At 61.3% G+C, this 246,272-nt stretch overlaps 16 protein-coding genes across 19 annotated transcripts; 5 read left to right on the top strand and 11 right to left on the bottom strand.

The window, feature by feature from the left end:
- Positions 1 to 7,199: 7,199 nt before the first annotated feature.
- JUP (junction plakoglobin) lies at positions 7,200 to 26,490 on the bottom strand. The gene is made up of 15 exons (XM_086478138.1): positions 26,474 to 26,490; positions 16,134 to 16,366; positions 14,879 to 15,132; positions 14,073 to 14,311; positions 13,414 to 13,615; positions 12,630 to 12,774; positions 12,112 to 12,215; positions 10,501 to 10,839; positions 9,919 to 10,074; positions 9,627 to 9,746; positions 9,267 to 9,417; positions 9,020 to 9,141; positions 8,693 to 8,732; positions 8,288 to 8,455; positions 7,200 to 8,064 (listed from the first exon to the last, which is right to left on the bottom strand). The coding sequence occupies exons 2-14, from the start codon at positions 16,357 to 16,359 to the stop codon at positions 8,310 to 8,312; spliced, it is 2,244 nt and encodes a 747-aa protein (XP_086334264.1). The 5' UTR covers positions 16,360 to 16,366; positions 26,474 to 26,490; the 3' UTR covers positions 7,200 to 8,064; positions 8,288 to 8,309.
- A 2,844-nt stretch (positions 26,491 to 29,334) lies between these two features.
- Positions 29,335 to 33,424, bottom strand: P3H4 (prolyl 3-hydroxylase family member 4 (inactive)). The gene is made up of 8 exons (XM_086477967.1): positions 32,939 to 33,424; positions 31,473 to 31,622; positions 31,061 to 31,232; positions 30,866 to 30,994; positions 30,612 to 30,757; positions 30,445 to 30,528; positions 30,107 to 30,248; positions 29,335 to 29,651 (listed from the first exon to the last, which is right to left on the bottom strand). The coding sequence occupies exons 1-8, from the start codon at positions 33,422 to 33,424 to the stop codon at positions 29,335 to 29,337; spliced, it is 1,626 nt and encodes a 541-aa protein (XP_086334093.1).
- Positions 33,425 to 35,017: 1,593 nt separating this feature from the next.
- On the top strand, positions 35,018 to 40,441 carry FKBP10 (FKBP prolyl isomerase 10). Its single transcript, XM_086477862.1, has 10 exons — positions 35,018 to 35,226; positions 36,804 to 36,949; positions 37,265 to 37,454; positions 37,682 to 37,827; positions 37,939 to 38,128; positions 38,436 to 38,581; positions 38,894 to 39,083; positions 39,464 to 39,606; positions 39,789 to 39,952; positions 40,256 to 40,441. Exons 1-10 carry the CDS (start codon positions 35,018 to 35,020, stop codon positions 40,439 to 40,441), a joined length of 1,710 nt encoding a protein of 569 aa, XP_086333988.1.
- Positions 40,442 to 42,655: 2,214 nt separating this feature from the next.
- On the bottom strand, positions 42,656 to 47,957 carry NT5C3B (5'-nucleotidase, cytosolic IIIB). The gene is made up of 9 exons (XM_086477880.1): positions 47,914 to 47,957; positions 47,646 to 47,744; positions 47,063 to 47,132; positions 46,559 to 46,605; positions 45,980 to 46,065; positions 45,715 to 45,804; positions 44,512 to 44,674; positions 43,474 to 43,674; positions 42,656 to 43,229 (listed from the first exon to the last, which is right to left on the bottom strand). The coding sequence occupies exons 1-9, from the start codon at positions 47,914 to 47,916 to the stop codon at positions 43,119 to 43,121; spliced, it is 870 nt and encodes a 289-aa protein (XP_086334006.1). The 5' UTR covers positions 47,917 to 47,957; the 3' UTR covers positions 42,656 to 43,118.
- A 2,285-nt stretch (positions 47,958 to 50,242) lies between these two features.
- KLHL10 (kelch like family member 10) lies at positions 50,243 to 54,244 on the top strand. The gene is made up of 5 exons (XM_009961256.2): positions 50,243 to 50,349; positions 50,849 to 51,338; positions 51,958 to 52,572; positions 53,243 to 53,392; positions 53,906 to 54,244. Exons 2-5 carry the CDS (start codon positions 50,922 to 50,924, stop codon positions 54,242 to 54,244), a joined length of 1,521 nt encoding a protein of 506 aa, XP_009959558.2. The 5' UTR covers positions 50,243 to 50,349; positions 50,849 to 50,921.
- Positions 54,245 to 54,484: 240 nt separating this feature from the next.
- Positions 54,485 to 60,660, bottom strand: KLHL11 (kelch like family member 11). 3 transcript variants are annotated; one of them, XR_015184031.1, is made up of 3 exons: positions 60,188 to 60,660; positions 56,841 to 60,099; positions 54,485 to 54,720 (listed from the first exon to the last, which is right to left on the bottom strand). XR_015184031.1 is itself a non-coding variant. In XM_086478139.1 (2 exons), exons 1-2 carry the CDS (start codon positions 60,658 to 60,660, stop codon positions 58,503 to 58,505), a joined length of 2,070 nt encoding a protein of 689 aa, XP_086334265.1. In that variant the 3' UTR covers positions 54,485 to 58,502. The 3 variants fall into 3 exon arrangements, 1 of the variants encoding a protein (XP_086334265.1); XR_015184030.1 differs by having other exon boundaries at positions 56,570 to 60,099; XM_086478139.1 differs by having other exon boundaries at positions 54,485 to 60,099.
- A 1,033-nt stretch (positions 60,661 to 61,693) lies between these two features.
- On the bottom strand, positions 61,694 to 90,622 carry ACLY (ATP citrate lyase). Its single transcript, XM_086478107.1, has 29 exons — positions 90,596 to 90,622; positions 83,348 to 83,517; positions 81,701 to 81,823; positions 80,231 to 80,293; positions 79,463 to 79,653; positions 78,449 to 78,528; positions 77,832 to 77,962; positions 75,873 to 75,991; positions 75,242 to 75,378; positions 74,791 to 74,852; positions 74,498 to 74,615; positions 74,187 to 74,341; positions 73,689 to 73,779; positions 72,504 to 72,533; positions 70,638 to 70,779; positions 68,651 to 68,819; positions 68,047 to 68,151; positions 67,607 to 67,803; positions 67,363 to 67,444; positions 66,875 to 66,985; positions 66,217 to 66,344; positions 65,938 to 66,031; positions 65,540 to 65,694; positions 64,634 to 64,784; positions 63,922 to 64,065; positions 63,605 to 63,718; positions 63,037 to 63,119; positions 62,713 to 62,789; positions 61,694 to 62,541 (listed from the first exon to the last, which is right to left on the bottom strand). The coding sequence occupies exons 2-29, from the start codon at positions 83,504 to 83,506 to the stop codon at positions 62,447 to 62,449; spliced, it is 3,306 nt and encodes a 1,101-aa protein (XP_086334233.1). The 5' UTR covers positions 83,507 to 83,517; positions 90,596 to 90,622; the 3' UTR covers positions 61,694 to 62,446.
- Positions 90,623 to 101,618: 10,996 nt separating this feature from the next.
- Positions 101,619 to 103,967, top strand: CNP (2',3'-cyclic nucleotide 3' phosphodiesterase). Its single transcript, XM_009960053.2, has 3 exons — positions 101,619 to 102,260; positions 102,836 to 102,978; positions 103,515 to 103,967. Exons 1-3 carry the CDS (start codon positions 101,645 to 101,647, stop codon positions 103,965 to 103,967), a joined length of 1,212 nt encoding a protein of 403 aa, XP_009958355.2. The 5' UTR covers positions 101,619 to 101,644.
- Positions 103,968 to 110,761: 6,794 nt separating this feature from the next.
- DNAJC7 (DnaJ heat shock protein family (Hsp40) member C7) lies at positions 110,762 to 130,476 on the bottom strand. Its single transcript, XM_086477893.1, has 14 exons — positions 130,371 to 130,476; positions 120,533 to 120,621; positions 119,879 to 120,003; positions 119,671 to 119,784; positions 119,015 to 119,089; positions 117,459 to 117,577; positions 116,949 to 117,102; positions 115,996 to 116,160; positions 114,842 to 114,933; positions 113,623 to 113,696; positions 112,902 to 113,048; positions 112,459 to 112,611; positions 111,860 to 111,922; positions 110,762 to 111,055 (listed from the first exon to the last, which is right to left on the bottom strand). Exons 1-14 carry the CDS (start codon positions 130,451 to 130,453, stop codon positions 111,018 to 111,020), a joined length of 1,491 nt encoding a protein of 496 aa, XP_086334019.1. The 5' UTR covers positions 130,454 to 130,476; the 3' UTR covers positions 110,762 to 111,017.
- Positions 130,477 to 131,033: 557 nt separating this feature from the next.
- On the top strand, positions 131,034 to 133,242 carry NKIRAS2 (NFKB inhibitor interacting Ras like 2). Of its 2 annotated transcripts, none has more exons than XM_086477951.1 (3): positions 131,034 to 131,135; positions 131,394 to 131,635; positions 132,037 to 133,242. In XM_086477951.1, the coding sequence occupies exons 1-3, from the start codon at positions 131,042 to 131,044 to the stop codon at positions 132,274 to 132,276; spliced, it is 576 nt and encodes a 191-aa protein (XP_086334077.1). In that variant the 5' UTR covers positions 131,034 to 131,041; the 3' UTR covers positions 132,277 to 133,242. The 2 variants fall into 2 exon arrangements, with proteins under 2 accessions (XP_086334077.1, XP_086334078.1); XM_086477952.1 differs by having other exon boundaries at positions 131,394 to 131,467.
- A 2,997-nt stretch (positions 133,243 to 136,239) lies between these two features.
- On the bottom strand, positions 136,240 to 185,307 carry ZNF385C (zinc finger protein 385C). Its single transcript, XM_086477918.1, has 8 exons — positions 185,061 to 185,307; positions 147,697 to 147,839; positions 142,741 to 142,851; positions 140,408 to 140,579; positions 139,290 to 139,619; positions 137,521 to 137,708; positions 137,188 to 137,301; positions 136,240 to 136,464 (listed from the first exon to the last, which is right to left on the bottom strand). Exons 1-8 carry the CDS (start codon positions 185,305 to 185,307, stop codon positions 136,240 to 136,242), a joined length of 1,530 nt encoding a protein of 509 aa, XP_086334044.1.
- C25H17orf113 (chromosome 25 C17orf113 homolog) lies at positions 154,181 to 160,621 on the bottom strand. Its single transcript, XM_086477916.1, has 3 exons — positions 160,605 to 160,621; positions 157,334 to 157,862; positions 154,181 to 155,713 (listed from the first exon to the last, which is right to left on the bottom strand). The coding sequence occupies exons 1-3, from the start codon at positions 160,619 to 160,621 to the stop codon at positions 154,181 to 154,183; spliced, it is 2,079 nt and encodes a 692-aa protein (XP_086334042.1).
- Positions 185,308 to 229,022: 43,715 nt separating the features above from the next.
- Positions 229,023 to 233,571, bottom strand: DHX58 (DExH-box helicase 58). Its single transcript, XM_086477841.1, has 12 exons — positions 233,404 to 233,571; positions 232,813 to 233,014; positions 232,498 to 232,688; positions 232,141 to 232,257; positions 231,734 to 231,860; positions 231,463 to 231,645; positions 231,119 to 231,375; positions 230,852 to 231,001; positions 230,415 to 230,576; positions 229,922 to 230,112; positions 229,619 to 229,715; positions 229,023 to 229,325 (listed from the first exon to the last, which is right to left on the bottom strand). Exons 1-12 carry the CDS (start codon positions 233,569 to 233,571, stop codon positions 229,146 to 229,148), a joined length of 2,025 nt encoding a protein of 674 aa, XP_086333967.1. The 3' UTR covers positions 229,023 to 229,145.
- Positions 233,572 to 235,153: 1,582 nt separating this feature from the next.
- Positions 235,154 to 241,000, bottom strand: KAT2A (lysine acetyltransferase 2A). Its single transcript, XM_086477861.1, has 18 exons — positions 240,779 to 241,000; positions 239,980 to 240,103; positions 239,736 to 239,881; positions 239,254 to 239,343; positions 238,926 to 239,107; positions 238,456 to 238,647; positions 238,249 to 238,355; positions 237,999 to 238,106; positions 237,771 to 237,907; positions 237,422 to 237,630; positions 237,220 to 237,346; positions 236,823 to 236,933; positions 236,599 to 236,742; positions 236,183 to 236,297; positions 236,065 to 236,101; positions 235,846 to 235,909; positions 235,580 to 235,664; positions 235,154 to 235,367 (listed from the first exon to the last, which is right to left on the bottom strand). The coding sequence occupies exons 1-18, from the start codon at positions 240,998 to 241,000 to the stop codon at positions 235,174 to 235,176; spliced, it is 2,394 nt and encodes a 797-aa protein (XP_086333987.1). The 3' UTR covers positions 235,154 to 235,173.
- A 1,220-nt stretch (positions 241,001 to 242,220) lies between these two features.
- Positions 242,221 to 243,111, bottom strand: LOC147413745 (heat shock protein 30C-like). Its single transcript, XM_086477924.1, has one exon. It carries the CDS (start codon positions 242,827 to 242,829, stop codon positions 242,221 to 242,223), a length of 609 nt encoding a protein of 202 aa, XP_086334050.1. The 5' UTR covers positions 242,830 to 243,111.
- An 815-nt stretch (positions 243,112 to 243,926) lies between these two features.
- LOC147413746 (heat shock protein beta-11-like) lies at positions 243,927 to 244,693 on the top strand. The gene has a single exon (XM_086477925.1). It carries the CDS (start codon positions 243,960 to 243,962, stop codon positions 244,542 to 244,544), a length of 585 nt encoding a protein of 194 aa, XP_086334051.1. The 5' UTR covers positions 243,927 to 243,959; the 3' UTR covers positions 244,545 to 244,693.
- Positions 244,694 to 246,272: the final 1,579 nt, after the last annotated feature.

Here is a 246,272-nt window from a genome sequence, read left to right on the forward strand (position 1 = left end):
GTTGTGTTCAGTGGGGCAGCAGCACTGGGGGCCACTGGTAGCACGCTCTGCCATCCCCCCACCAGTGTCCCACCCCAGAGAGCCACCGCAGGGAGAGCAGGGATGTGCAGGGGGGTCCTGGCAGTTGACAGAAGCTCCCTCCAAGCGTCCGGCTCGGCTCAGCAGAAGCTGCTCCCAGAATTAGCCCGGGATGTTCCGGCGAGGAAATCCAGCCCGTCAATCCCGTTAGCACCGATTAGCCCCTGGGCTGCCCTCGTGGCCCTGACCCAGCCCGGCCGCTGCTGCTCGCTCCCCGCTGCCCTCGCCAGCCCCACGGCGCGGGACGAGGCACTCACGGAAGTACTGCAGGGTCTCCTCGATCTGCTGGGGGGTGAGGGAGGCCGTGGGCTCTGGGGGGCCAGGGGGGACGCGCAGCCAGTCCTCGTGGTCGTAGCCGAAGACGGTGTCGGCCCGCAGCGTGTAGCGGGGCAGCTGCTCGCCCAGCAGGCTGATGATCTCCACCTCGGGGACATCGCCGCTGCACAGGTCTGGGGACAGAGGGGGCATGTCATCAGCCGAGGGTGGGGGGCACCCGGGAGGAGCGGGGTGCAGGGAGGGGGTCTTGGCTTCCTGCACCCCTCAGCCCAGTCTGTCCCCTCGGGGTTCGGGGCTGGTGTCACCAGCCGGGTCTGCCCCCACCAGCCGGGTCTGCCCCCAAAGCCACTGGTGTGGGGACTGCGGTCCCCCCCGCAGGGTGACACAGAGGGACACACCCCCCCCCCAGCCCCAGCGCTGCTCCCCCCCTCACCCCGCCGCTTCCTGCGGGCAGGGTCCTGCTGCCATCTCCTGGCCACGCTCTGCCCGGCTGAGCCGCGCTGGGGACAGCGGGCGAGGGACGCTGGCGTGGGGCGAGGGACGCTGGCGTGGGGCGAGGGAGGCCGGGATGGTGGCTCAGCCTCGGCCACGCAATGGGGACCGGATGAAGGACCAGCCCGGAGCTGCCCCAGCTCCTCACCCCCCTCAACCCCGCTCCCCCCCGGCTCTACCCACCAGTGATGGTTGCGGCATCGCGGAGTCTGCCCGTGGCCGACCCATGGGACACGGGGCTGGTGTGGGGCAGGGCAGCGATGGGTGAGTCCGGGCTGGGCCAGAGGTGGCAGGCAGGTGGGAGCGGGCCAGGGGGGGTCTCTTGCAGGACCGCGGTGTCCAGTTTGGCTGGTGTTATGTGGGGGGGGCGGCTGCCATGGGGAGAAGCACCTTCCTCCCTCCTGGCTCCCTGGAGCAGCGCTGGCAGGCAGCAGAGCCCCTTCTCCGGTCCCTGCCTGGAGAGAAGGAGCTGTTAGGGTGATGCTCTAGGGACCAGGGACACATCCTGACCCCTGTGCTCAGGCATCCACATGTCCCCTAGCACCCCACCGGCTGGCCAAACCCCCTCCCCAGGGGCAACATCCCCTCCCCAGGCTGGGAGGCTTGTGGAGACCTGGACAGCATAGGCAGGGCTCGGGTGTCCCCACTCCCCAGCCAGCCCGCAGCCTGCTGTGGGAACAGGGGGACTGAGGGAACAGCCAGCACCGGGGCAGGCCCCAGAGCAGCCCCTACCTGCCACTGAAAACAGGGAGCAGTTTTGGGGACGGCGCCGGGTCAGCGTACCTGCTCGGTGCCACCTCTGCAGTGGCTGCTACGTGACGCGGGGGGCTCAGCACCAAAGCAAACGCTTGGTGATGTCCGGATCAGCGCCAGTGCCGGATGAGGGAGAGGATGCTCCGAAGGGCCGGGGCAGGACCCTGCTCCCCCCAGGCTCGCTGCCGGGTCCCTGCCTGTGGCAGCGGGCAGGGGAAGGAGCCGCAGAGCCGCTCGGCAGTGGGAGGACACGGCCGTGGTGCCAGCAGGAGCCCTTGGGAGCCCCACCTTGGAGAGCAAAGTTCGGCTGTGATCCTCCACCCCATCGGCACCAGGATGCAGAGCAGGGACCTGCCGTGTTGCCTGGGGCAGGGCTGGGCAGCATCCATGGCCGCCCCGTCCCAGCCATAAACACATCACGAGACAGACATAAAACCAGCACGTTCCTGCTTTCCTGCCACCTCCAGTGGCCCTGGCTCGGGCTGCAGCCACTGCTGGCACTGCTGCCCCTCTGCCCTGGGGGGGCAGGAGCCTCCTGCGCAAGCCTCATGTCCCGTTTCCAACCCTGATCCCACCTCCACCGCGATGGGGACTGCGGTATCAGCAGCCCCTCGGCCCTGGCAGCAGGTTTGTGCCAGGGCATCGCTGCCCTCCCTCCTGGCACGTGCTCATGGCTCCTGGCACGTACACAGCACCCAGGCCAGGCTACCCTGCACCTCCCTCCAGCGAGGCCAGATCCTCCCCGGAACCTCCCCCAGGACAGGCACAAAGCAATAAGGACACCCCAAAACACACCCGCAGCCCCACACTCTTTTGCCCCACAGCACCAGGACCACCAGACCCAGGTGGCCCAATCCTGCACCGTGCTGCCCAGAGGAGAGCTCCCCAGCCCCAAACCCGCAGACCCTCTCCCTCCCCGCTTACTCCCCAGAGGAGAAAGGGGACCCACCGTGCCGAGGTGCCAGGCTGACGCTGCCCCACTCCCCACGCTGCCGCTGGCTCTGGGGAGGGAGCCCGGCCGGTGAGTCAGCACTCGGCCGGGGCTGCCAGAGCCCTGCGTCTCCTTTTGGCCCAGCTCCTGCACGTACATCAACTTTCCCCGGGGGGGAGAACCTTGTTCAGACAGATGCGAGCACCTCCCACCGCCCCCAGACCCCACTGTCCCCCCAGAAGGCACCAACGTTCGGCTGCCAAATGACCCGTGGACCTGCCCCACGGGGCCTGGCAGGGAGCTGGGCGAGAGCAGGAGGGTGGTGGACCCAGGGCACCGTCGGGCAATGGTGGGCCAGAAGAAGCAGGGTCCCGGCCCAGCCAGCGCCCGAGCACACGTGCAGACCTGTGCCCGCTGCTCCCTGCCCTGCCCCGACGCCGTCACGCAGCTCCTGCCCGGGCACCTCCCTGCGGTGGGGCTGAGCCGAGCTCGACACGAAGCCCCTTCCCCACCCTGAGCCCGGGTGCCGACGCTCGGCAGGTGCTGGGGTGGCTGGGCTTGCGCTGGGCTATTTTTTCCCCTCAGCTGCTGCAGCGGGAGCCTGGGGCTGGGGAGGAGAAGCTGCCGAGCCCCCGCAAGTGCCTGGGTCGGGGGGCTGCAGAGTAGCCAGGCTGATGTGCCGGGCGAGGGCGAGGGCGAGGCGGTGGCTCGGTCCCACTGCTGGGGTGGGTGTAACTGCGGTTCTGCCCTGCCCCAGCCCAGGGGACGTCCCCAGAGGGGTCCCTGCAGAGCTCCCCAGGCTGGGGCTGGGAACACCCCTGCTGTCGTGCAGGGGAGGGTACAGACGCGGCCAGGCTGCAGCTCCCACAGCCCGTCAGATCCCACCCGGATGCTCAGGAGACCCCAGGAGGCACCATCCGCCTGAAGCATCGTTCAGAAATGGGTCTCCCCCTGCACCCAAGGCCATCGGGGGGGGGTGGACTCCCCCCCTGGCCCTTCATCCTGCGTGCTGCCTGGCTTCCCAGCTGGAACAAGCTCCCCAGCCCAGAGCTCAGCTCCATCGTCTTTGCTCTGTCACGACCCCCCAGCACCTGATGCTCTCCCCTCAGCCCTCGCCGTGGCCGACCACCCCGTGGCTTCCCTGTGCCCAGGCTGAGGCCCCCCGCTCCCTTCCCCCTGCAGAAACCACCTCAGCAGCATCAGCCTCTTCCCCCAGAGCAGGAAAACCCTCCCCGTTCCCACACAGACTTCCTGGTTCAGAAATCGGGGACCTCGAAGCGCAGCCAGACCCCAGCTGCCGCTGCCAAACCCCCTCCCCAGCCGGCCAAACCATCCCCCAGGACCCCCGGGGACCCCCGGGACCCCGTCACTGCCGCAGACCCCGGCCACCAAGGGAGCGGGAAATCCTGCCCAGGCGAAGGGCGAAGGTTTCGGCAGCGAGATGTGGAAACATGTTCAGGCCCACGCGTGGGAGTGGGGCCGGGGGGGGGGCCGAGCGCCGGGAGAAGGGGCCAGAGGAGGCGAATTCTTGGGGGGGGGGGCCCTCCGGCAGCCGCTGCCCGTGACACCCCCGGGGGACTGGCGGGGACCAGCTGGGCAGGGACCGGGGACTCGGGGTGCCGGAGGTGCCGGGGCTCGGTGAGCCCAGGGGAAAGCGGGACACTTGGGGGGGGGCTGGAGGGACAGCGCTCCCGGTGACAGTGGGGACCCGGTGCGCCCTGGGGCGGGGGCAGGACACCGGGAGAGCCGGGGGCTCGATGCACCCGGTGGGGCGGGGGGTGCCGGAGCTCCGTGCACCGGGGGGTCCCGGGGGTCGGCGGGTCTCGGTGCACCGGGGGATCCCGGGGGGTGCCGGAGCTCCGTGCACCGGGGGGTCCCGGGGGGGCGGCGGCTCTCGTTGCACCGGGGGGTCCCGGGGGGTCCCGGAGCTCCGTGCACCGAGGGGTCCCGGGGGTCGGCGGGTCTCGGTGCCCCGGGGGGTGCCGGGGCGCGGGGCGCACTCACCGCTGGGCGCTGCTCCCGGCGCGGAGGCGGCGGCGGGGCCCCCGCACATCGCTCCCGCGGCCCCGCCGATAACAAAAGCCGCTCCCCGGGCAGGTGCGGAGCGGCCGGGCATGCCGGGACCTGTAGTCCGGCCCGGGCCGCCTCCCGGGGCTCCCCCCAGCCCTCCCCGCCCCCGCTCCCCGGGGACCCTGCAAGCAGGTCCTGGTACAGGGGTCCTCCGGCTCCGCTTCCCCCCAAAATCTCGGTGGTGCCCCCCGGCAGCCCTGTCACGGTGGGACTGGAGGTCTCCAGATGCGTGGTCCTGCCCTGGTGAAGGGACCCCAAGGGTGGGCGAGGGGCACATCCCTGCCCATGTCCCCGGGAGGTGCCAGGTCCCATGGCTGTGCCCTGGGGATGGCCGTAGGACCCATCCCCTCCTGGGGCAGACCCTCTGGGGCATCGCTGGGCTCACTGGCAGCTCCGGGACAGATTTGACGCCAGGAACATCCCCGGTACCCGCAGCGGGGCTGGCTGGCAGCCCCGAGCAGGGGGCCAGGCTCGGCACATCCAAACCCCCATCCCAGGGCACACGGGGCTGGAGCCCCACGTCCCACATCCACGCAGGCACGGATGCTTGGGGTGCAGCCAAGTCCTAGCAGCTCTGCTGGGATCCCTGGGGACAGGGGTAAGAGACGTGGCGCAGGCTGGGAACAGGAACACTCCATCTGCTCCCCCGAGTCACCCTGGGGACCCCCCCGGCAGGGTAGCAGTGCCTGCACCCATGGAGATGGGCGCACGAATGCTCTCGCATGGCAGAGCCCAAAGCAGCAAGGGCCGGCCTGCCTGGATCGCCTTCTCTTCCCCTTGCCTGCCGCTGATCCCTCCCTTGTTCTGGCAGCAGCCGCAGCAGGCAGAGAGCTGCCTGGCCCCCCAGCCACGTCCCCTGGGCTGCCCCGGCCCCGCTGCCCTCCGGAAGCCGCTCGGCTCTGCCGGAGCTGCCGGGAAGCAGCTGTTGTTTTGCTCGGCCCTGGCCCTGGCCCTGGCACAGGCCGCAGCAGGAAGCATGGCCGCAGCCCTGCACCGGCGCTTGGCCGGGGCCGCGGGGCTGAGCTCAGCGCAGGATGTTCCCCCGAGCTGGTGGGATGGCGCTGGAGCCAGCCCCGCTTCCCACGCTGCCTTTGTCTCCGTCTCGCTCCTGCCCCAGCCCGGGCTGCTCCCGGGACAGACCCCAGCACGCCGCCACGGACGTGTGAACCTTCACGTCCCGCCGCGCTCGGCAGCAGCGGGGGCCCTGTGGGTGGTGGGCACCCAGCTCCCCGTCCCCCGCCTCCCTCCGCATCACGGCTGAGCACAGAAGCGGAGCCGAGCGAGGGGCTGATGCTGACAGCGAGCGGGAACGGCTGCGACTTTGTTCCCAGCTCCCTTTGATCACATCCCCCCATCTCCCCGCGCTGGCAGCAGCCGTGTCGGGCTGATTAGTGTCTTGCAGCGGCTGCACAGAACGAGCTGTGCTGCAGCAGGCAGAGCGTTGAGCCGGGGGGGGGTCAAGGACAACGTCCTGGCTCTCCAGCTGCCTCCCCGTGTCATGGGGGTGGGTATCTCACCGAACCGATGCAGCAATCGCAGCACCCCGAGCCACCGGCACCGTGCAGATAGTGCTGCGTGACCCAGCTCCCCCACCCTTTGCCCAGGGACCCCCCGCACCCCCAGCCATCCCCCGCAGGACGGATGCATGGGGCAGAGGTGGGGATGTGGGTGTCCCGGGGCCACTTGCGTTTCACCCAGCAGGCAAAACCCACAGCCCTGTCCCCGCCCGCAGCCTCGCCTGGAGCTGCTGTGGGCGATCTCCTGCCTCCAGGCTCAGCCTGCGCCACACCTTGCCCAAAACGGCGTCATGGGGAAGCCAGGGGTGGCTGGCAGCGTCTGTCCCTGGCCCCATCCCCACGCCGAGGAGGCCACCGAGCAGATGGGCAGCCCTGAAGTTGGTGGGGAACTTTGGGAACAGAGAGCTTCCACCTCCCAGCACGATCCCCGCCTGGCACCCAGCGCCGCTTCCCCACCGCCCTCCCCGGGCGCAGCTGCCCGAGTTCGCAGTTCAGCCCAGGTTTCCTCCTGCCACCTGCTCCCGCCATGAAGCCGAGCTGTGGAAGGAGGCAACCAGGTTCAACTCGAGTAAATCCCTTTTTTTAACCTGGCCTCTCACGGCTCCATCCAGGCTTCGCTCCATCCGTCGGCCGGGCTCGCTCCCGCCCGGCGCGTTTATCCCCCAGAGCTCGTTAAGGTGAGCTCTGCGCGGGGGATGCCGGCTCGCTGCCTAACGAACAAACACCTTAATTACTGCGAGTTTCACCTCCTGACGGAGCAGGCAGCCGCCCGGATGGAGCCAGCAGGCGAAGGGCTGGCAGCGAGTCCGGGTGCAGGGCTGGCGGCGGGAGCTGCGGCCGGTGGCAGGGGGCTGCAAGGGGGGGGCCGGCGCCTTGCTGAGCAGAGGGAGGGGCCCGGCCACTTGTCCCCCCGGCCACCACTGGAGCGTGCAGAGCACGGGAACGAGCTCGTCCGAGGCCATCCTGCCCCACGGGAGGGAACGGCCAGCGCCTGGCCCGAGGTGGGTGATGGCCACCTTCCCCCCGGCTGCAGCCCCTGCCTTGACCTTCCCCAGCCGACAGAACAGGCTCAGGGCAACACGGGGCTGGGGGGGTTATTTTATTCTTTGCTTTGGTCTATACAAAAACAACTTACAGAAATAATAAAATCTTCCACTCCTGAACCACACGCCTGTAACTGTCTATCCCTTCCCGGTGGAAGCGTTCAACCACCATCAGACCTAGAGCCTCTTTAAAAAATGTGTTAGATAAGGGAGGAGGGGACGGAAACACACCACTCACCAAAAAGAAGGGAAACGGGTTAAAATGTGCAACAGAGATCGGTACAAGGACACAGCTCCTAATGCTGGACTCACTCCTCTATGGGTACTGGTAGGATAGGCAGGTACACAAAGTCAGCTCCCCAACGGCTGATCGGAAAGAATTAAACCGCAGACAGCCCGACGGCTAAAACGAAGGTCCTGGGACACGGCACACTCTGTTTTCAGCAAACTCTGGATTGGCCTGATTAAGTTAGAGTTTGCAGAAAGCAAAGGGTTTTCCCATGTTAGATTCCTTTCCTAGAACACTAACACGCAGAACAAATAGTGGGGAAGTTAGAAAGCACAAACTTAAAGACGGCAAAAGCCGTTGGCACCATATTAAAAATAAAAAAGAAATATATATTCATAGAAAAGACTATTTTGCCAATGAAAGGTCGCTAACGGTGCAGGGTTTGTGTGTTTTAAAGCTTCAGAAACAGTATCTTGGATGCTGGATGCGGCAGTAGGTTCTCGAAGCAGTCCCAGGAGGAAGGACCTTCTCCACAGACCCACAGCGAAGGAAAAAAAAAATCAAAAAGTAAAACCTCTCGTGGGAATGGAAAGGTTTGTCTTCTCAGGCACTTCTGTCTCCCAAGTCCTTCTTGCGAATGCTCTGGGGCCACCCTCTTCTGTATGGAGGAAACACCTGCGCACGGCAGGAGAGAGCTCCCGTTACTCGACCGCGGGGGGTTTTGGAGAGCCCGGGGACCCCCGAGGGCGATGGCGATACAGACCCGTGGCAGCCCCGGGGACCCCGCGGCACACCGGGTGCCACCAGCCAGCCCTGCCTCCCCCGGCCGCCCGCTCCGCCCCAGGACTGAGCCCACCCTCGGTCGGCGCCCGCACCCCAGGCACACGCCGGCGACTACCTGTGCGGGGGCTGCGGGGGGGTTAGGCGAGCATGTGGTCAGCGAAAGGCGCCCGGACGCCGTCGCTGTAGGCGTCCATGGGGTAGTCCCCGTCCATGTCCATGTGCATGTCGAGGGAGTCCAGGGGGATGTCACCCGAGTACATGGGGCGGTAGCCGGGGTCCAGCTCTGCAGGGAAGGGACGCAGCAACCTCAGCTCCCGCCGGTGACAGGCTCCTCCTGACCCCAGCCACCCTCCTCCTGGTCCCCCCTGCCCGGGGCAGCGTCCCGCACATGTTGCTGCAAAGGGCACGAGGGCCACCCACCTCCCCCTGCCCCTGCCCTGGTTTGGTGAGATGAGGCAACCGCCCCACCAGAGCACAGCCCATGGGGGGACCCCGCAGGAAGAGCTGGCGCCGTACTCACCATCTGAGTAGGGCTCGTTGATGGGGATCATGCTCTGAGCCTACGGAAGAAGGGGACACGACTGACGAGGGGATTCGTGCTCATGATGCTCAGGGGCTACGTGGTGCCCAGCCCCATCCCACGTAGAGGGTACCAGGACCCAAGGCTGCTAGAGAGCTGAGGCCACAGCCCCTCCACCCCCGCCTCCCCGCCTTTGCCAGTCACTCCTGCCCCAAGCTCCGGTCGGAGGCAGCAGTGGCAGCTTTCGGAGGCAGGATGGGGCCATCCCAAGAGGCCCCGGTTTCCCCGGGGAAAAGGGCCGGTCGCTGTGCCCAGCAGGATGCTCACCGCCTCCCAGGCTGCCGGGTCGTGCTTGAAGAGGGAGTTGGTGAGCTCCACGGAGACACGCTTCCTGTAGTCGGGGTTCTTGTCCTCCGAGATTCGGAAAAGCACGGCGGCCGCGTAGGTGGCTGCAGGGGAAGGGCAGCAGCCTCAGCTCCCGGTGCCACGCAGCACCGAAGCACCAGGAGCCCCAGACCGGCTGCAGCTGGGGCGATGGCAGGTGGCGGAGAGCCCCCGGCACAGCGGCACTCACCCGTCCCCTCGTTCCTGGAATGCAGCAGCTCCATCAGGGGAGCCGAGGCCCCCTCTGCATCGATGGCATCTGCCGCCTCCTTGTCCTGGGCCAGCTCACACAGCACACCAGCCGCGACGCGCTGGATGTTCTCCACCGGCGAGTAGAGGAGCTGTCAGGAGAGATCAGCGGCACCGTGAAGCAGCCAGCGAGGAGCTGTCGTGCTCCTGATGTGGTCTGACACGCACGGGCGCCGCCAGCCGAGTGCCGTGGCTCCCTGGCCCCGGCACCACGAGGTTGTGCCGACCGGGCGGGAGGCGGCAAAGCGCAGCCCCCACGCCCCCCCCCTCCAGTCCCGACATCCCCCCTCCAGCCCCAGACCTGCACGAAGAGAGGGATGGTGTTGAGGCGGAAGATCTCCATGCGGTTCATGGGGTCCCGGGCCAGGATGTGCAGTGCCCCTGTGCACCCCTCCACGATCTCTTCCATCTTCACTCCGTCCTGCCAGGGCACAAGCGCTCAGCTGGGGCCCCCGGAGCAGCCGGCACCCCCCACACCAGGGCACGACCACTCTGGTGCGGGGACAGGCTACCCCCCAGGGACAGGCTGGCTTTTGGGGTGCCAGGAGCAGGGCAGAGGGACACCCCCAGCAGACCCTGCCGCAGGGACCCACCGTGTAGGGCTGCTGCGTGCCAGCTGCCACGTGCCGCTGGGCGTCCTGGTGAGCCTTGACCAGCAGCTGGACCAGGCGGGGGATGACGGCGGCCTCCTGGAGCGGGGCATGGTTGGCCGGGCACAGGGCCAGGTTGCGGATCAGGCCTATGGTAGCCTGGAGGAGAGAAGGGGAGAAAGGAGAGATTCCTCTTGACCATGGATCAGAGCAGCACGGGGTCCCCAGAGGACCTGCTGGCCGGGCCCCCCTCCCCCTGCCTGTCCCACCCCATCCCCCTCCCCGGCACAGGCTGACTTCAGCTTCCTCCACACCGGATCCGGCCCCCTCCCCGCGGGGGAGGCCGGGGCGAGTATCGATTCCAGCCGAGCAGCCGGCACCAGCCATTTCCTCCGTTAGCTGCCATCAAGGACGCAGCCCAGCGGGACATCCCCAGGGCTGCGGCGGCAGGAGCCCATCGCTCCGTGCACGGCACCAGCTGCAGAACCCCTCAGCAGCACACCCCACCATGGGCCAGCAGCCGGGGGCTCGCTCGAGCCCAGCCACTGCCCTCCTGTGGCCCCCAACACCCAGCTGGACCCTTACCTTGACCAGTGGCCACTGGTTGGGCTGGTTGAGGAGCTTGACGATAGCGGGGATGCCATAGTTGAGCCGCACCGAGTTCTGCGCCATCTCGGCCTCGGGGTGCCGGCTGGTGAGGTGCCGGAGAGCGCAGACGGCCGGCTCGGTGATGTCCTCCTTGTCGCCCGCCCGCAGGATGGTGTGGATCAGGGCCTCCACCCCGTTCGACTGCGTCACCAGGGTCTTGTTCTTGCTGTTGTTGCAGGTCAGGTTGGAGAGGGTGCCGGTGGCACAGGTCAGCACGTTCACATCGTCGGAGCTCAGCTGGTTCACCAGGATCTTGAGGACGCCATCCAGGCCCTCCTGCAGGAGCGGGGACGGGAGGTCGGGCCAGCCCCTCCGCAGCTGGATCTGGGCTCAGCCAGCAGCTGGGCTGCAGCCCCGCACCCGTCCCCTGCGTCTCTCGCCTGGGCAGGGGGAGCCAGAGCTGCCCCCCCGGGACGGGACAGACACCCAGCCTGGGAGAGGAGGAGCTCCCTCCCGCAAAGATGGCTCCTGCCATCGCAGAGAGGACCCAGCCCCCTGCCGTGCTCTTCCTCCCAGACCCGGCACCCTCTCCCCTCAAGCCCCAGGCTTGTGTGGCCGCCTTCGCCGGAGCTCGCGCACCCCTTGCTGCAGACCCCAGCCCTCCAGCCCCCCACATCCCAGCTTCATGTGTCCCCCAGCTCTGCACGGGCCAGAGCAGGCAGCGATGGTGGAGAGGCAGCGTTTGTGCCTCCCACACTGCGCCTGTCCCCGTCCCTCTGCAGCCAGAGCCGCTGCTTCAAGATGCCGGCAAGGCACGAGCAACAGGCGCTCCCGACATGTGCAGCTTTAATTACAGCTGAACGTCTCCAGCAGCTTTTCTCTGCCGGGAAGTGCAAACAATGCGCCCGCCGGTGCTCCCCGAGCGGTCCCGGGGTGACCCCAGTCCCAGCGAGCAGCGAGGCAGGAAGGAGTTAAAGGCACCTTGGCCACATCCCCCGTCCCCCGGCTCAACCCGCAGAGCCAGGGATGGTTACAAGCCAGCCCAAATAGTTTCCAGGCTGCATCAGGCGCTAAACTGCACCGAGAGGCGGCCCCAGCAGATGGGGAAGGCATCCAGAGGCAGCGAAGGGCTGGGGGGAGCAACCCCAGAGCAGAGCTCGGGGTCACCCTCACACCGGCTGCCCCTCGGCCCCGCGGGCACAACCGCCTCCACGGCGGCTCCGATGGCGGCTCCCTCGCTGGGGAAGGAGCCGAGCAGGCGGCCAGTGCCAGGGCAGGCTGCCGGGAGCTCCCCGAGCCGGAGCAAGCAGCAGCCCCGGAGACACCCCGCTGAGAGCGTGAGCAACTGCCGGTGGCCCCAGCTCCCCGCTGGGGACATGGCAGGAGTGCTGGCAGCCGACTGGCACCGCTGGCAGCCTCCCACGCCAGGCAAACCCCTGCTGCAGCATCCCCTCGCTCTGCCGGGCACACACGGCGCCAACAGCCCACGGGGACGTCGCTTCGGATTCAGCCTGGCACGAGCCGAGGGCGAGGGGCAGCCCGGCAGCTGGTACGGAGAAGCCCCCGAAACGCTGCGTGGAGGCATGACTCAGGGGCCCGCAGACTCACCTGTTTGGTAGCCACGTCGGAGAGGTTGCGCAGGGTCCAGAGGCAGTTCTGGACCAGCCTGGGGCTGGAGCTGGTCAGGTGCTTGCCCAACGCCTGCATGCCGCCTGCCAGGGAAGGAGACACCAGCCCGTCTGCAAATACCCAGAGCTGCCCCAGCAGAGAGGAGAAGGGAGAGGCAGCGGGTCTGCGTGGCGAGCGTGGGCTGGGCACCGCCCGAGCGACGCCTCCAACGCACCATGAAGCCTCACGGCTTGGTAGAGGCTAAATGTGGTGTGGGAAGACAGCTCCTGGCTGGCCAGACGGGCCAGATCCTGCCCACGCACGGTGCCAGGAGAGCACCTCAGCAGCCTTTCGGAGTAAGAAACCAGGCCACACGCGGGTGGCTTCACCTGGCTGTGCAAGGCATCTGCCTGCCTCGCACATCAGCTGTGAGACGGCACCCTCAGCTACATCACCCTGACACCACCACCCTCCTCCTGCCTGACACCGGCTCTGGGCAGCCCCCCAGCCCCTCTTACCAGCCTCAACAATAGCAGGCTTGTTGCTGGGACACACCGACAGCACCTTGAGCACCCGGCTCGTGGTCCAGAGCAGCTTCTCGTAGTTGTAGCTGCGCATGATCTGCACCAGGGCCTGGGGTCCTCCGTTGGCCAAAATAATCAGCTGCAAGACAGGAGCACCGGGGTCGGGATGGGAGGCAGCTCTGGGCTGCTGGGGACCACCGCTCTGGTTTCCCCAGCTCGTGCCAGGACACGAGTCAGGCAGCAGGTCCAACCCCTCGGCATCACGGAGTGCTTCGGGTCACCTCCGCGGGGGCTGCGCGCTGCCACAGCCCCCCCCCCGGCCACCCCAGCCCTGCGGACCAGGGTCCTGCAGCCCACGGCACAGGCAGGACAGGCAGCAGCCCCCCGCCCAGCCGGCGTCAGAGCTGGGCCGGTGACCGAACCTCTGCACGAGGCCAGGACGACTCATGCGTAGGAGGAGAGGAGCAGCCAAAGAACAAAGATAGAGGCACGGCCCAGAGCAGCCAGGGGAGAAACCCAGCTGAGCCGATCTACTGGCCAGACTGGGAAGGTCCGTGCGCTCGGGGACGCTCTCCCTGCAAGAGGTGGGACACGGCAGCGGTGCAGGCAGCACAACTGCTCTGCTGCCCGGGGGGCACACGGGCCAAGACAGCGGGAGCTCCCACCCCCGCCTCCCGGGCTCTGTCTGCAAGGAGCAAGGTTGGGCAAGCGCCCCCCTCCTGCCCTCCCTCCGGCAGGACCCCACGCCGCAGGGCAGGCCAGGGTCCCCCAGGCCCACCTTGCTCTCCTGGTTCCCGTAGGCGAGGAGCTGAAGGCAGTCGGTGGTGATAGCCAGGAACTTGGGGTTGTTCTTGTTCAGCAGGGGAACCATCTTCTGCAGGCCGTCGGCCAGGCGCACGGCCATCTTGGCCCCTTCCTGGTAGAGCAGCAGGTTGTGCAGCGTGGTGATGGCGTAGAAGAGGACCGACTCGACCGGCGAGCTGCAGGCAGGCGGCACAGAGCCACGTCAGCGCGGGCAGCTGCCTCCAGGCTCGCCAGGCTGCCAGCGGAGCCCGCAGGGCTGCCCCGAGCCCCGACTCCCGCCCAGCAGGACCCAGTGCGAGGCCACCGCGCCGCGTGGCCCTTGGGGAAGGGACACCTCCTCCACGGGGCAGAGCGGTGACTGAGGCCCATCTCCAGGGGAGCGGGGGACCGCTCCCCTCCTCCTGCCCCCACCCAGGCTCCAAATGCAGCAAACCCCCGGGGCTTTCGCAGGCTGGAAGGCTCAGGGTCTCCCACTCCCTTGTTTTGGTGTGAGCAGAAGGAGGACCCATGTCTAGGGGCAGCGTGAGCCCTCCCCTCCTCTGCCCCCAGCCCAGGCACCCGCCTGGCTGCCAGCCCGGGAGGGACCGCCCGGCTCTGCCGTCCTCTCGGGACCCCCCGCCAGCACCCTCGTACCTCAGCATCCTGACGAGGGCCGGGATGCCGCCGGACTTGAAGATGGAGAGCAGGCCCTCGCGGTGGTGCGAGAGGTTGTGCAGGATGCTGGTGGTGCAGCGGGCCGTGTCCAGGTCGCTGGTGCTCTGCATGGTGCGCACCACGGCCGCCACGATCTGGGGCGACTGCATCAGGGCGCGGCGCGACGCCTCCTTCTTGGAGAGCTGGTTGACGATCATGGCCGCTTTGCTGACAACCACCTGGGGCAGGGCGAGAAGCCGGCGGGTGGGAGGGGGTTCCCCACGGCTGCCCATCGCGGCAGGGACAGGTAAGGGATCCCGCTGTGCCGGGCGAGAGCCGGCCCAGGGTTGCCGCGCGTCGTGCCGAGCAGGGCGGCGCTGGAGCGGCGGAGCCAGCGCAGCGGCGCGGGCGAGGATTGCTATTTTTAACAACCCTCATCCGCGACACTCCAGGAAGCTGCGCCGCCGTTTGCAGCAGCGAGCAGCGCACGGTTGGGTCCACAGAGCCCAGGCGTGCTGCAGGGACGGGCAGCGGGGGCTGGAGCGGCGAGAGCCGGCGAGAAGCGCTCGGTGTCTGCGCCAGGCCAGGGCAGGAGAGCCGAGCCTGGGCAGCAAGGAGCGGCGGCGAGGAGATGCGGGTGGGCAGCGGTGGGCTCAGCCCTGCGGCAGCGCAGAGGCACCCGCAGAGCTTTGTCAAGAGGAAGGAGCCGGGTCGTGGCCCTGGAGCCCTGGGAGGACGGGAGCCCGGCTGTGCTGCCCGGGAGCTGGAAGCCCAGCGACACGCGCAGGAAAACCACGCGTCCTTACCGGGTCCTCGTCGTTGAGCAGCTTGGTGAGCTCCGGGATGGCGCGGGTGGCCAGCTCGGCGTCGTCCTGGTAGTTGATGAGGTGCACGATGGCCGATTTCAGCATCTGCGAGGGCTCTGCCAGGCGCTGCACGTTGGTCTGCTGCCCCTCCAGCTGGGTGGTGATGAGCAGCGAGCGGTCCTCCACCGTCTCGGGGTACATGGCGGCCCGGACGCGCTGGGCCCGGGTCATGGCCAGCTGAGCCTCCATGTCTGCTGCAGGGGTAGACGGGGAGGCAGCGTTAGATTCGGGCTCTCTCCGAGGAACGCTCCCAGCCCTGCTTTCCAATTTCAATTAGCTGAGCCAGAGCTTAGTGCAATGACACCGGCAACGTCAGCAGTCCCAGCACGCTCTGCAAGGAGCCGGTGCTTCAAAGTGTAAACAGATACGGCAGCACAGAGATAAGACAACACTCAATTAGGCAGCATGATTAGGCAGTTGTCACACAAGACCTATTAATTAAAAAATTACGGATATTTGCAGCTTCGGACCAGCTGGCACTGGGGATTAGGAGAAGGACACAGAGAACTTCCCCATCGAGGATGCCAGGACAAGCCAAGGGGCAGAGATGCTGCAGCAGCCACCCGCTGTCCCCACCCCTGCGGCACAGGGACCGTGCGGGGCTCGGGAGGGCTCAGCCCTCTCCATGGGGCTCTGCCTCCCAGGGGGAGCTGGCGATTAAACCTTCCAGGGCCCATGGCTGATGGGGGAGAAGCAGAAGCGAGCGCAGCAAACCAGAGCGAAGGGCTAAAGCTGGAGGAAGCATCTCCTTTGGCTTTGGGGGCTGCGTCTGTCTGCTTCGCCTCCGCAGCAGCGAGAGAAGACGGGACAGTCGACGGGGCTTGACGGCACACGCTGGCAGCTCTGCCAGCAGCGCCGAGACAGGTTTCCCGAGCAGGCAGACAGGCAGCAGAGCAGACGGCCGATCCGTGGGCCGGGATCGGCTGTTCCTATCTCGAGCCAACCCACCGGCGCGCTCAGATGTGTGTGCACAGCTCAGCACCAGTGCGGGCTGGCTGCACGCCGCCCCTACGCAAGAGCTGCTCAGCGCGGGGAAGGAGGACAGGAGGAAGCATATTTTAGGCAGCAACAACTCCCGGGGTGTGGAAGGCAGCGTGGAGGAGTGCCCAGAAGGAGCATGGCTCATGGGGGAGGCGGAGGAAGGCAGGAGCTGAGCAGCTGAGCTCGCAGACGTGCCCAGCCCCACAGCCCCTACCTTGCGCTTGGTTCTGGCCCTGGCTCCCTCCCTGGCAGTAGCTCGTGGTGGTCGTCTTCTTGATGGTGTACTGCTTCCCGTAGACCTCGTCATCGTCCCCGAGGCACTTGCTGCTGACGGACGGCACCTGGGTGTTGACGCCGGAGTGGATGCCCGAGTCATAGGTGTAGGTTTGCTGCCACTCCGTCACCTTGATCGGCTGCTCCATCATGTTCATCACCTCCATGGCTGCTCTGCGGGGCAGGGAGGGGAAAAGTTACGCCTCTGGCACAGCCCAGGTTGCCACAGCACCCTCCCGCCCCTCTCCCACACCAAACCGGGCGAGAGACCCCGGCACAGCAGACCCCGGCACGGCAGCTGGCCCCTGCACGGCGCCCACGAGCAGACCGAGCAGATCGCTATCTGCCCTCCTCCCCCACGCGAGATGAAAGGCGGCACCGGGATGACGAACCCACAGCTCAGCACTTTACTGCTCGTGTTCAGACACGAACCGTGGCTGCAACCGGCGCAGACCGCGCGCGGCTGGCTGAGCCGTCAGCCAGCGCCTGCCGCACAACGCCGCGTCCCGCCGCCTCGGCGGCGAAGGTGTGAGCAGGCTCTGCCCGGCACGGAGGGACCCCGCAACCAGACCCCCCTGCCCCGCTCCAGGCTCCCCTGGCTGCCCAGGGGCTTTTCAAAGACCAATTTCCAGAGCCAGGACCTGGCAGAGAGCTGGGGACAGCCACAAGGCTGGAGCTCCAAGAATAAAACAAGCCCTTTTAGAAGCCCTCTGGGACGCTCCTAAAGCACCTAAAAATAACCAGGTGAAGCCACCGGCTCGGCTCTCCCGTGGGTGCTCAGCAGCACAAGCACCCACAGTGTGGTCCGGGGCTGGGCGCTCCCCACGCTGTGCCGAGCGCGATGCTGGGACAGGGCAGCTCAGCACATCCCAAAACTCAGGACAAACCAGCCAACGCTGCTTCCGAGCAGGGCTGGGTTTCCCTTGTCTTTAATTTGGGGATCCAAATTAACGGCTCGTGGATTATCCCCGAGCTCATCGGGACAGGCAGATGCTGCAGGGCTGTGACTCACCAGCCCCGCATCCCGCCAGCCCCGCATCCAACACCCCCCCCCCCTCCCGGCACGGCCAGGAGGGGAGGAGGGATGGAGACAGCCCCCAGCCAGCCCCACCACCCAGACACCCGCCAGGACTCCTGCGCCTTCCTCCAGCCGCACCAGGGTGAGGATGAGTCAGAGTTTCAGAGGCGATAAGAGGCGAAGGGAGCAGCTGCCACCCGGCGCCCCGCATAGCTGGGCGCAGCAGCAACCGCACGTCCAACCAGGGGCGTAATTACCACCTCCACCAGCACTGATTCATGCACCAAGCTGGACCAGGGCGGCTGCGCACTCCTGGCTCCCCTCCAGCCACCGGCACAGCTTGGGGCTCCCAGGGACCGGCCAGGCTGGTGCAGCAGCCTCGGTCCCCAGCACCCTCCTTGGGGGAGCAAGGGGAAGGGGTACAAGCCCCCCACCAGCCCCGGCCCCCCACCATGCTGGTGGCTGAGTCAGGGCGTCGGGTGGTGGCCGAGGACGCGGCTCGCGTGGGGAGGCCTGGCAGGGCACGGCGCGCACGGGCTTGGCGTGGCTCGCCCCAGCGCTGCCGGCTGTTCCCAAGGAGCAGCCGAGCCCTCGCGAGCGGCACAGGCCGGCGTTCACAGGGAAAAATCCCAGCCCGGGCACAAAACATCCATTCCCAGGGAGCAGCGGGAGGCAGGATCCCCACCGCACTCCCGTCCCCCTGGCTGGACACGTCCTGCATCCCACCATGTCCCTCCGCCCCCGCCAGCCACCTTCCCGGAGCCACCGCAGGGCACCGCTCCTGTCAATTCAATATTTTTTTGAGCTGTCAGGCAGCAATCCGCAGACTAAGTACTGTTCCGGCTCTAATGGCTTGTGCATAATGCATGTTTGTAAGTCAGCAAGAGAGGGACCCACTAATGGAGGCCAGTGGGGGCAGATCATTCCCACGGCAGGGCGCGGGCGGGAGCTGGGGCTTCTTCCGCTTGGTGCAGCAGGGCGGCGCGTGACGCACAGCGCCGGGGGCGAGGGGCAAGCCCGGCTCCGCTCCCCACCCCGTGCCAGAGCAGGGTTCGGCCAGGAGAGCCCCCGTGCCGAGCCGGGAACGCCACAGTGCCGCACAGCCCCCGGGAGCTGCCGCACCGGTGTTTGGGAGAGCGATTCCTCCCAGCTGGGCCACCCCGGCCATGGCGGCAGAGCCTACAAGGTGTCGGGAATCCCAAGAAAAGCAACGCCAAATCCTGCCCGAGGAAGCACGGCGGGCGGGAGAGCGCTCTGCCGGCACCCGGCGCAGGGGCTGGGGTTAGCCATCGCTCGTCCCAGCCAGGGGCAGGCATGCAGAGCCCCGGCAGTGGGTGTGCGGCCAGGGGGACCCCCAGATGGGGACGGACAAGGGGAGAGTGGAGCCGAGGGCAGGAAAGCTCCCCACACCAGAGAGAAGGTGTAAGGACCCAAGCGCCCACCCCGGCCAGGGCAGGGACCCCCGGGCAGCAGCAAGCTGGAGCTGGCAGGAGGGGCTGGTGCTGCCGGCACCTTGGGCTGACTGGTACCGTCTGCTCTACAATTTACAGGCGTTTGACAGACACTTAATTTTTCAAACCTCCGTGAGTTCAGCTCAGACACCGGCTTCTTACAGGGCCCTGCATTATGCATGAGACACCCTCCCCCTTGCCACCCCCTCCGTCTGCACCGCCGGCACCCCAGGGACATCAAAAGCCAGCAAAGCTCCTTGGAGCCCAGCCACAAGCTCAGGTGATCAGCCCCAGACAAGCTCCAAGAGTGGGTCCCAGCTAATGAGCACCACGTTAGACCCGTCTGAGCGTGGTGCCCTGCAGCACAGGGAGAGGGGCCACCGGGGACGGGTGTTACACAGCTCAGGGGACCCTCCCACCCCAGGAACCCCCCCAAAAGGGACCACGGGCACCTCGTTAAACACAGCACCCCTCCTTCCCCTGGAGCATCACCCCGCCAGCAGCCCCGGGGGTTTGCTCACTGCTGCAGGCAGCCAGCGAGGCCAGTGGCACCCGAGGTGACGGGGCCAGTGGAGCAAATGTCAGATGCTCCAGCGGCGAGCAGTGACATTTTCTGAACCCCGTGTCAAGTGCTCTCTGCTCATTACTCAGGGAGGGCCAGACGCCTGACATGAGCTTCTCCCCCGTCCTCCATGGCTGGGCTCTGTCCTCAGATGTCCTTCCTCCTCCTCAGCGGGACCAGGGCAAGACGGGCGGTCCCCCAGGCAGGGGAGGCTGGTTACGCCTGGGTTCACTGGTGATGCTTTCGGTGGTGAATGGCTGCAGTGGGGCAGGACCCCTGCCAGCGAGGAGGGCAGCAGCTCCTGCAGGAGGGAGCAGCAGGGGGTATTTGGGGCACAAGTGAAAGAAAACATCTGCCCTGGATGGGTCAGGGATGCTTGGGTGGGCTCCAGCCCTCCCCAGGACCGGGCCTGGGGGAAGGACAACTGCTGCTGAGCCAGGCCCTTATCTCCTTCCCACCAGGCTGCTACTAACCACAGCAGGAAGCAGAGCACAGCAAGGGCCAAGCAGGACCATCAAGCCCCACCTGAGCCCCCCCTGTCTGCACAGAGCTGGGACCCCAGGGGAACAGGACTCGCTCCCAGGAACAGCGAGAACCCCCCTAAGAAACAGTGAGGCAGATGCGGGGGACCCCACAGAGGGGACAGCAGGTTTGGAGGAGAACGACCTCCAGCCTGTCCCCAACACCAAGATGGGGAAGGGGCCGAGTTGCACAGGGGGCTTCAGTCATGGGGCAGGCAGAGGCTTCAGCCACCCCCAAGCAGGGGAGAGCCAGGAGAAGGTTAATCCCTCTCCCACCACTTCCCGCAGTCAGGAACGCTGGGGAGGGCAGAGGAAGCTCCCGTGGCCGCAAGGCACCGGCCAGTGGCTCATCCACCCCCAGAGCCATTTGATCAGCGTCCAGGCAGCATCACCCCCACCCCCGAGACACCGTCTGCGGAGGAAGTCTCCAGCAAACACACAGCCCCGGGCCTGACCAGCCCTTCCCTCCGGCTGCCTTCGGCCTCACGCAGGCGGACATAGGGCTGAGCTGCCCAAAACAGCAGCAGGGAAGCCACGAATGCTGCTTCACGCAAAAATAGCTGTTGCCTGGGGACTCCTGGGGGAGTGGTGGTCCCTGGGCAGAGCAGCTGTGATCCCCAAGGGGGGGGGGGTGATGGACACCCCTAAGTGAGCGGGGGGGGGGCACAGAGCACCCCCACATCCCAAGTCCCAGGCAGAGGCTGCACAAGAGCAGGCACCAGGACCTGGGTGGGGGTCAGCGGCTGCCAGAGGCAGCCCAAGCACAGGACACGCGGCTCCAGCCTGCCCTCGCCCCCGCACGGAGCACGCTGGGCTGTCCAGCCCGGAGCAGCGTGGGACGCCAGCCAAGGGGCTGCCGTAGCCCCCCGCAGAGCCCCGTCCTTGCACGCATCCTGCCCGGCCCCGCGGGGAGCAGAGCGGCGGTGCTGGAGGTGCCGCCGCTCGGGAGCCGCATCGTGCGAGCGCCTGCGGTTACAGTCACTTCGGCTTTTAAGAGGAGGAAAGAGGCAGTTACGGCAATTCGACGGACGCGCTACGAGGAAAGACTCTATTTTAGAAGCACTTACGCTACACGCAAGTGATCTCCGGCCCTCCCCACCCCGGGGGACGAGCGACCGCTGGCTCAGGCAGCCAGGCTGGGGGAGAGCAGCCTCGGCAGCCACAGCCCTCCTAAGGGCAAGGGCACCCAGGAGGGCTGCACCCCGGGGTCCCCCACCACCTGCAACACCCCCCCTCCCTGCCCAGAGGCACCCAGAAGCGACACCATCGCGCCGACGGGGCTAACGAAGCCGGGGCAGCGGCTAACGAAGCTCCCGCAGACGCTGCAACAGACCCAGCGCTGCACAAAAGCTTCAGTGGTTTTCAAGAGGATCCCTCGCAGGAACACGCAGCAGGAGGAGGCAGAGAAAGGAGCTTTTCAAGACCTCGCCAGCATCAATGGGAAGCGTTAAGAGTCAGATCCCGGCTACCAGGAGCCCTTTCAATGGGGCTTTACAGTGAAGATAAGTGGAAGAATTCAAAGGGGAACGAGAGCAGCTTGAAGTTTAATAACGAGGAGACGGGCAACGGGGGATCGGCCTCTTGTTCGAAAGCGGGCCGTAACCGTGCGGGGCCGCCCTGGCCCGGGCCCTGCGCACAAAGGAGCCGATGGCCTTTGTTCCCCGAGGCTCGCACGTCCCGAGCGGCTCCCGGCCACCCCACCAGCTCTGGCAACTTCGGGTCACCCTGGGAGGGCAGCGAGGGGTGCAAGAGCCACTCCTCAGACCAGAGGAGGCTCTAAAACCCCATTTCTTTCCCCGCTGCTCCTGACGAGGTTAAGCTTGAGCTGCTGAAAGCCCCGTGCAAAGCCCCTGCTATTCAGGGGGTGCTGCATCCCCCCCGAGAGTGGCGAGACCAGGCTCCTGGCACCAGAGCCAGCCTCAGCACCACAGTGTCTATGCCACGACCCGCTCTGCTCAGCTGATGCTCTCCATCAAAGCAGAGCATGTTCCTCAACCCTCTGGAAGTGCCTCGCCTGCCCTCGAATTAACAGCTACTGACAGCTCCGGCACACGCCGAGCCCGGGCTGTGATATTTTGGCACTTCACATCACAAAATGACAAGGTATTATCCATCAAGTGCTCTCCCGCTGCGAGGGCACACACGGCGCCAGGCATGACACCCACCCTCCAGCAGCACACGGCGGGGCGGCCGAGCCCTGGCACGGGGCACCACGGCCCCAGGAACCGCTGCACGCCCGGGGCTCGTGCAAGAGCTGTGCCAAAGCACCGTCTGCTGCACCACAGCCTGGGCTTCCCCGGGGAGCCCCCCTGCCCACACTGTGCCCTGTCGCAGCCCCGGCTCGCCCAGCGCGACCTCCCTGCCCGGCACGGGTCTAGCAGCCTTCATCTGGGACCTGGTCCCCCTCTCACAGCTCTGGTGCTGTGCCTGGCTAGCTCTGCCCACGCGGGGCGAGCCCCGTGGCACAACCCCAGCCCCACGGCAGGTTTTCCCAGGGACATTCACTTGCTGAAGACCCACCGCGGGGTCTCTGGCAGCACATCTGCAGTTGCTCACACGGACACCGCCATCTGCGGAGGCACCGGGATCGGGAGGATCCACGTGGGCACATCCCCTCCTCAACTGAAGTTTGCTGATCTCGTTAGAAACGCGGCCGGGGAAGACCCGAACTTGCCACTTGTCCGTGGGAAGTAGAACCGGCATGGCGCAATTAATCTCAATAACTCCATCTGGATTAAAAAAAAAATAATCATTATTTTGTTTTAAAGAGCAAAAAGAACAAGATGTCCCTTAAGAACATGATAATTGCAGGCTTTAAATTTAGGCTTCCCAGCCCTTGTCATGGTGTCCAGAAACAGGATTCTGCTCCCTGACCCTGATGCTGCCGGAGGAGCCGAGGCAGCGGGGAGGGATGCAGGGCTGCTGAGCCCCAGCTTAATTTCCCTCTCCAATTGCATTACAGCTGTAAAGTTCAGACGCTTCACAAGAAATTATCACCAACACCCGTCAGCACCCAGCCTGTCAGAGCAAGTTAATGATTTGTCACCAGGGCTCTGCCCGCGCGTCACCGCGATTACGGCAGGGCCCCGCGCGGCAGCCAAAGGTCTCTCCCACCCACGGGCTTTACCCAGCCATCCGCCCCCAAAAGCCACGCGGGACCGCAGCGCAGCCCACGCCACGGGGTCCGTGCGGCCCCCCCAGCACCGGAGCAGGCTCCCCCCGGCAGGACACTGCTGCCCTCTGCTTCACCCCCTCCCGCGGGTCTGATCACCCCGGCGGGGCACATTCGGAAAACACCAGAGCTTTCCCCTCCACCCAGCCGCCGGCTCAGGGTCTCGGGAGGAGCCCGAGGACTCGCTCGGTTCACACAAGCGCAGCCGCCATCGCAGGGCGGCCCGACGAGCCCCGGCATCCGCAGGCTCCGCGCGAGGCTCCCACCCTGTTTGCAAAGCCCTTGCAGAGCCGAGCGACCCAGGCGTGTTGAAATGCCTCCCGGCCCGTCAGCAGCCGCGGCAAAACCCGTCAGGGCTGGCGTATTTAGAAGGGCATTTCAGACCTCTGCCTAATTAGAAACATCTTCGTGTCCCCCCCCCGCCCCGCAGCCGCCGCCAAGCCGTGCGGCATTGCCGTGCCAGAGGTGGGAAGCGGCGAGGGCGAGCTCTGCCCACCGAGGCACCTGCAGCTCCAAAGCCAACCCAGGTTAAGCGCAGCCGTGGTGTTCAGCTGCTTACGTCAAGTTTTAGGACTTCTCTGGAGAAGGAGTACCTGCGCCTTCACATCCCCGCCGTCCTCCACCGCTTTTCTAACAGCATCCACGGGGAAAGAGGGGTAAAACCAGCCCTCCCGCAGGGGAGGATGCTGCAGTGATTAGAGGTGTCCTCCAGAGCTGCCATCCCAGCTGCTTCCATCTGCACGTGGGACACCCCATGGTCTCACAGGACTGAAAGCCACCACTCAAGCCCTGGCTCTGGGGGATGCCGGGTGCCCCACACACCCTGTCTAGGTAGGTAAGCACCAGCTGAAATCAAGGTAAAAGCTGAAGTCCAAGGTAGGCTTGCACTGTTTTAATAGAAATTAAATTTCTTTTTAACATCTGTTAATTAGAAGCCAGACTAATTTAAACCTTCAAGACTAGTGCAAGCCTCAGTACAGATACTGCAATTAAAGTCTTGCAAGTTCTCTGCAAAGAGCCTCCGCTTCCCCAGCTCGCAAGGCGGGGGCCAAGGGCAGCTCCGCTCCCAAAGGCTCTGCCATCTGCGAGCGGCAGCGCGCCCGGCAGAAGCGCCGTCTTAAACCCCGGAGATCTGGAAGTGCGATAAAAAGCCAAATCCCATCAAGTGCTCCCACACCAAACCACAGCCCTGAAGGGAAGCCACCGTCACAGGAACAGCCTCAGCTGAAAAAGCCGTGCAGCTGCACCACAGTTGCCTGCCCCAGCTGCTAGAGCTGATTAAGGATTTCAGGTGGGGGAAACAAAGGGGAGAGTTAATGGGATTAGGACAGCACTGAATATTGCCCTGAACCACCGCACTGGGACCAGAGGGGAAATTCTCCAAGGTCCCCAGCTGCAGCCAAGCCACCAGCCACCCACACGGCTGAGGTGGTCGAGGCTCCAGGCACGGGGCACAAGTCACTCCCACGCCCAGCCCCAGCAGACCCCCCCACAGCCCAGCGCGGCCCCACCGGGACGCAGGCGCTTCCTGGAGCTGGTGAGGACACGCCACCTCGCCCAGACAATAGACTGTAAACGCCATTGTCTGGAAGGGAGGGCCCTGCCGCAGCCGCCCCACCAGGCCCCCGAGTACTGGGGATCCACGTCTCCCCCAGCACCCGTGCAGGAGCCAGCCCTGGAGGGGAAAACCCCCCTCAGCCACTGATGCCAAGAGCTCTGTGCATTCCTGTCCTGATGGCCAACTTGTTCGAGCCAAATTAGCAGTAAAATGGGTTTTTCATGACACTGCGTGGAAATCCTCCAAAGCAATGAACAATTACAGGCTTCAGATGCGCAAAGACTGTTTCACTGGGTACCCCACACCCTTCCAGCTGATAAAAGACTGACAAGGACACAGAAAGGGACCTTAAAATCTCCCCAGCTCCGTTACCGGCTGGGCCAGACGCCCACTCATCCTGAGAGCGGGGCCAGGAGCGGACCCTGTGGGCACCGCAGCCGCCCTGGATGAGGATGACAGCCCCGAGCGAACGCCCCCGGCACCGCTCCAGCCCTGTCCCCGCGGCAGCTGGCAGGGAGACGCTTCGCCCCCAGTTCCCTGCCAGCCCGACAGCAGATGGACCCGAGACTGACGGGTGTCACGGCTGGCAAGTGGCACCAGCGCCAAAACTGGCACGACGTGGGCTGGAGCAGGAGGTGCAGCAACCGCAGGGGCCAGACCCAGACGGGTCACGGGGCATCCCCAGCCCCACCACCCTTCTGGCACGGGGAAGCCAACGGGGAACATCCCCGCAGACCTGAGGCTCGCCGTGGCACGCCGACAGCATCGTGGGAAAGCCGGGGGGTGCAGGGACACTGCAGGCTGGCAAGAGCGGGTGCGGGCTGCTGCCTTCACACCCGTGCAAGCACGACAGCGCCGTAGGTCACCCGGCACCGTCCCGGCAGGCGGCCGTGCCCTCGGCAAGCATTCACGCTCCTCTTGCGGCACAAACGTCTCTCCAAGTTGCTCATCCGACAGCCTACGTTCTCCCTCTCCGGGCAACTCCCAGCAACGTTCCAGCATTATCCTTTCATCTGGGCTGTAAACCTGATTAATTAAGCTAATCACTCAGCTAACACAATTAGAATGCTCCATCCAAACACCCCATGAAGAGACAGCCGAGTTTCGCTCCCCCCCACGTTCCCCAGCGCGGACAACCGCTGCCAGCCGCGGGCGGGGGGCTCGGCTGGGACCCCCCCGGCCGAGCAGAGTGGTGCCCAACGCCGCCCCATCCTGTGGCGAGGCTGCCCGGGTGACACCCGGCCAACCCCGACCCCCCGGGACCCCCGGCCCCGGCAGCCTGGGGAAAGCACGTCGCAAACCCGGCGGAAGGCGAGGGGCAGCCCGCGGCACCGGGGGGGCTCCGGTGCGGCCTCGAGCGGGCGCGCCGGCAGCACGCGGCCCCCAGCCGTGACTCAGGGCACGCCGGCCGTGTCACGGAGCCGCCACGCTTTACGTAAGGGCCCCACGGCCACCTGGGCGAGCAGCGTGCCAAGGCCTCGCCCGCCGCCCCGCCGCCGCCTCGCCCGCGGAGCCGCCACCCCGGGCGGTGCCGGGGACGAAGCCGCCGCCTCGCACCGGGGCGCGGGGTCTCAACTTGCGAACTCGCTCCCGCTGCAGCGCCGGGCGGAGGAGCTGGGGCCGGGACAGCCCGACCGCCCGCGGTGGAGGGGGGCGGGGGGGGGGGAAGGTTCGCCCCGGGGACCCGCCCGACCGGATCCGCGCAGGCTGGGCTCGTCCGCCGACAGCCGCGGCTCTCGCCCCGGCCCCACGGGGGAGAAGCCGGGCTCCGCCGCCTGCGGGGAGCCCTGCCCCGGGGCGGCGGCACCGAGCCGCAGCGCCTGGTGCTGCCCGGCCCGGACACCTGGTTCCTCCCAGTCCCGCACGGCGGAGCCCGCCCAGCCCCGGCGCTTCCCCAACCCGGGACGCCCGGCTGCCGTTGCCGCTGCCCCGCTCCGGCTGTCCCGGCCCTCCCGAGCGCCGCGGCGGCCGCGCCCCGTCCCGTCCCGTCCCCGCTCACCTGCGCGGCGGCGGCCCCTGCGCGGACACTGCCGCCCGCCCCGCTCCTGCCGAACAAAAGGCGAGCAGCGCCCCGCGCGGCGCCCCGCCCCCGAGCACGCCCCGCCCCCCCCCCGCGCTGCCGCATCGCTATTGGCCCTGCCGCACGTCCGTCAACCCCGCGGCGCGCCGAGCGTCGCCCCCTCCGGACGTGTTTATCCGCTCTCTATTGGCGGGGGCGCGGCAGCCCCGCCCTTTGCTGGCAGGCGATTGGACAGCCGGGAGGGAAGGGCGGGGTGCGGCGGCGGGCGGGGAAGGGCGCGACCACCTGGATAACGTCACTGGGCGGGGCGAGGTGGTGACAAGGGCGGGGCCGGGGCGGAGCCAGGGCCCCTCCCCCTGGGTCGGGGGCGGGGCCGGGACGTACCTGAGCGGGGCGGGGGCGGCCCCGGGGGGGCGGGGACCCCTGCGAGGGAGCTCGGACCCCCGCCCCGCCCCGCCCCGCCCCGCCCCGCCCCGCCCCGGCCGCGGTTCGAGCCCCCGGGCAGCCGCGCCGTGGTGTCTCCCCCCCCCCCCCGCCCCGGCTCCTGCCTCCGTTACGGCGTTTGCACCGGCGGGGCCCGGGCAGGGAGGCGGCAGCAGCGGGGCAGGGTCCGGCCCTGCAGCATCACCGGGTCCCGGCAAGGGCTTCGCACAGCTCGGGTGGGGAAACTGAGGCAGGGGCCCGGCAGCAAGAGGCGCCGGGGAAGGGCCCGGGCGGCTGACGGCAGCCTGTGTCAGCCCCGTCCTCTGCCAGACCGGTCCGGCCGGGTGCTGCCGTCGCGTCCCGGCTCACCGGGTCCCCGCCAGCCCCGGGCGAAGCCTCTGTCACCCAGAGCCCGAGTCACCCACGAGCACCCGGCACCAGGGCACTTGCTAGCCCACGGCGGGGATCCCCTGGCCTCCTGCTCCCCAGATTTGGGGATGGGGGCGAGGGGACATATCCTGCACCGCCTCCCCCCACCGGCCATCAGCCCCTGCACAGTCCTCGGCCACATCGGCGCTGACTCCGTGGGGAAATCACGGCTCTGGAGGGAGGCGAGAGACGGAGCCTCAACCACCCGCGCAAGAAAACGGGATTCCATCGCTGTGTGCCGAGCAGGATCCAAAGCACAGCCAGAGCCCTCCCAGCACGAGGAGGGAAGGGGCACACGGCACAGCACGGCACGGCATGGCATGGCACGGCACGGCACGGCACGGCACAGCTGAGATGACGGCCAAAAAAATCATTTATGTTCGTTCCTTCCTGGGGAAGGCCCTGCACGCCATGGGGGATGGTGGCTGGGCTCGCAGCCCCGGCCGCTGCCAGGGTCCCACCAGCACCCGCAGAGCTGCTCCTCCTGCCCGGTGCTACCGGCAGTGCCGGACCCAGCCAGCACCTCTGCACCCAGCAGCTGCACTGGGAGCAGCGAGGGCACCCTGGGGACCCCGGCCCAGGGCTGCGAGGGGCTTCACCTGGCGCTGGCAGAGGAGCGGGAGCAAGTTGCCGTGTGCCCCAATGTGAGTTTGGGGCTGGTGAGGGGACGCCGTGCCCAGGCGCGTGTCAGAGCAGGGTGGAGGCCCCGTGGGCCTGGTGCCACCGTCGCCCGGCTTGTTGGGAAGATAAACAGGCCTTTGCCCCCCCCGGGCTGCGACGCCAGCGCGCTGGGCTGAGCGCTTCCCGCTGAGCCAGGCACGAGCACCACCGTCCGCACCCCACCGGCCCGGCGCTCCCCTCCCAAGGGTGACCGTGACCCATCGGTGACAAACCCCGCTCTTCCCAGGGGTGCACCCCGGCCCTGCCCTGCTCAGGGGTGCAACGGGCTGCTCCCACTGCCAGCGCTGCCTCCCCTTGGTTCTGCCCCGAGCCCTGAGCCCTGCCCGTGGGTCTGGGGGCTCAGCCCTGTCCCCCGTCCCGGTGCCCGGCCCTGCGCAGGGAGGGCAGAGCTGGGAAAGCCCTGGTAAATGGGGGCTCCAGGGCAGGGCAGGGTGGGGTGCTGGCAGCCTCCCCGCCGCCCCCTTCCCTCCCTTCCCTCCCCCGGGGCGAACGCCGTGATTCAGCCTCTCGGTTTCAGTCCTCGCAGCCAACTTCCACGGGGAGCAGGAACGCGCCGGCGTGGCAGGGAGGAGCGAGGCGGCCGCACGCTGCCCGACGCCCCGTGCCCAGGGCAGGCGTGGGCTTGTCAGCAGCGACAGCGGCCTCTGAAACGGGCTCCGAAATGCCCTGATGCAGGTGGGAGGGGGGGGGTCGTCCCACCCTGCCACCCTGGAGCAGCACCAGGGGATGCAGGCTGCACCCTCCACGCCAGGGCAGGATGACACACCCCACTAAGGACCAGTGTTGGGGTGACACACCCCCCCAAAACAACCAGCAGGTGACGCACATCACGCCCCAGGCATCCATATGGGGGGTGAGGCATGCTGCTCCCCAGCCCCCCTGCAGCCCCCCCATGCCATGGCAGCCTCCCCTGCACAGCGAGGGGTCGCGCATCCCCATAAGGGTCCCAGTCTGGCCCTGGCCCCCTCAGGGTCCCCCCCAGCCCCACTAGAGCCTGGCTGTTCTCATGGCCCCCAAAGATCCCCAGCTCCACAAGCCCCCCCTAGCCACCCTGTGGGGTCTCCACTACTTTATGGGGGCATCCAGCCCCCCAACTCAACCCTCCCCCTCCCACAGCAGGACCTCTGCGACCCCGAATCCGGCTCCCGCAGAGGCAGCACACCCCAGCCCCAGGGAGCCCGAAGGTGGAGGAGGCAGCCACAAAAAGACTGGTCCGGATTTTATTAAAGGTTCAGCACCAGTATACATATATATAAAAAACAAGCGACTGTGCAAGTTGGGAAGTATTAAATTAACAGAGCTCAAGGCTACAGAGGGCTGGTGTGGTGAAAATTCAAGGCACACGCTGGGCACGGGTGACGCAGCCTCACCAGGCTGCAGCCACGCAGCGGCACGGGGTCATCGGCACACCGGGACCCCCGTTGTAGCACCGGGCCGTGGGCTCCGAAGGGGGCTGGCAGGGGGGCTGGGAGGCTGGAGGCACCAGGGTAGGAGCCCCAAGAAGGGGCAGGACCAGCACCCCCGCCCGGCTCCAGCAGCACCGTGCATCGCTCCCAGAGCAGGGGCAGCCCCCGAACCCCTCGAGACAACACGGAGGTCAGTCCTGGTGCACCGTCCACAGGTCCTGGGCAGGGGCTGAGGGACACAGTAAACCCCAGTGCTGTGGGGCACCACCGCTGGCCAGGGCTCCTGGGGACATCAGGGACAGGGGTGGCCCAGGGTGAGCTCCTGGGCAGGCAGGGAGGTTCGGTGGTGCCGGTGCTCCACCGACGGGAACTGGGCTGTGCCCAGAGCAGCAGATGCCCAGACGGCAAAGGCAGCCCTGCCGCAGGGCACCGGGCAGGATCAGCCCTTCCCCACGAGCCCGAGTTTCTGCACGGCGGCTGGCAGGAGCCCAAAGCCCAGCGTCCCCGGGATGGTGTCGCAGGACCACCCCTGTCCAGCTCTGTCGGGGCCGGGCACCCCTTCGCCTGGCTCATCACAGGGTCTCTGCAAACAAGGAGGGCTCGATGGCACTGGGGTGCGGGCAGCAGCCCCCCCACACCCTGCGGCACGGCCCACAGCCCCGGCATCAGGAACCTTGGTCGGCTTTGTCCCCCTTGGTCTTAGGCTCCTGCCACCACTCTGCGAAGAAGCCCTCCTCGTAGTCGCCTTCGCCTTCAAACTCGCCGTCGGAGGGCAAGTCCCACGCCTCCGGCCCCTCGCTGCCGCCCACCTCCATCTGCGGCACGGGACGGGCAGGAGGAGGCAGAGGGGTTCAGCAGCCCCGTCTGCAGCCTCTTCTCCAGGGCTGGTTTGGGGCTCGGAACCCCCTCCTGAGGAAGGGACCTGCCCCGGGGCACCCACAGCACCCACCTGCACCACCCCAGCACCCCCAAGAGCAGCCACCTGCACCCCACGCCGGGGCCATCCCTCACCTCATCGTCAGCCTGCAGGTACTGCCTGGCGAAGTCCAGCATCTCCTTCTGGGCGGCCGTCCGGTTGTGGTAGCGCACGGCTTCCTGGGCACAGGGAGGAGCGGGGGCCATGTCAGAACCTCTGCCACCGGCAGAGCCGCGGGACGGGGGGGCCGGGAGGTCCTCACCGGCCGGGGCTCAAAGTCCTCCTCTTGCAGGCGCCAGCGCTCGCGGTGGAAGCGGTAGTAGACCAGGTTCTGCTGCATCACGGCGTCGCCCGGATCGAAGAGCATGTAGCTGGAGACGCTGCGCACCGCGTCCCGCACGTCGTTCACTGCGGGGAGCGGCGCCGGGTGATGCCGGGGGGCGACACCCTGATCAGGGCCCCCCAGCACCCTGGGGTGCCGCGGGGGCACAGCCACCCGCTCCCGCCGGCACTCACGCTTGTAGTAGGCGAACTGCAGGTAGTGGTACATGGTGGCCACAAACTTCTCCACGAAGTAGCCGCCCACGTTGGGCGTGAGCTCGGTCTCGCAGTCCACCTTGCACTGCAGCACGCTCACGAAGTGGTCTGGGGGGAGGCGTTAGGTGCTGCGCCCCATCGGTCCCCAGTCCCCCCGGCATCCCGCCCCATCACCTGCGATGGCGGGGTAGAAGTCCTTGAACTCCTCCAGCTCGTAGGCGCCCTCGCAGCCGGCCAGGCAGTCCTCGTACGCCTTGTAGTACTCGGCCAGCGCCTGCTCCATGTCGGCCGCGCTGCTCCGGAAATCCCCATTGTTGTACAGCTTCACCGACCGCACGAATATCGGCTGCCGGGGACCAAGCGGGTGCCGCTCACCTCCCTGCCTGCCAGCAGCACCCACCTGCCCCACTCTCCCAGAGGCGGCTTCACCCTCAGCACGGGCCCCACAGAGATGCTTTTTGGGGGGCAGGAGGTGAGCGACCAGGGCTCAGCGAGCGAGAGCCGCTTTCCTCAGGGCTCGGCAGGGCCAGGAGCACACCGAGCCCCGGGGAGCCCCTCTCCTGCCCCAGCCCCGTCCCCTCCTCACCTCGTAGGGCTGAGCCTCCAGGTCAACCAGGTATTCATCCACGTCCAGCATCGTCCTGTAATAATTCAGGTACTTCAAGGTCATCTCATGCTTGGGGTTCTTCTGCAGGAAGGTGTGGGCAGCGGACACCGCTTTCTCGATCTTATTTGACTGGGGAGGGAGGAAGAGCCAGTGCAGCAGCCTGCCGTGGGGGCAGCCTGGGCCGACGCTGCTGCTGCGGGGGGCTCAGCGCCCAGCCAGACTGCAGGGCTGCAGGGCGGAAGGGTGGTCCTCAGCGGGGGCACAGCCCGGCACCCACAGTGCCAGCCCCGACCCCAATCATCCACTGGCAGCGACAGCACCCGGGACCACGGACCGCACGGACGAATCCAGCCGCACCAGCCTCCCCCTCTGTGCCCATGGTGGGTGGGCGGACAGCTCGGCCCCTCATGGACCCCCACGTCCAGCCAGGAGCAACCCACGTGGTGCAGGTTTGATCCACGCTCCTGCTCTGCCCCCAGCCCGGGCGAGCTGCCCCTGCTGCTTTACGAGCTCTCGAGTTGCAATTTCAGGGGAGCGAGATGGGGGTTGAAATGGGTTTTGGCCAGAGCGAGCAAGAGGAAAAGGCATTAGGGATCCAGCCAGGCTGCCCCTCGCTGCTGCCAGGTGAGCGGGGCGGCAGAGCTAAGCGCTAAAGCAGCATCCGCACCGGCAGCCGGCCAGCGGCACAGCTCGGGACCCCAACCAGCACCGGTGCCTGGGGAGGGGAGCGTCCCCTGCCAAAACTGCTCTGGCCAAAGCAGGGCCACCGCGGGGCGATGCCTTACGAAACCTGCCTCCACGTCTGCACCGTGAGCCCGAGCAAGCGCTGCTCCCTGTCGCAGCATCCAGACACGTGTCCCACCGCAATCATGGTGGCACCGGACCTGCCAGCTCGGGGCCCTCAGCTGGGGCAGCCCCTGAATCCCCCTCCCCAGGCCACGCTCTGCTTGGCCAGGGGGACTTTGGGGGACCAGGGCAGTGCAAGGCCAGGTGGGGGGATCCAACCAGGGGGGCCCCCAGTCCCAGGCACTCCCCTCACGTCCTGCCTGATGCATCCCAGATGATGCTGACGTGCCACGGCGCAGGGGCAGGATGGAGGAGCTGGAGGGCAGGGGGGAGGGTGCCAGATGGGGGCTGCAGGGTGGGGTGCAGCATAGGACAGCAGGGTGCAGGATAGAGGGGGGCAGGGTTCAGGGGGTGCAGATCAGGGGGTGCAGGAATGGGGGGATGCAGGATGGGGGTGTCGAAGAGGAGGTGGAGGACGAGGGGCGCAGGACAGGGGTGCAGGATGGGGGCGTGCCCGATGTGGGGGCAGAGTGGAGGGCAAAGAGGAGGCACAGATCGGAGCGGTGCAGGACGGAGGCACAGGACGCCCCCTCCCCCCGCCCCCTCCCCCGGCGCAAGCCACGTTGCGCGGCGTTTGCGCGCCCGCGGCGCCGCCTCACCTTGAAGAGCGCGTAGTGCAGGTACTGGTAGGGCAGGCGGCGCTGGAAGTCGCGCAGCGTTTGCGCGGGGGGGTAGCGCAGCTGGAAGACGGGCAGGTCGCGCTTGCAGGCGCGCAGGCAGGCGGCGCGGCGCAGCAGCCGCCCGAAGAGCTGCATCTCCCGCTCCCACTCCCACGCCGCGGCTCCCCCCTCCGCGGGGGGCTCCTCGGCGGGGTCCCCCTCCGCGGGCGCGGCGCAGCGGCGGTGGCAGTGCGCCTCGCTGTCGCGCAGCAGGCGGTGGAGGCGCAGGCTGGCCTCCAGCTCCCGGGCGCTCTCCGCCCACTGCGCCTCCGCGTACTGCGCCAGCGCCCGCGCGTAGGCGCGCTGCAGCGGCTCCAGCGCGGCCGCGGGGAACCCGCGCACGCTGTACTCCTCGTACTGCGCCGCGCACAGCCCCGCCGCCAGCAGCACCAGCACCAGCGCCAGCGCCACCGCCGCGCCGCCCATCCCCGCCGCCGCCGCCGCCGCGCACTGCCCGCGCAGCGCCGCGCAGCGCTCCGCGCAGGGGGGCGGGCGGCGGGGGAAGGGGCGGTGCGCGGCCGGGCGCGCAGGGTCTTAGTGCGGCTCTGCGCGGCTGGCGCAGCGCCCGCGGGGTGCGCTCAAGGGCGGGGGGGGGCGGGGAATGCTCGGCGCTGCGCGCTCCGCGGTGCGCGCTCCCGGGGAGCGGGGGGGGGTGGATGCGCGGTGCTGCGCCCTCCCCGCGGCGGGATGGGTGCCCCGGGCTGCGCGGGGTCCCTCCGCGCCCCGCGGTCTCCATCTGCGGAGGCTGCGCCCGGGGCTGCGCGGTGCCCGGGCTGTGCTGGGGTGCGCCCTGGGCTGCACCCCCCGGGGCGCGCTCGGTGCCGCTCTGCGCTGCCCAGCGCAGCCGGCCGGACACCACCACCACCCCCCCCAGTCCGGCTGTGCCCGGAGCTGGTCTTGCTGGTGCCAAGGCGGAGGCCAGACGCCCTGCGCCGTGCCAGACCCCAGGGCTGCACCGCGCCAGGCCTCGGTCATCCTGGCCCCAGCCCAAGCCCAGCTGCTGCCGGCGGGACACTGGTGCCGAGGGATGTCCCAGCGCGGGGCAGGAGCCGGGACACCGCTGAGGTTCCTCCTGCGGAGCAGAGGCTGTCAGCAGCGCCCAGCACCTCCCAGCAAAGGCTGGGACACCATCGCCCCTGCGTGAGCACTCGGGTGCCCCAGAGCCAGGCCCATGGGGAGAGCCCCGAGTCCCTCTGAGCTACCCCAAGAGGTGCTCAGCCCCGGTGGGGGGTGTGTTGGGGAGCTGCAGAGCACCCCGGGCCCGGGGCAGCCGATAGCGCCTTGCTGGAGCTTTTGCTCTCCCCAGTAGTGCTGAGCCTTGGGCTCCAGTTGGGGGTTATGGCCGGCTCCAGGGGGGTCGCCCAGGGCTCTTCCCACGGGGCCTGTCTCTTGTTTGAGGGAGCGGGGAGGTGCGGGCAAGGCCTGGGTCTGCGTTGGACGCTGCTCCCCCCCCCCGAGAAAGCCCCTCCGAGGGGCAGTTCCACGTTTTTAATCCTCGCTGTTCCGTAAAAGGTCTGTCAGCAACAGGCTGGAGAGCAGCAGATGTTGTTAAAACAATTCCTTCTGTTTGCCGAACCGCCAGGGGCTGGGGGAGCAGCATCGGGAGCCGCTGCAGGGATGGGGGGGGTGGGGGGGTCCCGGCCCGCACTAGGACCCGGGGCCGAGCGGGGCCGGTCCCTCCGGCTGCACCAACCGGCCCCGCACAGCGCAGCCCGGGGCGGCTCCTTCCTGCGCTGGGGGAGCTGCCCAGAATTTAAAAAAAAAAAAAAAAAGTTAGGAAAAAATTTAAAAAACCCCAAACCCAAGCTCCGGACGAGGAGTTTTGCCGCTGGGGCTTTCCCCGCCCGGCCCCGCGGCCCCCGGCGGGGGGATCCGTCCCGGCACTGGGAGGGCCGGCGGGGCGGCGGGCAGCCCCCAGTACACGTGTACAGAACCGGGGCCGGGGGGGCGGCCGTGCTGGCCCCACCTCCCCGCCTTCCCCCCGCCGAGCCTTTCCGCCGGGCGCAGCCTCCCAGCGCCATGGTCCCGGGAAGCCTCGTCCTCCTCCTCCTCCTCCTCCTCCTCAGCATCCTGGAGGCCCCGGGGCTGGGCGACCCCGGCCCCCTGGAAGACGTGGTGATAGACAGATACTATATCCCCAAAATCTGCCTGCGGGAAGTCCAGATGGGGGATTTCATTCGCTACCACTACAATGGGACCTTTAAAGATGGCAAAAAGTTTGACTCCAGGTATAGCCCCGGCTCGTTACCGAGTGCATGCGGCCCCGGCCAGCGCTGTGCTGGGGGGTCCCTGCATGCCCCCCCCCCCCCCCCCCCCCCAGCCCGCGTACGTGTCGCCCCGTCGCATCCCCGAGGGGCAGCGGGCAGCGGGGCGAGGAGCAGGCAGCTGCCTGCTGGAGCCAGCCCCCGGGCCCCGCAGTTTTGACCCCAAGGAGGGATTTGGGTGGGTGCCGCCGGCGAGGACGGGGGGCCCGGGGCGCCCCGTTACCCGTGTCGGCCGCCGAGCGCAGCCCCACCCCCCCCCCCCCCCCCCCCGCCTGCGGCTGCAGCCCTGGGGTTTGCAGCAGCCCCCCTGCCCTCAGCCCCGGGGTGCTGTGAGGAAGCCCGTCTCAGGCACGGGCAGGATTTGGCCCCAAGGGAGACATTTTGCACTCAGGAACATGGACTTGCCTGTGCTGCACAGGCAGGGAGGCTCTTGCAGCACTTTGAAACGTGGCAGCGGCGAAACCCGTTCATTTCCTAAGAGGCTTCGTCCTGTCTGGGCTTAGTCTTCCTCCTCCCTTGCACCGATCCTGCTCCACTCACGCTGGCTGCGAGTCAGTGTCGTGTTGGTGCAGACCCTGGTTTGCACCCCCGTGAGCAGGGGGCGAGTCGGTGACGCAGCAGAAGGACAGAAACCCCGGCCCTGCGTAGGAACAAAAACTTTCCAGACGGGCATTTTTCAGAGCCCTGGAAAGCAAAAGGATTCTGCTCCGGTTAAACGTGTCTAATCTCTCTTGCGAGCATGAAGCAGGAGGAGAAAGGAGAAAGTAACGGAGCCCCACACTGCCACTGCTGCTGCTGCGCACCCCGGGTGCCGTGGGAGCCTGGGGACTGAAATAGTTCCTCGTCCCAAGGAGAGGAGTGCCAGGAGAAAGCATCAGCCCCACGTTAAAGGGGAGGAAGGATTTAAATTTATCTGAAAAAGCCCCAGTTGCTTCTTGGAGTATTTTAAGTTTTTTTTAAAAAAAAAACAACAAATTTGCAGTTCAAAAATGAGGCCTGCAACATCTTCTTTCCTCCTCGCTGCATAAAGCTCCAAATGTGCCATATGCAAAATGATTTGGAAGCGGCAGAAAGCCCAAGAGCCGCCGGCCTCCAGCCCAGCTTGCTGGGTGAGATCTGGGGAGGGTGCTGGTGGGTTTGGTCCCAACCAAAGGCATCCTTTCCACCCAGAGGGCCCCATCCGCATCCCCCTGCCTCCAGGGTGCTGGGCATGCAGGGTCAGGCCAGAGCCCTGACCAGTGCCGTGGGAGGCAGCTCCATCCTGGGCAGTGCAGGATTGATCCCATCGGGATCAGCGGTTTTGAGCTGTGGGCTCTGCCTGCAGCACAGGGACCCGCTGGCTGCGGTGGGTTACCTGCACCCCCCGCTTTGCCCCCACGGCGGGCAGGCACCCGGGAGCCCCACGCCGTCCCTCGGTGTTCGCAGTTTGGCTCTGGATCTGCCCTGAGCCCTCGGTGCTGGCACTGAGCATCCCCAGCACCAGCAGCTTTGGGGGCTTCGCCCTTTGCCTCACTCCTGACGGGTCTGTCCCCTCGCCCCAGCTACGACCGAGGGGCCACGGTGGCCGGCGTGGTGGGCGTCGGGCGGCTGATCACCGGCATGGACCGGGGGCTGCAGGGCATGTGCGTGAACGAGCGGCGTCACCTCATCGTGCCCCCCCACCTGGGCTACGGCAGCATCGGCGTGGGTAAGGGGCTGCGGCACGGCGGGGGGACAGGGGGAGCAAACCCCCCGCGACCAGTGTTAGCGGGGGCAGAGGCCCGGGGCCCGGCTGGCAGGCGCTGGCCAAGGGCAGCTCCGTCATCAGGGCAAGTGGTGCCTAAGCAGGGCTTTCCCAGAAAGGAGGGGTCCTGGCCCCCCTGGGCTCTGCTGTTTCCCGGGGGCTGGCGCGTGTGGCCGGCAGCCCCGAGCAGCCGCGGGCTCGGGAGGGCTTTAGGGGCCAGAGCCTTGGCTTGGCGCTGGTCCCGCCTGAGGTGCTGTGTCCTCGCTGCCGCCCTTTTAGCGGGGCTGATCCCCCCAGACGCCACCTTGTACTTCGACGTCGTCATGCTGGACATCTGGAACAAGAACGACAAGCTGCAGATCACCACCCTGTCCAAACCCGAGCGCTGCAACCGCACGGTGGAGAACTCGGACTTCGTCCGGTACCACTACAACGGCACGCTGCTGGATGGCACCCCCTTCGACTCCAGGTACGGGGCACCGGCGCTGGCGTGCACCCTCACCGCGGGGCTGGGGGCACCGGGGGTGGCAGGGGCCTGGGGCAGGACGTGGGGCCCCACGCTGCACCCCAGTCAGGGCAGCCTCCCCGCCATGCTTTCCCTCCCTGACCCCCACACCAGCCTCCCGCATGGCACTGCTCGGGCTGGGGGAGCTGGTGTGGTCCCGGCGCCGTCCCCCCCTCACTCCTCCCCACCAGCTACAGCAAGGACAGCACCTACGACACCTACGTGGGCACCGGGTGGCTGATCAAGGGCATGGACCAGGGGCTGCTGGGCATGTGCGCCGGCGAGAAGAGGAGCATCATCATCCCCCCGTTCCTTGCCTACGGGGAGAAAGGCTACGGTGAGTTGAGCGCCACCCCCTCGTGCCCGGCCCCTTCCCTCCCAGCTCTGTGCAGAGCCCCCCACGGTGCATCAGGACCCTCGTCCGGGCTGACCCGTGTCCCCTCCCCAGGGACCGTGATCCCACCGCAGGCATCGCTGGTGTTCAGCGTGCTGCTGGTCGACTTCCACAACCCCAAGGACGGCGTTTTCCTGGAGCACCTGGAGGTGCCGGAGTCCTGCAAGCGCAGGGCTGTGACCGGGGACTTTGTCCGCTACCACTACAATGGCACGCTCGTGGACGGGACGCTCTTCGACTCCAGGTGCGGGGAGGGACGCGGCCGAGTGGGGACATCCCCTGGTGTCCTCTCCTGCCCCGTGCTCAGCAGCTGGCTGCAAGGAGAGGCTGGAGAATCGAGGGGGAGGTGGAGGAGAGGGTGGTAACAGGCAGGAAATAGGCTAAAAAAGAGCCCGTACCTGTTCGCTGCATCCCTGGGAGCAAGGTTTGGCTCCTGGGGGAGCAGGGCAGAGGCTGGGAGAAGGGGTGTGGGCTGGGGTGCAGGGGTGGGGGGGGGGATTGACAGGCCAGACTCTCCTGCACGGCGGCGCCGGGGGCTTCTCTTGCTGCAGCTACTCCCGCAATCACACCTACAACACCTACATCGGGAAGGGCTACATCATCCCCGGCATGGACCAGGGCCTGCAAGGGGTCTGCATGGGAGAGAGGCGGCGGGTGGTCATCCCCCCACACCTGGCCTACGGGGAGAACGGAGCAGGTAAGGGGCAGCCCCGGGCTGCGGCATCCCCTCCTGCACCAGCGCACAGCGGGTCTGGCACCGGGGAAGTGTTGGCCAAGCGGCGCCAGCTCCTCACCCCAGGGGCCACCGCCACCCCCAGGGCTCTGGGCGTTGCAGGGGGCTTTGCGGGCAGGGGAATGGCTGATGCCAACACGCGCAGAGCCAGGGCTCCGAGGGACGGACGTGTCGTGGGGCACGGGAGGAAGCAGGGCAAGGCTTTACCGGCCCTGCGGCGCTCCAGCAGCTCTCCCAGCAGCTCTCCCAGCAGCTCTCCTCATCCTCCTTTTCCAGGGAACAAAATTCCCGGCTCAGCCGTGCTCATCTTTGACATCCACATCATTGACTTCCACAACCCCGCGGACCCAGTGGAGATCGAGACCGTGTACCGGCCCGAGGGCTGCAACGTCACCACCCGTGACAGAGACTTCGTCCGCTACCACTACAACTGCTCCTTGCTGGACGGCACCAAGCTCTTCTCCTCGTGCGTGGGCTGCCCCGAGCACCCCTTTCCTTCACAGGGCCAGATCCTGGCAGGCGCTGGGCAGGGGTGGGAGGCGGGCGGGCACCAGAGCAGCACTGGGAGCATCAGTTCTTTGCACTGGGCAGCGCTGGAGCATCGGCTGCGTGGCCACGGGACAGCAGGGATTGTGCAGCGGGGTGGAGGGTGGGGGGTTTGGGGGCGCAGCGGGGCGGGCGGTGCAGGGTTTTGGGGTGTGGTGGCGTGGAGGGAGTGGGGCTTTGGGGCAAGTCAGGACGGAGGGCACGGGATTTCGGGGCACGGTATTTCGGGGCACGGTGGGGCTGCCCGCTGGGTCTGAGGGGCCTTCTCAGCCGCGGGGTCTTCTCTGTGCCTTCCTGCAGCCACGACTACGAGAAGCCCCAGGAGGTGACTCTGGGGGCCAACAAGGTGATCGAGGGCCTCAACAGTGGCCTCCTCAACATGTGCGCGGGGGAGAGGCGGGTGCTGATCATCCCCCCCCACCTGGGCCACGGGGAGAGCGGAGGTAGGGGAGCGGCGGGCGGCTGCCCGTGCAATGCAAACGGGGGGGGGTTCCACCTTGCTGAACCGCTGCCGGGCTCCTTCACCCCCCTCGCCCCGGCTGGGGACCGGGAGGCTTTTGCCCATCAGGGGCCAGCGCCTCGCCGGGCTGCCCCGCGGTGCAGCAGCGTCCGCTTGCCTTGGCAGCCCGGGGGGTGCCAGGCAGCGCCGTGCTCCGCTTCGAGGTGGAGCTGATCTCCATGGAGGAGGGGGTTCCCGAGGGCTACCTCTTCATCTGGCACGGGGACCCGCCGGCGAGCCTCTACGAGCAAATGGACCTGAACAAGGACGGGGAGATCCCCGCTGACGAGGTGAGCGAGGACCCCAAGTGCTGCCAGACCGCAGGGTTGTGGGGTGCAGGAGGAAACGGGGGCACAGAGGACCCCACCCTGGGGAGCATCACGCGAAGGGCACCGCTGTCCCCAGGCACTCGGGAGCCTGAAGAGCTGTGCAGGAAAACCACCCCAGCCCAGAGCATCGCTGGGGGGGACACGGAGGGCAGCCCGTGCTCTTGTCCCTGCCGTGTCCTCGCTGCGCGGGCCGTGGTGCTCCCTGCCCTGCCCGGTGTTGGCTGCGCAGAGCAGAGCGGCATCTCTCCCCTCTCCCCTCTGCAGTTCTCCACCTTCATCAAGACGCAGGTGGCGGAAGGAAAAGGCCGCCTCATGCCCAGCTCTGACCCGGAGAAAGTCATTGCCGACATGTTCAGGAACCAGGACCGCAACCAGGACGGGAAGATCACCTCCGAGGAGCTGAAGCTGAAGTCGGACGAGGACCAGGAGAAGATCCACGAGGAGCTCTAAGGAGCAGACCCCGCTCTCCCCTGGAGACTGGACTTGTTCTGGCTGTGCCACGGCCGGTCTCCCCCGCCGGCTGCCCCAGGAATCTGCCCCTGCCCCTCCCCAGCCCTGGGGGGGGCACATTTTGATTTCCTCCCCCCTATTATTTAACTGAGGGTTTTTAACGTGTTCCTCATGGGCAGGAAAACTTGCCAACCCCCAGCTAAGAAACCCAGGCGAGAAGGTGGGAAACACCCACATTCTTGGGAGTCTCGACACCCCGCGGGGACGGCAGCACCCGCCTTTCCACGCACCGCCCGGCCCCTCGTGCTCCCCGGCTCCGCACACACCTTGGCCATGGAGCAGGACCCTGGAGCCCTGCCCTGCCCCGCTCTGCTGCCAAACCCCGCTTCGACCCCCTGCTCTCAGCTCCCCACGGAAGGGCCGGGGCAGCAGCGTCCCCTCCCCAAGCCCCTTCGTCCTCAGCCAGCGACTGCACGTCCCGCTCAGCCTTCTCGCCTGCCCATGCTGCCTCCTGGGGGGATAGGCAGGACAGGGGGTTCCCCTCCACTTCTACCCCAGCATTTTGTAGTTTAGGGTTGGGGTTGGTTTGTTTTTTTTTTTATATACCCAGATAAAATTCTTTAGAGAGGAGAAATAAAGAGAAGCCTTTCGTGCCGGTCCCTGCTGCTGGCCCAGCCTCTGCTCCCCACTGCCGTCCTCCCCGGGACGAGCGGCTGGAGGGGGTTCAGCTTCCCAGGGTGAAACCCCGACACCCCACATGCACACGCCGCTCCAGAAAGCCCGGGCCCCCGGCAGTGGGGATGGGACCTGGCAAACCCCTTGTCAGCTGGGAGAAGGAAACCAGAAAACCTCTCCCACCCAGGCCCTCAGGGAGCAGCATCATCCCCATCCGCATCCTCCCTGCCCCGCAGCGACAGCCCTCACTGATTGAGAAAAATGAGCCCAATTTTATTTTGATGCCTAAACGCAGGTAATTAACTCTGCGCTCTCAGGTTTGCCGGCTGTGACCAGCGCGGCTCCGCCACCTCCCACCGGCTCTGAACGCTTTTGCACGGCGCGTCTTGCGGAGACGAAAGAAATGCAGGAACGGAACAGTGCAAAGGGTCAGAGCGAACCCCTCAATGACTTCTACCGAGCCCCAAATAAATCATTTCTACTGGTTTCCAAGGAGTTTGCCTTTGTGTCATGTTACTTTGCCAGGAATCTCCTGCGTGTCCGGGCAGCGGCGCAGAGCCAAGCCTCGCCCGTCCCTGGGAGCGCGGCACCCAGGGGGATTTCAGGCTCCAGCACTGCTGGGTCGGGCAGGAGAGAGAGAAACCAAAACTCCCTGGGATCCTCCAGCAAAGGCGGGTCGTGCTCCAGCTCCAGCGATGGCCGGCGGGCTCCGGCAGGGATGGGGACGACCTGGAGCTGCCAGCACCAGCCCCGGGGAGGAGAGCGGCTCAGCTGCAGCTCCTCGGCGCTGGGTACAAACTGCCCGTGGCCCAGCTTTACCCGACGGTTTTATTTCAACAAGGAGAACGAGCCTGCGCTGCCCAAAGCCACGTTTACTCGTCACGTAACGGGGAGGGCGGCGAGCGAGGGCCGAACCCGGAGCAGCCCAGAGCTCCCCAGCCAGAGCCGCCCCGTCCGACGGCGGCAGGGCAGAGGCTGCCGACCCGGGCTGAGCCACACCGGGACAGCGCCGGCCCCAGAGCCGCAGCAGAGCTCACCCTGCCCAGCCCAGGCTCAGGACGTGTTTCCCACGTACGGGTCTGGACGTGCCCCTTGCTGAACCGGGGCTGTCACGGCTTCGCTCTGACGTTGCCAGAGGCGGCACAGAAATAAGAAGCTTCTCCCTATGGCTGCGCCGAGAGCCCAGGATCAGCCCAGCAATTTAGGACAGGAACACGGTTAGCGAAAATATTCCTTAAAAACCAAAAACGCTGACGTTGGCCTCTCCTCCCCCACCCACGGCTGCAAACGCGCCGCTCCAAGCGCCCGGCCCGGCCCTCGGCAGGGGAACCGACTTCTCGCGTGGAGCAGGAAAAGCCACTGGTGCAAGAGCTGAAACGGAGCAACAGGGAGAGCGGGGCTGGGGCACGGGGAGCTGCGGGGGGACGTGGGGGATGTGGGGCCGGGCGATGCTACGCCTGGCAGGGCCCCACCAGCCCAAATGGGGGTGGCACCACTGGAGCTCAGCCCCGGCACTTTGGAGCCCACAGGAAACAGGGCTGGAGAGAGACTTGTTTTCTTAGACAGGAGCACAGCAAAACTAAACAGCTCCCAGCTAAACCAGGTCTGTCCTCAAGCCGCAGCAAACGATCTCCATTTCTGCGCTCGGCCGCCGAAGCAAGCGCAGAACGTCTCTACCCAAAACACGGACTGGTTTGTTGTGGCCTCAGGGTGAAGACAGAGTGGGATGGAGTCCGAGCGGGAAGCAGCGGAGCCGGGCACAGGTCGGGTAAAGGGAGCGGAGAAGCTTCCTCCATCTCACCCCGCCTGCTCCGGGGCTGAGCGAAGGGGGTTGTTGAGGTCGGGATGGGCACAACGCGCGAGAGCCAGGGCAGGGAGCCTGCCCAGCGTCGGGAGGGAGTCCGGCAGGTCCCAGAAGATCTGCTCCAGCTTTGTCAAGGGAAGGACATCCACTGCCCAGCGCCTTGCTGCGGGGCTGGAGCTGGGACGCTGCCTTCCCGGCTCACGTCTCAATCAGGATGTACCGGAGGATCCCGTTGACCACGTCCAGCGTCTCATCGCTCTCCAGCACGATGTCGTAGGCATCCAGGTACTTCCCCCTCCGCTCCTCCACCTGCAGGAGAGGGCCACAGAGAGGGGAAGAGGACTGTAAACACCCGCAGCTGAGAATGAAGGTGCTGCACCCACAGCCTTTGCGTGTCTTGATGCTCCCGAAAAGAGGGGTCGATAAGCACCCTGACAGTGCCCCAGGTGCACCGGGAGCCCAGCAGACACCCCCCAGCTCCCTCCACACACCCCACGGGAGCTCGTGCCTGCCCCTCTCTGCTGCCCCCCAGACGCCTGCTTCTCACACCCACCTTGTCGTTGAGAAAGCCAATCTTGAGGATGTTTTCCACGCTGGGAACGCCGTCCGCCATTGTCAGATCACCCATGGAGTCCCCCAGCAGGATGATGCTCGTCCTAGTGCTCAGCTGCTGGAAATACTCCGTACCCTGCAGGACACTGTTGTTCTTGTTGTAGGTGTGGATGAGAGGTCCCTTGAACCGGGTGAGGACTCCCTGTGCGAGGAGGACAGACCAGTTGGTCCCGCAGCAATCCCTCCGCCGTGCCGCAGCCTCGGTACCCTCTCTGGAACGGGCACACAGCGGGGATGCTCGCAGGGCACCAGCTCTCATCTCAGAGACTCCCCCAAGGAGACTGGAAACCCAGCAGCAGCCACCAAGCACCTGGGGACAGTCTCCAGGAGTCCCCTTTCGCAGGGCAAACCCTTCCCAGATGGTGAGAACAAACCCAAAGGATGGAGATCCTGGAGACCTCGGTCGGGGCTCTGCGCTCTCCTGGAGCGGGTCAGGGGCCATGGAAAGCCGCAGTCAGGGGAGCCCCGGGGCGGAGCAGGGCCCTTGCCGAGGGCAGAACCGTCAGGCTGTCCCATGCTCCCCCAAGGACTGCCTGCCCCAGCCCAGCACCCGTGGGAACAGAGGGTTTCATTGTATGAGACGTGCCGTTTTCTAACGCGCCTCGCGACTTTTCAGGCTCTCGTACACCAACAAAAGCCTTCCAGGCTGCTCTAAGGGACATCTGCCCTTCAGATCAGCAGAGACCTCTGCGGTCAGTTAACTCCATCCTCACCCTGCCCCAGGGCGGAGCATGCAGCGCCGGGCAGAGTGACGGCAGCGCCCTTTCTGCCACCAAAAAAGCGAGTCCGAGAGGCGAGGAGCCCCTGAGCCCACAGGCAGATGCTCAGCTGCCCCCCACACTCTGCCTGCCCACCTCATCCCGCGGCTCCCCCTGCAGATCCAGCCCAGTGATGTCTGTTAAATGTACTGCAGCCCTCAACTCCAGCCAGACGGCTCCTCTCCGCGAGCTCTCCACGCGTACGCCACGCAGACACTCACGTTGTCATCGAAGTCCATGTAGTTGGACACCACGTTGACGTTCGAGTAGAAGACGTTGGCCTGACGGATGATCTCTTCGAGGATGTCGCCGACGCCAGCAGAGAAGATGAACAGGGGGACGTTGTACTTATGCAGCTGATCAAATAATTCCTTGAATCCATCCCTAGAGCAGAAGCGTCCGTCACGCAGTTCGGCATCACCACCTCCCAGCAAGGTGCCGGGTCTCCCAGCGCGCGCTGGGAGCGCTCTCAGCCCAGCTGCAAGACTCGTGTTTCTGCCCAGGGCCTCCCAAACAGAAGCACACACGTGAGCCCTGCCTTCCCGGGGCACCGGCGCTCCTGTGCCGTCCGCTCCGCGTGCGGGGGGCGCAGCAGAACCCCAGACCCCTCCTGGGCGCAGCTGCACAGGCAGCACAGGAGCAGTTGGCCCAGCACCGCCCGAGCGCAGCCAGCCCCTCGCCGGGGGCTCACGGCACAGCGCGTGGTGCTCGCCCGCGCCCACGGGGGCTGCCAGCCCACCCAGAAACCCTGCGTTAGCGATGTGCAACGGGTCGGGCTGGCTGTGAGGACGATCAGTCAAACGTGTAACAGCCTCAGGCTGCCAGGACACGATTTCGGTGCAGAAGAGGAACTTGGGCTCCTGAACACCCGGACAGACAGCGCCGCCCCCTCTCTGAGACCGGCAGCTCGTTCAAACCCAGGCTCCCTGGGACAGTTTTAGGACCATCACCGCCAAGGCCAGCTTTAACAGCAAGTTTTAGCACAACACTTTTGTGCTGCGGGTGGGATCTGATGCTGAGCCAAGGGTCTGGGTAAGACCCAGCAGTTCCAGTGCACGGAGAGAAAAATCTCTCGTGGAAGAGGGGAGCTGCATGCTGCCCCCGACCCTGCCCTGCAAACGGGGGGCTCTGCCCATCACCCAACCCCTCGGCCGCTCCTTGCCAAGACTCAAGGGCGGTGGAAGCGGTTTCTGAGCCGGAGGGAGTCAGCCGTGAGCGGAGCAGCCCGCAGGCAGGGAGCGGGCTCGGGCTGCGGCTCGTGGCCCCGACCTTCAGCTCTTTCACGCCGAGAGCTCGGCTGCGGGAAGGGAGATTTGCATCTGCCAGGCTGCGGAGACGGCAGCAGGTCGGGGTGAAGCGAGGGGACCTGCTGGCACAGCGGCAGGAGAGAAAGCGGCGCGGGCAGCCGAACGCCCAGCCCGTACCTCAGCATCACGTCCGATTCTTTGACGATCTGGGCTATGTCACCCTTCTGGATCTTCTGCTGCGACAGCAGCTCATGGGCCCTGGTCCACCTGGGGAAAGGCAGCAGAGTGAGCTTCCTGGGCAGCAGCCCTCAGGCAGGCAGAAAACCAGCCGCTAGAACCTCCCGGTATCGCCGGGAGAGACGGTTCAAGCCTTGTGTCTCGTAGTCCTTGGGGGCAAGAAGCCGCCAGGACAAGGTCAAGCTCATCACACGCAAGCACTCACCACTCCACCATGAGGGGACGTTTCTCTTCCAGGCTCCGGTCAGGATCGATTTCAATGGGATAGTAATAGTGCAGCAGATCCTTCAGCTGGAGCGTGGTACGGATGGAAAAAGAACAGAGTGAACATCACGTCTAAAGAGACTGTAAACCACAAAAAAAGCACTTCCAGGTTCCTTCAAAGCATGACGCTTCCTAATGAAAACCACAACCAAAACCGTTTCACTAAGCAACTTCACCCTGAGCAAACCTGGGGATCTCGGAAGGAACCGTTAACCCGCCAGCAGCCTGGCTGGCTCTCACCTTCCTTCAGGTACTGCATGGACAGACGCACGCACCTACACCCTTCCTCCTCCTATCAGACTGAAAACGCCCACGGCTCAGCACGCAAATTAAATTTCCCTTTTTAACCTCTCCTTCCATCACCAGTGGCTCAAAGGCAGCCGGGACACTTGCCCCACACTCTGTCTCGGCAGCAAGGCTCAGCTGGGAGAGCGGTCACACAAGCCAGCACAACCTCCTGATGGCGGGTGACAGGCACAACGAACAGAGCCGAGAAGCAGAGCTGTACAAACAGACCTACCTTCTTCTTGCCGTCCTCACTGATAACACGACTGTTATCGAGGATATCTGCAAAGACAATACGACGCCAGGGTTGTAGCCCAGAAACACAAAAAGGCTTTCTAAAAGGCAGCTCTCCTGCGTCTCCAGCGCCAGCTCCTCCCAAAAACGAGCACATCGACTGGAGCTGCGGGGTCTCGACACAGCGGCTCCCCCTGAGAACCCGCAGCAGGCACTGGTCGCAGGGCGCTGCTCAGCTGGGAGACGCAGCAGCAACGCCAGCAAGCTGCAGGGCGCGAGGAGCGGAAGGGGAAGCAGCAAGACCAGGAGACAGCTTCTGCAGTGGGCTGTGGGCTGCCCGGGGGCCAGCAGCCGGGGCTGGGAGCTGCCCTGAGAGAGAACAAGAGGGAGTGGTCCGGCTTGGCAAAGGAGGGAGGCAGAGGAGAACAGGAGCCAGAGAGACAGAGAGCACAAGCACGGAAAACAAACAGAATTAGCAACGGTGAAAACAACGGCTTCGACTCACTGTGCGAAGTGGGGCAGCGCCTGCCGTTGCACCCAAACCTGCTCAGCGTCATGTCGAAGTCAGAAATGACCTGGAAGGCAAGAGAAGGGCAAATCCGCGCGTCACCCCGGGCGTTCTGCCCTGGCCACAGCTCGCCACGGGTGCTGCCGCCCGCCAGGGTGCAGATCCAGTGCTGGCACGTCCCACGGGAGGGTGCGGACTCGGAGCGGGGTACGGCAGCGACGACCGTTGACGCTCCCGCCAGCCGCGAGCAGACGTCCTCACCCGAGACAGCTGGCACGCCTCCCACCCAGGCACCCTTATCAGCACCAAATGGCTTAATCCTGCTGACTTCTTGCCGTGGGCGGACGGGGGGTGTTTGGGGATTGGCTCGTATTTATAGCCGGCAGAGCCGGGGGGAAAACGGCCGCCAGCCCGGGCCTTGACAGGAGACACAGCCCAGGCCTCCCCCTCGTCTGGGCCTTGTCCCTCCCCATCCGCAAACCGTGCCCAAGGCGGTTCCCTGCCCCGGGTTGGGAGCAGGGGGCTGAGGACAAGGACCGAGCGGTACCAGCGACGCCCCCAGCCCCATCGCGGCCGGTACCTGCAGCTTGCTCATCCCCTGCTCCTTCATGGACCGGATCACCCCCATCACCCGCTCCGGCTGCCGGATGCGCACCGTGCCTTTCTCCAGCTCGGGCACCTGCGGGCACAGCGCCCCCCCGCCCCGCTCAGCGACACCCCCGCGGCTCCCGGGGCGCCGCCGCCCTCCGCCGCTCCCCCCTCCCGGCTCCCCGGGGACCCCCCGCTGCTCCCCAGCCCGGCCCCCGCCCCCCGTTACCCCCCCCGGGCCCCGCCGCCCCCGCCCGCACCATCGCTCCGCGCCGCGCCGGGCCGAGCCGCGCCGGGGCCGCGCAGCCGCGGGGAGGAGCCGCCGCGGGGGCGGGGCCGGGGGCGGGGCTGCCCGGGGCAGGGAGGGGGGGGCCTGGGGGTGCTCGGAGGGGTTGGGGGTGCCGGGGGCTGCCCGGTGGGTGCTGGGGGGTGCCCGGGGCTGCCCGGTGGGTGCTGGGGGGTGCCCGGGGCCTCCCGGGGGGTGCCGGGGGGTGCCCGGGGCCGCCCGTTGGGTTCCCCCCCCCCCCCCCCGCCCCGCACCGGCTCCGGCCGGTACCGGCGGTTGCGTTTCCTCTGCACCACGCCCCGAGGCGGGAAAGCGAAAGGAGAGGGCAGGATTGGGAAGATAAACCCCAACCCAACCGGCCAAACCAACCACAGTACGTGGCCAGCGCTGCCCTTTCGCCGGCTCGCCTCCCCCAGCGTTACGGCGAAACTCGGTGAACTTCGCCCACTCCACACCGACGGCGACACAGAATCACAGCACGGTCCGGGGTGGGGAGGGGGAACCCTAAAGACCACCCAGTTCCCACCCCCCTGCCACGGGCAGGGACACCTCCCACCAGAGCAGGTTGCTCCCAGCCCCATCCAGCCCGGCCCTGAGCACTGCCAGCGAGGGGGCAGCTCTGGGCAGCCTGTGCCAGGGCCTCACCAACCTCGTCATAAAAAATTTCTTCCTTATATCCAACCTAAACCCAGCCCCTTGCAGTTTAAAACCGTTACCCCTTGTCCTGCCACTGCACTTCCTCATCAAAAGTGTGTCCCCCCCCCCACCTTCCCTGCAGCCCCCCTTAAGCACCGGCAGGCTGCTCTAAGGTCTCCCCGGAGCTTTCTCTGCTCCAGGCTGAACCACCCCAACCCTCCCAGCCTGCCCTCACAGCTGCTCCAGCTCCCGAGCATCTTCGTGGCCTCCTCTAGACCCACTTAAGCAGGTCCGTGTCTTTCTTGTGCTGGGGGCCCCTGAGCTGGAGGCAGCCCTGCAGGGGGGGTCTCACAAGGGCAGAGGGGCAGAATCCCCTCCCTCGCCCTGCTGCCCCGCTGCTCTGGGTGCAGCCCAGGAGGCGATTTGCTCTCTGGCTCTGAGCGCACGCTGCTGGCTCATGCCCAGCTTTCCATCCCCCAGCACCCCCAAGTCCTTCTCCGCAGGGCGGCTCTCGACCCGCTCATCCCCCAGCCTGTGTCTGTGCGTGGGATTGCCCCGACCCAGGGGCAGGACCTCGCCCTTGGCCTCGTTGGACCTCAGGAGGTTCGCACGGGCCCACCTCTCCAGCCTGCCCAGGTCCCTCTGGATGGCCTCCCTTCCCTTGACAGCACTGCCCAGCTTGGTGGCATCGCCAAACTTGCCGAGGGTGCACTCGATGCCGCTGCCCATGTCGCCGATGAAGATGTTAAACAGCGCTGTGCCAGTACTGACCCCTGAGGAACGCCACTCAGCATGGGCCTCCACTCGGACATGGAGCCACTGAGCACAACTCTCTGAGTGGGACCATTCAGACAATTCCTTATCCACCAAGTGGTCCGTCCAGCAAATCTACGTCTCCCCAATTTACAGACCAGGATGTCATGTGGAACGGTGTCAAACGCTTTGCACAAGTCTATGAAAAACAGGAAAAGTCCAAACTGTTTTCCACCTCATGGAGGTGCTCCGTGGCTCTGTTACCTAGAGACATCACAAGGCACAGAGGAAAAGCAGTTGGCTACGAGTGAAGCCAGTGAGGAGTCAGGACGGGGCTCCCTGTACCCTCAGCTCTCCTCAGCCCCGAGCGGCACCTTCCACCCCTCCAAATCAGCAGCAGGGGCGGCAGCGGCAGAGTATTCGTGGCTTCATCACTGACATCAGCTCGCCCGCGCCTCAGCTTCCTCCTCTGCGAGCTGGTACAAGGGCAGTCGGTGCCTCCGTTTGGGGAGCTTTATCCCCTGGCTAAAGCATATCGAAACGCTGCAGGGGAGTCCCAGGGCTGAGACTCAGAGCCACCACCAACAGGGGGCAGGTACAGGGCCCGGCGTCATCTGGGCTGCGGTGAAGCGAAGGCTGAGGGCGGCCCTGGAGCGAGGGGGCCAGGAGGACCAGGAGCCCGTTGCCTGCGGAGGGGCTCGCAGCCGGTGCGGGTCGCCCCTGGATCTGCGATGTTCTAAAGGGGTGACGTCATAATATCAGACAGACGTTGCAGGGGCAAGGTCAAAGCCCTGTAAGCGCCTCAGGGAGAAGGACCCTCCACCGCCTCTGGCTTCAGTATGGGCGACAGCTTGGTGCCGGCCGGCTGCTCCCCTGCACGGACGGAGGGCAATGCGAATCCTAACACCGTCTACAACCAGCTGCGGCTGGAAGATGAGCTCTGCGACGTCACCATCAGCGTGGACGGCGTGGAGCTCAGGGCTCACAAGATCATCCTCTGTGGCTGCAGCCACTATTTCAGGTCAGTGCTTGAAACAAGAGGGGACGGGGACAACCAGTATTTTCACCGCCTTCGCCTGCCTCCAGTGCCCACCGCGGCACTGACGCTCCCATCCCGCAGTTCCCTGTAGTCCTGGCACCTCCCTGGCACCAGAATGAATCCACCACCCAGCATCTGACAGCAGCTCTGGAAGCGGTGTCTGATGAACCCCCAGACGCGGTGCAGGGCTGGGAGCGTGGCCAGAGCTCCCGTGGGGCGGGAGGTTCTCCCTCCCCACACCCCACTATTCTCTGCTATTCTTGTTGAAGCCAGGTGGCTCTCTGGCCACGGTCAGAGGCTGTGACTCCTTTTTGAAACACCCAGGCAGTAAAACCTGACTTAACAAACTACGTGGCCTCCCAGCGTGGCTACTGCTGGTGCCCAAATTGGTGCCCGGGGAAGAAGGCGCAGGGGATATCAGGCTCCGGGTTTATGGCAGCAAAGCTGGTTTTTCCACCAGCACTCCTTTGGTTTTTTTCAGGTCCTTGTTTAGCAGCCAGTGGAGCGAGGTAGAGCAGAGAGTGTACAAAATCACCAGCACTTCACCTGAAGCGATGAGGCTCATCATTGAGTACGCGTACACCAGGAGAGTGCCCGTCACAGCTGCCAACGTCCAAAGTTTGCTGGTCGCCGCCGACCAGTTCAACGTCATGAGCATCACTGAGCTTTGCTGCGAGTTCTTAAAATCCCAGCTGTGCTCGGAAAACTGCATCAGGACCTGGGCACTCACGGATACTTACTACTACCCCGACCTGCGACAAGCAGCCTACATGTTCATTCTCCATCACTTTGAGGAGGTGACCAAGGTGTCTGCAGAGTTCGTAGAGCTCTCTGTCAACAGCCTAAAGGACATGATTGAGAAGGACGAGCTCAACGTGAAACGAGAAGACACCGTGTGCGAGGCTGTTCTCCAGTGGATTGCCCACGACGCGCAGAACAGGAGGCAGCACGTTGCAGACCTGATGGGCAAGGTCAGTGCTGTCACGGCGCGGGCTCGGGTGGCTCTGCAGAGCCGGCCATGGGGCAGCCAAGCCAGAGACACTTCGCTTTTCTTCCAAGACCAGAGGAAACTGCAGCCTCCCAACCCTGCTCACAAAGCAGTGAGCTTCCAGAGCGTTAGGCCACCATGACACCAGGGCAGGGGTCGAAGACCCTGCGCTGGGGTTGGGGCAGACCTTTTAAGTGCACGTTTCCTCCTCAGAACTTTGGTTGAACCATTCCTCATACCCGGGAAGGGCCACAGCTCATGTGGGATGACGTTACCTCCTCCTACACGAAGCTGACGAGCATCAGCCTCACAAGCTGTACCACGCGCACGGCAGCAGGCGTTAGGGTCGCTTCGGCCTGCGCACCGGCAAGCACCGTGCCGAAGCAGCGGCAGCCTCCCCGACGTGAAATCGAGTGTTTACCCTTGCACACCCCTTTCTGGACTAGCTAAAAACGACACATTGAACTCTCTGCTTCTCTAACAAGCGTCAGACAACACGGCAGCCCAAAAGCAAAGCCACCCGGCACTGGAGCTACCCGTGAGGGGCACCAAGGCGCAAATCATCCGTATTAATATTCTCATCTCCTTTTTGCATCTTTCAGGTTCGACTGGCGCTAACGCAAGCGGAATACTTAATGAACATCAAAGCGCACGATTACGTGCACGACAACGAGGAGTGCAAAGCTCTCCTCGTGGACGCGCAGACAGAAATGTACCGCCTCAACAGGCACGGCCCGTCTCACTCCGATTTCACCAACCCGCTCAGTCGGCCTCGCCTGCCCTACACCATCCTGTTTGCCATCGGCGGCTGGAGCGGGGAGAACCCAACCAACGCCATTGAGACCTACGACGCCCGCGCAGACCAGTGGGTGAACGTCCCCTGCGAGGAAGAAGGTCCCTTTGCCTATCACGGCACTGCTCACTTACAAGGCTTCATCTACGTCATCGGAGGGTTTGACGGCGTGGAATATTTCAGCAGCGTCAAGCGGTTTGACCCGCTTCGGAAGACATGGCGGGAGGTTGCACCCATGCACTCGCGGCGCTGCTTCATCAGCATCGCCGTTCTCAACGACCACATCTACGCCATAGGGGGGTTTGACGGAGAACTGCGCCTCGGCACAGCGGAACGATACGAGCCAGCGACGAACCAGTGGACGCTGATCGCCCCCATGCACGAGCAGAGGAGCGACGCTAGCGCGACCACGCTGCACGAAAAGGTAAAAGCGGCCCGTGAGGCTGTTGAAAGCCGTTCGGGTTGGAGTGTGGTGGGTAGGACAGGGAACCAGCCGCGCACCAGAGCGCGGCATTACACGCAGCAAGTGCCTGTCCTCTGGCGTACATCGAGGCAGGGACGTCACGCAGCTCAGCCTCTTCCTGGGCTACGTACCTCACAAACACTGCCACCGCTGCGAGCTCGTCGTCTACAGAGAGAAGGGGAGCTGTGGGAGCAGGAAAGGTAACAAACGCTCCTGTTAACATGATGAACCATTCAAAATAGAGAGGAAGAAAGTTCACGTAAACCTTATTCATTAAATCCTGGAGCTACAGATACAAAGCTCTCGAAGAGGCAGCGACCGAGTGGCGCAGCGGAGATGCAGGCAGGAGTGCCAAGACTCTTCCAGAGCTGCTCACCACCAACAGGACTTCTCCTGGCCGCAAGTGCAATACCATGCCTGTCTGCTTCATGCAGCTCAGGGGGGAACGGGTCTAAATCCTGCTGGCCCGGATCACTCGCTGCACTTTCACCGCTTCAAACCCAGGAGGACAGGACCATTCCCGCTAAAACCAAAACAAAACCCCAGCCACGCCTTTCATTTTCTCTTCAACGTGCTCTCCCACCAAGAGCATCACGGCCCTGCTCACACTTTTTTCTTCTCCTGTAAACAGGTGTATGTTTGTGGCGGGTTCAACGGAAACGAACGCTTGACCACAGCAGAAGTGTACGATGCAACAACCAACCAATGGACCTTTATCGCCCCGATGAGCAGCAGAAGAGGCGGAGTAGGGGTCATCGCGTATGGGGACGAAGTGTACGCGGTAAGGGGGACGGGGGACCTCGGCCACAACACCCCCAGTGCTCACTGTTCCTCACCTGCATTTCCCAGATTGTCAGGCCAGCCGTTTGCTCGTTAAGTGAGATTTGGGGAAGCAAGCCAGAGCCAGGATGGCCGAGAGGCCTCCCGAGCACATCAGCACCTGCGCACTTTTTGTTATGAAAGATGTACGGGCAATTTTTAAGCGGCTGCAGCAAAGAAAGGGTTTACTGTTGCTCCTAACGGCACCAGCAGCACAGAACATTTGCCTGATCCTATTTATCCTATCCACGTGCTGCTGTAGAAGTGTAAAATCTGACAGTTGCACAAAAGACCCGGGGAACCTCCAGAAAGAGGCAGGGAGCCGCCCGCGACAAGCGAGCGTTGTGTTTTGAGCTCACCGGCCCTCAGCCGGCGAGGCAGGACCAGTTGCCATCTTCCTCGCACCCAAAACGATCCGGCTGACGTGGCAGGCGAGGGAAGGCCCGTTCCAACTCTGTACCTTTGGCATCCACAGGTAGGAGGATGCGATGGAGTCAACCGGCTTCGGAGCGCGGAAGCTTATAACCCCATGACCAACACGTGGCGCGCCATCTCCACCATGTTCAGCCCTCGCAGCAACTTTGGCATCGCGGTGCTGGAGGACCTCTTGTTCGTGGCTGGCGGCTACAACGGCCTGACTACTACCTTCAACGTTGAGTGCTATGACAGAAACACCAACGAGTGGTACGACGTCTGTGACATGGGCATGCACCGCAGCGCCCTGAGCTGCTGTGTGGTGCCAGCTCTGTCTAACGTGCGGGATTACGTTCCCAGAAGGAACGGCCACACAGAGAGCTCTTCAAAGGACACTTAAGAGTCTCGTTCGCTTCTCCAAGAGACTTCACTTCTCCAACAAGTAGCCCACCTGTATGAGGAGCTCCTCTCAGCTAATAAAGTCCTTCGAGCAGCACGCAAATGTATTCACTTATTCTAAAATAAAAACAACCGATGCAGACCAAAACAAGTCAGCATTTAAAACTTACACAAAATGTGTCATGGAAGGAACTGGCCACAACCTCCACAGCAGCTTAAAAAATAAAAAGGTACAACAGAATGCTAGAGAAATAAAAGGGTTTATTTCATTAATTCACTTATTACAGTAAACTTTAGTACAGTGTATTTAAGGGAAAGAACACGACAGTGGGTTTGTTCCGAAGGGCCTATACACACACACACGACGTTACCTTACTGGAAGTGAGTACGGGTGCGCTGCTTCCCCAAGCAATCTGCTGCAGTCTACATTAATACCGACAGGAGAGCACAGCTGCCGTGATCCACAGTGACATGGACCTATGAGGAGTATCTGGCTATTAATGGTCTCCAAACATCTTGTTAGTTCCACACTTTACATTCATATTAGTAACAGGACTAGATCCTCAGGAGCACCTGTTTTATCAGACTTCCACTCGGGACTGTCAGACTAGAGATATGTTTTACATCCTACCAGAATGTGGACAGAGCTGAAAGAAACCTAAGCCATAAGCCACTTCTTTTAAGCTTGCTTTTTAAGCCCATTGCACATTACAACACACTATTACAAGGCTGTGTTAAAAAGAACCTAAAAAGCTGCAATTCTTTGTGACTCGGTTTGGCAGCAGCAGTCAGCCTGTGCCGTGACACCCAACTTGAGCCAATCGTTCTGATTTCAACATTTACTGTAATGGAGAAAAATGACATTGACCTAGTGCAGCAGAAAGCTTGGCACAGCTATTCGTAATGCATGCTAGAAAGCTGGCCCGTTTTCTTCATTTCTGGAGTGGGACCCCGCTGTGTGCAAGAGCCTCACTAAAAATACAAACCCAGCGCAGGAACAGAGTATTCGGGCAGTTACAGAGCACGGACACATGCGGCACCTGGGAATTACTACAGCGACTGTCCCGCGCTAGGCAGGAGGCGTCCTGCTCCGCCAGTGCTTCGAGCAGAGACGGGACGTGAAACATGCACGTTGTGGCAGGTGTTCAGCGCGGGTCAGGTACGGAGGTACGATCGCCGTGAGGAGGAGGAAAGACTCCACCTGATGTTTTCACACTAGGAAGGCCGGAAGTCAGCCTGCCGTTACTTACCGACACGCACCAAGACGTTACATTTAACTACCTGCCACAACACACTGAAAGAATCCCCAGGCTTTTGTTTACAGGGTCAGTTTATAAACAGCCAGCAAGCGACGGCAGCCAAGGGCCAAGGAGGGTGTTACGCGAGTCACAGGTTAGTGGGCTACGTTACAGCCAGTCAGGAACGTGATTCTTCCCAACACCACACGTGGTACAACGGAGAGTTAAGACTTGTCAGTTAAAAACCATGTGCAACCCAACTGGTCCACTTAAAGTCAAGGCTAAAAAAAAAAAAACCCCAACTATTTAAAAATTCCACAGAACTGGCATAGCAAAAGTTAGAGCAAACCAGTGCTGTTCCCAGTGCCCATCACTCCCCACGCACACAGAGCCCACGCAGCTACGGTGCATCGCGCCCAGCACACGGCTGGCGCTCACAAGTTGAGCTGTCAGACACCGAAGCCGCGCTGACACCGTCTTTGAGGGGAATGTCTTCAGCAAACTGGGCGGCCGTCCCTCAGCCAGAAGGTCTCACGGCAAGTGCAGGATCAATTTTACTTAGAAAAAGGCAGGCTGCAAGAAGTTTGTTCCTGCATCTAACTTCGCTGCATGCTGCCACCCATTAAACCGTTTGGTTCACGTGCCAACTGAAGGACCAGCCTTGGTACTTCTGCCTACAGCCTGCCCGCGTGTGCCGACGGGCTACGAGAGGGCTTTGGCAGAGCTGCGGTGGCCTGACACCCCACCGTCCTTCAACTGCTTGCTCAAGCCCTACAGCAAAGGCAGAGGGATGGAGGACGTGAAGTCTTCTCAGCTGCCTCTGCGCAAAGTCTGGTGAAGTATCTTGCCACCAGCTCCCACAAATTTAGGTTAAATCAATGGATTTAGTACTGAAGCCGTGAGGCATTTTCACAGCTCTCTTCACAACCCCTGCTGGAGGGGCCGTAATTCTTAAACCACCCCAGGCAAATCTGCCGGAGCTCACGGGCCGAACTCCACTGATTAACCCCTGCTCGCAGGCCCGCATGAGCCGGTCTGGTAACGGTCACTTCTGAACATCACCCTCAAACCTGAACAAGCGTACCTACCCCTCTCTTGCGCCAGGCCAGCACCGTACAATTCCATCTGCCCTCGTGTAACAATCCAACGGGCAAATCAAATCCAACACCGTTACCACACATCAGTATATTGAGACTCAACTGTTGAGACTGTCAAGGCTGGTTGGCGTTTTTTAAACAAGGCTAGGTTACAAAAAGACAAGTTATTGATATCAAAAGCGGCAAGTGAACTGCAAAGTGGAGCATTAAGGGACGTACACGTCAGAGAAACCTTTACACACCACGTGGTGAGAAGACTTACCCAGCGTTTCAGATATGATCTAGGCTGCCTGCTGAATTGGAAAATGAGAAGTATCAGCTCAGAAAGCTAAACAATTAAAAAACAAAAGAAAACAAAAAACCAAACTGTTTAGAAGTTCTTTTGCAAAGAAGTTGCCCACATCAAAACCACCAGCAAATCAGCACACGAACCAAGGTCAGTAAACAGATTCTCCAAGGTTTGTCTACACAAATTTGGGAACACCCTGGTTACTCCTCCCTTTCCCTTCCCTCAGGTCCTGAGTTAGGTTGCGTGTGATAACCTGGAACATTCAAATGAAGGGAAGGATGGGGAAGAAAGGAGGTAGGAAGGATGCACCGAATCTGCTAGGAACCTAAACCATCCTGGAGCTCTTTGGATCAGGGAGGAGGAGGAGTGTGAGCGGCCAGTTAACTGAGAGGCAGTGACAGTCGGAAGGAAACGCCTGCGCTGTTCCTCGGGAGTACTCGAGGCAAACCAGAGCCAGCCAGGGCGCTGCTTTACTAAAACCACCTCAAAACGCCAAAAGGGATTTAAATCAGTTTAAATCTTACCGCCACAGTACGGGGGGAAACTCAAATATTTAGAGACCAGGAAACCTCCACGATCTCCCTTGCAAAGGAACACCAAGGGCCGGTTGGTCAAGGAGCGCGGCACCGCCGTTTCTGAGGACAGCGCACCGAAGGCAAAGGGCTCTGATTGTCAACGACAGGCTGGAAACAGGCTCATGGGGGTTCTTCTAGTCGCGCTTTCGCTGGAATTAAGATGCGTGCAGAGGATCTGCAAGAGCTCAGGTTTCAATCTAGCACTGTGAAATAGTCTCAATCGCACAAATCCGCACTGATAGAAGCGAATTGTCAGCGCTGGTGGGGGGCTACTTCGCTGGTTTTCGCTCCTTTTATCGGCTGATTGTTGACCCAAGTTTCTAATGAAGCCGTCAAAGACAAGCTCAAAGCATCTTCAGATACACCTGAAAGAACCTACTGCCTCAAGTTCGCTGTTTTAGCAAGTGTCTCGTGTTCTATCAGTCATCCACTTATAAACAAACTCTGCAGCCTCTCTACAACATACAGATATAAAATACTTAATACGTATAGAAACATCCTGAAGTAATTTCATAAAGAAAGATTGTGCTTCTGTTTTCATGTATAACTATTGCACTTGCCTCCACCTTGGGAGAGCTAAGTACGCTAACACCAATTATATGTGAAGTTTAGTCACTGAGGAGGAGAGAATCAAAGGAATGTCAATATGTAAGTGCAAATAAAACAGGTGCTTTCAAGCACACACGAATGTAACCACTAAATTATTAAGACAGAGATCTTTGATTTTCAAAATACAACTGTTAGAGCCTAACTCTAAAGAAACCCTTGAAAACAAAGATCTGAAGAGAGAAGTAACAGACTTAATGTTCCCAGAGATATTTCACAGCCCGCTACAGGCTAGTTTTTCCCTGGGCACCATTAAGTAATACTGTTGGATTCATCGTTTCTCAATTCCCACCCACCCTCAACTTCTGAGCTTCTTCATTTTCAGTAAAGACAAGACGCTGGTTTTATGCATCAAATCCAATCAACACCCTCAGGTCTCATAAAGACATATCCAGCGTAACAGAACGGTTCAGCACAGTATTCCCTAGACTCATCAGGAGTGATACTCCAGAAACTAGCACTCGATCTGCGAGCGCGGCATTCTCCGTAAGCTCAGGGAGTGTCGGTGTATCTCCTGCATCTGCCTTTCCTGCATCTGCCTTATTCTATCTTTCTGCCACATCAAATTTTGTGGCATAGGGTATCTTTGTGTTCCCTGCAAGCACCTGAAGGGGATTCTCACGTGGCAGGCTGTTGCTCTGCAGCGAGGCTGAGGCATAGGCGGCAAAAGCATCCAGCGCTTTCTCTCAGCACAGTAACGATAGGCCTCTTTCCTGTACTGCTTGTCAATGTCATCGCTGTTTTTCCACCCCCCAATGATAAAAACATCATCTTTATAATAACAAATAGCTGCTCCTTCAATGCTAAGGACCTCTGGGGGTAAGCTCTCAAGTATTTCATCTGAGGCCCTGCCAGAGATCTTAATCTTGGCTTCCTCATTATCTATAGGGTAACTCTTGGGGCAGCACGATGCCGTATGGTAGAAGTTTGTGTTAGCCACAGACATCTGAAAAGAGCAATAGTTATCAATGAGCGGCAGAGACTCCACATCCTGCCACTGCCTTGTTTCAACATCGAATCTGATAATAACCGCCCTCAATCCATCTTCGCTATCACTGTCAACTGGGGTACGAGCAGCAACGTAAACGAACCGGTCTTCTACAGAAACGGCTTTGACATCACGAAGAATCTTTGGTGCTGACTCCAGGTTAAGCCATTTGTCTTGCTCGGGATTATAAATGGCCACGTCTTTAAAGCCAGGACTGAAATTGCCATGTCCACCAATACTGTACAAGTTTCCTTTAACTTCAGTAAGGCCAAAAGAATGCTTTCTGGTTATTAGGTTTGAGACTTGCTCCCAGATATTTCTGTTTGGATTGTACCTTTCTACAGTCTTGGCAAAGCCTGGTTCCATGGAGCCAGCCACATAAACATAAGACTCTGTCACAGCAACAGCATGCCCATCGAGATGGTTATGGATGTGCGGTAAGTTTACCCACCTATCCTCATCGATGAAATACCCTACGCACTCACTCAAGTAATCTCCTCCCTCCGACACACCACCAATCACCATAATGACGTCCATGTTTTGTCCAAAACGCGGCAGCAATGCCACGGGACACGCGGAATGTTGTAGATTACCAGACTGCAGGTTCTCGGACCGCAAGGCGTGACTCTCCACAGCTTCTGACACTAATTTAACGCAGGCTTCGTTGCTTGATACCAGCCTTTCAGATTTGACGTGGCGAGTAAGATACGTGGGTTTCATCTGGGACAATCTAAGCAGCTTAAAGAGATCTTCAAAGTACCTCTCTCTTTCCTCGGGATTTTTCTGAACCCACCTCAAAACAGTCTCAAAGAGGATTTCTTCAGAATCCACTGTGATCTCCGAGTCTGAGAGCCAGTCTCTGATGAGATGAAAGGGCAACGTGTAGAACTCCTCATCTTGGATAACTTTGTGGAAGTTTCTCCTGATCATGTCCTGAGCTTTGAGGGCCAGCTGATTCAAGGAATACATGTGGGCTAAGCTGTGAACCGCCACGCAGTTGGAGAGGTTGAGTTTCTTCTTCAGAAACTCTCCACAGAACTCTTTTAACCGGGTCAGTAGAAACCTGCAGGACAAACGAACAGGGGTGACGCTGCGGCCCGGCGCCTGCCGGCCCGGTGGCGGCCAGTCCCCCCCCCCCGGCCCCCGCTCACCTGTCGGCCATCTCCAGCACCTCGTGGACGTTGCCGGGGCTGACGCGGATGGTGCCGGTGTACATGAAGCCGACGACGGCCTCCACCGTGTCGGGGTCGGGGCCGCCCTCCGAGCTCCACTTCTGCAGCTCCACGCGGCCCGAGCGCGACTCCGCGAAGCCCCCCGAGAGCAGCGGAGTGAAGTACTCGGTGGCGGCGGCCAGGACGGAGCGGTGCGCCCGGTATTCGCGGGCCGCCCCGGGCCGCCCGCCGCCGAAGGCCAGAGTGATGTCGCAGTAGAGGCCGTGGCGGCGCTGCTCGTTCTGCCTCCAGGCCAGGTCGGAGCAGTGCGCCGGGCACCCGAACTCCTCCGCTTCGGCCTCCCCATCCGCCCCGCCGCCGCGCGGGCCCCCGCCCTCAGCCTCCGCCGCCGGCGGGCCGGGGCCTGGCTGCGGCTGAGGGGAGGCCGCGGCCGCCGCCATCTTGTCCGACATGGCGGTCCGCAGCCACGGCGCAGGCGCGCGGGGCGCCGGCGGCGCGCGCGACGTGCGCGGCGCTGCCCCCTGGCGGGGAGGCGGTGCCGCCGCCGCCGCCCGTAAAATGGCGGCCGGGGCGCTGCGGCGGGGGCGGGGGGCGTCGGCAGCAGCGCAGCGCCCGGGCCGCCCCGTCCCCTCAGCCCGGGCCACCGGCACCTGGCGGCAGGGGCTGTGTCCGAGGGGAGCGTCCCCAGCGAGCGGCGGGGGCGTTTGGGCCCAGCGGCACCGGGAGCCCCGCCCCAGGCGACCGGCGGGACGCGCTCCACTCGGCGCTGCCGCCCGGCGGGGGCCGAAAACCCGTCAGGAGGGGGGTGCCGGGCCTGTCCCCCGCGGGGGTTGAAGCCTGACCTGCCCCGATGCTTCTCCCCTTCGGGGCGGCCCCGGTGCTGCGGGTGACAGCGGGGGGGGGGGGGGGCGAGGTCCCCGGTGTGCCCCCGCGGCGGCCGCAGCGGCTCGGCCCGAAGGCGGGTGGCAGCTGCGAGGGACCAGGCTCTGTGCCGGCCTGCACAGGGACCCCAGGCCACCCACAGGCCCACCGCTCTCTTCAGAGCTGCCAGCTGTCCTGCCCCGCGGGTTTTCTCCTTGACGTTGCTCCCCGCAGGAATTCCCTCACCCCCGGAATTCCCTCACACCCAGGGACACGGTTTTTTGGTCACTAGAAGGGAGAGAGCTGGAGTTGATCATTCCACGTGTACTATACAACACAATGCAGGTCCCTAGCTCTTACCTAATGCCACATCAATCACAGAACTTTTCTCCTGTTTCTCCCGTACTCCACTAAACTCCATCTTTTTGACCTACACTGAAACATGATAGGATAAGCATGGGGTGGTTTTTGCTTTTGGGTCCCCCCACCCCTTCTTTTAAATCAACTGGGACACACACCCTCAGAGGAAGAATTGCTTTGAGGTTTGGAGTTTTGTTAAAACACCCGGTTCCCCCCTTAGGCACTGTTTAGGACCAACTTTCAGAAGCCAGACATGGGAAAGAATAAAGTAGTAGTGTATCATTTATTTGAGTTTGGTTACAATACACAGACAAGTAGGACGCTGAAGTTATTACCGAGATTATTTTTGCATCTGCAGATAAGATGAGTGACATTCCATATACCAGCAATCCAACAGTAAATGAGCAATTGTTTGCATAAATACAGACACTGGAACACATGTAGTTTCACAGTTTGAACAGCAGTATGTTACAACTTTACACTTTAAATTACCACACCAGAGTTTGAGTAACGTTGGTTATACATCAGCAGTGGTCCCACTATTCAGGATACAATCAGACTGAAGATGAGAACACAGTAAACAAAATGAAAAACAACAACAAAAAAAATCCCAAGTCATGGCTTACAGGAATGATGGGCACTCTCCCCTCTATCAGGAAAAGTTACAGCTTGTTACCAGACTAATGGGTCTTCGGCAAGTTCAGCAAGACTGCACCTATAGGCAAAACTCCCCCCCCAAACCCTTAAAATCTTTCTGGAAACAAAACAAAACAAGACTAGAAAAAATAATAAAAGGGTGAGAGACAGTATTAAATACAGCAGGTAACATATGGAATATCACAAGTTTTGGTTTTTATTATAGAGTAAGTTTCTATTCTTGTAAAACGGCTGCTTTGCACGATTTGACCAGGCAGCTCAAGGTCTATGGCCTTTATGCATGAAAGTCCCATTCGAGGCTGTCCTCGGTGCAGGCTTCTGTCTTCGTGAAGTGACGTTCTGAGGCAACGCTACGGGTTCTCACATGGTCATGTGCTCCGGTAAAACATAGGATATGTCATCCCACGGGTGACGGTACAGACCTTGCTTCAATCTCTTCTGATCCAGGTAGTGTCCTAAAACAAAAGCAGGTTACGTTCCAAAATGTCTGTTCCTCCTCTCTATCTTACTTTGTCTTGAAGCCACTGTTATTTGTGGATTCCCACAACCAGCACTTGAGGCCGAGGGCCCCAGCGGTTCCCATCTGTCCCCTGCTCAGGGCGGCAGGGAGGAACGGGGGAACTTACCAATGAATCCCATACTCCTGCCTAGAACGAAGATGCCGTTAAGAGCTCCTATATCAATATATTCATCTGCTTCTTCCCTGCAAGAGAACAGAAATTAAATAGTTCCTCCGAGGGATCTGTTTAAGGAATCAGTCTTAGAAAGGCTGAGTCTGCTCTAGTGCCAGCAGAACACCAGATTCACGTGAGAGCTTTCTTCCCACAAGACCAGGCTACATTTCCTTCACAAGGTCCCTCTGAAATCCTGGCCCCAGGTGAGCTGGCGGTATGGCTCCCGTCATTTTTATAGGGCCATGATCGGAGAGGAACAGCCCACTGCGTACTCACCGTGTGAAGGAGCCACAATTCCTGAGAACATCAACAAAGGCAACTCCAATAAAGCCATCTACATTCAGGATGAGGTTTGGTTTCTGCAGAAAATGAAAACACACCCCAATAGAGATGTTAACGGGGGCAAATGACGTTCATCTGGCAACTTCCCTCCCCAAGAGTCATCCGAGGGTTGCCCCTAATTGTGGGCACGCAGGCGCAGCGACAGAGCAGGCTGTCCAGCACCTTGAGCAAGAGCCACGCTTAATGCCAGTGGTGGACAAAGAGCCCCAGACAAGGGGCCTGCACGTGGTTCGAACCACAGAGCTGATCTGCCACAGCCCATCACGTGTGCCAGCTCTGCCCGACACCACGGAGAACGGGTTCTGGCTTGTTCAGCCTTTTCCCAGTGTCCACCAAATGGCTTCAGCCTTTCCAATCCGTACTTGTGCTCGGCCTCGAGGCTACCACAGAAAAACAAACCCCAGCAACAATTTATGAAGCGATTAACACACAGGATTAGCTCCGGTCGCTTTCCCTCCAGTAAGAAAGGGCTCAAGAGGAGCCAAGCAGGAGCCCGTTTCACCTTGGAAGTTGTAATTTTTTCTACTTCAAGTGCATAGTCCAGCAGTGGGGTGGCAGGGAAATGCTGCTTCACGTAGTCTTTGAGAATCTGCACTCTCATGTCTGGGTTGTTTATCTGCAAGTTAGGAACGCGTTACAGTCACTGATGCTGCCCCTCACACAGGTACTTGCCATAAGCTTCACTATTTGTAGGTTTAGGAGAATTTGGTCAATAGGAGCCTCTGAAAGTTGCCAATTTTCTTTCCTTCATTTTTTCTCTCCCCCCCACCCTTCCATATAAAAAGCACCCTCCAATTTGCACTAATGCCGTTTTCTTACCGATTTGACTCTGTGTCCGATGCCCATGATCAGCTTCCCTTCTTTTTTCATCTTATTCACAAACTCCATAGGGATAATCCCACTGTCGAAGGCTTTGCTGAACATTTTAGCTGCAGCATCCAGTGCTCCACCAAACCGGTCACCCTGGGTGCAATACACAAAGGCAATTCTAGCAAAGCACTCCACAGTTAAGGTACAAACCAAGCGCAGGATTATCTTCCCCATCCTCCCTGCCTGTCGCTGTGGCATTCATGAAATTAAGTTAAGCACGCACCGGAGATAAAACATCTCTTTATAACTCAAGTGCCGATAAATAGCCAGCACATCTCCACTACAGACAGCAGGGGGGGAAATGCAAGCTAAAGTCTGGTTTATTCACATTTTCACTTGTCCGTCTTGGAAGAGACTAGGCAGCCACGAAGGGACTAGGCAGCCACGTAGGGACAATGCTGACAGCAGTTTGGCCTCTACAAAATATTTCTAGACTCAAACAAGAGACATCCAAATAGTCTTGCTTACTAGAAAAATGGACTAGGTTTTAAACCTAAAGCATCAAGCAATTAGAGTTGAATTCCACAGAAATTCAAAGGGTGAATGAACAGACACAACCCGTCCGTGGCTCCGCAGCCAATGTGAATCTTAAACAGTAATAAAACCCAGAGAGAGCAACGAGGTAATAAAACCTAGAGAGAGCAGGATACTGGGTACTTACGATAGTAAGAAGGCCTGAAGTGAGACTCGAGACAAGGTCTTTCCCAGCTCTCGCACAGACAATGGTGTTGTGGGCTCCAGATACAGCAGGCCCATGATCTGCCGTCACCATCAGACACATCTCGATGAACTGGCAGGCGTACTTCGGGAGTCTGGGCAGGAAAGAGACCGAAGCCATTCATTGTGAAGAAAACTGAGCAACAGGGACACTTGGTGTCCCACCGGACAGTGACTTTTGTTTTAGGTGTGTGCTTGAAAGCAGCAGGACAGAGAAAGGGAGCTGTAGGGTCACGGAACCATCGGTGCATCCTAACAGCACGCTCAGAGATGGGATTTTTGCTCTGTTTCCGTGTTTAGCTCAGAGCCAAGGGCCAGTTTGGTAAGCAGGGTTTGCGCACCCAGTGACTGCTCAGTGAGCTCTGGGTGCCCTTGAGGGGAGCCACGAGGCTGTGCTGCAGTTCTGTTCATCCCCTCCTGCTGAGCCAGGGACTCCAGCCCGTGCCAAGAGTGCCTCCATGAAAGCATGATCAGAGGGAGGCAGCAAGCTTCTGCCATTCCGAAGGTTCCCTGCAGGCTGGCTAGCAGACATCTGCAAACTCCCCCATCTCTCCGGAGTCGAGGTGACAATTATAACAAGCAAGGAGTCAGTGCATGAAACAGGCCTAGAATGGACAGATTTCCTCAGTGCACCACAAAACTTGTGGAAAATTTCATCCCAAGGCTCACACATACGGTATGAAGCCTTGAAATGCTGATGTGGTCTCAGAGGGGATATCCAGATGGCATTTCCAATGAATCCACATTCACAAAGGAATCCTGGAGTTACTTCTGTGCTTAAAAGTCCACTAATTAACAAGCAAAACTTCAAGCCAAAGAATTTGGGAGCTTTCACTAAAAGCTGCCTCACCTCCTTTGAAACCAGAGCAGGCCCAGAACCCCTCCAATTCCCATCTCTTCTTTGAAGACCTCAGTGATTGGCATCCCAGCATAAATCAGTTCCTGACCTCTCTCATCACAGATGCTCGTCATAAAGGAAGCAGGTTTGCGGATCAGACCCAGCTCCTGAAATCGCAGCACAATGACGGGATTTTAAACATTCCACGTTAGAAGCAAGAGGCAGCAGGAGGCAGAGTGGTCAGACAACAGTGCCCTAAGCTTGCCCCCAGAGCACCTAGACCCAGCGTAGCCAGTGAGCTCACAGATCACACTACAGAGCAGGAGATAAAACCCCAAGGCAACACCTCACAGCAACCCTCCTGCCTGGTTTCTGAGGAACCAAAAAGCAGGTAAAACAGCACAGCTCACCCTTGCCCAGGAGTAATCCATCGGCACAGTCGGAGGAGGCACTTCCTCAGCTGGTTCAATCACTCTTTTGGCCACCAGATCCTGGTAGACAGACCTGGGGAGAGAATCCATTTGTTAAATGAAGTCCTTTTCAGAGATCCAAGGGAGGTGGTCTTAATCTAGACCTTAAGAACCCACAATGAACAGAAGTTGCTTCCCTTCAGCAACCTTTATTAGGCCGCAATCAGTGCCCTAACAGTCTTTGTCCCTTGCTGAAGGTGCCCTGTTAGCGTGACTTACTGAATGACCTCCCCCAGCTCATCAAAACTCCGGGGAACAAACACACCAGCTTCTTTCAAGGCTTGATTCTTTGCGACAGCAGTTTCAGAAGCTTGGTTGGCACAAGCTCCTGCGTGGCCAAACTGCACCTACAAACAAGAGGAGAGCAGCAGTCAGGAATACCAGAGGTTCACCTGCAGAGAGTAAAACAGAACAAAGAGCTGACGAGGCATCAGGTAGACACAGGAATACCAGTGACCGCACATCTGCCTCCTTGGACTAACCGAACTCTGGGTTGCCACTACAGCCAGCAAGGCAGCACGCAGGGCATTCTCCGAGCTGGAGTCACGCTGGGCTCGTCCACTGACCTTCTGCCTCCCTAAACTCCCCCACTCTCCAGAGCTGCTTAACAGCCATCTTCCCCATTCCCACTCCAGAAGCAGGTGCTCTCAGAATCTGCCGCGTTCCCTGGGATCTTTGGGCTCCCCCCGTGGAAATCTCCAGTGGCAGACTACAGAAGCACAAAGCGCTTTTACCATTTATATTTATTAATGTCAGCAGGTTAAGTTGCTTTTGGCAATTCTGGAAGGTTTAGGCACAGTGAGAGAAGTTGGGGTTTTTTCCTTCCTGTCCTAGATACATCCTCAGTTTATGCATTTGCCCCCATTTTTGCACATACCTCTGAAGAGAACATGGTGGCACAAGTACCAATACACCAGCACACCACTGGCTTGGTGATACGACCTTCTTTAATACCCCTGCAGATCTTGTACTCTTCTGTGCCTCCAATCTGCAGAAAGACAGACAGCTGAGCCGGTTCGAAACTGCACCTTTGTAGAAATCAGCTCCAAGATGCACAGGGAAGCATTACTGCATCTATTTTCTCTCCCTGCTTTTTCATTGAGTAACAGCTGAAGTCTCAGAACAAAGCCTTCTTATTAGATTTTTTTTTTCTTTTTGAAGTAGGGGAGGCTATGCTTGTCTGTGGAATACGCTCCATTTCTTTTGCTTAAAGAAGCGTGAAACACAAATTCAGACATTCAAGAACAGTAAGAACAGCTGCCACTTCTCCATAGCTGTTATTTAGCATCCTTGCAGCCAGGTCAGACGCTCCCAAAATAAAACACGGGGGTATTTCTCAGATAGGAGTGAACTGGTCTCACTCACCTCTCCGAGTACTACAATCATTTTCACTCCTGGAGTATCCTGATAACGCAAGACGTGATCCATAAAGGTTGAGCCAGGATATCTGGGCAGAACACAAGGAAAATGGTAGAAGCTGAATTTGCTTCATAAACTTTTCTGAAAGAAGAAAAATTAACAGCCAATCTGCCCTTCTTCCTCCAAATTACTAACAATTCTGTTTGCTGACTTAAAAAATGGTGTCTCTGTCGAAGATGCAGCCTCCTACCTGTCTCCTCCAATGGCCACCCCTTCATAGACCCCATCAGTGGTTCGGGAAATGATGTTGTTGAGCTCATTGGACATCCCTCCAGACCGTGAAACATAAGCCACGCTGCCAGGACGGTACAGCTTCGATGCCAAGATATTATCCAGCATGCCTCCCGTGTTGCCTATTTTAAAGCAACCTGGTTTGATTCCACCAACCTACAAGACAATCAAAGAAAGATGTAAAGCCCTTTAAAATATACATGAAGCTTAGGAACAGTTTTGTAAGACAGTCTCTTCAGTATTTATACAAACAACGGGAGACCGTAATATGACCTTAAAATGAGAAACTTCATACGACTGAAGTCAAAATGGACTGTAGGATATACTTTATCCTTCAGAGAAAGCCCATCTGAAGATTAAGACAGATGGACAGGGGAGAAAAAGGTCCTCGGTACTTACAGTCGCAGGCCCAATGATGGTGACTCCTTTCTTGTCGGCTGTCTTGATCAGTTTGCGCGTCAGGGCCTCTGGAATGCCCTCGGCAATAATGGCAATGGTGCGGATCTGGATCAAGATGAAGAAAACCATGAGCACCCCCTCGGTGCCACCGCCCTGGCGAGCTGCAGGACAGGGAAGGCAAACAGCTGCTCCGGGGCACGACGGTGAGCCTCCGGGAGGCCGCGCTGTGCGCTCTCTCACGCAGCAAGGGCACCGACCCACAGTCTCCCGTGATCTCTGCAGCAGCCTCAATGCGCTGTTCAGAGAATTCTTTTTCTCCCCTTTGCACATCAGAGCAGCACTATATTTTAATCAACCCAAAGTGATCACTCCTAACCAAGAGGGGCCAAGCTCCTCTTACACAAAGTGCAAGTCCAGCGTTAGAATCTGCCGTGCAACTCCAGCACCCTCCTTAGACTCCACGAGGAGTCAGAACTGAGCTATTCATCCGCCAAGTTGGAAGTTCAAGACAATTTGCTAATGCCTCCACGGCTTAAGAAGCACTGGTGCCCTGCTGACGAGATCTTCCTTCTTTTCTTGGGCTTGCTCTAGATCCCTCACTCACCTGTGGATAATTCATGGTTTCGACAGTGCTGTCATAAGCAGAGCGCAGAGATGCGAAGTTGATGAGAACGTCCACCTCCGGGTGCTTCCTCATGGCATCTGACATGTTCTTGTAGACTGGGATCAGGATTTCTTTGTGGCCCCAATAGAACTTCTGCCTGTGGTCACCACTATGGAGGAGAAGATGGAAAAGCCCTGACCCTTAAGGCTACTGGAAAGGCAAAGGGATACAGTGCATGCAGACAGAGGAGTTTACAAACCCCAGTTCTCAGACACCAAGACTGACTGCGAGACACTCACTAGCAAGTGAGCGCACATGGGGAGGGACCATACTAACAGCAGAAGGTTCTTCAGAGTATAGAACAGAGCAGCATATGGAAGGAGACGGGCTAATGGGGACAGAGGCATCCAGCAAGATGAATAAGCTCTCCCACAGTGAAGTTACCAGAGCCTCAATTCTACTCCAAGCTGGAAGACAGAATGAGGCACAGAAAGAGTAATGAATGAGATGCATGCAAAGCTGCATTCCTGGACTGGAAAAAAATACCAGACTGGGGGAACAGGAAACCAGTATCTGCAGAGAACAGCCAGGACAGCAATGGGAGGGGCAGTCGGCTTCCCAATTCTGCTACACCCACCCTGCCCCACACGCACTGAACACCCCGGGAACGTTTCGCTGTAGGTTGTGTCTTTTGTACGTGGTGGATGCTCCGACTCAGCCTCTCCGAGGCCTGCACTGTTCATCGTTTGAGTCTAGAGAGAGTGGCCGTGTTCCCATCCTGGCACGTTTGTGACGAACATTCCAGGGTTTGCCAGCCTGGCTGCCTCCAAAAGGTCAAGCAGAATCAGGTAACTACAGGTAGCCTTAAACTTTTAATCCCTGTTGCTTTTTCTTCATTAAACAACTGCGACACTGCAAGGGGCTGCTGCTCATCTACAGATGGGGCCAAGCCTACGCTCAGTTTTAGCGCCTTGAGGTTGGCACTTGCCGAGAACTTATTACAGAGCTGTAATTATCATCAGAGCCACAGACTAACAGGACAAGGTACTTAATTGTCAAGAGGCAAAATTCTCTGCAGGACGGAGGTTGATTAGACACCAGCTACCCTGGGTGTCTGCAAACACCAGAGATGAACGAGCCCTCCTGCCTCTGTAGGGCTCCCGTCTCGCTGTCTCAGCAGCAGGCCAGCCAGCCGCTCCTTTCCTTCTCCTACTTGCCCTGTTTGACAGGGAGAACCCCCCTCACACTCCTGAGGTACAGTAACAGACTGGAGGGGCTCTGGAGGTTCCTCCTGAGGGCAATGTGGAACACTCAATAGACCCCCTCATCGCCCTTAGCCGTGGGGTAAGGCAAAAGAGGGCAAATACCACAACAGAGAACTTGGCCCCCCGAAGGACCCCCACAGTTCCTGCCTGCTAAAAAACTACTGCCACTATAGGAAAGAGCAGGAACGAGATGAACAGGATTTTATATTTATTTTTTTAATTTGGTTTGGCTCCATGACAGACTGCCTTGGTCTATTAGCAGAGCTGCTCTGATTCCAGCTAATATTTGGAGGGGAAAATTCCAGGCACAAGTCAAGATGTCTCAGACAAGCACTCAGCAAACAGCAGAGGAGTAGAAGAAACCTTACGCAGCCTTACTGCCTCTGCTAAGCCAGCGGGCTGGAAGGCCCAACTAGTCACACCTTCCTCGCTTGCTGAGTGAGGGAACAGAACTTGGACACCCTTTGAAAGGGCACAAAGCGGGACTGAAATTAGGTGGCTGTCTGAACAGAGCAGCCTGAAATCACTGGTCGAGGGAAAGAGGAGGCAGTCTGCAAAGGCAACCTGACGGTGGGAGGGAGCGCAGGAGGAGGTGCTGAAGCAGAGATGCAGAGTAGGGGAGAGCTACGCTAAAGAACAGCCGAGGCTGGAAAAGGAGGAAGCCAACAGAAGAACTGGAGGGAAGCAGTCAGGAGAGGAACGCAGTCCAACAGGCTACTTACGTGAAGGGATAAACCATGGCAGCGACTGAAGGCTCGTCCCGGGAGCAAATATAATCAAAGTCGAGCATTCCTTGCACCGCCCGTGTCTGCATCCCCCAGATGATAGCTTTGGTGTGACGGCTGAACAGGGTCGTAGCTTTACCTGCTCAGGGAGAGAGTGGGGGAAAAAAACCCAAACCACTTTCAAAATGCACATCTGTGCAGGACAAAAGCCGCAACTTCGCCAAACGTCTGCTGAAAGTCTCCCAGATGAGCATGTTCCCCTCCCCCCAAACTGCCCCCAACAGGTGAACGGCAGATGTAGGAGCCACACTGTCCAAATTAAGGAGGAAACTGTAGATGAAGCAGCATCCCCCTTCCCAGGATTCTGAACACAACAGCCAGGTTTTGGGTTTCATAATACAGGCAAGTGCTTAACCACACGGGAGAAGCTGGTGGAGGAGAGGAGAGAAAGTGTAAACTCCCTCTTCTCGCATGGGCCACTCGTGTTGGTCCCAGATAGTTTTATTCTGCAAAGCTGAAGATGAAGAGAACTTTGACTTTTATTTATTTACATACGGCCTACAGTCTGGGAGAACCACAGGAGGTTTGCCTCCTGTCTGCGTCAGGGCACACAGTAGGACGATAGGAAATGAAAAGAAAAGCAGGAAAGAAAGCAAAGGAGCTCCACACACTCTGCTTTTGTCGTCAGGATTTTTGGCTGATCAGAATCCAACACAAACCTGATGGCTCCAAGAATTTATATATGGCCCAAAACTTAGCTTTGGGGGACAGAGTCACAGGAAAGGCAACAGTTGAGCTAGTGAGGACAGACTTGCTTGCTTATAGTTACACCACTTGTCACAGCAAAACGTTCAGTTCCTCCCTTTGTCTCCAGGCAGGGCCCATTTTAAAACTCTTAAGTACTCAGAGCTGATCCAACTGCTGATGCCAACTCAGTCTACCACCAATTTCTTTTTCGCCTTGAACCCAAGGTAAACAGCATTGAGGATTAAACAAGATGCTGTTCCTCTGGCTTTAACAAGGAATCAGTCCCTGTTCTCCAACCCGACATGTTCCCAGTTTCGATGCACTGCCCCATGACTGGTGATTAGGAAACTGCCTGCCCTGAAAACTTCCGTTTACCTTGCAGTGGCCTGCAAGGAGGCAATGTTAGTATTCACAGAAACAGGAAAATGCAGGCTCAGAAAGGTGATGCCATTTGTCTGACACCACAGAAGGAAGAATCTGAGTCCCCCTTCTACTGTCCCTCCTCTTATGGTAAAGGAGATGGCTTGAAACTCTACTTCGACCCTGATTCAGCAGTTTAATCTCATCCAGCACAGAGCTCAAGAGAGTGCTTCAAGCCCCCATAACTTCACTGAGCACAAGCTTTAACGGTTTGCTGAACTGATAAGGCAAGAAGAACATTTAGTTCATTGACTGTTCTGTGCCCTTCAAGGCTCGTAAGCACAGCACCTGCACGAATTTGTTTCCCTTTGAAACAAAACACCAGCCATTAGGCACGGTTAGTGATTCCTTCTTTTGAAAGCAAAGAGAACCGAGCTTTTCGCAGTAAGCTCAGCTCGGTTTTTCTCTGTAATGACTGGGGGGGGTGGGAAGGGGAGAAAAATTCAAGTTTGTTTGAGACCTGTCCCTCTCTCCCCCAGAAGTAACACATTTCTGTGCAAAGGAGTATGCAATCTGCACTTGAAAACACAGATGAGAAGTTCATATGGTGACAGCTAAATATGCTGGGCAGGAGGGAAGGGAAGGACCAGACAACACTGCAAACTTCTGGAGAGAAAAAACAGCAACAAAACCAAGAACTAAAAGAGTCAGCTGCCAGCAAGGCCAGGCACATTCAGCTCGTCACACGTGTCCTACCTGAACCAGGTCTTGAAGCTGGGATTGAATCTGTTAAAGAGAGAATCACTCATGCAACAACGACAGCGTTGGCCGCTGTCATCCCGAGAGCAGGGCACCTGCAGTGGGGTGCTGCAGCTCCCCTCCTCCCCACAGCTCTCGGGCCTCTTGGGTTTTGCTCTCGTTAAAAAAAACCAAACCAGGAGCGGACTGGAGCACTCTCCACTGCACTTCCCCTCCAAATACCTGGACATCAGGTTTTGCATTTTGCCATTTAGAACCTTTTGCTTATCCCAGCACAACCGCGTTCCAGGTTCGGCGGCAGTTCCTGCACCGCCAGCTCCACGGCGCACACACTTCCCGGGTCTTTCTGAAGCACTGCTCAGGCAAAATGCCTAAGAGAGCAGTGGTGGGTTTTGTGATGTGTTTCACCAGAATCGGATCTGAAACTCGCTGTCACGACGTCATACTGTTGTTAGTGAGGCCAGTATCCCCTCACATTCAAGGGAGGAGGACCAGGATGCTATCACATTCGGTCCCTGCCCAACTCTGCTGGTTTATCCCCATACAACATGCTCTTACCCAAAAAGGCTTCCAACAAATATGAGCAAAAGGCTGCCAAAGCTGCTGCATATCACCACACTAAACAAGTTTCCTACAGACTTCAGTAAAAACCAAACCAGAACTAAAACACGGGATGAAACACCCAACAGACCGCAGGGTAAGCTCTGACCCTAAATGTGTGAGGGGCACATCACAGCTCCTACTGAAGTGCCTGCAGCGTTCATCCAGGAAGCTGCAGCCCAGACCAAGGACTTCCCAAATGCCTGCACCGCTCCAGCAGTGTCCCACAGGAACACCCCAGGCACTTTACGGGAAAGCAGCCTTGGTTCAGCAACCACAGCAGAGACTCCAACCCGCTGTCCGCTGGCCTGGCATAAGGGGACACGGGAATGCTGGAGCTCTCAAACTGTGCTGTTCCCCTCAAAGGAATATCCCAGGCCAAGGCAACTCTGACTCCCCTTGGGAATGAACTAACAGCACAAGTGACAACATTCTGGAAGTGCTTAATTAAATTCAAACCAAAGACAGACAGGTACCACAAAACTGCTTCCCTCTACATCCAGAAAAAGCATTAGTTAGTCCACGTTCTCTCTTCTGGAGCAGAAGAGAACTGCCAGCAATCCTTTCTAATGCTGGACTTACCCAGAGGTGCTGTTGGTTTTGCCTTCTTGGCTGGAGCAATATCATCTGGCTTGGACTCCGAGAAGGAGGCTGTTCTGCTTGGTGCTGGAGTCTGAAAGATTCAGAAGCCAAGTCAGTAAGGGACAGTGTGCCAGATCAGGCCAGGAGCACGTAGGAGGCGATGGCCACTTTGGCTACGCTAGTCCATAGAGAAAACGAAAGAACATTAATGTTGAGATGGGACCATTTCAGTAAAGCGAGGGAAAACTCCTAAACAACCAAGATCCCAGCAGATGCCATAGTGACGTTGTTGGTTCTGAGGGCTCACATTTTCTGCACAAGCGAGGAGGACACTGGGAGGGCCCCTCCTGACAAACCACGCAGGCAGAGTCACTTCAGCTTTCCTAGAGCTTTGTACAAGTACAGTGGTGGCCAAGATCCGCTCCCGACCTGTTCAGACAGGGGAAGGTGCCTGCAGGGGGCTCCTCACAAGCACCCACCGGGGGGCCAGGCACTCACCGAGGGGCTGCCGCTGGCGTTGAGAAGGAAGTTGGCCGTGTGGGCTGCGGCAGGCGGTTGGTTGGGGATCGGGCGGTGGCCGAGCGCCATGCCTACAATCGCAGTCATGTGAGTCTCCGTGCCAAAGACGTGGATGGGGATCCCAGTGGTCTTCCCTGTGTATGCACACAAGAACAGTCAGGCCTTGGGGCGAAAAGGAACGAGATGAGCTTCTGCTGAAGTGAAGCATTTAACCTTGAAAAGGCTCAGCAGAAAGCTGGTGGAAGAAACAAGATGCAAGAACAAAGCTCAAGGAAACGGTTGGTCCTTACCAACTTCTCCCATGACACGTAATCCTTCCTGGTAGTTTGGGCCACCTCTTCGCACAAAGATCCTCACCTCATGCTCCTTCAGAGGGCCCTGGTAATCCTTAATTGCCCTCACAATGCCCTAAAAGAAACGCACAGGACAGGTGAGCTGGGCAGCCTGATGCTCACCCTGTCCCACCACCTCAGGAACTCCTGGAAGAGACGCACTGGCAGCCTCAGCACAACACTGAACCGCGGAGGATGGCTTGGGGTTGGGGGCTGCGGGCGTTGGCTGGTACATCTGAACAGTCACTTACTTTGAAAGTGGCTGCTACGTTGGTGAAGTTCGCAATGCTGCCTCCAATGATCAGGATTTTACCTGAGGGAAGAAACAGGTATAAATAAAACTGTTTTGAGAACACAACGTACTGTAACATCACGGAACAGTTTCGGACAAAGTGAAACAGTGCTGCAGTTTGGACTGGCCAACAGTTTGCAGTTAAGTTGTGTTCAGCAGAACCTGGAAGATAAGAGCTTTTTATCAGGCGAGAATTTGTCCGGTAACAATCTTTCGAGGCACATTTGCTCCTGCCCCTGAAGCAAGAGCTGACAGAAATCCATCGCCATTTCGCTCAGAAGGCAGCAGTACATTACAAGCTCTGCCAGGGAGGTCTGAGCATAGTAACAGCCCAGATTTGTTCAGGTTTTTTCCCTCCCCCCACGCAGCTTCATAGCTGAGCATCTTTGAAATTGCAGCGACTCGCTTACCTTCGGGGTGTTTGTCTCGTGTCATGAGGGAGAGAATAGTCTTAGCATAGTCGTAGGTCTGTTGCTCGCTTGGGGCTCCTGAGTATTCCCCATAGTTGGCCAGTTCATTCACACCCCCCAGGTCACAAATGGTGTCACTGTAAAAAAAGAAAAAAAGAACAAGTTATTTAAGAGATCAGTGATAATTTTTGAGTCACTATAAAGGTCTTAACAAAGCATTCCAAATTCCTGTGAGTGGGACTTGTAACAGAGAGCTCATGCTGTCTGCTGAAAACAAGGCTGCTCTCCTCTTGGTGCCAGTTACGAGTCTCCTTATAATTCCTAGATACGATGGGAACTCTGTGACTACCACAGCAAGGACATTACCACAAACAGCTGTCAGCCAGCTTGTTCCTTTCCCAGTCAGAAAGAAAGTTCTCTCAGCCTCCCAGAATTCAGTGATCTCTAAGGGACACTACGTTCCACATCTCTTGGTAAGAAATCTGCCCAGCACCTTCATTCTGAAGTGGTCCCCAAGCAGTCATGGCACAGGAAAGATCACTTTGGAAGAGTCTCCTTTCCAGAGGCTGCATCAATTATTTTCTTCCAGCACTGTAAATCCACCCCCCTCTGGACACCTTGTTCCTGTTACCTGTAAACCACAGAGGCACCCCCGCCAGCCACCATGGTCCAGATCCTGCCCTTGGGGTTGAGAATAGTGAGTTTCAAGCTGGCTCCACTCTTTGCATCCAGATCAGCAATGTAGGCTTCCTGCAGACAGAGCAGCACACAATTCAAACCTCCTTCTGCGTCCTCCTTTTCCAAACCAGGCCTGTGGTGCTGACACGCAGAGCTCCCCCGTCTCCTCCCAACTGCAGCTGAGGGGGCAGCAGAACTACCAACACCATTTTTGTACGGGGCGCAGACCCAGCTTCAGCTCTCAGGGGCCAGGACTGATTTGTGTTACGTGTTCTCCCAGGCAGAACCACTGAAACTGGACTGGGTACAGACAGCTTGCACCGTCCTCGGCCAGAAATTCAGAGGGGATCAACCTGAGCATACGCTTGAATTGTGATTCTTGCTTAGAAAAAAAAAATGCCACCCTCCAAAGAACACATCGTCTTTACAAGGCGTGCTGGCTTGTCTCGCTTGTCCCAGGTGAAGTCACAAGTGATGGCTATAAATTTGGCATTACTTCCTTTGGAGGGGGCAGATCCAGAAGTAGATTTTTTTTGTGTTTGCACATGAAAAGCTTCGGAAACGCAGCTGACTGTTGGTTGTGTCTCACTAAGCTGTGCTACACCGGCCCTTCCATGAAGGGTGGTCTCCTCCTCCACTGCTCAGCCAGCCCTGGGAAGCTCCCAGGTTTCATGGTTCCACATCCAACAGTCACAGAATCAAATGCCTTTAAACGGCAAAGTCTTGTGCTGACCTGAGCACAGACTGAGACCAGGGGAAATGTAAAAACCAACACTCCCATGGCTACACACTCTCTGGCTGTGCTGCAGCCAAGAATGTCATCGCTCAGAGTGCTGTAATTTGGCACAACGTGGTGTTCCTGTACCCCAGCGCGCGCGCCCGGTGAGAAGCACTTCATTGGGAGTTCATTAAAATTCTCAGCAAAGACACTGCCATAGTAACCTTCCCGGTGACTCGCAGAGGGATGACTCAGAGACAAACACTGAACCAACCCTTTCAAGAGCAAATTGAGTTAAGTGTTGGCATCCAGCAAGCGACATGGAGAGCAGCAGCTAAATGGATTTCCTGGCCATGTTACAAAAACCTTCCCCAACCAAAGCATAATTATAATTATGAAAATTAAAAAGTCAGGACAGAAATCTTGTGGAGACAGCTGGAACAGTCACCTGAAGTAACAGGCCAATTAAGGGGACAGCTCTACTTCCAACAGCTTTTGAAGCCGCTGGGGGCTCTGTATGAGGCAGCGTTTACACAGCCAGCAGTACAAGCCCAGGGAATTCTGAGAGGGAGCAGGCATTTCTAAACTGTAAACCAAAAAGGCTGCCTGCAGGCCTCTTCTCGGCCATCACTTTTCAGGGAAATAAGTGTATTGACATGTTAACTTTTTACTTTGAAGTTTGAGAGAGAGTAATTATTTTCTCTGGATTCAACCTCGCCTGAGGATTTTGCACACTACTGCTCCTCTCAAACTGGAACTGAAACACCGGGGGAGCATCAGCTGCCACGAGGCTGTCAGTAACCAGCAAAAGCCAACAGCAAAACCTAACGACGCCGACGGGAGCAATGCAGGCCAGAACCACCTGAGGAAGCCTGTACAAGTCCACAGCTTCGGCACGTCGCTGAATGAAGTTAAATGGGAGTCTCCCTCTAAACCAGTCAATTCTGAATTAAGGAACTGACACAACGTCCGAGCAGCGAGGGAAGGCAACTGCAGCTCCGAGTGCGATTAGGAGAAGCCCTGAGACTGCGCCAGACTGCGCACAGCTCTCATCGTGGGTAACAATGCCACGGTACTTGAGACGCAGCAACAAAACCCATTGGAAAACCTCGATGCCATGGACATACAAGCCAGGAGGAATTGATCCTGCAGTCCACAATAAAGGAATTTGGGCCAAAGTGGGCTGTTACTTGCCTCTGGGTAAGCTTCCCTGCCAAAGGGAGGGGGGAACTCCACATCTCCCCACTTCACTTTGCAGATGTAGTCGGCAGTCGCATCAATCTTTGCGGCCAAGTCGAGGATGTAGACACCATCGTCAGTCACTACTGCATGTGGAGAAGATACCAGAATTATCTCTGTCTGTACAGAGACACGCGTTACAGATTCCCTCACAACATTTGACACCATACAGAGACCGTTACCGAAGCCAGGTCACCTTTGCTCCCCTTCCTCCACGCTGTCAGTTACACTTCCCAAACCCAGCGAGTTCCCTTTAGAATTAACCCACGACCATGGTCACGGGCCAGGCCCTGGCTCAGGGGCTGTCGTGGTCTGATCCAACAGAGCAATCTTTATGGTTTTGTTCTAACACCCCTTTCAATGTATTTTTCATTTCCATCAGGGGATCAGATAACCAACACCCATGAGCAGTTTTGATTCACTCAGCTAACAGCTCCGAGCCATCACAGCCACGTCGGTACTTTTGGCATAAGCCACCTACTATTGCTGTGAACTACATAAACCGGAGAAGGACAAAGTACCCATTGCAGTATTCTAGAACAGAAAGTCCCGCTCCCAAAAATATCTGTTACCTAACGGATTGATCTCGAGGTACGTGAAATATAGATCTTCATAAAGGTTGAACAGGCCACAGATGAAGCTAGCCAAGATGCTGTAAAAAAAAAAATATAACAGAAATTCATTAAAGCAGACAAATATAAAGCACAGCCTGCTCTGCTTCATTTATATGCAGCCATCTGCAAACCTACTCTGTACCAATTTCTTTCATTCTCATTCATCTTCTCTGGAAGAAGCCTAGGTGATGACTCAAGGAAAGGAAGACCTTGATGACTCATCTTAATTACACTCCACCAAAGTCTGCTGAGAGCACAGTTGCTCACGACTGTCAGAGACATTCGGTCTGTTTAATCTCACCGAGACAGAAATGCATCATTGTCTCTCGCTGTCAGAGCTGAGCTTCGTGAGCTGGGGCAGGGAAGAGGCTGCAGTGAACTCTATTAGTGACAGGCTTCTTCAGCCTTTCCGTGCTGAGCCAAGCCATCAGGGATCATGTTATGTTTGGAAAAATCATGACTCACATTAAGATAACTAGGTATAGGATCTAATTAAAGGAGACGCAAAAGAAGCTTTGAGATCTACAGATAAGCTTGCAGTAGGTGTAGGAATAGCGAGAGAATACCTTCTTAGACTAGGCCAGAGTAAGGCAGAGTACATTTCTGAATTAGCAATCAGACCCACACCTTACCACCATCTCTACTAAATAAAAGAAAAACTCTTCTACACTGGCACAAGGATCAAAATTCAATACATATCTCCAGCATCCCAGAGGTCAAGACTTCAGCAGACTGAGAAGCGCTGCTGTCAAGTCAAGGCTCAGAGCACTACGAACATTTATTTTGACTTTTACAAGCAGCTTGGAGAAGGTCAAAGAACTTGGATTTCGGATGCATGGCATGTTCTTGAGAGCAGCAAGAAGGGCAGGAGAGCAAGCTTCAGGGTGAAACAGAAAGAAGGGATGTTGCCCTGAAATAAAGCAGAGGCGCTTCTGGGAGGCTGGCCATGCCTGGAACCGGGCATCTACTTACTCCCTTTTATTTGCTGGTGCGTGCTGCAGGAGGTGCTTCTTTACGTCCGATTCACTGAGCTTTTCATCCACCGCCACAAGCAACTTCTGAGCTTTGGCATCAACATCTCCCACATCCACACCCCCTTCATGGTGGAAGAGGACATAGTCTCCCTCACGGGCCGCATATATGCACACGTAGAACTCTTCCTCCTGCACAGACCCAGGCACAAGCGTTACAGCAAGTCACACCCGGAGAAGACCTTGAGGAGGCGGCTCTTGGGTCAGCGCTGGGGAAGGGGCCAGGGAGCGCTGCCAAGCTTTCCGAGGAGCAGCAGCACTGGAGCGGCCCAGACGCGCCCCAGGGTCGCACGGGCCGTGCTGGCCTGGGAGGGAGAGCGGCGGGGCCCCGAGTGCTTCATCCCGGTGAAACGCGCCAGGGCCAACACCTCCCACTTCTGGAGAAAACCGCTCCCGTCCGGCACAAGCGCAGCGCCAAGCGGGGTCCCGTCCCGCGCGCACGGAACGCACCCACATCTTGGGTAACCACACCCTTCCCCCAACCCAGGGCGGAGTACGAATATGTCACCAGCACAAGTGGAGATCTCACACCAGTTTGTTCTCCACACTGGGCAGAACCAGAGCACAGCTCCGTCCACGGCATCGACACGGTCGGCTTAGCAGCGCACTCGCAATCTTCGGTGCTCCCCACTGTACCAACCCACCTAAGCTCCACGCCAGTCAAAAGAGATTTAAAAGCACTTTTTAATGCTTTATTTGGTACACTAACCTGTTTGTGAGGGACGAAGGGTTCAATCAGAAAATTCTTGAGGATCCCCTTCGCATTAGCAATCTGCAGGCAGAAAACAAGACAAACACCAATAAACACTTGTCCAATACCCACATTCACGGCAGCATAAGGCAAGCTTCGAGAATTAGTCAACACTGCTCTAAAATCACCTCCTCCCAAGCACCTCCCCACTGTGACTCCTGGGGAACCATACTCCTCCCTCTCCAGCACAGGACCAAGCACTGTCGCTGCCAGGCACACTGCTGCACCTCTCCAGGAGACCTGAACTTCACAGGTTACAGGAGTCGGTCACCTCCCCCTTCCCTAACGGGACAGATGGCTATCGGAATCACACCAGAATGGCTGCTCTTCATCTCCTGGCCCAGGGACAGCACCTTTATGGAGCACCGGTCAGTGCAGTGTGACATGTGATGGCCTGAGCTGCTTGGAGCTCTGGAAAAAAAAAAAATCAGAAGTGATGGAACTCCTGAGCTAGGCAAGGAGCGGCAGGAGCAGAGGCCTCTGCCCTGCACTCGCCCTGGAAGGGAGCATGGAAAAGAACCTTTTGGCCTCTTCCTACAGGGACACACAGCGACAGCAAGGTCCCAGGAACCGTCCTGCGTAGGTGCCACCTAAACCCAAGCTTCCTGGCTCAAGGGACACTCCTGCACAGGCCATGGGAGATACCCCCTGCTCCTGGGGACTGCTTCAGGAGCGAACACTGGTCACAAGTCCTTGGCCCAGTCCTTCCTTTAAATGTGGTGGTTGTATCGTGTGCTGCAGAAGTGTTTTCAACACCCCTCCTTCTCCCGATGGGCAGGCACAGCCCTCCCCAGCTCGAGCGCTTTGTGCCGGAGCCAGCCGCAAGCCAAGCTCAGCAGGACCAAGGCACCAGCTGCCTTGAGGCGGCAGAACTCTGTCAGCTCCCGAAACACCGCAGCTGGGGTGGCAGGCACTTTGTCATTAGCACTGCAGTGTCACTCCCAGGTGAGTAAATGTTACAAGCCAGCACCGAGTTAAAATAAGGACTTGAAGGAACACTCCGTCACCATCCAAAACACGCCGGCTGGCTACAACAAGGGGACAAGTTTATGACATACTTGTTACATCTGCCTCGGGCACTGAAGTGAGGCAGCTCTGCCAAGCGGACACAGCACTTGAGCCACCAACCGCTGACTCCCAAGCGGAAGGGATTTTCAAACCTGAACGTTACTAATCGCTGCTGAGCTCCCCCGACGCCAGCCCGGCACAGCAGGCGGTAACAGGGAGCCCCGAGCCGTGTCATTCATCGGTACTCGCGTACCAGCGGAAAGTTCACCCATGGGGCAGTTTCTCACTTGCTTTGGCATCGGCATAACGGGCCTTTGAAACCACCACAAGCAAGAGAAACGCCTGCACTCCAGCTCCGATCACGCAGGCAGGCAGGCCAGAACAAGAGTCTCACGTTTTTGTCGCGAAGGCGGCACTCACCGTGGTTTCCTGACCCAGACGCTGCTTGAGCCAAACCTTCACCTGATCCAGAGTGAGGTTAATTCCAACCAGTCCGAGCTTCCCGCGCCTCTTTATGAGCTGATCTGGTTTCACCACTAAACGCTACAACACAGCGCAAGAGAAAGAAGCGTTAGAAAGTGATTTTGGTCGAGTGATTCTCTGCAGACAGCGAACCAAAAACTTAAATTCTGTACGGCAAACGTCCTTGCAGAATTTCTTCAATCTCTTGGCAAATCCACCTCCTGGTACAGCGTGCCTGCAGGTTTTACTATGCTGTACTTTGGGAAAAGCTGCCTTATTTCCACTCAGACACAAGTATGCACCAGCGACCGAGGTGACAGTTGTTAGAATGGGGTATACAGGCTCACCTTCCGCAAAAATAAAATATATCAAAAATCGCACTGAAAAGCACGCAGCATCCCGTCAGTTTTGCAAACTGTCTTTGTAAGATGAATCATGAAATTAGTATTTCTCTGCGAGCAGAGGCTCATAAGGAGGCACTATCGGAGGCAGGGCAAGCACAGTCACCTGCTGGCACAGCAAGCTCCTGCTGCCACCACACACTTGGTGCGCGGGACGGCCGAGGGCCTGGGTCGTGCACGCTCTAGTCAGCTGACAGAGGCTCCTTACACGGTACCTCCGGAAAGCTGTTCCCAGGTGACACACTTACCTCTAGCTCGCAAATTTTGTATTTCTCTATTTAAATAAGAAGTGGGTGCCATTGTTCTGTACAGCTGACACGTCCTGGAACTTCAGTGTAGAGTCAGGACGCAGCACGCAGCGGTACAGAACGTGGACTGTGGTTCTTCTGCTGGGCCCTGCAGCACTTTCTGGCGTTACAGAACTCTGCCTGAAAGGCTAGAGAGCATCCTTGCTCCCTTCTGCCTTCCTGCAAGTGCTTTCAGAAGCCCTGCTGATATCTTCCCGCAATTCGCTCATGCACTCGAGTATGGAACATTTAATTACTTAGCGCAGGGCTTCTATCATTCCGTCAGTGAAGGACTGAAACGTTCACGTCCTCCCAACCAACGATTTAATATAATTAACCGCTGGAAAGGAGCCAGCTCGGACAACTAATAAAGAGAGCTCTGGAGATGTTTTCTCTACAGAAAGTGCATTGCTATGGAACACACAGAGATATAAAAGGTCTTCTGTGGAAAAAAAAGCAAAAAATGAAGTTTCCCCTGACATTTTTCTTGGGCACAGGAAACCTAAGCAGCATCCTAACGGAACATGAAAGCTGGCTGCAGAGAAAGCACTGCTTGATTTCAGAAAGAACAGGGGCTGACACCTCGAGAGACTCTTGCTTTGTCTGCATCAGCCTCGTTCACATTCCGTGTGGTTTAGCAGCTTCGTTTGCACGTATCTCTGCTCATGTACTTCACAGTCCTTGAAGGGATCTTACAATCAGCCCCCTGGAAGGCGATACAGCAGCCTTGAAGCAAGGCTTGTTCCTTCACCAGCGCTGCAAGCGAACGCTGCAGAGCAGCAGCAGCAACTGACCCTTCAGGAAAGCTCCAGAGCCCAGCTCCGCTCGCAGCCTGCCACGGCACGACGTGCCCTGCCCGAGAGGCGGCAGCGGGGGCGGGCAGCGGTGGGCCGGGGCAGGCACGGCGCTCTCCTCACCTCGCTCAGCAGCCAAGGGTGGTCCTGGGTCAGTCGTGCCCAGTCGGTGACCGGGGTGACGCGGGCATACTTGAAGCGGTTCTGGATGGCAGAGGACGTGCAAATGTACTTATACAAGAACTCCTTCCCCGTCTGCTCCGAGATGGCTTTGGCTGACATGGCGACCTAGTCTGAACTGAGGGGGGAAAAGACAAAAAAGGGCCATCAGGAACAGAGCCCAGTTCTCACAGAAAACTCCCCATCACCTACGAAACGCACCTGACAAGTAAGAACATTTGTGTCGCTTCAAACCTCTGCCCCATTCCACTGCCCCGAACACTGTTTTGGTCCAGCCTTGCCTGCAGGGAGAGGCGTGACCCTCGCGGCTCGGCCGGGCCACCACCGTGCCTCTACCGGCCCTGCCAGCCCAGAGCACCCCCGCGCCTGGGGGAGCGCCCAGCCGAGGCAACTTGTCTCCAACTAGGCAGGACCCCGGGTCTGCCCTTGTGGGATCTGTGTAACACCCCCCATCTCTTCTAGCTCAGTTCCAGGGAGTGACGAGGCAACAGGGGAGGAAAACCCTCCCTCCCACTTGTTGGCTTATGGCATGCCACATTTCCAGTCTGAGCTTGGCTGCAGGCAAGTTAATAATCCCCCAACCTTCTTCTAAAGGGAAAAGAAAATGTTCCCAGTATTACCAAAACCAGAACACATTTACATCATTGGTTTATTCTTTGTTTCAGAACCTAGATGTGCTGGAAGCAGGTCCACACCCTACAGAATGAGATGCTCAAGACAACAAAGAAGATTAAGGTTAGACAGTTTTGGGGGTTCTTATGAGAAAAATAATTTTTAAAAATCCCTAATTTCACACCTTTCCTGGACTTTCTTCTCTTTTAAACAGTGTATTTCAATCTGACAGAAGTAAATGATTTCTGATCTCAAGGCTGTAACTTTGCTTTCTGATATGCAGCAACAGTCATAGGTGTCAAAGATGCATTTAGTTTTTGCTGCAATAAACACTTATTTAAAAGAATACTTCACCCCAGTGAACCTGTCTGTCACACCAGAACCGAGCCTTGTGATCAGCCAGAGGCCAGCGAGCGGTTTTGATTTTCCTGAGGGATCAGCTGCCGACAGAGAAGCTCGAGCAGGGGCTCACGCTGCATCCCGAGTGACCGGGGGTCACGTCGCTGTTCCCCCAGCACAGCCAGTGTGGCAGGAAACACAAAAGCACGCTTGGGGGCGGTTTCTGGGAGAGCTGCAAAGCAGAAGGGCACCAACACAGAAAAGAGCTCAGACTCCATCTGAGTATCTGGACAGTGAAGTATTTGCGTGGCCAGCAGGAGTAGGTGCCCACACCATCACAAAATAGGTGACCCCACCTGAAACCCACAGAGAGAAACTGCTCAAAAATTCCACAGTTACTTCTTGTGCTACCTTCTGGCTAATAACCCTTAGTAATCAACTGGGTTATTCATCCCATAAGCAAGCACCGAGTATGCCAGGGAATAATTAGCCATCGTTAAAAATAAAGACCTTTTTCCCTAGAGCAGCAAGAAAGCGGTTTGGTCCAACCCCCCTCCCCCAACAGACAAAATATTTATTCTGCAGAAAAAAGTAGCAGGAGGCAGGCTGCGTTCCCTGTGTGCCTAGAACGAACCAGGCTGGCGAAGCAAGTACTGTGACTGAAAGCTGTTCACGAAGCTTAAGAACCGGCAGCCAAACTCGCTGCCACCATCTTTGCAAATGCAATTCCAGTGCTGGAATAGAAAAGGAGAAGCCACAGAAAGGGTAAAAGATGTTAAAAAAGCAGTTTTCCCGCCTTCAGAGAATTTGCTATGTAAAACTCCAGCACGATTGCAGAGCGGCTTCCCACTGAACCCCATTTCAAAACAGCATCAGACAATGGTTCTGAAGGACCCTGGTCCTTCCTCATGGAATCGCAGCCCCACTCTGGTCACCATGAACACTTGCACCTAATCTCCAGTCTGATCAAACCCCCCACTTTATTACCCCCCTGCTGAAGTCAACACAGCCCAAGGAGAGGGGAGCTCTCGTGAACAAGCCGAAGGAGACCAAGCACCTTCGGTTTGTCCGGCCCCGCAAAGCCAGACACACGTCGGGCCATCCCGCTCCCCCTCGCAGCCCCCTTTAACGGAACAGCCCCCCACCCCGTTAGCTTCCAAGAGCCATTCCTAAAAATACAAATTCAGAGGTGCTGTGGGAATGGAGTTGTCACGGAAAAACACTGAGAGCCACTGAATTACGTCAAGTCCTGAGGTTACGAGCAGCCGTTCTGCAGGAACTCCAGAAGCAAGGGAGAACTTCCCCCGTGTGCTCCCAGCGAGGAGACCGAGCGGCGCTGGGAGCACACGGTTATCTCAGGGCGAGGATCCCCAACACAGCCGTCGGGGAACACGTACCAGCAGCACGTACGGAAGAGGAAGGAGCGTCACTGGCGGGGAAATGCCGGGTACCAGCGGATTAACCCCGAAAGTTTTAGGAGCGGGAAGGCTTCCTGCACAACCTTCCTACGCAGGCTGCAACTCCGGCCATAAGCTAACCCGAAACAGTCATTCTTCTGTGTGTGAAGCCACCCCAGCTTTCTAGAAGGGCAGGAACTGTGACTGGAAGGGAGGGGAGGCGAATGGGGCAAAGCGGGGAGGCTGACGGGGAAGCGATCTGCCACAGGCAAGCGGCAGCCAGACACCCCGTCAGGGAGCGGGCGGGCGTTGAACGGGCGGCAGACGTGGCCGCTCGTGCTTATGGAGCAACGAGGGGTTTGCTGCACAAAACCCCATCGCCCTTCTCCGCTCATCTTTGCCCTGCTAATGCCACAAACCCGTAGTGTAAGCTGCGCTGTAATCGGCATTAACGATTCACAGACCAGCAGAGTTGCTTTGACTGCTCAATCTTTATTAGCCAGGAAGCCCACGAGGCAGAACGGTTTAACTACTAGAAACCCACTAGAGCTCGCAGCACCAGACCAAGGCGACTCTTGGGTGGGTTTGCAGAGCTGGTTTGCATCTGTCCTCTGCCAACGGTGGATCACTTCCGTGACACCGCTCAGAGACAGCTTTTCTTAGTTATGAGGCACTGCCCGTGCACCAGGTAAGGGTTGTCACCAAGAACATCCCAGTTCCTCCGACCAGAAGCTTACAGCTTTAATACACAGTCAGTCAGCCACAGGCTAGCTACAGAGAAGGACCTTCCAAAGCTACAGAGGTGGCTGTGCATTGGGATAGAGTTGGCAGAGCTGCAAGATAAAACCCCACCCAGCGTTATGCTGCAAGCACACACAGACATTTCAATCCCCAACCACCACTCTGGTACCTTGTCTTCACAGCCCCACACACACACACTACACGAGTCATCTGCACTGTAGTGCTGAAAACTTTCCATTATGACTTTTGCTGTAAAGCAGTGCTATTTCTAAGAGCTAATCCTGCTCCCAAGTTACCTGCAGCTATTTATTCTGCCTGGCAGGAAGCCGCAGTACCCTGGCTGTTGAAGCCCTCAGGAATCCATCACCTGCCTGCTCTACACTATGCTAAAGGCCAGGCCCAGAGAGAAGGTGTCACACTTCCCCGCAGTGGAAGCAGGTGGATAAAAGAAAACAGCAAACCTAGTCCTTAATCTAAAAATCTTAAGTATTTTTCATTTCCCCAGGGTGACACAGAGCCCCTCAACAATACTGCAGATCTTCAGTCCACATTTACAAATTAAAACCATCAAGCTGATGCTAGTCATGCCAATGACCACGATTCAGTCATCTGCCGTCGCAGGAAACCGGCCCCAAGACATCCCTCAGGTCTTATGAAAAACAATCCTGTAAAAAACCCAGAACAACACAGTGGGAACAACAGTGACATCCATGGGATTGCTTAAACCTGAGGGACACAAAACAGGAGGTCACTCCCACGAGGCACGGCACTGTGAAGCTGCTCTCATCAGTCAAACTTTACCGGCCTCCTTTACACCATTACATTCTGCTGCACCCACAGTTTCTCTCCCAATTTCATCACCTCATTTTTGCAATAACACTACTGGGGTAAAGAGAGAAAAACCTAGAGGATTATCACAATAGCAGTAGAAAAATGGCAAAATCCTCGTGTCATGGCAACAGAACATCAGGAATGAGGCTGTTCTGCCCTTATCGGCCCATGGTTCCCAGAGACATTTCCTAATCATTAGCAAGTCTTAATCACACCCCTCACTCAGTTTTTCCACTGCTCCAACCCTGCCTCTCTCATGGGACAGACGGCACAAAACAATTGCTTCAGTCTGCCGAATTGTTAAGCTAAAAGATCAGCAGGAAAAAAAAAAATCCATAGGGCATCAGCAGTTCCCAGCTGTATGTGCTCATGCAGGTCCCCCATCAGCCAGAGAGGCACAATGAGAGCAGACGGCAGGGACCGGTCACATCTGCTCTGCAAACACCCAGCAGGAGCACGGACCGCAGGTCACCGCAGCTTCCCCAGGAAGAGGCAGGTTCAGACTCTCATCCATCACGGACAGCCTGATCTTCAGTCACACTTGGCACCTGCAGTACCAGCCAGTGCTGATGAGAGCAACGCCTGCCCCTCTGAAGAAAAACAGAGGGGGGTGCGGGGAAAGACAATAACCCCTTTCTCCGTACCACGTACAAGCCATAGGGTAACGCTCCCTTCAACCGGCTCACTCCAGACACTGCTCTGCTCACGATTCCTTAGGCAGGGCTGAACGGCAATTTTCTCACGGCTTCAGGCCCCACATCTTGCGACCACCCCACACCGGGGTCGATTCACGTCAGCCGTGCAAGATGCCTTTTCCAGTCTGCCCTTAACGCGCACCCTGCACTGCACAAGGTTCGGGATGGGGCAGACAGAACGAGCAGTTTCTAACCCAGATGGCTCTCTGCTGCCTGCGATGATTTGTGGGTCACGCCGCCAGTTCCGTACCTGCCTTACCCGGGCCCTTCAGACCCAGTTAGTCTGAACTGCCTCTTCCTCTGAGGAGCGTACGATGGAAACCAGCTGGTTCCTGGCCGGACCTGCCGAGTGAAGGGCACTCTGCTGCTGCTTTAAAGCATTCTCCACACTGCAGGCCACGAACTTCCCAGTTAAAAAGCAACAGACCACAGGATCACAGAACTGCTCGGGTTAGAGGGGGCCTCGGGAGGCCACCCAGTCCAGCTCCCAGCTCAGGGCAGGGCCAGCTCTGGAGTTGGCCTGGGTTACAAGGACCATTCCTGCATTTGAAGCCTGCTGGCCCTAAGCAGAGGCAAAGAGCTCTGGTGAATGGATGTCCCACAACCTAGTCTTGGCTTGGCAAGGGCGTTACTGGTGTAAGAAGAAAGGTGTAACTGTGAGCTTCACCAGCCTGTGCTCATACAGCACACGGCGCTCATGCATGGAATTCTCTTGGATCCAGATCAGTACCACGCTCCAGTCATACCTGAGCGACGTTTTTGTTGGGAGAAAAGGACTCCCTCTCCAGTAAAGATTTCATGCCCTCTCTCCCGAGAATCATGTCAACAAAAGCACACTCTAAAGCAGCCTTCCCCTCCACCCCAGGTCATTTATTAACACAGTTCAAGATCAGCCAGCATTTCCAGCCCACAGCAGCGTGAAAAGTTACATGAGCTTTCACCTGGCAAACACACACGCTTTCATGAGAGGACGGGGAGAGGGCTGGAGGGAAGAGGCTCTGCAGCAGTTGGCCAACTTCACGGGTCAAGATAGCCCGATGCTGGGCATTGTGAAACGCCTGGCACTGTTCTGGTGTGATGCAAGCAGGTGCACTCGCCGGGGCGGTGAGCGCGTTGAATGCCCAGCTCTGGAGGAGGTTCCCTGCAGCTGTGGAACCTCTGAGAGCAAAACAGCAGCCAGGGAGGGGAACAGCCTACGAGCAGAGTTAAGTCTGGCTAACAGAGTGCGACAGACGGGCTCTAAACACCCTGGTAAGCATCTGGTGCTGGAAGAGGGGTATTTGGAATCCTGTCTTTGAAGACTATCTTATTCTGCAGCCCTGGGGAAAGTCTTTAACAAGTTCATTCTTTAAATCTTTCCCCACATCACTTGCAGAGCAGACAGCAGCAGTGTGTACCGTGGTCTGCACGGCTAGGCAGGGTTCCCAACTACGGCTGCACTTCATATCGGGGTCCCACTTCAAGCAGAGCTGCTAACGGTAGGAAGAGCACTGCTAGCTGGAGGATGGCGAGGAGCACGCTTTCGGCGGGTTTGTAGAGGTCTCGTATGGGAAAAACTCTAAAGGGTTTTAACAACAGCATTAGACAGCAGAGCTAGTACTCCGAGCTCCAAACCCAATCGAGGAAACGAAACAAATGCAGATTTCTACAAACAACAAATATATTCAGGATGCACACAAGCGTTCAGTCTTTAAACACTATGGCAGACAACAAACATCGTTTAACAGAGAGAAAAGAGAAGCCCATACAAGAGAATTTCCGAAGCAGCAAGATAAACAGCAGGTGTTTGCAGGTAGCAAACAGCAGAGTTGGAAACCAGCCATCTCGCAGCTCCTGGAACTGCCGGATCCATTCACGGGAAGCAGGAGACACACAGGCTGTTCACCCTCCCGCTGCTGCCTCCGCAACCCCCACGGAGGCGTTTTCACCCCGCCAGGGGGGCAGCCGCGCTGGGGGCCAAGGGCTTCCCGGCCGAGGGGAACGGACGCGCAGAGCCCAGCCCAGCCCGGCCCCGCGGCGGGCACAGACACGGGCCCTTTCTGCCGGCCCCTCGCCAAGGGCTTGCGCTGCGCCCACCGCAGACGGACCGGGCCGCAGGGAGGTCCCGTCGGCCGAGCGCTCGCCCAGCGCGGACACGGCTCGTTCTCCAGCCGGAGGGGAGCGCTCAGGGGGCGGCAGTGCGAGCGGGGAGCGCGGGGCTGCGGCTGCTCCCGCCCCGGGACGCTCTCTCCGCCGCTCCCGGCTGCAAACCCGCTACCTGACCGAGACCGCGGCGCTTCCCGCGGGCTGCGGCCCGGCTGCCGGGGCCCGCCCGCTCCACAGCGAGCTAGCGGCGACGGCCGGGACCACCGAGCAGCGCTACCGGCCCCTGCCTTCCCCCGGAGCAGCCGGCGAGGGCCGCGCAGCCGCCACCTCCCCGCCCCGTGGCGGGAGAGGCGCTGCCCACTCCGCTCCCGCCGCTCGGCACGAGCAGCGCCCCGCCGGGCCGGGCCCCGCCGCCCGCCAGGTAGAGCCATAGCCACCCTCCCGGGGCGGGCGGACAAGCGGGGCCCGCGGCGGCGACCCCCCACACTCACCTGGGCGCCCGCTCGGCCGCGCTGCCCGCACCCCGCTCCCCCCGCCGCTGCCGCCGCCTTTTGTTCGCTGCGGCGCGGCCCGGCCCGTCCGGCCCATCGGGCTACGGGCGCCGCCGCCGTCCATTGGCTGCCGCCGCCGTCACGTGTGCCTTGCCTGAGCGGCGGCAGCGTGCCCATTGGCCGCCGCCGGTGGGGCGCGGCCGCGCGGCCTTGTGGGAGTCGTAGTTCGCCCCTCCCTCCCTCTCTCCCGCCCCCCCGGTAACGCCCGCGACCGTGAACCCCCGGCCCGGGGCCCGCGGTCAGCGCCACTGACGTCAGGCCGGAGCAAAGGGCCGCGGCCACGCCGCCGTCACGCTCTGCGTCACCCCGGACAGCGCGCCCCGACGGCGGCGAGGGGCGAGGCCTCTCCGCCCCCGCCCCGCCGGGCCGGGCTGAGGCAGCGGGGCAGACCCGGGCCTGCCTTGCCCAGCGCTGGGGCGGGCGGGGAACCGCCCACGGGGCCGTTGAAACGGCCGGGGCAGGAGGTGCCCGGTGGTGCCCGCGGAGGGGAGCGGCAGCACGGCCCGGAGCCTCTGCGGTTCACCGGCAGACGGCAGCCCTGCCTGGGAACGGAGGGTCACCGGTGTATGTCCCCACCGGAGCGCGGTCCCCAGGGGAACGGCCAGCAGGTGCTTCTCACCTGCGCAGGGCAGTGGAAGGTGCACGGATCCAACACCCCAGGCAGCAGAGAGAGACGGTTCCGAGGTGTTGTGAGGCCTCGGCCTCCTGCCTGCCCGCTCCCGGCTGCCCTGTTCTCCCCCGGGGCTCTGGGGGCCGGCCTCCCGCCTCCTCGCTTGTCAGCAGGAACCATCGCACGTTCCTTCCTTCCCCGCTGTCACCAACCCACGACTAAAGCATCAGCAGCGCTAAAGGGAAGCGCCCTGGGATGTCTCGCTGACCAGAGCGGATGGCCTTGCTCCAGGGACGAGGTCTGCTGTGGCCCGTGTGTCATTGTCACCAGCCTGGAGCACAGGCCTGCGACTGCCACCGCACGGAGGAGTGAGGACACGATGCTCCTGCCCATCTCATTGGTCACGCCTGGCGGTGCCAGTGGGGAAAGTCTCCACGGAAAAGTTTCTGAAAGCTTAATCTGTCTGAAATCCTCTGCCTGGCTCCCTGGGGACAGGGGTGTGTCACGCTGGCCTCCCACTCCAGGGCTCAGCCGGTGTTTGTCTCACCACCCGTGCGTGAGACACCCTGCCTCCCTCCCACACCGCGGTGCTCTGCAGCCGCTCCAGCCCCGTCCTGGCAGCCACAGAGCGAGGACGGGCCCTGTCAGTGCAGAACCCAGCAGCAGCGCTCCTTCTCCCCGGGGTGCAGTTACATCTCACAGGCTCCGAGCAGGACAGACACCCCACACCCGCTCTGAGTCACTTGGCAGCAACAAATTGCTTCAGACATTAATCTTGGCGGGGGCTCAGCCGAGGCCGAGATAAAGACTGAAGTCGCTGATAGGAGGAACCAGCGGCATCGCTCTCTCATCCTTTGTTCATCCAGGATTGGACACAGCAGTGATGAAACTGGTACCACGGGCTACCAGCAAACACCAAAGCGTAGGGAATACACTTATTCCGGAGGGAGGCGGTGGGCTGCCCTGGCGAACCCCCGTGGTCGTCACCGGCTGGTGACCCGGCTGAGCAGAGGAACCCGTTCGGCCTGACGCTCGGTGGTAACCGGGACACTCCCACGACGGCTCTTGCAAAGCTCCCGCACCCCCTTTCCCTTCTGCCCGTTCCTCCGGGGCTTTGGAAACGCGGCTCCAAAGAGCACAAACCCCAACGGGCACCGGAGAGAGACACCATGAGCACCCGCTGCGCGACCCCCGCCCGGAGCCCGCACAGCTTTTGGCGGAAGAAACGGGCATTCCCCCCCGCCCCCCCTCCCAGCAGCGCGGCGGGCGTGATTTCGGGCACGCTGACCCCTCCGCGGGTCCCCCACGCCCGAGGGAACCCCCCACCTCCGGCCCCCGAGCGAGCTCCCCCGCTGGCGGACCGGGGCGGCGGCAGCCCGGGGGGCGGCAGCCCGGGGGGCGGGGGCTGGGGGGCGGGGGCTGGGGGCGGGGCCGCCGCCGCGACGCCGCGCTCGGTGTCTCCGCGCCCACGGCGGCAGCGCGGGAAACCCTGCCGGGGCGCGGGCAACCTCGCCGGGCGCGCCGCCGCGACGTCACCTCCTGGGCGGGGCTTCGCGCAAACGCCGGAAGTCGGGCCGTTGCTAAGCGACGGCGGCGGCCATGGCGGCGGCGGCGGCGGCGGCGGCGGGCCCTGCGGTGATCGGCACCTTCCCCGGTCTCATGGCCGAGGGGGAGCTGCTGTGCCGGCGCGGGGAGCACGGGAAGGCCCTGGGCTGCTTCGACAACGTGAGCGGCCGCGGCGGGGGGCGCCCGGGGGCACCGGAGGGGGCGGCCGCGACGGGCCGGGCGTGGCGGTGGCGTTCGGTTCCGGCGGGATCGGTGGCACGAAGGGGAGGGGGACGTGGAGGAGGAGGAGGACGCGCTGTCCCCAAGGGAGGACACAGCGTGCAGGGGGGGCTGGCCAGGGTGGGGGTGCAGCACCTGCGGCGAGGGAAGACAGGGGAGCTGCGGAGGGGATGTGCTAACGTCCAGAGAATGCTATTTCTTTGAGATAAAAATGTAAAATTCGGTAAAGCTGTGCTTTTAACCTCCTCCATCACCAAGATGCAGGCTGGGCCGGAGCGGGTGGCACCCAGTACCTGTGCTTGTGAGTGTTGGTTGCTGCTGCTGGGCCGGCACTGACACCGCCTGCCCGTGTCTGCTGTGTTCCAGGCGCTGAAGCTGAGGGCGGAGGACAAGCACTGCCTAGCTGCCCGCTCGAAATGTTACCTGAAACTTGGAGACACACAAAATGCCCTGAAAGATGCTGAGGCTTCTCTCCAAAATGACAAAACGTTCTTCAAGGTAAACGGCGTGAAGTGGTAAGAGCCTGGGGTGGCCTAGGACTTTGGAGGGTCTGGGAGACAGTATGGTGTCGGAACGGCCGACTCTAAACATGCCCGTGGCGTTTTTGTGGCTTCCAGAGGAGTGGAGGCGCTTTGTCAGCAACTGAGAAAGAGTTCCGGGATCAGATTTTATCGTACACAGATGGCAACGGCACAGGGCCCTCACTTCTGCCTGGCAGGGTGTTCATTGAGATCTGGGAAGCTTTATTTTTATATCTTTATATATATATATTTTTTTTTTTTCCCCACGTGTCATTTTAGGGACTTTACCAAAAAGCTGAGACGTTATACACCATGGGTGATTTTGAGTTTGCATTAGTGTTTTATCATCGAGGCCGCAGACAACGTCCAGACCTACAGAAGTTCCAGCTGGGCATCGAGAAATGCCAGGAGGCCATTGTCAACTGCATCGGAAGTAAGATGTGGCATTTTCTGGCCCCGGCAGCACAGCCAGGAGCCGGCGGGTGGGCAGCCGGGGCGCGTTAGCTCCGCCCGTGACCCAGGTCTCTTTGCTCCTGGGTTCATGCGCTCAGCGGCCCCTCTCAGGTGAAACCAGGAGGCACCAGAACGAGCCCAGCCCTGCTCTGCCTGCCTGCTTTTGTTGTCCGAATGCCTGTTCATATAACTTCAGTGGGTCAATTATGGCACTGACTTACATTTCCAAAGTCCCTGTGAAAATGTTCTGGGTAGTGCAGAACAGAGCAGCTCATCTGCTGACAGCCCTGCTGATCACAGAATCCATTTTGAGACCTTTATCCTCAAATATTCAAAGCTGGTAAGACGTTGGCCTTGCCACCTGAGAGCGGCCTTCCTGCAATCCTGGTTCTCCTCCCGTGTGCGTTGCACAAGAGCAGTGAAACTGCTGCCTGTTGCAGCGGAGCGCCGCTTTCCCAGCGCCTGGCGCCGCGCACAGCACCGAGCCCTGCGGGAGGCGGGAGAGGCCGAGGGCCCGGCGCCGTTCGAAGCAAACCGAGCGCTCGCCCCTTTTCCCGTGGCTTGTCTCGTCGCCGCGCTCTCGTGGACGGGCCGTGCGGCCGCTCCCGGGCACGCCAGGACGCCTCGGCCGGGGCTGCCGCCCTGGACGCGTGCAGGAGGCAGCTGTGCCGAGCTGGGAGGCTGCTGCCAAACCCGCCCGGCTGGTTGGAGGCTGCTCGGGTGGATCCGCGACAGCCCGGCCCGGCCCCGAGCCAGGGCACACCCTGCTGCACCCCCGTGCTCACAGGCCCGATCCTGGCGATGCTCAGTGCCTCACTCCCGCTGAAACCGGTTGCAAAACTCCAGCCCACCTCCAGGGCCAGCGGGTAACTTCATCGCCCAGATGCGTAAAGGCCCGGCGCTCTTTCCTGGGCGGTGTTTGTTTGAACCGCCAGGGCACGTTCCCAGGCCCAGCCTGCTTCCCTCCGTGGCTGCTGCTTTCTTGGCTTCACCCAAAGGCCTGGGCATCTTCGCAGCTCTCAGCCGAGGTGCTCGCCGTGCTTGCCCCCGCTCGAGCGCGAGCTGAGCAGCAGGGTGAAAACGAAATGGGGGGGTTGCCCTGAGGCCAGAGCACAAAACCTGTGGGACAGTTCTCTGGATTGCTGGAGACCCCTCTGCTTGGGGCTTTCCTTCCATCTTACGGTTCAGCTGTGATCCCTGAGAAGAACCTGCCCTCCCTCTTCTTCCTCCGTTTCCAGGATGCAGCAGCCTGGGTAGGACGCGGTGACGGGAGCCCCCTGGTGCCCTGTGAAAATAGCGGCGAAAGTCCCGAGAGGAGCCGCATCCCCGCTGGCAGAACGCACCGACAGCCACGTGTGTCGCGTGAAAGAATTCGTAGAAAGCTGCTTTTCAAACAGGGCGTTACAGGCTTGGCACGTTTAGGGCCATTTCCATTCCCAAAGCCTCTGCACTGCTGTTCTTGAACACTAACGAGTATTTTCTCTGTGTTTTGCAGGCCCATCCTTGGTGAAGCTGGAGAACAAGGAGGATCTGTGCTTCGTAAGCAGGCAGGCAGAGGTACAGTCTGAAGAGCTCTTGCTTTAGAAGCTCACCAGGGTTCCTGTAATGCCGACACTTTCTGAAGGAGGCATTAGAGGATCCACAGTTCCCGCAGCAGCGAGGACACGGCTGGTCTAGCGAAGGGCCTCCCGAGCAGGAAGCGCCCCGGTCCCTGGTGGGAGCGTTGGTGCTCCTGCTTTCAGTGTAGATGGGGCTCAAGCTACAGAAAATGTAGGAGATGGCAGAAGGGCAGGGAAGAGCGAGCACGGAGAAACAAAGCCCAGTTTGAAATTTTGCTGCCAGCCTGTTCCTGTTGGGTGGTGCTGGTTGCCCCTCAGAGCGTAACGAGTAACAGCACCGGGGCCGAGCCAGGGTACCTGGATCCACAGTATTTGCTTTGGTTTTACCTGGTGTTTGAGGCTCACATGTTTGATAATGGACATTTTCTTGATTGCTTAATTTTGGGGGGTCCACTGAAGCAGGGCCTTGTTCCCCCGCGCCCAAGCCACCTTCCCTCTGAGGCCGGTGCCGCGGCCGCTCTTGGCTTCTTCCAGCCAGAATGACGGGCCCTCGGTGGTAAAAGTGGTTTGTACAGAGGGGCCTAAAGAGTCGCCCTGTCCTCGTGGGCATTTTGGACGCCAGACTTCAGCAATACCCTCCTGGCGTTTCGGAAGCCCCGGCTGTGGCAGCCTCTCCTTGGCTGGGGACTCCGACCCTGCCTTTCCACGGCCTTCGCGTCCTCCCGCGGCACCGACCTGGCAGCCCCCCAGGGCAGCCCAAGGCACCGGGGCAGGACGAATTCTTGCTCCTGCTGTCACGCCCCCTGCTGCTCTCAGACGTGAGGGTGCACAACTGGGTGCAAAACTGCCGTTGCTCATGACCAAAGCAATTGGTGAGACACCGACTTTCTGGTTTTGTTTAAACCATAACTTGGTCTAGATGGAGTATAAGCGGGACTCTGCTCATTCCCCACTGATCTCCCCCAACTTCCTTTGTTTTTTCTTGCCGTAGAGCAAAAAAGCGGATCAGAAACGCCAAATCAAACTGACTAAGGACCAAAAAGGGACAAGGAAACAGGAGCCTGTGAGGAATCCCAAAACAGAGCGGCAGCTTCTTGGAGAGCTTTATGCCGACAAGGCCTACCTGGAAAAGCTGCTCAAGGATGAAGGTCTTTCTCCGTTGTGCTTAGCTACGGGTTCCTTCTAAGCGGGTTTTTTTGTTTCTTCTTTCATGTACCTGCGACTGCCCGCCCTTGTTTGTATCGGAGCTTGCACAGCACGTGGTGCTTGCGGTGGTCACGAGAGGCGGGTGTCTGGGGAGTACAGGTGCTTTTGGAGACAGGTCCCATATTCATAACGATGTCTGAGCACATTTCCTTCCCTGCTAAATGTCAGGCTTTTGTAACGAGCGGTGAATCAGCTCAAAGCAACCTGTGCTCATGAAATCAAAAGCAGAAGCAGTATCGTGACAAACTGCTTCGCTCATGTCACCATGGTGAGTTCCACTAACGCCTGCAGGAAGTGCAAAGCGCTGCTCAAGCGACAGGAACTCACTCGTGGTTTCGTTACAAACGTTGTTAAGATCAAGGTGCAGGATTTGGAGAAATGCCTTGTTTCAGGACGAGGCAGGAAGGTGAAGCCCCTTTAGTCCCTTTTCCAGCAAAGGCTTTACTCGGTGACAGCAGTAACTGAGAACTCGGCCTGCTCGCAGGTTTCGCGGCATTACCAGCCCGAGTAAACCTGTGGGCTCTCTGGCTTCCAGGTGTGTACAAGCCCTCTCGGGGTGTGTGTGTGTCCCGCGCTGACCCCCAGCCCCCGCCGAGGCGCCGTTTCGCACGAAGGCCCCGCGGAGCGGCTCTGCCCTGGGCAGAGCGGGCAGCGGCCGCGGGGCTGGGGACGGCGGCTCCGACCGCAAAACCGCGCGGGACGGGAGTTTGCCGTAACCTCCCCCTCAACCGCCCCAGCTCTGCGGAGCGCTGAGGGCTGCGTGGCCCAGGCCTCTCTCTCGGCGCAGGCCAGCGTTCGCCAGCAGCCCCCGCTGAACTGCAGCCTCGCCCGTCACCTCCGTTAACACTCTCCTGGGTTCTACCGTCTCCTTCCCAGATCTGATGGAGAGCAGCACAAAGCAGGGGATCAAAGTAGCGGACCTGGTGCTGGGCGGCATTTCCTACCTGGACACACGCAGCGAATTCTGGCGGCAGCAGAAGCCTATTTACGCCCGTGTGAGAGAGCGCCAGCTCCGGCAGCAAGGGTGGATCCGGGCCAGGAAACGCAAACCGGCTGATGCGGGCAGATACGTTGTGAAGAGCGTGGAGAGCGTTGACACGGGTAGGTGTCCTGGCTGGAAGCAGTAAGGAAACGGTGACAGCACGTGCCATTCTTGGCTTCAGTAACTGCAGACCAGAACAGAAGCGGTGGAAGTATTAACGAACGCTGTAGGTGGTTTTGGGGAAGTATTGCTTTGTGTTCTTCACCTTTCCCAACACTTTAGAATCCAACACTTCTTTTTTTTCCTCAGCTTTTTCTGCACTTGAGTTCTTGACGACGGGTTTTCAGGACGCTGCTTAGATCCCAAAGCCAGGCAGGGCACCGCTGCTGCGTAGCAAACGCCTGTGCTCTGGCAGCCAGACGTTTTATTGAGAGCCTGCAGGAGTCAATCACATCTGTAGCTCAAAAATGCCAGTGGAGAGGTGAGGAAGCTGGAAAGCGGTGGTCTGGAAGGAAGGAGTAATCCAGCCCCTTCTGGTCTCTTTCCCTCTCCCTGTGCAAGGAATTCGGTTGTTACTGCAGCCCGGTTCTGCCGAGCCGCAGCAGCTCGGGGCAGGCGGCGTCGGGAACACCCGGCAGCCCGATTCCTGCGGCGCTGCAGCCCGGCGGGCGCAAGGACCGGAGCTCACCGGGAAAGCGCCAGGGGCTCATGGAGGGGGTAAAATCCTGAGTCCTGCAGCTCAGACTTCACCGCCGAGGCCAGGCTGCCCCGCTGCAACCACTGTGAGCTTTCCAGCCCCTCAGACAACAAGCATCGGGCCCCTTTGTTTTCTCTTCAGCCGGGGCAAGGTGTCCCCAGGGTCGTTTCCCCGCACTGGCTGTGACAGAAGGGGACTCCAGCGGTGCCGGGAGGGTCAGGAATACCATCTCCCGGGGCAGGTTTCCTGGCGATGGAGCGGGGAGCGTAGGGGATGCGTGAAGAGCTGGGAGCTCTCACCCTTCCCGGCGGGAGGGGGCGGCACCCGGGGCTCTGGCTGCCCCCGGCCCGGGCCGGGGGTCCGAGCCCGGCGCTGTCCCCGCAGCGTCCTGGGACGGAGCGAGCGGCGGCGACGGCGGCCCGGGGTCCCTCCTGCGCGGTGCCCTCCCGGTGCCTCGGCGGTGCGGGAGGCTCAGCGCGGCTTTTCCCCCCGCAGAGGGCGATGTCGGCAGCGAGGACGCGGAACGCGGCAGCCCGGCGGGGGGCAGAGAGCGCAGGGGGAGCGCCCGGAGCCCCGCGGCCCGGCGGGAGGAGCAGCGGCGACCCGCGAACCACGGGGAAGGGGGAAACGGGCGGGAGAAGGCGGCGAACGATCGCAACGCGAAGAGCCCGGCGGAGCGGCCGCCCCGCACAGCCCCGCAGCGCCGCGGCGACAACTGAGCGGCTGCGGCGGCATGTCGCGATACGGCGCGCGCCTCCCAACACGAGCTCGGCGCCTCTCCGCCCGCTCCGCGCCCGCCCCGCAGCCCCCCAGCCCCCCCCTAGCGCCCCCAGCCCCCTCCCTCCCCGCAGCCCCCCCCCCAACTCACCCCCCTCCCCCCCAGCCGTCCCGGCGGAGCCCCGGGCGGGACGGGGGGACGGACCGACTCTCCCCGCACCCCCCGCTCACCCTCCCACCGCCCGGGGGGGGGTGCCGGGCCCGGCCCCCCGCTCCCCCCGCGCCTGCGCGGCCCCGGGCGGGGGGGTCCCGCCGCTATGAAAGGGGCCGCGGCCGCGCCCGCCCCAGAGCCGCTGCCCCGCCGCGCCGCTCCGCACCGGCGCCGCTGCCCTCACCATGGTAAGCGGGGACCAGGGCCACCGGGGCGGGGGGGACACGGACCGGCACCGGGGCAGCCGCCCCTCCCGGGTGTCTTTTGCCGGAGGGGAGGAAGCGCCCGGGGGGGGTGCCCGGCTGTGGGGCGCGGGGGGGGTTCCCGGGCTGCGCCGTCCCTGCGGGGGGCTGCCGGGGCACGACCAGCTTCATCGGCCCCGAGGGCTGGAGCCGCCGGTCCCGGCCCCGCGGGGCGCGGGGACAAGCGGGAGCTTTGTGGGGCCGGGCCGGGGCTGAATGGGGGATTGTCCGCCCGGGGGCCCGGCCCCGCCGACGCGGGGCTCTGTGGGGCCATTGTCCGCCGGGCCCGGCCCGTGAAGGCGGCCATTCTCCTCGGAGCTGGCCGGGGAACAATGGGGCCGGAGGGTGTTTTCCATTATTGTTCTTTTGTTTGCGCGGCTGAAAAGCGGCCTCAGTCCCTGCCGCCGCCAGCAGCTGCCCGCGGCCACCGCCCGGCCCCGCGTCCCCCCCCGCCGGTGGGGACACCGGCCCCGCGGGGAGCGGCGGCGCTCGGGGCGGCTCCCACCCTCCGCTCCCTACTCCTGCCCGGACCCGGCAGCCCCCAGCCCCCGGGGCTGGCAGCACGGGGGTCCCAGTGGAGCCCTGCGGCCCTCGCCCCTCTCCGGGCCCCGCCGTCCCCGCGGTTTGGGGACGCGCAAGGAGGCGGCGGGTCCCGGTCCGGGTCCCCGGGCGCTGGGGGACCGAAAGCCCCCTCACGTTCTGTAAGAAGAGACAGGGAAGTTAATGGGCTGAGATCGTGGGGGGTTTTAAACACCAGCTCCGCGCTGCGAACAGGAAAGCCGAGTGTTCTGCCACGGGCAGAGCCCTTCTGTGGTCCGTAAGGCTCGATTTTCACATCAAAGGCAGAACCCCCTCCTTCAGCATCGCCCCTCGGCTGCTGGCACAGCGCTGGGCTCCAGAGCAGGTGTGGGGTCGGGCTGGGCGAGGAGCAGCTGGGGAGGGAAGGGGGCAGAGAGCTCCCCTGCTGCCCCGAAAACCAGCGGCTGCCCCGTTGATGCTATTGAAAACTCGCCCAGTCGGGGAATTCCCTTGTTTTCTTCCAGTCCTGTGTTTTCCCACGCCCTGCTGGGAATCAATCTGGGATTCCAGTTACGGAGCCGCTGGCAGGAGGGGGCAGAGCCAGCGCCAGCCCCCAGCAGCCTTTCCCGGCTTGCTCGCTGCCCCCCGACATGAGCGGTTCCCCTGGGGCTGGTCCCGCTGCCGTGTGGGGCTCAGCACCTGCCGGGGGTCTGTCTGCGCGGGAGCGAGGTCAGTCGTTCCTCACCACGCGAGGAGCCCCAATTCCCTCCTCCGAGGTGTTCGGGGCGCTGACGTTCAGAAACGGGAGTTCTTCCCGCCAGAAGCTGCAGGCTTCACCCAGAAACGGCCTCTCCTGTGGGACGGAGGAGCCCGAACAGACTGGGATCGTTGGGCCGAAGCCACGCGCTCGCAGCAGCAGCCGCCACAACCTGCTGCGACTTTCGTTTCCCGCCGTCAGGCGGGTTCCCGGCAGCTCACACCCCCCTCTGCCGAGGGGCCGCGGGTGCCGGCGCTCAGAACCCAACCCGACGCGAAGCGCTGCGCCGGGCTGTGGCTTTCTGGCAGCTCGTGGTGCCGCCGAAACGGCAGTTGCTGCCACGTGACGGGTAAAACTTCCCCTTCCCGGTCAGGCAGGGCCACGAGGGCCGAGGGAGCGGAGCTGCGCCTGCAGCCCCTGGGTCAGGCTGGCGGGGCTGGGGGCAGGGAGCCGGGGCAGGGGTCCCCGCGCGGGACCCGCCGGGGGAGCTGGGAGGGGCGGTTTAAGCCGAGCCGGGCGGCTGAGGCTGGGGGACATGGGGGGCGGGGGGGGGGGGGGGAAGGGGAAGATGTGCCCTGCGCTCGCCTCCCCCCGTGCGCCTACGCGAGCTGGTGCCGGGGGACACGCGGTCTCCTGGGGTGGCTGCCCTGCGAAATATTTTCTTCTTGTATTTCAGAACAGAGGCTTCTCAAAGAAGAGTCACACGTTCCTGCCTAAAATATTTAGAAAAATGTCTACTCAATCAGCGAAAGAAAGACCCGAAAGCTTGCAGTTCCCTTTCCTTGACGACGAAGATACCATCTCCACGGTCAAGGAATCTAAAACCTTTTTTATCCTAAGAGGCCTGCCTGGCAGCGGGAAGTCCACTCTTGCCCAGGCTATTCAAGACCGGTACAAAGATGCCTGCAAGGTCGTCTCCGTTGATAGCTACAAAATTACACCTTTAATAAGAAGCACCGTTCCTGAAGAGTATTCAAAGGTGGATGAGGATCTAGTTGACTATTGCAAACGAGACATCAGCGTTATCGTTTTGGACGACACTCACCACGAGAGGGAACGACTGGACCAACTCTTTGATATTGCTGACAAATACCGGTACAAAGTCATCTTTGCCGAGCCCAAAACCCCGTGGCGAATGGATTGCTTGCAGCTGAAGGAAAAGAACCAGTGGAAACTGTCAGTGGAAGAGCTGAAGAAGATGAAGCCGAGCTTGGAGAAGGAATTCCTACCCATGTATTTTGGGTGGTTTTTGAGCAAAAGAAGTTCAGAGACCCTGAGGAAGGCTGGCCAGGCCTTCTTGGATGAGCTTGGGAGTCTTAAAGCCTTCAAAAAGGAGAGTAAATACTGTATGTATAGAAGTATCTTACCAAGTTCTGACTCTGTTGGTGAAATGTTCCTTCTGCCGTGCTAACAAGTTTGGTCAGCTTCTAAAGCGAATTTCTAGTTAAAGTTAGCGACAAGAAAAAATGTTTAAAGCTACTAATCTGTTCCCTGTAGCTGCCAGTGTTGCTGTTGTAAGTAAAAATAAACGAAACCGTTTTTCCTAAGAAGTCTCTTTAGCTCTGACGCTGCAGGGAGCTGGGTCCCGGTGGCAGCAGCGCTACTCGGGTGGGTGGGATCCCCTGTGCTGCCGCGAGCCAGAGAGAAGGGAAGGACTGACCCGCCTCATCCCTTAAGGGGGTTGTACCACACCAGGGTTACGACGAGCTGTGATGATGGGCAGAAGGTTGTTTTCTAGCTCCATCCGCTGCCAGCCCAGGTGGAAGGAGGCGTTTTATTTACCCGTCTAGTCCCGTTCAGTGGGAAGGAAGATGACACGTGAAGGACAGGTTGGGGAAGAAAGCTGGGACAGGACTCGGGCGCATGGGGTGATGTCGGGGGATCGTTTCGTGATGGTAATGCTGTTCACCTGTACTTGCAGTTGCTGTTGCTATTGAAGATCCCAAAATAAAGGTCGATCTCACCAGCTACTTTGTGAAGAGGCCGCCCGGGGTCTTACACTGCACCACAAAATACACCGAGTTTGGGAAAGCAGCTGGAGCCGAGGAATACGCACAGCAAGACGTGAGTACTGGGGCTCTGACTCCTCCCCACCACCCCAGTCTCCCTGCCCCGTCCCAGCAGGGGATCCAGGAGGCCCTGGGTGGGCTGGGGACGCGGCTGTGCTGGGAGCAGAGAGGGTCGCTGTAGGGAAGTGTGGCCTGGGCAGTAGGAAAGTCATAGTTGTGGGGGAGATGGTGACTAGTTCCTGTTAGTTTCCAAAGAAAATACTCCTGCTCCCCTCAGGAGCATCCAGCATCGTCTCCAGTAGCTCGACTGGGGTGACGATGAATTCAAGGTGCTTACGCTGCCGGCTCCGTTATTTCAAATCGGATAAGCCCAAGGTAAACGTTGGGATTTGTGAAGGCAAAAGACGTAACCAGCTCCGTGTTCACGGGGCAGGCTCTTCAGGCCAGGATCTCCCAGTTGCGCACAGTATCTCAGACCCGTCAAAGCAAGAGCCGCCGCGAGGGGCCAAGACCCCGAGCTTGCGGACGGTGAAACCAGCCCCCGCCCGCGGTCAGCTAAAGCTCTGTGCTGGCCTTGTCTCCCTCTCCCAGGCTGTGAAGGCTTCCTACGGCAAAGGCTTCACCTTGTCCATCTCTGCCCTGTTCGTCACAACAAAAACTGTCGGCGCTCGCGTGGAGCTGAGCGAGCAGCAGCTGCTGCTGTGGCCGGGAGACGCCGATAAGATCCTGCCCACCGACAACCTGCCGAAAGGCAGCCGGGCTCACATCACCCTCGGCTGCGCCACCGGCATCGAAGCAGTCCAGACTGGGCTGGACCTGCTGGAGTTCGTGAAGCTGGAAAAGGCGGGGAACAAAGGGGATGAAGTGGGGGAGATTGGAGGAGGGAAGCTGCTGTATTTTGATAACGGTATGTGGATGCTCATCCTTTCTAAAAAGATCGATGTGAAGGCAATATTCTCGGGTTATTATGGAAAAGGAAAACTGGTGCCAACGCAGAGCACCAACAAACGGGGCTCTGCTTTCAGCTCCTGCACCATCATCTAGAGCACGGGCAGGGCAGCTCCTTGGTTTGGTTTTAAAGGCAAGTAACTCCTGTAACCTTTAAAAGTGTAAAGAGAAATAATTCTACCTTTACTAAAGTAAGCCCTTTTGCCAGCCCCAGCGTGAAGCCTCTCTGGGGAGAGTTTATGGCCTCAGAACAAGGAAGAAAACAAGCAACTCTTGACTGACAAATGAGAACTGTCATGTAACTGATGTCGATAACTGAAGTGCTGCCGAGTGCGTTTTAATGGAAGAGTTTTGGAGAGAACTGGCCGTGGTCGTCTGCTTGTTTTCTTCCTCAGAGGAAGATCAACTATGGCCTTTTATAACTTCCCCACGAACCACAATCGTTAGATCTTTACTCGTCAGCAGAAGAGCAGTGGCAGACCAAAGCCTGCACAGAACTGGGCTGAAGCCAAGTGAAGCGAACTGTGCAATGTCTCTCCCCTTCGCCCCCACCCGAGGGACTGGCCTCGGTCGTTCTGGTAGCTGAACCGCTGGGTAAAAACCAGCAAGACCCACCCGTGGATCACTTCTGTCACGTGGCAGCTACTAATGGTTTAGCCCGTGAGAAGAGACCTTGGGGAGGGCAGCGAGGGGCCGCGAGCAGAGGGCGGCCCTGCTGCCCTTCCCCAGGTCACGTTCAGCGCTCGCCGCGAACGCTCCCTCCGTTGCGGGGAGGGACAGGCTGGAGAGCGCGTGGCCAGGCGAGGCCCTGAAGACAGTTACCGTGGACTTAGAGGGGAGCAGGCGACGTACCAGGAGAGGCATTCAGTTCCTGCAGCCTGGCTCCAGCCAGTTCCCTTCACACGTCAGAGAGGGCTGGACCAAGCCCTGTCCAGTGTCCTTGTCCTGTAGGGAACAATCCTGCCTTGGCAGGGGGTGGAAGAGATGAACTAACGTCTCTTCCATCTGATTTTACAGAAACTAAAATCATGTCTGAAGTACAGAACTGTACTTCATGCAAGATTTTACTACTTTTCTCTAATGCGCTTGAATGTTAAGAGTTAGGGAGGCCGTAACTGTAATTTAGGGAGTCAGTGGCGGTGCCGTAACTGCGTAACTTAAGTCTGCTCAAACCTAAACCATTGGCTGGAAAACAGTTAACGATCACGCACTTCTGCTATTAAGGCTGAACTTACGGTTTTGCTCTTTGCCAGACCCGCGGCCGGTGGAGCTGGGGTCACTGCTCTGCTCTAACCCAAGGCTCAACTAACGGATTCAGGTCGGGACAACAGTTTAAACTCGCGCTATGGCTCAGGGTTTGGGGAACTGCTTTGTGGAATTAATCCCGTATTAACACCTGTAAATACTGTGTTCGACAAGCGGGTGCTGGGCTCTGTCTGCGAGGAGCTGGCGCGGGGGCACAGCTCGCCCGGGGCTCTTCCCTGGGAGCCCGACGCTGCCGCCGCCAGAAGCGTTTCTCCTCTGAGGGTCTGAGAGTGGCAGGGAGTGCTTTGGGGCCGGGCACGCTGCAGGTTTACCAGTAAAGCAAAATAATTTCCTGCTGTTTCAAAAAGATGGATGATAATAAATTCTAACATTAAAAAAAAAGATGTATATACCCCCTGTAGCACCTGTAATCCGCCCTTGCCGTCAACAGCGACACCCTCGCTGGCTTCTGCACGGGGTGAGGGGCGAGTGCCCGGTGTTCTGCTGGGCCCTCCCTCTGAGAAACGCTCCCGGGGCTGTTCCATCCGAACTAAAACCGTGTCCGCCCGGGGCAGCCCCTGGGGGAGCGCAGGAGCACGCTGCCCCCGCTCCCTCCCGTGCCCTGGGAAGGACCCGGCCCTCCAGCTCCCAGCCAGCACTGAAAGGCACCGCTGGAATATCTTGTTTATTTGCCTGTTCAAGAACAACAGTGAGACTGTCGTCATTTCAGTTTTTATTAGTTTGTACATCATATACAGTTTATAATAAAGTAAACCAATTGCATATGGTTTTGCTTCAGTCTGTGATATTCTTCATATAAACACATCATTATGAATTATGCCTAATGAAGTAAACAACAAATATTCACATTTTTACCATTCACATCCTAGAGAGGTCCAAAGAGGGACAGTGTTCGTACCGAGGTGAAGCCCGTCTTGGAGAGGATGATGGGTTTGGCAAAGCGACGGGGACAGCGATTGCTCCATGCAATGCTCCTTTCCTCCCACTGGAAAGGGGGGGGATATTTACACTGAGGTAAACATTCAGGGTTTGGGTTCAGATAAATACTGCAGCGCAGGGTGTAGCGTCCTCTCCAAGTTGGCTTCACATCGGCACCTGGTTTTGTCTCAGCTACTCCTTACTGCCGTTACACAAAGCAGACACGCATGCAAGGAAGGTGCTCGGTCGCCGTTTCGCGCTCAGCCCCCCAGCGCGGCCTCTCGCCCTCTCCTCCGCCGAAGCACGAGCTCTCGGGTGAAAGCAGGGAGGAAGACGGGGCCACCGAGGTCAGGCTGGCCATGCCAGCGCTGCGCAGCCCGGCTCTGCCGCCCTGCCGGGCCACCCCTGTCACGCCGCTGCCTCAGCTCGGGGCCCCGCTCACAACACCCCGCCAGAGCCCTCCTGGGGCCAGGGCTGCGCGAAGAGCAGGGGGGACGCTGGCCCCGGGAGCGGGGAAAGCCAGGGCCCGCCGCGGTCACGCACTGTCTCTCAACGCCCAGCACAGCCCCGCTGCCCCAGCGAGCGGGGACCAGAGGGACCCCAGAGCGCAGCGCTGCTGCTGCCAGCGGCCTCCGGAGAACGGGGGGTCACGGAGCTGCTGCGACCCCCCTGCCGCCTTCAGCCTCAGCCCGGCACCGCTGCAACCGCGCGGAGGGACGCGGGGAGGTGCGGGGCAGCGTCTGCCCTAGGAAAGGGGGGGAGGGTCCAAGGCACAGATTTAAGCGGGATGAACACCATCCACTCCAAGGTAAGCGAGTATCTTTAGTGATGACTGAAACGGAGGAAGTAATTGGGAAAGAAGAGCCAACCACCGCGTGGTCCAAACGCTTTGGTCGTTCGACGGGGGCAGGAGCCAGGAGGCCGAGCGCAGCCCCAGGCCAGTTTCCGTATCGGAAACCCAACGACAGCCCAACAGCTTTCGCTCTGTGTCCCCGCCAGACACAGAGGGCTGAGGGACGTGCAATATTCCGTGGGTCACCAGCATATTGTCCCTGAACATTTTTTTTTTTCCTTTCTCCTTTTTTTCCAACTTGCATTAATGTATTTACAGAACAGTCAGAAGCCTTTAGCACTAAGGATCCGGCTTTACAGCAGCTTCCAAGTCCACAAACCAACCCGGGTGCTTTCCTGCCGAGCCAAAACAACAAAGAGCCTGTCCAGAAGCATCGTAACGGCCTTTACAGCTGATTCCCAGTCCAGGGTATCTGGAAAGGGCTCCCTCAATACTCCCCTGCAAAAGGTGGAGCTGACACAGCATGTAAAGTAAATCCACCCAAGAAAAATCACCCCAGGCTTTGGGGTGTGGAGGTCAGACCTCCCCCCACGCCAACCTCACTGCTGCACCTTCTTGTTTCTAAAGCACGAAATCGCTTCCACTCGCACCCGAACGCAACCGCGTTTCATATTCGAAACGACCCCCGGGACACCCCGAGCATCACGGTCAGGCAGCAGAACCCCAGCGGGGAAGCGCCACAGCCAAACCCTTCCTCAGCTCCTCGCCAACGCTCGACAGCCACGACACGGGAGCCTCAGGTCACGCCTGCTCCGCCGAGCCCCGCTGCCCCCACGCAGCTCTGGGTGCTTTTGCAGCAGAAGCCGAAGCCGCTCCGCCAGCTCCCGAGCTGCTCAGCAGCAGCGACTTCCACCACGTCTGCTCCAAGGTCCCGGCCCGGGTTGGCTTCCAGCCTCTGGGTACTTCCCGTGGGCAGCCGCTCTCCCGGCGCCGACCCTTCCCCTCCGGGAACACCAGACAGGGGCCGGCAGCCGAGGGGCAAACGTGGGGCGAGAGCCGTTGGGTGCCCGTGTTTGGGGCTGCTCAGGGGCAGCGGCACGCGGGGACACGCTTGGGGCGTTTCGGGGTTAAGTATTGAGGCTCTCACTGTGACGCCCCAAAAGAAACCCGTCACCAGCGACAATCGCCTTCCAGAAAGCGGCTCCTCGCGCTGAAGGGAAGGGCCTCCCCATGGCTCTCTTCCCCGGCCGCGTTCGCGTGGTGGCCCACGGCCACGCCAAGGGAACCGTCCGCTTCCAGACAAGGCTCGGGGCACGGACCCCCTGCCCGGCTCCTGCTCCCACCATCACCTCCAGCCGCCGCCGCCGCCTACCACCCCCCGTCGGCTCCTCTCCGCTCTAGAGACCCAGGCACAAGGCGGCGGCGCCTCACGCCGCTGGTCGTCACCGCTCGGCAAAGCCCGACGTGGAGCCAGGGAGGGCTGCGGGTGGGAGCCGCTGGCAAAAGGGCCCCGAGGCTCCCTGTGGCCACGGACGAAACACACCCCGTGAGCGACGGCCCGTAACCACCGGGCGCGAAAGGCAACGTTCCGAGCAACAACGCGCATCGAAGCAGGTTTTCCTGAAGGAGAGTCCCGCGTCTCCGAGCCGCCCTCGGACCCGACGGAGGCGACGCCGCCACCGCACCCGTGCCCAGGCGCTGCTGCCGCTGTGCCGAGGCGACGGGAGTCACCGAAGCCGCTCAAACCCCAGCGCTGGGGCAAAGGGAGCGTCTGTTCGCCTTCGCTTTGAACCACGTAACGCTCCTCAGCGGAGCCTTGGCACTCGCCCCACGAACACTGCGCGACGTGACACCGTGCGCTCGGGTAGAGCCTCACAAACACCGGCCGCACACCCCTCCTCTCTCAGCAAAGCTCTTGCGTCTCTGCCCTCCAGGGAACGGCCTCACTCAAGGTCTGGAGAGAAGGAAGCCTGTCGCACCTAACTGGGGGAGGGGGAAACAATAACAAAGACCACTGACAGACGCAGAACCCGTCTCTGCCTGGTGATACCGGGCTGGGAGAAGTCCCGCTGCACGGTAACGTCGACGCACACGGGACAAGACACCACGAACCCAGAATGCCACACGCAGCGAGTCCTGTGAGCTCCCATTTACAAGGGCCACGAGCACCGGAGAAGTGTCAATGTGCATAGACGGGTGTTCCAGTTCCCCCAGTATTTACCACTCCAGAGTCTGAAGATGCTGGGACCGTATTTCGCTCTCGGTGCAATCCAGGTAAGTCCATCACGTCACACTTGTGCGAAGGAAGCTGGAACAGAAGCCGGAGCGTCTGGTTTTGGAAATACTACTCGACATCGGCTCATTTTAAAAGCTGACTTTCAAGCAAGTTATAAAATCCTTTCTTTATTCTGCAGTACTGGAATTTAAGCCCTTAAATCTTCCCTCTACGAAGCAGATTGTCAAAACTCTGACACAACTCAGCCAAGGGGCTGCAGCGCTCGGCGGCGGCAGCACCACGACACTATTGCGACTGCTGGGAACTGCCCCGCGGACCGGGACAGGCGCAGCCCTCGGGAGGAAGGAAGACGGAGACGTTGGCATTCCAAGTGATCGTTCCGTGCGGGGAATTCCCGGCGGTTTTTGCTCCTGCAGCGAGGTCCATCGCAGCGAGTCGGCGCGGGGCGCTCCGGGGAAGTCCCGCTGGGCTCAGACGAGCACCCGCGGCCTCAGCCAAGCACAATTCACCTCCAAGTGTCACCGCGCTGCCGCAGGGCAGGGCGACACGCTCCGGACACGGCGACGCTGCCGGGACGCCACCCAGCTTGTGCCCGGGACCCACGGGCGCTCGCTCGCCCCTGCTCCGAGCCGGCCCCGAGCCGCTCCACAGCCAGGATCCCCCCTGACCAACACCCCCAGTCAGAGGCTCTTCGCTCTCCGGAGCCAAGGGGAGAGCTGGGGGAGCAGAGCCCTCTCCCAGCTGGGACCTTCCTGTCGCCCCACGCTTACGGGAAGGGCCAGACAGCGCTCGCGGTCACGGCAGCACCACCGAGGCAAACCCGGTTCCAACCGAGGGCTCGTCCCTCCAGCCCTCGTCCTGACACGGCGCGAGAGAAGCAAGCGACAGGCTCAGTTCAGAGTTTGACTTTGCATTTTCTTGCTTCTCTGGACCAGGAAACGACTTTGAGCTGAAAACTCCCGGCCCAGCCGAACGCACTGTGCAGTCCCCGTAAGCGCCGCGGCTCGCGCGCCGTCGCCGTGGTCAGCTATTAACCTGAATTTTACTTTGCATTTCTGCAGAGCTCGAGAGAGCTCATCCGCGTGACGGATCAGTAACACAAAATCAAACATCAAGCTCAACAAAAATCAAGTTCCAGCACAAAGATTAAATGTTCAAGTGGATTAATCAAAAAAAAGTACGGTGAAGAACGTCAGCCCAGAGCAGATTCAACATTCCCTTAAACAGGACAATTCTTGGCGTGGAAACACACAGCCCTTCATTCTAGCTGCATCACAAGGAATTCTCACAGAAGCTGCTCTTTTAAACCCAAAGAAGCATTTCTCCGACACAAAACCGTCAAGCTCACACGTTATCATTCAAGTTAATGCCCAAGTGTACTGTTCTGGTAGAACCATGGCAAAAAAAAAAGAAAAAAAAAAAACCAGAAAAAAAAGACAGCTGGCAGGTAAAATGCGACTGTATCACACTTGATTGAATCTTGGCAATATTTTCAGAAGATGAAGATAACTTACAAGTTACTACAAACCCTGGCCATGCTGCCATACTGCACTTCGGAGCCAACCAAAACAAAATGGGAGATTACTTCACCCTCTGACACGTTCAGATTCCGGGAGGACTTCAGGGAAATCCTCGCTGCTGAGGAGCAGGAACAGTCTGAAAGTATGGGCCAGCATGGAGGGACCAAAAGATTCAAAGCTTTATTTTTTTTTTTTTTTTTAATAAAGTTAACAATAAAACAAAATTCACAAGCCTTCCCCTCCCCGAGCTGGTTTCCTCTTCACACACACAAGCACACAAAACAGAGGTCTCCAACCGAGAAAAATGAAACTGCTCTAAGTACAATGAGACGTGATGAAGGAAGGAGTCTAGGTATGTCCGTATTCAAGGTTAAAATAAGCAGATCAGGTATGTGGAGGTTGGGTTTTTTTTTTTAGCCAAACTGGAAAAAGAAATTTCCAGGCCCAGAAGCTGAAAAAGAAAACGAAAGGCATTAGCACTCCAAAATCCAAAGACAACAGGGTTGTTAACCACTCTCGGGCCGAGCCTGATGCCAGAACTCGATTCAAACAAAACCATCTGAACCGCAGGAGAGACGAGATCCGCGCTGCCCCTTTCCAGCCGCTGATCTCTGCTGCGGGCCACTGATAACACGGGCAAAGGAGGCAGATTCCCGAGGAGGAAGGAAAACAGCACACGAAGCGTGTGAGACTTCCCAAAGGGCCTCACGGAACACGCGCTTCCCTGCGGGTGCGGCGACAGCGGCGGCGCCGAGAGCTCGCTCGGGGCTGCACAAAGCCGCCCCCCTGCTCGAGGGGCGCGCAGCAGCACGGCGGGTTTGAAGGGACACGGGGCAACCGCTGCTCCCCAGCCCCCGTCACCTCGAAGCGCCTGCGGGCGGAGGAGGACTCGCAGCGCGACGGAGCCAGGGGAGAGCCGGCGATGCCCACGCGGGGGACGGGACGGCGGACCGAGCACCGCCCTCTGCTGCTCCCCCACCAGCGGCTGTACGCAGTCAGGGCCAGCTCCCCCCAAGCAGCAACGCCCCACGTCGATGGCAAAGCCTGGGCTTTGCTGCGTTTGAACACCAGAGAACCAGAACCGGCCTCCAGCCGGGGTGCTGCGCAGACACAGCTTTCCCAAGGCTCTGAAACTCCGCTACGCGGAGAAGCCCAACGCTCTTCTCGACCAGCACACCCGCTCTGGGCAGCGCAGCTGTCCCGCCCCTGACTGGGGTACTTACCGTGCCAAAGCCGGCAGAACACTTCCACCTACCTTCGAAACTGAAGCCACCCGGCCCGCCGAAGAAGGCCTTGAAGATGTTATTTGCATCAAAGTCTACAGGGAGGAAGAGGAAGTTGTGAGCCGAAGTGAAACCGCCAGTTGCGCTTTTCAGGTTAGACACTGCCGCTGCCCCGAGGGCCCCGAGCCGCCCCCCAAACGGACACCAAGCTCTCCACAGACCGTGCTCTGCCCGAGCGCCGCCACGCAGCCACTGGCCGGCGGAAAGCGGGTAAAAGCAACAGTCGTCAGCGAGCTGCGGTCCCAGGGGCAACCGAAGGACTTTGGATTAGCAGCATTCGGGGAGCCCCAATCTCCCTATTACGCTGTTTTCCTCTCCCCGTGGAAGACTCCTGCCTCCCGGCAGGCATCACCTGCCAGCTCAGGCGAGGACCCCACCCACCGCGTAACCCGGACCGCTCACAGCTCGAAACGCTCGCTGCAGATCTGCCGCTCAAACGCCTCCAGAGACCAAACCGCGCCAATTCACAGCTTGACTACAGATGGAGGCCTGCTTTAGAGGAGAAGGCCCACTCCAAACGGTGCCATCTTTCCGAAGGCTGCCAGGGTAGAACACCGCAAGGAACACTTGCCTCCCATGTTCAGCCCGTCCTCCTCTAGATCCTGCCCGCTGTCGTAGCGGGCCTTCTTCTTGGGATCCGACAGGATGGTAAAGGCTTCACCAACCTCCTTAAATTTCTTCTCCTCCTCCTTCTGCACTTCCGCACTTGCCCCGCTGTGTCGGTCTAAGGACACAAAAACGAGGAGGAAAGCGGGTTTCACTTTCTAGCGTAAATGGAAAACACTGCACGTGGGGTGGGTTTTTTTTTTTTCTTAAAAAGCATTGTTTGTTTTCAGACACGTCCCGGCTGCTGTCACAGCACGTGTCTCGGGTTTGGGGGGGCAGAACCGCTCTTTGTCCAGAAATTCCCCCCCTCATTTATTCCTGCCTCGGAGCGATGGTTGGGCAGGGCACACGCACGGGGCGAGGGGAGCAAAGCACCACTTGCTCCGGTAACAGACCGTTCGTGGGTACCTGGATGATGCATTAGCGCTCTTTTCCTGTAAGCCTTCTTGATCTCGTCTTCAGAGGCATTTTTGTCCACCCCCAGGATTTTATAGTAGTCTTTCCTTTTGCTCTTTTTCAGCTCCACCTGTGCGTTCTTTAGAAGTTGCTTGTGTTCTAGAGAGAAGCGCAACGCCAAAGGAAAGCGGCTTTAGCGTCAGGCCCAGCCTCCTGCTTTAGAAGGGGACCAAGGCCAACGCGTTGAGGTGACACGGGTTGAAGGACTCAAGTGCCACAAGCAACCCACCCGCTTGGATCTGCGGCCAGGAGCCAAGTAAAGCCTCCCTGCCCACTCCAGGCTGCTCCCAGCTGCAGGGCAACGGCTCAGCGCCACTGAACCAGAGCCACACACTGACCCAAAGGCCTAAGGTTACAACGGCCCTTTCATTTCAGGCCACTAAAAAAGCAGGATGACGGCTCAGGAGAACCACCACCAGACACTCCAAACCTAGGGCACTGCTTCAGCTACAAGCTGTATCATCTTCTGAGCGTTCAGCGCTGTGAGAGAAAGTAGATTCCGAGACAGGCATTTCAGAGCAGTTCTGAGGACTTCTCCAGCATCGTCCTGCCGGGGCAGGAGGTTACAAACCAGAGCATATCGCGGGGGGAAAAAGGCAAACCAACGCAACCACAAAAAAACTTGCCAGTTAAGGCAAACTTAGGCACACAAAAAGCAGGCCAGTATGCTCACCTTTCGTTTTTTCTGTCTGATAAACCTTTTCGTAGTCTCTAACAGCATCTTCGTATTGTTCTGTGTCCATGTAACTGCGGAAAGAGACACCGGTGTATTTCACAGGAAACATCAAAAGGGGGTGCAGGTACAAGCTTTCCGGACGGGTACAAATTAAGGGGAAGATGTGCACGGGACGGCAGAAAGGGCGGTTATCAGGGGAACCCACAAAGGGTCACTGCCAGACCGACTGGTAGCCCAGACACCCGATATTTGTGGGAAATCCTGGCACAGGAACCTGTGCTTCGGGCTCCAAGCAGAGACTGCAATCCCATCTGGCAGCACAAGTTCTGCTTTAACGATCTGGTAATTACTTTATCCAGCCGCAGGAACTAACACCAGCCAGCAAGACTTCAAGGAAGCTGGTGCAGAGCTGTACACCAGCAACACGGGTTGGAAGCGACGATCTTGGCACCTCGGAGGGACGTGTGCCCGTCTGTCAACGTTCCAGCCTTACTCACGTCTTAACTACTTACTGTAATTTAGTAATTACCGAGATGGAGCTTGAGAAGAACCCTGAAGGTTGTAAATTAAAATGAATGCACACAGGAAGGCTGCAACAGCAGTTTTGGTTCCTCCAGAAGCCAGGCAGCTTTGCCACAAACTGGGGAATAACCAGTACTGAAGAAAGTAGCAAGCAAATCCGTAGTCAGAAGAGAGCTGACTACTGCCCTGGTTGCTGCCCCGTTACAAAGGGGACCCACAGACTCGCACGTCCTTCGCACAACGCTCAGCCTCGCCGAGCTCCCCCCGCGGCTGCGGGACGCGCAGTCCCCGCCTGGACGCAGGGATCCCGCCCCAAAGTGCCGGGGGCTGGCAGCCTGCACCGCTCTGCCGGGGTAAGGCTCTCGCCCACCGCAGCCCTCCCGAAACAGCTTAAGAGAGAGGCTCTCTGGGACGGAAGGTCTCACGTTAGTCCACGGACACGAGCCAAGCTTTAGACCAAATCCTGCCTGAACAGAACCAACAGGCAGTCCCAGACCCGCAGGCAGGACAGACTACACAGAGCTTCCCCCGTCTCCTCGTCAGCACAAGGAAGAGGAATAAATTCAGGGCCCTGTGAGACAGAGCTTTTCATTCAGTTAAGCTTCAGGTTTGGTCCCCCTGTCCCTCAGTGCTGCCGGGAGGAGGTTCCTCCCCACAAACCTGCTCACAATGTCCATTACGAAGGTCTACTCACCACTGTGCTCTCCTCAGGTAGGCTTTGATATACGTGTCATCCAGTTTTACCGCATTCGTGCAGTCATCTATTGCTTCTTCAAGTTTCCTAAGCTACAAGGTCAGACAGGAGTTAAGTCAATCCCAATCAGAGAACACATTCTGGTAAGTATCATTATGATTTTAGGCAAACGAAAGGTGTAAAGAATCTTGGAAGAATCTCACTCTTGTCTGTGTCTGCATCTAGAAAAAATTTTCCCATCCCCCAAAACCACAGAGTTTTGTTCATTGCTCCCTCGGGAAAACAGAAGCTTGGCTACTGGAGCGGTAGAACTATGTGGTGCTTCTCTTTAAGAAGTGCACTCGGAAACAAGGATCTTCCTGAGAGTGATCTGAAAACCAAGTTATCCTGTGTCCAGGCTAACTCCCAGACACGAAAAGAAACTTTCAAATATTTAAATGGATTTTTTTAAAAAAGCATTGTTTGTTTTCAGACACAAACAGCCACATAAAATATCCATTACTGTTGTCTCCAGCTCATCCCACCTCCCAGGTTTTGAGAACAGCCTCTGTCTCTTGAGGAAGGGGGGGATGTTGAGAAGCCCGGAGGCCGGCAGGGCAGGCATCGACACACAGAGACAGCGGAGGAGGACACATGCCCAGGGGAAATGCAGGGTGGAAACTGGAGGCACTATCCCAGGACTGACTGCTGCTCTGCATGGCGCATGACCAAAATGCACCAGTGAACCTGGAAAACGTGTCCTGGGTTCTAAAATCAGACCATAATTTTTTCTAGATCAAAACCCAAAGCAGGATGGATGATCTACAAGAAAAGTAAGGAAAAAAAAATAATCTCCTCGTGACCAGGAAGGAAACAAATAAGGATGCCTTTACGCTGATTAAGGTAAGACTAAACTACATTCCTCTTCTCCCTCCCACTCTGGGCAGCCCAAGTATCTGAGTTTCGTTCCTTCAGGAGTTGGCTTCATCGGCTCTTTGGAACAGATCCAGTCATTGTGCAAGTACAAAACCTGAAACACCGCCTGCAGCACCGGGCAGATCCCGCTGCCCCAGCAGCCAGAGGAGCCTGTGCCTTCCCACATAACTGATTTGCAGGTTGTAAACGAGGTGGTGAGGCCCGTGATGACACACTGCCCGCCAGGTGACCAGCCTTACCTTTGAATTAACCGTCCCCCGGTTGCAGTAGAGTTTGGCATTTGTTTTTATGTTATTTGGATCTATTCCTAGTGCCTCTGTGTATAGTTCATATGCTAGTTTGTAGTTTCCTTCTTTGAACGCTTTATTCCCATCTTCCTTCTTTGCTTTAAGTGCTTTGGCATTCTGAAAGAAAACAAACCCTGGATAAGAACATTAGGTGAGCGGTTCAGGAGTACCAAGCACCTTATTTTGCTGGGGAGGGGCCTCAATCCTAACTGTTCCAACTTGGTTTCAGACACCGTGACAGGATACAAAAGTGACAGCCTGGCCACAGCAGCTGAAGCGAGCTGGAAGCGTTCTGCCTTTCCCCCAAGAGAAGCGCTAAGGAACAGCCAGTGCCAGTCACAGGCGTTCTCCACGGGAACAAGGGTTGCCTGACATTTAAGATGAGAACATGACAGCGAAGCAAATGCATGTATTTAAAAAAAAAAACAACACAGGAATGGGATTTTACTTTTTGAGAGCTTATACAAGTAAACGGATTTTAAAAGTCAGTCAAAGAACTACAACAGAGTAGAAGTGAGGGAAGGAGAAACACGAAGGAACAGCGTTTAGTTGAAATGCGAGTCAACCTGCAGGCACGAACACTGAATCTGGACGTCAGAAGTTTTTAGGACTGACAGTTTTATTGCTCCTATCTCTGACCATGGAAAAAGAAGAATGAACGGGAGGCAGTCTTCAAAGTATCAGAGTCTTCTGAGAAAGAGCTTCCAGCAGCTCCGTTTTACCCACAGCAGCAGCTGGTTGTCTTTGGGAAGGGCTTGACACACTGCTTGCTGCTGGAGACCCGGGGCATGGTAACTGAGGGAGGGAGAAAGGATCCATCCAGCAGAACCAAGTCGGGTGTTTGGTTAAAAAAATAAAAAAATCCTGGTAATTTTGCAGCCTCACCCCCCGTATCCACAACTTACACGGCAGGCAAGACACGCTTTCTCGTGATCAGGAGCCATTCTGAGGGCCTGGACAAAGAACTGCACTGCCTTCTCGATACAGTCCTCGTAATAAAGGCAGAGACCACGGACGTACAGCGCATCTGCATTTGTTGAGTCCATCCGTAAGATGTCACTGTAATAGACACATTAAAAAAATGAAATGTTTCCCCGTTCCGGTTTCCTTCTGATCTCCAAAAGCACTCTTCCTCCGCCGAGACATTCGGTTGTTTGATCAACTCCGCAGCACGGATGTGCCCAACGTACAGGAACCTGCTCCAGCACAACTGCTGGTTATCAACCGAGTCTAAACAGTTTCTGGGCAAGATTAACTTTAAAGGGGAGAACTTCAGGCACTCTTCCTCATCACAATTTGCATCAAGGAGCTGTTTCTTTTTTATATTCCCTCATTCATTCCGGGCTGCGGAAAACAAGCGGCAGCCGGGACACAGCACCAGTTGTTGCTCAAACTCCAGACCTGGAGACGCTCACCTTGCTACAGACTGTGCTTCCGGGTAGCGGCCCAGCAGCGCTAAACACTCAGCCTTGAGGATTTTGAATCGGTGACAAGCAGGAGCAAACTCCAAAGCACGATCCATGCAAAACACAACCTGGTGTGAGAAAAAACCAACAACGTGAGCAAAGCAAAGAGCCAAAGGCCTCGGCTGAAAGGCCGCACCGTTACCACACCCGAGACCTCACACTCCTCTTCGAGCAGGAAGGCAAGCGGGCAGCCACCTGCTCTGCTGCTGCTGGAGACGCACGTCTCCTTACAAACTTCCCCTCACGTGCAGGTTCTTTGCTTTGCCTTTTAAAGGGCTCTGTGAGCAAAGGTCCGTGGCACCTGCCGTGTCACTAGGACGCAGCACTGCCCAGAAGATTCAAGGGACACCTGTAGAAGGTTCCGTCCCTTTAACTCTTGGGAAACTGCAGGCCCTAAAGAAAAAGCCAAGGAAGACAATTCTGCCCGTTTCCTGCACTATGAAGACATGTGGGAAGGGCAGAAATTCAACAGATCTGAGACGGTTTGGACTGGACAAACCACAAGAAAGTACAGTGCAGGGACTGATCTTACACTTGGCCTGACCGCAACGGGCAGGGTGATCTAATGGGTCTTTTCCATCTCTGCCTTTCTGGTGGGGACATCTGCACGAGAACAGGGTCATTGTTCCACCAAGGTTCATCTGCTTCCCCGGCCCGTGACATCACGAGCGCCTGCTGTGGGAAGCACTGTGCTTCAGACCGAGAAGACAACGGCTTCTGGGCGAGGAAGGAGCAAGAGCAGCTCTCCAGAAACAAAGGTCACGTTTCATGCAAGCCTCCCCAGCGAAGTGAGACGGGAGAAGTGAAGGGACAGATGCAAAAGCCCCGAACATGCAACACAGGCAGGGCAACTCCTACACGTGAAATCCAGATTGACCGTACACCCCACTGCTCCTCGTAACCAGGTGACACAAAGCTGGGATTTACCCTTCCAAAACCTTGAGCTTAGCCTAAGAGTCAGTGACCTGAACAACGAGCTTAATGTGCTGGACAACCTCCTTTCTGGGCCAAACTTGGGCCTTACATGCACCCACTGAACTGAAACAGCTGCAGGAGAAGCGCTGGGTGCCTTTCAGATTTCATGCTGTCCTTTCTTGTCGTATCAGGCCAGTACCAGCTGCATCCTGTTACAGCCCTTGGGAAGAAAGATTTGGAAACAGTAATGGAGAACGCCCCATGCAGATCGGCACTCCTCCTTCCATGACCCTCAGCAGAACACTGGCAGACAGACCGCCTTTTTTCCTTGTCTTTAATTAAAGGATATTCGCCCTGAGCCAGTCACCCTCTTCACTTTTCATTCGTCCAGTGCTAAGAGAGCTGGAGCTCTGCCGTTGTCACAGCTATCCCCCAGTTCCAGGACAGCCCCGCTTCAATGGCCAAGTGCTGTACAGCACCTCCCATCAGGGCCCCGCTAACGCTACGCAGGGAAGTCGGACGTGGGTCTGGCTGAACCGGCCGGGTGAAGCACGTCCGTTCATAAAGCTACAGGAAAGGGTTCATCTCACCTTCCTGAAATCCCGTTTCTCAAAATCCACTTCGGCTATTTTTTCGTACTCGAGCACAGTGCTGGCGTTCTTCAGCTGGAAGACAGGAGAACACAGGCAGTGCCGCAGGACAGTCACTGCCCTGAAGCACCACCGAGCAGCATCTGAGCAGCCAGTCACCGAGGTGTCAGAGCAAAGACGATTGCAGACCACGGAACAATAACGGGGATCACATGAACGCTTTTGTCAGCGTCACAGTCAGTCAGAAATCAGGTGACCGAAGCGGTAGCCCAGGAAAACGTACCCCCGCGAATGAGATACAGAGGTGGCAGCAGCCTTCCGCACACGGCATCGCCCCTTTCCCCGCTCCCTTGCCACATTCACCGGTTCTCCTCTGGCGTGCTGGGTGAAAGGCCAGCTCAGCCTCCCTGCTCTCCCGCCGAGGCGAGACAACCACCCACCGCAGTAACCCTGTAACCTGGCGGTCTGCTGAAACACAGACCTGGGGACTTCGACAGCACCTCGCTTCTTCCCGTCACCCCAGAGCGTGCAAACCGTCATTATTAACGACGACCGCCATTCCACCTCGCAGCTGCGAAGCGAAAGGCTTACCGGTCCAACCCGTTCCCTTTGACAGCCCCATCTACTGGGACATTTAAATTTTGAGAACTTCGTACCTCTTGCTGTGCCTGGGTGTTCTTATGATCCAGTTCTAAAACTCGTTGAAAGCAGCGGCTGGCAGCCATGGCATTCCCTAGGGAAAGATGGCACTTCCCTTCCCGTAGATGGCCCTGAGGAGAGAGGTAGAAGGGGGTCGCAAGAGCTGCTGTAGGTGGACACAGAGGCACCGAGCCATGAATAAGAAGTATGAAGCTTCTCACGTACCCTCACAAAGCTGTCATCCAGTCTGACAGACTGCTGAGCATCTCCCAGCGCTTCTCGGAATCTCCCCAACATCATGAGTGTGGCAGCTCTGTTGCCGTAATAACTGGCATTATTGGGACAGGTATCTGGAGAAGATGCAAGAGCACTCGCTGTCGGTGTAACACAAGCAGCTGCACAACTTGTAGAACATATCAAAAAGCCACGGCTGGGTTAAAAACTCACACTCCCTCCTGATTTGTAGCGTCACCTGAGCAGCTTAAGGCCACACATGATGGTCAAGCAGCTGTTTTGACTAGCGAGGTGTAAAACTGCTGCTTCCCACGCTACACAGAGGAGTAAAATCATATAGGACACAAGTCTGTGGTGTTCAGCCTGGCAGCACTGCTGACCCTGCATTAGAGGGAAAGCTGGATGGGTTTCGTGTGATGACTATCTTGGCTGGAGGAGAAATAAAGAACTGCTGCCATCACCCACGCTGGCACTGACTTGCATTACCAATCTGGTGAGATTTCACAAGGCAATTAAAGCAGGCGAAGAGTTTTCCTCCAGCGTGTGGTGTTAGAAACCCTGCTGGTATATTTTAAATCAATAACCAGCACTGATTTTTAGACATGGTATTCAGCAAAGAGTAATATTATCATAAACAGTTCTCACCTATGGCTTTTGTGTAATAGTTGTACGCTTCATTGTAATCTTTCTTGGCATAGTATGCGTTTCCTTGTTCCTTGAACGATTCTGCTTCTCTGAAAGGAAGCAAAACACCACATTTTCAGAGGAATCGAGCACCAGAACAGATTCTACCACGACCGAGCACTCGATCTCCAAGCAACCTTAGTGCAACTCTTCAGGGCTCCAAAACACTTGCCGCTGTTTGCTGTGAGGTCTCCTCTGTACACACGGCCCAGGAGAAAGCCGGGCCCCTCGTGTCCTGCTGGCTCTCAGATACCTCATCACTTCACCAGGGCCACCAACAGGGATACTCAGGGCTGTCACCCAGCCGAGTACTACAGGAATGCAACAGCAGACTAAAGCCACCCTGAGTGCCCTCCCTTCAGTCTCCGGTGCTCTGGCTTCTTCGAGCCCAGCAAAACCCCGCTGTACGCGGTTACCGAACCAGCCTGCTCCTGCGAGGTGCTGCATAACTCAGCAGCCACTGAAGTCAAGAAACAGAGTGCTGGCTATCTTTCAGCGGCAGTCCCACGTACTTAAGCAAGAGGGCCAAGAACAATTCCTACATTCAAAAGACAGCTAAACCGAAGAGAAATAAGGGTGCAAGCCTCAAGTAGAAGCTTGGCACTGCCTTGGCAACAGGTCCAGAAATAGTCCTCACGCTCGAGAGCAAGCATTTGCACAGACACTTTAGGACATCTAAAAACACACAACATATGGTTTAAAGCAGCATCCCTTAAACTCTCGAAAGCAAAGTTTCCCTTGAAGGAAATGAAATCCTTCTCTCTCCTCCATCTACCTTCACCATTTTAGATAAGCAGACAGAGAGGGAACTTGTGCCGTGGTGTTGAAGTTTAATTCAGCCTCACAGAATTAAATTCAGTAATTTAGTTCACTTGCTTCCCCTCTCAGACTGTTCAACATGTAACAACAATGAGGTCAACTCAAGAGAAGCATCACCCCACTCTAAGATGCGGCAGTCAAGACTCACATCGTGCTTTTGGGACTTCACTGCTGTAGCCAGAGACAGACACGGTTTGTTCACTCTCCAGAGCACTTGCACAACCAGAACTCTGGCCCCAGACAAAGACAAATTCTAAGCATCAGAACAAAGACCAGCTCAGACTCCATCCTTCATGCCCCACCAGGGACACGGCCAGCATATCGACGAGCCCCAGCGACTCTCTCCTTCAGCCACCAGCCATCTTCTGCTAGAGCAGCCCGGCCACGGGGATCACCTGCCCAGGGGCAATGACCGTATCGCAAGCGGTGCAATCGGCTACCGCAGGTCACCGAACTCCTCTGGGACGGCTACCGGCTGACCTGAGCAGAGCCTTTGCTGAAGCAACGCAGCAGAAGCCGTGGAAGCTAAAACAGCTGGGTGACCCCCCAGCCTGCCAGAGCAGAGGGGCACTTGCAGAGGCTCAAACACGGGTCACTCCCAGGCTGTGCCCAACTGCTGGGCTTCAGCATTCCCTTGAAAGAAGGGCCCAGAAGTGAAGGTGTCTTTTCGCACCACTTGCTGCGGGAAAGCCCAAGGTAAATAAATAAAACCAAGCCAAATCCAAGATCACTGGACTGGAGAGCAAACAGTCACAGGACTTTCTGCCCTGCCTACAAATACCTCCATCCAGCTCCAGAGCAGGCACAGCTCAACAGTTCAACAGCTCTCGGGGCTGAGGAGCTTTATGTCTGTGTCTGGCCTGAGTCAGAGCCAGTCTTCAGTCTACCAGGTACTACAAACACAGAGATAATCTTTACCCGTAAAAATTTAGGCTCATCTATCGCAGAAAGTGCAATGCAAGTGACCCACTTCTTTATTTCTGTGCACCATTACAAAATTCTCAAAAATTAGGTGCAGCTTTGGGCATGGTACAGGGCTGGGTTTGTCCCAGAGAATGCAAAGACTTTTGTCTTTCACGAATCACACTCTTAACAAAGGTAACGGGACAGAAGCCGACTGTCTTCACTGGAGGCTGCAGCTGCAACACATCCACAGCGTGGAAAAGGGGCTGCTGCTATAGAGGAGGGACCACTAGGAAGTACCGCAGGGAGAAGCCTCTTTCAGCACACAAACCAAACTGGAGGGAGGACTGCTGACTCGTCCTGCGTTTTAGCGGGCGGCCAAGCCCCGAGGGGGCAGAGCAGACTTGGGGAGGGTCGGCCACCGCTTCACGTTTTTACTTTGGCAGCACCGAGAGATCAGGTCCTGACGCAAGAAACGCGTTGATCTCCTGGAAGCTGCTGGCCCAGGACAGAGCAAACTCAAGCCGCGGCGCCCTCGCCGAGGGGGCAGCGCTGCCCGAGCCCCTCCGGGGCACGTCGCGGCACAGGCAGCGCAGGAGCTGGCGCGAGGAGGAGAGACCCCCCCCCCCCCAGCGAACGAGAGCAACGTTCAGCCGCCCTGCCAGGGAAAGAACAAAGGGGATTGTGTCGAGTTCACATGTTTGTCACCTCGCTCGGGCTCGCCATTGGCCCTTCCCACACAACCGCCTCATGCAAAGGGTTGTTTGCGCCGAGCCGCGCGGCCCGGCCAGCTGCCGAACAATGGCCCCGGGGAGCTGCAGCTGACGCGGGCGCTCCCCGCTTTCAGTTTGCGCTTTTGCCACCAGCTCCGCTCCGGCAACGGACCGGGCGCAGCCCTGCCGCAGCCCAGCGACGGAAAGCGCACCCAACCGCCCCGCTGCGTTCACGGGGAACAAGGAGAACAAGCGCGATGGGCTGGCGCCCGCGCCCCAGGGCCTCGGAAGGGTCTTGTCACGGCTCCCGGGTTCAGTCCATCCCCGCTGCACCCGCTCCCGTTCCGGGAAACGATGAACTCGCCCATCTGAGATGGGAAACTGCCGTCCCTCCTCCGCCCCGGCCTCCCCGCCACCGTGCCCAAGGCAGGTGCCGGTTGCGCAGCCTCCCTCTTCCTCAGCGCCAGCGCCCCGCCGCGCGCCCCTGCCCGAGGGCCGCAAGATCCAGAGACGGCCGTGTGCCTGCTGGGCGCACCCGGGCACAGGCGGCAGGGCTCCCACTCCGCACGATTAAAAGTGTGTCCGGACACAACCGCCTTTTTTGAACATTACCGCTCAAACGTTCAAAACACAGTGGAAAAACTACCCAGCAATGCTGCACTTGCGGAATTTTGGCAGGAAGTAGCTTAACCAAAACTTTATTCTTTTGTTTCTGTAATCATAAAGGGCAAAGAAAAATCACAGATCCTATTAAAGTTCCTGCCCTCAGAAGCTCTCTGTTGTTTAGCCTAAAGAAAAGAGCGAACAGTATTAACGGCAGAACTCATCTGAGCCCTCATAACCTGCTTAGCAAACCGGTCCCTGATTCACAAGTCTTTCAGCAATTTCACCTGTCATGTTATGAGGAAGCATCGTCTAACAGGCACAGCTAAAGGGCTGGGTGCCAGAGCACCCTGTCTGCCAGCAAACTGCTGGGGAGAGCTGGGAAAACGGGAGAAAGAAAACAGATACAGGGCAAACCCGACTTTTGCAAAGCACCGGTATTCTGAGACGCTAAAGAAAACACGGGAATTCATGTTTTCTGCTGGTTTTTTATTGGTCTATTTCCCTTTGAAGCATTTACTTTAACACAGACTGATACACAAACAAGTCACAGAATCTCAGCTAACACCAGCAGAAAGGAAGTATACACCGGTGTTTCTGCTGCTCACGTGGCTGAACAATGACCAAAGACTGTGAAAGAAAAAGCAAATTGCCTCCAAAGCACAAAGGCAAAGACAGTTGCTGGAAATGCAAGGCTCGTGGTCTGAGACCCTGGCCAGCGCACAGAAGCATCCCTCCCCAGTCTGACACAGAAAGCACACAGAGAAAACAGTTCTTGTTTACCACGGTCTCCAGCTATAACAAGAAAAAATGCAGATCTCCTGATATCACTGGTAATTGTTTCAATCCAAACAGATGCTGCAGCCTGAATGAGATCATTCTGCATCCCGCACTGATGTAGGCTGCATTCCCCACTTGCTACTTTAGAAACTGAAGAAGAATCGTGCTTTGCTAAAAATACGACCCAGGCTGAAAGGACTGCTTTGTGAGGGGGGGTTAGTGTCTTCTCAGGGCCTCTCCACGCTGGACACAGAAGACAGGGAAGAGTTGCACCAAGGAGCTCAGGGAGAAGCTTGTCTTTCAGTGCTTGGCTGCACCACAGGCTCACAAGGAGGGAACTGTCTGGAGCATCTCTCTCCCTGCAACCTAGTCCTTGGTTTTTCTTCTCCTTTATAACATCTGTCAGGACCCCGAATTCTTCACCTCAAAGGACCTGCCACCAAGCCAAGCAGCAGCCGTGCGCTCCGCGGCTCCCCTCGCGCAGCCAGGGGCCCAGAGGCCGCAGCGCGAGGAGCTCGCTGCCTGCCTGGGGGGAGAGGGAACCATGACAAGGCTCTTTCTATTCCCCGTGCCCTGCTGAGAGCTCAGCCCCTGCTCGCTCCCAGAACAGCAGAGCTATGAGAAGCACCATCCCGCGCACCAGCGACACAATCCCACGTCTGCCTAACAACTTCTGCCTCCTCCTCAGAGCTTCCACACGCTGCCCCCGCTCGAGCGCCGAGCGTGGCTTCCACCCTCCTGCTCCAGCTCCCAACGAGACACGTGCAGACCCACCTCGCGACGCACCTCGCCTTGAGCCGCCGGAAATTTTGGGGATCTGTAAACAGCACCCCCCGGGTCCAGATGGGCTGGCACAGACCCTGGGCGCCCAGGGACACGCTCAAAGCAACGGCGCCCAGCTACAGAAATTCAGCATTTAAGCAGGTGGCAGACTTGCTCCCTCTCAGCTCTCTTGACCCTCACTCCCACTTCATTTCCTGCCTCCATTACGAAACAGTGACAAAACCCTAAAATAGCTAGGATTTAAGGAAGGCTCCCAAATCCTCTCCTGGCCAAGCAATATTTTTTGAGATGCTCTGACAAAAGGAACGCACCTTTGCTTTACTGATCAACTCCTGCAGAGATTTCTTCTTTAATAGGATATGGTGCCTTTATCCGGCACTTTTGTTGGTCGAAATCCAGCCCGGATTCTCAGCTGTCAGATGTTACTCAGCTGCTGGGGTAAAATAAGTTTGGTGATCTCAATCCAGTTTACAGCGGGCAGATGTCTAGAGCTTAAAATTAGCTGTCACGTTTGCCACTGGACATACAACACTCTCCCCTCCCTCCTTTCAGGGCTCTTCAGAAGAGAAGCCAAACACTACATGGGCCACAGAGACAAACAGGGTATGCTCCCCCGTACGCTGCAGAGACCCTCTGTCCAGGTCAGGTTTTACGCTCAGTGAGGATTCAGAGCGAAGGGAATCTCTCTCTCTGCCTCTCCCTCATCTCCCATCAGCACTGCCTGTGTTTTCCGCCCCTGGTGCGGCAAACACCACGACGCCATAGGGGACACGCCGCGATCAGCCTCTGCAGCCAGGCAGCGCCACGGCGACCCTGGTGCAGCAGAGACCAAACCGAACCCGGAGCAGAACAGGACACCCGCGACTCATTGCTCTGCACATCAGCACCCCCCGCTGCACAAGGAGGGGGTTTGCTACCGGCTGCAACACAGCGACGGAAAGGACGACATTCACCCACGGCATGCCCCAAAACTGGGGAATCTTGATCCCGTACGTGCAAGTATCTGCAGGGATAGTCTAAACACTTGCCAACCGACACAGCAAAGGTCTGTCTCAGCTCTCTCACAAGAGCAGAGAACAGCAACACAACTGACATTTCATCCAGAAGGCGCACAGAACGCCCACGCTATCCTCTACACCGCCCCCCAAATATTCCCAACACCCGAGGACAAACTCGAACATGGAAGACCAAAGCTGCAAGAACCCAAACACGCCACGAGAGCTCCCGGAAAAGAACCCAACCTCTGCCGCAGGCCCCGGTGCAACCAGCCAGGCGAGCCCCGAACTTGAACGGCGCCGTTATGTAACCCCCCGCGCTCGGCATTAACCGAATTCACAGCCACGGCCCCATCGGTTCTGGCAGGGTCACGTCGTAGCTGTCGCGAAAACCCACAGAAGGGCCTAGATTCAGCTAGCGACTGCTGTTTTCCACAGAGGCCTCCACGAAGGAAGCCAGCCAGCTGTAAGATTTACACGGTGAAACAACTGCACCTACCACACGCTTCACCCGAGGAAAGCACGTCTCCCCTTGAAGGCGGCACCTGGGATTGCAGGTACCGACCATCTCCATATATTGTGTAAAGCGACCACCTGATTCGGAGCGTGTAAATACCCTGCAACTCTGTGGGGGAGCAAACAACTGTGCGAGCAGCTTCTGCTGCTCCTTGTATTTTAAGGTCATAAACCAGTTACAGACTGGTAAACTAGGCGGGATGTACAGCCTGGGGAACTCAAGTGCCCATTTAGAAGCAGAGCAGGAACAGTGGAACCTTCCTCAGGACACTTCAGCGGACGCTAGAGCCGACTCCTGCCAGCACTCCCTGCGAGAGCAATGCAGTAACAACATTTATACTCAGGAGAAGCCTGACCAAGATGTAACTCATTTCATGCAAAACAGCAGTGGAAAGACTCTTGCTACTCACCAACGCCTGACAGCCTCCAGGCAACATCTGTCGAACTCATTAGTGACCTAAAGTCAGGCAAGGTCTGAAACCTTCTTGGCTTCTGCACAATATCCAGTGCTTCACTAGGGCTAACTGCAATTTCCCACTGCGGCATCAACACATCTGAAGTCTGCAGCAAAAGCACTGTCAGGGCAACAGTCTGGGCAGATCATTTCATAATGATATTTTCCAGACAACTGGAGATACTTCTTTTTCGGAGGCTTCCACATCCTCCGGTGCTGAAGAACGAGGAGAAAGATCCAGCCTTAAGCCCGCACATCAGACGGAATCTAGAGCTGCCAGGAAGATGACAAGGAAATTCTCCCTGGCAAAACTCCAGCGACCCCAAGCTCGCAGACCAGCTGGGCCCAGGCAAAAACTGTCCCCGTGGGTTAGAAACCTTTAAAATTAATTTTAAAAAGGGACTTTTTGGGGGTGGACCAGCCCCTGACCGCACCACAACTCAACCCCTGCCCACCAGCTGCTCCCCAGCAGAGGCGCTGGCACCACCAGCAGCACCACCCAGCTGATAAAATGAACGCAGTTACATCAACCCCCTTCCATAAGGGCCCCCACAGTTTATGCAGCAGCCGACAACAATTACCCTGTGACCACACTCTGTTCCTGTCCCTTGAACAACCTGTGAGCGAGCTGCTGGTCGTGTTTTCAGCTCTTCCAGCGCGTTAGTTACAATCATTCTGAAACAGACCTCCACTTCTGCTAGTTTCCCCATTTTGATTAAGCCAGAGAACAGAATCATGCATTCAGACACAGGGCAGTCCTCAGCAAAGCATCTGTATCTTCTTGTACTGCAATTCCCAAACAGGAGCACAGAACATGAAACCCTTAACGCTGACTTACAGCGACGATTGAGAAAAGGTTTTCACTTACTGTTGCTGGTTTTTATGGAAGCTAGCACAGCACATCATAAAGGCGGCACTAAATCAGGTTCAGGTGTCCGTCTGTGCGTGCCCGTTAACGTGCAGGGCCTGCACAGCCCTTACGCGGCTCGAGACGTTTTACAAACATTAAGCACCTAATTAAGCCTCCAACTACTCTCCCCAATCCAGTGACTATCACCCCCATTTACATCCGATCAGCTGAGCCACAGAAGTCAGGCAGCTGATACAAGCCAGGAAGAGCCAAAGCAGAGAAGAGGGAGATGCACAGGACCCCAACAAAATCTGCCCCGGCTGGCAGAAAGGCACGAGTGTGTAGGGCCTGCACCTTCTGAGCGAGCAAAAAGAATAACTGGAAGTAGAAAAATCATCTCCTACCCACACACTTCTCTTTTAGCAAGATAAAGGACTCCTATCCCAACACCACCACAGAAGGAAAGACCGGCAGAGCACCCCACAAAAGCACTGCATGGTCAATAACCACGAGCTATGGCCCTGGCCTCACGACACCAAGAAAGACCCAGGTGTGTGAGACAGCCTCTGTTCTTCACAGCCGAGCCCTCCCCTCGGAGCAGGGCGAGGACCCAGCACTGCCCACGAATTCTTTTACTTCTGCACCTGCCCAGCTCTTCCCAAGATCATCCTGTTCACGACCGGTTTCCCGGGCCCATCGCTCCTGCGATGAAACTGGGGAAGGCGGAAGGAAGGGTAACGTTAGAGGTCACGATGGGAAGACAACTGTGCCTTCGGCATCGTTTTTACATTTGGGTATTTTTACCACTCCAAACAGCTCATTTAATTAGCCCAAGGGAAGGAATGACTTACCCACGAGCAGGGCTTTCCCAACACGACAGGCCATGCAATTTGTGGGAACTGTAGGCACAACATCCAGGTGCCTCTTCAGCAACATCTAATTTAACTCCTTAGAATGACATCACCAGGAAGCAGCTCCTTCCCAGCGGCTCCCGAAGCCTTCAATTTCTGACAGTAAATGCGGCACAAAACACCTCAGGCCATCAATATTGTTTTGAAAATGCTGTTCCTCAGAGGCCACTTTCCTCCTTTTAATTCCATCCACTGAATAATTTTCTAGAGCAATTGCCTCACCTCCTACAGAAATAGTTCTCTCCTCCCCGGTTCCCCAGGAGAAAACCAACTGCCAGCGTTAGATGCTGCAGAACCAGCGGAGTTTCCCTGACATCGGACCTTCCCATGTCACTGCCTGCAGAGCCTGCAATGCTCAGCTGCTGCTGGGAACCAGCTCGCTGGCTCTTGAGAAGAAAACGGGCAAGTAAGGTTGGAATTCCCAGCACCCCCAGCCACCCAATGACGCTGTCTGCTCCCCTGGGCATGGTGCACCAGACCGCTTCAGAAACAAACCAGTTACTGGGACCTGAAGTTACACAACACCTCCAGAGCAGGACTCTGCCCAAACCTTTGCCTGCAGCTGAGATTTTCCCCATTAGCCACAGCAAGGCAGGGAAGAGGAGAAATTGCTGTGTACAGATTTCAAATGGCACCAGGGACAAGGGGATTTAGTACGATGGAGAAGCGAAGAGCGCTCAAATCTATGCGTTTGGAGGTTCCCTTCTATGCCACAGTTTACCCTCCTCGTCCTCAGCAATGGAGAAAGCTCTCTTCAGACACCAGCCCGTGCGGCCTCGAGACAGAGAGGACGTTAATTGTATTTCTGGGACGCTCCAACTCTAAACGCCTGAAGACGGCCCGGCTCCACCTCAGGATGTACGTCCTAATCCCGGTACACGCGGAGGCCATGAGCTCCCACGCGGGACCCGCAGCCAAGACATCCCAAAATAAAGCGTCCCCCGGCAGCAGGCGCAGCCCCGCACCGCGTGTGGCGGGTCCCAGCCCCGGGCGGGACCGCGGGCCCTCGCTGCGGAGCCCCGGGCGGCAGCAGCCAGCGCTGCCCCGCGGGAGGAGGCTCGGCGCGGAGAAAGCCTTTTGCCCTCGGGGCCTGCCCCGGGCAGGGACCTGCCGGAGCCCCCAGGGGCGCACCCTGCCCTGCCCCGCGCCCCTTCGGCCGGGACGTGCCGGCCCCCGGCGCCCACCGAGCCCCGCCGCTCGCAGCCCGCCGGGCCCCGCCCGCCCGCCGGCCCCCGGTACCGACCCCCGCGGGAAGGGCCGGCCAAGCACCTGCGGCTCCCCCGCACCGAGGCCCCGGGACCCGCCGGCCCGGCCCCCTCCCGCAGCTCAGGGCCGCTACCGGCTCCCCCAGCCTTACCCGCCCGCCGGGCCTCGGCCCAGGGAGCCCGGCCCCGCCCCGCCCGCCGGGAGGGACACCGGCCGCCCGCTCCCCCGCCCGGCGGGGCGAGGCTGGCCCGCGGCAGCCGCTCTACCTCCGCGTCTCCTCCTCGTTCTCGGGCTCGCCGGCTCCCTCGGGCGCCGCCATGATCACATCGCACTCGGCCGCCGCCGCCATCTTACCGCCGGGCCGGGCTGGGAATGAGCGGCGGGGCGGGGGCGGGCTCCGCACCGGAAGGGGCGGGGCTTCCTCTGACACGGACGGCGGCGCGCGCGGGCCGGCAAGAGCGGCGTTCGGGAGGGGCGGGGCGGCCGCGGGGTCCGCCCGCCATGGGGAGGCCCGGGACGGCACCGGGCACCGGGCACCGGGGCGGGGCGGAGCCGCGCCGCGCCGCGCCGCTCACCCGCCGTCACCGCGGCCCGGGGGTCCCGGCAGACGCCGGTCCGCCCGCCCGCAGAGGGCGCTGTGGCCCCGCCGGGCCTCGCCGCGCCCCTTCCGCCGCGGTCGCGCAGGTGAGGCCCCACCGGCGCCTCGGTCCGGCCGCAGCGCTGCCCCGGGCGGCCCGGTTGGGTGGTCCCTGCGGGCCGCTTTGCCCCTGAGGCCCGGGCCGGCTGTGGGCACAGCCGCGACCCCCGCCCGGCGGCTGCGGGCTGGGCTCCGGCGTCCCCGCCAGGCGCTTGGCCCCGGCCCCGCCCGGCCCCGGCGGCCTCCCCTGACAGCCGCGTTCCGCAGGCGGGTTCCTGCGGCGGCGCTGGGTGAGGCGCCATGGGCAAGAGCTGCAAGGTGGTCGTGTGCGGCCAGGCCTCCGTCGGGAAAACGTCCATCCTGGAGCAGCTCCTGTACGGGAACCATGTGGTCGGTGAGTCTGCAGGGGGGTGGGGGGGAGCCTGGCAGGGGCCTGCCCGGCCGCTCCGGGGGGTACCGAGCAGCCCCGTGCGGCAGGCGGGCAGGTCCTGGCCCCCTTGGATGCGGCTGTGCCTGGAGACCCCCTAAACACTCAGGCAGTGGGATGGAGGAGAGACTCGCTGTCCCACCCGGCGGGACAGTTCTGCAGGTCGTGCCAGGGCCAGCGCCCTGGCCTGGGTCCCCACGTCTCCCCTGCCCGCCTCTCCGGCAGGCTCCGAGATGATCGAGACCCAGGAGGACATTTACGTGGGCTCTATCGAGACGGACCGGGGGGTGCGCGAGCAGGTGCGCTTCTACGACACACGGGGCCTGCGGGACGGCCTGGAGCTCCCCAAGCACTGCTTCTCCTGCACGGACGGCTACGTGCTGGTCTATAGTACTGACAGCAAGGAGTCCTTCAAGCGAGTGGAGCTCCTCAAGAAGGAGATTGACAAGTCCAAAGACAAGAAAGAGGTGGGTACCCCAGGGGAAAGGGGCTGCAGAGCGGGATCTGCTCCTGTTCTTTAAGCGTGCACCCAGAGACTCTCCTTTCCCTTTGTCACAAGACTGTGACAGGGGTCCCGGTTCCATAAGACTCTCAGCTGTAACCGGCTGCTGTCCTGGGACGCTTTCTGAGCGTGCGGGTGCTCAACAGGCCCTTCAGCTTTGGGGCTGGTTTGAGACACGCAGACCCGGACAGGAGAGGAAGCTGCCAGAGGGGAGCGCTGGGAAATGTGGTGTTTTAAAAAGCCTCAGCACGGAGCAGGAATTAGCTGCTGGGCCTGGCACTGAGGGTCTTCAAGGCAGAGCCAGGCCGCGCTGTGCAACTCTGCGTTTGGTATCTTCAGGGATTCTTCTCGCCCTCGTTTGAACAGGTCACCATCGTGGTGTTGGGCAACAAGTGTGACCTGCAGGAGCAGCGCCGGGTGGACCATGACGCAGCCCAGCACTGGGCCAAGGGCGAGAAGGTGAAGCTGTGGGAGGTGTCCGTGGCTGACCGGCGTACGCTGATTGAGCCCTTCATCTACCTGGCCAGCAAGATGACGCAGCCACAAAGCAAGTCCGCTTTTCCCCTGAGTCGCAAGAACAAGGGCAGCGGATCGATGGACGGCTGAGCATTGTTTTCCCTTCCCTTCCATTGCCACCTCCTCTCTCTCACCTCCCTATTTCCCTTGCACATAACCTCCTGCTGAGCCTGTTTGGTGTCACAAAGCCTGCAGGAAGCACGGTGGCACGAGGAACGGGTGTCCCAGGGCTGGGGAATGGTCTTTGTGGACGAGAGAGAGGCGACCCATCTCCCCGCAGCGGGACAGGGACCGCTGTTTTCGCTGCCCAGCCCCTGCGGATGTTGGAGGTGCTACAGGAACGCCGGGATTCACCAAGTGCCGCCCCTCGGCTCTCGGGGCGCCGGCTGGCAGAGCCGTACGCTGCGGGAGGGGAGGCACAGCAGTGCTGGCCAGCAGGTGGGGATCAGCTCCACGGCTCAGCGCAGCCGGGCCAGAGGAAACGATTCCTTCTCGTTTTTATATTTACTGGTACCATGTGAGAAGAGCCCGTTGGCTGCCTCCAGCCCAGCCGCTGCCAGAGCGGCTCTGCCTCGTCCTGGCCCGGCTGGCTCTGCGCTGCTGCAGTGCTCCCCGGCAGCTTGCCCCTCCCCTGGCGCTGCTCCCCGCTCCTTTACGTGCAGGAGCACTCGGTCATCTCCTCCCAGGGACTGCGTAATGCAGAGCAGGGCAAGGGGCTGTGGCTGAGGGCAGGGTGCCCACACCCACCGCGCCGCAGGCCTCCTCCTCCTGAGCGCAGACTCGGCCATGACCTTGGAGGAGCTGGGGCGGTGCTTCGCCTGCCCCCCCCGACGCTTCGGGCTGCGGCAGCTCTCGCTGCCCATCTGTCACGGTGCTGACTCTCCTCTCGGAACCACCACGAGACAAGGGAAAGGTGTCCTGGTCCTGCCCAGCAACACGTGTTCCCTTCAGCTAGTCTGGATCTGGGGGAAAAAAAAAAAATGACGAGGAAGCCCTGGCTTGTTTATCCTTGTTCCTTTTATTTACCGAGTAACACAATAAAGCGATGAGATTCGATTATCAAAATATTTTCCTTTTTTTTTTTTTTTTTTTCCCCAACAGTTATAGTACATCAAAAAAATATACAATGAACATTACAGGAGGGGTACTGGCCAAGTCCCTAGAGTCTGTTTATTCCATTGTTGTGGGGTTGGTTTGTGGTTGGTTTGGTTTGGTTTTTTTTTTTTTTGACTCAAACTGTTCACATCACTCCAAGGTTATTTACAGAGGGGCACACGTTATCGAGCGCTACGGACTATGCCCTACTACCTAGTACAGCATCTGCTAAGTCAAAGGCAGTAAATGCTTTGGGTAGCACGGGAGCGGGGGGCTGGAGGCGGGGGCAGGCGACAGAGGGAGCGTGCTCGTACGCAGCTCGTTGCAGTATTACTGTTATTAGAAGGAATGGCTTTCAAGGGGTTAAAGTGCCGAGTGTAGGAGTGTAGTAGGACTCCACGGGTGGAGGGGTGACGGGAGCAGCCGCTGCTGGCTCCAGCACAGGCTTTTTAGCCCAAAACACAGGGGAACGACTGCCCAGCGCCAAGCGGCTCCTGCAGCCTGGCGCCCGGCCGCAGCCCCCCGCGCTCCTGAGGCTGGCGGGGACGTCGCAGGAGGGGACGCGCTGCCCTTCCCTGCTGCGACCAGGGCCGGGAGCGACCGGCGCGGGGGCCTGGGGAAGAGCACAGCGAGACGAGCCCGGGAAGGGCTGGAGCCGGGCTGAGCGCGGGCTGCCTGGCACCGCGGCCCTCCTGCCGCCCGCGGGCCCCGGCCAGCGCAGGCTCCTCTCCTGTGGGGCGCAGGCTCCTCTCCTGTGGGGCGCGGGGTCCGGGCTGGACGTGTCCCCTGGGCTGCGGGACCATCTCCCTGTCCCTGTCCAAGCCACTGCTGCTGGGAGCCTTCCTTCCCTCGGCCGCTCTCCGAGCCACGTCTCCCACCACCGCTGTAAGACCCTTCAGCTGTCGCTCCCCCCAGCCTTCCACACAAGCTCGCTCCTCTTCTCTTGGTGCCCGCGCTCCACATCCCTCCTTCCCCGGGGCGGGGAGGAGCTGCCCCGAGCAGGTGGGTCCGTACCCAGGGGCTCCCTCGCACCCTCGTCCTCTGCGGCAGGCGCGCAGCAGCGGCACCGCGGGTCAGCGCTGCCCACGGGGCGAGAAACGGGCCCTCCAGACGCGGGCGTACGGCTCCGCGCCGCCCCGCGCCCTCTGCCCAGGCTTCCTGCCCTCGCCCCAGGCTCCAGCTCTTTCCGCCCGCTCTGGGAAGCAGAAGCACTTCAGCCGCCCGAGTTACCCGTCGGCCGGTTCCCGCTGACCTCCCACGGCCAGGGCCCCGTCCGGAGCAGCGGGGGAGCGCGCCAGGCAAAATGCTCCCGAAATCCAGGCGTTGCTTACGGCCAAGACGTCGGGGGTGTGTGCTTGTGCGTGTGGATCCCAGGGGCGCAAACCGACCTGCTTCTTCCCGAGGGCCAGGAGGGAACGTGGGCCACAGCAGAGGCCCCTGGGCCAGGGGACCAGGAGGGAATCGTCTGCACGGAGCTGTGTTGCGTTGGTTTTTCTGCTCCGACCACCGCTCCTGGCCGTGCAGGCAGCGTGAGCACCAAAGTGAAACGCAAACAGCGAATGCGGCGGGCGAGCGGCTGCCCCTGGGTTGCATAGATCGGGGTGGGTTGTCACTCCAGCGTAAGGTCCCTTGGGGTTGCAACTCTCCTGCATATTTCTGTGTACAGCAGCGCGCTGGGAACCCGGAGCGCCGTGGTTACAGTGGTCGGACAGGTCATCGCTGGGCTTTCTGAGCACAGTGAAAAGCAGAGCTACGGCTTCGGGGTCCCTCCGGGGCCCCCCTTTCCGCAGGCTACGACAAGAACGTCCCAGGGAGCGCGCCGGGCGTAGGCTGCGGGTGCCACCGCCTCCTTCGTACCTGATTGTCCGGGCTGCTTGGGGACACCTTTGTTTTTTGGGAATCATCGTTAACTCCCTGGAAGCTCCTGACGGGGATGGGGTTGGAGGGCCGGGCACGGTGGCTGGCTGGCGGGCGAGCAGCAGCATTGCCTTTCACTGGGGAACCGAAAGTGCTTTAGGGACATTCACTCAGCCTCACAGCATCTCCCGGGAGGTAGGGGCAGGGCTGTCCCCCGCAAACAGCTGGTGCCGAGCACAGGGTCACCTCCCTGGGGAGCCCGCACCGGGCAGCCTGGCTCTCCCGCCCTCGCTGGGCTGGAGCGGAGCCCGTCTCCGGCCACGTGCCCAAGCCGTGTGCTTCTCGGGGGCCAGGGCAGGGGCACTGTGCTTTGGGGGGGAGGAGGCGCCGGCCCTGGGCTTCGGCTATTGCTCTCGGAGTGAAGATGTGGTCGGCGTGGCCGGTGCCCGCTGCGGCGGGGGCTCTTTGGCTGGTGGGACGTAGGGAGCTGTGGGGCGCAGGGGGCTGGTGGGCAGCATGGAAACCCCCGGCCAGCCCAGGCAAGTGCGGGGCTGGCGAGGGCACAGCCAGCCCGGTCTGAGGGGGGAACTGCCAACTTCCCACTTGTGCTGGGGTCGTTTCTCCCAGTAAGAGCTGGGGTGAGAATCCCCTCGCAGTTCCCTTCCCACTGGGCTGGCAGAGACTGACTGGCCAGAGGGATGCTCCTTCCCCCAGGGACCAGCCACCTCCTCTTCTTCCAGTCTGGTAACTGGGAGGGTGATGAACAAGAAGCCAGCGGGCCAAGGACAGCCCTGGCCACCAGATGGTCCTGGTGACTCGGGCACCGTCCTCTCCCACGTGCCGCCCAGCCCTGTGGTGGGCTCCTCTGCTGAGCACGGGGCCAGCACGGGAGGGGGGGGCGGCGGGGACGCGCGGCGGGGCTGGCTGGGCTCTGCCGGGGTATCTTGCTCCAGCAGGAGCCCGCTCGAAGCAAAGGAGAAGCCGGGGTTGATGTCTACGACGATGGTTTCCCACCAGCCAGAAGAGCAGCCTGCCCGGGAGCGCTGCCCTGCGCCGTGCAGCCCCCAGCACGGCGGGCGGACCCTCGGCGGGCGAGTGGCTCTAGTAGGGCGCAAAGACGATGGGGCCCGGCGTGGTGCGGACGTGGGCCGGTGGCGTTCGGAAAAGGGCTGGTCCGAGGATCGGGGCTTGGAAGAGGGTGGTGGCAGCAGCTGGTCTCAGGGCGAGGGGGCCAGGCATGGCGCAGACGGCGGCCGCGGTGAGCGGGCTCGGCAGGAAGCGGGTCGCCAGGGTTTTGGTGAGGTGCTTCTGCAAAGCCAGCTTGGACTGCGGGGAGGGAGGAGGAGACACCGTGAGGCGCCCGGCGGCAGGAGAATCCCCAGCCCCAGCTCCCCGGGCCGGACAGGCAGCCCCACGTTCGCTTTCAGCGCAGCTCCACAGCAAACGCAGCCCCGACCCGACACACGCTCCATCCCACGGCCCCGGTCCCTCGGCTTGGCCGCTGCCGGGTCAGAGCACGCAGGGATGCCCCAGTCGCGACAGCCTCCCCCGGGAGGTCCTCAGCCCCATCGCGCCAGCCCCGAGCCCTGCCCTGGCGTTTGCAACGGCGCGGCTGTTCCCTGCATCAGCGTTTTCCTCTGGCGCGCTGGGGTGACTTTGGCGGCCGAACTCTCTGCCAAGCTACGCGTCTCTGCAAGCCAACGCTCAGGCTTGGTTTAACGGAGCTGCGCCAGCCCCAAGCACCCAACCAGCACAGCTCCCCCGCTCAGAAATTGCAAAAGAGGTGGAAGAATCACAAGGGCTGCAGTTGCGAATGCTGCTGCCAGAGGACTCGGGCTATCCCCACGCCTTCCTTCCCACGAATAAAGACCTGAAACTCCTCTCACCGCTACAGCCCGCCCGCCCCATGGGGAGCAGCTTAGATGGGATCGTGGGAACCAAGGCTTTAGGAGAAGCAGCCCCTGTGTCTCCTGTGGCGAGAGATGGCTAACGTGGCAAACGCTGTTCTGGAGAGCAAACCGGGGGGGTAACTTGCAGAGAGACAGGTACCTTGAGAATACTCACTGCGAGGGCAGCGTTCTTCTGCAGCTTGTTGTAGGGGCTGTACTTGGGCTTGGGCGGCTTCCCCGCCAGCCGGTCTTTGTGCCTCCGGCTGCTCATGTGCTGGGAGAGGAAAACAGCCGGATCACCCAGAGCCGGGACAGCGAGGGCTGTCCCAGGAGGGCAGACCCACGGCACCGCGCAGCTCAGGCCCACAGGGGACACCCCCCACCTTCTTGCAGGGGACCATCAGGAACCCACCCCCCAGCCCCGGGTGCCTGTGCAGAGGGGCCTGCACGCCCCTGCCCGGCGCCCCTGCATTCCCAGGCCCGGCATCGTCACCTGCTTGAGCTGGGTCTCTGAGTTCACGTAGATCTCGCACACTTGGCAGTGAAACGCCTTGTTCTGGATGTTGATGCTGCCCTTGTTGCCGATCCGCTTGGACTTGTGCCCTGCCCGGGAGAGGAGCTTGCCTCGGCCTCGCCGCATCTGGGTGCTGTGACCTTCCAGCATCGACTTGTGCTTGGCACCTGGGTGGCAGAGGGGAGGGACACTCAGCAAACGCTGGCTCTGCAAAGAAACCCAGTGCCGTGCCAAGCGTCGCGGCAGCGGGAAGGGCGCCCTCCAAGCAACCCGCCCGACAGCGCTGTGCGTCCCCTCTCCCGCGGGACCCCGGTCCCCCCGCCAACCTGTGCCCAGCAGCACTTGCAGGCAGAGGGGGCAAGGAGCTGCCTGGCAGTCCGGACTCTTGCTGGGGACGTGGCAGCCCATCCCCAAACCCTGCCAAGCTCTCGTGGCCAGCTGCACTTCGCAGGCAGACCAGAACTGCTTGGCTTTCCGGAGACACCCCCCCCCCTCCTTCTCCATGTGCCAGACCTTCGGAGAAACTGCTATTTTAGGCGTGTGCTGGAGCCTGTCGCCTGTCCCCGGGCGTTAGCACAGTCTGCAGAGCCGGGCACACGCTGCCCGCCCCGCTGCAGCATCTGAGCTGTGCCCAAGGTCGGAGAGGATCCGGCCGCAGAGCCAGGAATAGCTCAGCGGGGTGACAGGAGGTGGGGAAGGAGGAACCCGAAATCCCCGCACACCTGGGGACAGGGCGCTCTGTCCTGCCCCTGCTAGCGCCGGGATGGCGGGGTGGGGGTGGGCAAGTCATTTAAGCCCCTGCTAATTCATTCTGGTTTTTAAGGCGTTAAGCAAGGAGCCCGAGTCCGGGAGACAGCCACGGAGGAGCGCACGCAAGCCTGCAAACATTTTGTTCGTTGGTTCTTTTCCCCCAAATCAGCTCCTGAATTCGTAACTGGAGCTGACAAAAGCAAAAGGACACGTTTGCAGCTAAGCCGCAGCGGTGTCCTGAGCCGACCCCTGCGCACGGCTGCTGCTGCTGCCGCCCCGGCGGGCAGCTGGGGCTGGGGGAACTGGTTCCCGGTTCTTGCTGAACTGGGGGAGAGAAGGCCCTTCCCTCTAAAACCGGGCTGCCCGTCCTTGTTTAGCATCCTCTCGAGAAAGGGCCGAGCCGGGAGCCGGTGCTGCAGGGCCCACAGACCCCACCGGGGCTCTCCTGCTGCACGGCTGCTGCCCCCCGCTGCCCCCAGGCTGCAGGGGGGACCCTCGCCAGCCCCAGCCGCCCGAGGGGGCTGCCCTGAGGAGCCATCACTTGCTGCTGGGCTCCAACACTCCTTAGATTCCCAAGGGGCTTCTCAAAACGACCACGAGCCCAAACCACCACGCTGCTTTTGGAAGGATTATCCCGGGTCAGAGAGAGGCCCTGGCGCTCAGGGTGCTGTCAGCTTAACGCCAGGCTGCAACGGAATATGGAGGAGCCTCCAACCACCTGATTAAATGTATCTGAAAATGTCTTTAATTAAGAGACACGAACAATAAGAGAGCATTTGACCTTGCTAAAATTCACTCCATAAGCTGCAGCACAGGTAAAACACCACCACTTATCTTTGCAAGCCACCTTAATTAACCCTTTTTAATTAAAGCAACGTTCATTAAGGCTCGCCCTTTCCCCGCGAGGCTGTTTGGCGATGGGGCATGGCGGGGCTTCGCACGGAGCCCAGGACAGAGCTGTGAGGGGCCCGTCCCCCCGTCCCTGGCGATGCCCTTACCGGTGTTGTGAGCCTCCAGCTGGGACAGGGAGTTGACGGTCACTTTGCAGGTGGGACAGTACAGGTGCTGTTTGCTCTTCTTCCCCTCCTTCTCGCTCTCGGGGGCCGAGCTGACGCTGCTGCCCGACTCGGCTGCCTGCGCCTCGGCTGCCTGCACGGTGGAGGAGGCCACGCTGGTGGCGTCCGAGGTGCCCTCCGACAGCTCCGAGGCCGGCGGGGAGCCCAGTGGGGCGACGCTGCCCGACAGCTCTGCGGGCGACTCCTCGGTGCCAGGCATCAGCCCCAGGCTGCTGCCCTCACCCTCCGGCTCCTGCAGGCCGTTGGCTTGAGCTGGCGGGAGGGAAAGGAAAGGGGGAAAGGGGAAAAAAGGAAGAAATGGGCAGAAAGGGAAAGCTCTCTGGGCTTGAACGCGTTTTCTGGCTTTCAGGGAGCACCCCCATCCTCCCCCAGACCATCTCAGGCACCGTCTGCTCACGTTCATCCCCGTCGAGGACGGCTCGTCCCAAGGTCTCTCCCGTCACGGCTTTTATCTGCGGCTGGTGGCAGCCGGGCTCAGCGCACAAGCCTGGGTGAGCTCTGGCGCTGCCTCGGCTCGGGGGGATCTGGCTCCTACCAGCCCGTCCCCGCACAGCGGCAGAGCCCCGGGGATGTGCCAGCCCTCATCAGGGACGGGCAGGGCACGCTTGCCCTCCCGCAGCCCTTCAGAACTTCCCCAGAGACACCGAACTCCAGGGGAAACACCCGCCATTTCCATGTGCAGGGACGCACAGTGGCCACGTTCCCCCCAGGGACCGACACCCCCTCCCCGCGACGCCGCCCCCAGCCAGGCACACCGGGGACAGACGCCGGTGGAGCACGAAAGCTCGTTTAGGAACGCCGACGGTGGCGTTTGTGCCGCACTAATCGCGCCCTCCTCAGCCCGACCCACCGCTGACCGCGGCGGGATGCTCCGGCACGAGGCTGCTGCCGGTCGGGATTGAATGGGGCTCCTCAGGGCGCTGCAGCCGCGGCCGGGCTGGGAGCACCCACCTCGCTGCGCCCCCGGGAGCCGGCCAGCTCGCTCCCTCCGGTGTCACAGGCTGCCGGCGTGGGACCCCCCGCAGCCCCTGCCCGCGTACCTGCGCTGCCGGGCTCCCCGCTGCCCTCGGGGCTGGGGGCGAAGTCGGCTGTGCCGTCCCGGCCGGCGGCCACCACCGCAGCCCCCGCCGCCTTCTGCTTGTTCTTCATGGCCTCGATGGCCTTCAGCCTCCGCGCATGCTTGTGGCCCTTGTAGTGGGCTTCTGCCTGGTTCTGGGGGGGAGAGACGGGGACGGCTGCGTCGGTGCTGCGGCCGGACAGACAGATGGACACAGGGAGGACGGGTGAAGGGGTCAGCCCTGGGCCGTGGCCGCTCGGACACATTTCCAGTGCAGCCACCTCCCCCGGTGACATTTATCCCCAGGGCCACCTCGGAGGTGGTAGTTTTGGCCGGGGGTAGCACAAAGCTGCCTTCCTCCTCCCGCCAGATTGCTCTGCACACCGACGTATTCAGGCCGAGGGATCACTTTGCCAAGACATCGCCGCATTGCACGGCCGAGATAAGGACCCTGCTCTGATTAAATGCATCAAGTCACTTTTAAAAGAAGCTTTCAGGCAAAATTTATGACTTCAGAAACGTACAGTGAATTGCTGGCTGTAAAAATAAAATAAAAAAGTACATCGGTGGGGAGGACACGTCTCCCGTTGTAACCTATCGGGGGTCTAACACGCAATTTACATTCACGGGCTCCTTTCTCTCAGCGAGTGCTGAATAATGAAGTGCACATTGATGGGTTCATGCCTGCACCGAACTGATAAAAACGTACACAAAAGAAAATCACCCGAACATTTGTGTACTCCGCAGTCAGGGACAATGCCACATTGTCCCCCAAAACAACACAGTTTAGCAATTTATGGAAAGTAAATCCAACATGAATTAAGACACTGGACCAGTGAGCAGCACGGATTAATTTGCAAGGCGTTCTCAGCGGCCGGCTGAGGCTTCCCGTGCTCGGTAGGAAGAAGCATCCCTTCCCTCCCCCCGCGGCTTTCCAAGGGCTGGGAACGGTGTCCGGGTACGTGGGAACGCGCAAGGCCCACCCGAGCGCGGGGCCTCATTAGCAAATACAATAAACTTCCCCCAGAACACGGGGCTGGGACGGGCCGCGCTGCCGCCTAAGTAGGTCACCCGGCACCGCCGCCGCTCTGCGCAGAAACACCCGTGGCGTGCGAGGGTCTGCGCCGGGACGTGACCTGGGGGGGGACACGGGCAGGGACAGGCCGAGCGGCACAGGGTGCCCGTGGGGGCACTGGGAGCACGTGGTGGGACCGACTCTCCCGGCACCGCGCTTCCAGCTGGGGCCCAGCTCGGGACGGGAAGGCGATGCTTCTCCCCGAGCCGCTCGGCTGCAGAGCGGAATAATGAACCCCAGAAACGCTGACGTTGGGCGGCAGAGCAGCGCCCAGCCCCGGGCTCTGCTGATGCAGCTCAGAGCCCGCCTGGCCAGGGCGCAGCGTCGCGGTGGGTGCGGGTGCCCCGGGGGAGGCGAGCGCAGCTCCCGGCAGCTCTGGCAGGCGAGACTCCGCTCGGGCCGTGCTCCCGGGGGCTCAGCGCTGCCTCGCTCCCCCGGGAAGGGACGGCCGAGGCCAGGGGCTGCTCCCAGGCCAGCAGCTCGATAGGTGACGTGTGTGCCAGGGCTGGGCTGAGCGCGGGGGGCTCCTGCCTCCACCTCTGCCACGCAGCAGCGGCACCGAGGAGCGGGTGGACACCTGCACCGGTGTGAGCGGGGCCAGCCCGGGCGAAGGGCCCCTGAGCTGCTGCCCGTGCGGAGGAGGCTCTTGCTGCTCCGCTCCCAGCCCCCCTGCCTGTAAACCCCTGTCCCTCTCCTGCTGGTTTTGACCAAGAATTCCCTTCCAAACCTTTTTATCAGCTTTCCCCACAAAAGATCAGCTCTGTGCAATTCATTACTGCTGGGATCAATGAATGTTTCCTTCCTCCCCTCTACAAAGTGGTTGATTTACTTAGAATAAAAGGCAGGAAAAAAACCCACCTGCCACAGCAGAGCTCTGGGAAGCCAAGGCAGAGAAGATTATATTCAGCTCCCAAGGACCAGATATGAATTGCAAAGGTTGATAAAGCAGCTTAAGCGCGAACACCGAGACCAAGGCAGCAGGGAGCAGACCCGAACAAAACGAGGAGGAGGAGAGAGAGCCAGCGTGGCAAACGGAGGACACGGCAGCCCCGGGAGCGCCTGGGCCCACGGGCAGGGAGATGTCGGTGGGAACGTCAGGGCGGCCGCAGCACGAGGGAGGGCAGAGCTCCGAGGAGCTGCCGCCCCCGCGGTGCCCCCGTGGTGGACGCTCCTGCCCAGCCGCCGGCGCTGGCACCGGCCCCGCGCGCCCGCCCGGCCCCGCGCCCACCGGCCCCGCTCACCGCAGAGTTGAAGCGCAGGTGGCAGATGTTGCAGGAGATGAACTGCTTCTTCTTGAGCGGGGCGGGCATGCCAAAAGTGTGGCTGATCACCGCCTTCTGCACCGGGTCCATCTGGAAGGGGAGGGAAGGCAGAGGGTGGCTGGGTGCCACCGGCACGGCACCGCGACCCGGCGGTTCCCCGCACCCACCGCGCCCGCCGAGGAGCCGCTGCGAACGCCGGCAGGGTTCGTGCCCGGTGCCTGGAAGGAGCGAGCGGCTGGGGTGGCAGAGGAGCCCCGCCGGCCACCGAGGCACCCCCGGACGGGGCTGCACCAACGCCTGTTCTTGTCCTTTTTAAACCATCCTGGAAACAACCAAACCGGCAGGAGCCAAACGCCTGCTGTGGGCTGGCAGAGGGGACGAGGCTGCTGCGGGGCACAGGCTGTGGGCCCCGTCCTCCCTGGCCCCACCGGGCTCCCCTGTGTGTCCCCCCGTCCCCTCTCCCCCCACCACAGATGCCGGTGTCACGGGTGGCAAATTATCAGCTTCTGTCTGAGCTCCCAGTTGCTGCCCTCGACCTCCCAGTGCCAGGGCAGCTTTCCCAGAGCCTTAGCAGGAGCAGAAACCCCCAAAACGGGGCAGAGGCGACCAAAACAAGCAACGGGCCATTAACCTTCCACGTGCTCCTTCCACGTCCCTGTGCAAAGCCGGAGGTGCGAGCGGAGCCAGGCGGGACGCTGCGCGGCCCAGGCGGGGGCCGGGGCAGGAGGGACAACGGTGCCCGCAGCCACGGGCGCAGCTCGCCCCCCGCACGGTGCCCGTGCAGAGCCCCTCCGGGCTGCCCCGCTCCCGTCAGGCGGGCACTTTGCCTGCTCCCCTCGCACCACGGGGCTGCTGACTGGGAAGCCCACGCAGCCCCCGGTACCCCACCGGGCGTGGGCGCGGAGACGGAACAGCTCCGGTTATCTGCGAGGGGCCGCGTCTCTCCCGGAGCCCGCTCCCGGCGGGGCAGCGCGGGGGCGGCAGGCGAGGCAGATGCGTGCCGGCCGATGACAGCCCCCGGCGCTTCTGTCCCTCCCCAGGGCTCGGCGTCATTCCTCAGCCCAGGCAGCAAACTTGTTCGAAAAGCCATAATTGTTTTAAACAAAATGCATTTATTAAGGGGAGGAAAATAAGAATAACCTCTTTGTTTGAGCGTGGCTATAATCTATAATGCAAGTATTGTTCCCCTGCCCTGTGGCATAGGAAGATTATCTTATCTGAGTCCTGCTGTCAGTAGAGCCTTGGGTTTTCAGGCGATCGTATTTCTCTGCAAAGCTATTTCGTTGCTGAGACAGGTGCATCAGTCTTCAAGGCACATGCCTGGACAACAGAGCCATTATCAGACCCCAAATTCCTTTCCAGGAGTGAGCAGAATGGTAAAAGCAGGTGATTAATGAAGCGCCTGTTTGCTATGAAATTTTACTCACTTATCTGGCATATAAATGAAGAGGCATTTGGGGTTCGGCGGAGACCAGGAGGAAGCCACAGATGGCAAAGATGCCGCTCCGCCCCTGCCGACAAAGACTGCAACGTGCTACAGGCAGCATCCCTGCGCTGCCAGGCTGCGGGCAGCAGCAGGGCTGGCGCTTGTTTTCGAGAGAAACACCCACCTTTTCCACGCAAAGAAAAGAAAAACGGCTCTAACCTTCACAGCAGCCTCAGCTGCCGGGGCCCGGCCGGTGGCTCCCATCGCGCCCTCCTGGCTCCCACAGGCTCACCCGACCCCGGAGCTCTGGGGCAGGAGCAGGGCGGGGGTGGAGGAGGATGCGGAGGAAAGGGAGACGCCGGCACGAGGATGGAAAATCCACCGAGGACCGTCCTGGCCTGAACCCGAACCTGGCAGCGAAGCCAGCGGCGCCGGGGCTGCGGTTGGGCACCGACTCCAGGGTGGCGGCGCTGAGCGGCCCCAGCGAAGGGCCCCCTCGCCCTCCTGGGGCATAAGGTGATGGCACCAACCTGGGCCTTCACACCCCCCGCGCCTTTGCCAAGCCCCTGCTGCTCGGCCCCGCGGCATGGCGAGGAGTTGCGTCCGTCAGAGGAGTCGTGCAAGGAGCCACGAGCTCCCAGGGCCGGGCTGGCCAGTGCACCCAAAACGCGGCTCCTCGCCCCAGCTCCACGCATCCCGGCCAAGAGTGGTGCAGCCGGTGACCGCCACTACCCCAAAGCAAACGCAAGCCCCTCTCCTGAAAAGCCTTCGGGCGCCCAGCCCCGTAGGAGCATGCCTGGGGGCCAAGGGACCCCTTGCCACGGCCACTCTTCGCTCCGCCGGGCACGCTCGGCGAGCGCGTGGGCTCGCAGCCTGCAGGGAGCTTCGGATCCGAAGCCTGGATGCCACCTCAGAGCCCTCGTGCTTCTCTCCGGACGAAAATACAAACACACCGTCAACTCCTCCCTCCCGTAGGCACTCACGGCTGTTTCAGATATGAAAAAGACCCCCCAGCTCTCCCCTGGGGCCGGCGAGGGTCCGTGCCGCAGCGGTACATACCGGCACCCACAGCCGGGCGGGTTGAGGCTCTTCCTGGCAGTTTCCAGCAGAACTGAGCCGACAGCAGAGGTAGGCTTTGGGCACCGCACGCTCGGAGAATAAAGATCTCGGCTTTATAGTCAATTCTTATTGACTCACATTACTTTATTTATCCCTGGATGTTCCTACCGATATAAATAGAGGTCCCTGTGCTGAGCTCCCTGCCCGCCACCGAGGTCAGAAACAGGAATTCACAGGGACGCAGCATCAGTTCGGATTGCATCTCCTGCCGTGGTTTTGCGAGGCGCTGCTGGGTCCTGGGGATTTGCAACATCCTGATTGCTGGAAAGGGCCTTTCGAGCACAAAACGTGCCTCCTGCGCCGCGATAGGGTTGGTTTTTTTTTCCCTGTTGTTGTTGCTTTAAGTGGCAGGAGAGCTCAGCTTGGAAAGGTTTCACTTGCTCCAGAGTCAAACATCTGCTGGGTTCATGAGAGCCTTGTGACCTGCTCAAAGTGCAAAGCGTTCCGCTGAGCAGTTGCAAACAACTCCTGCTCCGCACTGAGCCCTGCACAGCATCACCAGCGACGCTGGGTAAGCAAAGGCAAACCCTCCCCATAGATTCTTCCTGCGGCAACTCGGATACGGCAGCTCTCTCAGAAAGCACAACTCAGAAAGCGCCCGCTCCCACCCTCCCGAACTGCCCGTGAGGCTCAGCTGCCCCGTGGAGCCTGACCCGGTTCCCTGGGCAGAGAACGGAGGAGCTGCCAGCCCGGCTCCGGGGCGCAGCGATGCTCCAGCCCTGTGTCCCGCGGGGACGGGGACTCTGCCCTGGCTCCCCGCGAAGCCGCCGGCCCAGGCGCGACGCTGAGCCCTCGCACCGCCGGGCTCAGCCGCCTCTCCAGCACGGACGCATCCCGAAGGGGCAGCTCCCACCCCGGGACGATCAGGCCTGGCTCCGCTCAGCCAACGCCGCCCGCTGGGCTCGAGTCTGAGCTCAGGGCAGTTAATTCGAGGTGCCCGTTCAGCCGGGACAGCCTCACCCGGCATCTCCATCCCCGTGTCCGGCCCATCCTGCGCAGCAGAGGAGTCCCCGCCGAGCGCAGAAGCAGCGCGATGGGGCTGTGTGGCTCCAGCGACTGCAAAAGATTCATTTTCCAAATGGTTTTGGGGTTGTTTTTTTTTTTTTTTCCCAAGCTCCACAACTCTGGAGAGCACGTGCCAAGGCGGGGGCATTTGGGAGCCAAGCAGAACAAACAACAGGGTCTGGTTCAAGTTAGCTACTGACTCCAGCGACTAAAAAAAGGAGCCCAGACAAAGAGCAGCAACCTTAATGGCATCAAAAAAAAATCCTCTCCTGTGTTTCTGCTTGTTAGCACAGGGGAGAGACAGGCTAGAGCCGGGATTTCAAAAGAGCTTAAAGGAGTTAGATGTCTGAATCCCATTCAACAGCAACAGGAATCCTGTACTTAATTTCTACGGCTGCCTTTGAAGATCTTGGTGATAATTTGCACCTTCCGAGCACGTTTAATCTCAAAGCCACTTACAAAAGGCCGGCGAGCCAGCGGGGAGGGAGCTCAGGAAAGTCCCGTTTCCAGGCTCACAAGGGAAAAAAGCGGGCATTTACCAAACCCAGAAACACCCACCCAGCCTCTGCGGCGGGTCGGGGGGAGCAGCCCTGGGTCCTGCTCCCCACCACCGCCGCCCCTCGGCAGAGCCAAACCTGCTCCTCAGCGCTGCCAGGAGCCGGGTCCCAGGGGAATCCCAGGCGGCTGAAACACCAGGGCTGGGACCCAAAGCACGGCAAGAGAGGGGCTCCTGGAGCAGATCCCATCCCTCCCGTCAGCAAGAGGCCCGGAGGATGGAGACCCCGTCCGGGCTGAGACCAGCCCGGGGAAGAGTGGCAAGGAGCAGGGAAAACACGATTTCACCCTGAGACGCTGTCGTGTGTCTTGGCCACCTCCCTGTCGGGTCAGCTGTGTCACAGAACATCTCTGGAGAGACCCGTTCAATTGCACTTGGTCCGGTGGTTCCAGGTTGGGGACCTTGAGCCCACCCGGGTGGTGGGAGACGTCCCACAGCGACCAGATTCCCCGACACCCGCAGCCACGCAGCACCAGCGCGTTCCTTGTATCTTCATGTGCCTTCGCTCTCTTTCTTTCCTTTTCTTTATCTGTTTTTCAACTAATGAACTGCTCTCCCCAGCTACTTTATTACTATTGATTCCAGGAGCAAAATCCAATTGATCTTGGTTAAAATGAACCATCTTTTTAATTCTGCTATATAAGGGCAGGAACCGCTCCCAGCTCAGGGCAGGGCGGGCGCGTTGCACCAGCATCCAGCAGTCAAAGACCCCGGTAATTAAGCCAGAAATTACCCGGCGGAGTTTGAGGAGCGGTGCCGTGTAGAAGAGGGACTGCTGCGCGGGAGGAGGGGTCCGGCAGCCGATGCCCACCCACCCCTGGGGACTCACCGTGTTGAAGTTGGGGAAGAGGTTGAGCGGTGACGTCCCGTTGAGCCTGAAGGTCAGAAAGTGCTTGATGTCCAAGGGGGGATGAAGGGGACGGCCGGGGATAGGCAACGACGCTAAGAGGGGGCTGCTGTGTCCGGAGGGACCTGGGCAGGCAGAGGGGAAAGAGCAGCGTTAGCGTTGGTGGCCCCTGCTCACAGCGGAGGGGGGGACGCGGCACTCGGGGACATGGCATGCAGGGACACGGCATCTGCCGTGGGCTCCGGACCCTCCTCAGTGAAAAGTCCCAGCCCAGGGTGGCCCCGGGCACCTCTCTGCCTTTCGGGCTCAAAACCAGCATCCCGGTCCAACGCCGAACGCAGCCACCCTCGCGTCAGAGCACTGACACGTGCAGGAGTTCGCTCTGAACCCCCCGAAAGGCGCCAAAACCTCCCCTGGGGAAACAGCCCCTTCCCCGGGCTCCCCCACAGGAACGCACGCAGCCCCAGGCTCTCCCACACCAGCACCACGGGGGCTCCTTACTGGGCCGGTGCTTTTTTGGCTGCCGGCAGCAGCTGAAGGAGCACCCTGACCCCCAGCGCCCCTGCGAGCGCCAGGTGGGGGGCAGAGGGCTGAGCAGCCGCCACCATGGCACCACCACGGCTTTCCAAAGGTGCTGAAGGTTGGGTGCCCCCGGGACCATCCAAGCCACTTGGGCACCCCAGCTCTGCCCCTCCAGAGGTGTTTTGGGTGGAAACCCCCGGGACGGGCCCCCCCCTCGGCACTAGAGCCGCCTGCCTCACATCGCCCCGCAAGCTAACCACGAGCTGCGGCCTGGGGTTACTAATAATTTTCTGTTTTAAAAGAAAACACCCCTGGGAAGGAGGGAAGCTGAACAGAGGGGCTCTGCCTCCAGCCCCGTCCCTGCCCCAGCGCTTCGCCCCGATCAGCAGCCCCAGAGCAGCCCTTTCCCCCCCGGACTCATCCGTCCCCCCGGCGGGACCAGCATCCTCTGACCCACGGAGGGCCCGGGCTGGGCTCCTGCACCGCAAAGAGCTCTGACAGCGAGGAGGGGTGAAAAGTTAAAATAAACGAACGAACGAATAAAATACAATAACCAAGAAAAGGTCTCCAAGCGCTGTGAGCCAGAAAAGCCCACGTGCATCTCGCACGGCGTCACGCCTTCTCCCTCCTGCAGCCCTGTCCCTCTGCCACGAACAAGGACAACGCCGATGCCCTTTTGGTTTTTAATTTCTGGGTTCTTTTCCACCTCGAAGGCAGTCGTGGAGCTGGGCTGCCCTGGTGCAGCACTACCCCAGCCCCGGGGCCGAGGGCAGCAGCAGTCCCTCACGGGAGGACGAAAGCGGGCAGTGCCCGAGGGGCTTGGGGGCTCCCGCAGCAGAAACACCGACCGGGAGCCGCCCTGGGACAGCAGCGAGGGCTCTCGTCCCGCTCCAGCCCCCCGCGCCCCAACGCCGGCTGTGCAGGAGCTGAGATACAAATCTGAAATTCAAAGTTTGGAAGATTTTCTGAATTTGAGCAGCGAGCGCTCGCCGCGTGGGCCCTGCGGGCAACAACGACCTCTTTCTGGGAGAGCGCACACGGGCGGCTCTTCAGCGGCACCGGAGCCGTCCCTGAGTCAGGCCTGACTCCGGGGAAAAATTACATTTTGCTTCATCAGGCGTGCATTGATCGAGTTAATTCCAGAGTCGCCCAGAAGGGAAATCTGTGAAACTGTTTAAAAATAAATAAATAAAATTATAGCAACAGCGATGAGGGAGGGAGCAAAAGCAAGCAGAAATGGGTGAACGATGCATAATTAACCTTCTGAGGCGTGAAACAGTATTTCTGCATCAAATCATCTGAGACGGCAGGGCCAGCGCCCGGGGAGCCGGCCCCCGGGGACCCCCCAGCCCACACATGCAGCCGCGACCCTGCGGAGAGCAGCAGTCGCACAAAGGCATTTGGGGCTGGAAAGCGGGGGTTTCCGCTGCCTTTGTCAGTACGCTTTGCGCTGACTGCACTGGCCTTAAAAATACATATATATATATATTACACTTACCACCGGCAGGAACGAAAGGGCAGGCGAACGCCTCCTCCCCCATCACCAGTAACCGAATAAAGGGACTTTGCAGCTCAGCCAACGCCTCTGTGCCAGCAAAACCCGGCTGCTGCTGCCTGGCCCCACGGCCAAGGGGGTTTGCTCCCCAGGGAGCAGCTCCTGCACCAGGCGGGTGGGTGGCCCAGGGGTGCTGGGGGGCGACAGGGGCTCCCGGGGATGGCCACCACCCACGGCGGCTGCTGCCCACCGACACAGGAAGGACACGATACGCTGAGGTGCTCTGGCACGTCCCTGAGCCCAAATTTGTGATGAAACATATTTCTGGGCTGGCTCTGCAGTCCAGGCGTAAAACAGGAGAGAGCCCAGAAACCCCAGGTGAGACAGGACCCTGCGGCGGGGGCAGGACCTTTCCCTCCCGGTTTTGCCACCGAAGTAGGGAAGATCCCCACGAGCAGGAACAGGGCTGAAAGCCTCCGACAGCATCGCTGCTGTTGAGACACCCTGCGAGGAGACGCCACGTGCCTGCAGCCGGCAAGAGCCGCGGAAGGGATGAGCTGCGGCCGCTCCCCCGGCCACACAGGGGCAACGGGACCGCGGCCACGCGGCGCGGGGACAAAGTCACCGTCAGCTTCGGTTTGCCCGAACCTCAGCGGATCGCAAAAGCGTGAGCACCACGTGCAGGGAGAGGGCAGGCGAGCGGCGCAGCCGCAGCCCCGCTGCCAGCCGAGCTCCCTGGCGAGGAGCGAGCCGCCCCGGCACGCCGCAGCACCCCGCCGGGGCACGGGGCACCCACACGATGCTCTTGGGGCACCTTCCCAAGGTCACGGGGACGCGCCGCTGCGGCTCCTGCCTTACCTTTGCTGCAGGGCAGATTCCAGCAGCAGCTGCGGGCTGTATTTTTAGGTATTAATTAGACACTCAATTAAGAGGATTTGCTTTGGGGAGAGTGGCAGGGCCCCCAGGTCTGTATAGAATGACACGACCTTACCCAAGGTGACGGGCAGGGCCACCGGCAGGGTGGGCTTTGCTGGTGAATGGCATCCCCAGATGCTCGGTCTGCAGCTCTGGAGCGGGGCCGTCCTCTGCCACGGCGCTGCCTTTGCCTCTCCCCGCGTTTTGGCAGAGGAGCCCCCACCTGCCCCGCGAACGCCGCTGCTCCGGCACTGCGGGTCCTGCCGGGCTGGGACGCACTCGGGGCTCCGCGGAGCATCTGAAGGGCTGGTGCAAGGAGGGGAGCGCAGGAGCCCTGTGTTCCCAGCACCTACTGCAGCCTGGGGGGGTCCCTTCGCCCCCCCAGCTCTGCAGGGAGGGTGCATGGCCGTTCTTAGCTAAACAGACGGGCCTGACCAAAGACACCAAGCCACACTGTGCCACCGCTGCGGTGCCGTGCGTCCCCTGCCTGGGGCACAGCCTGGAGCCATCAGCTCAGCCCCTTCCCAGCCCTCTGAAGCTCAGCCCAGCTCCTGTCCCGTCGGCACGCGACTCTCAGAGGGGTCCCCTGGAATTTAAAGATGTGTTTCAGTCCTTCGTTTAACCCAGCCCACCCAGGGCCATGCCTGGCCGCCGTCCCCAGCCTGGCCCCACCACCTCTTTGCTCCGCACAGCGACTACACACGCATCTGCAGTGGGTTTTCTCCCAGGTCCTCTGCGAGGCAGACGGAGCAACTGTTGTGCACTAGCGCTACGTATGTGTGAACCTCCAAGAAACGCCTTTGAAAGCGGCAGGTACAACGCTGTGGGTTTTCATACCGACACGAGAATCTGCCAAGGACCCAGCTCCGCAGACGCCGGCTGCCTCGCAAGAGCATCTGGCGCAGAGTCTGCACAGGACAGATGGAGACGGGAGCTGTTTATTCACACAGAAGCAGTCTGGCTCCCTCCCATTTGGTAGGTGTTCTCAGCAAATTTTGGTGGTGTCTCAAATTCCTTACCCAGGGCTTTAAAGCTTTTGTCTCTGGCCAAGCATCGGCTGAACTCACTCCAGCTCTTTCCAGGAGACTCTCCGGGAAACATGTGTGCGCTTCCCGATGCCAAAGGCTGCCGGCAGAAGAAGGGCAGCCACACCAGGTCACAACGCTGGACCACAACCGTGGCACCGGAGCAGACCCAGCACTGCTCGGGGTCCGGATCAGTAATGACCAGATTGCACCATGCTGGACTCCCAGAGCAACCAGACCCAGCCCAGCCGAGCTGGCCCGCAGCGCAGCAGATCCTGTGGCGCTGGAGACAGCGGGGCTGCGGCTGCCCCGGCCGGCGCCCTGGGTTTGCTCCGGGCCCCGGCAGCCCCTGCAGCAGGACCAGCCCTGGCCGAGCGCAGCCCCTCCAGCCCGCCCAGCTCCAGCAGAGCCCAACAGCCCCGGGGGGCTGCAGAGCTGCTCTGCACAACACACCCCGGCGCTGACGCCAGTTCCCAGCCTGCCTGGGAACACGAGGACGGTGCATGTCGTGAGCACCACCCTGCTACACCCTCCTGCTTCCAGCTCTCGACAGCCACAGCCGCCTCCTCCTCTTCCTCCTCCCCACGCACACGCTGGACAGAAAGCAGCCCGCAGCACAGCCCGGCTTGCAGGACAAGGGCACGCCAAGAACCACAAACCTGAACCGGGGGATGCTGGCGAGTGAGCAGCCGTCACCCAAACACACTCGCCATCAAACCGGCGTCTCCACCTTACGGATCAGCCAGAAGGACACGGACTTGGGGCCACCAGCGGTCGCCTGCCGCCAGCCCCGAGGACAGATATCCCGGCTTTCCCTGCTCCACCGCAGGCCCAGGGCACAGCGCGCCCACGGGAGCCCACCAGACACCGCCAGGCACCCCCAAACACCCCGTCCGTGCATCAGACATGGGAGTCCGGGGGCGCGGTCCCCGTAGACAGACAGCAAACCTCCCCTCGGAGCAATGGAGGGGCCCCAGCAGGGGAGGCGGTCGTGCTGGCCAAGTACTGCCCCTGGGGCCGTGCGACCCCTCCAGCCGCCCAGGCTGCTCCCCAGGGCCGGGGGGCTCCGCTCCGCAAGCCGGGGCTGGGGCAGAGGAAGGTCCTTCTGCCGGGGGCAGCGGCTGCTCGCTCCGGAGGAGGGGGAGCAGCGAGCCCCAGCCCCCTTCACAAGTCCCAGCCACAGGCAACCGCACGGGACCAACGGGGACCGTTGGCGTTACGGACATGGGGGTCAGATCCTGCCAGCTATGGACCCTGCGTCTGCGGGATGGCGCCAACTTACCGCGGGAAGGAGCGGAGCCGAATCCCGCGGGAGGACCCGGCACTCGGTATCAAACCAACGTGATGCTGCAGGCTGCTGCCTTGGCTTTATCCCAGACCAAAATCAGTCAGCGGGGTTGTCCCACCCGCCCCGACAGAACTGAGGGAAACATCCCTCCGAGTCGAAGCCAGAGCAGCCCTGTGACACCCGGACACGCCACGCAGCTCCACGGCCCCGCTCGGCCACCGCGCTCCCACACCCGGACCCCGGCGGCAGAGGAGGCCGAGCCCCCATCCACCGCGGGGAAAAGGGGATGTTTAAAAGGAAAAACACAAGCTAAAGAACTCGGGTTTGTCCCCAGAGCGGACGTGGAAAGACTCTTTCTTTGGCTGCAGGTTGCAGAGAGCTCAGAGTGCAAAGGGAACGTAGGTACGTGATGCCACTTTGAAAAGACCAGGAATTCGCTATTTATTATTTTTGGACCCTTGCTTATAATTTATTCTGTCATTGCAAAAAAAAGTCCTTTTAGATATCTTTGTATTTTAAACACTAGGAAAATTAAGATAAACCTTTTTAATATATATATATATATTTTATATATATACACATACACATATATACACAATGATGCATTTAAAAGTTACTATTTCCTTGGTGATTACAGTTTCATTCTCTAAATCTCTTGCTCTTGAGAAGATGACTTGATGCCACTGCTAAAAATATTTTGTGCTGTGCGCAAGGAATACCAACAAGACACCGCCAGGCATTCCGGGGTTTGCCACGGAGCTAGAAAGATGCGCTGCCTTTTCTGCATTCGTTCTCGAGGCTCCAAAACAACAAAAATCAGATATTTTTGCTGAGTATTAAGCAAAAGCTGCTGGGTATCATTGCGCAAAGGCAACGTGACATTTGGGCTCAAGAGAAGATTTGCCTTCATCTCCCTAAAACAAAATAATAACCAACCCTTGAAAAAAAACCTCATCGCAATTTGGGATTTCAGGTGGCCCCACGACTTTAAATCCTGGCCGATCCAGACGGGGGGATGAGGGACGGCTGCTCGTGGGACCGGCACACCTTCGTGCAGGATCCCGTTTCCTCTTCCCAGCACAGAGCAGGTCACCACCCACCGGCGGCCGCCCGGCCCCAGCAGTGACCAGCGATGGGGAAAGACGGCGTCGAGCCGGCGCTCGGGGCTGCCCGCAGGACCCGGCCCCCTGCCCGCAGGGCGCTGCCGTTGCCGGCCGCCGCTCACTTCACCTGCGCCACGATGAAGCCGGACTCCCTCATGCTCTCGTAGTACTCGATGGCCAACGCAAAGTCAAACTCGCTGATGGCCGGTCCGTCGATGACGATCTTCATGAGGTCGGAGAGCCCCTCGTCCTTGGGGCGGTGCAACCGGCCGCGCTTCAGCAGCTCCCGGCCCCGGCTGATCTTCTCGGCAAGGACCGAGCCCAGCGGCAAGGCCAGGGCGATGGCCGCGAGGACGGCAAAGTCCGGGAAGAGCTCGTGCATCTCGGAGTTGCTGTAGACCAGCTTGACGCAGAGGTCCTTGAAGGAGAGCTGGCTGAGGCTGAAGACGATCCGCTTGAAGAGGGGGAAATCGCTCAGCGCCCTCTCGCTCACCACCACCCGGGAGTAAGCCTGCAGCAGGAAATTCAGCTCGCTGATCCCATAGCTGCCAATGTCCTCCAAGGACTGGGGGTAGCACTTGGGGTTGAAGATGGCCGAGAAGGAGCTGACGGCCTCCAGGACGCTGCTGGGGAACCTGTCGAGCAGGTTGCCCCGCACGCTCTCCAAGTAGCTCTCCTTCAGGCGCTCGAAGTGCTTCAGGTGCACCTTGGAGCAGTTGGCCAGCTCGACGCCCTTGTAGTAGAGGCGGCTCTCGCCCTCCCGGTCGTCCCGTGGGTGCTCGTTCATCTCGTTGAGGAACTCCTGGAGGTTCTGGCCACTGGTGCTCTTCTGGGCCTGCAGGGTGGTGGCTGTGGTGGAGACGATGGGCTTCAGGATGGAGAGGTCGAAGTCCTCGATCTGGAAGAAGCGGCTGAGTTTCTGGAAGACGGGGAGGACGTCCAGGAGGATCTTGGTGAAGGCCACAAACTGAAACTTCTTGAGCTCTTCGCAGAGGCCGTGGGCCACGGGCGACCGCTCCGCCTCGCTCTCCAGCAGCAGCACCAGCGTGGGCCACGACGAATCGATGGCTTCCACGGCCGGGAAAATAGAAGTCCAGTGGATGGCTTTGGGGCTCCCGAGGTCGATCTCACAGAGGTCTAGGACGCTCCGCAGCTCCTGCAGGCCACTGCTTTCCCCCCTGAAGCTGGAGTAGAGCCTGTACACGGCGTCCACGGTGGTCTCGTATTTCTGGAGGTATTCGACGCTGACGACGCTCTCGACCGGCAGCAGGGAGCTCCCGTGGGACAGGCAGTGCATCTCCATGAGGAGCGGGCAGAGGGAGGTCAGCGCGGTCCCCACCCCACTCAGCCGCTCGGCCACCAGCGAGGCGCTGTCGGCGCTGAGCCAGGTGATCTTCATGGTGGGGATGCCGAAGGAGCGCATCACCTCGCCCACCTTGCCCGCCACCGTGGAGGGCTCCCCGGCGGGCAGCTCGAAGCTCCCCAGGAAGGTGGCGGAGGTCTGCCCGTTGCAGGGGGAGACGGTGGTGGTGAACATGGCGAGGCTGCGGTGCTCCAGGACGTCCACCGTCTCGTCCACCACCAGCCCGACAAACGGCGAGGCTTTGATCCTGTGCCTGTCCTCGTTGTGCAGGACTTTGGCGATCGCTGCCTGAGCCCGTTAGAGGAGGAGCGCAGGGCGGGCGGGGAGGGAAAGAGAAACACAAATGAACTTCAAAAGCAGGCGGGAGATGCAGAGCACCCGGCGCGAAGCGAGCTGCAAGGCTCCCGCCCGCGCATCGCCCCAACAGCGGCGCACGGTCCCCGGTCGCAGAAGAGCCGCTAAGCACGTCGTACGCAGAAGCACACACGTGAGCTGGAAACCACTCGCTCTTTTCCCAAATTACTGCCTCCTCCCGCCGCTGGCCTGCGGCCCGAGCACCGCGCGGCGCTGCAGCGAGCTCGGGGGTCCCTGCCCTGAGCCGGCGGCGGGAGCCCCGCAGCTTCAGCAGCACCGAACACCGCCTCCGCCGTCACCCCGGTTCCCGAGACCCTGCTGGTGCCGACCGACCGCCTCGGCTCAGACTTCGGCAACCACATTCGTGCTTTTCAGGCCCAGTGCAGGGAAGAACTGCAGCAAAACTTTGCGGCACCTTTTCCTTCTTTACTCAGTTTTCCCCCATTTCAGGCAAACGCCCCAGTTTGAAGGGAAAACTTCCTCGGTGTGTGTGAACGCTGGGGGTAGCGCTTCAGGCTGAGAAAACTAATTAGTGAATTTAGTCTATCCGCAGCAAAATAAGGCTCTTTAGAGATCTAAAAAGCCTGGCAAATGGCCAAGACTCACTAAAAATTTAATTTGATTTTAACAGGCATGAAGCATTTGTAAAATTAAGAAAATCCTTTCTAAACTCTCTGGCTACTTGATCTTTCTGATCACTCAGTTTAGGGCAAAAGAGGAAAAACCCACAGCGCTCGTGTGCTAATTGAACTCCTGAGCTTTCATCCTTCGCGCCGCCCGGCAGGCTCAGCCGGGAGAGGATGCTCCTGGTGTCCCCCCGTGTCTGGAAGCACCCGCGTGACCACGAGCCCGAGGCTCCCTCGCTGGAGCCCACTGCCAAAGCGGGGAACAACACCAAGGAAGTGCCACGTTGACGTTTAATGTGGAGGAACTTTCAGTCTCCACCAAAACTCCTGGACACCAGGAGCATCACCCGGCGCCACCGGCTCCCCGTGGGACTAGAGCACACCCTGGAGCAGCCTGGTTTTGTGGACGGGGCCGGTGGTCCCAAGCACATCGCGGATGTGCCCTGGTGCCGCGGGGCTGGAGGTCGGCCCATCAGCCAACACCGAGGCAGAGGCTGCCGGTGCTCCTGAGCAGCCAACGGCCCCAGCCCCTGCTCCGCCTGCAAGGAGACCAGCTCCCTGCCCGGCCCCCCGCCTGCCTGCCCGCCACCGTGACACCCGGCCCCGGCGCTCCCGGGCTCACGGCACCGGGAGGATCCAGCGATCCTCGCTGCAAAGACGACTCTGGCCCTGGCGAGGCAGATCATGCACTTGCCCCCCCTTGCTCATGCTGGAGGGTCCCACTCACACGTGCAGCACCCAAAACAAAGCCAAGCGGGTGCTGGCGGCGCTCGACGGGGCGCTGGGAAGCGCGGAGCTCCCCGCCGCCGCCGGTCGGGGCGGGCACCCAACGCTCTGCCGAACGCGGCGGGCGCAGGCAGCTTCGCAGGCAGGCGGCCGCGCGGCACCGTCCGGCCCCGACGCAGAGCCCCCGGCCCGGCATACGCACCTGCATCTCCCTGACGCTGCTGGGGTGGTAGTACTCGCTGTGCTCGGAGGCCAGCAGCGCCTGGCACAGGTTGAACTTCTGGAAGTCGAGCAGGGAGGAGCACTTCTCGTCCGGGATCTCCTCCTTGGCCATCCAGTAGACGGTGGTGAGGACGGCCACCTTCGCCGGGTTCACCTCCACCTTGATGACCGAGCGCAGCTCCGGGTGGCCGTGGACGCGGGTCTCGAAAGCCAGCTGCTCCCGGTTCACCGCCAGCGCCTGGCGGTGCGCGCCGGAGGTGACGTGCCGCAGCAGGGCATGGCGCTGGAAGTTGTCCGTGCCCACGGTAAAGGCGTTCTCCGCTTTACCGTGCTTGTTCTTCACCAGCGCCTGCCGACACTCTATGCAAAACATGAGTTTCCTCTCATAGTCAAACTCCAGCCAGGTAAATTCTTCCTTCCAGTGCTCATTGAAATAGCGCTTACACTTTTTATTGGAATTGGAAGTTTCCCCAGCTGGCTTTTTCCCTGGAGGCACCATATTGCTGTGGCTGGGAAATCAAACACTACGGTTGAACTGAAACGTGCCTTGGAGGAGCAGCCTCTACATTTAACTTAGTAAGAAGGTCTATTACAACTCTCCTGGTCCGACTGGAGATGAAAGAGACACAAGGGAAAGGGATTAGGGCCCTGCCGACCTCGGCCTGTGCTCATCGTTTATTCCTGGCTGCTAACGAAGGGCTGCGGTGGCACGGCGGCGACGGCAGCGCCCAGGGCAGGCAGGGCTGGGAGACAGCCCCGGCGCCGCGCGGGGGGATCCCACCGAGCGCCTCACTGGTGTCACCGGCAGCTCTGGGTGTCAGTGGTGGGACTGGCACCCGCGCGTGGTCCGCCTCGTAACCACAGGGACACCCAAACACACTTCCCATCAGACCAGACCTCCACGCTGCCGCCGGTGCTGGGAAGGTTTGGAAGGTTCAAAGCTGCCTTTGGATTGTTTGACCTAGAAACGAGAGCGTTCAGCCCCGCGAGGAGCAGCACCCGCTGCCGAGCGCCAGAGACCTGGAGCTGAACGAGGATGACTTGGAGGCCAGCTCAGAAACACGTGTTCGCGTGCACACGGGTGTATCCTCATTCCCCCCTTGCTTGTCTCTGTCCCAGGAAACTGCCAAAGCCACACCACGTCCCGTGGCAGCGGGGCCGTGCCCTGCACAGCCGGTGTCCCAGCCCAGTGTCCCTCCCCAGGGGCCGCTGAGGCACAGGACCTGCTCCGGCCAGGGCTCCTCAGCATCTCCCAGAGCCTGCGGCTGCAAAGCACTTATGAATGTCTCTAAACCAGGCGGCTGAAGTATTTAAGCATCCACTTAGCTCCCTCCCTGTACTTAAGCACCACTCAGTCCAGTCCCTGCATTCTTCCACGAACTGGATTGAAAAACCAAACCCAGCCTTGATAAAGGCAGTGGGAGGAGGAACCCGGCGCAAGGTGGGGAAGGGGTGAACCAAAACGCCGAAGGAAAAGGCAAGAAAATGGACATCCAGCAGCAGCACAAGCCAGCGAACACCGTCAGGCAGTGTGACTTGCTGTGAAGCCCACGAGGAACTTGAGGTTTTTCTAAAGAACAAACCCCCCAAGCACCAGAGCTGTTACCACAGCGCTCAGGAAGAAGGGGGAAGCCTCACCATTCAGGCATTAGAGCAATACCCTGACTCCCAGAGCTGCCAACACCCGCTCTCGTGGAGCAGGGCTTCCCCTCGGGGTGCCCTGGGTGATGCTGGCTGGGCAGTGGTGGAGCTGCCCAGCACCACAGCCAGGCGGCACCACAGCCATGGGGCTGCATCGTGGCGCCGGCACCCGGAGCAGCCCTGTCCCAGTTCACCAGGCGCGTGTGCCTCCTCAGAGTGTCACCCTTCTGCCTCTGGCCCTGCGAGCTCTCGCCCGGTGCTCTTCCAGCAAACCAGGAGCTGCAAGCCAGCTCTGCGAGGGCAGGGGGACAGGGACAGAAAGACCCGAGCAGCCAGCCCAGGTCAGAGGAGTTTTGCGAGTCCGGAACTTGTCTCTAACCACAGTCAGCATCAAAGGCTTCCAAGGAAGCAGAGAGAAACCCTAGGGCATGGCCCTGGTGGGGGTCTTCTTCCTGCCCGCAGGGAGCACGAAGCTTTCAAGGATTGTAACAGCCATGCAGACCCCTCTGCATCTTGCTCGTAGCCTACTTGATGTGGTTTGGTTTGCTTCCCAGAGCCAGGTCTCCTGCCTGGTCTCGCACCTCGGCACGGTGCAGCCGGGAGCACCCAGGGGACAATTCCCACAGCCAAGGGGGTCCCGACAAAGCTGCAGCTGCTTCCTCAGGCCAGTCCAGGAGCTGCGCTGCAGCCACCAAGTGACAGCCAGAGCAGCGTCTCCTCGGACCCACACTCATGAGGGAACTGCCACGGACTCGCCATGAGAGCCAAAGCCCAGCCCCGTCTTGCCAAATGTTTCCTCTGTGGTTGCCAGCACCCATCAGTCGCTCCCTGGGGATGGGGATGGGATTGTGCCGGTGCCCCAGCGAGGCTCGGGGCTCAACCCCGAAGCGGGAAGAGGTGCCAGCTCTGCCATCCTCGACAGCCTCGCTCACGGTTCACGTGCCCACCAGCCTGCCCGTGACCCACCGCCCCGATCCCTGCGCCGGGCAGGCGTCGAGCTCGGCGTGCCCTGCCTGCGACCGGGACGGTTTCCTCTGTTCCCTCCCTGCCACCATTCGCTCCCAAACCTGTCCCCACCTGCACACAGACCCCAGCAGTCGCTCCAGCAAAAAATGCACTACCTTGGGGGAAAAAAAAAAAAAGCAAAAAAAAAAAAGCCCATCAATTCGTGTCTGGGGTGCAGGGGGCTGGGAGAGCTCGGGCTGGAGCAGAGCACCACGGCACCGCGTCCTGCGCTTCCCGCAGCGCCTGCCCTGCGCCCGCGCCAGCCCCCGGCCCCCTTCGCTGGGCACCTCGCTCCCGGCTGCCGCTGGGCACGGGGAAACGCAGCGCTGGGCTCCCTCGGGGACCCGGCAGCGGGCGGGGGTGACCCCACAGTACCCCCACCGGCTGCTGCTCCCCCAGCCGGGGCAGGGGCGCTGCCTGGGGGAAGTTTGGGCAGGATTTACTTGCGGGAGGACGAGCCTCACGCCCGGGTGCATCAGCCCTGGCTGCCGGTCACCTCCTGCCGCTCGGGCCAGGGTGAGGGTGAGCAGAGCAGCCCGCGACCCCAGCACCCAGCCCTGCGTGCCCGCCCCGCCCGCCCGTCCGCCCTCCCCCTACATACGTACCATTTAAAGGCTGCCATAAGCTTTGGGGTGAGGGGGGGGTTGCAAACTTCCCAGATTGTGGTTTTTAAATAAGGAGAGAGGGGGAAAAAAAAAAAAAATCTAATTAAGAAAACAAACCCAGCCGACCAACGCGAAGCTAAAAAAAAAAAAACAAAACAAAAACAAAACCAAAACCCCCAATCGAAGCTCGCCGGGAGCCGCCGCGCAGCCCCCGCCCCGCAGCCCCGCTCAGGGCATGGGGGCAGCGTCCCCCCGGCGCGGCGCGGGAACAAAGCCTGCGGCGGCCGCCCCGCGCTCACGGCAGCGTGGGAGCAGCCATCTTGCTGCGGGGACTGTCTGGCTCCACGGAGGCTCCCGGCAGCCAACGGCGGCAGTGGCCACTAGCGGTGGCCAGGAATGGGGAAGGCCCCATGGCGGTGGCCATGGCCTGGCCCCCGGGCCGGTGGGGATGGCGGACGCGGCGGCTGGGCGATGGGCTCCGGGCCCTGGGGAAGGGGAGCGGGTGGAGCGGAGCCCCGTGTGTGCTGCTCCCCTGCCAGGACGCCTTCCCGCAAGGCGCAAGGAAGGTGATGGGCAGTGGGTGCCCGGCTCGTGGCCCCCCACGGACCCCCGCCCCGGGTCCCCGAGCCGAGGGCAGGACGAGCTGCGAGAGCGTTTGCATCCACGCCGGACGGGTTTGGGCAGAGCCAGGCCCCGAGCGCCCTGCGGGCCAAGCGGCTCGCCAGCCCTGCCCGCAGCCATCGAGCTGGGCAAAACCCGGCTGCGAGCCCCTTCGCGAGCATGGCAGCGGGACTGGGGCCGAGCTCCTGCTCGAGCCCCATTTAACCGCGCTCCGGGTCCGCAGCTGCAGGACTGGTGCTGGGACCGGCACACCTGGCACCCGCACCTTGTGCTGGGGCTGCCTCTGCTCCTACCAAAACCCCTTCTTTTAGCACTAAATGCGGGTGAAACTTAGAGACCCTCAACTCAGGACTTCATGCCAACTTTGCTTTGCCCCAGACAAGGCTCTCGAGGACACAGAAATCCCAAAGAGCGCTCGTGTCCTGCAGGAGCCCCCGATGGGAGCACCCAACCCGCTCCCCAGCCCAGACACGGTGCCCGGGCGCTGGAGGATGCTCTCGGCCCCGACTCCACCTGCTCCCGATGCAGCATCAGGCCCCGACAAGGGCCGCGGCCCCACGGTACATGCGGGGATTAGGGGCTGCCTTGTGGCCCCACAGGAGGTGCGGGGATTAGGGGCTGCATTGTACCTGGCTCTGGCTGGCTCCACACCAGGGAGGGGACCGCAGCCCCCAGTGAATTCCTCTCTTTGGGCTCCTTGACATGTCCCGAGGCTCTTCCTGCTCTCGGGACATTCCTTCCCGGCCACCTCAGCCCGGGGTTAATGCTGACAGGAGCTGGGTGAAACCAGAGCCGGGGCTCCCAGGGGTGAAAATATGCACTATTTGTTCTTGTGCTAATGCAAGCGAGAAAAGAGGACTTAGCCTTTTTAATCAGTTTTCAGGCAGGAGGCTGCCGCATCCCCTGGTTCGCAGGACAGCAAAGGGCAGCCGTCCTGAGGCAGGGAGCAGCAGCGGCCCCACGGGCTGGGGCTGACCCCATTCCCCACGGCCCCCGCTGAGCCTCTGCACCGGGACCCACCGACAGCACCGGGGACCTCCAGCCAGGGACACGCTTTGCTTTTCCCCCCAGTTCCCAAAGGGAGCAGCCCGGTCCAACCCTGCTCCTGCCCTGCACCCTTGGGAGAGGCACCCAAACCCAGAGCAGAGGGACGGGGAGCACCAAGGAGCCCCGTGTAAAGTCCTGGCGAACAGGTGGATTTGGCAAAATCACTCGCTGCCCATCCTCCCCTCCGCTTTCCCCAGCACCGGGTACAAACGCAGTCGCTTGTAATTCTCATGAGCCAAAGGGAGCCAGGCAGGAAAAACCCGCAGCGGGGAAACAAAACTGCTCAAGAAAAGAAGCAACGGGGACCAGGCAGGAACCCAAAATCCTGCTGGGCAACCCAACCGCGGCAGCACGCGGCGTCGCAGTGGGGACCCGGCTCCTGTCCGAGCACGGCCAGAAAACCAGGGAGATGGGGCAGGTCGGCAGCTCGGCGGGGCGTTTCGTGGACGGGCAACCTGCTGCTGCAGAGCCCCCAGCACGCGTGGGGCGAGGAGCCCCGGCACCAGGTGGGGACACGGGCGGGAGGAAGATGAAAGCTGCCTGCCCAGGGTGGGGGGTCGTCATCACTGTGCCCTTCTGCTTTGCTCTGGAGGGGTCGGTCGCCCACCAGGAGCAGCTCCAGCCCCGTCAGCCGCCCAGCTCAGTGCCCAGCGAGCATCCTCGCCCACGTTAAAGCCAACCCACGGTGGCCTCGCAGGAGCAAGTTGGGGAAGGGGCCAGACACGCAGGCACCTACCAGGGGCTGACGCACACCGAGCCTGGAGAGAGGGCTGGGAAACCGGGGTGTGCTGGGTGAACCCCACGGGCGCCGGGGTAAGCGTGGGGGCTCTGCCTGCTTCGTGCCAGGGGGCACGGCTGAACCCGCTGGTCTTTTCTGCCCTGCGAGCCTCTGCCCGGGGTCCTGCGGCGGGGAGGCTGCAGGAAACAGCTGAAACGCCTCACGTGAAACAGGCTTTTAATTGCCTTTTTTTTTTTCTCCATAAATTCATGTTTCTGCTGGAAGCCTCCAGCCGTAATGTGGGTTTTGGGCAGCGTTAGCAGGATGTCCCTGACCCTGACGAGCACCCCTGCCCCTGCATCCCTGCAGGATGGCAGATGTCCTTCCTGAAGGAACTGAAATGGAAATATTTCTATTTACTCCTATGCAGCAGCAGCAGCAGCAGTCTTGGTTCAATTCGATCATTGCTATTTTTCTCCCCCGTGACATGCCTAGAGAGCTCGGCGGGCAGGTGCCCTCTCTGCACGAGCACATTTATCATCAGCGTGGCACGAGGGCGGCCGCTGCCCGATGAGCCACAGTTTCCACTTGAGCCCCGCACCTTCGGCGGCCGCACCGAACCCGAGGCGCACAGCTCCCGCCGGGGACGCCGAGGGCCAGACCCCGGCACCCCCCGCCAGCACTTCAGCCCCACGTCCGGGGGCTGCGTTTCCCCGAGGGTTTTCATGGCAGCTATAAGCCGCTGAAGAGACTGAAACCCCAGCCCTGTTGCCCTGAAAGGCATTAAATCCCCGAGTTCAAACATATTTATGAGATTTTGTTTTCCTTCTCTGCTTTAAGCCAGCCTCTCGGTCTCTGGGGAATGACTCACGCTGTTCCGGCAGGGAAGCGGAGCTGCTGGTGCTCCCGAAGCTGCTCACCCTGGAGCACCCCAGCCCCTCGCAGCCCCCCGCCTCTCCCGCCCACCCCGCAGCGCCCGGCTCCGCCAGCCGCCCTCCGCCCCTGCCCAGCGCACGGGCACCCAGGGTGGCAAAGCCCCGGCTCGCTGCCCGAGGAGGGCTGCGCTGGCAGCTCTGCACGGGGAGGATTCTGGGGGGAGGAAGGCACACGCAGCCCCTGCAGGTCCCCGCTCCGCCTCTGCACCCCAAGCCCCATCTGCGACAGGCCCCAAATCGGACCGGGGGCTGGGAGTAGCAGCAGCACGCAGGGGAGGATGCCAGGGAGGATGCAGGGGAGATGCAGGGGAGATGCAGGGGAGCCCCCCCAGCCCCACCACCGGGCTTTGCCCGCTGCCGCCGCAGCATCCCTCGCACCCGAAGGTGGTGACAGTTCCATTTAGTCTCCGCTGTGCATGGCGGAGGAAGGCAGGCTGCGAGGAGCCGCCGTCTCGGGTAGGAGAGAGGGAGACAGCACCGTGTCAGCTCCGACAAATTAAAAATACTTCTGCAGCCCCCCGGGCTGTTGCCTGGACAGGCAGATCTGGCAGGGCTGGCTCCTCCCGCGGGATCTGCTGTTTCGCAGCATCGCTGCAAAGAGACCGGAGGGTCACGGGGAGGAGCGGGTGCCCCGGCTCAGGGGAGGGGATGGGGCACACGCTGGGGGACCCCAATATGTCCCTGCTGCACCCCAGCTCTCCAGGGTGCTCGGGGGATTGTTCCTCGTCTGCTGGGGGGGCCCCTCCAGCACTGCTGCGGGCACAGGGGCTCCGGCTTGGGCAGCTCAGGTCCTTGCGGAGGGGCTTGGGTGGGCAGTGGGCCCCAGAGAGGGGACCATGGGGTGCTGCTGCAGAAGGAAGCCCCCCCGACATGGGACCCCTCACCCTCCCAGTCACTACCAGCTTGCAAGACGCTGCCTCGCGCCTCCTGACCCTGCACAGCCTTGTCACAACCTTTTGCTGCGTGACTTGAGCTGGCAGGGAACAAGCCTTGAAATAAACTCAGCTGACATCCCTGCAAACTCCCGGGCATGGCCACGAACAGGGTTATTCGTCTGGGCTGGGGAGGGGGGGGGGGCAGCACTGGTTTGCTCATTTCTCCCCCACCAGTGACCCCGGCCCTGGGCTAACGCTCCTCCCTTCCGAGATGGGGCCACTTTGCTCTCCGCGACGCTGCAGCTGAGAAGGGCAAAGCCTTTTTGTTGAGGAGCGAGAGCAGAAGCAGAGACAAGGTCATCTCCCACCCTGGGCTCCCTCCCAGCTGATGCACCTGGTCCTCGGCTGCATCCAGCCCCCGGGAACCTGCACAACTGACACAACAAATGATTTCTGAGGAGAAAAACTGGATGCAGGCCTTGCTCTATCAAGCCTCTTTTCCTCCTCATGCCCACAAACATGGAGCCCACCTCCCCGTGGATTTAATTCCCAACTCTCCCTGTGTGTCAGTTAATTATCTGAAAACCAGCATTTAGTGATGCCCTCCCCGCCTTTGCAGAGCCCCCGTCCAGCCCCGACAGTGTCCCCCACATTGCAGCGGGCATCGCTGCCTGGCCGAGACCTCGCTGATCTCCACGACAGGTACCGAGGCGCCCGGGAAGGAGCTGGGCTAGTCCTGACCCGGGACAGCAGCAGAAAGGAGGCAGCGAGGATCAAACGCTGATCCAGGCTCCACTCCCCAAAGCTCTGCCCGCCCCTCCCCACCATCGCCTTCTCCGCTAGGGTGGTGGTGGAGGGGAGAGGTCAGGGTCCTTCCGAAACATGGAGAGTTTGGGGGGGAGACCAGGCCCCGGATTAGTTCAGTGTTTACTCTGAGCATTGGTTAAATCATAAAAATTAGAGCCGAGTCCAACTTATTACGGCCAGGGAGTGACTGACAGAAACGAAAAGGGGAAAAAGATACTCAAATTGATGCTTTCTCACCATTCCAGTGAAATAACCAATTTGGAACAAATTAAAGGGCTCCCATCTCCACCAGCCTTTTCAATTGCCTCTAAGCCGACGCTCATTTTTCACAGTGCAGCGCTTCCTCCGTTAGCAGTGAAAATTAATGATTTCTATTATCGAAGCACCTGAAGGCAGGTGCCTCCCCTGCACAGCCGGGGCTGGGCTGGCCCATCCCCAGGGCATGGAGCCCCCGGCGAGCAGAGGGGAGCCATGAGGACCCAGATGGGCTCACAGAGGGTAAGTGACATGGCCGGGGCCACCCGGCAGTCGGTGGCAGAGCCAGGCTCCGGGCCGTAGCCGTCTGTGCCGGAGCGATGCACGCAGACCCCCGCAGCAAGGCCCAAACCGCCGCACGCCATGGGTGTCCCCGATGCCCCCCAAACCACGTTGGCTTCAGCCAGTCCCTCCCGGCTTTGCTGGGGGGATGAAAAGGGAATCGCCCCACTTGCAGGGGGTCCCACCGGCTCAGACTTTGGGGGTGCAAGTCCCAGGGGGCCGAGAGGACTTTCAAACCCCAAGGCATTTACGTATTCCCCCCTCTGAGTTTTACAAAGGTCACAGCCCTCTGCCTCCCCGCGCCCGCTTTCTGCTCACAACGCTGTTTTCGGGAGCCCCGAGCACAGCGCCCGTCACGCTGGCGCTGACAGCTGCAGGAGCGCGTAACTCCCCGGCACGGCTGCCCTGGGGCCAGGCTGGTCATACCCAGGGTTTGGAAGATGACACACATCTGTCATTATTTTTTAATTAGATTTTTATTTCCTACCGCTTGTATTTCACTGTAATTTCCGCCACTCCTACCCAGGCCGTGCTGATATAATCACTTCGGAGAAGAGTGGGAACAGCCAGCCTACTCGTCCTAACATCCCGCTCAGAAAAGGCAAAAAAAGCAACCTGTTAAATACTCAGCCCCTGCAGTCATTACCCGCTCGGGGACATCGGGCGGGTGCTGGAATGGACCATCAAAGTGCTGGTGCCGGCAGCGCAGCCGCCAGCAGCCTGCTGGGAGCATCGCCGCTGCAGAAACTTGAGGAAAGTCCACGTTTGCTCAAAATACTTGTTAGCAACTCATCCCAGCAAGGTGAGGCAGAATTAGAAATGGTCTAAAAGAATTTGTGAATTATACCCTCAGCTTGATGCTGGAGACGCAGTGATATTTTCTAGCCCACATCAGACTAGAGGTCAAGATTAGATGACAGTTTGGTCTAAAAATACTCTGAAGGGGAGGCTGAAGCTGTTGGAGGAGCCCAGAGCCCCCAGTGCCCTCCCTGGGCATCCCTCGGGGTTGAAACCAGAGGACAGAGGTTTGCCCCAGGATATATCTCGAAGCAAGCCCCTGGCAATAAAAGCAACTGCTGCATTTACAGGGAAATTCACTCAAAACAACCCCAGGGAAGGCTCAGTCCCACCATCTGACGAAGGAGCCCTACGCCAGACCCAGCGTTTGAGTGGGGACAGGCTCCCTTCTCTGCCAGCCCCCCCAGTTAACAACAGCAGACCCACAGCAGCGTCGGGACCCACGCGCGGTCCCACCTGCGCTGCCCACCGTGGGTTTCACTGGGGCACGGGGCGAAGCTGGGCGACGCCGAGTTCCCACCTTTTTTTGGAAGGGCTGTTTCACACGTAGTGGGGGGAGGATGTTCGACACCCGCAGGGCGCAGCCACCGCACCAGCACCTGCCAACCACCACGAGTCTCTACCCAGAGCATCACGGTCCCACATCTCCAGGCCCAGCACTGAGATCGCCAGCGAGCCCCAGCACCGCAGGTTTGGAATTGAAGCTTTCGTGGCTTTCCAACACTTCCTGCGTATCTGAGACACAAGGCTAAAAGCAAGCTTTGGGGGTTGGGTTTTGGGTTGGTTTTGAGTTTTTTTAAACCTGCTTTGCCTGACAAGTGCTCCAGATAAATACCCTGAGTAGCTTTACATGTTCCAGAGACACAGGGAAAGACAGCTTGCGGAGAAAAGATTGTGTTTCAAACTATTAGAAAAATTACAGTGAGCCAAAGGAGACGGCTGACGGGCAAGGCTGCAGTTAGGGCAATGGGGGCTCCCCCGAGGAGCCCTGTCAGAGGTGCCAGCTCGGTAACATCCCCCGCTGCCCTGGCCCGGCCGCTCTCCGCACCCACAGGCGCCAACAAGCACACGACAGCGATAGCTACCAGAGGAAAGGGAGGGCACGTAAGCACGTAGACACGCATGCACATGTATGTGCACACCACATGCCTGTACACACATGGAGAACCCAGCACCGCTGCCCGCAGGGACCCAGCAGGCCCCTCTCGCTGCCCCGCGCCGGGGCCGACGCTCCTTCCCCAGCAGCCTGCCGGGAAGTTAACGCCAATAATCACAAAAATACCGAAATTACCAGCCCCGAATCCGCGCGTGCAGCGGGTCCAGCGCAGCGCTACGCTCCATTTGCTGCCGCAGCTCCGCTCCACGAGCCCGAGCCAGCCACAGCAGCGCAAGGCACCCCCAGCACCCCCGGCAGCTCTCCCTGCCCTTCTGCAAAGGCGCTGCCCCCAGCCTCATTTCCCACTACAAGCACCAGCCATTTGCATCGCGGGTGCAGCAGAAACCCAAGTTGGAGCTGACCCCCAAAACGAGGAGCAAGGGCAAAAGAAAGCAGTGTCAGCGCGCGACCTTTTTTTTTTCTTCCTCTTTTTGCAGCCCTGGGAAAAATCAATAAGATGCAGTGAGTCAAACTCAGCTTGAATCCCGTAAGTAATTAGGATTAGCAGGCTGGGAGCCGAAGAAACAGGCTGCATGTGTGCCTGGGCTGGGAGGGACCATTTTGTGGGTGTACGGTACACAGCTCAGTTGATGCAAATGAAAAGAACAGCTCTTTAAAGGGGTGTTCAGGCAGGATGGCAACAGGGAACAGTAACGACCCGATTTGCTTAGAAAGAAGAAAACCTGAGGGTAATTTCGCGTGCGAAGCCCTGATGGGAGCAGGATGGGGACCCCACAGGTGAATCAGTATTTGTGCTTCATGCCGGGTCTGTTACCAGCCCCTCGCGCCCGGACCCCTCAAGCACCACGTATTTCTAGAGCTCCTTCCCGGCAGTAAATAACCCACCTCAATTTTTCTCTATTAAGTCTATGGTCAAAATTGCAAAGGGGCGAGAAGACGCCCCCTCCCCACATCCTTAGCAGAGCTACCCAGAAAACAACAAACAATTCGATTTTGGGGTTTTTTTTCTCTAAAGAACAACTCGCGCCTTCATTTATTTCCATTCTCTCAAGCTCAAGCAACTCGGCAAAAGCCGCTGCCCGCAGGGACGCTCGAAGGGGCTCCGGGCGGGCGGGAACGTCCCCGGGACAGCAGCGGGGCGAGCGCTCCGCACCTTCCCCCCGCCGGACCCCTTCCCTCCCACCGCCCCCGCCCAGCCCCGGAGCCCCGCACGCTGCCGAGGTCCCGGTGTACCGCCGGGCTCCCGCGAACCCCCCCTCCGCGCCCAGCCCGGGCACCGAGCGCCGCAAACGGCTTTCCCGGGGGGCAGCAAGAGCGGGGGGCGATGGGGGGCGGCGGGGCGCGATGGGGAGAGGTGGGGGGCGATGGGGGGCGGCGAGGGGGAGGGAAAGTTGCGTCTCACCCACCCAGAAGCATTTTGGATGCGGCTGCCCGTCCTCGGCGCTGCTGGTGCCTCCCGCTCGCCCGGCTGGGCTGCGGGCAGGGCGGGCAGGGGCGGGCAGGGCGGGGCGGGGCGGGGTCCCCCGGGGTCCCCCGCAGCCGCCCCCCCCCCCCCCGCCGCGGTGCGCGCCCCTCACCCCCGCGTCCGGCCCCGCATGGGCCCCCGCAGGGGCGCGCAGGGGAAAAGCAGCCGGAGGTGCCGAGGGGTCGCACGGCGATGGGGGGGGGGGGGGGGGAGCGGCTCTCCCCGGCACAGCACCGGCGCCGGTTCCTCCCCTAGCGGAGGAGGCTGCCGGAGCGAAGAAACATCGGGCGGGGAGGGGGGACCCGCCGCCGGCTCCGTCTGCACCCCCGGGCTCTCTCCCCGAGCGCCCAGGACGCCCCCTCTAAGGCAGCTGGTTTGGGGGGGCCGGGGTCGGGCAGGCGCCTGTCGGGATGCCGCTGCCGGGTCCCCACCACGGGGTTTGCTCAGAGCCCCCGCGACCCCCTCAGAGCCAACGGGGTCCCCGAAATCCCGGCCATGGGCAGGGTCGCTCGCTGGCGGGGTGTGGGTTGAGCCCCCCGTCCTCCGAACCGCGTGGGCCTCGTTCCCCCGGGAGGCCAAGCACGTCCCGCACACGCTGGCGTGCGGCCCCCTCCAGCCACCAGCGCGGCCCTCGGCTTTCGGGGTTCACCACCGAGATACAGGCGCTTGCCCACAGGCAGCAGTGTGACCTCGTCCCTTGTCCCCCTGTCCGCAGGAGAGAGGTCCCAACCTCCCAGCCAGCCCCGGAGCATCCCTCGGGTGCCAGACGTGGGGGCTGCAGGGTCCCAACCCACCGCAGTGTCACCTTGTGGGGTGACACGGGCAGGCGTGGGCAGCCTGCCCCGGGTGGGGGGGGCTCACCCCAGCACCCCCGTGACTGGGGTTTTGCGTAAGCCCTGGGCCCAGGGTGTGCTGCCCTCCCTGTCGATTTTGTGAGCACAGGCAGACTCCCCAAGGGCAGCACCTTCTCTGCGCAGAATTTTGGGCCTCCAAAGCTTCTCGGGAGGGGAGGGTCACGACTTGATTGCACTGTGCCTTTTAAAGAGGGAAATGACAAAACCTGCTTGTGAAAAGAGGAAACAATTGTCTCCCCGTGAAAGGGAGACAAGAACACGGAGGGTTTTAAATACTCCCCTCAAGTCAAACAGTTTGGAGTTGGTCAGGAACCCCTCGCCTTCAGCCCCGGGCAGAGCAAAACCAGAGATATAAACCACCAGATGCCAAATCCCTTTCTCAGGCGCTGCAGCCAGACCAGGCACTTTCAGGGTAAATTCGAGCATTTTGGTGCTCTGAAAAGTGCCCAAAGTCATCAGGGCCCCGCTGCGTGCTGCTGCCGGGCCAGGGCATCCCGCGGGTCCTTCTCCCAACACCCACCCGGGCTCGGCCGGCACCGGGGCAGCACTGGCGAAGCCGCAGGCAGGGCCGATGCACCGGGCCCCGCACCCCCTGCGCAGGGTATTGCTTTCGGGGTCGTTCGCAGCGGCAGTAAGTTTAGCCCGGGCACTCGCTAATCTGGGATTGACAGCTGGGCCCGCGCCGCCTGTTACCAGCCTCCCAGCAGGCTATTTAAACCCGATATTAATTTGTTTAATGTCATCAGCAGTTTGGTGTTACCACAAGTGAGCATCAAGCAGAGAGGAGCGTGGAGGTGTAACGACCGGGAGAGCGGGGCGCTGACAACCATCCGGGGTTGTCCACAAGCCGCGGGTGAATTTGACATCTCCTGACCTCCAGCCCCGCTGGCAAGGACCAACGTACAGCCCTGAACCCCCGCACTCCATCCTCCATCCACCCTCACCCCCAGCCCTGACCAGCCCCTCGAGTTCTGCAATTTCATCAAGAAATAATCTCCCTGCTCCGGCCGGTGCCCAGTTTATCCCAGCCGGGCGGGCAGGTCTCGGCTGGCATCACCGCAGCTGAAGAGGGTTGAGCTGGCGTGACACGGCGGGGTGGGAGAGAGGAACGGCAGCGTGGGATGGGCGTTTTATGGCCGAGCCTTTGTGGCCAGCTGGAGCGGAGGCTAATTGCAGGTCCTGATTACAGACCCCTGCCGTTAACGCCTCCCGCCCAGCCGCAGCCGATCTCTGGAATTTCCCAGCGACGCAGCGTGGGCCCGGCCGGTGCATAACTTGCTATATTTGTACCTGGACCCCACGGCAGCAGCACAAACCCTCCCACCCTGCCCAGACCCAAGTCGCCCTCCCGGGGGCATTGCCAGCCACCCCACACCCGGGGGGAGCAAAGCCCACGGCCGGTTCTTCCCACAACATCCTCTATGGGACGGAGCTGCCATGGCCGAGCATCTTCACCAGCGCCGGCCGCTGCGGAGGGCGCCGGGGGGCCCGTGACAACCAGCATTACCATCCCTGCGTGACACTGTGGGAGGCACTAAAAAAACCCCCAAAGCCAAGGGGCATCGTTGCGTCAGACGCTACACCCGCCCCGCGGCCGCTGCTTCTCCACGCAGGTTGTGAGTCGCGCTCGGGGCCCGGCGGCAGCGCGTTAGGGGAGAGTGGGGACGAGCCCAGAGGTTTCTCTGGGGAGAGGCGAGGCTGCCTGCCCCGGCACGGCCGCAGCCCCCCAGCACTCCTCGGCCTGCAGCTCGCTGCGCTCGGCCCGGGAGAGGCAAATCCCGAACACGCAGTCAGAGGGGGAGCGTTCGCCTACACCCACCGTAGAGCCGGGCTTGCCGGGGCAAGTCTGCTCGAGCCGTGCCTGCAGCCCAGGCAGCAGCGGCTCAAAGGGAAAGGGAGGGCAGGGAGATGGAGAGGGGGCTCGGGAAGCAGAACGGGTCCACCTGTGGCCCATCGGGCCCAGTTTGGGCACGGACTGTCCCTAACACTGTGGATTCACCTGGGTCTTTGTGAGGACAGCCTCCAGGAACTACAAAGATTACCCTGAAACCTACTGAGGGCAGTGTTAAACTGCTCGCTGGCTGACAGACAATCGGGCAGGCTTTCCCAGCCTTAGACTCCAAAAGCAGCCTGGCAGATAGTGACCAGAATTGGGCAATGAATCGAGACATCAATAAACAAGACAGAGGGATAAAAACCCAGCAGGAAGTCCCCCCCGGCCAGGTCTGCCAAGCCCTCCAGAGCCTTTCTGGCTGACTTTGTTCACCCAGGATTTAGGGTATAATTTGGGGGTGAAAGACGCCAGATAGGATCAAGACCGATACACCTGGAGGACGTGTATCGGTTTTCTTCTGCTCGGTAACCTGAGCCCCGGCCGCGGCAGAAGGCTCGGGCTGGAGCAGCCGCCGGCGGTTGTCCCTGCTGGGCCGGGAAGGCGGGCGCTGACCTTTCCTGCTCCCGGGTTTGCTTGGGATTAAGATAACATATTTGAAGGGCTAAATCCCCCCCCCCCAGGGGGTTCCCACACAAAAAGGATGGGGTTTGCGGCTCGTGTTCCCTCCACAACCCCCCCCGCAACCCCCTGATAAACAGGGACTCGGTCAAACCCCTGAGCCCCTCAGTGCCCACCACATCTTGATTTTTTAATTAATTCTTCCTGAAGATTTCTGGTTTTATGCATTGGCGTGGAGGAGGAGCGACCCGTGGCGCTGGCTGGCCATCCCTGGGGGGGGGACATGCACCCCCGGCTCCTGCTCACAGCCGCCGGGAGCCCACCCGCCGCAGGAGGCTGTGGCTGGGGGGGGGGGGCGGGGGGGGGGGCTGGGGTTTAACCTCAATTTTCCCCGTGAAGGGAAGGTCTGGTCTCACCGTGTTGCTAAGAACCAGGATAACAGCCAAACGCCTCGGCTTTTCTTCTCTGTGCCACTTTAATCTTCCCCGTTGCAGGAGCAGAGAACAATATTGCCCTTTCATTAATCCCGGCTCCTGTGCGAAGTCTCAGCTTTAAACCGTGATGGAAACGACTCCATTAAGGGCCTTTTTGTTGCAGGGCAAGGCATTAAAACATTAATTTCCCCTCCTTAGGAAGGATCCACCTCGAAAAAGCAGCTTAAAATTGCTTAAACGCGTGCACTCAAAATTCTCACCCTTTAACAATGAGGCCACGACAACTGCTGCCTCGCACCACTGCAGAGAGCCACCGTGTCCCCAGGCCTGGGGACGTCAAACAGGGGCTGCTCCATCCATCGTCACCCTCCGAGGGGACGGGGCTCCGGCATGCCGAGGCTGGACACCCGCAAGGAGCCCCAAGGACGAGCAACAGCTTGAACGCAGGAACAGCCGCGGGCAGGGCTGCAGGAGGAGAGCTGGGGCCGCGTTAATCATCTTTCACAGGGAGATGTCTAATTACAAAGGCATCCAGGACAGGTCTGCAAATAGGGTGGAGAAACGGGATGACCTAAATATATTTAATTATCAGGAAAAGGGCTGGAAATTACACCTGTAAATAGTTCCAGAGAGAGCACGTAATATTTTCCGTCTAATTTAGGAGGGCCCTCCTGGAAGAAAGAGGGCAGAGGATTTCACCTGCAACCACACTCCAGCACATGAAGAAACCCTCCACGCGCCGCCGAGCCCCGGGCACGCCCGCACAGGTCACAAACCCGCTGCTGCGTCTGAAATCCCGAGCTCGCCCCGCGCTGCCGGGAGGGACGCCCGGAGCCCACCCCGGCACAGAGGCACCCGGGGCTGCCAGCGCGGAGCCCACCCAGCACCCGACCTCCGATAATCAGCATTAACAGCAGCACAACGGCTTGGAAGCATCTTCCCAAGAGATTTTGTGACATGAGGGGTACTAACGGGGAGCGGCTCGCGGAGCCACGGGAAATCCCACGCCCTCCGAAAGCCGCGCTGGCCTCCGGGCTGCGACGCCCACCCAGTGCCCATCAGCGCATCTACCCCCATCCCCCCTCGCCGGGTCTCCAGCCCCCCCGGCACAGCCAACGCCTGAGGCAGAGCCTCGGCAGATCCGGCCGCGCAGCACCCGACCTGGCCCAGCATTGATATCCCCTTCCCGTGGCCGAGGGCTGCCCCACAGGGCACCGGGGGCAGCCGCCTTCCTCCCCCCCTCCTCATCCTCCTGGCTGGAGGGGTGGGAAGCGTTGGCCATGCTGGTCCCCCCTGGGCCCATGCAGATTTCCAAAGGGGTCACAGGGCTCCTGAGCCCCCGTGTTGGCTCAGCTGGGGGCTGGCACGGCAACCAGCGACCCAAAATCTTGGTGCTTAACTAGCCAGGGGTGACGCTGGCTCTGGTCCCGCCCGTGAGGTCCCCACTCAGCTCTGTGCCCCTCGGGGGGCTCTCGGGGACCTGCTGCTGCCAGGGATCATGTCCGGCTGCGCGGCAGCACCGTGGGGACGGTCACGTGCTCCAGTGCCACGGCACAGGGCGCACCGAGATGCTCCCGCGGCAGCGGTGAAATAAATGAAACTATTACTCATAAATCCATGGCTGTAGAAAATACCAAAGGTGAACTGGAGCAGCGTTGTGTGCGAGTTTCCAAAAAGCAGCAACAACTGGGAGGCACGAAGAAGGAAGGAAACCTCGTTTGAGGCGATCATGCGAGGCTGCGGCTAAAGGCAGCCCCGCTCCGATGGACCGTAACAGCCGCTCGGGCGCTGGGAGCAGAGAGGTGGCCGCGGTCCCGGGAGGAGCCGCAGGGAAAAGGCCACCGGTCCGTGTGCTGGAGGGCAACGCGGCGGCGCGGGAGGGCATGCCGGGGCTCGTGGCCAGCCCGCCTGGCACCCGCGGGCTTAGCCCCGGGGCGCAGGGCGAGGGCAGGACCCGGCGGCGGGGCAGAGCGATGCCCCGGCCGGGCTGCGCCTTCCCTGCGTGGCCGTGGAGCGTCACGGACCCTCCGTCCCCGCGGGCCCGGGCTGGAGCAGCCAAAACGCGGGTGCAGGCACCGGGGTCGGGGTGAGGGAGCCGAGCACCCCGACTGCGGCTCAGCCCCCCCCGGCTCCTTGCTCCCCCCCTGGCACAGACCCAGCCTCGGGGGCTCGGGCTGTCGCCGCGTCTCGAATGGCCAGAATTCGGTTTTCTCCCCCTGCACAACCGCGCCGTGACACCGTGGGGTTATAAAAAGGAGAGATCACTCTGGGAAAGATGGCATAAAGCATGACGAGGGAAGATCATCTCTTCATAGAAAATTTTATATTGCTTACGACTTACTGTCTGTGAACATAAAACAGTTTAACCAGCCGACCCTAAATCACAGTGACAGCTTTACACTACCCACAAACCTTTGCTCGCCCTTATCCAGCTCGGTCCTACCTACCTCCCCTCCCCATTTGCTTTTTTATTTTCCGTTAAACCGCTCGCTCCCCCCCTTTCTCCGGGAGAGCAGCACACGCGTGTGCACACGCGTGCGGAGGAGCAGCCGAGGCGCAGCAGGCGCCGAGCGGGGCCCAGGGCTGGAGGCCGGGAGGGACGAGCTGCGTTCCCAGCCCCGCTGTTCACCGAGACCCTCAACGGGTCACCTCCCCATCGCTGCCACCCCACCCGGTCCCCCCAATCCCTTCGGCCCTGGTGCTCGGCGCCTCGCACACACGGCCCGGTGTGACCTGTTTTATCCGGCACCTCCGATCCCCGACGACAGTGGCTGGTGCGGGGTGCAGCGGGGTGCTGCGGGGTGCAGCGGGGTGCAGTGGGGTGCAGCAGGATGCTTCGTCTCCCTCCCACGCCAGAGCAGGACAGCGGCTGCCTCCCGTCCCCGGGAAGAGCAGAGCCTCCCCCAGGAGCGCTCCCGGGTCGGGGATCAGCAGCCACTAACGCGCTGAGACACGCTCATGGTCAGCTGCTGCTTTTACCATTTTTTCCCCCACTTAAAATAAATCCCAGGCTTTCCTCTTCCAAATCTGCTGAGCTGATGCTACATGGGAAACTGTGAAATATTCCATGGCTGCATGTTCCCCGTTGCTCTTAATCCACTTCTAATTAAGATCACGTGTGGCGCATGCCTGAGCTAAGTGGCCATAAAATGCTATTGTTGCAACCTGATAGCAAACCAAATGGAAGAAAATTACAGCAAAATCCAAGATTAAGGATAACTGGCTCACAAAATACAGAGCTTAAAAATAACACGAGGCGATTTCCTCCTGATGTGGGGGAAAACCGCCGCCGCCAGCAGCACCCAGTACAGAGCCCAGCTCAGCCTCTGCCTCCCCGGCTCTGCAGCAGCCCTGCCAGCCTGCTGCCGCTGCTCCCCCCGCTCCCGCTGCCACCCGTGCCCACCGCAGCACCCACGCACCGTCCCACTGGGAACAATCCAACGCCCTCCGGAAGGTTCAGCCAAGGGCCAGAGCCCCCGGACACCCCAAGCGGGCACCAGGCTGCCAGCCCACCCGACGATTGTACTTGATGTATATTAGTTTGTTATCTTTTCGCTTGGTCTCTGTTTTTTGGGGTTTTTTTAGGCAAACTCCTCCCGCAGAAGCATCCACCCCGGCCCCCCGAGCCCCCGCCACAGCAGGGCTCCCACCTCCTCCTCGCCTTGAGCATCACACAACAGCCTGCGCTCGCACCAGCAAAGCCCAGCAGCTTCTCTGCGTCATTTTTTGGCAGAGAGTTTAAATTTTAAGGATCTTTTCAGAATAAGTGTGTCAGGAAAAAAAAATAATCCCTGAAGCCTCTGGCCAGAAATTGGGGTGCGGCGCGGAGGGGCAGTGCCCTGATGGGGAAGGCGCTGCATCGAGAAAATCCTTCCAGCAAAAGTTAACAGCTAATCAATTTATTTTTTATTTGAAGCTACCGACTCAATAGAATCAGAGATTAATTATGATACAGTTATTAATCCACGATAAGCTGAATAGCTGGGCTTTTCAGAGGGAGTGCGAGTTAATGGGGTATTTTCAGAGGATTTAAAAAGGGAGCAGTTTTCTCCAGATTAATGGGCTGGCACAAGGCTAATGCACTGAGAGGAGGGCTTGGGCTCGCACGGAGCCCACAGGCTTCCCCACCCCCTCCCCAAATGGCTTTTTCAGTATAATTTTTAGTGGAACGGAGCTTTTCTGCCAATTCCCTGTGACGGGGGGTAAATCCCCCTTCTCGCCCCTCATCGGCTGGGCTGGGCGGCTGCTCCCCCCCAGCTCTGCACAGCACCTGACCTGCCGGGGCACCCGGGAGCCTGGAGGGACGTCCCCGCACCCCAACAGGGAAGGGAGAGCCCTGGGAACAAGCAGAGGGAAGGAAAATGCACGATTACACAACTGCGCTTCTTCATACGACACCTGATCCCAGCAAAGATCTTTAAGACGTGAAAAAAACATTAATTTTCCCTCACTGAGATGCCAGGTTATTCAAATCTGATCCGAAAAGCTATTTTTAATCCTCTGTGCTCGCAGCTGAAGGGAGCAGCCGAGGCCAGCCGAGCAGGAGGGCTCCGTATGCTTGTCCTCCGCTCAATTTACAGAGGCTCCAACCACGACCCCGCCGCCGTTTGGGCACGAGGTCACCGATCCGCGCGGGGCAGAGGCAGCGTCTGTCACAGCTCGGTACTAAAGACCCTTTGACACAGAGGGTGGGCGCGGAGCTGCGGTTCGGAGGCTCCGGAGAGCCCCATGTGCTGCATCGACGTCCCCGGGAGGTACGTGCCCAGGTCCTGGCCGGGGTCAGGCAAGAGCACTTCCCCACCCAGCCCCTGCGAGACCCCCCACTGCCCTTCCCCCGTGCCCTTCCCCACCCACCCGCCGCTCCTTTGCGTCCCCAACCGCTCCTTTCCCCCGCACCCATCGCCGATCCCGCCAGCCAATGTCACGCTCGGGGGCCCACCCGGCCGTGCCAGGCGAGGGAGCGCTGCCGGGCCCTTCGCTGTCCCTGCCAAATTTCTCCAAAGAGTCCCAAAAGCGGGAGGGCAGCAAACCGCGGCAGGAATTCAGGAGGAAGCCAGAAGAGCCGACGTCCCCCCCTGCGGCATGGCTGGTGCGGCTCCTGGCAGGCTGCCGAGGCTGGTCACGGACGGGGGCTCCCGGCGAGGCACCCTCCCACCATGCCCGCTCCGGCTTCGAGGGCGTCCCAGCCCCGGCCCAGCCGGCGACACGGCTGTTGCACCCCGATTAGTCCCCAATTAGACTCTAATCCTGCGTGTTTGCATATTGTTTAAATCAATACATTGGATTTTATGGCAGACAAAGCGCCACAGAGCATCTCCCTGTTTATTAAAGACAATTAAAGGATTCCGTGCATAACATGAAATTGAAAGAAATCAGATTGGCACCCATTTTCATGGTAATTAACAGCTGAAGGGCTCTGACGGCAGAGAGCAGCAGCAGGATACACTCACTGCAGCTGACCTCCGCAATGCCAGGTGCCAGAGCACACGGAGTGGGATCGCAGAGTGGGATCACGGAGCGCGATCACGGAGTGGGATCACGGAGTGGGATCACAGAGTGGGATCACAGAGTGGGATCACGGAGTGGGATCACGGAGTGGGATCACGGAGTGGGATCACAGAGTGGGATCACGGAGCGGGATCACGGAGTGGCCACACACCCGCCAGACTGTTCACGGTCAGACCTGCCGGGTCCCTCCCTCCGCTGCTCTCCACGCCAGGGCACCGCTTTCCCCGGCGATGCTGCGGGAGGGTTTCAGGACTTGCCCATGGGCAGGGTTATCCCGCCCAGCGGGGAGCACGGCCATGAACCTCTGCTGCAGGGACCCTCCGCTTGCTGGCTGAGAACAGCTCGCCCGGGCGATGCCCAGGGACGCCAGGCTCCGTTCGGCAGCACAGCACCCCTGGGACCCTTCTGGGGTCTCCCATGGTTTAACACCACAGCCCCTCGCTCCTGTCCGGATAAACCAGCCTTCGCACACTATGGCCCCGGGTCTGCACCGTGGGGTGAGCGGAGCTGTTCGAGGGGAGCGAGTTCCCCCCCAGCACCCAGCAGCAGCCCCATCTGCTGCAAAAACGGGGGGGGTTTGGCTGGCACCCCCCATTGCAACACAAGACAACTCCCACCGGCAGCCGCCAGCCTCTCCCTGGCTCCCGGAGCGGCGCAGGCTCCCATGGGATCCCCGCGTCCCCTCCCGAGGGCCTGTCCCCTCCGCTGCAGACCCAGCGATGCTGAAGCTGTCACACCGATTTCTCTGCTCATCTCAAACCTTCCTGCCCTGCAAACGCGCCCAGACAGACATTTCAGCGGCTAATTGGGGGAACCGGAATCTTTCCTTTCGCGAGGAGCCGCGGTGTCCGTGCAGGGGGGCTGGCAGCGCAGGGACCCCCAGTGCGAGCGCCAGGGGATGGCACCGGGCAGCCCCGGAGAGGGCCTGGGCTCGTAACGCCACGGGGACACATGGAGCAGAGGAAGAGCTTGCGACACAGGTTGGCACCGGGGCACAGCTGGCTCCGGGGCACAGCTGGCTCCGGGTGTTTTGGCCCAACCCTGCCCACCCACTGGCCCTGGGTTTGGGGGAGCAGCCCAGCAGCCCCCAGGGCCAGGAAAGGCGGTTTGAGGTGGGCTCAGGGCTCGCACGAACGCTCCTGGCAGCGGAGGTGCCTGGGCAGACCGTCCTTCCCACCGCCCCTAGCACCCACCGCCCCCGGCCAAGGGGGGGTACGAGCTGCTGTCAGCTCCTTTTTATAACTCCTGCTGCAAAGGAGAGCGCTTCCCCGCTACGCTTCAGCAAGATGCGAGCTGACAGGGCCCAGGGACACCGGCTCCAGCAGCAGGGGAGCACGAGCTGCTCTTTACACCCCGTGATTTTTTGGGACACTGGTGGCAGGGCCTTTATTGGGAGCGGTGGACAGCAAGGGAGTAAATTCCTGGAATGCTCCGGCTCAGCCCATCCCGCGATGGGCAGCCCCTGAGACCATCCAGGAGGAAAAAGGGAAGGCAGCAAACCCTTGTCCCCTGTCCCCTGCCCTCACCCAGCAGTTTGCACCCACCCAAAAGCAGCGCTGGGGGCTGTGCCTGCAGCCACCGCTCCCCATTTTGGGGTAGCGCAGCTCTTTCTGCTCATGTGGCACCAGAACCCGGGGGTCCAGCTCCTGGCTGTGGGAGCACGAGGACACCAAGAGCAAACTGAGCTCCCTTGGGCACCCTTGAAGATCACAGGCAGTACTTAAATCACTCTTGACCCAGTTGGATTTGAACTGGCATCTGCAATATGAAAACATCTTTCATCTGTGGACGTCCCGTATCTAACCGCCGCCTGCGCTGCAATTCCACACGAGACAGCAGCGATCTACGATTTGCCTTGCGAGAAAACGCCTAATGAACAATAATTTGTTTTTAAGTTGGGGGTCTTTCTGGCACAGAGCTAATAAATTGTAATGATACCGATTATCACATCTGTTTGCCAGCTAAGCTCCTCCGCAGCTTTGCTCCACGAAACGCAAGCGATTACAGCCTTTGCAGAAAGGACTGATCAGAGGAGCCAGAGGGGAAACGGGGAAGATCGAGCAGCGTCTGTGAAAGCTGCCTTTGATGTAGCTGTAGATGTCAGTGCGAGACAGAGATTCCAGCTCAGAGGAATATCCCATCTTTGTCTAACTCAATTATTTCACTTAATCCATTGTCTTTTGAAACACCCTCTCTCCTCCCCAGGCTCCTCCAGCGCTGACACGTTACCAGAGGCCGGCGGCAGCCTGCCCGCTCCGGGGCTGTGCCGGGCTGAGCCCATCGCCGGGGCTGGCAGCCTGGCCAGGAGCGGCCCGAGAAGGAGCGACTGCTCCCGCCGCCGCAGGCAGCTGCGTTTTCTCAGCACCCAAAGGTGCTGGTTTGGCTGGCGAAGGGTTCCAAGAGCAGCGTGATGGGGCAGGGCAGGGCCCCCCCAGCCCCCAGCTTAGCCCACGCCGCCATCGCCTCTGCCCAGCCCTGCCCGCACGCCGCAGCCCAGGCGGGAGCACCGAGCAGGAGCTTGTCCAGCGCTCGCCCTCGGCTCGCTTGGGCGAGGCAGAAAGGGCTGGTCCCCTCCTCTGGGCGGACAGCTGGGTTTGGGGGGGATCAGCCCCTCTCCCAGCCCAGGTGATGCGGGGCCGGGTGGATCGAGCACCCACCGTGCCAGTGGCGTGACCAGCACAGGGGGGACACACACGGGTGTCGCATCAGCGAGTTCCCAGCCCTAACCTGCGACTCGCAGCCAGGCACCCCCCAGGCTGGCGCCTCGGGAGGGTGGGAAAGGTCACCCGTGAGGAAGCTGGAGATGACATCTTCAACCAAAAGCGTGGGGGAGAAGGTCGGCTCCGGGCGAGCGCAGCGGGCTGCGGCGGGAGCAGCGTCCTGCACGGGCACCGCTCCCCCACCGCCGCGGGCGGGGAGGAGGGATGGGGAGGCGAGGGGAGCAGATGCCGACTGCGATTTCCCCACATAAGCAAATCGCAGCCCTGCGCAAGCAGAAGCCGGCTTCACCTTGAACGGCAGAGCGAAGCGTGCGCGAGGCTGACAGCGCAGCAAAGCCCCGCGGGCTGCGACTGTGCTGGAGGCCTGGACGCTGGCGGAGGTCAGGGAGGATGCAGAGGTACAAAGAGCACACTTGCACGCTCCCAGATTCTTTGGCTCGGTAGGGAAAGCATCCCTGGACGGCTTCCCATCGAGCCCCAACCGGGTCCAGGGGGAGAATCTGGAAGCTGCAGGCTGGAATTTATGAGCCCTGTTCCCATTAAAATAGCAGGCAATATTTCCATCTGTCAGCAAACGTTGATAAACAGACCAGCTCCTTTACATATCCCAGGCCTTGCTCAGGCAAAACTGCCACCAGGGAGGGCAGGATTTGGCATACAGACGACCATTGCCACGCTAGGAATTCATGGCTCCAGCCTGCCCGGTCTCTTGCAGGAGCAGGTATTTACACAGATCCATCCCGGGGGTCTGCCAAGGCCAGGGCACCGCAGCCAGAGCCCTGGCAGCACCGCAGCGCCCGGCTGCCCACCCTCTTGGTTTGCTGGGGACGAGCCAGGTCCCGCCAGGACCATCCTGCCTGTGAGGAAACCCGGTGCTCAGCAGGGTGGAAAGCACTGGAGGGGAGCACAGGTCCGGGTTCACAGCCAGGACCCCCTGCCACACGGACGTGCCAGGAGCCCCCAGCGAGCACCACAGCGAAGCACCGGCACCGAGCACAGACACCCCGGTACCCGGAGAGCATCGTGCGTGTGTGGGACACACGGCCGTGATCACCCGCCCCGCCGAGCGGGGCCGGGGGGGCCGGACGCAGCAGGTTGTACCCCCCGCAGCCCGCTGCGGCTTTGCTGTTTGCACAGAGCATCGCAGGTTTGTTCGCCAGCCCTGCAGTGCTGTTAAACAAACATCTCCTGGCAAAACTGGGACCGGACTCCAACCCCTCTCTGCTCTCCGGCTGAGCGGCTCCTCGCAGGGCAGCAGGCCGGGGGCTGCAGGGTGCCCGGGAGCGAGGGGCCGGCACCCAACACGCTGTTTTACAGGATTCCACCACATTCCTGCCCGTTCCCCATCCCCCCAGCTTCTCATCACCCTCACATTTGATAAAGGCATCAATTCGCTACAAAGTGCTTTGGAGACCTCAGCTCATTAATCCAACTCGTAATTGCAGGGGGCACAGCCAGCCACAGCCTCCTCCAACGGCAGCGGGGTGCCGGGGGGGAAGCACCGGCCGCAGGCTCTGGGCACTGCCCCGGGCACAGGTGTCTGCACCAGCCCCAGGAAGGACAAGTTCCCTCGATTTGCTGCTTAATGCCAGGCAAACCCTCGCAGCCGAAGGCTGAGGCCAAGCCGGTCAGCCGTTGTCGAGGGTGACATTTGTGGGCACGTTGCCCTGGTTTTGCGCAGCAGCTCTGCAGCAGGCAGCTGCACGGGCCCAGGCCAGGTGAACGCCAACAGATGGCACAGAGGGAAAGCGAGTCCTTGCCCTCGGACGAGCTCCTGCCTGGTGGCACCGCACCCGCCGTGTGCCAGCACCCCTGCCGCGGCCGATGGGCGAGGGGCCGGCAGCACCCACCCACCCGCGCAGCCCCCGGGGGGAGGCGCCAGCCCTTCTTGTGCACCCAGAGAACTGACAAGAGGGGCTTAGGGGACACTGCTGTCCCCAGGGTGACATTTGGAAAAAAAACAGGCAAGAAAGCAGAGGCTTGGTTAGCCAGGCTCGGCGCGACAGGGATCACCTCGCTGCTCTTCAGCAGAGGCTTTGTCCAGCCACCAGCAGCCTGGCAGGCAGTTAACGCGCAGCTCTGTCCCCGGCAGTGTTAACGCATCGAGCGGACATCGAGCCTGCCCGGAGGGACGGTGCTGGGCTGCTCTCTTGCCAGCCGTGACACAACAGAGGTGTTTTATCGTAATTAGGCGATTAACAGGAGCTCCACTGCCAAAAAGAGAAACCGTCCCCAACTCAGAGCAGCCTGGGACTGCTACGTCCCCGGCACAGCATCGCACGGACACCAGCGAGCAAAATGTGCCACTGAGCGCGTCACCCCCGGGAGTTCAGCCCCAGGTGCTTGGGGACATCCCACAAGAGACACCTTCGCCTCCTGATGCTGCAGTGCCCGAGGTCCCGTGTGCTCAGCCCGTCGCCTAAACACTGGGTGAAACAGAACCGTGGACCTTAAAACGTGCTGTCAAGGGCAAGCACGGAGCTGTCTTGGCTGCCACCTCTGCTAAGTGGCTTTTGTGATAAACATCGGTCTCTGAATGGAAAACAAAACCTGCCCTTGTTGCGATGCTGGTGCTTTCCTTCTCGCTGGAACAGATCCACCCTGTTAAACACATCGACCCCAGACAGTTCAGCTTGTCTGGTTCATTGTAGGGCCCGTCAAGTGTCGGTGCCGCAGCAGGCGATATCCCAGCGCTCGCAGTGGCTAACGGCCGGCAGCAGCTCCCCTCGCACCAGGGACTCGGGGCAGTGACCTCCCGTGTGCAAACACGCCACGGGAGCCCTCCCCGGGCAGCCTCTCCAGGGGCTGCAGGAAAGCTCAAGACCCCCCCCGCCAAGCCAGCGCAATGGGACAACTTGCCAAGGACGCTCCACGTCCAAGGGCTGGTGGGATCCAAGGAGCTGCACAGCGCCAGAGTGCCGGAGCACCGGGCGCTGCAGGGTCACGGGGATTGCCAGCACGGAACACCCCACAGAAAAAGTGAAGGTTCAGAAGTTTGTAGTTTCCAACATGATGTCCAACCACATTGGAAAACGTCACTTGAGAGCTTTTGAGCGGCCCCGCCTGAACCCTCAGCACCAAAATCTAAGCAGCATTTTGAGTGATCAGTGGCCAAACTCAGCACAGTTACAGGAGACAGCGGGAGGCTGGAGGGACAGGGTCAAGGTGGCACCTGGAAAGCTGGTAGCCGGCAACCCAGAACCTCCAGCCTCTCCACCCTTGGACGCGCTCATCCCGGCTGCAAGAGTCACCTACGGAAACCCAACAAGATGCTCACGAAGACGCAGAGTACCAGCAGCCACACTTGGCCATGGACAGGACCCACACGTGTCCATCTGTCTGGCGCAGCACCGTGGGCTCTCAGGCCCCAGAAGCCCTTGAGGACCAGCAGTGACAGCGGGGTGGGGAAGCCCCCGGAGTTCAGGCAGACCGGCAAGTGACAGATGCCGGTGACACGACACAGCGTTCCCAAACATCCCGTGAATCCAGCGCACCGAGCCCAGCGGAGCAGCTGTCCCAGAGCAAGGGAAGCCTTCGGGCAACCTCAACCTGACGGATGGGCTCCTACCTTGGGCTGCCGGCATCTTCCCCTTGTTGAGCTGCTTGAGGCGCTTCTGGTGGGACTTGCCGTTGTAGTGGATCTGCGCCTGCGCGGCCGAGTTGAGCTGGATGTTGCAGACCTCGCAGAGCGTGAACGACTGGTGCTTCTTCTCCCGCTTCATGCGCTGCTCGGGCTGGCTCGGCGGGCAGCTGGCTGCCTCCACCAGCCGCACCCCGTTCTCGGGGCTGTGGGACGGGCTCAGGGGTCGCTTCATGCCTGCAGGAGGAAGGACAGACCCGCCGTGAGGACAGACGGACCAGGACAGGGCAGGAAAACCCGGCACGGGCCCTGCGCCTGTGGGGAGTTCCGGCTGCCCGGATCTGAGGGGGCTCCCCGAGCAAGAGCAACAGCGTCTGCATCTCTGCAAGGAGTTGCGTTGGGCAAGACGGCATGAGCAGCAGCATTCCCAGGAGGCTGGTGCTGGAGCAGGGAGTAACCCACTTCTTCCAAGTTTCTAGCACCAGACGACACTCCTCGTGTCAGTTAAAGCCCTTCTGTTCAGTCCTGGACAGCACTGCAGGTTGGCCCGAGGCAGAGCTGGGATGGCAACCAGCTCTCTGCAGGCAAGAAATGCAACTGGAAGGACTCGGGTGCTGCTTTGGTGTCCCGCAGCCCATCCCCACCGCAACAGGAGGAGGACTGGCACTGGCCCCTCGAGCCACGAGCACCGTCTCGTCTGTGTTAAACGGGTGCCTGAACTCAGGGCTCTACGGGACCGACCCACGTTGGGAGCTCAAGTCCCAGACCCGCACAGGGACACCACGTGGAAGAGCTGCCCATGGAGGCGTTGGGGTCAGCTGGGAACGGCCTCCTGCAGCCTTCGCCTCGCAGACGCGCTGTCCCCGCTGCCCAGCTCCAGGGGAGCGACCCCGAACTGGGAGCTGGTGGAACATCCAGAACTGAGTCTTGGGGAGGCACGAAGGTCGCCTGAGCCCTGTGATCCAGTTACCACCTTGGCGCTGGCAGCTGCAGGTCACAAACACACGCAGGCACGCTGCGCCGAGGCACCCCGAGGGGCCAAGAGCGGGGGACTGGGGTGTCTCTGGGTGGCCAGTCAGGCCCCAAAGGTGCACTGCAGAGATGCCCCTGGCATCCTGGGAAGGGCCGCGCAGGCACCCCTCGGGGTTCATCTGTGCCCTCCTTGGGCGTTAGGGACCAGACCAGAGGCTCTGGTTTGTGCCACGGGCAGCCTGACCCGCCGCGGCTGCCCCTGCCTGGCCTGGTGCAGCTCCACCCTGCAAACCTCCCCAGCAGCCCCAGCCGCCGATGGTGGGAGCCCCCGCGCACCCCCTTGCCCATGGCTCGTGTTTCCCAGTCCCGCACCCACGGCCAGACCAGACCTCCCCACCCGGATCTCCTGCGGGAGGGGACAGTCCAGGCTCCCGCAGGCTCCTCTCCACCAACAGTCACCCCAAAGACGCCCCATCGCGACTTGAGCACCCCGAGAAGTTCCCCAGCAGCGAGCGGGGGAGCCCGGTGTGGGTGGGCTGGCTGGGGGCTGCCCACCCACCCCGCACCCCGCACCCAGCTCCCAGCTCCCAGCGCCCGGAGCCGCACAGGTACGGCCACTAAAAGCCCCACCCAGGACCGGGACCGGGACCGGGGGGTCGCAGCGGGGGTCCCGGCCCGGCCCCGGGCGTTCTCCGGGCGCTGCAGCCCCGGCCGCGGCCCCGCGGTGGCGCAGACGCTCCGCGCCGGTCCCCGCAGTCCGGGGCGGCCCCGCTCCGAACACCGGGGGGCACCGGGGGACAGCAGCGGGTACCCCCCGCCGCGGGGCGTGGGATGCTCCCTCCCACCCACCCACCCGTGCAGCGAGCGCGTCGGTCCTCAGCGGGTTTGGGCACTGCCAAGGCGCCGGGCGCGTCTCGCTGCCTCCGGCTGCCCGGCGGTGCCGAGAGGTGACGTTATGTCGAGCAAAAAGTAACAGGTTTTGGAGCCGGAGGGGAAAGCCGGGACCTGCAGGGATGGAGGGTGACCCAGGCTGCGAGCGGAGCCAGCCCGGTGTCCCCCCCAGGGGCGCTCAGCGCCCCCCAGCACTGGCCACCATCTCCTGAAGGAATTAACGTCGGGTTTGCTCGGGGGCGGTGGGCGCCGGCGGGGCTGGACCGGGACCTGCGCAGCGTGCTCCAGCCTTGAAGCCAGCCGCGCATCAGGCAGAAGGCTGGACCAACCACCGACGGTCCCTTCCAGCCTCAATTACTCCATGATTAGCCAAAAATGTCAGCAATAAGATCCTTAAAATCCTGCTTCACCAGCTAAAATACTGAGCAATGTAACTGAAAGGAAACTGACATGAAAAATATGTAAATCGACTTTTTGGCAGAAGACTTTAGGAGCCTGAAGTCCGCGTGCAGCCCTCTGGTACCTGTTGACCCTGGACTCTCTCTAGAGACCTCAGGACTTTTCCTGAAGCTCCAGCTTCACCTTCCGATGAAAACGAAAGCAAACACGCAGCCCTTGTGCTTGGGACAAGTGAAAAAAGCCTGGCCCAGCCCTGAAAGGCTCCAAACCCCTACGTTTTATGTACAAAAAAACAGCTGGTGTTTTTCAAATGGAACCTCCTGGACTTGTCATGCTCGGGGCTGGCACCGCGGCAGGACAGAGCTGCCCCGCACCGGGAGCAAAGATCTCAGCTGCCCCGTCCAACCGAACCACTGCTTTGGTGGTCGTTCCCCAGAACTCGCAGCGATCAACGCCTGACTGCGCTCGGATGGGCAGGGAGCCCCGCAGCACCCCGGGGAGGGGGCCTTGACCAGAATAACCATTAGCGGAGCAGCCAGAAAGCAGATCTGGGAGACGACCAGCATCAGGAATGTGAAACAGGGCCTGGGGGACGCAGCGTGACACGCAGAGCACTGGTGGGGACACGGCAGCCGAGGCAGGTCCCCGGGTGCCCTTGGCATCCTCCCCCTCCCCGGGTATTTTTAATGCAATTACATCCCGGGACGCAGAGCTAAAATTGGAACATTATGTGGACAAAGTATCCCAAAAGTCTCCCTCATCTTAAAAAAAGGAACTGCTGTTGCTTTGATTAGACAGCAGCTCCCTGTCCCGGCTCTCGTTGCAGCGTTTGAAAGGTCTGTCCTAATTGCACGCACGCTTTCTCATTCACTTAATTGCTGCTGCGCCTGTTCGGCTTCTCCGGTGTCAGGACCCTAAATTGGGTGGTTCGTGGCTGGGACAGGTCACGGTATGTGGGGGGACCCGCAGCTCCCTGACTGACGGCTACTTTGAGGCAGATTTTGCCTTTTCGGCAAAGCATTGAAGATCTTTTGGGGGGCTGTTCGCTCCTTTCACAGGAGGGAAACTGAGGCACAGCGAAGGTTAAGTGACACCCCACACACACCCCCAAGGTGACCTGGGCTGGCCAAACGCAGCACGAAGCACAGGGTCACCTCAGCTCAGCCCCACCGCCCTGTCCTGCCCCGGGGCCGATGGAGCCAAGCTTTTGTCTTCTCCATGGAGGACCAGGCGCAGCCTCATCGTTGGGGTGACCTTCCCGGGGGGCGCGGGGCTCCGCTGGGATGGGGGGGGCTGAGCTGCCACTCACCCACCCCTGCCCAGATTTCCCCTGGCTGACCAGCACCAGCGGCACCTCCCCAGGCCTGTGATGTCCCCTCCGCTGTCTGCACCTTCTGCTGCCCTTTGCTCGGAGCCGCCGAGGGCTGTGCCGGCCCTGCCGCCGGCCGAGCGGGGCCAAAGGCTCCTGCCGGGTGCGAAAAGCTCCCTGACAGATGTCCAAATCTCCCTGAAATCAAAGAAGGTCAGAGCGGCTTGGGTGTCACCGCAGGGGCGAGCGCTGCGTCAGGGCACCCGTCCTCCCGCCGCACGGCGCTTCCCGGACACGCTGCCCACCCGGCACAGTGAGACCCCGTCCCAACCCCCGCCCGATGCTGGTCCTCAGCTCTGGTCCCCCCAGACACCCCGTGACACGCACAGCCCCGGCCCAGGACGGCAGCACTCCCACCTCTGGGTCCAAGGAAGCTTTTCCACTCCAGTCCTTGCTGCTTTTATTGTTTGTGATCACTTGGAATAACAAATTGATTCTGAGATTGCCATCCCCTCGTCCCCGTCACTCCCAGCAGCCGCATTGGTCTCCCCAGCCGAGCAGCGCAGCAGGCGGCCGGGTCTGCACGGTGAGTTCATAATTTTAAGGTCAGTTTTATGCCCTTGTACAGTAGCCCATAACCTCAGGTTTCTCCCTCTTTCTTTTTTAATAGCACCATAAACATGTTGCAAAAGGCTGTAAAGCGCTGACAAATGTTAGAGAGAATTTAAAATCCAGACATTATAGATCTGAAATAAGAAACACTCTGGTTTATAGAGGGTGCCTGACGGCAGCGCGCACCTCTGTTCCAGAGAGCATCCATGCGGCCGGAAGGGAAGCGGCGGAGCGAGGCTCTGCCAGGCGAGGACACGCCGCTTCGTCCGCTCCAGGAGCTCTGCAGCGCCCGCTCCATCCCCTGACCGCCCCAGTTCAGCCTCCACGGACCACATTCCCCCACCAGCCATTTCTCCTCCCAGGAGCCAGGCCAGAGGCATTTGCACCAGGGGCCCAAACCGCAGGACCCTGTCCCAAGGCTGGCACTGCCCAGGGATGCTGCACCCCTGGGCACCGGGGTAACCGCTGAGCTGGTGCCACAGCCCAAATTAATGTCAACCCCTGGAAAACCCTCACCAGTCCCCTGAGCACTCAGGGCCTGGCCTTGCCCTGTCCCTGCCATGCACACAGCAGCCAGATCCCACTCCCCAAGACCCCGGTGGCTCCAGGCTCCCTTGGTGGGAACCAGGCTGGCCCTGCCCTGTGGTCCCCTCCGCAGGGACATCCCTGGGGCTGCTCTGCGCAGTCAGCAGCTGAGTTCTTGGAGCAGCCCCACGCTGGGACATCTTTTACTTCATCTCCTAAATGCAACCCAAACGCTTCCGAAACTCCAGCTCCCCATGCAGAGCCGCCCCGTGCCGCCCCGCGCCCGCAGCTGCCTCCGCTGCTGCAGCATCCCTCGCCTCTGCAGCCGGGCAGGGCCAAACCTCTGCGAGCCCCTGGGCCACGCAGCTGGGCCAAACGGTGCCCTGGGCCACAGTTGGCCACCGTCTGCTGGGTGACTCTGCCAGGAGCTTGTGGGCGACAGCAGCCCCCGACACCGGCAGGGAGGAGCGAGGGGGATTAGTGGAGGCGATGCCAGCAGACATCTGCAGCGTGCTGACACATTTATGCACCCTCAGCCTGCAAAGGAGGAGCTGGAGCTCAGGCAACGCGGCAGAGGTCTTGCAGCCACCCACCCTCCACGCTGGGGCCCTCCAAATCGCCAAGCAGCTGCTTTTGAGCAGGGCAATAGGCTTACACCCAGAAAAGCAGCCGGCTGGGCACGAGCTGAGCCACCGGGATGGTAGGGTTCTGGCCAAGCTACAAAATCCTGATGAGAGAGCAGGTTCGATGTAGGTTGGGTCCTTCGCCTCAGTTCTGATACTCCGGATAACCCAAGGACAGACCCGGCGAGGCCGTCCCGGGGCGCAGGGAGCACCGTCAAACACAGCCCGGCCAGAGGTTTCTGTGCTGAGGCAGCCTGAGCGTCTGCCCGGGGTCGTCCTCCCAGTCCCATCCCAGCAGGGACCCCCAGGCTCCCTCCTGCCATCGGCACCGATTTGTGTCCCACGGGTCTTTTATTGGCCCTGAACACAATGGACCCAACACGTGGGGCCAGAACCTCCGTCCAGGTAAAACCGCCTTTGCTGCGGAGCTGAGGTGGCATCAGACCTGCTCGTCTGAAGGTCTGTCCCGTTCAGCAACGTGGCATCAGGGAAATGACTGCCTTAAGTGAAAGTTTGGGTGAAATGGCTAAGAGAGCAAGAAATCTAAAAAAAGAAAGTCTGATTTGAGTTCACATGATTCCATAACACTGAATCCGCTTTCCTTAGCGCTGTTTGGGTGCACATGATAGTAAATAAAAGCAGCGGAAGTGTAAGAATTAGTATGAAAGTCACCACCGACAGCTGTCACAAACCCCACTTAAACCCCTCAGGCGACGACCTTATTTGCAGTGGCCCGGTTTGCATCTGCAAGGACCCACAGGAAAGCCAGAAAAGACCACAGACCCTCACCCGAGTGCCACCCAAATCACTGCGTCTCATTGCTGGCTCAGTTTGCACTTTTCCACTGAAATTTGCCGTTCGAGCTGACGGTGCGTCCCCATTAAAACCGGCTTGAATGCACGAATGAGCCCATCCCTGTGCCGTGCTTGGAGGGGTAAATCCCAGCAGAGGGGCAGTGCGAGTCTCGGAGCAGCTCGGGGATCGCCGTCACTGCCGTGCACTGAGGCCAGGCAGGTATTTGCACTGGGGACCCCCGGCTGCGCCCACCCTCCAGAGCCCCTGGGGAGCCCCAGACCCCCTCGGGACGCAGAGGACCCCGGCCGGGGGGAGGCAGCTGCCCCGTCCTGCCATCGCACAGCCCCCTCACCGCTGGCACAGGCGATTCCCAGCGCACCCGCCCGTTTGGGTTCGGGACAAAGCGATGCTGGAGAGGCAGCGCCTGGTGCCCCCAGCCCAGCGCGGGGAGGCTCTTACCTGGTCACCGGCAAAGGGAGCGCCGAGCCCTGCCCTTCGCAGCTGCCGAGCCGGCTCCTGCCCGTGTGCCGCGGCCGTCAGGGCACCGCGGATGCCCCTGCGCCCGGAGAGCTTCCGACACTTGTCTCCGGTTTCGAGGAGCGCTTCAAATGTGGTTCGGTCGCCACTAAATCAGCCCTCGTCAGCAGCCTCCCGGCGAGAGCCGGGGCGAGCACGAGCTGGTGGCTGCAGCTCCGCCAGTTCCCAAAAAGCGCCGAGCGTCACGCGGGGGAGCGGGCGCCAGCTGGCAGGGGGCTGCGCTGGAGGAGCTACCTTGAGCCAAGAGCGGGCGAGTGCACCTGACAGCAGCTCTGCGGGGGAGCGGGGAGACGGGGGAGCTTCCCGGGAGGCCTCTAAGGTCGGACCCAGAAAATTCCCCACACGGCTTCATCAAGAGGCACCGGCCGCTGGCAGAGGGATGCGAAGGCAACCGGCCTCGGCTGCAGCGAGCACAGGCGGGCTCTGCCCCCTGGGGTGGAGGTGGCCCAGGAGACCTGCTGCGGCATCGAGAGATGCTCTGGTGTCCCAGACTCAGAGCTGAGCAGATGTGGGCAGACCACAGACTTCAGAGGGCCCTGGCCATGCCTGCATCGCTTTCAGCATTTCGTAACACGGCATCAAACCAGCCCCCTTCTGCCCCCCCAGCCCCAACATATGCTCCGCTAATGCCAGAGCAAGGCACATTTTAGGATCAGTCCATAAACCAGCCGTTGTCAGAGCAAGGATTAGCGTGAGCCAGCCCTGCCAAAGAGCTCAGGGCTGCAGGCTGGCTCCTGGCATGGGGACCAGGGCACGCAGGAGGCTCAGACCATCCTCCGACCTCGGGTCCGAGTCCCACCAAACGCCCAGGCGGGCTCCTACCCTCAGATACACCCCAGGGTCCCTGTTCCCACGCACTGAAGGGCAGCGGGACACCCTGCAGCACCCCGGGCACGCAGAGGGCATTGCAGGGGGACGCCGGTGCTGCTGCGCCTGTCCTCGTGTTTGCACCTCAGAGATCATTAACACCGCAGGGCTGCGTGTCCCCTGAATCAGCAGATCTCAGCCCTGCTCCCGAGCAGCGAGGACAGCTAAACCCGAACTGAAGGAGACACCGTGGGGGGAACAACATCGCTCTTGTGCAGCCGAGCAGAGAACATGCCCGTCTGCCCCAGGAACCGAACCCTGGGAAGCGCCTCGCCTCTCATCCCAACATCCCGCAATCCCTCAGCCTCTAACGCCGCGTCGGTAACGAGTTGATTAATGAGCTTCAGCCGGGACCGAACGGGCAGAGTGCGGGGGAACGAGAGAGACAATACAGCGGCGGCAGGGCAGGCAGGGCGCACGGGCTGCGTCTCTTCAGAACGATAAATGAGGCGGTGCTGGGTCTGGCGAGCACGCTGCGCTGGGCACGGGCCACGGCCGGGTCCCGTTCCTCCCCCGGGCTGGGCGAGGGTGGGCTGGGTGGGCTCCCAGCGGTGACCCACCCGCTCTGGCACTGCAGGAGGAAAAAAGCAAAGCAAACACAGGCAAGGAGTCTGACATTTTGTCCCTGGAGGTTCAGCTGTAAATGTTAGCACAGCGTAAGGCAGCAGCGGGAGAGGAAAGATTGAGGCGCCAGCAATTCATCATCCCGAGCGGCTGCTGCTCCCCCCGGCCGCTCTGCGTGCTGCCAGCCGAGGAACGCCCGGCACGGGGCTTGCGAGATCACCAAATCCTTCGGGTTTCTTGCGATCAGCACAAGGCTTAGGGCAGAGCCACGCACGACAAACCCCAGCGAGCTGCGGCCCTGCCTGCCCTTGGCGCAGCCGCCCGGCACCGAGCCCTCTCCCGCTCACCGCCAAGCCCTCGCGTGACGCCAAAACACCAGGAGGGCACAAAGGTGCCGGGGGAGAGCGCCAGGGCTGGGCTGGCTGCCCGCGGGCACCACCCAGGGCAGGAGGAGCCGGCAAGGTGGGGATCTGGGGGGGTTACGGCAGGAGAGGAATAAAACAGGCAGCTTAGGCGAAGTTTGGGGAGAAAGCAGGGGTGTCACCCCGGCGCACCGTCCATCACGGGGCGGCTGCCACAGGAGCGCTGCCCAGCTGAAGGGATCTGGCTGCTCCCCCACCTCTGTGCCGCTCGCCTCTTAAAATAGACCCAGGGAGTGCAACCCAACGCAGCCACGGGGCGAGTCTTGGCCGAGCTGCTCCTCAACGGCTCTTCCTAGTTGCTACAAACAGGGTTGTTTTCTTTTCAAAATCCCCCTGAAATCAAATCCAGACACCACTTGAGATGGCAACGGCTCCTCTGGGCACAGGGATGGCTCCCACCCCCCGAAGGGAGCCCTGACCCTCGTGGCAACTCACACAGACCCATGACCCACGGGGTGATGCCGCACGTGATGGCATGGCTTTGCTGACACTGGAGCTGCCCCAATCACCGTCCCTCCCGCGCTGCTCGAGGTAACGCCTGCCCTGATCCTGACCCTCACCAGTCTCCTCACAACTTGCTGCAACTATTTTCTCTTGGAAAATAAAATACAGAGAAGTGTATTATGCCACGGGGAGGGGTCTGAGGCCCAGCAGCGCCTCGTGCCCCTCCTGCTGCTCGCTGAACCTGCCACAAGCGAGTTCCTGCAGAAGGTGCCCCAGCCCGTGCAGGACTCACAAAGAGGTGACCGTGTTAAGCGTTAAAAGCCCCAATTCCGAGGGCGCCGGCCGGGGCTGCTCCCTCCTCAGAGCTTACAGCTGGGTTTGTGCTAGAGCCACGTAAGGAGAGAAAGCAAAGCTCAGGGCCCTCGCCAGGCGAGCACCGCTCAAAGCTTTTGTTCCCAGCAAGAAAAGACCCTTCTCCAGGGCCAGCATCCCCACCAGCCCGCCCGGCACGGTGCGGCCACAGCCCCGGCACCCGCCAGGCTCCGGCTCTGCCTGCCCAGCCCACGCGCGGGCACCGTGCCCGAGGCAGCTCTGCCATGGCCACGCCGCGCGGTCCTCACCCCGGCACCTGATACCAGGTGAGGGGCTGCCGGCCCCCGGCGAGCCACCACCTCCACCGCAGGCACCGGAGGCTGGGCCGCAGCGGCCGCCACCGCAGGCGCGAAGCCGTGAGCATCGCGGTGGCGGTCGCGTCCCCCCCCCGACACGTGCCCCGGTCGGGCAGAGCTGGGGACACCCGCCACGACAACTCACAGCGACGAGCCGGGGTCCCAGCTCGGGCCCGCAGCGAAGGCGGGCAGGGTCTTCCCTCCAGGCTCCTCTCACTCCCGCATCTGGCTTGGGAGCTTTTCGGGACAGAAACTGGCTTTTAAGGGTGTTTGTGGATAGCTGCTGCCTAACGCAGGAGACCTCCAATTTAAGCCGCAGCCCTTGCAGGCTACTGTATTACAACCTAAATTAAATATTTCATAGCGCTAAGCAAGTGACATTTGAAATCCAGTCATTGCAGGGGTATCAAATAAAGATATTTGCAACGGGATCTGTTTAAATCCATGTAGTGCTTTGGATCGGTCCATCAAAACAAGCCCGGTGCTTTATTAAAATAAAAGTTATCGAACACCCGATCTCCTAGAGGCAGCTCTGGAGCCCACGCAGTGGAGCTCAGTGGCTGGGGGGGCAGTAAATAAGCCGAGCCCTGCTGACCCACGAGCCTGCCCTTAAAGCATAGCTTCGAAAGCTGTTTTCATTAAAAAGCTGAGACTGGCAAGAGATTTTGCATTACTTCTGATTTCTGAACCTTCCATGACCAGATGTCACCTGTACTTTAACCACCAGGACTGAAATACTCATGTCTCGGCAGAGGCTCTCCCGGCATCTCAGGATCACGCTCAGAAGAGCTTCAACTCCAGAGGGAGCCGCACCAAGCGCCGCCGGAGAAGGATTTTCTGCATCAGTCACAGCAGAGGCGACGCAGAGGCCAGGCAGCAGGATCGGGCTCGACGGTGGCGAACGTGTGTTCAAGGGCAAATTTGGGGAAAACTTGCTTACCAGCACACGGTTCAGTCCCATCAGCTTCAGTGGGAGCAAAAGGCTCCCCGGGCGCTTGGTCACTGGGACTGCTCTCCGGTCTGCCCTCTGACCGCGGGCTACCGAGCCCTGGACTCGGGAGGGAAGGGACCAAGCGAAGGCTCCGCTCCCCTCCGCCCCTCCGCGATCCGCCCCGGCACGCCCTGCCCCACATCCGCAACGCTTGTCACGGCGCTGAAGTTCCCAAACCTCCCGACTGCCGGGAAGAGCTTGAAAAAGCATCTCTAGCTGAAAGGCAGATGACAAGTAAAAAGAACCCCGAATTTATTGTTTCCTTAGAATTTAGAGTGGGAGGAAGGAAAATGGGACGACCCATGATTTTTTAATGCCTGCAGTTGGCAGTTCCATATTTAATGTGACAGCATCCCTTTAAGAAAAATACGTTCATACACAGGAAAGAAAATAAATTCGCAAAGCAATCTGCTTTCAAGCCAGCCTGACAATTCCCTGCACAAACACTTTGCTGCAGCCTTGGTTGAGCCGCAGTGGCTGGCGCTCCGTGCTGGGCAGCGTATAATCTAAGAGTTTAAGGATGCTTCGCTGGTTGACAAGCCCATCTGCTAATACTGGAAGCAGTAATTTATCCCAGAGATGGTACAAAGAAAGAGTGGAAGAAATAATTCATTGTGCGCGAGATGACGAGGAGACGCGTTGTCATGTTATCACGCTGACAACCCCACAATACAAACAGAGATGCTTGTTACAGAGTCTGAGCCCGGCACGATCAAAAGGGTTTCTTCATTCGGGGTTGGAAGGGGAAAAAAAAAAAGAAAGGCAGAAAGGCAAAGGAGAGCTAAATCAAAGCCTGTGCTTACCATTTCTTATGAAAGAATCTTGTGAGAAACGCTTCCTGCAGAGCAATTAGTAACCAGGCTCCCAGGCGAGCGCCGGACGGGCAGGACCCGCCGCTGCCGTCCTCCTCGGGGCTGCAGGAGCATCAGGGGGCCTTTGGTCCCCACTCAGGGCAGCACGCAGGGGGATAGGGCCGAGCCAGCAGTGCCAGCAGGAAGGACGGCTCTGAGGAAGGCTGAGCACGATGGCACCAGGGCCACAGGGAGGAGAGGAGCCAGAAACCGGGGTCTGAAACCATCCCTTGCTTCTGCATCTGCCCCGGCCTCATGCCCGAGGTAGAGAGGCACCACGCAGCCAGCGCTTGCTGCCTCGATCAGCCACAGCAATCCCTCCATCTGCAGATTATTTTTGTAGCCTTTTATTTGTTTAGAGAAATTTCGAGGGGCTTACCAAAACCTCTCGGCCAGCCGAGGCTGGGAGACCAGTCTGAGAGAGCCTGGCCGTCCCCATCGCCATCGGCTCAGGCACTCACCCCCGAGCCGAGACACCTCGCCAGAGGTGGGAGCTCAGTCATTTAATCAGTTTTACTCATTTTTATCAGCTGCCAGTTCTCTACCAGGTTTTGCAGCTTTTGCAGGCTGCTCCAAGGCCCTGGGGCACACGGCTGGGACACCCCGGGGGGGATCAGAGCCCCCAGCACCACGCTGCGCTGCCGGCCCGGGGCCATGGGCACCCCTGGGCTCCGCTGCCAGCAGCAGCTCTCAGGAGGTCCCACCTCAGCAGGCGTTTGGGTGACAGGGTGACTTGTCCCACCCTGCTGTACCCTGCACCTCCAGGGCACCCCAATGCCTCTCGCATGCCTGGAGCCCCCAAATGCCACCGCGGCACTGGCCTGGCCAGCTTAGGTAGCCCGGCCCCACGGCAAAGGCACCGGCGAGCTGCCAGCCCTCCCGGGGGATTTGCCTCAGCCAGGTGATGAGGGTGCCTGTGCGGATCTGGCAGAATTATTAAACCCTCCGGAGCGTGACCCCATCTCGCAGGTGTTGGAAGGTCTCTGCCTCGGGGCAGGCTGGGCAGAAATGTGGGGCTTTCCCGGGCTGCTGGGAAAGACACGTTGGTAGGCGGGAGCACGTCGGGTCCTTCCAAGGCCCTTGAGCCTCCAGCCTGCTCGTGGTGGTCCCACAGCCCGGGGGCAGCACAGCATGCCCGAGCCTCCCAAGCCTGGTGGCAGCGAGGACCAGGAGGCACCACTGAGGGATTCCCCAAGAGCGATGGGGGTGCAAGGGTCCCGTCACTGCGCTACGCGAGCGGGAGCTGCGCTGTAGGAGCGCTGGCTTTGAAACGGCGACTCGTCTGTGAGCCGCCGGGAAGCCATACTGACAGGCAGGGAAATCAAACGGGACGGATGATAATTAATTGTCCATGTCTTTCAGTGTCTCCTGGATGTGGACTAATGAAGTTATACATCACTCGCTGGCTAGAGGACAGAAGGAAGAGGACAAGAGTTTTAGAGCTCGGGTTCAATCCGCGCAGTGACAAGCATGGCCTGAATGAGTCACCCCCTCCCCGCACGCCGTTTCGGTTTCTTCAGTGATCTCCAAGCTCGGCAGCCCCTGGCTCCGCGAACCGGCCGGACCCTCTCCCCTGCTTTGGCAGCGCCAGGATGAAGTTGCAGGAACGAGGCCGCTGCCGAGCGAGCATCCTTTGCTGAAGCAGAGGTCGCCGGTGTCGGGAGAGAAGCACGTGTGTCCAATTAAACTGAGAAACCTTTGCTCCGAGAAGGCAGCGTGCTGGCTGGGAGCGCAGGTGGCAGCTCTAATATTTATTTGGGCAGCACCATTAACGTTATTTAATGAGCTCTAGTGGGTCAGCTTTCCTGTTTGAAAGGAATTCGTAAATGGACTCATGAAAAGTTTCTTGTCTCCCAGCCACGGAAATCACGCTGACACGGGCTGCGAGCCGCCAGCCCCGGGCACGCAGAGCCGCGCACGGTACGTGCCGCGGACGGCTCGCTGCATGGGGCGGGTTCGTAACAGCACAGCGCTCAGGTCCCGTCTCAGGCCCGGCCGATGCAGGAGGGGGGAACAGTGATGGGACTGGGACCCACCCCCTGCACTCAGTGAAATTTTGCCTTTCCCACTGCAGCCCCGGGTGCTCTGCAACCCCGCACCGAAGGGGACAAGGAGCCCATCACCATCCTGCAGCCAGGAGAGACTCGAGCGGTTACGGGGTCCCTGCAGGGTGCTGGGACACCCGCAGGAGCCTCGCTCAGCCTCGAGCAAGTCAAGGCAGCTGGCGCCTGCCTCCCTCCCGCGCATCGGCACCGCATGGGAGCCATCTCCCTCCTCCCTCCCCTGCTGCTCACCTGCCTCCCGCACCGCCCGACACGCATGACGCTGCGGCGGCTGCAGCGCTGTCACCGCAGGGGCTGCCTTGCTGTCACCAGGTGGTGCCTGACACGGGGGGGTGGCAGGGCTGGGCGCGGCGGGGGCAGCTGACATCGACGCCGTACCGGGCTGGCAAGCGGCACGGGAGGCAGCGCTGGAGGAGAGTCTGGCTCCTCCGCAGGGCCGCTCCCAGGGCAAAGCTGGGGAGTTCCCCCAGCCGGGCGCGAGACGCAGCCCCGTGCTCAGCGCTGCCCGCCAGCGAATTCCAGGCGATGGGAAACACGGTGGCGAGGTGGCCCGGGCAGAGGTGCTGGCAAGGCCGCCTCCCGGGACGCACGGCCGCCAGACCACGCAGCCCGTCCGTGCCAAGGGTCCGAGCGTGTCCATGAGCGGGCACGGTGCCACCCTCGCAGACGGGATCGGGGGAGGCAGCCAAGGCACGGTCCTGCAGGCTGCCTCTGGGCCGGGCGCTGGGGCCACCTCCCAACGGGACCCCCAGCGCCCGGCCAGCCCAGCGCCAGAGCTCACCGCTCCCTGGGGGCGAGCGTGGCTCCGGGCGGACGGGAGAGCCGGAGCAGGAGCACACGGCCCAAACAGGGACATGCAGGAGGGCAGAAGGGCTCCTTGTTTCGCCCCCTGGCACACGTGCCCCCATCCAGCTGCGGCCCCGCACGCTTCCCCGATGCCGCTAACCGGGGAGCGGGGCTGGAGCATCGCCGAGCGGCAGGCGTGCCGTGCGCCAGCCCTGCGTCAGGCAGCAAACCCGCAGCACCCGCGCCCCGCGCCCGCCCCACCGAACCCGGTGATGCCCCGGCACCGACCGCAGCCACCCAGGGCCCCGGGCGTGCAGCGACGCGAGCGGAGGACAGCGGCGAAAGGCTCGTCTCTGCTGGCAGCTGGTGAGAGGTGGAGGCGTTGCTGTTATGAAAACATGCGAGGGCTGTGTCTGAAAACATTGCGAGGAGCCAGCGACATAAATAGGCCCTTTATGGCTCTTTCCTGCTCTGAGACAGGCCCTTTCACAAGGGCTTGGCTCCGGCACAGCGGGGTTACTCGGCTAAAAGAGCTCTTCGTGTTGGCACGGGGGGAGACAGGGAGGCACCGTCAGACGGTGCAGCAGAACCACCCGGCCCAGTCCCACCATGCCAGCACCCGCCCGGGATGGGGAAAGAGCTGGTTTGGGTCAGAGGACAGCGATGGGGATGGCCAGGTCCAGCGTCAAGCGAGCCGGACGGGTGTCAGAGATGCCACGTGGTGCCCACCCAGGAGCACCCCGTGCCCGCCCCGGGGCATCCCTCAGGGCGAGGCTGGGCTCCAGGACAGCATCCCCCCTGCGCCAGCCGGTCCCCTCCAGCCCAGGCACCAGCAGATTAAGGGCCCATCTGTAGCCCAGTCCCACGCTGTTTTGCACCAAACCCAGAGAGGGCCCTGCTCCATGCACACAGACATGATTTGCAGACTCGGGGCTACCCCACAGCTCCCAGCTCCTTTCTGCCCCACAGCAGTCCCCCCCCCCCGGCAAGAGCGAGCCTCTTCCAGGGATGGAGCAGCCAATGCTGAGCCCCCCACGGGCTCCGTGTGCCGGCACCGCGCTCTGCCGCCTCCCGCTCCCCGGCCCCGCAGGCTCCCTGGAAATGGGGCTGTGCAGGGAGCTATTTCTGTCTGGAGGCTCCAGCAACGTGACACCCACTCGGCCCCCCCGGCAGCCCTGCCAGCAGCCGTCCCTCTGCGTTTGCAGCTGCAAATATGTTGACACCTGAGCAATAATCTCTTTCCTCGCCTGAGATGCTCTGGGGCAAACGGCAGAGCAAAGCGCGCCGCGGTCCCCCCAGGAGAAGGTGGCTGCTGGCAACCAGGGGAGAGGGTGAGCAGGAGGGGACCGGGGCTTCCCCGGGCCAGAAGAGTCGGCTGTGTTATGGGGGGAGCCCTCAGCCCTGGCTGCCGGCCGTACGTGGTCGCAGGCAGGTTTGCAGCCCTGACTCAGCCCTTTCTCAGTATTTCCAGGTCATGCACTTGAGAAAGAAGTGTGGCAAATCCCAGCTCCTCAGCAGGATTTTCTGCTTGAAGGACAAGAGCCTCCGACTCAGGTGATGGGGGCCCGAGGCAGCTTTGCTTCCCCAAGTCCTGGGATCTCAGACGTGCCTCCACTGTGGTCACCCAACCACGGCCCCGACCCCCAGCACCGCTTCCCGAGCGAGGCGTGCTCCCGCCGCACCAGCACCCTGGGGAAAAGCGGCTCATGTCCCCAAGCAGGAGCTGCGATGCCCGTGGAGAGGGGCCAGGACCGGGACGCAGTGACCCGTGCTGTCACGGGACACGGGCAGCAGCTGCTCCGCTGCCACCACCTCCGCAGGGAGCACACCTCGGCGCCGCAGCACGCGGGCGCTATTAATCAACGGTTTCTTTAGGGAGCTGTCACTAATTGAGCACCTCCGGTGGCCGTAGACCCCGACGATCCAGCTGGTGTCAGACGCTGCGCGTGCTGCGGCAGCTCTTTATTTCTTGCGGCCGCATCTCTCTAACGCGACCGCGATTCGGTTTGTGCCCCCTCAGCAGCAAACGTCCCCCAGTGTGGGAAAGCTGGTGACTAAAGCAGCGGGTGAATGATTAGTGACTCAGCGGATAATTTTGCTCATCTTGTGGCTTTTTTTAGCACGGGGCGGACAGAGCTCGCACGGCAAACCCTCGCCTGGCACCGCCACCGCTCCAACCCCCCCCCCCCCGGCATCCCAGCGCTGGGCTCCCACCTGGGGCTGGTTTTTGCAGACAAGTGTCTGCTTGATGCGCTTCTCCTCTGGGAAACAGAGGAAAGAAATCAGACAACACTGCCAAGGGATTTCGCTTTTTCTTAAGGCTCCCTTTTATCTTTCCCTTTATGACCTGGGAAGAGGCGAGGGGACAGCCACAGCCCCGGCAGCCGGGAGGCGCGGGCAGCCCCGGCAGCACTCGCTGCGCAGTTCACGCCGCGCTGGAGCTGACCCGGCAGCAGCTTTTGTCAAGAGCAAAGCACTGAGCTCTTGTCTTAGCAGGAACTGAGGTCTGGAAACACCGGTGCTGGCTTGAATCAACAAGCTCCTCGGGCCGGAATTCTGCTGCGAAACAACCCGGCGCCGGGGCAGATGCTGCCGGGGAGAACCTCTGCCCGGGCCATCTGCAGCAGCGGCGCGGGGACACCAGACCTGCCCGGGCAGCCCAAGGGCCACGTGAACGGCCACGTCCCAGCAGGATGGGGACAGCGACAGGGATGTGGCACCAATTTCCTCTCATCTTTACAGACGGGGCAGCCGCAGCGCATCAGCCACCCGAGCGCTGAAGCCCGACGTGGTCAGAGCCGGGTCCAGCCCTGGGTGGCTCCGTGCCCGGCGGCGCTGACCCGGCTGCCGGCCTTCCCAGACCTCCGGGTGATCGGTGCAGGAGCAGAGGCTGAGGACCACGTGCTTGGCACCACCACCGTGCCTGCGCTCATCCCCCTCCATCCCAGCTCAGACACCCCCAGGTCCCCCGTGCCACCTCCCCTGCCCAGGGCCATTGGTAGGTCATCTCCACACCAGTGCCAGCCGCTCCCATCTCCCCTGGGGAGCTGCTGGTGTTGACGGCAGAGTCACCCAGCATCACCCAACGCTCTCATGGGGCTGGACCAACACGGCCCCAGAGCAGCTCCCGGGGGTGGCAGCCCCAGCCGTTGCGGGAGGGAATGAGGAATTGCTGCCTCCCTAAAGTGGCTTCATTCTCACTTTCTCTTTAATGATTTCCCAGCTGCTTCCCCATTTTAGCTGACAATGGGACTTCACTATCTATCTGGGTTTGAGAGCTGCTTGCCTTGTTCAAGCTGGAGAAAATCAATTCCCCTCTCACTCAAGTCTTTCCAAGACAGATGAACTGAAGATCGCGCCTGCCTGAGCAAAATATTTATTCAGTCTGGAAACAGATTTACTTTTGAACCTTCTATAAATACAGCTGAGGGCCCCGACTTAATCCCTCACCAGAAGACCTAATTTTATTTGTTTTATGTTTTAAAAAATCCTCCCTTTTCCAACGCCTTCTCAGCAGGTGGAGAAAGGCAGAAATTTTGGCATCCGCCTTGGCAATGGGCAGAGGGCTCCAGATCACAGCCGTGGGTGCTGGGGTCCCCGTGCACGGTCCCACAGAGGGACAGGGCTCAGCGGTGCTGGCAAAAAGGTAAGACCCCCGCACTGCCGGGGTCTGGGCTCTGCAGGGGCTTCCTGCTCTTGGTTACTGGTTTACACCCCATTGAGGCGCTGCTGGGGGCCGGGACAGGCAGAGAGAGGCCAAATTCTCCACAGAGGCGTCTTTGTGACCCTGCCTGCCCTGCCCGCACAAGGCGTCCCCATGCTGGGGGCAGAGCCCACCGCCCCGCCTGCCTCAGCGCGGCCGCTGCCCGGCCCCACGCACGACCCGCTGCAGCCCCCCGGGACCAGCGACCACCATCCTGCGGCCGCATCCCCCCCGTCCATGCGAGCCCCCCAGGACCACCCGCTCGTCACTCCATCCGCAGCCAAAGTGGGCTTCGTGCGCCTTGTGCTAATTAGTATTCAAATGAGCCGGTTGTTTATTAGCGATGCAGCTGGCACTTTGCCACAAGCCAGCGCCTCCCCCCATTGCCCTCCCCGCAGAGGTGACGTGCCGAGCGGGGACCCCGCTCACCACTGTGGCTTCACACCAGCCCCGACGCCCTGGATCTTGGCGCAGGAGCTGCCTCCGCCCTCCCCTGCCTGCCGTTATCTCTGTTGCTTCACCGCCTCGTCTCCGGCCACAGGGCAGAGGAGTCGGGCTCCCCGCAGCTGGCACGAGAAGGAAAAGCTCCTTTGTCGTGTGGGTGGGCAGTGGGGAATTGCCCCCCAGGGCCCTCGGGGGGATTCTGCCGCCTGGCAGCATCTCACCAGCACGTGCCATCACCTTCCTCGCCAGAGAGAGGCTTTGCCCAGGTCCTTAGGAGGGGAGATGTTCCCGAGGAAGAACTGGAAAGCTTCCCCACTGCTGAGCAGAGGCCATACCCGGGCTGGTGCTGAAGCGGGATGTCCCGCTGCCAGAGCCTGTCTCGGCTCTTCCCTGGGCCACGCTCGCTGCTGCCCAGAGCCCACCCGGAGCCGCACCGGCACGGCGGCAGCGCCGGTGTCACAGGAGCACCCGGAGGTGCAGGTGGCTGTCGAGTTCCTGCAAATCCCTTCGACTCATCCGCTGCCTAAGCCAGCCCTCATCCTGCTCCCAGCCCCGCCGTGTGCCCGCCGGCGGTGACGGGGCAGCACAACCAACCTCCCTCCGCGCCGGGCCGGGGAGGTGAGATACCGGCATGGATGCAAACGCCGGGGTGCCCGTCCCAGGTCCTTCCTCAGCTCCACAGCAGCTCCCGGCCAGGAGAGAGCTCACACGGGCTGAGCAGGCTGACCCCTGCCCTGGAGGAGCAGATGGCCGCGATCCCATCAGAAGGGCCGGCTGCCACGTCCCCACCCCGCGGAAGGCTCCTCCGAAGACACAGCGCGCCCTGCGCCACGCCTGGCTCGCGAACTTGACACACTTACTAAATTGCTATTATGCCTGTTGGCTAATTACCTGCTCTGCAAAACGGAGAGGACAGAAATTTGACATTGAGCTGTGAAAATCTGCAACCCCTGCGGATGCTGGCTGGGCCGGGGGTGCCCGGGGGGGTCCGAGGGCAAGCGGGGGGCTGGAATTGTGGTGGCGGATGGAGCGTCCCCCCCAGCCCCACGGCCCCACTGCTGCTGCCGCCCCACGCCCCGGCGGGACGGGGAGCCCAGGACCCCTGTGAACCCCCCGTCCCACGTCCCCGGGGCGTCAGAGCTGCCCTGCCCGCACCCTGCGCCTGCCGGGGCACAGATTAATCTGGGCGCGCTTTAATCCGCTCAAGCCCTTTCGTAACAGCGCTCAAAAATAAGCCTGGAGAGTTCCTAATACTTCTTGAAAATTTGGAGTTGGGATATTTATAGGCTCTGCCCTTGCGTGCGACGAAGCTCACCCGGCGATGGGCGGGAGGGATCTGCTGGGGGGGGTGGGGGCCCAGGGCCTCACCCCCCCAGTCCTGCCAGGAGCCCGCTCTGTGCCGCTCCCCCGGCTCCCGCCGGCTCGGTAACAAGCTTCCCTTGTTTGGGATTTTTATTTTTTTTTCCTAAAAACATTTCAGGGCTCCTCAGAAGAAACTCCAGCCCCCAGCGCACAGACGGGCTCTGTGCTGAGATGCCTCCGGCGCTTCAAACGGATGCGACGCAGCGGAGCCCCTGCCCAAGACAAACAGCGGCGGTGCCGGCGTCCCCTCGTCCCCTGCAGCACGTGTTCCCCGGGAGGCCGAGGGCAGGGTGAGGGGAGCAGATGGCAGACAGCAACGGGAAAAGTGACACTTAAAAAAAAAAAACCCAACAAAAAACCTACAGCCCGGAGGAGCCCCTGGAGGTTGTTTCTCTTCCCAATGTACAACCGACCCCCCCGAAGGCTGGGGGTGCAGAGGGTAGGAGCGCAGGGACACGCTTGAGGCTCCCGGCTGCTCCGCTTCGCTCTCCAGGAAGGATCCCCCCACAGGGGCCATCCCGGCCCCCATCGGCGTCTCCTCCACCAGGCTCAGCTCGAGCACAAAGGGAAGGAAAGGTCCTGGGGAACCGGCTCCCCTCCAGAGGTGGGTTAGGTCCTGCCGGGCGACGAGGTCTGTCACCGGCTGCAGCCACGCGGTGACATCTGCTTCGGCGACGAGCAGCGCTTGGGCCGGGCTGGCCCTGCCGGAGGCACGGCTTTGGGCAGGGGCTCACGGGGCTGGCATTGCCCCCGGCGCAGGCAGGACATCACGGCCTCCAGGCCAGCCCTGACGCCTCTATCTGTCCCAGAGCAGGGCTCTTGGTTTTAAAAATATAATTCTTGGCCGCTGTTCTTCCTTTTTATACCTTTGTGACTTGCAGGTTAACAGAGGAGAGCGCAGCGGATGGTGTTGGTGCTGGAGCGGCACAAAGCCTTCGATTATTTCTCCCCTAACATGGTGGGAATTCTTGCTGAAGATCCGTACCCGCAAATTACTGCCCAGGCTCACCCAGAATTGCCGAAGCAGAGTCGTGTGGGGAACCAAATGCCAAAGCTCTGCGCAGTGTCGGGTGCCTGAAATCACCCACATCCGCAAAAACCCGCAGGGAGCTGCTTGGTCGGGGCCACCGAGAAACACCCGGGTGCAGAGGGGCCGTTCAATGTCCTGGTGCCTCGGGGACACGCAGGGCAGAGCCAGGTCACTCGTGCTCTTTGTCATCGAGGCTGCTGCTGTCTCCCCTTGGGAAGCAGAGGGATGGCGATGGGGCAGGGCAGCCGGGTGAGGGGCTCCTCGGCCTCCGGCAGGGAAGAGGGATCAGCCCCCCGCAGGCATCCCTCCTTCACCGGGAAGGACCTGGCCGCCGACCGGAGGCTCCTGCTCCACTCGCCAGCGGGACCATGCCCTCCACGCCGCTGGCAGGGAGCCGTGACAGCCCACGGGCTGCCAGCCAGGCACACAGCAACCCTGGGAAACCAGCCCCCCCGAAAGCTGCAGCACCGGGGCAGGTCCCGCTGAGGGCACCACCCCCGGGAATTGCCGCTGCCCGTAGCAGAGAACTCCAAGTGTTTCGAGACCAGGAATCGCTCTGGGTGCTGTACCTCGCCCGCCTGCGGCCAGGATCAGTCCCCAGGCAGGATGAGGCCAGGCCCTATCCAGCTCCATCCCACTTCCGAAAGCAGCTGGCCAGGAAGCTAGGGTCCTGCTCTGGAGGTCTGGTTTCCAGTAACCACCACTGGTGGCCATTGGCATCTCTGCCACGCTGGTCATGGGCTCAGCAGGGTCTAGGGGGCAGGCGGGTGGCCAGGGCAGCAACCTCGTGGCACCTGCAAGGCTCAGGTCACTGGTCCCACATCTCTCCTGCTGCAGCAGAAAAAGGTTTTTTAGCCCCAAAAAAGCTCCTGGCCCTTTGCCTCGCAGCTTTACAAAGACGTGACCTGCTGCTCCCCTCTGCAGTGGGCTGCGGTACTATTCCCAGTTCAAAGGCAGCAGAGGTCTCAAAGAACTGGGACATGAAAGGGGGGTGAGAAGCAGCCTCTGGTCTCACACTGGCAAAACCCACCCCGCATTCAACAGCTCCTGCATCCCTCGCTGAAGCAAGCGGCAGCGACCAGACAACAGAAATACCCAAACTGGAAATAAAGCACTGGGCACAGCCCTGCCAAGCGAGTGGCCAGTGGCATCTGCCCCACAGCATCAGCCCGGATCCCCCCAGAGATGCTCATCCCCTGCCCGGTGGGTCCGAGGCAGAGTCCTGCTCACGGGCGGAGGAGTCGGCAGAGCTCGCTCTGCCAGCCCAGCCGGAGCTGTGCCAAAGCGACAGACCCCACAGGCACCGTCTGCCCTTCCCAGCTCGCCCGGGTCCCTCGACCTGCTGACACCAGGTGACAGCCGTGTCCTCAGAAATGCAGAAAGGTGTTGGGCTGGGAGCGGGAGGAAGAGCCCACACGGAGCGGGTCTGGGCTCCGACGGGGTGTGCGTGCCACGCTGACAAACACGGACCAGAGCCTGTGCCACGCGGGGTCCCACCAGGTCTGCCTGGTCTGGGAGGGGAGGAGAACCAGCCTGGTGCAAGGGAGCTGTTCGGACGGAGCAGAGAGTGCCTGGAGCAAGACAGGGCACGGGCTGGCAGCGGGAACCGCGAAGGACGTTGGCAAAAGACCCTCCGCTCCCACAGCCACACCGAGCGGAGCCCAGCAGCCCCCACCCTGCAGGTGCCTCCCCTCCGCGGAGGAGAAGCCTCCCTGCAGCCGAGCCCAGAGCCCGGGGAGTATGAAGTGACAGCCTGGCCTCAGGGCCAAAACGGGCAAAACCCAGACTGGTTTCGTGCCTCCAGGTCAAACCTGTTGGCCGAAGGAGCCCAGCGCCTCGCCGCGGGAGCGGCAGGGACACCCAGCCTCCTTGGCACCCCGGCACCCGGCACCCCGGCCTCTACAGAGGTTCGCGCAGCTGGGGCAGCTCCTGTCTTCAGGCAGATACGGGCACGGATCAGGACTTAACCTCAAAACGTTTCCTCCGCAATTTCCAAGCAATCTTTCTTATCAACTAATTAAAAAATTTCCATAATTAGGCCAGGGAAAATCACAACTCGGGAATGTCCCCATTTCAAAGCAGCACAGATCTGTTCCGCGGTGACGGCTCGGAGCCCCCGCCGGAGCCGGCCGCCCCCACCGCACCAGCACCGGGGCTCAGCCCAGACTCGCCCCGTTCAGGCCCTGCAGCCCCGGGAGCTTCAACCCCCGGGGAAGGGCCGGTGATTTGCTCGGCCCCGCGGGAGCCGGGGGTCCCCTGGCAGCGCTGGCATGGGAGCCACGCATGCGGGCAGCACCTCCCGGGGTGCCACCGGCGGCCCCTCGGCCTGGCACCCAGCCGGGTGCTCGATCTGGGGAAAGGCTGTTTGCTTTGCAGGGGGAAAAAACGTGGTGGCTTTTAAAAGAAAAAAAACCACCAGACATAGACAGCGCTCTGACAGGAACCCTGCCTTGCCTCCAGACCCTGCGAAGCCGGGGGTGCTCGGGGGAGCCCCCCTCTGCCCCACGGCTCAGCCCCCGTCCTCTGCCCGCACCGTGGGGCAAGTGCCCAGCTGGCCCCGCCGCCACGGCCCTGGGCATGCCGGCACTTTGGCTGGGGAAGAACGTTGTGACGCCTCTGAAAGGCAAAATCCCGCATCCGTGGCACCCCAGGGGAGCACCGGGCGAGCTTCCCATGGGAAAGCAGACCCTCCCCGGGTACGTCCCATGCCCGCAGCTCGCCTGTGGAGTGGCTCAAGGCTCCTTGAATTTGCACGTTCCCTTTTATGACGTGCAAGCAAATTGTTGTGGTTCTAATAAAAAACGGGCACTTGTTACCATGCAGCCGCAGACTGGATTTCCTTGAGAGCACAGATATAATTCTTGACAGGGGCTTCCTGACACAGAAATTATGGCACTATTTTGGAGGCAATCTCAGAACACCACACTAAGAAACAGCCTTTGTACATCACAATATTGTTTCTAAATTGACAAATAGACCCTCGTGGGCTTCATTCCTCCGGGTGCACATTTTTGCATTTTTATTTTCCCCAGGAATGATTAAAGGGCCGCAGAACCATGGGCTCTGGGATTGGAAAATTCGAACGCCAGCCCTGACTGAGCTGTGAAACAAGAAAAGTAACTTGATGGGATGAGGAGCTCAGAGAGGGCCTCTCTGTTCCTCTGCTGCTTAAGTCTATCACACTTTGGAGAGTGCCCCGTGCCCCCAGGACAGGCTCGCTTCCAGTGCTGGGAACTCAACAGGGTAAAGCGACTTGACTGACATGCTCAGTACTCGACTGGGAGCATCTGTGCAGAGGTCCTTGTTTATTCAAGACTTACACCGTGCACTTGCAGAGACATGTAGATCTCCCCAGAAATGCCAGATAACAGCCAAAGCACAGGGCAGATCTCCAGAAATACGGCAAACAACAGTCCCAAGACCAGGGTTCCTTCACCAGCTGGATGCTGGGGCAATACTGGAGGAGTATTTTTGGGTTGGAACATCCGTGGACGGCCGCAGCCGAGAGAGCTCCTGGGGCCACTCTGCCAGGGCCACAGCATCGCTCCAGGCTCTCCCCAGCCCGCAGGGATGAACAGCAGGAGGGTGCAGGCGGGACGGGCTGGGGCAGCTCTGCCCTGTCCCTGTCCCTGTTGGCACCTTGACGGGAGCCTCGTCCCACGCTGCGACAGCCAACACCAGCCACAAACAAACAGCACAGAGCGTGAATGAGCCTCGAAACCACCCGGGGGGGAGCACCGCAGGCGGGAGGGGAAACCCCACAGTTTTGGGTGCGATGCTGCTGTGCAGCCGGTTCGGGTTTGCGCCTCAGGTTCTGTGGTGTTTATACCCTTCCCTGCCAGCAAAAATAGACTCCGCGCGTCTGAGTTGGGCGTCTCGCCTCCCTGTGCTGAAGGAGACAGGAGAAGCCAGGCAGGAGGGGAGGATGGAAACACAGCCCCGACCCAGCCGGCAGCGCGCGCTCGAGCAGGACGGCATCTCCTTGCACAGGTTCACCGTTGGGCTTTGCCGAGCGGCCGGGCTCCTGGCCCTCACCTACTCTGACCAGGACACGCGTCCCTGCATGGTCCAGCGATGGGGACGAGGCCCTGAGGCCGGTGAGCCACCAGCCCCAACAAGTACTGCTCACTCTCAGGGCTGTTAAACCAACCTCCCCATTTAGCCGCACGGGGGGCTGGCTGTTCCGTCGAAGCCGAACACCACTTAAGGAGGCAGCAGCGAGAGCAGCCGCTCCGGACACGGAGCCGAGCACCGTGGAAGAGCTCAGGGATGCTCGTGCACAAGACACGTGGCGGGAGGTCACAGATCGGTGTGACATTGCCACCCTGGTAACGCACAGCGAAGCTCTGAGCGTTTGCACGCGGAGAGCCGCAGCCAGGGTTACAGGAGACTCTTTTTTTGGTGCACGTGGCGGATGTCAGAACCAGCAAGAAACCCCACAGCCCACCTTCTCCCCAGCCTGACCCTGAACTCTACATGTGACGGGAAGGTTTCTCGTCAGCAGAGTGACACCGGCAGCTACCGAGGGACCGGCGCGGTTCCTCCCATCCCCGCGGAGCCGTTCCAGCCAAGTGATAAATATCACTCACAGAAGCCGACTGGGCTGGACGCTCCAATGGAAAACACCTGCAGCCACTTAAAAAAAAAAAAAAAAGTCCATGATGGTGGGTTTGACTTGCGTTGGCTGCAGCAACTCCTGGCCAGGCTGGCAGCCGGGGACAGAGCCTCATTTATTCGCAGACTGTCACATACAGCGGCACTGCCCATTGATGCTATTTTCGGGCACCGTGCCCCACATGCAGGCACAGCAGCTTACACGGAACATCTCCCCGTTCAGACACCCCAGATAATCACAGAGATGAGACGATGCTGGCGCGGCGCTGAGCAGCGCAAGGCCAGCTCCTGCCTCGCGTTTTCTCTGCAAACTGCTGCTGGGCTCCCCTCAGGGCAGGGGGTGCTGCCGGCTTGCACAGGACCCACGGGCACATCCAGCCCTCGCAGGAGCAGGCAGCTCCAGCAGCAAGGTGGCAACTGGTGCAGACGCCCTTTACACTGGTGAATTAATTTAGAAGCCCCTTAAAGCCTCCAAGGATGCAAAGCTGGGCCCTAGACCCCTTACCTTCATGCAGAATCATCTCCTGTATTTAAGAGGCACTTTCAAGCTTTGCTCCGAAAATAAGAAGCAGCCACACGCGCCCGGGAGAGCTGGGAGTTCAGATTCTGTGCAAGAAGTTGTTTTCCCACGCGCACAGCCAGCGTGCTCGGCGCTCCCAGCCCTGCCGCTGCGCTGTCGAGGGCAGCCCCGGGCACGTCCCTGCTCTCCGGGACCCGCAGGGTTTGCTCTTGGGCAGAGGAGAGCTCCAGCCCTACCCTACCCTGATGCACAACCCATCAAAAGCTGCAGCGATAGCTCTCTGCTGCTCCAAGGTAATAGCAAAGCGTATCGATGGAGGCCGAGGAGAGCGCGGGCAATGTTCCGGGTGAGGATGCTGCTCCTGTACCCAAGTTCGCTCCCGCTTGGCAGGTTGCTCTGCAGGCGCGTGCCTGGGCAGGAGGACCCAACCTGCTCCCACGCCGAGCCACAGCACTTGCTGCCCAGCTCGCTGACAGAAAGCGCTTTTGTAAGGCTTCAGTGAAAGTCCTTTTCTTTAAAAGCCGAGTTCCCCTTGTGGAGGCAGCCAGAAAGCCTCGGCTCCATTTCCAACACAAACCTCTCGGTGCCTCAATCAGCGCAGGGAATGAGCTGGGCGCCCTGCAGCCGAGCCGTGGGACATGCAGGGTGCCCTGCGCACCCCGACACCCTGAGCAGCACAGCGGGGCCCAGGCAGTGCCCACGGACACGGCCCCACCGCCCACCCACCGACACGGCCCCACTGCCCACCCACCCACCCAGGTCGTGCCGTTCGCCCCGGCTGCCCGCAGACACCAGGCAAACGCCGCCCGGGCCCAGGCGGTGCCGGCAGACCCCAGCAGACCCCAGCAGACCCCAGCCCACCGCATGCCCGTGGGGATCACACGCCACGCACCCCGATGGTGCGGACACCTTGGCAGAGACGCGCCGGGGGGCACCGGCACCCGCCGCACACCCACGCGGGTCCCGCTCGGCGTGGGAAAGGCGCAGGGAGAAGGGGCTGCACCCGGGGCCTCGGCAAAGTTCCTCCGAAGAAGTTTCCCTCCTGACCTGACACCTCCCGAGGGGGAGGCCAGCGGGACCGGGGGCTCTGCCGCCCCCCCGCCGCCCTCGCCCCGGTGCACGGCGCTGCGCAGCCGGGCTCCCCGTCTCCAGGAGCCGCAGGCGACACCCGGGATGGAGAGCGGAGACCGGGGCATTCCGGCCCGGTCGCGGCGGAGCATCCCCCCGGGCGGACACCCACCCACCCATCCCTTCCTTCTCCCGGCTCCGCGGTGCCCCCCCAGCGCATCCCCCCGCCTCCGACAACTTTGCTACGGCCGCGACTCTCCCGGGCCCGCAGCCCGGCCGCCGGGGACCGGCGGTACCGGGGGAGCCCGGGCCGCCCCCGCCCGCCCGCCCTACCTGCCCAGCCGCCCGGCTCCGCCGCCGTTTGCAGCATCCTCCCGCCGGCTGCTCGCTCCCGGCTGGGCGAGCGCGCTCCCGGAGGAGGAGGAGGAAGAGGAGGAGGAGGAAAAGGGGGGGATGAAGGCAGCGCGCGCGCCGCCGCTGTCGTGTGTGTGTGTGTCCCCCCCCCCGGCGCCGCGCACCCGTAGAGGGGGAGCGCGGGGGGGGGGGGGAACCGCAGCGGCGCATCCCGGTGCTGCATCCCGCAGCGGGGCCCGGGGCACGGGGGGGCCGCCGCGCACCCCTCGGTCCGGGCTGCCCCGGCCTGGGAAGGGGCTGCGGAGAGCCGGAGCGGGCAGCTGAGCAGGGACCGGGGGGGACGGGGGACCCCCGGGGAGCCCCTGCCCGACTGTGCTGCCCCAGCCCCCTGGGCACCCCCGGGGGAGCGCAGTGGCTCCCCAGCACCTTTCCAGGTAATTTGGGGAGGGGTCAGTGAGGCGGGTGGATGGGCACGCAGAGGAGGGTGGCCCGGCGGGGCTGGGGGGAGCGCACCCCGGTTTCGGGGCGCAGAGACGCCCAGTGCCACCGGCGGCACGGAGGGGACAGGTCTCCGTCCTGCCGGGACGGGGGTCCCCAGTCCCGCAGCCCCGAGCGGCAGGAGGAGCCCTCGGAGGGGACAGGTGAGGCGTCCCCGGGGGGCGGCAGGGCCTGGCGGGCGGCAGAGCCCCCGATCTGCCCCGGAGCGCGGCCGCGGTTCCCGTGCAGGCGGTGGCAGCGCGGCCCGGTAACGGCTCGCCCCCCGCCCGGGCAGCCCGGCGGCTCCGGGAGGATGCGGCGGGGGTGGAGGGGTGGATGGATGGAGCGGGGGGGCCTGCAGGGAGATGCTGTTTGCTCTGAAGTCATCCCAGCTGGAGCGCAAGGCACCCGCCAGGCGAAGGCTCCTTTGCTGACACGCAGCTGACTTGTGCTAAGATCAACATTTTCGGGAGCGCAGAACCCTGGGCTGTCCTATCGGTGTGGTTGTTATTAATATTTTAGCAGCTCCCGGAGCGTTTAAGCGGGGCCACGCAGTGTTGACAGAGAAGAGCATCTATAAAAAAGACCCGCTCCCCGCCCCAAGGCATACGCTGTCTAGACGCGTTATATAATCACACTTTGCCCTCTTCCAGGACATTTCGCAGAGGATCCCAAAGCGCTTGGCAAAACTACGAATGAAGCTTTGCAGCCCGGCTGCGAGGGAGTTGCTCTGCCCCCCCTCCGCTCCCCCCCCCCCCCCCCCCCCCGGGCTCTCTGGCCAAGAGCGCTCTCCTCCAAAGCTCTCGCCCGCTCGCTGCTTTGCCTCCGCTCAAAAGTGGAATCGATGCCAAGACGAAGAAGGGCGATCAGTCGCTGGCAGAGGGGTGGAGGCTGCTGGAGGCGCGGGCAGCCCACACGCTGCTCCGAGCTCCTCCGTGGAGGACCGCGGCTGCAGGAGGGCTAGAGGGCCCCCAGCTGCCAGGGAGGTGGGAACCGGGAGCAGAGAGACCCAGCTCTGAGCGCCTCTCCAGCAGCTGTTTCTGGGTCTGGAGATCTCGGAAGACAAGGGATGGCCCAGCAGCACCAGGTCATGCCTGGCCGCATCGAGAGCCCCTTTCCTCGCTGCCACCAGCGCCAGGTCCCGAGGAGCAGCAGCGTGGCACCGCCAAGCCTCGGAGTGGCTCTCATGAATTACTTTGGGTTTTAAGGAAAAAAAAGCCTGGTGTGTTTCTTTGCCAGGCCATCTGATTTTCACAACGTGGAGTGGTTTTTTTCTTCCCTATAAATAATTACAGGCGCTCTAATGGATCTCAAACCTTGCCCTACCTTAGCTGTCAGGAGCTTGACGATTACTGTGTAGCCTTCCTCTCCCAGGAGCAGAGACAGGGCTGCAGCTCCTCCGTGGACTTTTTTCACTGACGTTAACCCTTACAGCCTCGTCCTGCCTCCACCACACCGTGAGGAGGGGGCCGTGCTCCCCCCCTTCCAGGCAGGGAACCGGGAAGCACAGGGACGTGGCCTCTCACCCAGCCCGTGTCTGCCGGAGTTCCAGCACTGGGACCACGGACGAGTGGCTCCCCCTCCGCGGTGACGGCTGGCTTCCCCCTCCCGAAGGCAGCCGTTCACATCGCTCACAGCCTCATGCAATATTCCCCTTGCCGTCTTTCCCATCTCTTGAAGTTTTCATGGTATATTTAGCAAGCCTGAACGCAGGGGTTTTTTAAATTAAACTAAACTTTCATGCCCGTTCTAGCCTGTCCCTGTGACGGGCCTGAGCTGGTGACACTTTGCTGTGTCTAAAAGGTGCGTGAGAAGGCCGGGCGGGGGGCAGGAGGGAGCTGTTCCCAGCCGGAGGGTCGATCCGATCGGCTCACACGAACTGTGCTCAGTGGGGCCTCCCGGGTCTGCACCCACCGAGGGGAGCCCAGCCCTGCTAGGCGCCAGCTCCCCACCATGCAAACAGGCTTTGCTGATTAAATTCCTCACAAAAATGTTTTCACTAATGCTAACTTCACGATCTGTTCTTTATTCCTCATCCAACCTTGCCCAGCCCTGTCTGCTCCCCTCTCCTTCCCACCCAGACCCAGCCTCAGCTTGCGCAGAACAAACTCTAAGAGCCCACAAGTGAGCTTGTTTTCCCACCCAGAAACATGCACGAAGGTAGTGCAAGGCAACCAACGCGATCTGCATCGCGCCAACGCTGGCTGACCCTCCCAGACACCTCTTGTGTTCAGTTCAGCTTCTCCCCGAGAGATTGTGCCGAGGCCAACGGGGACTCGTTGTCCTTAAACCTCTTAGTTTGCTGCAGATATTTCTGAAAACGAAGACAAATCTCTAAACAAAGAGAAGGTCGTCTCCAGCTGCACCACACCGAAATGCTGTGGGACAGATTAGCAGAAGGAACAGCACATCCAAATCCTCCCTCTCACTGCAGTGGCTCACAAAGTTTCTCCCACCTCCGTGCTCTTTTCTTTACAGCAGCTTTTTGCATTCAAAACAGAAGAAATGAGCCTACGAGGGAACGGGCACTCATCAGAGCTGAAGCTTCACTTTTCCTCACGTTTGTGGAGTTCAGCAGCTCCATGTTCACTAAATAAGAAGTTTTACAATTAACCCAATGTCTACATCCTCATGGCAGTGAGGGAGCTGCGTTGTCTGCCCCGGGCAGCTCCGAGCATCTCACCGCACAGGGAGGTGCCAGCGCTGCCCGGGGACGCCACGGTGGCTCCTCGCTGGTGAGCCAGGTGCTGGGGTGAGGTGCCGGAGGAGCTGAAGGCTATCCCAGACACAATGCCATCCGGATATTTCCAATCCCAAACATGGAGCCATGGGGCCACGAGTCCTGCCCGTGTCCTGCCCAGAGAGCTCCAGGCTCCTGCGCAGCCTCAGGGTCCCAAATCCGCAGCAGATAGGAAAGGGGGCGGCAAGGAGGAGCCCACCTCTGAAAACCACGGTCTAGACCTCAGCTACGCCCGCCCCGGGGCCCCACCACAAGCACCTGTGATGGACCAGGAGAGGCAGCAAGCGAGAGGCTTTGAAAGCGCCTTTGAGCAGCCGGTTATCGCAAAGCCCTTCCCTGCAGTGGCTGGCTCTGCGAGGAGCAGCCCTGAGCACCAAAAGCCCCCCTGGGGCTGCTGGCCCCCCGCGCAGCCCCGCGCAGAGCCTGGCTGCAAACACCGGGGCGCGGAACCGGCGCCAGAGCGGCAACTTCTGCGGGATTCCTGGGCGACGGATCCCCCCAAAACGGCTGCACAGGGGCTGCTGCGCCCTGTGGAGATGCAAGTCGGCAGCTCAGGTGCTGCCAAAGTGCCCCCCGAGAGACCCCAGCCAGGGTTGAGAGCCCCCTAGCCCCAGCCTGCTCCAGGCAAGCTGCCACTGAGGGCCCGGAGGTTTCTCCGAGAGGAGCATGACCCCTCCTGCAGCACCCACCGGGGTCCCACCGGCGCTGCCGAGAGCTGCTCGTCCCCTTCCCCAGCATCGCTGCCTCCCACGTGGCGGGGGACCTGCGACGGGCAGAGCTTCTCCCTGCCCGGGCTCCTGGGCACCGAGGCCCACGGGAGACGGGTGGGCAGGCGAGGGGCTGTGCCGCAGGAGCCGAGCCGGGGTCCTGCAGCCCGGGGAGGTCGGTGAGGGGTGGCTCAGTCCCAGCATCGCTTTTCCAGGCAGCCTCGCTGGCTCCTCGGCCGCTGCGCTGAGCTGTGCCAAGCTGCTCCGGCAGCTGCCGTGGCCGTTCAGCAGCTGTTAAGCCTATAATTGCTCATTGAGTCATAACTTTTTTTTTTTTTTTGGTGAAAGCAGCACTGTCAGGGAATTAAAATCTTTTCAAAAGCCCATAAAGATTTCATAAACGTTTCAGATCCAGATCAATGGGGGTTAGCGTCTTTACAGCCAAGAGAAGGGGTGGGTGATGGGGAGACAGGCAGCAGAACGTCTCATCAGCCATAACCGGTTAAAGAAACGACACCGACGGGCAGCCCCGGCCCGTGGGAAGCCGTCCTTGCCGTTGTGCCGTGGCCGCGCTGACCCTGCCCACCCCCCAGCGTGGGGCAGGTTGGTCCCAGTCGACAGCCTGGGTGCGAGGGCCCGTCTTTGGTGGGCTTCGGGTTGTTCGCCTTAAATTCCCACGGCGTGCTGCTGTCGCGGGCGGTGGGAGGCCGGGATGCGGGCACGGCGGCACCACCAGCCTCCGGGAGAGCGAGAAGCCGGCGTGGGGGGGAGCAAGAGCCTGAGCAGCAGCAGCCCCTTGGCTCTCGGTCCTGTGCTGCGCCCGTCAGCCGCACGAGCAGCTCCCCCAGCTCTGCCCAGACCGACCCGGCGCCAGCGCAGACAGGGAGGGCACCGGCCCGGCAAACACCCGCGTTTGGATTCCGAGGAGCCCACGGCATCCTCGGCGGCAAGGTCTGCACTCGGTAAGAGCTGTAAAGATGGGATAAGCTCTTCCGTTTATACAGCCCTTTCCACACGAGCACTTTGCAAATAGCTCGTTAATTAAATCTCAGCGCTCTGCTGCGCGCCGAGGCCGTTACGAGCAGCACTATGTGGTTTGAAGCTCGACCCGCGGTCCAGCGGCACCTTCCTGCTGCTTTTAAGGGCAGGGCAAGAGCGCTGGGACAGCGACCTGTCTGTGCCTCTGTCCCCAGGCCCGACGGACGTTCTTGCGTCCGCAGGGACGGCTGCGCTTCTACCGCCGAGCTCCGGCTCCACCAGCACGTCGCTGGGGCAGCAGGACAAGGGCAGTGGCCCGGCCCGGGTGCCAGAGGGGTCGGCCACCCCAACGCCCGCATCGTCACAGCCGCCGCAGCGCATGTGGTGGGTGCCCGTTCCGCTGCAGCCCCTGCGCTGCGGGGAGTGTTGGTTGGGAGCAAAGGGAGGATGAAAACCTCAAAGCCATCTCAGATTGTACCAAAACCTTGGGCACAAGGGGTGCCTACCTCGAGCCTACAAAACCTTGAGGCAAAGCACGTTCTAGCAAAAGCTTTGGGGACCAAAGGGCAACAAGAGGAGGGCGCTATCCATTACGGAGACGCTGGGGAGTTGGAGCCCGACCCTCAGTCCTGGGGAGCTGGTTTATGAATTTGGAATGTTCGCAGCAGCTGACGCTCGGCAGCTCTGCTGGTCCTGCGCCGGGCCCATGGGGAAGTGCCCGCGGGGAGCCCGGCCGACCAGGTGGCACAGCCGAGCTCGGTGCAGGGGCCCTGCTCCCACAGAGCGGTCCGGAGGCTGCCCCACGGCAGGGATGCTCCAGCCCCACGGCAGGGATGCTCCAGCCCCATGGCAGGGATGTTCCAGCCCCACAGCAGGACACACTCCAGCACCCGCCCCAGCGCCCTGCGGCAGCGGGGAGGAGCAGGGGCTGTTGCGCGCCTTCGGGAACAAGCAACAGGGACAGTCGATCCCCAACGGGCTGTTGTGGGTGACGCTCGGTGTTTACAGGCTCCCGAGGCTCTGCGCGCTCCCGCTGGCGGCCCCCGCTCCGTCCCGAGCACCCACTATTTTTAGCGCGAGCGCGGAGCCGCCTTTGATCGTCCCTATTCGGTTTGTAAAATATCTGGGCCAGAGGAGCGCGTCACGCAGCCTCCGTGGCCCAGCTCCACCGTGACGCACTGTGCGAGGAAGGCTCGGGGACGCTGGCTGCCGCCGGCGGGGCTGTGCCACGGGGAGGGACCCGGCGTGTGGGGGGTCAGGGACCCACCCGCCTCGGGAGATTAAACACACGGGGGGCAGCCGTGCCCCTGCACCCCTGGCAGAGCCGGGCTGTGCAGACAGCCTGGTTTGCACCCCAGCATCCCCACCTTCACCCCGGCACCGGCACCCTGCACCCATGGGTGCTGCAGGCACAACCGGCCCCGTCTCTAACCGGGGCGCAGAAGCGAGAGCACGAACGGGCCAGAGCCGGCGCTGCCGGGGGCTCAGCACCCGCCGCGCTCTGCCGAGCTGGGCGCCCGTTGGGGCGCCCGTGGGTGCAGGAAACCCCTCAGCGGGTGCAGGGGTAACAGAGAGACCCCAGCACCGACTCCTGGGAACTGCCCCCCACGGTGCCCGCGGCCCCAGCCCCGCTGCCCTGCCACCCCCACGGCCCCGCGCCAGCGCCGGGCATCACCTCCTCCGCCGCACATCGGCTCCCGGCAGGTCGCTCGAGTGAGAGAGGCACCGATAGCTCATCGCTAGTGGAGAGATTCCTATTGTTTCATGGCAGTGGTTCTTTCCTTCCCGTTGCAACTTTTAATTAAAATCTACAAAAGGAAGATAACTGGTCCCTCTGCATAATTGTGGGGAGTAAATTTTATTGTATAGGAAAGTGGTTTTAATTTTTAATAGACTTATTTTTAAGGAAGAGCAACACTTTGAAGGGAGCTGTGAGCCCTGGTAGCATTATCAAAGGCGAGAAGAGGAACAAAGATGGGTTTATTACATGTTCCCTATAAAACTGTTATTTTAGGGGAGTTTTGTGCTTCTTCCTAATGAGAGATGAATTGCACCAGCTTCCTTTGCTGTAGGAGGAAAATTAAAATGAAACTGATAAGAGGCCCAGCCTCTAGCTTCTGACTTACCTCCCAATTATAAATGAAAGCTCAGAGGCATTCCAAAGACGGGACTTGATGTCTACATTAATTATAAATAAATTATCTACACTTAATGTTTAAATGAAATTCCAGATAAAGCTTTATATTTAGAAGAGCATTGCATCAGCGCATAAATATTTATGTGAGGAATCTGGATGAATTGCGCTGCTTCAGCGTGACGTCAGAGCGGAGCCGGAGCCCAGGGGGAGCAGAGAGGAGCCCACCGGGGCCGGGAGGGGAGCGGGACAGTCGGATCTCAAGCCCAAAACACCAGCGGGCTTTGGAAAGGGGAGCAGCAGGACCCATTGGGGCTGTGTCAGCCTGACGTTGGCCACCTGCGGGGCGGCAGAGGCGGCCACTGCACTGGCCAGGGCGGCCAACGACAGCAGCTTCTCCCTGTCGTCTTTCTCCAGCCCCTGAGTCCCAGTGGCCACGTCCCAGCGGGACCAGCGAGGCCCGATGGAGCCAGGGCGAGCCTTGCCCCCGCGGCACAGAGCCCGGGCGGTACCTGGGGTCACAGCGCAGGGAACCAGCACTGCGAGCCCGGTGGTCCCAGCCCGGGTGGGGGCTTCGCGCTGGCAGCACCCGCAGCCCCCGCAGGCTCCGCTGGTGGGTCGCGGCAGCTTTCGCAGGGGGCGGCGGGACGGGCTGGGCAGAAGGCGGCCCACGGGAGGAAGCCGGGGTCTGTGCTGGGGGGCCAGCGGCTCCCCCGGCCCCCTGGGCCGCCCCCACCTGCCGCATCCCGAAAGTTTTCCTCCTTGGGGCTCAGGAAGCGTCGCCGAGGCCAGCCCCGCCGCACCACAGAAATAGCCATTTCCCCACAGAACAAACCCAGTTCTCCTTTCTGTCCCTGCCCCCAGGCAGCCCCAGGGACCCCCAACCTCCCCAGCACCGCCCCCCCCCTCACCTTTAAAGCCTCAGTCCCGGGGGGAGGAGGCTGAACGGCCCCACCTGGGCCCTGCCTGCCCTGCCTGTACCGCCCTGCCCTGCCTGCACTGCAGGGGAGCTGCCAGGAGCCCCTTTTCCCAGAGGTAAACTGAGGCACAGAGAAAAGCTGTGATTTGCTCAACACTTCCTGGTATTAACCCCAATCGCTTTAGCAACACGGAAAATGCGTTTTCTTGAGACACGCGACAACAGAACGTAAGGGCTATTTTCCATCACGCCCTGTCCCTGCCGCCCCAGACCGGCCCCCCAGCTGCCCCCGCCTGCACCCCGAGCCCTTGGTCCTGAGGCCTTTCCAGAGCTTTTCCATCCCCCAGCAGCAAGAAGGGGACATCAGCCACGCTGCAGCATCCTTCACAGCTTCGCCTCAGCCGCTGCAGGAACGTTTACAGCTCGCACAGGTTTGCCCTTTGGCTTGGGCTTAAAAGGAGACACGTTTTATGCTTTAATGCAGCCAGGGTGGAAGAGGAGAAATTGGACCAGCCTGTGGCTCAAAGCTGTGTAGAAAACCAGTAAAAGAGAATAAATCAAAGATGACTGAAGTCGTTCAGCCCCCGGTCACTTGTGCAGAAGTTCAGCCAAGGTCCAGGCAGGATCCAGCATCCTGAGCAGCCACTGCTGAGGTGGGACATCAGTCCCAGGACACAGGGAGCAGCCTGTGCCAGCAGCCGGCCGTGAGCAGAGGTGCTGCCCTGGGTGCCCAATGGGAAGCCTGAGGGAAGAAACCTTCTCCCTGTGGTCGGGCGCTCCCAGCCAGCCCCGGGAGCTGCTTCGTGCCATCAAAAACCCGGGATGCAGCAGCTTTCCAGGGCCCTGAATGGTTTGTCCCATTTCTCCTCCCTGCCTGCGTGAGCCCTGGGTGCTCAGAGCCCCGTGTCTCCCCCAGCATGTGCCAACCCCCCCAGCATGTGCCAACCCCCCCAGCATGTGCCAGCCCCTTTCAGCAGCCCGGGCTCCATTGGCCGCCTTCATCCCCCCAGCCAAACGCTGACAGGGACGCTGGTCCCCTGCGTCCCCCGGGCCGTTCCCTGGCCGGGCCGTTTCACCCGGGGTCAGCTGAAGCGCAGCGAGGAACGGTGCCCGACGGCCTCGTCCCTCGGGGAGCGGCTGTGCCGGGCAAACCGCGCTGCAGCCCTCCTGCCTGCACAGGCAGGACACACAGGACACAGCAGAGCATCCCGGCCAGGGCAGAACATGCACGTGTGACCCACCAGCGAGGGCTGGGCAGGCAGCGCCTGGCGCAGTCGGCCCGGGAGCTGCAGCAGGGTCACCTTCGGTATCGCAGCGCTGCACAGTCCTCATTCTGCAACGGGAGCGGTATCTCATTTCTTCCTCAATTAGCTCCTGATTATCAGTGTCCCAGGGCCCCTTCCCAGTCTCTGTTTAATGCACCATTAATAATTCATTTCTCAGATAGCAAGAACGCAGCGCGAGGTTAGGGCTTTGTGACTAATAAGTACCAGAGCAGCCCTCATCTCCAAGGGACAAATGAAGGGAACAAAAATAAAGCGAAAGAATCAAAGATAATGTGTTTTGTGGCCTTTAATCAAACACTGGATACAGGGTTTGATTACTCAGGTGAAGAACACAGGCACACTCCTCCTTGGCGGCCGCAGGCTGCTGGGCTCCCACGCCTTGCCGACACCACCATGGCCTCGCCGGCACCGTCCCTGTCCCACTGCCTTCCCTGGCGGCAGAGAGAGAAACTGAAGCACCTCGAGGGGAAACTGGGGTGGTCACCGAGCCAAAGCAGGGGCTGGCGCAACCGCCCCGCTCCCAGGGCTGGAGGTTAAGGCGCAAGCTGGATCTTTGCTCCAGCTGGAAAACCCCAGGCAGCCAGATTCCCCCGTGCCCGGCCCTGACTGTTGGGCCCTGGGGCAGAGAGAGAAACCAGAAATCCTGGTCTTTTCCTGGAAAACCCTAGACGTTTCCTCAGAAGCCCTGAATGCCCCAGCCCCTCCACGGGGGCTTTGGGGATGGGTGGGAGGCGCAGCCCGACCTGACCCGAGGCTCTGCATTGTACCAGGGAGGGTAAGAACTTCCACGGACACGCATGTGGTCCCGCACGGGATGGGAAGGGAAAGCAGCTCCTTGCTCTCTCCCACCGCCACCGCCCCACCGTGCCCTGTTTTAGGGAATAGCGGAGGAATGGCGTGAGAGAAACGAACTGCCGAACAAATCCACCTGCCAAAACAGCCATGGCTGCAGGAAGAGAAGCAACCGGGTGGCATGTGAGGCGGGGAGGTGTGATGGACTGGGAGCTCCCACTGGGCCGGTGGTGATGGGGTGTCCTGCGTCCCTTGGGTGCAAAAACTCCCTCCTCTTTATAGAGGAACCCACAACTGCAGCCGGCTGCTGCAGGCTGGGGGGGAGAGCTCTTGGTGGGTTCAACACTGGGGGGGGGTCAGTGTCTGGAATGGGTGGGACGAGCAGCGCTCCTGTCGCAGCACCGGGGTGGGCAGCAGCGTCTGGGGATGGTTCTGCAGGGGGTTGGGGCAAGGGGCACGTCAGGACAAGGCGTTCCCGGCTGGCACTGCCCGCCGAGGGGCAGGGAGAGCGGCAGAGCCAGCGCCGGCCGCAGAGCGCGGCGAGGAGCTGCCTGGCGTGTTGGCAGCTGCACATTAAGTGTGACGGGTTTCTGACAGATCCAATTATAAAGCCGGGTCTCAGCAGAATCGCGGCTCTGAGATTTAGTGCATGAAATTTTGTTTGGGAATTTTCTGATATTGGAGCCTGTGCCGTGGGTCCCCGCGGGCCCTGGGCTGAGCCAGCCCCCATCGAGCCGTCCCTGGGTCTCACCCCCACCACGCTGCCTCCCCTCCCCTCCCTGCACCCTGCCGATGCACAGCCCAAAAGCAGAGTCACCTGAAAAAATGGCACGAACGAGAGAGGCAAACCCCCGGCAGCACTGGAGAAGGGGGATCCCTGCAGCCTCCCTGCTCTTCTGCCCGAGGGAGACGTGCCCTGGCCTCAGCCCCGGGTGCCACATGCTGGGATCGTCCCTGCACAGCCCCAGGCACAGCGGGGCTGGGATCACGCACGGGCTTCGGGCTGTAAATCACTCGGGCTTCCAGGAGCTGAGGACCTGCCCGGTCTTTCGCTGCACAGCCCCAGGACAGTATTTTTAGCCCGGCTTCCTAGAAAACCGAGGTGTGCACGTGTGGGGCAGCATCTGCCTGGGCATCAGCGCCTGCCCAGGACCTTTCAGCTGATCGACTGGCCTTAGGGAAGGAGGTTCCCATGAGTTTCCTTAAAAGCAGTGATCCCAGAGAGGCAGGAGAGGCAGGAAAGGCAGGAGAAGGAGATCCCTCCCTCTGGCGAGGGGACAGGGCGGTTTGGTCCCGGGGCTGTGGCACAGGGGCGGCAGCTGCAGGGAGAGGAGCCGCATTTCACCTGCACTGCTGCCATGGAGCAGCCCATGGGTTCACCAGGTCCCATCTCAAGTGAGGGAGAAGCCAGCAGCCCATCACTGGAGGAGGAGACGACACATGGCAAATCCCCCTCGGGAATGGCTCCCAGCAGCATCTCCCCTCCTGGGCAGGAGGACCCCCCGCACCAGCTCAGACCTGGCACCCTGGATGCCACGGAGGCGGTTTGTCTGGGGGTTTCTTGGGAGTGAACAACTGTGCTCCCCCTTGCCCCGGCCCCATGCCAGCCCACTCACCACTGCTGGGCCACCCCCTTCCCCAGGGAAATGCTTCTGCAGGCGGCACCGTGCCGAGCCCCCCGGCACCAGCCCCTCTGCCAGCCCACAGCCCAGCCGCTGCCGCAGCCTCCTCGGCTGACCAGGGACTTGGCTGCCCTGGCAATGCTCCTCAGATGAAAGTGGCCGAGTTACCTCCAGGGACCGAGGAGATTTGGGCCAAAGAGGACGTGGGGATGTGAGGCTGGCTGCTCCCCCGTGGTGCTTTGGTCCGAAGAGACGTTGAGTCTCTGCGCCGAGCACAGGGCTGGCGGCTCTGCCCCTGCCCCCAGCCAGAGCTGCACCAGTTCTTCTTTTTCAAACACACACCCTGGATTAGAGGGTTTATTTTACCCTTTATATAGTGGCTGAGAGGGCAGTGCTGTGCCCCGGTGCTGACAGAGGATCCTGTGATCGCAGGTGGGGAGGAAGCTGGGGATGAAAGCTGGCAAGCCTGCAGCGCCACAGCCGTCGGATCGGAGCTGCCTCACTGTCCCCTGGCTCTGGAGCCTGGGAGCTGTTGGGAAGACAGATTTGCTTCTGCACCTGCAAGGCTGTTCCATCCTCTGCCATCCACAGCCAGGCCCAGGCTGGCAGGAGCCGCAGGGAGGAAGGTGCTGGGGCAGCTCAGTTGCTGCTGGGGGGCTGGGAGCCTCCCCCTCCTCATCCCCGGCTTTTGTGCCCTCCTTGGGGGCAGCCCCTGCCCCCAGCCCAGCTCAGGGCTGGGCAATGGGCTGGGCTGATCTGGCTGTGGCTGCACCCAGCACCCCGGGCGCAGGCTGCAGCGTCGACAGCAGTGCCACCCTTCAGGGACACCTCCCCGAGCCCCCCGGGGACGAGCAGCCCCTGGTCTTGGCGTCACTGTCAAGGTGCCGGCGGGGACCCATGTGGGGCAGAGGCAGCGCCGCCCCCGCAGCACCCTGGGCACGTGCTTCCCTGTGCCACCGGCACGGCTGGCGTCGCCCGGCCACATGCCAGGGAGCTTTTTTAGCCTAAGCAGAATAAAACCGCAGTGATTATATTTCCTGCCTCCCCGCTCGGGGCGGGAGGGAAATTGTTTGATGCTAATCCCCTTGTTTAATCCACCGGCAACCTGACATGCTAACAGCCAAGATTAACTCCCGGCGGGGAATCAGATGTGCAGCCGATGGTTGCGGGGCTGACGGAGCAGAGCAAGACGAGGACGTCCCCGCGCGCTCTGCGGGCTCCTGGCAGCGGAGGAGAGGGGAGGCACAAGCAGTGTGGAGAAAGGGCTTTTGGTTTTCAGGATCAAGTTCCTCCACAATGAGCAGTTTTCACCAGGCTGGAATTTCCCCTGGTACAGAAAGGGAGGCTCCAGCTGTCCCGGGAAAGGTCACCTCGGGGGCTGACATGCTCCCGGGCTCCGGCAGAGATACCGTGCGACAGCGAGATCTTTCAGATGTGGCTGGGAAGCAAAATTCAGTCCCCCACCCCCCTCGCCCACAATGCCACTGGACTCATCCTGCTGCTGCCCAAGCCCGTGCTTGTGCCAGAGCCACAGGGGCAGGACAAAGCCCCCCCCCCAGGCCAGGACCCTCGGTGCCTGCAGCCCAGCCAGGGCATCGCTTTGGGAAAGGTGCCCAGGGATCCTGCTCCAGCCGCTCCGTGCCCTCCTCGCTGCAGGCCTGCTCCTGCTTTTGAGTTTCAATTTGTCTGACTTTATCTTCAGGCCCTCAGTTCTTATTATTCCTCTCTCAGCTCAGTTAAAGAGCTCTTTAATACCTGGCAGTTTTCTCCCTGGGAAGGTACTTGCACACTGCAATCAAGTCACATCTCAGGCTACTTTTCGCTAAGCTAAACAGATTGAGCTCTAAGTCTCTGCTAAACACCCAGCCTCAGGAAAGGGCCAATGTGAGGCTCTGCCAAGCAGAGTGGAGCTGGAGTTTTTTCAGCTGGTGCATTGAAAGGTGAACTGTTGCTTTCTGATGCACTGATGATGAATGAAATGGGCTGTATAAAAATAAATGGTTGCCTTGCCCTTGCTCCGGTCTGTGAGCACACACGGCTGCCAGAGGCACAAGGGGTGCTGGGGGAAGAGGACGCGGGTGCTCCTGGGGCTGTGCCTGTCCCTGCACTGAGCCCTGGCCTGGCAGCCTGCGGGAAGCTGACCTGCCAAGGAGCAGGTGGAAAACACCTTCGCTGCGCTTCTGCCAGCAAAACCGGCTGCAGCAGCAGGGCTAATGGTGCCTGTCTCCACTTCCAGGCAGGGAGTTATGATGGCCGGGAACATAAGTGCTTCGGGGAGCTGAGATAAGCAAAGATGCTCCGAGCCATAGACTTAAACCCAGAGGTTAGTGCCAGGGGATGTGTCAGTGCGCAAGAACCGGCCCAGCAGCCCTCTCTCACGCCCGGCTACTGACATGGTGGCCAGAGTCACAAAGTGGGGCTCCAGGCCTGGTACGGCTGTCACTCTCCATGCGGGCACAGCCACGCTGTGCCCAGGGAGGAGGGAGCGGGGTGGCATAGAGCAGGGTGCTGCTCCCTCGGGGGAGCCGGGCCCTGGGCTTGCAAGGGGGGGACGGCAGAGGTACCCCCCAGCTGGGGGTCTGACCCACAGAGGGAGGACAAGTGGTGCAAAATGAAGACACTGCTGGTGCACGGGGTGAACATGCCGGGACCAGGGCTGGGCTCAGGCAGCCCCACGACACGCAGACCTGGCCAAACACGGACTCCCAGCCTCCCTGAGTCCCTGTGACTCCGAAGCCAGTTTACCAGCACACTCCAGACCCGGCCGATACGGGAGTGACCTGAACGGCTGACCAGCTGGGAGCAGCCCTGCCCCGGGCTGAGGGATGCAGGGACAGCGTGCTCGGAGAGGCTGCCCGCAGCAGCCAGGGGGTCGCAGGGATGCGCGTCCCCCACCCTCACACGGGCTGTGCCGGGCACAGGCAGTCAGAACTCGGCCATGCGAGGCCAGCTCTGAAGGACGCCGGCTCTGAAGGATGCCGGCCAAGGTCGCAGCGCCTATCGCTGCAGCTCGGCTGCTTCCTGCTGCCGGGCCCAAGGTGACCAACCCCCCGGGAAGGAGAAGCCAGATGGGGCTGGCGTTAAAGCAGGGATCCACAGGGAGGAACACGCAGAGGCTGGATACACACCCGCTTGCAAAACCTGCAGAGCCCTACGGAGCGATGCTGTCCTGACTCTGTATCCCATGGGGTCAGGCACACCCCCGTAAAAAAATGGGCGAGTTTGGATCAATGTTGCAGAAATTCTGGGTTTGGGCACCAAAGCGGACAACCAGATCCATGCAGGCTGGTGAGATGTCATACCACGCGGAGCTGCAGGCATCCATCAGGTTAACTCACAGCCTGGATTACTCTGAGCACAAATCAGGGCAATTTGAGCTCAGCAAAAGGATCTGGGGTCCCTGCAGGAGAGATTCTGCCTGGGGAGAGGTAGGAGAGGCCAGCCCAGCCCGCAGAGAGCTGCAAATAACTCAAACGGCCTCATTACCCAGTTTCTGATGAGCAGGAGTGCGGTGCCGTGTTCCCCCCGGGGCTAACACCGCCTGGAACCGGGCTGTGCCTCCTTACGGCAGAAGCTGCTGCCCGGGGGTCCGGCGGGAGCAGACGCTCGCCCCGGGCACGGCTCCCCGCTGGCGACAACCGCACGCAGCGCCGGGCACCGCGCTCCCGGGGGGGGCTGCCCGGCGGGGCCGGGGTTTGGACCCCCGGGTGGCGCTCGGGCATCCTGGTGTCCCCTCCTGCCCTGGCAGCCGTCGGCGCCCGGTGGAAGAGCCGCCCCTCGCCCTTCGCGGGGCACGACCGGGCCGGGAGCGCGGGCAGAGCGCGGCCCCGCAGCGCTCCCGCCTCCCCGCGCCGGCCCCGCACCCCCCGGGGCGTCCGGAGTGACCCGAAACCCGCCGAGCAACCGCGCCACTTACCGGAGCGGGAGGTCCCCGGGCCGGCACCGACACGCGTGACGGGATCCCGCGGGGAGCGGCGGGGGCGAGCGCCGCAGGCTCCCCGCCACCCGCCGGGCACCGTTCGAGCGTCCCCCCGCCGGCGGGCGGCACCGGTCCCCCGGCTCCCCGGGCATCTCCCGCATCCCGCGGCCGGGCCGGGCCGGGGCTTCCCTCTAGCGACCGTCGGCGGGAGAGCACGGGGGGGCGCCGGCTCCGCCGCTGCCGCATCCCGGCCCGGCGCGGGGACCCCCAGATCCCGCACCGACACCTGGCCCCGGGGCCGGGGTCCTGCCGCCAGCCCTGCGGCTCCCTCGGCCTCGGGGGCCCGGCGAGCCCCGCGGGGACGCGTCCTGGGCCACGGGAAGGTTTGGTCTCGGGTGGGTGGGTGGGTGGGTGAGGCAGGGGGTGTCTGCGGGGAGGGGCAGGACGGGAGCAGCCCCACGCAGGCGACCCCAGCCACCCGCACAGGACTCCCTGGGGGGACGCCTGCACTGCCAGCGCGGTGGGATCTGGCTCTCCAGCCGGCGACCAGGTGGCCCGGCTCCGGTGCGAGGGCTGTCCCGCCTCGAACCCGCCTGCGGCAGCGAGCTCTTGCGATGAACCACACCACCGACGCTTCCCTCGTTCCCGGCGCCCACGCGGTTTTAATGGAGAACATCGAACCCCCAAAGCAGAGCCGAGGCTGCCAGGGAAACGTTGGGCCATGTCCTGGGCCCCTGTGAAGTGCCCGGTTCTCCCGGCAGGGTTGGGGACGCAGACCCTCGAGCCCGGCGGCACTGGAGGGCAGGAGGGGCAGGCAGCGGCATGGAGAGCAGCGCCAGCAGGCAGGGAAGGGTTCGGGTGCTTTCCCATCCCAGCGTCTCGTCCTTTCTGGTGGGGGCAGCGAAGCCTCCTCCTGCAGCCAGGGGCTCTGGCAAGGGATGAGCTGCAGCAGCTCAGTCCAGTGAGGAAAAGAGGACCAAGCCATGGCGCTCTGTCTGCATGGGCCTGGAGAGGGGTCCCATGGGAAGGGTCCCACAGCCCCAGGAGGTGGCCTGGGAATAGTCCTCTTCTGAGCAGACCTTGCGCTAGAAGAACTGGCCGTGGGTGCTGGAGCAGTACTCTGAGTAGTCAAACTCCTTGATGGTGAATGTCACAGCGCTCCACTTCTTGTACCTCCTTTTCTCCGCTGGCGTCTCCACGACAAAGTTTTTGATGCAGAGGATGGGCAGCTTCACCTGCCGGTAGATCATCTCCATTCCCCAGTCCTGTGTGGGCAGGGAGGGGACAGTCATGCAGCCCGCAGCACAGCGCCCCTGGGCTGCAGGGCCACATGCACCTGGGACGGAGGCAGCTCCTTGCTCCCGGGGTACGTCCCCCTTTGGGGACAGCTGCCCGTGTCCACGTCCCGCACGCGCAGCACACGCACCGCACGGGCACGTGCTGCAGGGCGACAGAGCTCCATCCCTCAGCCAGGAGCTGAGGCACAAGGCACGGCCCCTCCTGCCCCCGTGACACCGACCGGGCTGCAGGCACGGGGCGGTGGGATCGCTGCACTCACCTGGCTGCACTCGCTGCACGCGATGCGGCAGCCGGGCTCCCAGTCCTTGAAAGTCCGCTGGAACTCTATTTTCCCAGAGGAAACTCTATAATACAATCTGCAAGGAAGGGGCACTCTAAGGGACAGAGACGGGCCAGCACGCGTGGTCCCATAGCCACACAGTCCCACAAAGCTCCCGTGGCCTCCCCAGATCCGTGTCCCCAAGAAAGAGCTGGCAGCAGGCTGCTGCCACCCCTGCCCGCCCCGGGTGACACCGGACAGCCGGGCTCTGCCCGCTCGCCCCTGCCGGCGCCCCGCTCCTACCCGAAGGTGGGGTTGACGTTGACATGGTGCATGCCCTCCACCGTGCGGATGTCGCTGCCGCGGCACACCGCTGTGTTGCAGTTGACGCAGTAGAGGTAAACGGCGTCCGGGTCGTGCAGCTGCCGCCTCTCGCTGATCCTGGCCTCCTTCATCAGCCAGCTGGCAACAGCACCTCGCTGCAGCTCCGCGATCTGCAGAGGGCAGGGGGAGGCAGGACAGCGGGGAGGGCCGGGGTCAGCGCGGGGAGACGGCCGACACGGCAAGACACACGGCCGCAGAGAGATGCACCGTCCCAGAGCCCGCGAGCCGCACGGCAGGGCGGGACGGGCAAGCGCTGCCCCCTGCACCTGATGCTACCCCCTCCCAGGAGCCGGAGCTGCCCCAAGGGGAGACCTGGCGGCCGAAACGAGGGCGCAGGGGCCGTGCCCAAGCAGCGGAGGTGGGCAGGAGCCGCCTGGCCCTGCTGGTGCTCAGGGCAGCGCCCCGTGCTCACCTTGAGGCGGTACTCCTGCTCGGGCATGGCCTGCACCGCTCGGATCGCCCTCTCCATGAGCTCCACGAGGTCCTCGTTGAGCAGCTCGCGAGAGACCTCTCTGCTGTTGGCTTTGGCAAGGACGGAGTAGACGCTGTTTTCGGCACGGGCACGGCCCCGGGCCTGTCGCAGAAGGGCCAAACGCTGCGGTCAGCTGAGGAGGGCTGTGGCCAACCCCTCCCCGCCTCCCCGTGCCACCCCACGAGGATGGATCTACCCTCCACACCCTCCTCGCTGGGGAGATGCTCTGCCAGGGGCTGGGCTCATCCCCAGGGAGCTGCCAGCTGGCGTGGGATGCAAGAGCCCCCGTGTCCCGCCCCAGTGGCTTTGGGGCGTCCCAGCAGGCTGCCCCTCACATGAGGCTGGGCAGAGCGGCTGGAGGGAGCCCAGGCAGCTACCTGCATCATGGCGATCTCGTTGGTCATCAGCCCGTAGCGGACCACGATGTTGCACTCGGGGATATCCAAGCCCTCCTCAGCCACACTGGTGGAGAAGAGCAGGTTGAGGGCTCCCTCACGGAACAGCTTGATCACGTCCTGCTGCTCGTTCTGGGGGGAGAGAGGGCGACGCTTCAGCAGCCGCGCAGGGCTCAGCCCCTGGTGGCACCCGCAGCGCCCACCAAGTGGGCAGAGAGGGGCGCCAGCTCCTTCCCACCCTCGGCTCACCTGCGTCATGTGCCTGGTCTGGTTGCTGTAGCCGGCGCCGGTGAGGACGGCAGCCCTGATGTGCTGCCCGCAGAGCGCGGCTGTGTCCTGCAGCCAGCCGAGCAGGCTGTGGGCGCTCTGCCGGGTCTTGGTGAAGACGATGCCCCGAGAGGTGCCCAGGGGCTGGAAGTGCTCCTGCAGGATCTCCTCCAGCTTGCCCAGCCTGGGGTTCTCGTAACGCCGGTCCCCAGCGAGCGCCTGCATCTTCGTCCTGTTCTCTGCACAGGCGAGACAGGCGTCAGGGGGGCTCCCCACTCCCCAAACACAGCCAGCACCAGCCCGCCTCCAGGCCCCCCCCATGTTACCCTCAAACACGGCAGTGAGGAACCGTTCGGTGGGGTCCTTCATGTCCCTCTCTGTGCTGTAGAACTGCTGGAGGCACTGGAAGGCGTCGATCATCCGCACCGTGTCGTTGATCAGCAAAGCGTCGTTGTACTTGCGCAGGTGCAGCGCGCACACCCGCGTCTTGCGACAAAACGTCTCTGCCGCTGCCAGGGGACGGGGCACGTCACAGTCACAGCCTGGCCCCGCGGCTGCCGCCTCTGCCCTGCCATACCCGCACCGCTGCCTCCTCACCTCTCTTCTCCAGCTCCACAATGCGCTGCTCGTAAAGCTGCGTGCCGAAGTCCTGCGGCAGGCTGGGCATCTCCGCGTGCTGCTGGATCTGCTCCATCATCTTCTTCAGCTGCTCGCCAAAGGGGTCCTGGGAGAAGAGAGGGGCTCAGGGCCCGAGGAATCGGGGATGTTGCTCTGGACAGCCTCGGAGGTGCAGCCCAGAGTGCCTGGCCTGGGGTTAGGGGCTGTTTGCACGGCAGGACCTGGGTGGCTGCGGGATCCCCCTGCACCAAAGCTCGGGGTCAACCGGTTCCTTGCACTGGCCTGAGCTGAGCGGATGGAGGGACGCAGCCCCCAGCTCAGCGCCGCTGGGGGTCTCCCCTGGCACCCAGCGAGCAGCCCTGTGGCTCAGACCAGCCGCCCCTCACCTGCGCTCTCTCCTGGCACAGGTCGTACTGCTTCCTGGGCTGGGGGACGTGGCTCTGCAGGTGCTGCGCCTCCTCCTGCGCCGACATGATTTTCTCGACGTCCAGGTTGGCACAGATCTGAGAGGGCGAGACCCCCCTTCCAGCCCTGAGCCCGGCAGCCCAGGGTGACGTGGCGCATGGTGCTCAGTGGCACCCCAGTGAGTTTGGGGATGTCCCCCCCATGCCACCCAGCTGCCTGGCGCCTGCACACCAGGTTCTCAACACCCGCCCCAAAGGACACCCTGCTACACCCCAAGGGAAGCTCTGCCAGGGCCGCTGCACCCCATCACAGCACAGGATGGGGGGCGCAGGACCTACCTGCAGGATGTGCTCTACGGCCCCCTCAAAGGAGGTTGCCCCCCCGGTGCCAGGGGATGCTGTCAGGCCCAGGACTTGCGGCAGGTCCTGCTGCCCGCTGAGCTTGCGCTGGAGGTAATTCAGCATGATTTTGTTGTAGACGGCTTCCTTGTGCGTGTGGTGGCACTCGTCTATCACCAGCAGCGAGAAATCTGCACCAGGCAAGCGAGGAGAGAGGGGTGAGCCATGCGGGAGCCCCTGGGCAGCGGCGGAGGCTCAGCTGGGACAGTCCCACCCCAGCCATGGGGATGGCAGCGCGTGGGGTCCCGCGCCCACCCGTCAGCTCCACGTGCGTGTCCTCCTCCCCGCTGACCAGCGCGTTCTGCAGGATCTGGGCTGTGCAGATGACGACGTCGCTCTGCTTCACCATGCAGGCGAAGAAGCACTTGAGGCTGCTGTCCCCGCTGATGGCCGTCACCTTGAAGTCCTTCTGCAGCACGTGGAACTCCTTCTTGGCATGCTGGTCCACCAGGTGCACCTGCGCCCGTGAGACCTCTGCTCAGCTCCGGCCCGGGACCACCACCCGGCGGCCCAGGACCACCACCCAGCAGCCCGTGGCCGCCACCCGGCAGCCCGTGGCCACCACCCAGCAGCCCATGGCCACCACCCAGCAGCCCATGCCCACCGCCCAGCAGCCCATACCCACCGCCCAGCAGCCTGTGGCCACCACCCAGCAGCCCATGCCCACCGCCCAGCAGCCCGTGGCCGCCACCCGGCAGCCCATGCCCACCGCCCAGCAGCCTGTGGCCACCACCCAGCAGCCCATGCCCACCGCCCAGCAGCCTGTGGCCACCACCCGGCAGTCCGTGGCCAGCGGGCGCCGGCGGCCCGCTACCCCCGGGGCAGGGGGCCGGGGTCGGGGGGCACCTTGTTGACCAGCACGGCCACCCGGCCGCCGCGCCGGCTCTCCAGGTGCTGCCGGCAGACGTGGACGGCGGCGCGGGTCTTGCCGGCGCCCGTGGGCAGCCAGACGATGCTGTTGCGGCCGCGCAGGGCCGGGCCCACCGCCTCCCGCTGGTACCCCCGCAGCTCCATCCCGCCGCTCCCGCCGCCGCTCCCGGCCGGGAAACGAAACTCGGGGCGGCGCGTCCTGCCGGCGCCCCGGCGAGGGGGGGCCCCGCCGGCCGCGCTCCCGGCACCGGGCGGGCGGCGGGGCCGGGCTGAGCCGAGCCAGGGCGAACCGAGCGGGGCTGAGCCCCGCTGCCCGCGGAACCGCCGCCGCTCCCCGCCCCCCCCGCCCCGCCCCGGCGCCTGCCCGGCCCGCAGCGGCCCGGGACCCCCCCGCCGGGAGCCCCGGCCACGGACAGAAACCGAAAGCGGGCGGAGCTGCCACAGCCGCGGCCGCCTCCTGCCACCCCCACCGGTCCCTGATCCCCGGCCAGTCCGGGCCCCCCCCGGGCAGAACCGTGCACCCCAGTTCAGCCCAGTGCACCCCAGCCCAGACCAGTGCAACGCAACCCGGCCCAGGGGCCCCCTCTCCCCAGCTCAGACTCGCCCCCCCCAGCGCCCCCCCGTCAGGCTGCGGGGCCAGACTCCAGGATGCAGCTGGGTCTGCACAAGGATGTTTATTAAAAAACAAAAACAAAAACAAAAACAAAAAACCCAACAAAACAACAACAAACCAAACCAAAACCAAACCCCCAAAAACCAAACCCAAACAAAACAAGAGTCAAGTGGAATAGGTGGAGGGGGCTGGTCCCACCCCGGCGAGGCACAGAACGTGGCCAGCGCCCACAGAACGATGACAGCGCGGGGACACGGCAGCAGGGGACCAAGCGAGGGTCGGGGACAACTCAATGCTGGGGTCGGGCGGTCGCCAGCCCAGCGCCCAAGGAGGCCTGTGAGGTGCAAGGAGGGGGCAGCGAGGGGGAGGGCGAGCGGGAGCCGACCCCGCACCCAGGGGCAGAGGCTGGCACCCAGGTGAGGCAGGGGGAGCAGAGGCCAGAGCAGCACCGGGCATCCCCCGGGCAGGCAGGGGAGCAGCAGGCAGGGCTGCCAGCCCTCACTCCTGGCCAGGGGCAGCAGGAGCAGGCAGGGAGGGCTGCAGAGGCAGGGCTGGGGGCAGACCTGGCCCCAGGGGGGAGTGAAGAGCTGATAGAGGGGTGCAGGGGCAGAGCACCCCCCCCCCAGCAGGACCCTGGACCAGGAGCAGCATCTCTGCCCCCAGCCCTGGGCGGGCAGGGCTGAGCCCCGCCGTACATTCAACAAGAGGGGCAGGAGCTGCCTGTGCGCGGACGGAAGCAGAAAAACCAAAGCACTTGTGTGCCCCTGCCCTGCGGAGGGAGCCAGGGCAGAAGGCACGACCCTGGGGAGGAGGGAAGGGCCGGTGCCGGGGGGCTCCGGGCCCCCAGGGAGAGGCAGTTGCTCAGCGCTGCCCCTGCCCCGGGCAGACCCTGATGAGGCACCTCCAGCCCCACTACTCATCCCCCAGGAGGGGCAGCCAACAGCTCAGGGGTAAAAGCACCGGGCACACCCTTCCCCTTCAACCCCAACCCCCCGGGAAAGGCCCAGCTTCCCCAGGCTGCTCAGCAGCAACAAACCCTCCAGCAGCCCCTGCCCATGCAGCGGGGCTGGGTCCCACCGGTCCCTCCTGGGGGGGGGGGGGCTGGTGGCCAAGGCAGGTCCAGGCCAGCCCTCCTACTTGTCGATAAGCCCCCCTTCCTTGAGCTTGAAGTAGAAGAACTTCTCCAGGGTGTTGGCACACTTGCAGTAGTCGCTGTCGGGGGGGTTGTACTCGCGGCAGTTGGTGATGATGCGCTGCAGGTCAGCGATGAACAGCTTCTTGGTGACGTAGTAGCGGTTCTTCAGGCGCTCCGTCATGGTCTTCAGGTCTGGCGTGGGGAAGGGTCAGGCCCCCCAGGCGTCTGCATGCTCCAGCCATAGAGCTGGACACTGACCCCGGGTCCTGACTTGTCCCACTCTCTGCTGGGCTGTCCCGGGGCTCCCAACACCCCCAACCATGACTCCCCTGCACAAAGCCCATGAGGGGTCTTCAGCCCTCCCTCCACCATCCTGCCCTGAGGGTCCAAACACAACCACCTACCGATGGGGAAGCGGATGATTTCATAGTAGTCGGGCGCCTCCGACTTCTTCACCGGCTCCATGAAGGGCCACGCGCTGGGGTGGGTCTGGGTGAGAGGGCAGGGGGCAGGTTAGAGCAGTAAGAGCAGGCAGCCCCTGCCTGCCCCAGCACACGGGGGTCCTGCCCCCCGAGGGCAGAGCCCAGGGCAGCCTGTCCCAGGGGAGGCAGCTTCGAGGGCTGTGGGGGCAACAGGCACCCCGGAGAGGAGGGTCCCCTCCTGTCCGCACCTTGATCTGGGCCAGGAGGTTCTTCAGGGTGTTGTAGAGCTGGTCTGGATCCTTCAGCTCTTTTCTGCAGGACAAAACCAGCACCCATCACAGCCCGAGGGCGGGCAGCCTCTCTCCATCCCAGTGCTCCCACATCCTCAATCCCAGCACCGGGAGCCCGAGCCGAGCCCCCGCAGCCCAGCTGCTGCAGGACACCCACCCGCCCCATGCAGCACTCACCCCTTTTCCTTCCCCAGTGGTTTCCATCCTGTTTCTCCTGGAAGACAAGGGTCAACATCACCACGTCTGCCCTGTGCCCACGGGCAAGGGAGGACGGAGCCCTCCTGCCAGAACTCACGGATGCCGGGGACACTCTCGATGGGGATCTGCCGCACGCCCTCCTTGAAGCAGGTCAGGCCAGGGTAGACCTTGCGGATCTGCGCCTGCTTCCTCTCAATCAGCTTCTTGATGATCTGTGGTGGGAAGGGGGGAGGTGAGCAGGGACTGCAGGACGCTCTGGGGAGCCAGACCGTGACACGGGACCCCACAGGCCCAGAGCACTGGCTGCACCGATTGCCCAGGGCCGGAGCCACCCCTGGACACCATAAACGCTGTGACAGTCACCCCTCTCTACCCCACAAGCCCGCTCCCAGGGGAGATGGAAGGGCCAGTTCCCAAGGGCTGGCACATCCCCACACCCCTCCCCTGCCCCTGGGCGGTGGGTGGCAGGGGCCTGAGCAGGCAGAGCCCAGCAGCACCCGCCACGGGACGCACCTCCTTCTGCTTCTTGATGATGTGGGAGAGCTCGGTGTAGGGGATGCGGGGGTTCAGCTCACACTCCATCAGGGTTGCCCCCTCGTAGTCCTTGATATAGCCCAGGTAGCGGCTCTTGGGGACTTTGATGTCCTTGGAAAAGCCCTAGGAGGGACAGGGCAGGTGGGAGGGGGCTGGTGGTCAGGGAGGGGCTGAGGGGAGCTGCCCCAGGGGAAGGACCCCACCTGCTTCTTGAAGTAGCCGATGGCGTACTCGTCCGCGTAGGTGAGGAAGTAGAGGATGTTGTGCTTGATGTGGTACTCCTTCAGGTGGTTCATCAGGTGCGTCCCGTAGCCCTGGGGGAGATGCCATGAGACAGGGACCCCCCCAGGCAGCCCGAGTCAGTTGGGACGCACGGTCCCCTCCCACCCACGGCCCCAGGCAGCTGGAAGATGCCCCAGAGCAATCGCTGCTGCTCGGGGTGGGCCAGTGCTGAGCGGGTCTGGCTACCCCAGGGGTTGGGACACCCCCAGGCTCTACCAGCTACAGCCAGACCATCCTGACCCCCACAGCCCCCCACCCTGCAGCCACCGTGCAGCGCTGCCAGGGACCCCCGTGCCGTGCCCACCTCCCTGCTCCCACCTTCACTTGCTCGTTGGATGTGACGGCACAGAAGACAATCTCCGTGAAGCCCTGGGTGGGGAACATGCGGAAGCAGATCCCCCCGATGACTCGCCCATCCTTGATCAGCGCCAGGGTCTTGTGCTTCCTGCGGGCAGCATGGCCCAAGGTGAGATGGGAGCCCTCCTCACCGGCCCCCCCCCCAAGCCCCCCAGCCACGCACGGGTCGAAGACGAGGCGGGTGATGTACTCCTTGGGCATGCGGGGCAGCTGGTGCGAGAAGACGTTCTGCAAGCCCACCAGCCACATCAGGATCTTCTTGTTGGACTTCTGCGAGAGCGAGTTGCCGATGACGTGGAACTCGATGATGCCGCGGCGCTCCTCCAGCCGGGCCGTCTCGTCCCGCGCCGCGTTGGCCGACAGCAGGCTGGTCTGGGGGGGGGCGCGGGGGGTTTCACTGGCCCCGGCACACCCTCTGCGGGGGGAGCCCAGCCAGGCCCTGGCACAGCAGGAAAGCAGCCCTGGGGGCCCTGGAGAGCACCGCTGCCGCCCCAGTGGCCCCAACCCTGTACCTCGGGGCCCAGCATGGCAGCGGGGTCCGTGATGGTCAGCATGACCTCGTTCACCAGCTCCATGGGGATGTCTCCCATGACGCGGATCCGCTTGGCATCTTCCAGCGTCAGGCTCTCGGGCAGCTTCCGCTTCTCCCCTGGGGAGCGGAGCAGAGCGGCACGTCCAGCACCAGGGGGGACAGAGGAAGGTCCCAGCTTCCCCTGGTGCTGGGCTCACGCCGGCCCGACCTGGCAGGGGCTCCGGGGTGCTGGCGTCCATGCTCGCAGCAGAGCTGCTGTTGCTGAGCTTCTTGCTGAAGAGCGGAGTGGTGGGCACAGCGACGGTGCTGACCGCGGCTGGAAAACACCAACGATGCCTGTGACTGCCAGAAAGCAGCTCGTCCTGCTGCAGCAGCTCAGCCACCGCCACCGGCCAAGGCTCACCCACACCTCGGTCCCTTTATCCCACAGCCCCCGAGCTGGCTGCTCCCCACGGTACCTGGGCGAGACACGAGCTGGGCCCCCTCTGCAGCTGGCACAGTGAAATCAGCCTCCCAGATTGGAGAGTTCTCGCCGTAGATCTCCTCCTCCAGCATGGACAGGAACCTGGCAGGGAGCAGCATGTCAGCCACGCTCAGTGTGTGGTGCCCGGAGGGAGGAGAGCCTCCCCGGTGGTGCAGCCACCATCCCCATGTCAGGCACCTACTTGGGGAAGTGGGTGAGGATCAGCGTCCGCTTCTCCGGCACCAGCTTGTCCTTCTCCACCCGGAACTTCTCCAGCAGCTGCCGGCGGGTGACGGTGAAGATGGACTTGAGGAGGCTGCGCCCAAAGACGTGCGTGGTCTCGTAGCGGGGAAGGCTGTCGCAGCTCTGCGGCACGTGGCAGTAGCAGAGCCACCTATGAGACAAGAACGTGCTCCAGTGATGGGGCTGGGACCAGCGAGCCCAGAGCATCCCCATCCCTCCCGGGAACACGCTGCTGGAAGCAGGGACAAGAAGAGCAGGCGTCCGGGGCATCACAGCTGATGTCCTCTGGAACAGTCTCCCCAGCGGATGCCTCCTGTCCTCTCCCAGGGAGAGGCTCGGACCCCGGGAGGCAGGGGTCAGCCCCACGCAGGGGTGGCAGGAGCGGGCAGACCCCCAGGCTGGCTGGCTCAGCCCCGCTCCCGCCCTCACCTCGTGTAGTTGACCTTGTAGGTGGCCACATCGTCGTTCTGCGAGCGCTGCCGGAACTGGGACGGCGTCTCCAGCTTCCAGTAGTTGAGGCAGAGAAGGAACATCTTGGAGAGCTCGTACATGGTCTGCCGCTCCTTGGGTGGCAAGTGGCTGAACTTGTACTGGACGAAGTTCAGGACTCCCTGGGGAGAGGCAGGGGCGCTGGAGGGGCACCGGGTGCTGCACCAGACCCTTCAGCGCTGCCCCCAAAGAGGGAGGGGACTGTGCAAGGGCAGCAAAACACAGGACAAGTCATCGGTGCAACATGCGAGCCTGGCAGCAGCCTCACCTGCTCGATGTTTGGTTTCTCAAAGGGGGGGCTCCCTAGGGACCCCTCGACCACAGGCTGGCTCATCTGCAGGATGCACTTCCGCAGGAGCTGTGAAGGCACCGTCAGACACGGTTACTGAAGCCGCAGGAGCTGGGCACACCGCGGGCGCTGGAAGCAGCAGAACGCTGCTGCGGGGCTGCACCGACATACGCAGCCAGGAAGGTGCCCGGGTCCCCCTTGGAGCACGGACATTTCTACCCCCGAAACCTCCCTCCCAGGGGAATTCATGGCCGGGAGAGCAGTCGCTCCCAGCACAGGGTTGGTGTTTCGGGTCTCCGGCTGGGCTGGCAGGATGGCTCACAGCCAGAGCCCAGCTCCCAGCAGAACAGGCAGACGACAAGCAGCGGGGCAGCAGCCCCAGCTCCCCAGCAAGGCTGAGGGACTCCTGCGCAAGCCCTGCCGTGAGCGGGGCAGCGAGACTTGCCCAGCCCCAGACGCACCTTGAACAGGTAGAAATACACCTGCTTGGTGTCCGTGTCCTCCTCCTTGTGCACCGACATGAAGAGGTTCTCCACGTCCACCACCATGCCCAGCAGCCGGTTGATCTCCTCCTCTGAGACATTCTCCAGGTGGGACACGTGGTCGGCTGCAGCGGAGAGAAAGCCGCAGTGAGACCAGGGGGGGGATCAGCACCACTCCCCCTCCCCAGCAGAGGGGGGTCCCAGGCGCCCCGCAGGGGGTTACCCAGTGCGTGGCTGCAGCTCCGGCAGGGCTCGCTCAGGTTGGTCACGGGCTGCTGCAGGTCCATGCGGGGGGCGGTGGGAGGGTTGGGGTTCTTCCAGCCGTTGCATTTGCAGGCATCATTGGCCTGGGACAAGGGACAGAAGAGGCTGGTACGCAGCGGCCCACGCGCCACCTCGTGCCAAGGCTGCCACCTTCTCTGGCCAAACAACTCCCCCCCCCACCCCCAACAAAGCCTCCTCCACCTGTGCCACCCACCTCAGCACCCAGCTCTCCTCAGCACCCACCCGGCATGACCCAGCACCCTAGCACTCTCTCACGTTTCTGCTGTGCACCGCCCCAGGATCCTGCAGCCCCTGCCCATGGATGTCCTTGCATCCCACTTGCACAACTCGGCACTCCCCTCCTGCACCCCTGGCACACGCACGCTCCAGCACCCACTCCTGCATCCCGCGCATGGTCCAGCAAGCTCCTCCCGCACCCCCCAGCCACGCACGGCCCAGTATCTCCTTCCTGCACCCCATGCACAGCCCAGTACCCACCTCCTGCATCCCCCGACAATGCATGTCCTTGCACCCCCCTCCTGCACCCCCCTTCCTGCATTCCCCACCCATGCAGGTCCTTGCAGCCCCTCCCCTGCACCCACTACCCATGCATGGCGTTACACCCCCCTCCTGCACCCCCCATCTGCATTCCGCACCCATGCACGTCCTTGCACCCTCCTCTTGCACCCCTTGCCCATGCACGGCCTGGCACACCGTCCCCCCCGCCCCGGTTCGTTCCCGGTGCCGCTCCAGCCCACCTTACAGGCCGAGAAGACCCCCAGCTTCTCCAGCTTCTTGCCGCGGGGGAAGCCCCGCACCTGAGCCTTGCGCTGGCTCGCCCGCTGCTGCTGGCTCAGCCCGGGCCGCGCCGGGTCGCTGGACCCCGCCGCCGCCCCGCTTCCAGCCCCACCGCTCCCCGCTGCCGCCGCCACCGGGCCCGGCGGGGGCCGCCCGGGCTGCGCGGCCTCCGGCTCCGCCATACCGGGACCGGCGTGCGCTCTGCGCTCACTGCGCCTGCGCGCCGGGCACGCCGGGATCGGTAGTCCGGCGCGGCGGGTGGGGGGGTGGATCCGATGCTCCCGGGCACGGTTCACGTCGCCCGCAGCACCGGAGCTCTGGCCCGGTGCTGCGGGCGGCATGAAGCGGCCCCGGGAGAATCGAGGGCCGGGGCCGAAGGGGACAAAGCCCCCCCACAGCCCCTCCTAGGGCGGTGCTGGAGGCGCGGGGCCATCACAGCCCGACGGATCCCCCCTCCCCCTCACCCCCCCCCCCTCCGGTAACCGGTAACCGCGCCCGGTCCGGCGGTGCTCGGCGCTGCACGGAGCGCTCCGCGCCCCGCAGCCGCCGCCAAATAGGGAGCGCGGCCCCGCCTTCTCCGCCAAATATGGAGCGCGGCCCCGCCCTCCAGCTCCCGCGCCCCGCCCCCTCACTGGCAACGCAGGGGTGGGGGTGTGGCCACGCCACCGCGCCCCGCCTCCTCCGCGCGATGCGGAGTGTGTCCCCGCCCCTTCCCCGCCTCCCGAGGTGTTGGTCTGAAGTGGGACCGCCCCCGCCTGCCCATTTATGGGAGGCCCCGCCCGTTTTCGCCGCTGAGGGGCGTGGCTTGGCGGCAAGCGGGGTGGCGAAGGCGCCGGCAGCGCCTGGAAAGTGCCAGCAATGGCGGGGGGGGGGGGGGCGCGGTGCAGGGCAGGCTGGCACGGCTGGGGGGTGCTGGCACGGCTGAGGGGTGCTGGCACGGCACGGCTCGGCACGGGGGACGCCGGCACGGCCGGTGGTCGAGCCGTTACTGCACGGGAGTGTCCCAGCACCGTCCCAAAGACCGGGGTCGGGTGCCCGAAGGCTGCCCGGGGGGATGCTCAGCGCCGTGCGTGTGCTGGAGCCCCTCAGCCACCCTCCTCTGCCAAGGCAGGGCTGGGGAGAGGTGCCAAAGTTGTGCCCTGTGCCAGCACAGCACGGCTTCCCACTGTCCCGCTGTGTGGGCACAGCCAGGAGTGTTGCAAAGCGCGTGGCCAGGTAAGAGCAGCAAACACAGAAAACATGCAAATAAAAGTCAGGAATATTTATTACATATCAAAAAAGCTACACGTTTGGGGCAGAGGGTCTCCCTGCCAGGCCGCCGCGCAGTCCCCGGTGTGGTCCCGCTTTGCGGCCAGCAGCTGCCCCAGTAGCCGGGCTCAGCCCAGCCTCAGGCCGCTCCCCGTCACGCCTTGGCCCGCTCGGCTCCGTCGTCGGCGCTGGCTGTCGGCTGCGCCACCGCCGGCCCCATCTGGATGGGCACGTTCCTCTCTGGGGCGGCTGGCAGGGCCAGCCTGGGGGCCTCGATGCGGAGCTGCCCCTCCTTGGACAGGGAGCACGTCAGCGCCTCGGCGTCCACCTCCTCGGGCACGTCCCACTCCCGCTTCAGCACCTCGTACTTGTAGGAGAAGGAGCCCTTCTCGTCCGTGCTCTGCGTCTCCTTCTGCCCCACCAGCACCACCTTCCTGCCCACCACCTTCACCGACAGCTGCTCGGGCGCAAAGTCCTTCACGTCCTGGCAGACGGAGAAGCCTTCCCCGGAGCCCTGGGTCAGGGCTGCGCTGGTGCTCGGGGCTCGCTCCGCGGCGATGCCGATCCGGCTGGGGCTGCTCCCGCTGGTCAGGTACTGCTCGAAGCTGCTCATGAACTCCCGAGCCCTCTCCATCTCCAGGCGCAGCTCTCGCTCCAGCTCGGCGAAGAGGGTGCCTGGATGTGGCCAGAGGGTGCGGACGGGTCCCAGCCACGGGAACAGCGAGCTGGACATGGGCGGCATGAAGTGCAGGCGGCAAAGCATCTCTGCTGCTGGGGTGTGCTGCGGCTCTGCTCTGTGCGGGGGCTGCAGCGGTGCTGAGCTGGGGCTGGGGAGCAGCAGGTTTTATCCTCCCCTGCCCAGGGGTGTGCCCTTTCCAGAACGCTCTCTCCCCACGCACCCTCCTGGAGCCATCGCCTATTTTTGAGAGGCTGATTATCCACCAGCCAAAATAGCAGCGCCTGCTTCTGGGGACGAGTCACACGCCGCAAATAGGGAGCTGCAGTCACCGCCGGGAGCTCGGGTTTCTGCGGAGCCACCGTGATGCAGCAGCGCCGGCAGGACCTGGGGGGGGGAGCACAGCAAAGCCCTTCCCGCAGCCCCTGCGCTGGGGGGCTCGGCGGAGCCCAGGTTACGCCGTGCCAGGAGCGCGTCGCTCCAGCCAGCACGGGGACGGTCCCACCCCTGATGCAACGTGTTCCTACGTCACCCGCTGCCAGACGCCTCTCGCACTTTCTCGGCCCCCCCAGACCGGGGGCTGCGCATCGGCCTGTCCCAGCCCCTCAGCACCCACCTGGGGAGCAGCCCACGGGCTGGTTTCTGGTCTCACCTGGGGGTCCCCTCCACGGGCAGCTGAGGGTCTTGCAAATGGGGTGGGGGACAGAGAGGCTCTCCTGCCTGCAGAGGCAGGGGGGGAAGGGGTCACAGGCGACAGGGGGGGAAGGCAGGGAGGAGAGGAGCCCAGCCCCGCTCCCTGCCTGGGAAGTAGAAAGGCCACAGGTTTTTGGCAGGGGTGGCTCAGGCATCCCGTTCGGAGGCTGAGGTGATGCTGCTAATTATAAGCCAGGAGAGCAGAGCTGCAAGACTAAGTGCAAAGGTATGCTGGGCACGACGTAAGAGGTGCCTCTCCTCATGGATGAGTAACAAGAATGAGCTGGAACAGGCTGGAAAGAGCTGAGCTTTTCTCCAGCTGATGACGTAAGGTGCAGGAGGAGGCCACTCCTCCCGGGAAGGGGAATAAAAGCCACGGGCGGCAGTGCTGGGGCAGAGCGCTCCCAGCCTGAGAGCCACCACCACCACCAGCAGCAGCAGCAGCAGCAGCAGCAGCAGCAGCAGCAGTAGCAGCAGCAGCAGCACCACTACCACCACCAGCAGCACCAGCAGCACCAGCAGCGATGCTTTGCCGAATGCACCTCGCCCCATTCGCCTCCAGCTCCCTGGCCAGCCGTCTGGGCACGGTGAGGACCCTCTGGCCGCACGCAGAGACCATCTTCACCGAGCTGCAGCAGGAGATGGAGAAAGCTCGGCAGTTCATGAGCAGCTTCGAGCAGCTCCTGAGCAGCCAAGAAGCTACCACCATGGAGCGAGCCCCGAGCACCAGCACAACCTTGACCCAGGGCTCCGGGGAAGGCTTCTCCGTCTGCCAGGATGTCAAGAATTTTGCTCCCGAGCAGCTGTCGGTGAAGGTGGTGGGCAGGAAGGTGGTGCTGGTGGGGCAGAAGGAGACGCAGAACGTCGATGAGAAGGGCTCCTTCTCCTACAAGTACGAGGTGCTGAAGCGGGAGTGGGACGTGCCCGAGGAGGTGGACGCCGAGGCGCTGACGTGCTCCCTGTCCAAGGAGGGGCAGCTCCGCATCGAGGCCCCCAGGCTGGCCCTGCCAGCCGCCCCGGAGAGGAACGTGCCCATCCAGGTCAGCCCCGCAGCCCCACAGCCCGGACCAGCCTCCAAGGATGGAGCCACCAGCAAAGCCCAGGTGTAACGGGAGGGGAACCGATGGCCTGCGGCAGGACCGGAGCAGACAGCAGCAAGTCTCGGGTTTTAGCCCAGACAAGTTCTATCAGCAATGATGTCATTTTTTTCACTCTACTGGAATGCTTTTGTATCCAATAAAAATACTTTTGCATAGAACCTGCTTGTGCTCTCTTGGTGTTGATTGATGGCGAGGCTGGGCCTGGTCTCAGCTCTTGATGCCAGAGAAGCTGGATGCACAGGGAGGGAAGAACCTCTCTTGGTGCCTCAGGGCAGCACAAAAGGGGGCCGACAGCGGATGCAGAGGGAGGGAAGGGATCTGTGAGTGCACTGCTGCTTGTCAGGGGGGGAGGCAGGAAGGTCCCAGGCACAGAGGGGCAGCTCCACTCACCCGTACCAGAGCAGAGGCAGCTCTCCCAGCGAGCAGGCAGCTGCCTTCACTCCCTCCTCATGCCACTGCCAGCATCTGCACCAGCTCCACAGCCCCTCGCTCACCGGACGACGCCACTGAATGGGAAGACAACCACGCTGGACAGCCTGGCTGGGTGTAGCGGGCCCCGGTTGTAGCCACACTTTCCCCCCACGTGGCTTGGCAAGGGGCTTCAGGAGTCCCCTCTGAGATGCCAGCAGCGGGGCAGCGAAGCCCATCGCCAGGCTCTGTAACCCCCATAACCGCCCACGCTCAGGCCCGGGCAGGCAGCAGGTAGGGGGGCAGGTTCCCCTGCTTGTGCTCAGGCTGCTCCGAGCCCTGGCAGCCCGCGGCAGCCCAGCGCCGGCAGCGAGGAGGCTCGGCTCTGCGGGCACCGCTGCCACCTCCGCAGCCAGCAGCAGCCGCAGGGCCCAGCCAGCTCCACGTCCCACAGCCCGGGCTCAGGCAGCAGCAAGAGACCCCTTAGGGCAGCGCAGCTCCTCTGGGAGAGGAGACCCAGAGTCCTGGAAGGAGCCCAAAATGAGACCCTGTCAACGAGGAACCAAGCAAAATAAGCCAGCAGATGGCAACAGCACCTCGCCTTGCGTTCACATCATCGTGGAGTTGGGGAAGCCCTTCTCCAAGGGGTCCATCTCTTGCTGCCTGTGGACACCAGCAATGAGAGCTGGGATGCCTCACAGAGCTCCTGAGCTTCGCTGGCAGCTGAGCAGCCAGCCTCCCTCGCAGGGGCTGGAAACAGGCAGCACCCACATCACCCAGCGAGCAAAGCCCACGCGAGGCCACTGGAGCCCAAACCCCGCAGGCAGCTGCGCTCCAGCCACACGTCAGGAACTCGGTCGCTGAGTCGCTCCAGACCCTTTCTGCTCCCAGGATTTTAAGGAAATGCAGCATGAGCCAGAGGCACCTGGACCCTGGGTAGAGGATGAAGCCCACAGGAGCCAAGGCTGCTCGCACAGACAACTTTATTGGTCGTTACCCAGCAGAGCTCTCGGAGCCCCAACCCCACAAGCCCAGGGCAAGCCCAGCCCGGGGCTGGTCGCACGGTTGCCTGTGGCTGTGCCTCTCACAGAGCTCCAGCAGCTGAGGAGAGGCAGCAGGTCCAAGCACCAGCCCATCACCATCTTCAAGCTCTCCCAAGCAGGCGGGGCGCTGGCCCAGCAACACGCAGGGTAGCAGCAGAGCTGCTCCGTTTTCCGTATTGGCTCCAGGTCTCACCCGTGGGTGTGAGGATCCCGAAGCCCACGCAGCAGTGACATCAGAGTAGCATCAAGGCCATCCTCCTCCAGGGACAGAGCCATTTTGTTCATT

Source organism: Leptosomus discolor, chromosome 25 (genome assembly GCF_034619465.1).
Source record: "Leptosomus discolor isolate bLepDis1 chromosome 25, bLepDis1.hap2, whole genome shotgun sequence".
Classification (NCBI taxonomy): domain Eukaryota; kingdom Metazoa; phylum Chordata; class Aves; order Leptosomiformes; family Leptosomidae; genus Leptosomus; species Leptosomus discolor.

Bases quoted from the DNA above. Each gene is read 5' to 3' on its own strand.
- JUP (XM_086478138.1), bottom strand. From the start codon at position 16,359: ATGGAGGTGATGAACATGATGGAGCAGCCGATCAAGGTGACGGAGTGG. The intron at 9,747-9,918 runs GTGGGTCCCTGC...GTGCCCTGGCAG, and splicing joins GCACGCAGCAGCCCTACACG to GACGGAGTGAAGATGGAAGA. The intron at 8,733-9,019 runs GTGAGCATCCTG...CTTCTTCCGTAG, and splicing joins ACCCGGCAGCCTGGGAGGCG to GCTCAGAGCATGATCCCCAT.
- P3H4 (XM_086477967.1), bottom strand. From the start codon at position 33,424: ATGGGCGGCGCGGCGGTGGCGCTGGCGCTGGTGCTGGTGCTGCTGGCG. The intron at 31,623-32,938 runs GTGAGGCGGCGC...CTCCCTCCCCAG, and splicing joins TGCACTACGCGCTCTTCAAG to TCAAATAAGATCGAGAAAGC. The intron at 30,995-31,060 runs GTGATGGGGCGG...GCCTCCCCCCAG, and splicing joins CTTCTACCCCGCCATCGCAG to ACCACTTCGTGAGCGTGCTG.
- FKBP10 (XM_086477862.1), top strand. From the start codon at position 35,018: ATGGTCCCGGGAAGCCTCGTCCTCCTCCTCCTCCTCCTCCTCCTCAGC. The intron at 37,455-37,681 runs GTACGGGGCACC...CCTCCCCACCAG, and splicing joins GGCACCCCCTTCGACTCCAG to CTACAGCAAGGACAGCACCT. The intron at 37,828-37,938 runs GTGAGTTGAGCG...TCCCCTCCCCAG, and splicing joins CTACGGGGAGAAAGGCTACG to GGACCGTGATCCCACCGCAG.
- NT5C3B (XM_086477880.1), bottom strand. The intron at 47,133-47,645 runs GTACCGGCCGCG...CTTGCCTTCCAG, and splicing joins AGGGGATGAGCAAGCTGCAG to GTCATTTCTGACTTCGACAT. The intron at 44,675-45,714 runs GTACGGGCTGGG...CTTCTGCTCTAG, and splicing joins GAATCGGACGTGATGCTGAG to GGATGGATTCAAGGAATTAT.
- KLHL10 (XM_009961256.2), top strand. From the start codon at position 50,922: ATGAGGCTCATCATTGAGTACGCGTACACCAGGAGAGTGCCCGTCACA. The intron at 51,339-51,957 runs GTCAGTGCTGTC...TGCATCTTTCAG, and splicing joins TTGCAGACCTGATGGGCAAG to GTTCGACTGGCGCTAACGCA. The intron at 52,573-53,242 runs GTAAAAGCGGCC...TCCTGTAAACAG, and splicing joins CGACCACGCTGCACGAAAAG to GTGTATGTTTGTGGCGGGTT.
- KLHL11 (XM_086478139.1), bottom strand. From the start codon at position 60,660: ATGTCGGACAAGATGGCGGCGGCCGCGGCCTCCCCTCAGCCGCAGCCA. The intron at 60,100-60,187 runs GTGAGCGGGGGC...TTTGTCCTGCAG, and splicing joins GTGCTGGAGATGGCCGACAG to GTTTCTACTGACCCGGTTAA.
- ACLY (XM_086478107.1), bottom strand. From the start codon at position 83,506: ATGTCAGCCAAAGCCATCTCGGAGCAGACGGGGAAGGAGTTCTTGTAT. The intron at 75,992-77,831 runs GCAAGTAACAGC...CTCTGTCTGCAG, and splicing joins GCAGGGAAGCTTACCCAGAG to GAAGCCTACATTGCTGATCT. The intron at 62,790-63,036 runs GTGAGTACGCAG...GTTCTCTTGCAG, and splicing joins AATTGTGGCTCCTTCACACG to GGAAGAAGCAGATGAATATA.
- CNP (XM_009960053.2), top strand. From the start codon at position 101,645: ATGTCTACTCAATCAGCGAAAGAAAGACCCGAAAGCTTGCAGTTCCCT. The intron at 102,261-102,835 runs GTATGTATAGAA...CTGTACTTGCAG, and splicing joins CAAAAAGGAGAGTAAATACT to TTGCTGTTGCTATTGAAGAT. The intron at 102,979-103,514 runs GTGAGTACTGGG...TCCCTCTCCCAG, and splicing joins AGGAATACGCACAGCAAGAC to GCTGTGAAGGCTTCCTACGG.
- DNAJC7 (XM_086477893.1), bottom strand. From the start codon at position 130,453: ATGGCGGCGGCGGCCGAGTGCGATGTGATCATGGCGGCGCCCGAGGGA. The intron at 112,612-112,901 runs GTACCCACGAAC...TTGTGTCCTTAG, and splicing joins AGCGCTAATGCATCATCCAG to ACCGACACAGCGGGGCAAGT. The intron at 111,056-111,859 runs GTAGGTGGAAGT...TTTCTTTTTCAG, and splicing joins GGGTGGCTTCAGTTTCGAAG to CTTCTGGGCCTGGAAATTTC.
- NKIRAS2 (XM_086477951.1), top strand. From the start codon at position 131,042: ATGGGCAAGAGCTGCAAGGTGGTCGTGTGCGGCCAGGCCTCCGTCGGG. The intron at 131,136-131,393 runs GTGAGTCTGCAG...CCTCTCCGGCAG, and splicing joins GTACGGGAACCATGTGGTCG to GCTCCGAGATGATCGAGACC. The intron at 131,636-132,036 runs GTGGGTACCCCA...TCGTTTGAACAG, and splicing joins AGTCCAAAGACAAGAAAGAG to GTCACCATCGTGGTGTTGGG.
- C25H17orf113 (XM_086477916.1), bottom strand. The intron at 155,714-157,333 runs GTGCGTATGCCG...TAACGGGCTCAG, and splicing joins GCAGCGTCAGGGAGATGCAG to GCAGCGATCGCCAAAGTCCT.
- ZNF385C (XM_086477918.1), bottom strand. From the start codon at position 185,307: ATGAAGCGACCCCTGAGCCCGTCCCACAGCCCCGAGAACGGGGTGCGG. The intron at 137,709-139,289 runs GTAAGGGCATCG...TCTGCCACCCAG, and splicing joins GCTGGAGGCTCACAACACCG to GTGCCAAGCACAAGTCGATG. The intron at 137,302-137,520 runs GTGACGATGCCG...TTCCTCTCCCAG, and splicing joins CAGAGACCCAGCTCAAGCAG to CACATGAGCAGCCGGAGGCA.
- DHX58 (XM_086477841.1), bottom strand. From the start codon at position 233,571: ATGGAGCTGCGGGGGTACCAGCGGGAGGCGGTGGGCCCGGCCCTGCGC. The intron at 232,689-232,812 runs GTGGGCGCGGGA...TGCCTGGTGCAG, and splicing joins CACGCACGTGGAGCTGACGG to ATTTCTCGCTGCTGGTGATA. The intron at 231,376-231,462 runs GTAACATGGGGG...TCGCCTGTGCAG, and splicing joins CCTCACTGCCGTGTTTGAGG to AGAACAGGACGAAGATGCAG.
- KAT2A (XM_086477861.1), bottom strand. From the start codon at position 241,000: ATGGCGGAGCCGGAGGCCGCGCAGCCCGGGCGGCCCCCGCCGGGCCCG. The intron at 238,107-238,248 runs GTACCGTGGGGA...GGTGTTTTCCAG, and splicing joins CCAGCTCGTGTCTCGCCCAG to CCGCGGTCAGCACCGTCGCT. The intron at 235,368-235,579 runs GTAGGTGGTTGT...TCCCCACGCCAG, and splicing joins AATCATCCGCTTCCCCATCG to ACCTGAAGACCATGACGGAG.
- LOC147413745 (XM_086477924.1), bottom strand. From the start codon at position 242,829: ATGCTTTGCCGCCTGCACTTCATGCCGCCCATGTCCAGCTCGCTGTTC.
- LOC147413746 (XM_086477925.1), top strand. From the start codon at position 243,960: ATGCTTTGCCGAATGCACCTCGCCCCATTCGCCTCCAGCTCCCTGGCC.